Here is a 288,358-nt window from a genome sequence, read left to right as displayed (position 1 = left end):
TTCAAGTGCCGAAACATAGAAATTGTTTCCGCGAATCACTGTAATCGTAGTTGCTGCCAGCAACCGTTGGCATGCGGCCTTATCACTTTGCTCCTAGCGCATAACAATGCTGCGCTCTTTATTGGTTCACATTCAATATCACCGATACTCATCTTTGTCACTTTCTTTGTCAAGCGATATGCGCGAGACGTACAGGTGCAGACAAAAGTAAGCGGAGCACGCTATTTCCATCTAAACTTTTTCACGCGTCACATATTTGAAATTGGCAGTCGTGGTACGTGCAAACTGGTACTGGGTGCCAGTTGGCTATCACTTAGACAAACAATGTTTTCTTGTCTCCAACAGAGAAGGCATGACTGTAATTCGAATGAAAAAGCGTGCTCCGTTTACTTATGCCCGCACCTGTATGTTGAATGCTTACAGCCACTGGCGTCTACTTCCACATTGTTCCAGCTAGCTGTAATTAATTTTGGCGGCTTCATTCCAGATGTTTCTTTACCGACTTCAATTTGAGCGCTGACGAGTGCGATGAGTATATTAAGGCGAAACGAAAGCCTTAATCATGCTGTAGTGGATCATGCTGTAGTGGACAAAATGTGTCCCGCTTTTGCGGCGTTCTGATTGGCCGAGGCGGGACGACGTCGAAAGCGTGCCTTATATGGCCATATGTCAATAAATGATCAATTAGTAATGAATTAATTTTCAATTGATGACTATAGAAGTCACGCTTAATTAACTAATTAATGATTATTTATTTGCCTAAGTAGTTGACAATTACGTACTCTAATATTAATTAATTAATTAACTGACTACTTATTCATTCAATTACTAATTAGTGCCAGTTACGTAGCAGAATGCGGCACTAAGGCTTTCGCCTTTCAGTACTTAAGTCGCTAAAGTCCCTCGTAATTTATTGTTTTGGTAGTTTGACGACCGCCGAGCACTCTTGCTGCTATCGCAGCCTAATCGCTGAATTCTTTTGCGCGTTCAAGGCAGTTCAATAGAGAGTTTATTTTAACACCACCCTGCAGTCTTTTTGTTTGTTGCATACGGCAGTGTCACCACCACGTGACATCCAATTTGAGGATGATAGGTTGATTTTAGAGTTGAGATAACACGTTTAAGACGAAAAAAAAAAAAAGTGGAACACAGAGCATATACATAAAATAGTTATGCTGAGTTATTATGCAAAAACAACAGGGTATGCATTGATGAATGTTTGCGGAATGTACGGGGCTCCTGCAATGAATCCGTCAGAGCTGAAGCCTCTTTCGCTGCTCTAACAGGCGGCTGCAATGACTAATACTTTTTTAGCTGGAGCAAGCGTTGGGTGCACGGATTATTTGCTTCTCAAAAAGTGAGGGGGAGATAATGAAAACGAAAATTGAGATAGCTGCTATACTCTTCTGATGTAATTGTACGAGTGCGCTCTAGAGGACGGTAAAATAAATATTCCACTAGGGAGGTCATGCACATAAAGCGCGAGTTACAAGCCCTAATTAAAAAAATATATAAAAAAAACGCATGCTGTTGCTTAGCACGTCTACTGGCTTCGCGTAGACGTGCTCCCCATTTCTAACACCTCCCTTCCTACCCAGCCTATGAGAACCGCTGTCGCAGACGACACGTTTGTCAAGAAGCAGACGTCATCGCCGAGCAGGACACAGTTGCAGAGCAGACGACATTGTCGGCCTTTGTCTCGTCCGCCGAGTGAGGACGCTTGGATCGTAAAGTGCGTCGCATTACCTTCCCGCCTGCCACGGATAGGCAGCTCGTCCCGCGAGCGGTACACAAAGAGGCGGCGCCTATTGCACCTCCCGGGACACCTGGTGTGGGCCAGCCGAAATAATTAATGTCCGGCCCGCTAACTGGGTTAAGGTGCGACGCAGGGGTTTTTTCTTAGCGCGGCGCGGGAGTCAAGGTGAAGGGACCTCTGGCCCATAAGGCCGCACTTGTGTCGTTCCCAAGCCCCTTCGTGTCCAGCTCGACCGGCCATGGTCACGGCTCGGCTGCCGCTGCAACCCGGTTTCGGCCTGGCGGGGGGACGTCTTATTTTAGAAGCGGCGAAATTTTTCTAGGCGCAGACAATAAAAATTAAAGTTAGGCCTTGTGTTGCGAGCTTGGTGTCGACGTTCGGTCCGACGCCTCTCGCGAGAAGGGGCGTATGGCTACTATCAACAATGCCGAGGTAGTCGTTATGCACCGGTGGGTCCTGGGACGGTCATTTGCATTTCGGCGTATATAGCATATCTCCACCTTGTATAGTCTTGCATAGTTCTACTCAAGGAAGCGGAGAAGCGGATCGCGTAACACAGCACGGGGTTCAAAAAACGCCGCTTGAAGGCGTTTGCCAATGTATATATAGACTATTCACGAGGAAAAAAAAAATAGAGAAACCTGTTCATTCCCACGATACAGCTGTATATGTTGCAGATACTAAGGAACGTTGGTTGGCGTTCATTTGTAAATTTTACCGCTAATATTTGGTGCAAAGTCTCCCGGTATATCGGTATATGCCTTTATATTTATATATTTATTTATTTACTCTCAAGGCCTTTCGGCGTTACAGAGGGGTTTGGTACATGGGATCAACATCAAAGTCTTTTGCGAGACATGAACAAAAAATGCGTGCCTTTCAAACATGAAGGAAATACATAAAAACACATCAAAGAAAAGAAAAAGTGGCCGGGCTATACAGAAAGAGATGTTCCATCGCATCTTTGAATGCCGTGAGATCATCGATGCAGGCAATGGAAGGGGGCAGAGGCCTTTGTCCAGTACAAAAGAAAATCAGCTTAGCAGATGGCCATGACAGTGCAACTGTTGCTGGTGAAGGTCATTTAATCAGTCGGAGAAACCGAAACGCAATTTCTAAGTCGGTAAACGCAAGCATGCGTGGTAGTGGTGGTTAAAACATTTATTAACAATTAAATGGTTACAGACAGGTGTTTGGGTTAGAGACGTATCGGTCTCCTCCCCTCACAATACTATGTGCATGGGTGAACCGTGCGCTAGTGCTGTACGGTACGCGAGGTTTAATATCCCAAACCAACACACTGGATATATGTGAGAGACGCCGCGTAGTGGAGAGCTCCGGAATAATCTAGGCCACAACACACAGTACACGGGTGCCTTTTGTGTATCGCCTCCTCCATAGAAACTCTCCAAGTGCCGCGTCGAGATCGAATCAGCTTCCTCGACATTCACATAAATGTGAAGAATAATAAATAATAATTACGAACTCCGCACACTGGCACCCCTATATTTGTACACTGTTTGCTCAGAGCACTGCCCGCTATGGCAAAATTTTTCATTGATGCATTCCATGAACCTAGCGAGTGATTAGACGCTGAATCCAGATATAAAAAACTCATTCAGCATGTAATCCCCCGTCCTCCCGCTTTTCGAGAGCAGCAGTTGACAGCTACACATACACACGCGTGCCTCGGTGTGTGTGTGTGTGTGTGTGTGTGTGTGTGTGTGTGTGTGTGTGTGTGTGTGTGTGTGTGTGTGTGTGTGTGTGTGTGTGTGTGTGTGTGTGTGTGTGTGTGTGTGCGTGCGTGCGTGCGTGTGCGTGCGTGCGTGCGTGCGTGCGTGCGTGTGTGTGTGTGTGTGTGTGTGTGTGTGTGTGTGTGTGTGTGTGTGTGTGTGTGTGTGTGTGTGTGTGTGTGTGTGTGTGTGTGTGTGTGTGTGTGTGTGTGTGTGTGTGTGTGTGTGTGTGTGTGTGTGTGTGTGTGTGTGTGTGTGTGTGTGTGTGTGTGTGTGTGTGTGTGTGTGTGTGTGTTAGATTACAGATTAGTAATGAGCACATGGCAACAATGCCAAAGAAGCTGATAAAACTTTCTTTGAAATGAAGGTGGCGGGCATGAGACAATTCAGTTAGCTAACGTGCCGCAGGCCGTGGAGACCTTTAGCGGAGTCGGCCCATTCGACGGCCTTCAACTGAATGTTCGGGTCTGCGCTGGACCTTAGCTTATCCGAAGCTTTTTTAGAGAGATCACTGCAAGAGTTCTGAAGGAGACTTACCGACTTTGTACGCCCAGATCACAGATCATATGAACGAAGTTGCCTTTCTCGCCACAAAAGCGGCAGAAGGGATTCATAAATACGTAATTATAAATTTTGACATGTAGCCTGGCGAGAAAGATCCATTGCTGTTCCTCGCTCGCTAAAGTCCGCCAATGTACCCTTGAAATTGAGCAGGAAGTGTAGAGACGGTGATGATGCATGATGACACCACGCCGTGTGGGACGCGCGCAGCGCTTATTTGCATCTGAAATAATGAACTCCCGCGGGCGTTAAACCCGCAATACCCTACGAATGAGAATATGGGATCGAAGCATGAACTGCTGACATTTCGCCACTTGCGGATACCACTTAAACATTCGGACAAAAATTATGAACGGCTGTAATTTGATCACTTGCGGATGACAGTTCGTCGAAGTGTAAAAGAAAAAAAAAATGCGTCATGGAAAAATGAAATTTTGTAATTACGAACTCTTACATTAGATAAGAAATCCTTAACAAAGAAAAATTCCCACACATGTAATGCATGTAGCAAGTCAAGATTATATTTTTATAATAATATTCTGCCTGTTCTGTGTTACTTGCGCACCTGTTGAAATTATTGTCATTTCTCAGGAAGCACTAAATGCGTTATGGGCGTGCGATATATACCTTGTGCCGTCCTGGTGTTTTCTATAAAATGGGACAAATAGGTAACACGCCTAACTAAGAAAACCCTGCAAGCTCTCCCTGTCTAAACAGCTCCTTAGATTCACATCGATTAATACGAAGCTTCTAGCAGATACTTCACTTCTACGCTCCCTTCTAGAATGTGAAATAGTAAGTTGGTTCGTCTTCCGTAACAACAGCATAAAAAATACAGAGTGCTCAAAAGAAAGCGTTGAGCTTTATTTTGAACAAATGTCTCTCCAGAACTGCCTTTCAGAAAACTCTCTTACTAAACACAATCGTGTCCGAATCCTACGGCCTTAAGTTCCATTGCCTTCTTAAAGGCAGCATGAAAATGGATACGAGTAAGTATTTATATCATTAAGTTGTACATAACACTATAGAACAAGACACATCCAACACTTCCTAGAGTAAAGATTTCATATTAACATATTCAGTCAGGTTTTCGAATTTCCCGCAAGCAAAACGTAAGTTGAACAGGCTGGCTTGCGATTTTGTCAAGCGATTTTGTTTGCGATTTTGCGTCACTCGAAATATTTATTGCAGGCTTATCAGGCAACGTTTTGTAGCCATGACCGGGATTGAGCGACGTCGTGTTATCCCCCCCCCCCCCTTTTCGGCGATGTCTACTGATCTAATTCCAGTTTCCTATCATATTCCTTATTATCATCGTTATGCATTTGCTTTGTGTTGTGTCTTGTTTCCCGACTACAAAACTCGTCTACATTTTCGATTGTTATCTTTCAGTCATGCGTTTAGTGTTATAACATATTAGACTTAATGTTTGTCATCCTTTAGCCTTCGTGTAATGTATATACGTATTCTATCCGATATACTGTATCGCCCCGCTCTACAATTCCCCTAACTGTTCAGACCTGCTTAAATCTTGTTGGTTTTAACGTACAAGATGTCCATTTCCTCCAACAGCCAGTAATGGGAAGCTAAGGCTAACTTTATTTTTTAAATAGGTAAATAGACGCCGACTTTAAATACTGTTAGAATGTTATGCACTTCCGCGCACTAGAAACGAACAAGCCACATTTGGTATTTGGACACCGCATGATGGAAAGAAGCCAACAGTCGGCGAGGCCAAGAGAAACATTGGGAATTGTAATGTAATCTTTTTAGGGGAAGATAATTAAACACAAAGTGGAAGAAAAAACAACGTGCCTATGGTGGGAACCGAACCCATGACCTCCGAATATCGCGTCCAGTGCTCTTCCAACTGAGCTACATCGGCCGCTGTCCTCCCTGCTACTTTCTTGGGTATTAATGATGTCTGTATACGAAGAGTGTTCACCAGCGCCGCCCTCAACCATAGCAGTGGACGTGGAACGTCTTGTTACCGCCAGCGTCACGTAGAACGTGATCAGGAGCGAGGGCGAAAGCAGTGCTAGAACCCTCTTACGCTACCTATGGCTTCAAGACTGCCAGAACCGAGACCCCCGTAAGCTAAAAGCAGATAAATGAAGGGGAAATGAGGGTGCTCGTTATAATACATGAAAAAAAAAAAAAAAAAGAAGCCAGCAGTCGGGCGAGGCCAAGACAATCATTGGGGGTTGTACTTTTGATGACACGCCTGGGAACAGTGTTAAAACAAACAAAGAAGCAATTGGTGCGTTGAGTTCCGCCAAAAGAACTTGTGCTGGCAATATCGTACGAGAGATATCTGGAACACGTATAGGCCTTCCACTTGCCGGTTTTCACCGGCGTGCCAAACAGACCGGCCGCAGCCTATAACAGCCTACCGACCTACCAGAGAAGTGGCGGCTCGTACGTGTCTTTATAAAGCAACAAACGCGTTCCTGGCCTCTCCGCGTAGACTCTATCGTGTGCACAAGGGGGAAAAAAAGAGCCCCAGTCGAGGCATTTCACCGGACGCTTCATGCTCTGATTGGGACTCGGATGGTCAGGCCGAAAAAAACACCTTGCCGCTCCACATAGCAGTAGGTACATACCGCGTGGAACTATGGCTCCCTCTCCCCGTTCGCTACGCTCTTTATATAAGTGCGCATTCACACCATGCTAGAGGGAAGACTCGCTGAGATAAAAAAAAAAATAGCAGAGAAGAGGAAGGGGGGGGCTCGCGCAAAAGGGGCGATTAGGAACGTTATGTGCTTCTGGGCGCAGTTTCTTTTCGCGCGAGGCTCACGGTTCCTCAACTGGCTACGTCAATTTTCCTTTCCGCATTTCTTTTTTTTTCTTTTCCTTCGTTATTTACTAGATTTTGTTTTTATGCTCGCGAGTGCAGTGTGCTTAAGTGTTAGTAACACTGAAAGGCAGCGAGTCGCTAGGCTTGTTATGCGCGGACTGTATACGCGCGTCAGTGCGGTAGCGGCCCTGCAAAACGCTTACAAAGCAGGTTCAATTCGACACGCTACACGAACACGGTGATCGCACTATATGGGAAACGTTTCGCTCTGCACGCCTTCGATGTCGTCGCGAACCGCGTTTGGAGTGCGCAGATCTCGCGGCCGGCCGTGGGAAAGTAAGTTAGGGCGCGTTTCGAATGCCTTCCGTGTCATTTGCGGAACTTATGTGTACAGTCTGTTTACGGTGCGCTCGAAAGGTGGTTCCGAACTAGGGTTACGAGAGCGCGACGAGGCAGACGGCAAAAAAAAAAAAAAAAAAAAGGCGAGCAGACGACAAGGGCTGAGAACGTGCGCCGTATCTCGCAAGAGCAGACGACAGCAAAGCACAATAAGTGCAAGGCATCTGGGAAAGCGAGGTGTACAAAGTGCGCTATGGTCATACTTATCGAAGGAGCCTGATATGTTCGTGTTCCATTTCTTCTTCTTCTTCTACCCCGCCGGGATGGCGCAGTGGTTAGGGCGCTCGAGTACTGTTCCCAAAGATGCGGGATCGAACCCCGGCCTCGGCGGCCGCTTTTCGATGGAGGTGAAAAGCACGGCGCCCGTGTGCTGTGCGATGTCGGTGCACGTTAAAGAACGCCAGGTGGTCGAAATTTCCGGAGTCCTCAACTATTCGGCGTCTCTCATAGCCTGAGTCGCTTTGGGACGTTAAACCCCACAAACCAACCAACCAACCACCTTCTTCTTCTTCTTCAGCACACAAAGCAGTATGATTTGACCTATAGCAGCAGAACGTCGGAATGTTGAGCGGACACCTTGACGCGAATTGTCCGTTTTTGACGTCAGCAAACCTTAACGCACAAACATAGAAGCACTTTTAGGGTTAAACCTCTATGACGTTGACAGAGCAGACAAAAATGTTGTAGCAGGAGAACAGACATTTTGGCAAGCTGGTAAGGAATCATACTGAATAGGTTTGGTTTATGGGGTTTAACGTCCCAAATCGACTCAGGCTATGAGAGATGCCGTAGTGAGGGCTTCGGAAATTTCGACCACCTGGGCTTCGTCAACATGCACTGACATCGCACAGTACGCGGACGCCTAGCTTTTGGCTTCCATGGAAAAGCAGCGCGTCGAGGCCGAGATTCGATCCGACATCCTTCGGAACAGTATAGTCTAGCGCCTTAACCACTAATAATGCTGAATATACAGCACGAGAAACAAGGACATGGAAGGTAAGACATGCGCTGTGTGTTTGCGTGACGCGTTAGGCTGAATGCAGTTCGAGCGGTGTGATTCAGCATTCATATATAGCCTTTTTATGCATGTAGGACACACCCATCAGTAGCGAGGCTCCACCTATAGGCGTGCTGACTAAAGTCTACCATGGTGATTCATCGGGGGAAACTGCACGTGTGTGCGTCTCTCACACGACATATCTTCATCAAGCCGCTTCCGTTATGACTTTCCATCCGCTTTTCACGCAGTAAAAGTATCCTGAATGTTTGGAGACTGCGGCAAAGCCATGGACTTAGCCATCCGCTTCTGGATTAAATCCGTTCATAACGGCTGTGCTGGTTGGCTAATGGTGCGAAGTAGCTCTCTAAGCTGGGAATTGGAGCACACCCATGTTCGATACGGACAAGGAAGACAGCGCATAGCACGGCAAATCGCGGCTTTACGGCGTAAGGACCCCGGTCACGAACATATATCAACGCCGAGTGTATAGGTACAACTGAGAAACGTGGGAAAGTATTAGAGAACGCACGTTCAGCTAGGACGACGACTTTTCGGCGATTGGGGGACATCTCGCGAAGCGGTAGTTTTATTTACCATTTATTGCCCATCAAAGTGGCCCAACAAAGATATGTGCGCACAAAGCAGGCCATACAGCGAACGCACAACGTATACATCGCACTTTAGAGTCGAGCAATCGAGGAGCAGATGCAGCAGAAGATGACTAGGGACGGAGAGTGGAATGCGCGCTCCGATTGCAGACGGCAACGCCGAATTTTATGGCCGAAGGCAAAGCCGAAGCCAGTTGGACTTGTTTACGACTAAGAATTTGTCCCTGGAAGCAGAACAAAAGCGGGGTTCGCAAGAAAAGGCCTTCAGGACTGGGGTCATTGTATATAAAGGCCCAGATAAATGTGTCCGCAGAGAAGGGGGGGAAACCGCCGCAACAACTCTTCCCACCGAAGTTTATAATGCGGTTCCGGTGTAGTAAGTGCACGGGACAGTAGGCGAGATTGGGGGCTGTATTTTCCCGCTGGGTCCTCGGAATCCTCGCTTTGCTGCCTATGGCGGTAGCCCTTTGTGCACGATCCGTGTCGACGCCGTTTTTCTGTTTGCTTTGTTTTCCACTCGAAAGCAGACGACGTGTGTCCGAGAGCAGACGACAACCGGTCGACACGCGTATAGTACACGTGTAGAAAGCGTTTACAGCGGCCTTGAAAGACACCACTCTTAACAACCGCCCATTCACACACGCACAAACAGACGCAGTCGGCACAACATCCGTCCGTATACAGGGAACACGGAGGAACGCAGCACAATGCTCTCCTAGATTATGAAAAAGCCGTTAGTCGTAATCGACTCTTCCCGGTAGTGGTGGTGCGAACAACCCCGCGCGTACCGTATACTACATGCGCGTAAATAAGGTTTTCTGGTCTGACGGCTGCCGGAGGTTGCCTGCTTGCTTTCTTTCTTTTTTTCTTGACGTCCTCTTTTTGACGGACAGCTTGCGGCGTCGGGGTGTTCCCGCTGTTTTACAGCTTGTTGTATACGGCTTTTAGGTACGTGAGAGACGTGCGCTTGTATATTAAACGAACGTCGCTCGAATAATGCAAATATTTCCAGGTAGTCGCGATTGAAGCAGCTCTCGAAGGTTGTTTATGTCGTCGATGAAACATTCCTGTGTCCAATTCTGCAATAATGCACGCGTCGCTCAGAAAAAAAAAAAAAATTGACTCTGCCGACCTGTGGAATCTTTCTAAAAAAATAAAAAATCGTTTGGTACAGTGTCTCGCCTCGTGATCTCACTTTATAGTTATAGGACATTTCCACGGTGGATATAATTGCATTAGTTCTCGCATGTTGCCACCTGAAATAGTGAAGGATTTAAGATGTGTTTGTAGTCCTCCCGTCCTTTTATTTTGCCCAAAATAATGTTAGTAGCTTTTTGTTCCTACCCCAGCATTTGTTTTTCTGTCGACATTAGAAAAGAAAGATGAATAAAGTTGATTGATTTATTGATTGATTGATTGATTGATTGATTGATTGATTGATTGATTGATCGATTGATCGATTGATCGATTGATTGATTGATAATCTGTGGGAACCTCAACTTCTGTTATTATGCACCACTTAACACCTGCTGCCAACAGTCTCTTGCAAACCAGTGCTAGTTTTACAGAGGCCTAGGCTCGGCTTTCCTGAGTGTGACAGTAATCAGGATCTGCCCTCAGCTACATATCTTGCGCGCGGCGTGTTTCCAATAGTTACAATCTTCTTCGCTAGCGAAGGAACCGAGGCTCTCTTCACGTCCTCTGCAAGTTAGCTCTCTTCTCCATCTGTTCAGTGTCAATCTATTTCCCCGTCGCTCTCCTTCAGGCTGTAGCAACTCGCTGTCCAAGTATTTTTGTTGATACGCTCCGCTTGGTTTGCGTAGGCCATAGTTAAAACAGAGAAAACGAGGCTATGCATCCCTCTTCCCGCGCTATCGGCACAAACGAAACGACGCCGTTAAGCAGCGCAACGACTACTCCGATTTCGCTAGCGTTCGAAGGTTCAATGTCCTTTTGGCAGCACACGACGGGTCCGGCCCCCTTCGGGCGATCCCGAAACTCGGACCGCGCGAGCTTCGCTTATAACGGCGCTGGCATCGCAGCGGAGTGTAAGGTCGAGGTCAGCGTGCGTGCAGTATCGATATAGTGGTGCAGCGCCGACGCCGGCAACCGATGGGAGAGCGCGCGGCGCCGTGTCCGCCCCAGATTCGGGCGGGCCGATCCACTTCCCTGCAGCTCCGAGGCGCCTGTTCTTTCTTTCTTTCTTTCTTTCTTTCTTTCTTTCTTTCTTTCTTTCTTTCTTTCTTTCTTTCTTTCTTTCTTTCTTTCTTTCTTTCTAGTTCCTTGTTCTACGATCTCTCTCTCCTTCATTCACTATTCCAACTTTTTGTGCATCCTTGGTTCTCGTATCCTGGTGCTTCTTTATAGCTCATTTCCCTCCTTTTCTTTCGGTCTTTCGGTGTTCCTCCGCGTATTTCCATTTTTCGGGCGTTATTTCGTAATTTCTCGTGCGGATTCCTTCCTTTTTCGCTTCGTTTCGCCTGCCTTTACTTTCTTCTCCGTTTTATTCGTTTATCTCAATTTCCTGCTTTCCGATCTCCTTTACTTACTTCACCCCTCTACCCCTCTCTCTCTCTCTCTCTCTCTCTTTCTGCCGGCAGCATTAATTTGATCATATAGTTTCTAGCATGCGTCCTTCATCAGCAATCACTTTGATCTGCGGCAAGCCGGCCTACGTATACGCGCGGTGGGATTACCGCCATGGAAATGTGTAAGCCACAAAAGGTGGCGTAAGCTTTAATTAATTAACTATGCCTTCCTTAACTCTGTTGATCTCTCCTACAACCGGCAGATAACATACAGCGTGGGCTTGGCGGCACTCGTCATAAAACTATATTTTTGCTAACGTTAAAAACGCATGACGACGGATGGCCACGATTGCAAACTGCAGCTTCCGTCGTCATCTGTGTAGGCAAAAACTTGTTCACTTGCTAAAGTGGTGACGGTGGAATGGTTAGGCGCGAGGCATTGAAGCTGCCTGGAAGGAGCAAGGTGATAATTAGTTGAAGCTCAGATCAGCAACGGTTACCTCAGTCACTACACCTGATACGATCCCGGCCTCGGCGGCCGCTTTTCAATGGAGGCGAAAAGCAAGGCGCCCGTGTGCTGTGCGATGTCAGTACACGTTAAAGAACCCCAGGTGGTCTAAATTTCTGGAGTCCTCCACTACGGCGTCTCTCATAGCCTGAGTCGCTTTGGGACGTTAAACCCCGCAAACCAAACCAAACCAACCAACACCTGATACGCACAAGAAGCATTCGTACGCCCGTAAAGTCACGTAGTTTATACCCAAGGAATGCATACCATTCGGGTTGAGTTAGAACTGGTTGTTGTTTGTTTGTTTGCTTATTATTTTTTTTTTCAAAAAGCTCCTCGTCAAAGCATGCATTACATATACAGAAAGCGGCAAAAATAATAAACAACACTAGTAACAAGGTTTGAAAATATATTTCTAATACTTTAGTATTAATAATCAACCGAGTAAACTTTTCTCACAGCTATATTATCAACTATTAATAAATTGACTAGACGATGGCATGTCACTGGCCTGCTCATCCCAAAATCTGCGACGGTCTAGTTCTGCTAATCACGAAGTTCCGTGTGAAAGCTTTGGTCTCAAAGATCGCTTTTGTCGATTTTAAGGTCAAAGACCAAATTGTGGGTCACATGATCGATGGTAAATATCATGTATTAGGGTGTGATGAATGGCGGTCAAATACGGTGGCCATCATACCACGGCAAAGAAGTATCTTCACCTCCTGAACCAATTTAACGTGAAACTTGTGGAACGTGCAAGTAGATCAAGTGGGTTCCAATTAGAATGTTACGAAGCTTGACACGTGTAGGTGCAGGTGGATATCTGGCGCGTGACAATAAAAGTAACGTCTCCAATCAGCCGCAATTAGGCGACACGGTTCGACGGGGACGCAAGAAAGAGGCAGATGACAAGAACTCATTCTTTTGTCCTGTCTAGCTTTTTGCTGTGAAGTTGCCCAATTCCAACCCGCTAACAGGCTCTAACATAAACACCTTTTAGCTTCGTATCAAGCCGCTTCATTAAAGACACCCTTTCTATATAGGCTCACACATTTGGAAAGAGTCAAAAGTAGAGCAACGCATAATGCAGGACAGACATGGCAGTAATTGAATTACAGTAATGAAATTACTGTAATTTAAATACTTTTCCCGGTAATTTGTGATGTAATGAATTACTTTTTCGGCTTGGTAATTTAGTAATGTAGTGAATTACTTTTGGTAGTAATTTCGCAGCAAAGTAATTAATTCCTCTCGAAATTATTTTACTAAAGTGCGCCATCACTTCTTCAATAGACAACAAAGTAGAATGCGCGAAAGCAGGAACGACGTGCTGCAATCCGAAGCCAGCGTAACGGATTGGCAAAAGGAGACAGAATTGAGCAGAACTATTATAGTCAACTAGAATACTCTGGAGAACAAGTTGTTTTGTTTAATAACTTTACTTAGTTTTTGCATTTATGGAAACTAGAAAGTAATTTCAAAGGAATTGAGTTACTCAGTCGAAGTAATTGTATTGTAATTTCATTACTTTTGGCGAGCAGTAATGAGTAATGCAATTTAATTACTTTTCTGCGATTTTCAGCGAAGTAATTAGTAATGTAATTTAATTCCTTTTCAAAAGTAATTTTGCCATGTATGATGCAGGACCAGTGTATTGCGTCCTAGTTCGTTGCACAAACAAGCGCTTTGACGGAGGAGAGCCTCAGGCCGATGCGTCATCCCCGGAAAGCATCCGCGTCAGCCTCATGAAATAAAAGACGCCGGGAGGGGATTGGGGGATGCTTGCTTGATCCAAACAACGCGGTGGGTTTCGTATGCGGCTGACGTGACCACCGGCGGAGTATCTGGTGTGTTTGTGTGTGCGCGCGCGGGCGCCCTCCACTGGCAAAGCAGTGGCGAAGCGACCACACAACTGTAGACGCGTGGGAAAATGGCTCCCGGGGCGCGCCGGCGTCGGCCTGCAGCGGAGACACGTCCAGACTTGCTTGAGTTTGCTGGTGGTGTTCGCGTTCCGTTAACAGCAATTAGGCTTGGTTGGAAGGGGACTGATAATGCTCTCTGTGCAGGAGAGCGCTTCGTCTGCTGTTTCCTTCAGTGCGTGCATGGTGATGTCGTCTGCTCCAGTTATGCCGAAGTCGTTGCGTTTCAGGGGAGGGGCGAGTCGTTTTATCGTCTGCGCTTCCCGAAGCAAGCATTATTCCGGACGCATGTACGGACGAAGAGACGGCGACGATAGCCACTAAAAGCTCGAGAAATGAGATGTAAAAAAAAATGCTAACAATTCGCTTCCGGCTGCTACTGGAACGCATTTCAGCAAATCGGCTGGGCCATTGTGATAGAGCTGGTTGTGAAAGCGCAAGTGGTTTGGTTTGGTTTGTGGAGTTTAACGTCCCAAAGCAACTTCCGGCTATGAGAGACGCCGTAGTGGAGGACTCCGGTAATTTCAACCACCTGGGGTTCTTTAACGTGCACTGACATCGCACAGCACAAGGGCACCTTGCTTTTCGCCTCCATCGAAAAGCGGCCGCCGAGGACGGGATTCGATCCCGCGTCCTCGGGAACAGTAGTCGAGCGCCGTAACCACTGCGCCACCACGGCGAGGCAAATTTTGTTTGCTACAACAGACCCGTACGGTAGTCTAGCCGTATCTCAATCAGGACTAACAGCAAAATATTCCTTTGGTAGTTGCCAGGCTGCCGGCTTTAAAAGCCACCCTGCATGAGTAGTGGCGTAAAAAAAGAAAAGAGAGCTTTTGAAAAGCAGTTGAACGTCCTCGACCTTCTCGACAAAACCTTTTTTACCAGCACATTAAACGCAGCTATCAAAAGAAGGGTCAATAGTTAAGCTTTGGGAGTATCAAGGCGAAAGCAATACATACATCCGACCGACACTCCGTTTAAACCACTCGGGAAAAAGCTCGGTACCTCACGAAAGAGGTGGTGCACTCTCTAACAAAACCACGTTTCGGAATGTTTTCAGGAGGAACCTCTCCCCAGGGAATCTGAATTCTGTCTGCGATGGCAGAAGAGGTGATTGGTGCTAGCTGTAAACCTTGACTTGACTGCGAAAGAAGACCTTTCCCGTTCCAATAAAATGAATGGGGAACTCTCTCCCGGTTCATTGTTAGTTATCGGAGACGCACGCCTTTTCTAGCAGACGAATGACACATCCGCCTTGCTCTCGACGATGACGTCACAGATCGCAGCAACCAATCAGGACATCTTTATGAAAAATTTTCGGACTGAAGCGTCGTTTGTTCTGACGAATCGGTCGAATATTACAACTGAACCCTCGTCTGCTTATGTTCTATTACTTACGGTTTGTTTTCATTTTATTTAATTCTTCGCCTCGTTTTAAAACGCACCCTTCTTTTTCTTTCTGTTCCGTCTGCAAACCCGCTTTCTCGTCTGCTTCCTAGACGAGGCTTATCGCTCCTTTTGTCGTCTGCTTATTTGTTTGCGCTGTCCGCATTCCACCGAGACGCTACTTTCTCGCGGGCCGGCGCTGCCCAACGGGTCCGCCGCGGACTCTGCTATATCACGGAGAGAGAACTACTCTAAAACAGGCCGGCCCAAATCGTTGCTCGCGTACACACAGCAGGCGCAGATTCCGCTGGAGTATAGTTCGCGTGGGCGCGTTTATTTTCCAAGGGGCGACCCGGCTTCAATTATCGCGCACACGGACGGTTGTTATTTCGTCGTGTGCGAGGGCTGGCTGCAGCAGGAAATTCTTTGTTTCCGCGTTCGTATAATATTTGAGTGCACATACGAACTACGCTGACGCACGCGAACGGAGGAAACGAAGCTGTTTTTTTTTTTTTTCCCCCTTCTTTTGTTTTGTAGTTGGTGGTGTTGGACATACCAGGGAGGAAGGTGATACATTCTGGGGAGGCTGATGGGGTTGTTGCAACCATGGCCCGATCAGGTAGTATAGCATTTCTTGCACTTTGCAGTATACAGGAAAAGCAATAGAGATGGCAATAGTACTAGTTACGTCTACGAAAATAAATATTTAAGCCTTTAAAGCCGCTCTTTGTCAGTTTTTACTTTCACCCTAAAAGCATTTTTGAAAGGTACATTGTTCTTGTCTTATTTTATATTTCTTTTATGGTTTATTCTTGTGTTTTTGGGTATGATTTGTTTTGGTATCGTTTTCATTCAAGCAAAAGTGATTGTTATAATTTCTCGTGTTTCTCCTCAACCCATTGATGCTAAATACTGTACAAATTTCGCATTGCACATTTATTTTCGATAGTCTTGATAGGAAGTCCTGTCAACAGTCGTTGACTTTGGGACCTCTTTCTGTATTGTATTTTGTCAAGCAATGGCGTGGAGACGCCTGCAGACTGGAGTATACCCAAACCCGGTACTAAATAAACATATCCGATCGGACTGCGAGGACGATAAATGTAAAAAGTGTGGGGCGAGAGGAACCCTCGACCATATAATTTGGGAGTGCGCTTACTCCCCAGGCAGGGCGCAAAACGTTAGCAGTAGGGAAGCGTGGGAAACCTTATTGCGAAGCTCGGACTCGGAGCTCCAACTCACCGCTGTCCAACTGGCAGCAGAGGCCGCCGGCGAAACCAAACCGGCCAGCATCTAATGCGACCATCCCGTGCGGCTGGGCCGCTAAGTCCCCTCCCCCTTAAAGGGGGGTGAGACAGAGCGGCCCAGGCGGTGTGGTCCTTCTCTGTTGGACAATAAAAGTTTTCAACAACATATTGTTACGAAGAAGAAGATCGACAGTGGCGAGAGAGGAGCCCTCGCGCTAGGCCAACCATAAAGCCATAAGGCCAACCATAAAGGTGACAATTGCAAAGAAGACGGCACAACATGGCGATAGGGCGAAGGATGATTTTATGGTTGGCCTAGCGCGAGGGCTCCTCTGGCGCCACTGCCGATCTTCTTCTTCGTAACAATATTCCCTGCTACAATAAACGAAACTTAAGAAAACAAACATACAGGAGTTCATTAAGGCAACGGAAAAGAAAATGATAGTACGCTATGGTATGTGGGGTTTAACGCATCGAAGTTGTACGTGAACTACGCAGCTGCCGTAGTGTAGGCCTCTGGATTTAGTATTGGCACCACCCACATGCCGTTGGTCCAAAATGCAATCGTTACAACAGCAGTGGCAGTACAGCTAGAGTACTAATCGTATACTAATTACTAAATGTAGCATTAGTACAAAACATTGGCAGTTAAGCTATGCGTCGTAAGCCTGCCTTGAAGGTCCGCCCACATGCAATATGAACGCCAGCTCTCCCCGCGACACCCAAATAGTCTCTTTTTAACCTACAGAAAACTTAAGGTGCGAACAGTTTAATCGATGGCGAGTAAATACAAAATATAATACGCCTTTTCGACTCCGCCTCTGTAGCAATGAGCAGCGCACTTTCGGTATATCCAACTCTTTTGTTTCACCCGATTCTTTCTTTACATCCAAGTTTTCGTTTTATCCGAGTGGCCTAATCGGCAGTATGTTTCCGCTTTCCCGAGTCTCTCGATTAATGGTAACTCATTAGCTAGCCTTTATACAGGTTACGAATTGTCGATTCAGAAATTTTAGATCATGTTGAAAAGTAGCTGACTTAGTTTTCTCCGAGCTGCCTATTACGTGAAGGTTTGTTGTTGTTTAAAACCGCAGCCTTAACTTACACAACAACAAATAGAACAAATCCGCTTTTCTCACGAGATCTCTCCCATATGGGTATCTGGTCGTTCACTGGGTCATAGCCTCCTTTATGACTGGATGAGAGATATGCACCAAAAAACGGTCACGGGGTGGCTGTCTTTTAAAGTAAATAAAGCTGCACAAACGGTACCTTGATACAAACATTGCAGCCAGCTGTTTTTCAAGAACGCCTACAATTTCTTTTAACACACTTTGCTCCTCAAGCCAGCAGTTAGCATGTTACCTAGTTAGCGTCCATTAATTAACTTTCGCGAAAGAAAAAAATACCACAGACTAGCCCGCACGGCTCTTAAAAGATTTCAGTTGGTTTCATTGGGGCATAGGCGGACTGTTTGGCAGAGTTTTACTGCAGAATCGATCTGGTGTATCCTTGTATGCACAATGGAACGAAAAATGGTAGGAGTAACATTAAGAGATAGGAAGCGTGCAGAGTGGATCAGAGAAATAACTCAAGTCACTGACATTCTAGTGGAAATCAAGAAGAAGAAATGGGCATGGGCAGGACATGCAGTGCGAAGAGAGTATAACAGATGGTCGCTTAGGGTAACAAACTGGATTCCAAGAGAAGGAAAGCGTAGCAGGGGGCGGCAGAAGGTTGTGTGCAGATGAGGTTAAGAAGTTCGCAGGGGTCAAGTGGATGCAGCTAGCACAAGACCAGGTTAATAGGAGGAATATGGGAGAGGCCTTCATCCTGCAGTGGGTGTAGTCAGGCTGATGATGATGATGTATGAACAATGCATCTAATAGGAGGATGACTAGGTATTAAAATCAGCGAAACCTTGGGCTGATAATAAGCTCAGCCGATGTGTTTTCTGTTGGACGCCATACTTTACAAAATATCATGAGATGACCGATGGTCAGACGAGCATATGAGAAAAGAAAGCTTTGCCTGAATTAATGTACCCTGGCCGCGGGTGACAGAGGGCAAAAACAAATGCAGAGAGTTTTGTCGTTCACACCACGCAATCTGCTTAGTGACGACGACGAAGAGGCACGGCCACTAAGAGAATGATTATGATCATGAATTCATGATGATGGTGATGATGATGATTTAGCGTGTCAAGAGCAAAGCAAACCTAAAAAAGCGGAAGGACCGGTATGCAACACATCCCCTATGTCGTCGTCGTCATCACCATCAGCCTGACTATACCCACTGCAGGGCGAAGGCCTCTCCCATATTCCTCTAATTAACCCGGTCCTGTGCTGAGCTGCATCCACTTGACCTCTGCGAACTTCTTAACCTCATCCGCCCACCCAACTTTCTGCCACTTCCTGATACGCTTTCATTCCCTTGAAATCCAGTTTGTTACCCTTAACGACCATCGATTATCCTCTCTTTACTACATGTCCTGCCCATGTCCATTTCTTCTTCTTGATTTCCACTGGAATGTCAGTAACTTGAGTTATTTCCCTCTCTATGTCATTGTCCCTATGTTATTTCCCTATGTCATGCGTCCCGCTATTTTCCATGTTCCGCAGTCAATACTTTGTACCAACAGGCCCAGGTAGGACGTTATGTGCATGGCGGTCGTTTCCGTGACAAATCGCAGTTGTGGCAGAGGAAGAGACGACACGCCCACCACACTAACAGCGTGAAACGAAGCAATATGCATTCCTTTTTGGTGAAATACGCGCTTTTGATGCGAAATAAATTGCGCTGTTTGACACACAGCTATATATACGCGCTCATGGATAGCGGAGAAACCATAGATGTGTCCTTACATGCCACGAGGACCTAAATCAATGCGTTGCGCCGGGAGCGGGAAAGCAGCGCAAGTGTATTTCGTTCGACTCCAGTTCGATGCAGCGGGGAACGAGTTGCTGGGTTTCTTCGCGATCAATCTGGACAGTGGAGATGTGAAGTCTATACACGAATATTGATTTCATTGCTTGCCAATAGATTACCTCACGATAGAATTGCAGCCTTAACTTAAAGAAAGTCATGCAGTCTATTTTCTTCAAGGAACTGGAGCAAGCTCCGGCTCTTAATATTGTCCATTAGCCACAAAAGTTAAGAAACGGATCGGTCGAGCGTGGGGTAACGCAAATCATCGCGTGATGCAAAACGCGTCAGTACAACTAAAGGCAATAATTTAAATGTCACAGGAAACATTACAGATCTAGGTAGTAGGGAGCAAGAAGTAGAAATGGTAATAAATATATTTACTGCCGCAATTCTTGTACTCATTAGTCGCTTCGTAATCAATGCAGCGTTACGAAACCGTTGAGGGATTGTTCAATGTGCCGTGTGAACGTTCCAAAATGCTTTAAATGCGCGTTTATTCACAGCGTAGTATTGTCTAGTATTGTCTAGTGTTGTCTAGTATTGTCTATTGTCTAGTATTGTCTAGTATTGCCTAGTATTGCCTAGTATTGTCTAGCATTGTCTAGTGTTGTCTAGTATTGTCTAGTGTTGTCTAGTATTGCCTAGTATTGTCTAGCCTTGTCTAGCATTGTCTAGTATTGTCTGGTGTTGTCTAGTGTTGTCTAGAGTTGTCTAGTGTTGTCTAGTGTTTTCTAGTGTTGTCTAGTGTTGTCTAGTATTGCCTAGTATTGTCTAGCATTGTCTAGTATTGTCTAGTATTGTCTCGTATTGTCTCGTATTGTCTAGTATTGTTTAGTATTGTCGCAGCATTGTATCGTATAGGAACGTTGAGATACAACGGGTGAATCCGCTGAAGGAGTGTCCGTGGCATAGCTCTCACAGGTTTTAAGAAGCGTAGAAGAACGGCGCCTTAGCATCAGTGAACTTCGCTTACAGTGAATTAATTCCATTTTCATTTCTCCGTAACTGAACATTCTGAAAGCTGCGACTTCTCCCACAAAGATGTCTGAAGTCCGGGCCTGGGGTGTGCTGACGAGGCCAGTAGTGAAAATATGTTTCTTGACGCGACAAAAGCACGCGCGATACAGACAAAAAGGCCCATGAACACGCAGCCTTCGAATTCACGCTCGACGGTAGAAGAGGTCTCTCCCTTGTGCATGCGTCTCAGTGCGTTGCACGCAATATACGGGACGGCTTTCCAGATTCGCAGTATAGCGTATGACAAATAGCCGCGAATTTCGAATTTTGTTAAAGGTGCTTCTTTTTTTTTTTTTTTTTCCCCTTCTGTGGAGATATTTACCGAGAGCCCGGGTGGATGCCGGTATACGAGTCGGGGGATAACTTATGGACGTTAGAATAGGGCGCGAAAGTGAAATAGATGATTTTAGGCGGAGTGCTTTTACTCTCGGAGGGAAAGAAATAATGATTGCAGTCACATTTATCTTTTTATTTCTCTTTCCCCTAACGCATGCACCCGGAAACAAAGTAGGGAGAGATCTTTTCTTCCTCGGGAAGGAGGGAAAAATGCAGGCGTCCAAATCTCTACTACCTCCCCCTACCCTACCGTTTCATTTCTTTCCTCTTTCGCCTTTCCGGATTGCAATCCGGCGCAGTCTAACTGCGCCAAAAGATTCCCGCTCCAATTGAGAAAAATCACTTATTTGACCCCGGCTGATATCAGCTAAGAGCACTCGAGGCATCCATTTTGGTCACCGACAATACTTTCAAGTATTTGTTTCTGGCCCTTATTAGATTCGTATTCGTGGTGTATTGTATTCGTGGTGGCCATAGGATAAAATGCGCGCACAAAAAAAAAGCTAAGTATTAAGAATAGCAGGGGGAAAACATGCACATGCCTGTAGCACCGTAGGTTTTTAACGTTGCCGATTGTACAGTTGCTTATTGTAGCTCCCAGTCTCGGCAAAATCAGGCAATGATTGCCCGAAAATTCACAATGGATGTGAGATCGAGCTTTAAACCGACCCCCCTCCCCCCGCCACCCCTTCCCTTTACCGGAAACACGTAGAAATATTCCTTCCAAATGGTATCCGATATAAAAAAAATGGTGATGGCTCAGCTTGATTAAACCTAGTGTGTAAGCGAAAGCTTCATTACTAATGGTTACACGTGATGAAGCTTTTGATTTAGGTACGCGAGAAGAAGCTGTTCAAATCTAGCAGGAAGATTCAGAAGACGCCAAGAAGACAAAAGAAGGGAAGCAACAAGATTCGAAAGACGACACGAAGAAGAAGCAGCAGAAGAAGAGGAAGAGGAAGAAGAGGAAGAGGGAGAAAGCGTGTGGCACGGAGAAGAAGAAGAAGGAAGAAGAAGAAAGAAAAGAAGAGGAAGAAGATGAAGAAAATGAAGAGCAAGAAGAGGAAGCAGAGAAGAAGGCACCCGGCACGGAGAACTTGGCATTTGATGCAGCAGTGAAGCTTTCGCTTCAAAACTTACCCTCAGTCGAGACTTCACCTATAGCATGATGACAGTAAAGTTCGAGACAAAGCAACGACGCATCCCCCCTACCCGCTCACCCATTGCGTTAATCCGGCGGCAGATGGCGCGAAGCGACAAAGAGCGACAGCGTCCGTGACGTAACCCCTTGAGGCGGTCACGTGCCGCCACCTACGGAGCAGACGACAGCCGAGTCGCGGCTTTCAGAAATAGAGGCGAAGACGACTCAGCGCCCTGGGCAGGCGCCTTCGGCGACCGAAGCTGCGGCCTCAAGCCGCCGGCGTGGAGGTTATTTTCGGGGAGATGGGCGACATTTTTCTCGTTTCATTCTCGCCGCTCTTGCTCATCGCCATCCGCGTTCTGTCGTCTGCGAGCCTCGACCCGGTCGTCGCCATGTTTGAACTCGAGGCCGCAAGGGTATGTTTTCCGTTGCTAGCGTCGCGTGGGTCAACCAGGACAACCGCATGCAGCTCAGAATTGTTTGTGAGAACGATGACAACAATATAGAGTCAAAAAAGACAACGTCCACCTGTCGGTTGCCTACTAATCTAATGATGGTGACAAACTGCACATCGACGCAGTCAGTGTGCGTCCCTCAAACTGCTTGAGCGAGACATGTAGAATGAGCGCATTTTATTGTTGAGGATATAAGTGCGCACATTTGTCAGCCTGGGGGTCTACATGTTACACAAAAATTTATGCTGTTTGGTGCAGTTAGTTTGTCGTACGATACACACCGTAAATTATCAACCTGGTATCCACATGGAACAGTGCTGTTGGCACAAATTTTGCTGACCTGCAAGACTACAGAGCTATCATCCTGTCAGCTGTGCGTATTTAGTGACGTCGTTTATTTGCGCTTGCTTGGGTCTGCATCGCGACAAACATTTCGACAGCTAGCAGCCCCTCTTGCTTCATTTCATTTCCTTATGTGATGTTTCTTACTGTTGTTTAAAACTATATATTTCGTTATTGATCCACATTATGCCATATAAGCAGTGCAGCACGTTACGTGGGCGTACCACAACAGAAACTAACCTATGTGAGATAAATTTCATTTCGTTAAATCTCCTGCTTTATCAACGAGTTATCTGGCCGAGTCACTTCGGTGCCACTGACACTCTCACGAAATCAGAAATCGAAACTTGCGTGTCGTTATCATTGCTCTAAATGGCGCTCGCATGCTTATTCCCTTCAAAGGCCGGGACAGCGCTTTGACTCCCTCAGCTTCGAATAGGTGTCGCTGCCTTTGATACAAGTATTACATAAACTTCGCGTGTTCGCAATTTACCCCACTATAGTTACATATCAAACTTGTCCAGTAGGTCAGCGATTCGCCTCATTCTTGTCTGCTTTATTCGGGGCCTTATTGATCAGTTACTTATTATTACGGCTGCAGTCCATGGATGAAACAGACGGCAATTACTTACTGAGACAGCGATTGTCGTCTGCTCCCTTCTTGGTCCGTCGCCATGTCAACGCATCCCATCAGCCGTGTCCACGCACCGTGTTTCTTTTCTGCGGCAGTTCTTTGGACCATCTATCGGAGACGCGAGCATCGGACGCCAAAGGGGGGGTTTGATCGTTCATCGGTGCGGACCTTTACATCCGCCGTGGTCGCTGCCTAGCGTCGTTTAGGCGGTAAACAAGCCAGCGGGGCGCCATGTTTGTTTACATCTTTCGACATACGCGGCTGTTCGAAGAGCGCTAAAAATACCGTCTTCCTTTCGCTATTCTGCTGTCGCCGTCTCGCGGCTTCGCCAACGGTGCACGGGGCAGACCCGAGCTCTTCGCGCTGGCCTTTTTTTAATGCGGTGATGTTTCGAAATCGCGGAAGACAGACACCGTTCGTCACCGCCATTCCCCGTCTTCCCGCGTGCGATGCCCCCAGCCCGCCCGCGGCATCGCTATCGCTAGTGTTTTGCTTTTTGCCATCTGTATTGTTTGGCAGGATGTGCGTGGATGTGCAGATAACAGGTGACACTGACCTTTACCACAAATGTTGACGCTGGTAGCTGCAGACACCATTGTAAGCGGTCAGGGAGAAGTTTTGCGATAAGGGAACTGTGCCGCGAATGGTCCATGACTTGCATTTCATCATCATCATCAGCCAATTATACCCACTGCAGGGCGAAGGCCTCTTCCATATGCTTCCAACTAACCCGGTCCTGTGCTAGATGCATCCGCCTGACAGTAGGTAATAAAAACAGCGCGAGAACAAGGACGAGAATACACAACACAGTCTCTGTGGTCTCGTATTCGTTTTCGTGCTCTTTTCATTGCCTTCTATCATGCACCAAGCAGCCCGCCAAACTGCTCTCTTTTATCCACTTGACCCCTGTGAACTTCTTAACCTCATCCGCCCACCTAACATTCTGCCACCCCCTGTTACGCTTTGCTTCCCTTGAAATCCAGTTTGTTACCCTAAGTGTCCATCGGTTATCCTCTCTTCGCACTGCATGTCCTGCCCATGCCCATTTCTTCTTCCTGATTTTCACTAGAATGTCAGTAACTCGAGTTATTTATCTGGCCCACTCTGCACGATTCCTACCTGTTAACATTACACCTACCATTTTTTGTTACATAGCTCTCTGAGTTGTCCTCAACTGAGGCAGAATCCTTTTCGTTAGCCTCCACGTTTCAGCCCCATAGGTGAGTACAGGTAAAATGCAACTGTTGTATACGGACTTCTTTCTTCTATTTAACGTCTATCAAAAGCAATTTTCGGGTGTTTTGGACGTGGCATGTATATGTATTTGGATTTCCGTATAACACTGGTTTTTGGGGTTTACCGTCCCAAAGCGACTCAGGCTATGTGAGACGCCGTAGTGGAGGACTCCAAAAATCTCGACCACCTGGTGTTCTTTAACGTGCACTGATAGCACATGGCACATAGGCGCCTTGCTTTTCGTCTCCATCGAACCGCTCCAGTAGGGATTCGATCCCGCGTCCTTGTGCGCAGCAGTAGAGCGCCCTATGATCACTACACTACCGCGAAGAGGCCCGTATAATACTGTCTAACCTATGAACTATAGATGGAACCTAGTTCCGGCGTATAAAATGCCTTGTACTTTAACAGACTTCCTGTCTCTACCCTTCTTCGATAATCTGCATATTTTGGTTGTGGAATGCACGGTATGTGCTTTGTGTGGAATACTGCTGGGCTTTTCTTTTTTTGTGTGAGTTTGCCTTTTTTTTTTTTTGTGACGCTTGTGTTGCATCAAAAAAAAAAATATATGGACGCAGGAATATTGCGCGAAAGGACTGCACTGGTCTGTACATTATTTTGGGTGCGTCGCCCGTCGGCGCTTCCGTGTCGTCGCTTCTTTTTTTGCGTCAGAAATGAGAGGCATGCCACCGCGATCATGGTTCTGTAGCCTTTAGGCCTTTCCACGTGACAGGCGGTAAGGTCTGGCCATCACCTTGGTTGGTATGCGGAATAGTGTTGAAGCTATCACACATCATAAAGACGCCGATATAACAAAACAAAACAAAAAAAAAATCTTGCATCAATCACGTTGATCTCCCCTAAATTAAAGAATAAGTAGAATGTTAGAACATATTTCATGGCCACAAGTTTAATTGGCATAGTCTCAGTCACGGCATACTTCGTCGCATGAAGTGTAATAAAGTTTTGCGCTACTTACGTATTTACAGTACGCCCTGCAGCGCAGAAGCACTATAGCGGGGGTAGGGGCTCTGGATTAATCATAGGCCTAGGGAAGAGGCCAGCTCGGAGGATCGGAAATGTCAACACACACACACACACGCACACACACACACACAGAGAGAAAGAGAGAGAGAGGAACATCTTAATCAGGCATATCTGGACAATTGTGTAAGTACAGCCACTTAATCTGCCCCCTTCTGCTGGTGCGGTTTGACAAAATTACGACTGGCCGCCGCAGTGAAAATTTTCCTTTTTCATGCAATGCCAGGACGGTTTCAGCAAAATAGAGATTTGGTGCCTGTTCTATAGCTCTTTCTCGCCTTCACTCCAAAGAAAGACTAAGTTTATGCACACCTTGTTGAGAGCAAGAAGTGTTCACACATCTGCTACTCAGTATTTACATGTCACTGTGGGAAACGAATCACAAGAATAGGCCGCGGTCAATTTAATATTTTATCGGCAGCAGGAAGAAAGCCAAGGTTCTCTCTATCTCGGGAAAGGGGTGCCATGGACAATGTGAGACTTAGTAAGACATTATTGGATAACCACTTTTCTGACCAACATTGCCCGACACGGCTGTAATCGTCGTGCCAAATCAGAACCACTTTCAAATTCACGCACAGAAGAAAATACTACAAAAGAAAGCGATGACCACGCAAAGGAAAATTGCGCATGTATTTTGTTCTGCTATGCGCGTGGATTTGAAAGCGTTTCTGGAACTTTACGCGACAGAGCAAGCTTGTGCCTTATACAGAAGCCCACAAACAGGGCGCAAGCCCTTTTGATGCGTAAACACTATGGTGTGCATAAACCCAAAGTATGCATTTGATGTATAAACCTTAAGCATTTAGGGATTATAAGCCCTAAATACTTGCGGCGTAAATAACGTAACACAAACACTTTAGGCCCGCGTGGTTCCTGCGATTGAAGATATCTAAAAAGCACGATTCACTCAGAGATATTCATCCGACTGCTCTATCCGCGTGCGATTGAAGCAGGCTATAGGCCTAATTAAGACACCCGCAATATGGCGACCACGCGCTCGCTATTGTCTCGCGAACCTCAGTATAACGCGCCCCATTCTGCGCGCACGCGACGTTCGCGCATGAATATGCACCCCTCGCCAAAGTCTCCCCGGCCTGCTGCTCCACGACCGGTGGTTCGTGTCCGGGGCCCGTAGGTGCCCTTCCGGCCAGATGCTTCTCAAGATGGAGGGCAGCGGAACAACGCCGGAAGCGGGTCCTCCTCGAAAGCGAAACTGCGCGGGTCCCCTCCCTAAAGCCGCTCTCCCTTTCAGCCAGCTCGATCTCCTTCCTTCAAGGCCGTCGCGTAAACCGTGTGTTGCGTAACAGATCACGCAACGGGGTCGAGCCGCCTTCCAGACATCGTCTCAGGAAGCGACACCTGGGCGCTGCCTGCCTTCTCCAATTCTTTTTATACTTTTTTTTATTGGATCAAAGCGTAGTACGCTCACGAAAGATGCGCCGAATCTGATATACACAACTTCCCTTTGTTGGCGCGGCCACGCTTATATTGACGCGTGCGGCGTCGTAGTGCCGGCCCCGAAAAGGAGGTCGCCGTGCAGCTCCTCCTGTCCCGGTGATGGAACAGCGGCGTGCATGCGGGGCATCGTTGCAGCTTTCCTTATCAGAGAGATTTAGCACACCGTCATCCGCGATCCGCTACCGTGATCCGCCACCGCGCGTTCCACTGCGCATGCCCAGACTCCCTTGATACCGATAGATGGCGCCACATACTGGATGTCGGCACATAGACCTGCCGCATCGGAACCACGAGCGGTAGAGAGTCACGGTGGCGGATCGCAGATCACGGTATGCTAAATCTCTCTATTGTCTGCTGTTTTCCGTACATCGCGATCTGCGTCGTCTGCGAAATTGTGACGCAGGCGACTTTAATTGAACGCTTAGATAATCGCTCATACGACTTGAGCTGAAAGTTGCGGCATTTAGCAGCGTTTGCGGAGTTTTAAGGTACACTACACTTTTCTCTGGCGTTGTCCTCGTAGTAACAGTAATGTATCTCCCGCGGCAGAAAACAATCACGTCATCAGTATATGGGTACACAGGTATTCACCTCCTGCTCTGTGAGAAATGGCGGATTGATACGTCTCGATCAACAAGAACGAGACGCCTCCAGTCACGTGAGTCAGGTTGGTGGTTTACAGGCAATAGTTTCTGAAAGGTAGTAGTCTGGTTAGCAATTTCACAAGTCTAAGGGCTACGTCAAATATGATGGGGTGTGATGTGATGTAATGTGATGACTAGTCAAAATCATCACATTAATCACGTCACACCACACCTGTAATCGCGCGACCACGGAAGGAAACATTCCATCCTCTACGACCCTTTACGAGAAGGCTCCCCAGCGTTATTGAGATGGAAGGAAGGAGGTACATCGAATACCCTCACACCTTTTCCCCACGTCACGGTGAAAGGATTTCGTGTGCTTGTTGCGCCGAGTGTTCCTAGCAAGACTTTTTCCTATACTCGGCTATGATAAATTGCTGCTGCTGCCGAAAGCCTCTTAATTAGGCTAATAGTAAAGGGCAGCCTCATCTTTTATCTCGGCTGCCTTCGTCATGACTAGAAACCATCCCGGAAACTCCTAATTAGCGATAAACCTTCACACTGCATTCTTAAAGACTGCACCTCACATGAGATCTCACAGCTCGTAAAAAAAAAAAAAAAGAAAAAAAAAAAAAGACAAATAACGGCGCTGAATGGGCGGGCGCCTCAGAAGGAGCCATTCGCGAAGTTGAGTTTCTAAAACTCTCGAGTCGACGGCGCCTCCAAAAAGTGCTCCGCCTTCGCGTCCCCTCACTTGACGTGTCCGACAGTGTCGTCTGCGAATGTTGGCATTCGTCGTCTGCCAGGGAAGGGGTCGTCGTCTGCTCCCCGAAAGCGCTTCGAGCCAGTATACGACAGCCGCCAAGGGCGGCATGGCGTCTGTCACCGAGGCAGCCGGATCCCTGACTTCTTAAAAAAAAAAAAGAAAAAGAAATATGTACGCCACCGAAAGAAAAGAAATTCGGGCAAAGAAAGGCCCGTCTATACCATTCCGTGTTTTAAAACGCCTCCTGACTCTTCCCCACACGTTCGTCAATTCGTCAACGTAGGTGCCGGTACCGATCGAAAAATAAACAGAACACCGGCCATGTTTAAAAAAAAAAAATCCGGGGGAAAATACAAAGAAAAGTACTCAGAGAGTTGCAGTGAGACCCCTGGTGACGAATGACGAACTATGCAGGCACCGAAGCCACGGCTGCAAGGACAACGCAGTCCTTCGGCGAGAGTATAGTCACTTTGTTCAGGGCATGAGGCATCCCAGAAACTTTTGGATACCTTGTTGCGAACGCCGGCAATATACCATGAGTAACGATGTTTTCCGGAGAAAGTGGTGCGGTGAAGAAAAAACACGAGCGCGGTTGGCCCACAACAGAGTTCTGTGTATGTTAACGAGTTCTCGACTTTGAACCCACTGTTCTCGGCGCATCTTTCAGCAGGCTGTCTCGAGCGAAGCGATCTGTAAGGCCCGAGCACCCCTGGGAAAGTCAGTAGGTAACACCGGCGTTAATTTTCACGGTCTCTGCAGTTTGCCTCAACAGGAACGAAAAGCTAGTAGAATTTATGTGAACTCATCTTCAGAGATGAATTTTCCCTTTGCCCTTTATATCATCCACTTATGACCTTCCCCTCAGTGCAGGGGCACAAGTATTTGTTGTACTTTGTTCTCTTAATTAGATTTTGCAACGACAATTAAAGACGCGCATGGTTCGTAAGGTTTATATGCACGTCGACAAATTAAAAAATGAATTAAGGCCTTGGAACACCGCCAAGGCACCTTCGATGAAACCAATATGTATACCACACTCTCGCTCGAAATGGCTTTTCAGAGTCATGCACTCAACTTATGCATAGTGTCGTGACGCTGGGGCTATGGCGACCCGGCCTTCACTTGGTAGCGTGCAGAGACTCCGGGTTGAAGAAGGACTGAATCTTCGAAGTTGGTAAAATATGTACAAGCAGGTTTACTGGCACTTTGAGAAAACGTATTTACAAGAATATTTACATGAAGAAGAAGGGTACATCAGCAAAATGACAAGCGTTAAGAGTTCATAGCGAGAAGCGACTGGATGAGCCGTTTACCCAGGGCCCAGAGCGACATTTCGTGCTCTGCAGCGTCCTTAAAACCCCCCTATGTCCAGCCCCTCTCTGAAGATGTTGACCAACCAAATCCAGGGCACGCCCCTCAGGTATCGGCATCCAATCGAACACATCACTGCACTGATGGTCTGAAGCACTGACTGGTCCGGCATTCATTCGTTGGGCGTGATCACTTGTTGGCGGGAAAAGCTTGGGAACGGCGAGGAGAGGAGGTACATTTCTATTCTTCAGCAAAGAAACCACAGGCTGGTTCTGACAAGGGGTTTTACTTCTCAGAAACCCGAGTGCACGTGGCGCCGCATAGGGCTCCCAACATTGTCCCTTTTCGACAATTGCAAATCTTTCCTGCATTCCCGGGAAATCACTTAATGGCCGTATGAGTCATGCTCCTTTCTTGTCCTGCACGTCAGCGGACATGTCACTCTGTCGTCTCCTTTGGATAGGATGCATTCATCACTGGAGGATAGGGCTTATCGACTGGAAGAGTGAACAAAAGAAAGAAAGCACTTCCTGCATTTCCCGCAGGGGGACGTTTCTTTGTGTTTTTCCAGACGTTCTCTTGACAGGGTCAATTTGGCATTTGCAGGTTGTCCACAAAGCAAAACAGGCTTACAAAACAGGATTCCTGGAAACAGGCTCACTTAGAGCCATTGGACCATCACCACATATTCACAAAACTTATCCATGCCCACAGGCGAACAATAGAGCGCGCAATTGCGGATGCTTGGTCGTAACAGCCTCCTCCCCCGCCAGAAGAGTCTCGGAGGGCAGCAGTCCCAGCTGCTGCATGAAGAGACGACTTAATGGCCTGCACGTGAACGCTTGAAGCTCGCTGTTGCTTGTCGCGTTGTCTTGATTGTTGTAGGCCAAATTGCTCGAGCTGTCTGAAACTCAACCACATGTCGAAGCAAGCACTCGGCTCCCGTCTGAAGAGACCAGGTCAAAAGAAAACTGCCATTGTTGTTCGAGAAAAGCCCACTCTCAAGACGTTCAGGACCCACGTATTCCTAGAAAACCAAACGTGCTGCTTTACATAGTCACACATATACAAGCGCACGAAAAAAAAAAAAAAAAAAAAAAAAAAACCTGATTATCAATTTTGGATACATGGTGAGGAACATCTCGGACCGCTTAGAAAGAGCGGCTAAGCGCGTCCGCATTCCCATTTAACTTCCCCTTTTTGTATCTTATTTCAAAATTGTACTGCTGTAAAATCAAGCTCCACCTAAGAAGGCGACTGTTCTTCGATGTCGCAGTTTGCAGCCAAGCCAGGGGACAATGGTCCGTCTCTACGGTGAATTTGGCCCCTCCAAGATAGCACTGCAGTTTTTGAATGGCCCATACAATGCAAGCGCACTCTTTCTCTGACGCGCAATAAGCCCTCTCTCTAGAACTCAGTTTTCTGCTCAGGTAGAGCACGGGGTGCTCATTACCGTCGTCATCTCTCTGGCAGAGAACAGCACCTAACCCTCGATCACTGGCATCACACTGGACCGTGAATTCTCGGCCATAGTCTGGAGCTCGCAATACCGGACGGCTAATCAGCACAGCCTTCAGGTTTACGAAGGAGGCTTCCTTTTGTTCGTCCCAGACTACATTTGTCGGTTCTGTCTTGCGGAGAGCGTCGGTCAGAGGGCTAGCCAAAGCTGAATAGTTAGGGAGGTAGTGATTGTAGTATCCCGTCAGACCTAAGAATGCCCGAATTTCCGTCTTCGTGCTCGGCCGCGGGTAGTCTGCTACCGCAGAAATCTTAATCTCGCTGGGTTTCCTGAAACCTTGACCTACATTGTGACCCAAGTAGTCCACGGTCGCCCTTGCCAGGCAACATTTCTCGGCCTTTACGGTTAGTCCAGCTTGACGCAAAAGGCTCAGTACAGCTCTTAGATGTACCATATGGTCCGCCCATGAGTCGGAAAAAACCGCAATGTCGTCTAAATAAGGCGCCGCGAATGTTTCACACCCCTTTAAAACCCTATCCATGAGTCGGGAAAAACAAAATGGAGCATTTTTGAGCCCGAAACTCATCATTGTTGGCTGGTAGCTGCCCGTCGGAGTGACGAAAGCCGCGTATCTGCTGGCGCGTTCAGTGAGCGGTACTTGCCAGTATCCTCGAGTAAGGTCCAGCGTAGTCACATATGCCGCTCTACTGACCTGTTCTACTCTCTCCTCAATATTCGGAATAGGATACACTTGATCCCTGGTGAGAGAATTTAGCTTTCGGTAGTCTACCACAGGCCTAGGGTCTTTACCTGGAGCTTCTACTAAGATCATAGGCGAAGCATAATCGCTTTCCGAGGGTTTTATTACTCCCAATTCCAGCATGCGAGTTACTTCCCTATCCAGAATTTCTCTTTGCCTTGGAGAAAATCGGTAGCACCTTGATCGCACTGGCACGTCTGAAGTCAGCTCAATATCGTGCTCAGTCAAGTCAGTTCTGCCTGGCCTGTCCACGAAGCAGGCCTCAAACTCTGTTATTATCTCGCCCAGATCGGACAGCTGGGATTTCTTTAGTTCTCCTCTCTGCTCCGTCTTTTTGAGAAGCTCCTGAGCGTTGCTTCCTTTTCCGCTGAGGCAAATCAAGTTGTCCCCCATCTCCTCGGGAAGGTTTAACGTTAGATTTACCACGGCTTCCCTCTGCACATAAGGCTTCATAAGATTGCAATGATAAATGCGCACTTCTTTACGCCTACCGGGAATTTTCACTGCGTAGTTAGTGTTAGAAAGCTTTGCAACGACTTCAGCCGGTCCTTCCCACTGTACTTCGAGCTTATTCTGCCTTGAACTTCTCAGCAACATCACCTGGTCCCCGATACAAAACGTCCTTTGACGGGCTGTCTTATCATAGTACACCTTGGAACGAGCCTGGGCTGACTTCATGCTGGCCTCAACGAGTTCCTTAGTGTTATGTAAGCGATTCAAGAGGTTCAGAATGAATTCTACTACTGTTGGGTCTTCTCCGCGCCCCTCCCAGGCTTCGCGCACCATTCGCAAAGGTGAGCGCAGTGACCTTCCGTACACCAACTCGGCTGGGCTAAATCCAGTGGATTCGTGCGGCACTGACCGCAAAGCGAAAAGCGCTGCAGGCAGGCAGGTATCCCATTCGCGCTTGTTTTCATAGCACAGTCCCCTCAGGACTCGTTTGAGAACAGAGTGCCATCTTTCTACGCTGTTGCTCTGCGGATGATGGATCGAGCTATGCACTACCTTAATGCCGCATCGCTCGAGAAATGAGGTGGTGAGGACACTCGTGAAAACGCTACCCTGATCACTTTGGACCTCGGAAGGGAATCCAACTCGTGCAAACACTGACAGCAGCGAATCCACTACACTCTCGGACGTCACCTCGCGCAGCGGAACAGCCTCTGGAAACTTTGTGGCTGGGCATAACATAGTGAGGATATAACGGTACCCTGACTCTGTCACAGGAAGTGGCCCAACTACATCTATTACTAACCGGTGAAACGGCTCGGTAATGATTGGTACTAACACCATCGGCGCTTTCCACTTATCTTGCGCCTTTCCAACCCGCTGGCACGTGTCGCATGACCGTACAAAATTTTCCGTGTCCTTAAAACATCCAGGCCAATAGTATTCTTGCAACAGCCTCTGCTTTGTTTTCTTTATTCCAAGGTGACATGACCACGAGCTGCCATGGGAAAGTCGCAGTAAGTCTCCGCGGTACTTTTGGGGAACAACTAATTGGTCCCGCTCTACTCCGCGCTTATCCTTGAATAAGCGATACAGCACTCCCTTTCTCATCTCGAAAGAAATATTGTTTGCTGTCTTAGTGGCGCGGTGGCGCTCCCTTATCTCCTGTATCTTGGGATCATTGGCTTGCTCTATAGCTAAGTCCTCTCGGGTTCCACTTAAAAGTCTCGTGAGATTACTAGACACTGGCGGCAAGAGGTTACTCTCAAGAACGTCCTCATTCCGCGTCTCATCAAGCTCACTTTCAAGTTGACATATCTGAGATGCCTCGCTCTCAAAGTTTTCTGACCTGCTATCTTCCACATCGACCACTGTTTTAACTGCCGTTTCTTCCGCTGTGGAATTTTCTGGTATGAGCAGTGTAGCTAGTTCTCGCGCCCTTGAACGTGTTAAGGCTTGCACAACTCTGTCTCCGAACAGGATGCCCCTCTTTCGCAGTAGCATGTCCGATTTGTTGGAGAACAAATACGGATAGCACTTAGGAAGCTTTCCTGAAACGGCAGCCTCGGTTGTTAATTCGCCGAAAGGGCCCTCGATGACCACGTTCGCGATCGGCAAGCACACACTCTGTTCCTCAACTACCTGTCGGATCCATGCACACTGTCCTGTATAGTCGGAAGGCGATACATACGCCGGATGGACAACATCCATCGTTGCGGCCGAATCGCGCAGTACCTTGCAAGGCTTCCCGTTGACTACTAGGTCATGCAGGTAGGGTTCTAAAAGCTGCATATTTTCATCGCAGTCCCTGACATACGAGAAAGCAATCTTTTCTTTCCGGCAGTTGACGGCAATGTGACCCTGCTCATTACACCTAAAGCATGTGAGCGGCTTCCTAGCCTCAAGCTTATTCTTTGTGTTCTGCACGTTGGTCACTTCCCCACTTTTCTCACTGCCGTCCTTTCTAGGGAATTTGCCTGAAGAAACCTTCATTTCTTCGTTTCCAACTCTAGCAAAGTGCCTTTCCTGACGGTTTTTCACACTGAACTTGGGATTGCGGGGCCTATCCACTGCTGGGTTGCTGAATTGTCGGCGCGAAGCATACTCCTCAATGAGTTCGGCAGCTTCAGTTGCCGACTTAATGTCGCCTCGGTCCTGTAACCAATTTCTTTCTTTTTCTGGGAGGCAGTTATAAAACTGCTCCAAAAGAATTCGCTCGACTACAGCGTCCCTATCACTGTAGGAATCTGTGCTCTTTAGCCACTCGCCCAAATTTACTCTTAAATTGTACAGGAATTCAGGGTAACTCTCGTCCCTGGACTTAGTAGCGTTCCGAAAACGTTGTCTGAACGCCTCGGCGCTAAGCCTATACTTTCTCAGAAGGCAAGCTTTGACCTTCTCGTAGTTGTCCGCGTCCTCCTTGCTTAGCCGCGCGACAACCTCCGCTGCCTCGCAGGGCAGAACCGTCAATAATCTCTGAGACCACGTGTCTCGCTGGAAGGACAGTTTTTCGCAAGTTCGCTCAAAGTTAGCCAGATACAGACCGATATCCCCTGATATCACATATGGCTGCATGTACTTTGACATCTTGAAATCTGCCTCCTTGTTGAGACGAGGTACCGCTAGCTGGGGACAATCGCCCGACCTCTTGCTCAACTCTAGTTCTAATTTCCGGAGCTCAATTTCTAGCTCCAGCTTTTTTGCTTCTCTTTCAATTTCACGCTCTTTCTGCTGTCTGAGCTGTTCCTTTTTTTGACCGATGAGGTTCCATGCTTCACTGAGCTCCTCATCATCGGTTCCCAGATCAGTGATTGCCTTTATAATCAAGGGTTTTCGTGCCAAACCACTTGTATCAATTCCCAATTCCTCACACAATAGCAACAGGTCCGGTTTCTGCAGCTTTTGTAGGTCCATGATCGCTCCGAGTGTCGGCTACTTCCAAAACAACTGTGCAAACTACCAACCTAAAGGCGTTTCCACACTCTCTTTACCAGTTCTAAAATCTAACCCTGTTCTAGAACCTGGTCCACATCAGAAGAAAAGCCAAGCACTCACCCACACATGCGATCGATGTTCCGAGCTGCCCTCTTGTTGGCCGATTGTTGCGCCTGCTTGTTGCTTGAGATGCCACCTCCGATCACAAGATGTGGCTTGCAGATTCTGATCCACCTCGAATCACCAGATGTTGTAGCTTGTAGATCCAGATCCCACCTCCAGTCATCAGATGTTGTGGCTTGTAGATTCAGATCCCAACGCTGGTCACCAGTTGTCGTGCTTGTAGATTCAGATCCCACCGCTGGACACCAGTTGTCGTGACGCTGGGGCTATGTTGACCCGGCCTTCACTTGGTAGCGTGCAGAGACTCGGGGTTGAAGAAGGACTGAATCTTCGAAGTTGGTAAAATATATACAAGCAGGTTTACTGGCACTTTGAGAAAACGTATTTACAAGAATATTTACATGAAAAAGAAGGGTACATCAGCAAAATGACAAGCGTTAAGAGTTCATAGCGAGAAGCGACTGGATGAGCCGTTTACCCAGGGCCCAGAGCGACATTTCGTGCTCTGCAGCGTCCTTAAAACCCCCTATGTCCAGCCCCTCTCTGAAGATGCTGACCAACCAAATCCAGGGCACGCCCCTCAGGTATCGGCATCCAATCGAACACATCACTGCACTGATGGTCTGAAGCACTGACTGGTCCGGCATTCATTCGTTGGGCGTGATCACTTGTTGGCGGGAAAAGCTTGGGAACGGCGAGGAGAGGAGGTACATTTCTATTCTTCAGCAAAGAAACCACAGGCTGGTTCTGACAAGGGGTTTTACTTCTCAGAAACCCGAGTGCACGTGGCGCCGCATAGGGCTCCCAACATTGTCCCTTTTCGACAATTGCAAATCTTTCCTGCATTCCCGGGAAATCACTTAATGGCCGTATGAGTCATGCTCCTTTCTTGTCCTGCACGTCAGCGGACATGTCACTCTGTCGTCTCCTTTGGATAGGATGCATTCATCACTGGAGGATAGGGCTTATCGACTGGAAGAGTGAACAAAAGAAAGAAAGCACTTCCTGCATTTCCCGCAGGGGGACGTTTCTTTGTGTTTTTCCAGACGTTCTCTTGACAGGGTCAATTTGGCATTTGCAGGTTGTCCACAAAGCAAAACAGGCTTACAAAACAGGATTCCTGGAAACAGGCTCACTTAGAGCCATTGGACCATCACCACATATTCACAAAACTTATCCATGCCCACAGGCGAACAATAGAGCGCGCAATTGCGGATGCTTGGTCGTAACAATAGTAAACGCACATTGCTCTATATACGGAAGTAAAACGGCGGTAAGCAGTTCTCTAAACGCACAGTCTAAGAAGGCAGATTATGCTGCCTAGGCATCGGGGTAGGTTTCCAACACACACACACAAAAAAAGACACTAGCTGTTCGATAGCCTGCCCCTGAAAGAGAATGGGCGAAATGAGACTTTACTCTGTTTTGACTCCCTTAAAGGGTGTTCATGTTTCCTATGTAGAGGGTACACTAACAATACCGCATTTATTCTTCCAGGGAATACCGATGTGGGAATCGGGCAGCTTGTGTTTGGCTTCCGGCTAAAAACAAATATTCAGTCGTAAGAATGGGTTTTTCTTGAAATAATCCTCAAAAGAGATGCTCCGCTAATTTCCACGCATGCCTAATCCCAAGTCTATGTTTCCGTTAAATATATCAAAATGCTCACTCTGTCCAATCTGCACAGAGTTGAGAGAAGATGCGGCACGACTAAAATTCATGTTTTAACCCAACGCTATAGCAAGCGATATACGAAGTGCCCTCGCATAAGCAGCAGTGGCACTTTTGACTGTAGGTAATTTTGAGAAGCTATGTTCAATGGGCGCAGAAATCGAGATTGGCCGATTTATTTCTAGGCACTTTTAATTACCCTTCTACGATTGGTGTGAGACTTGTGAGCTTTTCATTCGCAGCTAAACAAGCATTGTTACCATACCGGCTCCGGATAATCAATACCACGAAAGCAAACCAACGAGTCAAAAAAGCAATCGTCATCAGGTGCATTCCCTCACTCTAGGCCTTAATGGCCCTATAAAGGAGTAAAGATGGAGTAACGTGCCCTCTAGCGCACTTCCTATAGAAACAGGGTATTCTATACTTTTTTCTCAAACCTCGGGGTAGATTTTTGCACATTAAATCTATATAATTCCATAATGTTGGCAACAGACATATTTCCATCACAAATAATGTTCATTTGATGCAATTAGCAATCGCACAAGACAGTTTACCTCGACACTGGAAATATTGAGGTTTAGAGGATATTTAAATCTGGGGTAAAATATCTGTAACAGCGGGAGCTATTGCTTCCTTTGCCGACCATAGCTAATTCGCATTTCTGGTGAGTCAAATATACGCCACGGCTTGGGCAGCATACACTCCTCCTTACAGGGAGAGCACTAAAAGACATGATACTCCCTTTTTACTCCCTTATAGGCTTATTTGTATTTAAAGTGCTGCAGCACAGCCGTTGGCCGCCAAGTCACCACCGCTCGACAACATCACCGACTCCAGGGCATGTGGCGTGACCAACAGCGTCATGGCCGAACCCCGCTGGTCGTGAATAATCGACGACCGTCGTCTGCGGTCGCCCGGCCGTCTCTTCCCGAGTTCCCGCCTCTCTCGTGCCGTGCCGTGCGGCAGTCGACACGCCCGCGTCCAATGCGAGTTTCGTGCAGCGTTGGCCAAGTGGCAGAATACAGCTGTGTGCAGCATAAAGGGAAACACGTCAGTTGTGTTTAACGGACGTGTTTATTTTTACTTCTGCATCTAACTTCTCACTAAAATGGAGTAAATAATGACACCAGGCTAAAAAAGCCTTTCCTTGCGTACTGATCAGATCTGTAATTTTACCTGCAAGCACTCATGCAGTTTAATAATAAAACAAAAACTAGGCATAAAAACAGTGGCTAACCTTCAAAAGGCTCACAGACTCAAGTCCTTTGGTCGATATTATAATCATGAGCAGAAATTAACTCTAAGCATTGGTTACCGCTGCTGAGTATAAGCAATGAAGAAAATATCTGCATTTAAGGTATCTGAATTATGCTACGCTGGTGTTTACGGCCCAGGCTAAAATGGACCCTTATCAGTTCGTTGAGACTGTTATCACGTCTGCATGTACCTACAGGTAGAAATCAGTTCGTAGAATGGTTATATAAGTTGCAGACGTCTCTGGAATTGGATCATGTAGAGCGGTCATGCCAGCCTGACTACCCAAAGATACTTGATATATATATATATATATATATATATATATATATATATATATATATATATATATATATATATATATATATATATATATATATATATATATATATATGGTCAGTCAAGGGCGTCGATTGTAACACATGAATTCAGTGCTGTACTCCAGAAGCCCTAACGCTAGTTAACAAGGCGTGCTGAACTTCTCGTTTCAACTGTCCAGCCATTCTTAAGCAACGTGGAGTGCAGAAGGTTCGATGAAAGAGGTTAAAACGGCCAAGAGCACAAAGGGCTGGCTCTCGAACTGCTATCTTCCAAATAACTGCTTATAGAGAGCTAAGCCTACAAACTTCCGTTTCTGTTGCGCTGCACTCAACTGCTGTCAGGGTAGGTGCACATTTCTCGGCCGCTTTCCAAAATCACTTCCCCGTCTTCCCGCTTTTCCCCTTCTTCTTCCCTAATCGATTTCCTCGAATCCCCTGAAGGAACCTTCCTTCCTGTCTTCTGTCTACTGGAGGGAACATTAAGCAGACGGCGCTGGGCAGACGACGATGAGCAGCTGACGCTAGCATACGGGGAGCAAAACAGACGGGGCCGTCTGCTTTGCCCATGCTGTGCAGTAGATATTCATTATAGTTATCACCTGAACGAAACAGAACTAGAGAGTTCTGTTAGAGAACTAGAAAAAGAGAGTTCTGCCGCACGTGCACGGTGCGCAAGTCTCGTGCGACGCTCACCGACGCACGTGACGCTTCGCGACGACACCACGTTCACGCCGACGACGCAGAACTCGACGACAAATCCGTGCCACCCACAACGCCGGGGCAGTTGTTGAACCGTCCCCGCGAGGAATGCAGCTGAAAAAAAAAAAAAAAAACGTCTCGCAAAACGAGGGGAAAACGAAAACCTATAGAGCAAACGGGCGCGGCAGAGATAGCAACGCGTCGAGCGGCGCGATTTTTCTCCTATTTTCTTTCGGGGCGTTAATTTTAGCAGACAGTTGCGTTCCGCTCTCGTAGTTGTGGGCAGTGTTGCTGAAGCTCCCACTGATTAAATAAGGTGTGGTGTGGAGGGCACCAGTGCGTCACTTCGTCACTCCTGAATACAACTCGGTGCTTGCACTGAGGCTGCCAGCAGTCTGTAAAGACAACCGTTACTTCCAGCCGAGGTGGTTCATCGGTTAGGGCACTTGACCACCGAGCACGGAGAGCCGAGCTGAGAGACCCCGGCTCGACCGCGACAGCAGAGGCGGCGATAGAGCCGAAACGCAAGGCGCTCGTATACGTGCAATGTCAAGAGCACGTTAAAGCAACCCCAGACGGTCAGCATTAACCCGAGCTCTACGCTATGACGTCCCTCCTAAACTAAGTCGCCTTGAGGTGTTAAACCCTGTACATTCAAACCAAGACCGCGACAGGTTAGAATTTGCAGTTTTGTTCTTGTTGTTATTAGCCGTGGAATCTTCGTTGGTTAAAGGAAATGGAGGCGCGGTCGAAATCAATCAGTATTCCTGGACTATAACGTAAAGTCGCTCTTTTAAACGCAGCTTCTATTGCTGCAGCCGGTGATGAACACTTTTATTCCCATCATTATTTCATAATCCGAGATCAGGCCTGCCCTCCCGCAGTGGGTTTCAGCCACCGTGGTTTGACCTTCACCACGCGGAAAAAGAAACACGTAACGCGAAAAGACAAGCACGTACTTTGCGCGAAAAACTTACAACATAAAGAAAAGTAATATTTCTGAGTGGTCAACGGAGAGGACATAGAAGAAAGCTTATACAAATGTGATTATTGCAGACTGCTTGGTGCTTGCGGAGGCTATCATGTTCTTGTTTGTGGAGCTTAATATACCCTGAGCACCGATCGGACGTTGCACATGCTGACGTCAGTTCTGAGCTATGTGACGAAGCTGTCATTTCCATACATACTGACACGTCGCACGAACAGCGCGCTTGTTTCAACGTGCACTCAGCTTCCACAGAGCTGCACACAACTATAGTCTTGCAGCGTGGAAGCCCAGGCCGGGCTTTGGGGAGGCTAAGGGGGACTGTACCATGCCTTCCTGCGTTAAGCAACGTATCTAGCTCGTGCCGTTCTTCGCTTGTTGAAGTTTTTTTTTTTTTTTTTTCGCCGGAGTTTCTCTGCTTGCTTGCCTGCCTGCCTGTCTTCTGTGCCTTCACCATTATATTTTGAATTGGGCGCTGCTCTTGAAGATTGCAGAAAGCAGTTCTGCGGAAACTCTCGCTCGAAGCTGGTTTCCCGCTTTCGTGTTCTAGCGCTCGCTTTGGCCAAATTCCGTTTCTGGTATTTTTGTTTGTTTCTTCCACTGCGGAACGCAGCAGTTCTTTCGAGTAACGGATCTTGCCGGACGTGCGAGCTCGCGGCAAAAAGGCACTCAGCAACCGCATTCCGTCATGGCTGGAAAATGCAGACGGGTTGCGATCTACTTCTTCGTGCTTGAGACGGAATAAGAATAAGATAAAAAGATACAAAAAGAGAAAAGAAAAGATAAGCGTTACTTTCAGTTCCGAGTACTACTTCGGTGCTCGTGAAAGCGTGCATCGCGTATAGCCTGTGCGTTGAACTGCCTGAGTACCTTCGAACGTTTGTCGCCTAAGTTTGGTGGCCATGCGGATACGCCCGGTCCCTTGAATGTTCCTTCAGCCGATAGTTTGAACTCTGAGTCGATTGGAACACGCTGATTCACGCAGATTATGAGATAAGGTAGTCAAGAATGTCAGCCTTTGTTGCTCGTTTATATTCAGTGCTTTATAGTTATGGCATTATTACTATAGTTTCCTTATTCGGCACAGCTCAAAGTTGCATTTTCTATTTATACAACTTGATTCCTCTTTTCTCGTCTCTTTTGTTTGTTTATATGCGCGCGCGCGCGCGCGCGTGCGTGTGTGTGTGTGTGTGTGTGTGTGTGTGTGTGTGTGTGTGTGTGTGTGTGTGTGTGTGTGTGTGTGTGTGTGTGTGTGTGTGTGTGTGTGTGCGCGTGTGTGTGTGTGTGTGTGTGTGTGTGTGTGTGTGTGTGTGTGTGCGTGCGTGCGTGCGTGCGTGTGTGTGTGTGCGTGCGTGCGTGCGTGCGTGCGTGCGTGCGTGCGTGTGTGTGTGTGTGTGTGTGTGTGTGTGTGTGTGTGTGTGTGTGTGTGTGTGTGTGTGTGTGTGTGTGTGTGTGTGTGTGTGTGTGTGTGTGTGTGTGTGTGTGTGTGTGTGTGTGTGTGTGTGTGTGTGTGTGTGTGTGTGTGTGTGTGTGTGTGTGTGTGTGTGTGTGTGTGTGTGTGTGTGTGTGTGTGTGTGTGCGTGCTCCTGTGTGTGTTTGTGCGCGCATGTGATGAACTTTGCAGCGGGAGCAGTTGATGGAGTTATATTAACTAAACGCATAGAAAACATTACACGGGAGAAGTGATCGATAGCAGTAGACCAATTTGTGCACAATTAACTTCAATCCTACCAATCATGCCCTTAAATAAGGGCCAGCCAATCATCTACTTCTCTTGGGACGCGATTGGTTTACATGCTCAGAGGAAAATCTCTAAGATGTGCCACGAAGGCAATCCCTCATGCCGAACTATGATAATATATTAATGATACCCCAGAATTGAAGCGTATCATATATGTGATATGAGGTGATCTGAGCGCTAACAGTTGAAGATTGGGAGAGGAGAGAGGATCGGAACGGGAACTCCCCTGTTTAGAGTCCCTTCCTTCCAGGTTTGAACTGTCGACTGAACGAAAGTTCAGTTATATATAGCTGAGCCTGCCGCGATGGTACAGTAGTTAGGCGCTTAGCTACTGAGCCCGAAGACGCCGGCTCAAATCCAAGTGCGGCCGCCGCGTTTTGATGGAGGCGAAACGCGAAAAGGCAACCGTGTCCTTTGCTATTGCACCTCAAGAATAACAAGGTAGTCGGAACTAACCTGGAGCCCTCCACTACCTCGTGCATTATAGCCTGAGCTGCTTCAGGACGTTAAAGCCCGCAAACCAACCATACCAAACATGCCTGTGGTGAAACCATTGCTCCGCGACAGCTGATTCTAAGTTGCTTATTTACAGGGGCTAAAATTCATTACTCATAAAAACACAGTTGTTTCCCTAGTGAGCACACAATCATCCCACAATTCATTATTCCGAAGGCGGGTGTTCCTTGTGTGTCGTGTTTTTTGTGTCTGTGTGTTTTTTAACTGCCAAAAATGATTCAAGCCATTAACCAACTAGCCCAACTTGAAGTTTTAACGTAGTTCTAACGAAGCTTTAACGAAGTTTTAACTGAAGGCGAATTCACCGAGAATGTATTCCTGCAGCACTGCCACCCAACACTTCTTTAATGCATCAGCAAGGTTCTTACGTAGGTACTAAGTGTTTCTAGAATCTAGACACGGTCGTTTCCTACTGCTTTGTAAAACAAGACAGCCGGCACATTGGGTAGCCAACAAAACTAAACTGATATTTTTATTACGAGAGTGCTTCTATATGCATTTCACATATAACCAGATCAAGAAACATGTAGGCGCTACATAGGGTTTTATCTCTTTTTGTAGAGCTCGGTGGATAAGTAAGCAGTCATAGTTGTTTGATGACGACTGATAGCTAGGCTGGGCGGAGGCAAAGATGGAATGGGTATATTTGTTCGTGGCTGCGTTCAGCTTCCCGAGAATAGAGCTTAGCAGGTGATCAGCCTTCTGGAAATATTAAAATATTCTAAAACACTATGTAGAGGGCAGGTGGCGAAGTAGGTAGCCATGACGATGGTGCATGACGATAACTGAGAACTATATACGCTAAGCGCAGCCGAACAAAATATAGGAGTTATCGGTTGACAAGTTTTGCTCTCGTATGAGTTCATGTTTGCACGTTCTGTACGGCACTGCTTCCGTTTTAAAGCTGAAAAACAAACAAACAAAAAAAAAACCAAGCCACGTGTGCCTCACAGTCTAGCAATGACCGCATCCGAGCTCACCCTCTAGTCCACAGAGCGGAGAAGATAAGCCTCTCCCACGAGAACGCGCCGCCCGAAGCAGCGTGGGGTCCAAAAAAATCCGCCCAGCAGGTCACGAGGCAGGTGTTCGTGCTACACTTACCGTGACGGCGAGTCTGCCGCCGCTGCTGAAGCTGCTGAAGCATGCAATGGGATTCGAACCTGCAGTACAACTTGTGGAGCGAGCCTTCGAGGAGACCACACCGCCCCGGACGTCTCCCATGGTGCCAGCAGGGAGAAACTTCGTTAGGATGGCCGGCTCCTCCTAATTAGCATTTCTACTCCTCCCCCTTCATCTTGAATGTTGAGATGATGGCGGTTGTTTCACGTCGTCAGAGTCTCGATCGATTCAACCCACCTACACTAATGACGTTCGTGCATGATCAGTCGGGAAAGCAAACAAACAAAGAAAAAAGATCGCGTTTGCCGAAGCAAGACTGCGAACTTTTGGCGCCGATTGCCGCCACGGCACTCCAGTGAGATTCTTGGTGACACGCATGGCCGAACTCAACAGACCAACACAGGCGAGCCTTTGTAGGGCGAAATCAGCGTCGGAGGGGGCTCATAGTATTGAGTTGCAAACGGAACTGACAAGCACCGTCGCACGCCTAGTGAGAGGAGGTGGAACAGTGTTGTCGCTACTATGGCACTGCTGAGGAAGAGGTTCGCTGGAAAAATATATATATCGACAAATGCAATCTGTAGTGCAAATGTATGGACGGTATGACAAAACACGTGCGCCTTATTGTTGGCATGGGACGAACGACGCGTAGGACACGAGCACCACAAACCCTTTAACGCCCAGTGTCACCAATTAGCGACATAGTTCTTGCATTTCATGCGCTTATTACTACATAGATCTTGTATATAAGCTTCAAGTGAACATACGTTTTGTGTATCCAGAGCTTTCCGGTTAAAAGGTTTGCCGCTACGGTGAAGAAGGCGTGTGTAGAAAAGGGGGAGACGAAAATGTATTATACCTCCACCAGCGTTCAACATATGGTCGTCTTTCAGTTTCTGACATAATATGCAGGAAAAAAACAGAAATACATTTGTGGATTACAAACTGTCTACCGTCTCTGGGTCTTCGAGTTGGTTCGATGAGGAGGGCCTTCGATTTGGTATTTCACACGACTGAGACTAGCTGCACGAAATGGAATAAATGTCCGCCTTTTACCGAATTCGTGAAACACCGATTAAACCAGTTTGGATGTTGACTTTTCAATGTGGCTACATTAGCTAGCATAACATGGAGGTGAGCATTTTCTTCTTTGCTTCCATCCTGATTTTAGACTTACAGGGTTCAGACAATGCCGCCGTTTCATTTCAAAATCCGCGTGAATCCTGGCCAAGAATGTGCAGGATGTTTTCTCACCTTTCCGCATATATGTATACTTAATTGGCGTCTTGGCCAGGTTAAAGCAGATGATGAACGCGCCAGAGACGAGCGATGTGTTCTCAAATAAAGTAGTTCTTTCGAACTAATGCGTGGGAGCAATAGTACCACCTGTATATTGGCACTGTCAGCAAATCATCATCATTATCATCATCATCATCAGCCTGATTATACCCACTGCAGGGCGAAGGCCTCTCCCATATTTCTCCACTTAACCCGGTTCTGTGCTAGCTGCATCCACTTGACCCCTGCGAACTTCTTAATCTCATCCGCCCACCTAACTTTCTGCCGCCCCCTGCTACGCTTTCCTTCCCTTGGAATCCAGTTTGTTACCCTCAGTGACCATCGGTTATCCTCTCTTCGCACTACATGTTCTGCCCATGTCCATTTCTTCTTCTTAATTTCCACTAGAATGTCGGTAACTTGAGTTATTTCTCTGACCCACTCTGCACGCTTTCTATCTCTTAATGTTACCCCTACCATTTTTCGTTCCATAGCCCTCCATAGAAATTTAAGAAGGATCATGGATGATACTGGAAATGCTGCGCAGTGAATTTCAGTCATTTTTTTCTTCGTGTATGTAGCCGCAAGAGTAAAGAATAAATTATTTGTGCTGGCATGCTGACTATTAAAATGTCATTTAAAAAAAATTTCATCACGGGCAAAGTTGAATGCACTGTACTACATGCAGCTCTCACATTTGCATGTTAAGCTTGGGTAGCAACCCGCACAGTTGGGGCCCATAGTCCCTCATTATGTCACCAGAGGGCGCCACGGCGGTCGGATACTTAAAGTACCACCCAATTATGCCCCAGCGGTCCGCCAGGGGTCTCCAACCAACGGGCGTCTTCTCGCCGCCGCCTGGGTCTTTTTCGGTGCTCGAATTCTTCGACGCCGCTGCGGTATCTTCGCACGGACCTGGAACGGGCCCCATGCCTGTTTATTGCCTTCCTTGCTTGGGTTGATGCAGAGAATGGAGCCCCAAAAGACACACACTGACCGTTGGAGCGCGACGACTCACGAAGGGGGGGAGCTGGCCTGCTCCAACGGCTCAGGTAATGCCGCCGGCGGGGTTAAGTTTGTCGGGGTCTCCGACCTCTCCTCGTTTTGGGCAGCAGGGCCAGCAAGCCACGACGAACGGTCTCCGAGGCGCGATCATGCGCAAAGTCACGCCGCCCCGATCCTGTCGTCGTCGTCTGCTACGCGGCCCGTGGCGCGCGCTTCTTTTTCGTCTGCACGGCGATGGCCCGTGGCGTTGAATTGGTTGTATCGTCTGCTCCTGGTACGACGGGCGTCTTCTGTGTTGGCACTGGCTTTGGTTATGTCTCGGCTCGTCTGCTTTCGCGCGCTCCAGTCTGCGCGTCGTCTGCATGCGCGTGTTTGTTGAGAGCCCGTCGCCTGCGCGGATGACCGCACGCGAAGCAAGAAGTCGCACAGTCATGCTCGTTAACAATTCGTGTTCCCACCCTCGGTGGAGTTTGCAGGTGAACGTTTGGTTTGCATACGGGTGGCTGATACGTTGGATCTGTCGATCTCCCGCAGGTAGGTTGTTTCGTGGACGAGGAGAGAGTGGAAATCTGAGGCGGTCCAGGACTTTCAGGACCGTGTGTTAGAGGAGTCAAGCGTGCTGAATCACTGAATCATCGCACTCAACGGCCGGATGCAGGAAACGGTCCGTCATCAGTCATGACGTCAGTTCCGTTCAATGAGCCAGCTCATAATTCGACTTGCATAGATAGGAACACTACAGGTGGTTTGGCACTAGTATAGATATGTCTGCTGGGCTAAATGGCTTCATCATTTTATTGCAAAGGTGATACATTTGTCATTCATCCACGCAATGATAATCCACTATGATTGGGCAGTAGTGACGATGAAAGAAAGTGACAATTGGGAAGATGGTTTTTTTCGTCCTAAAGTGGAAAATGTTGTCATTGTGAGCGTTTTCGTTGCTGATCTTAAGAGTGAGCAGATGAAGCCAGCGAAAGGTACCAGGATTGAGCATACAGTATAGAAAGCGATGGTAGTGATTACGGCAGACGAGCACAGCAAGCGAGCCCCCTTCAAAAACCAACAATAATAAAAAAAGCACAGAAGCTGGCGCACACAGCTCCCTAGGACCCCGCTAGTTTAGGAGGTCTGCACTTCAGTGGATATTCCGGAATAACGATACTGTCCTAACAGTGACTGCAAACGACAGCCTTCGACGTCGTTCAATGCGTGCCAGACACTGCATTGCTAGCAACTTGTAGTTTGCCTGGTACTTACCGTGAACACACCTGAAAATACTCTTTTTTTTTTTTTCCTTGCGCGCAGTCCAGTCTTAAGATGGCAGGTAATGTGCTGGTGACGTATATCTCTTCTCATAAAAGGCTGTTAGTTTTCTGCCTGTGTGGACCATCTAGTATGAGAAATATTGTTAGTTAAGAATAAATATGCAGAAACGAGGACAACGTGGCTGTCAGGATCGACTGGTTGCCCGACTCAAAATACAAGCGAATGCCCCCGCAAACCAAGTTATTACTAGTAATGAGCCCTTTATAAAGTGCTCTTGAATCTGCTAGCCCAAGCAGCCCCGTTTGTGAAAACCGTACTAGTGAGCAGAAGCAGCGAGTTTAGGCGGTTCAAGATACGGTATGCGCTTTTAAAAAGCAGACGTGAAGCTCGTCATCCTCCATTAATAACGCGAAAGTTGTTCATTGGCAAAAAGGCGAACGAGAGCTTTCTCAATTTCTAATTCGGTACCTACGATGCGTGTTGACTACGCACAGCAAGCGAGTATACTTTACATATATGCAGCGATTAGGAGCAATGAACTCATGGAGGTCCTCAGTGCTTGTAGTGTCAGGCATATTTATTTAACGTTTCCGATCTCGTGTTACGTAATATCACGCAGATGCACTAGACGATGTTGTGATCGTAGCACTGCGCCGGTGCTGTGTAGACATGGAGTGACCAAAGCGAAAATCCCTACTCTCTACTTTCTCACGCGACGTATTTGCAATGCCGCAGCTTTCAAGGGAAGTCTGAAAATGATAGCTTGTCTAAAAACTCGCTCAAGTTTTGTCTTAAAGTGCCCTCTGACATACCAGTCCTTGTCATTTATCCGCTCATTCAACGCTGCTATAGTGTTCATTGTGCCGATACACATTCGAGTAAGATTAAAAATTTTGAACAGCCCGGAATGCAGCCATTGTACGACGTTATTTTCATCGCTTGACTAAATATAGAAAATTATCAGGCCAGCAAGTGTGTACACGCAAGTTATCAATTCCAACCAGTCAGGAGGTAATCGCGCGATCCCGGAGTGATGACGTCACTTTGTTTTATGTTGCAGCTTGCGAACTATTTTTCTTATATTACCAATGGCACTCCGATACAGTTACTACCAATTTACTATAGGTGCTACTATCTGCGCGAAACTTTACCTGACACAACCATCACTGTAAAACAGAAGCGAACGCTTTCAATTTTGTGATATCCCACCGTAACCGTTCACTCTTTGAGCATGAACTCGACAACAGGCAGTAGGCTTGCCAAGCTTCGACCAGAGGGACCACTGCGGCAGGAGTCCCCTAACGCTGCTACAATGTATTCTATCTCGACATCTGCCCGCGCTTCGCTCCAGCGCACCGCTGTGGCGACTGGACTGTCGCGGACGGGGTCACACTGGCGTCAGTGACACGCCGCCACACACCACCAGTACAAGGGGAGATAATGCGGCTCAAAGGTGCACGCACTAAAAGATCGCGCCAGATCGCAAGAGGAGAGAGCCTTGGGAGCGCTAGCGCGAGCAGGATGTCGACCGGCCGCTTCCCGCAGATGGCGCTTTTCCGCACCGCCGAGGAAGGGTGCGGGAGGTCCGGGGTTAAGGGAGCCGGGTGTCGCTTGGGTCCGAGTGACCCAGTGCCCGCGCGTGCCAGCACACCCAGCGCGGCCGGATGTCCTCCAGTGGACAGCTATAGAGGTAAAAGAGGGCGAAGAAGGGGTTCTTCCCGAAATAGGGTTCGGACCCCGGAGGGGCGTCCTCGAGCGGCGGGTGCGACCGCGAAATAGCTGACCGGGATCCCGAGTGACCCACAAAGCCTTTCCCGGATGTTCTTTGCTTCCCATGTAGGGGACAGCTTGCCGCCCCTTTGGCGCCCTCTTCGGGCTCGCGGAGGTGGGCGCGCCAGGCGCCGAACGATTTCAGGGCCAGCCGTCTGTTTTGTCGGAATGATCGAGTTGTCAAGCATTTTTGCTTCTTCTGGGTTTTGAGTTTAGTGATGAACAAAGGTGGTGCTGCGGATGCTTGCTTCCAGCGGTATTTAGTGCTTCACCTTGTCGACTCATAAATAAAGTTTGTACCACCACCACCAATCTATATTTCGATTTAAACGTGGCAAGTAAGAAAGTTCACCTAGTTTACAACGGAAGAAATCGACGGTGATTGCTTTACAAGCATGTATGAAATTTCATACGAAGCGCCGCAATCCATGGAAACTGCAACATATCTAAACGCCGCGATGTCTTATACCTATTCAGCCCTCCTTGTTATTTATAACCGTATATACAATATCAAACGAGACTAAATTGATCTGAAATAACGAGATCGTCGCTAGCTATTACGCAATGTCATAACAAAGCTTTGAATTATAAATGCCCAGAAGAAAGAGAGTGTACAAGTTTAGACTTGGAGCCCAAGTGTGGTTTAGTTGAGTTAGTCTATTGTTGCACAATTATTCTAAATCGTACAATTAAAATGCTTCTACGCTGGTCCGGAAGTTTGGCGACAGTTACTGGCAAGGAAAGACTGCTTTGCGCAAATGACACGTCTATCTCTGAATAAGCTAAAAGCCTCGCTTCAGCAGCGATTACCTGACAATTGTCGTTCCTGGTTACCCGTTAAGCCGAATTTTATTGTTTCTTGTGCTGAGTTAATACGGTAAATTAACCATGCGTTTTAATTATCGAATTACTATTATTAACAGGCCTGGTCTATTTTTTTTTTTTTTTTTTTTCACCGCATGCTGATGCGTGCGGGTCATAGCGCGAAGCCTTTTCATGTTCTTCTGAGCCAGATCACCTTGAAGCTTCGGGAGGTACGTAGGAGGCACAAAGGGTGCTTTTTAAGCTTTCCTTCAGCGACGAGCAGACGACAGAACGCAGACGGTACCGCACGCGGTTGTCACGCTAGAGCAGACGACGGTCACGGAACATTCGGGATAACGCGGGGTCAGAGCACCTCCTCACCGCAACTTGCATAAGACGGCGCCACGCACTCCCGTTATAGCAGAGCGCACTCAACCTATTCTAGTACTACGAAGTTATAGTAAAAAAAGAAAAAGATGAAAGGGAGAGAACACCACGAAGCTGACGCTGCACGCGCGAGGAGCAGGCGCGGGCGGGTCCTTTAAAGCAGACGACAACGGCGGGCGCCACGCGAACAGATTGCCGCAAAGAAGCAGACGACGGACACACCCAGGAGAGGCAGACGGCGATTGGCGTTCCCTTTTGCGCGGAGCTCCGGACGACAAACAGACGCACACACAATCGGTTGCAGTGTTGTGTTGTGCCTGGGCTGCGGAACCCTTCGCAGAAGGAAGCGAGACAAGAAGACAGCAAACAAAAGCTGCGCGAACGGACAGCAGCTGCTCGCCACACCACCAGTAAGGGCGCCTCTCTTGAAAGACTTTTCCTCCGGCAACGGAGCAGGAGGTCGCGGTGGTGCCCCATTGCCCTCGCTTTTCGGTGTGCCCAGGAAGGAAAAGAGAGGAGAGGGGCTTTCAGCTGCTGCCAATACCGTCATTGCTTGCTCCGGGCGGAACTGGCGTTTTTAAAGGTCCTCCGCAGCTTCTCCGGAATACTACACTCTGCGGACGCAGCCGTCTCCAAGATGGCGTCCGTCGGTCCGTCCGTCTGTTCCGGTAGAAACGACCTTGAGCCCTCCTTCTCCCGTCCTTTGAAGGTGTGTACACCTCCCCGCCATCCCCCTACCTTCGTTCCCACCCTCTCTCTTTCTTTTTTTTCTTGGCCTCCTCAGCTGATGAAGTCTTTTCGCTTGACCAACCTCCCGGTGACCCCTACGCCGGTTGTTTTCGTTTCTGGAAGGCCGCCGTGATAGGGAAAAGGAGCAGAAAAGAAGGTGAGGTTTATTTAAGTAAGCTGGCACACCGAAATGAATAAATAATAAAAGAGCCGATGAAGGTCAGGGCGCACGGATCACTTCAACTCGCGGAGCTTCAACCCCAATGCAAGAAAACCATCTAGCGCTCTGACGCGTTACTATTCCAATTTCGTTGAATTCGCCCGTTGTAAAGCGGATTCGCTACTAAGCAAACCCTTCCGCACCTGGAAGGTCTGCCCCCATAAATATAGGAAAATAGCAAAAACAACTAAACTAGAGGAAGGTGGGGAGCACAACTCGTAAAGAGTTCTGGTGCCGTCATATAGAATAAGCCTAGTGCAGCGTCTTTCTTGTCCATTTGATTGTACGGTCTTAACCTAAAAACGATGAAGATCAGTCAGGGTCAAGTAAGTGGCTACACATAGGAATATGCCATCTGTGTCAATCTTCACCAGTTGTGGCAGGGGCTGCTTGCAACAGATGTATCTGTTATACATACCGTCATCGCATTCGCTGCTTTGATTGTTAGACGATGGTTCTTGCAACGCCATCGTTTTGGGACAATACCTCGGCCTCAACGACAGCAACGACGATGGTCGCCCGCGTAATTTCGCCTAATGAAGCTAATAAGGCTTTAATGTTAGCTGTCTTGGAAGGGAATGGGCTTTAGATAGGTAGCGAGCCAATAAAGGCGATAAGGAAATACGTGTACTTATGGCAGGTTCAGATCACAAATCCGGACCACGAAACAACTATATAATAATTTGGAGAAGTGCATTTGGCGCGTATTCTAAAGTCATGAACGGCAGTTGAGCGGTATTACTCAAGAGAAAAGCGTATTTTACCAGTACTCATTCGCAGGCTGAAACATGGAGGCTAACGGAAAGGGCTCCATACTTAAGATGAGAACAACGCAGAGAGCTATGGAACAAAAACTGGTAGGTGTGCTCGCGCGCGCGTTATGCACACGTGGTGAGCAAAATGCGGCCGTATATACAGGCCCGAGAAATGGTCGTTCACTATTCGATTTTCACAATTTATCCAGAATACGTTTCCTAACATGAGAAGTTGGGCTATAGCTTGGTACGTACGCAAAAGAAACGAAGACGTAAGAGAAGTGACAACACCCTTGTATCGTGCTGTCTTCTTCTCTCACGTATTCGCCTTTCTCGCGTTCACGTTTACTATTCCCGCAACTCAGCGGACGTGTGAGACCACGCAGTACCGGGGCTACTAGTCCTAGAAATGCAAATGATCAGCACTGACAGCAGACTTCGCCGGCAGGCAGCTACCGACAGTCGAGCTATCGGCGACCGCGATCTCCCATCGCGTCACCTCCATTATGCACACGTCTGTCCCTTCGTTCCGAAACAAGGCTAATTGCTCTTCGTCGACCGCAAACGAGAGGTGTCTCTGCTGCTGGGGTGGCGCCCTGCGGTTTGGCGTTGCCGGCCCTGCCAACGCTCTTGATTAGAGGGACAAGCCATCTGGATCCCGATAAAGACACCTGGCGTTGCGCGCGCTGTTGGGTGTCGCGCGTTTATCCCCGCTTTCGCCTTGCGCAATCTCAACCTCCGAGAGTCAGGGTGGCGCCATCTCTCGACCCCTGCGGTCGCCCCGCACCTGCATTCCCTAGCACGTGGGTATGGTGTTCATTAGGCATACCATGACCTTATCTTGATCGATTCCCACTACTGTTGCTATCGGTAGCGTTCTTTGGCTGTTTCGTTGGGGCAGCGAGAACATGAAGTGTACAGAATCTGTGACGAGCAGCTGGCGATTCAATTCTGATATCTTTACGACGATATATGCTAGAGGAGTTACTGTATGACTAGAGGCCATCTGCAAGCCAAAAAATTAACGACATTCACGCTTGAAGTGGCCAAATATTCTGCAGGAGTCAACAAGCAGTTTCTTCGAGGGTGTTAAGATTAGGAGAAACATAACTCGTCTGGTTAAGGCTAACACTTTCTGCCAAATGAGAAAGGAGAGCAAGCAGACATGACTAAGAAATACTCAGAGGTTTCGTAATTTAGCTGTAATCAAAAAAGATTTCTTGCCATCCTCGATTACGGCACCTTTGTACACCTGGAATTCCAGAATTATCTTTGAATTCGGGAGAAATTTTCTCTACGAGGCCTGGTAGGGGTGCATGGACCAAATCAAGTGATCCTCTCCGCTGTGTGCACACGCCGTAACTGGTATTTAGATCCTGTTTGTTACGCGCTGTGTCAGCTCGTTAACGAAGGGATAGAGGTTATGTAGTCAACAAGCTGCATTTTCTACAAACCACGGCGAAGAAGCTCCCTGCAGCGTGCACGTTTCCATTCTCCCTTTTCTACGCCCTCTCACTGCTGGTGGCAAGTGGAGCCGTGCGTTGTCATATCTGCATCAGTGAACTCTCCCGGGAGAACACCTGACCTTGTTTCCAACCCGCGTCGTTCGGTGGCCACCTGACATCTGTCCAGGACGTGGTCGCCGGCCCTGGCAAACAAGCATCGATAGACAGGAAGTCGAAGGCGGCAGCTTGTCTCCGATGCAGAAGAGTCCTCTCGACGCCGGCTGCTCGCGGACGCAGGTGACATCGGTTGTCGGGGGCCTCCGGTAGATGGCGCCACAGGGGTCGCTAGGTTAAGGCTCCGCTAGGTAGGAAGAGCGCCGGGATTTTAACGAAGTGCGCGGCTGCAGAGGGACAGTTGCGAGCAAAATAAAAGCAAACACTTTATTTGAACCCGAGTATCCAATGGGTTTAATAACCTCAAAAATGCACTTAATGGATCACGTACTTTCGCGCAAATCCTTTCACACTGCTTGCCGTCGTGTGCGTGCGTTAAGTTACGTTCTAACCTTAACTTAAGACTTAAAGGACTAATCGGCACTTAACGCATTTCATGAGCAATACTTGCACTTCAGCCGGACTTAAAAACGCGCTTATCGACCCGAACTTTTCCTGTACGCCAGCTTTACTTCAATTCACATTAGGTGCGTTCCGATTATTTATAGTCTAGCAAGAGGCCTCCATGGACGTAATAGCAGATGTCTACATGTTCGCATATTGAAACATATTTACTCGTTCGCGCCTCACCACACCTCACGACATAAAAGCTGAACTCTTTGGAAAACTAATATACTGTTGAGATTTTTAAACTTTGTGATTAAAAACGTATTTGCAATGTTCGCAGATTTCCTCCAGAAATAATATAGTGTGTTTCACCACCCCAGTGTAAATCGACTGTCGGTCAGTGTATTGCAGCCGACCATACTGCTCGGCCTACTCATGGAAGACGACGTTACCGAAACCATGACTCTTTTATCGTATTGATGCTCGGATGTACCAGTCAAAACGGTCCAGTGAACACAAAAATGACAACAACAAAAATCTGCAAACCTAAAAACCACATAGATGAAAGGCGATATGGCTCCTTACATCAAAAGAAAAAAAAAAAAAGACTGATGCTTGCCATTACATCTGTCTTCTGCTGTCAATTGGCGAGGAAACCAATGACAGTAACAAGTTTGAATAGCATAGGCACTAATGTCAATGGGCACCAAGCCGTCATCATCAGGCGACGTTCTTCTCTTCTTTTTATTTTTTTATGAGATGATAAAGATGAACCGAAATCGCATGGAAAAGTTCGGTACGGAAGAGAGAAACCCACCTGCATGCCGTACGCCAGCCATCCTACCACCCGATGGGGTATCAAAAGAGCGACGAGTTTCAGTATATAAAAGCAAGGCACAAAAACAAATCAACAGCGTCCACTTTTACTAAAGCTCTCAGCCGCACGCTTCCCTCCTGCACATGCACAAGAACATGCAGTGTTATTAATGTCACGTCCATGAAGACTGCTCATTCAGCCGCTATCTTGCGCACGCATTAAGGGAACGAGTCACATTTCAAGGATGGTGCTTATTCGTTCAGCAGATAAAAATGTCCGCGATTCGCCATGTTTAGACAGAATAGTAGCCTGCGTCGATGCTCAGGTTGCGTTGAAGGAATCTGCTTGGATGACGTCGTGAAAAATGAAACGCGACCCAAGATGGCGGCTGTTCAACTAGGCATCTAAGTAGAGACATCTACCTGGGAGTATTGAAACGCTGCGCACCCATTTATGAAAACGAAAATAAAAGTACTGGTCAGTGCACGGCTTAGCAAGAGTGCATTACGAATTAATGTTTCTGGTTTGGTTTGATTTGGTTTAGTTCGCAGGTTTTAACGTCACCAAGCGACTATGAGAGACTTCATAGTGGAGGGCTCCGGAAATTTAGACTACCTGGGGTTCTTTAACGCGCACTCACATCTCAAAGTACAAGGACACCTTGCTTTTCGCCTCCACCGAAAAGCGGCGCTGCCGCGGCAGGAATTCGATCTAGCGTACTTGAGTTCAGCAGTCGGCCGCCGCAACATGGGAGCCACCAAGGCGGTGCAATAAATACTTCCTACATAGGTACGTACCGGCGCGGGCAAACTTGAAGGGAGCACGAAATTTCCTTCTAAAATGTTTCACGCGTTACATAATTGAAACTGGCAGTCGTGGTACGCGAACCGGTAGTAAACACCAGTGCCCTTTTACATGAACAAATATTGTTCATTGAACAATGAAGAACAATTGAACTGAACAATATTGTTCAGAGTAGGTGTGTACCGCGACTGAAACAACTACTGTACCTCTTCTAATCATATATCGACTCATTCCTGTTGCGTATTCTATTTTCTTCTAAGTCTTGGTCGGAGTAGTCTGTCTCCAGAACTAAAGCGAGCGGGTCCGTTAGTCCGTTAACGTGCCTTCTATGGAGCAAAATGATGCCCGCCTCCAGCAAAGTGGCAACTTCGTTACGCACTTCGACGTAGGACAGTCGCGCTCCCGGGCAGGTGTCAAAAAGGAGGTCTAGCACCTCCAAATAATAACAAACAAACAAAAAAATACTAAACCCGAATGCAACGTCCCCAAAGAGAGAGATCAGAGCAGGGGGAGGTGATCCGACCTAACGAACCCATCGCCAGAACAGGGGGCGCCCCTGTGACTTCCGGTCGCGCTCCGCGTCGCATTGCGTGCACCAGCCGCTGGATGGCGCTCGCGGAAGCAGGTGCAACCTCTGCCTGTTGCTACTGCTCGCGTGAGCAGCGCTGGTTCTCCTTTGTGCTTCTTTTTTATATCCCTCCCCCCCCCCCCCCCCCCCCCATTTTTTTTTCTCTTCATATCAATGTGGCTCAGTGTGAAGGCGGGTCAGAATATACTTGGCGCTCGTTGGTCTCATCTAGTCTTCCTCGTAAAGAATAAAAAGTGGAATGAACAGAACGAAGACGGAACGAGCTTGCAGAAGGAACTGCCACCGCCGACGCTTCGCCAAGCAGTGCCTCGCCCCGTAGCCAGCCATGCTTGAACTCACCCTCCACCCACCGAGTCCTACTCGAGCCACGCTCGTAGACGGGCCTCGGCCGTTGTGAATGGGAATCGGTTGTGGCTCCACCCCGAAGAAAGTTTATGAATGAACTAGGATCCCCCACCTTGAGTCTTAGGTTGCTTGTTTGTTTGTGCGCTCTTTTTCGTATCTGGAAGCGTCTTGCGTGCAAAGCTTTCGGCGAGGTCTCCGACGGGCAGTGTTGAGGATACCCTTGAATCCTAGCGGCCCATTTTGATATCAACACTGCTCGGAATTTTTTTTGTTCGCACAGTGTTGTGCCGAGCGGTAGCATGCTGTTGAGAGAAAAGTCGTTAAGAAAGCAAACAAAAAAAGTGTTATTATCGGTCCTTCCAAGATGTGTGAGAATTGACGTCATGCTAGCAAACAGTTAACGGTCTCTTACGATGTTTTAACCAGCATACGTCGTTCTTTTTGGACGGTGACGCTCGCTGATGTTAGAGCCGTCGAGACTCTAAACTATGGTCCGGCCAATAAGCAGCACATGATATCCCAATCGTCATTGGCGCCATCACTGTCCGCTGCACGACGAACACCTCTCACAACTATCTCAGACCGACACCAGCTGCGAGCCCAGTGAATTCCTTAATCTCGAACTCCTCACCGTGACTTTCTGCCGCAGCCGGCCATGTTTCTCTGAGTTTAGTATCCCTTCCGTTTCCGGAGGAGGGGGGGGGGGGGGGACCATCCGGAATCTGCTTTGTGTCCTTCCCTGAGCCCATTCCCCCCTCCTAATTTTGCCTATAACGTATCGTTAATCGATTATGTTCAGTGCACCGAACTGCGCTGTTCACTTCCTATCGCTTCACTTTGCCCATATGATTTCCCTTTGGAGAACTCGTTCCCACGCGGAAATCGTATCCTATCAAATATCGAAAATCTCATCAAATTCAACCTCGTATCGGTCATGCAAGAAAATACGCCGCGCCTGCGCTCCGAAAAAATCCCGGAGACGGCGACACCTCCTTCGGGTCCCTCGGTGTTACGCGCAGGCCGGAAGCAGAGTGCGTCGCTGGCCGGAAGCTGGCCAGGTCGTTTCCGCTCGGCCTGGCACACGCCGGGTGTGCGTTTTCTTGGCCACCCTCCTCCCACACAGTGGAGGGGGCGAAAGCGGCCGCAAGAAGACGCAGCAGCCGCATGGGGCGGCGGCGGAGAGGCTGCCACCGTCTCCTTGCCGCAGCTGTCGTGGTCGGACGCGACGCGCGTGCTCCCTCTCCGCTCCCTCTTTCGGGGCTCGCACCGGTCGTCGAGGGCTCGCACGGTGGCTACTAGTCTGCCTGGGCCCTGATTGGCAGTATCAGCAGCGCGCTGTGCTATACCTTTCAAGAGGAAGAGACGAACAATTCATGAGCAGAGGTAGGCAACCTCATGAGGTTGCCCTCTCTTGTTCAACGTTAACTATTTGGGCTCATGATAATGTAAAGTTATAACTGTAGCTCTAATAATTATTTCTTTATTATCCATCGAAGGCTATAGTTGCGTATCAGACAGACAATGGTTCAGTGTTCTGTTGCTGTCGGTGACAAGATGGCTGGTCTGATTTGTGCCCAACCGCATGAGGTTGGGTTGAAAACTCATTAGGTTGCTGACCTGTGTTCATGAGAGAGTACCCCGAAAAAGATCGAAATTCGAAGACTAGAAAAGCAGTAGAAATAAACGTAATAGCGCACGTTTTAGATATAAACAGTAGAGCGGGTTAATACGTTATTTTTTTTTTTTTTACATAAATGCTGCGGAGAGCCCGTTAACCAACTACACCACTGGAAAAAAAAAGTTGCGTAATTCTTTATTTCCTTTTTAAGATTTAAAATTATTTTGCATAGATCCTGCAGACGCGTCGATCTATTCATAAAATTGTTTATTGTGTCCAGCAGAACATTGAGACTGCGGGAAGAGGGCATGCTGTAAATGTTCTGAGAGGGGGTAGGGACACCAAACTTTTGTTGTGCCTTCTCTATTTGCAATCATGCAAGTGGTGTCAGTAAAGATGGAACGATGGAGCAGATAAGTAATTTATCCTTAATAACAAGTTTTAGAATAGCGGGACACTATCAGTTAAGGGACTAGGGTAATAGCGGGGCGTGAGTGCGCATGATCAGTGTAAGATAATTTATCGCAGTTTTTGTATGCCTCGTGAAGCGGGAACGTTCACTGAGCGCATTTACGACCCCGGCTTGTTACGTGGTTGAAACTAAAGGTTGAGACACATACAGAAAAAAAGTTTATTTGGAAGCCATACAGCGGGCGCAGGCAAACTCTATGTGATGATCTACGAATACCGTTGTCTGACGCATCATTTCGAAGGAGAAAAACATCCAAATGAACGATCATTGACGTCTCTACTTCTTAAGATATGTTTTCAAAGTGGTCCTGCAAAAACCGATACTGCTATAATTAGTCCCTGTTGTCGTGCAATTTGTTGCAGGACAACGGTGTATGTAAATGAGGGTTATCATGTTCGTTCCGGCGAATTGGACAAATAAATTTTTCGCGACGTCACGGCCGCTTAGTCCGCAGCAAACACGACAGTGCAAGACAAGACGGGGGATCAATCGGCTACCTAAGCCCACGCATTCATTCGTTTGTTCTCGCGAAATAAACCTTATTCCAGCAGTTTAATCTGAGTAGTTAACCCTGAAGTGATAATGCACCTTCAAATTGATCGTGATTGTTTTCAGAGAGCGTGCAAGAAATCATAAACGGCCTACTCGTGGCGATGGATCTGCGATCGGACTTGGACGTCTCCGTATCAATTATTGAGTTTACATCTTCGAATATTCTAGACGGATTCAACTACGCACGGCTCGCAGTGACCACCAAGCAGAATTCATCTGCCATAAAAAGTAACCCGAGGTTAAAACCTTTGCCGAACAAAAAACTAACCTCCAGACTAAATTGTATGTTTAAGAATTTCAGAGCCCTAGCTCGTTTGATGCTGTCACGTGACAAAAAAACCGATTTCGCTTTCTGCTGTGGCTGGTCAGCGGAGTAATACAGAACGCCGCTGACTAACTGCTGTTCTTTAGTTTTCTTCCAATCTGCATTCTAATACATTGTATAATTTATTTTCTAAAACTCAACTCAGCGTCGACCCTACCTTAGAAAATAATGCCGGAAAACAAAAATGCGATAGAAATTGTAAATATGAAACAGGTATACATGGGTGGAATGGAACTGGCAGTAAGGAGGCCCATCAAGCAACCAGCAATCAGTTACTGTTCTTAAGAGAAACATAGTATTGCTTCTTTTTTCGTATAGTTTCACTCTCAAATTCACGACCGCCTAGATTTCTTACCCAAGTTAAATGTGAAAATAAATTTGCTTCCTGTGTGTTAAATCATTGCTGTTTCTTTGCAGCGCTTGGCACTTCTACGCCTCCAGATATCGAATACAAACCCCTTGTGTGACTTTCGCTCCCTTGCCGTGTCCGCCCTCAAAGAAACTGAAGCATCATGTTTAAAGAGTCAGACTTTCTAATCCGCGCGGATGAAAGCTTGTTGACCCCAACGAAGAGCTCTGGGTTATACAGGTCGGTCTGAAAACAAGTTTCGCAGCCAATGGGGTGTCGAGTTTATGTCGCGTAGCTGAATCTTTCGCATCTCAATTAACGCCATAAAACTCCGTTATCAATGTCGCGTGCGCCGATCTCCAAACTCTGCGTGCTTGTCACTGCAAGCAATACACGAGTCCTCTCTGAACAACTCATGTTTGTTCATGCATAAGAAATTCGGCACGCGTCAAAACCATTCTTCAACGTCAAGGGGAAAGTCATCTAGCGGAAAGATAACGGCTCTTCGGTCTCACTTTTTCTTTCTTATTCCTTCATCCTGTCTATTTACTTCTGGTGATCTCATTTCGAATACAGCTCCGGGGCGCGGCAAAAAAGAACCGTTATGCGGCGTCCTTCCATCAACCGACCTGCCGACGATATCTGCCAGCTGTCGACACTTGCGACCGCCGGGGAAGGAGACCTGCAGGAAGTGACGTCGCCCACTTCTTCCGGTGGCACGGAAGACATCTTCGTCTGCTTCGCACCTGATTTCCCTTCCTGTCTTCTGCTGCTGCGATCTTCGCCCCTCTTCTGCCATCTTTGGGTGCCTCTCCCCGCTGACTTCTACTTTTCTTTACTTAGGGACATTCCTTTTCCATTTTGTAGATGTTTGAGTCCCTTTGACTTCCGTCCGAGGATTTAAAGGGCGACACATGTTCTGTCGCCACTGAGCTTCTCTTCTTCTTTTTCCATACACTTTTTTCTTTACACCGTCAACTGCTTCTTGGGGGCTGCTCCGCTTGTGCGCAATGTGTCGCAGACGACTCACCGTGGCGTATGCGTGATTCGTGGGGGTAACTTGCGCGACCGTCTTTTACGTCTTTTTCGTTCTTTTCTTTCTTCTTTTTTCATCGACTGCTGGTAGCAACAAAGCTGTTTTTTGAGTCCCTATGGGCGGAGTGCCTCTCCCACCCTCACTGGCTTTTTTAAAGATTTTCTCCTGCGTCGTCGCGCGTTGCCGCTGCTGCCGGAGCGGTGGTGTGTACCGGAAGCCGTGTGGTCCAGGATTCAAGATGCTGCGCCAGGCCACAAGTTGCAAGCAGCTGGCGAACTGACTTTCGCTTTTCGACTCGGCTGCCGGGCGCTTTAAACCGGTGGGGCATCTCTCCTTTCTCGCCGTGTTTCGCTTCCCGGAGCGTCGCGTAGTACTCACGCTACTTTTTGTTTATCCGTTTCCTTCAGCGCGCTCTTCAGTTCTTCAAGCCTTTGGGCCGTCGAAGTCGACGTGACGCCACAAAGTATCACTTTTGCTTTTAGGGCGCGTGGCCGACACGCTTCCGACGGCAGCACTCGTCGTCTGCTGCGCAGCTTGGCTTACTCTACGCGGGTCGTCTGCTACGCAGGGCTCCGCTTTACACCGTGCACATGTCTTCGGCATGCGTAGTACTCACGGCCGTTTTATTTATGCTTTTCGCCCGCAACCTCTTCAGCTCACCAAGCCTTTCGGCAGCCGGTGTGACCGTTACAAAGCGCTACTTTCACTTTTGAGGCGCGTGACTGGAACGCCCCCAAGAACCGCGCGTCGTCTGCTACGCAGGCCCGCTTGCCGTATGTGTCGTCTGCTGCGCATACGGCGAGTTTGGGCAGTGAGGGGGCGCCACATTTGAAACTTAATGCTGGCGTTAAAATTCAGCGTGGGCAGCGTGGCACGCGCCACGAATTGGCGTCATGCTCTGTAGCGGAAGTTAAGTTTGACCCTGTGTTCAACGCCTGTGTGAGTGACAAGGCGGAAGCTCCGCCGGTAGAGCTTAGCCTTAAATAGGCACTAGCGCTAAGTGCGCGTGCGTCATTTGTGGCCTTGGTTCACATGGTTAGGTTGGTTAATGTGGGTGCAACGGAGCTGGCCATGTAGTTCTACTCCTAATGCCTGCACAACGCTGTTGATTCTGGATAATAAAGAACTAGACAGCTGAGACTCCGGTGAATTTTTTGAAATTTCTGTTATTAATATTACTGGGGAAGTGGATTTCACTACGAAGATGATGATAATATGGTAGCATAGCTCCATTTCACCATATGCATACGTTCAGCCTAACTTGAGCCATAATAGCTTCCAAAGAACACGTATAGTTCTAGTGGAGGTGGAAAAGTTAAGAGGAAGCTCAGTAAGCTTCACCTATAAGAGCAGACGCGACAGCGCCTTCTACAGCACCTTTTATTTTCGCTTATTTTCGGCATTGAGACACAGAGTTTGGCAAAGTTTTAAGTTGGTTTGATTTTGGGGAAGAAGAAAGCGCACTATCTCCCTCACTTCTCGGTGAACACCTACACTTGTAATAAGAGGACTGCAATATGGAGGCACATGCAGAGCCGTCCATTCTTGTGTAGGGTGAACCCGGGAGGAGGTGGTCGCTCTCTTTAATCATTTTGTGTTTTTAATTGAACTACATTCCTCGGCACGTCCTGACTCCAACACAAAAAACCGTTTTTCAAAATTCCAATTAAAAGTATTTTAAAAAAAAAAGAGAAAACAGCAAATCGAAACCGAAACTGCTTTCACGGCCAGAAACGACGTTCCAGTCGACGAAACGGTGACGTCACGCTCAGTATTAGAAAAACACTCGTACGTGCGTTGGATGGTGAAAATAAAGTATGGAAATCATGATGCACTGCATAAAATGTCTGACGTAGTTCAATATAAGCCTCACAATTTCATAATCACGCGGGAAGTGGACATTAACCCCTGTATACTGTTTGTGACGTCAGAAACTCAGTGTTGCCCGCAGAAATACTCTCAACTTAAGCCATGAAAACGGCATATTTTAAAGCCGTATTGCGCGTGAATGTATTATCGTACGGCGCCCAAATTTTGTGAAATGCGTCAGGAAGGAGAGACGAACCTGTGGTAAAAGTTTCACTACAATATTCGAATGTCAAAAAACCTCCGGAGTTGCCTTTTAAAGCCCAATTCCTGGTGACACGGCTGCATGCCGAACCGAAGGGGTGCAGGCAAAGAAGGACCGGGGCGTGGGTCTTCGAATGTGTTGTCATGTATAGCCTTCCGCTCGCAGTCGGATATAGGACGCACTGACGCTCGGAAGAGAGCGGCTACGTGTTCGTGTGTTCACTCTAAGAATAAGCGACCCTGTACATATGTTGTCGGTTCGGATCCCTATCCCAAACACGACTATCAGGTGGATGCTAAATGAGAAGAGGAACGGTGCGTCACAATCTTGATAAGAAGTAACGTGTTGTTTTTTTTTTCTCGACATTTTTTTTTAATTTTGGGGTACGGCAGGGTGTTCGGCCGAGCAAGCCCTAAACGCTACCTTGTAATAGGTGTGGCGCAAATGCTTCGTCCAAGTATGGTGACATGGGGTCAATCAAAGCCCTCTAATTGAAGCCCAGTAGTTCACGCTACAGGGCATGTAGCGCGTAGAGAGGATAATCAATGGTCGGAAAGGGTAACGAATTGGATACCCAGAGAAGGAAAGCGTAGCAGAAAATTAGTTGGGCGGACGAGGTTAAGAAGTTCGCATGGGTCAAGTGGATGCAGCTAGCACAGGACCGGGTTAATTGGAGGAGTATGGGAGAGGCCTTCGCCCTGCAGTGAGTATACGCAGGCTGATGATGCCGATGATCATGATGAGTTTGCGCTGCAAGATGGCGCTGATCGTTGGTATCTTTAGTATCAGGATCGCCATCTGTACGCGAATTACGGTACGTCTGAATCGTTGTGCCGCTCAAATTCAGCTCAGCGCGTGTTCTTATTTTGTGACGAATGCAATGTCTTTAGGTGTCGTTGTTGGCTCGCCGCCAGTGACCATGTCGCAAAACGGAGGAGGCAGATCTAATTTTCTCGAGTTGTTTTAGCGCCAGAGCGAGAGTATACACTCACGAATGCCAGCGAATGCCCTCATAAAGACCGCTGCTGGTTTGCCAGAATTCGACGAAGTCATCATATATGCAAATAAACGACACATTTTATAAGCCTAGGTACTCAGGACTGGGTATAGCCCGGGCCGGCCCACCCGAGACAAATTTACCCTGGCCAGGGCCGAGCCCGAGGCAGAGTTTCCGAACGGTTAGAGACCGGCCTGCGGCCCGGCCCGGCCCAGCCCGAGCTCGTGCACAGTTTTAATGTCACTGTCGACTACCCCCTGCCAGAGGTGATTTTTATCTCACAACGCTAACGCCGACAACACCGAAGACGGATTACCTGGAGAATTGCGCCTTTCACTCCATACAAACCAATAAATAACGCATTACTGGCCGGTGAGTATATATTTGATCAATCGTAACGCGTAGAAGCAATGGCTGGAAATAAATGTCCTGTTTTGCTTGCAGTATTCTAAACTTTTTTGCAGGGGGAGCAGAAAAAAAAATATATCATAATAGACCACGGAGTCGGACTTAAATTTTTATTGGATGAAATCGATCATTGCATATGAGGTGCTGAGCATGGCAGTGAAATCTTAACTCAATAAAAATTCCTTTTCCAGGGCATCTGAGAGGTGAAACTTCGCGTAAAGGCCATTTCGAATTATATTTAAGGAATTCCATTGAAACCGAAATTGTCGCGCGTGTTTTTTTTTTTTTTCTTTCTTTCTTTTTTTCACACAGACGGAGTTTTCGCAGGGTCTCGATTATGAAATGTACGATTACGCGCTTGGAACGTTAATGAAAAGTCGCAAGCCGTTTTCTTTTTTTTTTTTTTTTCGTGTACGCCACTCTTCGGGCTGGTGTATTGAGCCTATACCTGTAATAAAGTGTTATACAGTCCCATTCGTGGCCCATTTCTGTTATTTTCCTACCGATAGCATTTTTCCATCGTTTGACCGCGCGGTTGTACGTACCCAAGCTGCTGGCAATTCTAGCGAAAAACCAAGCTTGCGCCTCTTAATGCACTATAATAGGCGGCCACCGCAAAAATGCGAGGATGCTGTAGGGATAAAATATATAATAGACTGCAATTATGCAACAAAATGGAAATCATAATCGACTACAAGTATTCAACAGAAATAGCTGAATGATCTTTTACGCCCATTCCATCTTATCTTCTGGTGCACACGAGATCGGCTTCCTTGTCTCTCCCCTCCCCCCCCCCCCCCCCCCCCCCCCCTTGAGAAAAAAAAATGCATCGAGAGCTCGTGTCCTCGCCTTACACACCGGCAACTCTGAAATGCATTGCTTACTTTCCTACTCGGCCTTTTGTTTGCTTGAGGAAGTCGCAAAACTTCAAGCGTTTTAAGTTTCACGGGACAGATGTTAGGTAAGCACTCTTCTTTTCTCATGTAACAGATGTTGGCACTCATTTTAAGTCGACGCTTTCCAACGTAAGCACGAAAAGGAATAGAAACGTGCAAGGTTGTTATAGAGGCCCCGCGGAAGGAGCGCTATTGTCATGTCGGCATTAATTATAAGGCCCTGTTCAATAGACACGCGTTCTTATGACACCCCATTTAGATAATGCTGTGGGAAAAAAAAAAAAAAAAAGGAAGAGAAATCACCTGCCCCTTTCATGTGCACAAACAAACTTACACTTTCAGGAAGTTCTGGCTCCGTTAATGCAACCCTTTCCGTCCATTAGGCTATAGCTGGAGCAAACACCGGAAGTGTATAAAAAACGCCGATAACGGTACGGAGCTGCATGTCTCCGTGCAAACACCTGGGGATGTCGTCCCAAAGGGTGTAGTCCATTAATATGTCGTCGTGTCAGCGTCGATTTATAATCTTGATTGAAGACCCACTCCCATGTTTCACTCCGCTGAGACTTTTCACGGTTTGTTTAAAGGACGGCGTTAAGGCACTCCCATTAAAAAATATATAAAAGAAGAAGAAAACTGACTCTTCAGCCATTCCCTCTCATTCATCATCATCATCATCATCATTTATTATTCCCTTAAAGATCCCTATCAGGGACATTACATAGGGGAGGGGGGGGGGGGGAGACAACGGTGAGAAAGGCATACATTAGCATAAAAACAAATAAAAAGAATACAAAAATGCATAACATTGACAAATTTGGAATTTACAATCGTTTCTTCGGCTCATGCGCCAGCGCATGCAGAATTAAGAAGAAACAACCAAAGATACGCGTTTTATCGAGAAGCGAAATCCCCCATTTTTGAATGCTTATTTGGATTGGTCTCACGTTATTTTTAGCTGAGCGCTTCGGTCGCGTCGTCTGCCTCATCAGGCGTGTTAAACTTCTAGCAAAAAAAGGTGACACAGCAAGAAAGCAGACGACGCGAGCCACTGCGGATGTTACGTCAACGGGACCGGAAGCAGGGAGAAGAAACCCGCACCAGAGTAACGTAACGTTGCATAACCTGATGGCAAACAAAGCGAGAGAGTGAGTGAGAAAGAAGGAGCAAAAGAAAGACCCTAGAAAGCTATTGAACGGCACGCGTCAGCGGCAGCTGCTCAAGGTCACTAGGTTAGAAGGTTTTCAAGGCACGGAGTCCTCGGACCGCGGCCCGCTCGGAGGATGTCTATTGCAGACGACCCCAGCCTTCCTGCCCGCCTTCTTTTTCGTCTGCACAGAGCAGACCCCGACGACGCCGTCTGCTTTCCTTTCACGGGGTCGCCATCTTGATCGCCTCGGAGGAAGCTTGCTTCAAAATGAAGTTCCGCAGGATGCGTCTTGCTTTATACGTTACTGTGCTGAACTTTTGTAACCATTTCTTTTTTGACGTGTTCGAATTGCGACGTCGTTTTCTCACCTCGTGACTGTGTTTTTCTTCAAGACATGTTTCTTTTCTTTGAGCAAGATGTCTGCTCCTTTATGTCGCTCCGATGCTTGGGGCCGTCTGCTTTTCAAAGTTATTATTCAGTTGTGTTCGAACTTCAGACCAAATGCCCTTACCGTGACTCTTCGCGTGCCAGCTTTGTCAGTCGGCATTTTTTTTTTATTTTTTTTTGCAGTAACTTTCCAATTCTTTCTATTTTATTTTTAAGTACGGAGAAATTTCTCCTCCGCGGTGAACCGCGCGCGACAAGATCAAAGAGGGAAATTCCATCACGCACGAGAGAAAGTTGCCTTGCTACAGGCTACAGAGAACAAAACCGCTGCGTAGGTATATTGACACACTTCCGGCGGGCGAGTGAGCAGAATTCTCGGTAAATAACGATAAGCTCGAGGCCCATTCTCGAGGAGGCCAAAAAGCGCCACAGTCGAGCAGACGACAGATGTCCGCGGTCGGCGCGCTCTCCGCAGCAGCCGTCTTCCAAGGCTGTCGACCACGGACAGAGGCGCGTCTGTGTTTAGGTGCTGGCAGGAATATTTTGCTCGTCCTGAAATCTGCTATCGAGTCCACAGCGTGGCAGGAGATCACAGAATAAGATGAAAAGATCCGAGTTCGCACAAAATGTTATTATGCACTACACAGAGAAAAAGAAAACACGTCAGTGTCAACGAGAGAATAAGCTTATGAAATTAATTAATTAATTTATTTATTTATTTATTTATTTATTTATTTATTTATTTATTTATTTATTTATTTATTTATTTATTTATTTATTTATTTATTTATTTATTTACTTATTTATTTATTTAAGCATATTTTAAAGCATGCTGTGCAAAGTTGGGGACAACGCAGAGGGCTATGGAACGAAAAATGGTAGGGGTAACATTAAGGGATAGGAAACGTACAGAGTGGGCCAGAGAAATAACTCAAGTTACTGACATTCTAATGGAAGAAGAAATGGGCACGGGCAGGACATGTAGTGCGAAGAGAGGATAACCGATGGTCGCTTAGGGTAACAAACTGGATTCCAAGGGAAGGAAGCGTAGCAGGGGGCGGCAGAAAATGAGGTGGGTGGACGAGGTTAAGAAGTTCGCGAGGGTCAAGTGGATGCAGCTAGCACAGAACCGGGTTAATTGGAGAAATATGGGAGAGGCCTTCGCCCTACAGTGGGCATAGTCAGGCTGATGATGATGATGATGATGATGATGACCCAGGTAGGATGGCTTATACAGACAAAGTAAAAATTGGGGCGGGGGGGGGGGGGGGGAGCACTTATTTAAGCTTCTTCGCATTTCAAGGTACGCAGTGACACTGTCAGTGGCACCGCATGTATGCCTTCGTTTGCTGAGTTTCTTCCATATAAAAGCACTAAATCCGCAACATGCTCATTAATTCCTTAATTTTTGCCTCTGCGATCTGGCAAGGACTGATTAGCATAAAGTCGCAAGCTACCCAGCTATGTGGAGAATTAGCTGGCGTAGATGTAAATGTTACGCTTTAACCAAGCTCTATACGACCGTGCCTGCCTGGTCTAGGGGACACATATCGATCTGACTCGCCATCCAAGAGTATTGGAGGATTCGATTTCCATCTATCCATCCTTCGACCTGAAAGGAGAAGCACTAGTAGCACTAGCACTCCGGAAGCGGTCACCTCGTGTGGTCTGCTAACGCGTCACGCCACCCGACAACCAATCAGTTCTCCAGCATGTAAGCGTGCTTGGCATCTGCCAAAGCCACTCCCGCGATTTCTCGCTCACAACGCTAAATGCGAGATCTTCTGGAGGACCGGGTGTTTGAAGCTATGTATTAAAAATACCGGCAGGAAAACGCACTGTCGAAAATTGCGTACACAAAAGCTCAAAGTGGAAGGAAATGAAACTATACGAAGAGACAGCACGAACTGCAAGACAGCTATAGATTCCGAAATTCGGGGCTGCAGAATATCATAATGTGATTGAAAATGCAAAGCATAAATAAAAATAATATTTGTAGGAGTAAAAACGAGGAAATGAACGTGGACAGAACGTGGAGGAAGGCGAGTGTGTAAATGATTGCCGTTTGAGGTAACAAACTATATTCCGAAGAAAGGCCACGGCCGGCCTCGAGGGAGAGCGCGCGTTGAGACTGGCCGTGGAAAGGCAAGCATAGTTCGCATAGCTCTCACCACGAGCCGCATGGCGCTGACCACCTAACATCAGCGCGAGAATTTAAAATGTTCGGTGTTTCTTATTACCTTCTATGCGGCCGAACAGCCCGTATTCTTGATCGTGTGTTTGTCATAGCTCTACCTTATATAGTGTCTTTGTTATGTGAATATGCCCCTACAATAATGCCTCATGGGCACTGTAGGTACTTAAAATAAATAAATAAATAAATAAATAAATAAATAAATAAATAAATAAATAAATAAATAAATAAATAAATAAATAAATAAATAAATGAAAAATATATTCATGTATGTTTTTGCACTGCAAATGACAGTCACGTTGCTTATTACACTGGGTTCAATATTCTCGAAATATAAGTGCTTCTGTTGCTTCTTTATGGTGTGTACGTATATCGTGTTTTTGTTGTAATAGCAGCTATTGTCAAAGATTTATGAGCAGCCGCTTCATTAAGCTATCTTAGAGTAGCTTTCCACGCTGCCTCACCCTTTTCCGAAAGAAAAAAAAATCATTTGATTTGATTTGATTGTTTGCGCCAGCACTGTGCCGGTTGTATGCGTAATTATAGACCTGAACATCCGTCATGAAGAGTACAACAGAAAGGATAAAATCAAATTGTTCGCAAATTCAACCTCGTCTCTTAACCTCATTATTGATCGGCACACAAAACAACTTTTCAGTGTGTCTTGATATGCTAAAAGGTGTTGCGAGATTAATATCATGCTCATTGGGTAATAAAACTTGTTCTAACTTTCACTGAAAGCTTCCGATATCGTCTTTTCCAGGAACGCATCAACGAAAAGTATCCACGAAGTCGATGGTGCGATATCTGGCTTATAAGGTGAGTCAAACCAATCGCCTGCTATTATTCTTCCACAGCGTAGGCGCTGTTGGGGCCTATTTCAAGAAGTGATGCCCTCTAGGAAAAGTGGCTGTTCCAAGCTTTGTTCTCACGCCCCATGCTCTAAAAAAGAAACTCTAATTCTAAAAGACAAAGTTACCAACTCTTCTCGACGAATCGAAATTTCGGTCAACATAAAGTGAAATTATTAATAGGACACAGTGAACTTGTATTGCTCGATGGGTGCAAAAAAACTGGCAATTTCCCGAACGATGCAACGACCGACGACTTGATTTATAAGGGGCATAAGCTATTCAATACAGCGGCGCTAATTAACGTATGCAACTTGTCGAAGTCACAGTGAGTGCACTGGATGGCGAGATTTCAACGCCCAGCCTTTGTAGCCTGATGATTAGTGAGCTAGCGTCAGAAAATCACCTGCCATCCAGCTCGCTAATCAACCATTTTCTGGGGTCCCCCACCATATTAGGGATTCGTGCTGTGCGGTAGCATGTTAACGCTGTCAGCGTTCACATCATTAGTCAAGCACCCTTATACGGGCCGGGAGGCAGCTGCAGTGATCAGTCGACCAAGGACTCCGGGCAAAATTTGAACGGAAGGAAGAAGCACTTCTGACGATGCTCCGCCGAGCGTGAAAACGATGCCCGCAGTGTCAGTCGCCGCACGCGGCGGAAGTTACTTCCTCCCCTTCCTTGCCGACCCAGCCGGAAACTCCGCAAGGAAGGGGAAAGAAAGGACCAATTGGGGAAATAAAACGGATACGGCCGCGTTGCAGACTACAAAGCAGACGGCGGCGGCGCGAGCAGACGACAAAGCAGAGACGGAACGAGCAGACGACAAGGAGCTAGGCATAAGGGTGGGGAACGAGGGACACGGTTTGCAGTCTATTTGCGAGGTACAATTGGGCTTCCCGTCGAGTCTCGTCTACTCCGAGATCCGGTGGATGCGGGGTCGCCTTCTCCGCGCCCTCCCGATTTGAGGAGAGACCACTGACCGAGTCCTAGAGACCGACTAATGTGGTTCCGGTTCGCAGACATAAAGACGCACAGCTGGGTCGCAACGTGATGTGGTTGTGCCGATGAAAGACTCCACTAAATCCGTATTCGAAGGCAGATGCAATTTTAGTTCAGCGCGTAACGCAACAAAACAATGTCGGTCTCGATCTTCTTGTGCTTGTTACTGAGAAGCACACTGGAAATGTTATTTTTGTTAATAGTTCGGTGTAAGAATCGAGGCTGTCAAGCACCAGTGTTTGACGTCCCGTTAATTGCGTCGTGTTCCGATAACTGCTGCAACGCAGGTGATTGCATGAGTTACGCCTGTCACAGGAGTTGGATAACATAAAAAAAAATATAAAACGTTATGGTGTTCACAAGACAGCAGAAACGCTCTGATATGAGTTTTTTTTTTTTTTTTTTTTGTGACAAGACCGTGTACAGTGCGGAACACTAAGTAAGATGGAGTCCAAAGTCAAACTCCTCCCTCAACACTAATGTATCGCGGAACAGTCCAATTCAGTGTCAGGCTACACACACAACAGGAAAAAGATCATTTTACGGAACACTTGCAGACTGTTTCAACTTATACGTCATCCTATTAATGCTATTGAATAGAGGAAGTATTGCTTACTTTTTACACAGCCACCTCTCAAACTTGATTTCTCCCCCGTACATTATTTATTTATATTGTATAGAAGCTTTGCCCTAGCAATCTTCATTGCGTACTTGCTTATCAGCGCGCCTGTGATCTCAACAAGGCGCCGCCTCGAAGTATCACGACCCCTGCCTCTTCATCACACGAACGCGTAGCATTGTTGCTGTCTTCTTTTTACTAAACACAGTGCTGTGATCCCATCACTCGTCGTTAACCCTTCGGTGATTCGCTACGTTTATAGCCCCACGGAAGTGTCGCCAGCCATAACGAATTGTCTAAGCCTCGCCATTTCTCCCGCATACGCGGAGCCATCGACAGAAACAATGCATCATGGCGCTGACGCCATAAGGAAACTGGACGCTTCCGGCCTCTCCCTAACCTGTCCCTAGAGCTCAGCAGTAATAGCAAGCATCTTCGCCGCCAAAAGAACCGTCTGCTTCAGAAGGTCGTCTGCTACGTGCCATTCCTCGGTGTGCCCTTTGGTGCTGCCCGAAGGATTACGCGTTATTTACTTATTAAGTGAGTGCAAACAGAACACTGGACAGACAGTGAGTTCACGAGCAAAGAATATGTCCCTCTCTCCCTCTCTCTATGTCCTACGCGTGCAAGCGTGTGGTGCACTGAGTTAATCGCAAGCCTCATTGCCCATCGGTGCTGTCAGCGTTCAAGACCGAAACAAAAGCAAAGACTGACCGTCTGCAAAGCAAAAATAAAGGCCCCGCTGCTCTCCCGCGCTTCCCACAGGCCAACTTCACAATGGCGTGTGGACTGCGATTAACAGACGACCAGCGGCGCGCATCTAGCAACTCTCTAGCTGCGCTCATCGCCCCGGCAGCAGGGTCACAAAAATTTTCTTCTTGTAGTTGCCGTCTGCGCTAGGCGGCAGCCATTTTGTGTTCCTATTGTTTGACACGTATACTTTGGCAGACGACGCTGCAGCGGCCGCGCGTCGTCTGCTTGCACCTTTCGGGAGCAGACGAACCACGAAGAAGGGGGCAAAAGGCGGGAACGCCGCCGCCGCCGCCGCTGTTGTCGTGTTGCTCCGTCGTGGCGCACGGGGCGTAGCAGACTTCGGACCCGGCGCCGCCGCCGGCCCGGCAATAATGGCCGGTAATTTGTCCACTGACTCGTGGGAAACCCTTGCCGGAGTGCATCACCCCCCTCCCAAACCCTCCAGTGGACTCTGGAGAGAGGAAAGGGTCGCCCCTTAAATACGTTTTGTTTCGCCCCATTGTAAGAACGCGTGCGCGAGCATTAGCCGCAGAATGAGGTTAGACTAGTCGGCCCGACCGGTGGATGTGTCCGTCCCCGTGTCGCTGGCTTGGAGCGTGGTGGCATTCGTTTTCCTCGTCGTGATAAACTTATAAACGCTGACTGTTAAGCTTTGCTTCTTGGGCTGGTGGGCCACAGGTTTGAACGACAGATAAATGTTTAGCTTATCTCTCGCCTCGAGGGATGCGTTTTTGTAATCGCTTCACGGGTCTGGATCGCGTGAAACGTTTAACTGCGTAACAGCGGGAAGCAACTGTTGATGCATCCGAGTCGTCCGAAGTTGCGTGACGCCTGTAGTTAACCAAGGGCGCAATCCAAATACGCAGTTTCAAAGACGCTGGCGACAGCGTGTGAGGTCCTTCCCCTGAAAAGGCGGGCTCGTTAAGATCTTGTGTGATACCTCGCGGTCTTCACGCTAGGAGTCAAGGGTTCGAGTCCGTGCTCCGAGTGATGTCGCTTGGGTAGTCAAGGTCGGTCAAGTACCTGCGCGCTCATGCATGCGGCGTGCTTAACCCAGAGTTAGACCTCAAGCATTTGGTATAGACTTGGATGCGTACGATAACGTTACTACGCCTCAATTACCTGTCCAGGTATAAATGATTCTTATTAAAGTTGCTTTTTTTAAGCATCTTGCATTGTTAAGCGATTCGACATTTTATGCCCTTTTTTCTTTGTTTTCAGTCCATTGCATCGCTGAGTAGTGTCCGTTTGTACCAGACCGCTCTGTCTCTGCCATGAACGACACGCGTTCACACTCACGACATCTACTTAGCACTTAAATATCAAAGCCTGAGGCAGGTTATCATTAATAGAGACTGATGTAGTGATTACTTTAATCGCCGACCTCATCTGCACACGGACAGCTATGTCACCATTTTAAGTAACTGAAAAAAAAAAAAAAAAACAAATTTCTTTGCAGCCCAAAAACCATTCTTTCCACATCACAGAAACGAAACAATTTAGATAGTATGAAGCAGGCAGGAATACGAGTATAGGTGTGTTCAATCTGCCTTGTACAGTTTCCTGTTAGTAACGGATTTCTCTGGGTTTTCTTTGCGAAGTTCGAAATTAATTCAATTAAAATATTTCCATTGCCAAGGTCACGTGCCCATATGGTATCCTACCATGTGAGCGCTGAGTGACATATACCTGCCGTAGTTCTAGAGACCTCGTAGAGGAGGAGAATTAACTTTAATATTCTTAATCATGCCGCCGACGGTGAGATAACGCGGTTAATTTAGCTCTACCGGCCTTACGAGCCAGTCACGTATGCAACGATGGAATTGACGTCATCCTTTTTGCACCGAGTCTCCCGCTTTCGATTATAGACGACCTGGATAGAGGAGCATATGGAGAGCACTATTTCCAAGAAACAATAAAAGGTGAGCGCGCAAAGCGCTCCCTGGTGCGCACAAATACAGCTTTCCTGTCAGTCAACCGCCAACGCGCCGTTTATGGGGCAGCTGTCGGCGGCTGCCGATGGTCACCCGCGCTCCCCGCGGCTTCCTTCACGCACAAGGTCAGCACCGCCGGCTGCGGCCGCCATTGGGCGATATCCCTCATACCTACACCCGTCCACACCCGGAAGCCATAGATGGAAGGCAGCAGATGGCTCTGTAAACACAAGCGCACGCGATGCCGATGTTGACCCTGCTGCCCTACATGCGGCACGCGCTCCTTGTCCAACGTCCTTGCGGCAGCAGGCATAGCAGAAGACGAGCGGCGCGTGCAGACGAACACAATTCTCTGAGCAGGCGACACTTCGGTCACAGAATGTCCCATGCCGGAAGGACGGAAGTAAACCGGAACGACGTCCTTCTGGTCGCCAAGCCTGCAGTTCCGGCCCCTGCTTTCGTGTAGAGGCCGGAAGTAAGTGACGCAGGAGTTGTGCAGGGGGGCACGGGGTCACTTGAATGGTCGCGCGCTGGTGGAACACCCTTCTGATAGGAGGGGGGTGACAGTGGCCCAGAGAAGGATCGGAGTAGGGCGGAACGGTGGGGTCGGCTAGGCTGTGGGATGGGGGGCTCGCGCGAAAGAATGCATGCGGCGTTAGGACATGGCACGTGCGGCCTTGACCGCCATATTGCTGCCCAAAAGGGACGCTCGCGTGTCAGCCCGCCCACTCCATTGTGGAGCCCCGATCGACCCCGTCCCAACGTGGAAACCAGGAGGTGGGGAGAGGCAGAAGAGGTCAGCTGGCGGGCAGGCGGCTTTCTGGCCGCGGGGGAGTGCTGACCGGTGGTCTGGAACGACCTTTCGGTCTTCTGCGGTGAGATGGAGGGCAAGAGATGTTTATAGGCCCGCTGTCGGAGCGTGGTTCTAGTCTTTGACTGCGTCCTTGCCCGTGTCTTCTTCCTCTTCTGGGCGATCTGTTGGTCTCTGGGTCATCATGATGATTGGTTGCATGCTGTTGTTGACTCCCCTTACAAACCTCGTGGTCTACGTGGGCTCGCCGGCTGCGGCGGCCCCGAGGTTCGGACTCTTGAACGTATGGCTTCACACGTGGCCTCATGGATGGTTAGAATGGAAAGCCATGATTGCGCATCATGGGGTCTTGTGTACCGACAGCACACGCTTTTAACGACCGCTTTTTGGTGGCCCTGCTCTACTTTTGCTCCAAGGACGCACAAGTGAGGCTGGGGAAACCTTGACAGTCGGCGGGCAGCTGATTACATCATCTGCCCTTCCTGTATGTCCCTCCCGAGCCGTGCTATTCCTGGACTAGGACGATCTCGTGTGTTCAGTGCCTGAACGGCACGGATGGGTTGTTGTTGTCCGTGCGAGTGAATACCCCTTTTCTCACTACTGTGCGCGCAGTGCTGTGCATGGCGTGACATAAGAGGTGCGATAGGGCCGGCCTTTATGCGGCACCCGCTCTTTAAGCTGAAAGGAATTTTTTTTATTCTTGGCGTAAGCATTATTTCCGTAGACCTGGCGCGCTGCTATGGAGCGGCGACGTCCCCCCGAAAGATTGTGCTTTTCACAGCGTCTCAGCTGTCTTGAGACAGCTGTAAAGCGAGAACGCATCAGTAACGCATGTTGCTGAACGAGAGCGAAAGCAAGGGTGCCACCCTGTATAGGGTACCGCTTTGACACGGTACGGAGCGCGGCCTACACGGAGCCATACGTGACGACATTTAATGATTGCTTGTCTTGCAGCACACAGCGATGCAGGTGAAAACGTTTCGCTCTTTCTACGGTTGAATAGTTGTTTCACGCTCAAACTGGTTAATTGATTGCATGGTTAATTGAAATATTCACTTTTTAAATCGGCCATGTATCACTGACAGACTCTTCGACTGATTGATTAATTGGTCGGTTGATTGATTGATTCATTGATTAGTTGACTGAGACGGACGGTCGGTCGGTTGGGATGGGCGGATGGGTGGGTGGATGGATGAATGGATATACTGAAATTCCAATGATTCGATAAGATTACTACACAAAACAGTCACAACTGTCATATATATATATATATATATATATATATATATATATATATATATATATCTGCGACCCGCTAGTGAGGATGGATAGGATAGGATAGGGGATAAGATAGGATAAATTTTATTGCCCTACTTTAGAGATATTGCCAACAGAGTTCCTCCATCTTCTTTGCGTCGATGGCGTGGCTCCGTCTCACAGGGTTGGCGCCCCTATTCCAGGACACCACTGAGGTTTGCTGCTCGCTGGGCATGGATGACCAGTCCTCTTTGGAGGATTGGGTTGCCTCTGGAGAGCATACTCTCCCACTGTTCCGCACTCGGATTTTATAGTTTGTGGAAAGCTTTGTTTCTATCGCATTCCCAAGTGATGTGATATAGGGAGAGTATAGCACCGCACCATAGACAAACGTCCCTGTATTGGTTCGGGAACATTTTACTTAAAATGTGTAAATTAGGGAAGGTTCCAGTTTCCGCCAGTAGACTGCTTCCTGTTGATTTAAGACGTTGTGGGGAGGAAGGTACTTTATTCTCGTCCCTTTATAGTAATTTAGGATATCATATTACGTCGGGATTACCCTCATGAAGATATCCGGGTCCGCGTTGGGAAGCGCTCGGTTCGTGTGCTCGCGAGCTACTTCGTCGGCCCTTTGGTTACCCTCAATCTCGGTATGTCCCGGTATCCAGAAAATGGTGTGTGTAATTGGTTCTCTATAGGTAGGCCCACTCGAAAAAAATTAGAGCACTGCAGAATCTACATTGGAGTAATGCGAAAGCACGGATGCTGCTGTTGATTGCTTCTGGTTGCTTCTAGTATCATAATTCACTTCTTGTTTGCCCAATTAAATGGGCCTTATACGCCTTATACGCATCATCCGACATACCGTAAGGCTGCGCCCCGACTACTGCGAGGAGCCGAGCCACAGCCCCATTTATCCTCCTAGCGTGACGTCACAAACAGCGAGCGCCCTCGCTCGGCTGCGACACAGCGCCGTGTATGGACTCACCGCCACCATCCGATGGCGCGAGCTGGGGCCCCGTCTCTCGGTCTGGCGTGACGTCACACGGTCACGTGAAAGGCGCCACGACAGGCCAAAGGCTCGAAGTGCTAGCAGTATTGATTTCGCAATAAAATAATTTGTAGCGCTTTGTGGCCTATTCTGCCGTTGGTGAAGTTACGGCATGCCTCTCTAGAATCTGTGAGAATTGTCAAGGGTTTGTTAGCCCGGTAGCCCTGCGCGGCAGCTAGAGCAACAGCCATTTCTTCTCCTTCGGTTACCGTGCAGTCCCGTGCCGACGCGCTAGTGATTTCCTTGAGGTCCGAGTCTACCACTGTTGCTACGGCTTTGTATTTATCTGTCCACATTGTTTCGTATGGGTAAAGCGCAGTGTCTGTGTACACCGTGCTCGCTTTTGTTGCTTAGTATTTTTCTACATATTTTGCTCGGGCTTCCCACCTGGTTGCGTGTGGGTTTGGATCCATGTTTTTGGGGAGCGAGTTCACTTTAAAAGTGTTGTGGAAATTGTCAGGTATGCTCGCTGTTCTCTGTTCTAGCTGTTTAACTTCAAGATACTCCAGTCTTTTGAGGAGCGATGGAACTTTAGTTCAGTCGTGACGTCACAGCTATTTTAAAATCAGCAGCCTGTGAGAAAAATGTTTAACGAACGCATGTTCTGGGGAGAGTATGCGCGCACGCACACGTGGACACACACACACACACACACACACACACACACACACACACACACACACACACACACACACACACACACACACACACACACACACACACACACACACACACACACACACACACACACACACACACACACACACACACACACACACACACACACACACACACACACACACACACACACACACACACACACACACACTGTACCTTTGAACAGTTTCTTTGAGGATGTGCTTTCACGTTTCCAGGTTTTTTTCACCGAGTGTTGGCAAATGACATTCTCTTCTTGACAATCGTCGTTAGCACTTGTGTCGAGAATGTATCTATCAGATGGAATTCCTTTTATATTACACCTGAGAGAGCGAGTGGAACGCGGCAGCCAGCCGCGATGGCTCAGCGATGATTGAGACGAGGCCCTCGGGTTCGATCCTGATTCCTGACAGCGGCGGCCCCGTTTCTCGAGGCTAAACAAGAGGCATCCGTGTAATGTGCGCTGTGAGTGCACGTTAAAGAAACGCCAGGAGTCGAAATTTTCCGGATCCCCCCCTCTACGGCGTATCTCATTGCTGGAGCCAATTTGGGACCTGACCAAATCCCGGCTAGCCAATCGAAATTCCGACAAGGCGGCTTCATTTCGTAGAGCCTCATGTCAGTGACGGAGGTTGAATTTCAGACTTTAGGCCTCCAAACAAATAACGAAAAAAAGGAGACTCACCATAACAAACAATGGAACACTTAGTGAGTAGTGACAGTGGAAAATCGCAGCGCATATCCTGTGATATCCTGTGACATGGGAACTAAGTGTTTCCATGTCAGCTCAAGTTGTTCCTTTAATGCACCTCCCTATACATGTCATAGATACCTTGAATAGATCACGGTATTGAGCCTGGATCGTGGAAAGCCCAAATGCCTTCCGTATTTTCCCATGATTCGCTGCTTTTAAGCACCGCATCCATGCATCGTGGCATGCGTCGCGAGCACACCGGTCCAACGGTCTCCCAGGCAGCACAAATAATTGGCCTAGTATTAGGAGTGTGTTGACAGTGTCCGACCTATACATAGGATAGGACCAGTACATTGCCAACACATTGCAGTTGAAGTTGAAAGTTCATTTTTGCATCAAAAAAAACAAGGTACAATAATATACAGCGAGAGGTCCCATGGTACAAGACCGCAAGTGGGACCTCCCATGGTAATAGATTTCGATAGGCAACATAAAGAATAATATTATTGTAAGAAAATTTATGAAGCAACACTGAAAATAAATAACAAAATACATAGTAAAGAGTGCATTGCCAACAGATTTTGATAAAAAAACAGAATACAGAAAAAGTACAAAAACACTTATGAATTCCGCGAAACAAAAGGTAAATAAAGAAATCACAAATTAAGAAGAAATTTTTTTTTAATTTCAGCTTGAACAAAGAAAGTGTATTATAGTTTGCTTAATGTCGAAATTCAAAGAATTCCAGAATGATATGGACGAAAATTGAAGGCCTTGTTTTCCTTAGTTAGTACTGACCTTAGGTAGTAGAAAATTATTATGTAGAGCGAATCGTGTAACGCTGTTGCTTTTGATCATGCCGGGAGGAAAAATGCTAAATGGGAACTGATGGTGAAGAATCTTAAAGAATAGAATACCGATATTATAAAGACATTACGCCGATAGTTCCTGTCTCACGAGAGCACTCCAAACGGAGTCAAATAGGCACGAGCCTGACTAGTAGTGTCTCCTGTAGTCTTGCCAAAAGCCTCTCTGGCATAGGGCGTTGTAGTGTTGAAACAAGCAACTAAAACGCCACAAGAGTGGCGCCGACTCTGTCAGGGTCTCCGGAAACGAGGCTGCGAACCGAGTGTCGTGCAGTCTCTTTATCTCCTCAATTTCTTACGTGGCGCAATGGCGGAGGCCGCTTCCAACTAGAAAATGCCAATTAAGAGACAATGGAACACACTGACCTGGCTGCCGGCCACGGTGACTGTCGGGCGCCTGCCGACGCGACACTGCAGCCCCGCCAGGCTCTTCGTACGACGGGTGTCTAGTGCGAATGCATCATTGTAGAGTAGAACCCGTTATAACGAAATCAAGGGGTCGGGCACAATGATGTGGCATGTGCGGGTCAACGTCCCGAAGAGGCTAATGAGCTGTGAGGGACGCATTAGTGTAGGACTCCTTATCAAATTACGCCACCTGGGGTTAATTTCTATGCGCTGACATCATACAGAGCGCCGGATATATTGAATTAATTTCACCTTCATCGAAATGCGGCTACCGTGACCAAAGGCGGGCAGAAATTGAAATGTTAGCGACGACTGTGAATGAAAATATTATTACGGGAAATATTCACAGTACGGCAGTTGTCCACACCACTGAGGATGATCAAAGCACAGCACTCGCACAGCAAAGCACTCGTCTGCGTCTTCTTCTTCTGGGAGTCTGTCGCACTTCTTTTTCGTCAGCGAATACCGCTCAGTAACACTACCCCCCCCCCCCCCCCCCCCTCGGGAAAAGCACAGTCCCGGTGCGTTCTACGTTTGTGAAACAGAACGTGCATAATAGGGCTTCAGGCGGGACACATGCACTATTTCAGAGGATGGCGCGCTGGACGAGGATTTCGGAGGCACAGATTCAACTTCGTATGTGACGTCTGTCACGGCGCGCAAAGCTCGGTAAGGGCCTGTGTAGCGGGGCAAAGGTTTTTCACACAAGCCCACGCGACGACACGGGAGCCACAGCAAGACGAGTGACCCAGGAGTGTAGTGGACATCACGGTGGCGACTGTCGTACCGGAACTTTTGAGAGTCTTGGGATGCAGAGAGCCTGGCATGAGCTATCCGGCGGGCATCATGAGCGCGGGCTACGGAATCACTGGCGTAAGTACTGGTGGCGTCTGCCGCGGGTAGTGAGGTGTCGAAGGGCAGTAACGGGTATCCAGCGGTAAAATGGACTGATGAATTGTAGGCGAATGTCACTAAGGGTAGATGAACGTCCCAATCCCGGTGGTCGTCAGACACATACATGGACAGCATGTCTGTGAGGGTACGGTTTAGGCGTTCCGTGAGGCCATTGGTCTGGGGGTGATAGGCTGTGGTGAATTTGGGACAGACGCAGCACGAACGGAGACTTTCGTCAACCACTCGCGACAGAAAGCAGCGGCCACGGTCAGTTAGTAGTTCACGAGGGGCACCATGATGTAGAATCACGTTTTCTAGGAGGAAGTCAGCGACGTCTGTGGCGCAGCTTGTCGGGATGGCTCTGGTAATAGCATACCGCGTAGCATAATTGATGGCGACGGCGATCCATTTGTTCCCTGAGGCGGAAACTGGAAAGGGCCCAAGAAGGTCAACGCCTACACGGGAAGACGGGTCAGTGGGTATGGGGATCGGCTGCAAATGGCCTGAAGGCAAAATTGTGGGCTTCTTTCGACGCTGACACAATTCACATGCGGCTGGACGGAGCGGTAGAGCCCCGGCAAGCGTCGGCGCAGGCTGTCGTATGTGCGAGAGACACCAAGGTGGCCAGCCGTTGGAGCATCATGAAACTGGTCAAGGATGGCGGAACGCAGATGTTGAGGAACGACGAGCAAAAGGTCTGCGCCGTCTGGTCGCATATTGCGTCGGTATAGGGTGTTCTCGTGGAGTACATATAAGGCAAGAGATGGATCAGGTCGGTCGCAGGTCAGACGGAGGATAATAGAATGGAGCAAAGGATCTAAGTGTTGTTCCTCGGCAATATTAGAAAAGGCCGATACAGACAAGACACATGCGTCGTCTTCAGAGTCGGTAGGACTAGGGGAGTCGACGGGATGACGGGACAAGCAGTCTGCATCTTGGTGAAGCCGGCCGGACTTGTACACGACGGAAAATGTATACTCTTGTAATCGAAGCGCCCAGCGCCCCAAACGGCCTGTAGGATCTTTGAAGGAGGAAAGCCAACACAAGGCATGATGGTCTGTTATAACAGTAAAATGCCGGCCAAGCAAATAAGGGCGGAATTTTGTAATAGCCCAAACGAGTGCCAGGCACTCTCGCTCTGTGATAGAGTAATTTTGTTCGGACGTAGATAAGAGGCGGCTGGCATACGCAATCACCCTTGTGTGGCCGTGTTGTCGCTGGGCAAGTATAGCTCCAATGCCATGGCCACTTGCGTCGGTGCGGAGTTCAGTATTGGCAATATTGTGAGCCAGTAGTTGGAAGTAGTCAGCTGAAACTTAAGCGGGCCCTGCTAGCAGGGGTTCCTGGGATGCAAAACATTTATTTACTAAACGTCTGGTAATATTGCCTACTAACCCATGCCCATACAACATCGTATTAGAAGAAGACCGAAGTAATTAAGCCTGATGGCGGTGTCGAATGCTCGAACTTGAATTGGTTTTTTTTTTCTTATTTTTTTTTGCGCTTTTCCGCAGATGTTTCTTCTTTCTTTTTTCTCACACTGATGTTTAGCTAAGGCCAACCAACCAATGAAGTTTCACTTACAGAATATACTTTAAGATTTCCACACAAAATGGGAGGGTTATAAGTGCAGTATAGAATGCACTGGAACAAGGAAAGATGTTTCAGATCATTTCGCGGTTTCATACAGAAACAAGAGTCGGTTAATGAAGCTAACACGGCTCTTATTTCGAACGTAATGTCCCCATATCCTATACATACGACAGAAACCCGTATGCGACAGAACAGCTATGAGGTCTGCAGAATCATATAACATAGGTGACAGTAAACGTGCGAACAAAACCGCTTCAATCTTATCTGGGGGCGCGACACAAATGTGCACAGGGTTTTGCGCCGAAAAGAACTCATCCGCTTTTGACTTTTTTTTTTCCCCTATCTGGTACGCCATGACGCCAAAAGGAATAAAGGAAGGTTTGGTTTCGTTTATGGGATTTAACATCCCAAAGTGACTCAGGCTACGAGAGACGCCGTAGTGGAGGACTCCGGAAATTTCCAACATCTGCGGTTCTTTAACTTGCACTGATATAGCTCAGCACACGGGCGCCTAGCTTCTTCCCCCTCAATAGAAAAACGGTTTCCGCGTCGTGATTCGAACCCGCATCCTTGCGCACAGTATAGTAAAGCGCCCTAACCGCTGCACCGCCGCGGGCAGGAAGAATTAAAGAGAACGGGCAAGGAAGGAAGGGACGAACGGGAAGGAAGGCAAGGCAACAGTGATTGGGGGAAAAGAGGATAGGGGAAAACAAGGAAGTTGAAACGCAAGAAGAAAAGAAGAGAAACGAATAGAATTGAAGGAAGTGTAGAGGCGCCGCTAGCGCCGCTCGCTGCGCTGACTCGTCAAGTCTAAAAAGATATCGCTCCCTCTTATGCCACACAGTCGGCAGTATGGGCACAGTGCAATAGTTGTCGGCGTTCTTTAGTTTCTCATTCTTCCTTTTTTTATTTCCGCAATTGGGTCACCCGTTCAAGGCGTTATTCGTGGTTTGTTGCGCGGCTGTCCGCAAGAGAGAGACAGAGAGAAAGAAATAAAGAGAGAGAGACGACAAATCGGAATTTTTGCATCAAATTAGGGATTCCGCAGGAACCACAATGGCTGTGGAGAATGAAAGAAAAAAACCAAACATAACACAAGAAAATGTTCTCTTCCGCTTCCTACTTGGGAGCTATAGAAAACGGAGAACACGTCCTTTTCGGGCAGTGTTGTCACCGACGACGATGACAAAGAAGCCGCCGCCCTTCCAACAAGCGGAATACCGAACGTGAATGATACAGAGACAGGCAAGGACTTCGCCAACGTGCCCTTGACTGAGAGCGCGCGCGCGAAGTCCTTGAACGCAGGCGGCGGTTTGTTCTAGGTTCGACAGTGCACACGCGCAAGGCAGGCGGGCGGAAATTGTCGTGGGAGAGGCTCCCTTTCTTTCTTCGCGCCGGTCCCGTTATCCTGCTTCGCCCGAGGCTACGACGGTAGTGGTTGCGGTGGTTTGAATAACCGCCTCATTAGCGGTTTTCTTCGACGAGCGACCCTATTTTTGACCGCCGCCTTGTTTTGCGAAGAACAACGTTGCAGGAAGTGCCCTCCCTTGCATACCGATACCGTTCGCAACAAAAACACTCTCGTTAAAGATATTGTGTCGCTCTATGCGCCACGAGATTATGCTATGGCTGAGCTATTTGCGACTTAGTCTTCCGTACGCAAAGACAGCCGCCCTGGAGCTCCGTAAATGGTGGGTAGCATAGTGGGCACAGCGGGGCGTGGACGAGCTGACGCCACGTCGCACAGGTGCAACTATATGCGCTGTCCTCGGTTTCAAAGACGAGCTTTCAGTAACACCAGGTGAGATTTATTGTTGGCAAAATTCGTCCATGCCGTTGTTCAGTGTGCTCTCGAAGCAGTCAACGATGTTTCTGAGGCGTGTTTTGTACATCACGTGCGCTATAGTCTTCCAACTGGCGTCAGTTTAAGTCTTATGCTGGGTTGAGCGCACATATCAACGTCACGTTTCTTCGGTCACAGTTCATGACGCAGAAGATTATTGAAGGCAATTTTTAGCACTCAGGTTCATCCCTTTTGAAGCATTATTTTATTAGGACAGGTCCACGAGTGGCTTGCGCTCAAACTTCCTTCGCGCAACTATATTTACCTCCTTTTGCTGTTAAGTTGCTTAACATAGCTCGCCCAGCCAATAGACACAACACAGAGAATAGAAGCAAACAAGACGACGCTGGACTAACAACTTAAGTTTTATTGAAGGAAGACAACTAGACTCGCACCGAGATGCACGCGTACAATAGCCAAACCAGTGAAAGGGTAGAAACAATTCAAAGTCGTGGTCTTACTATCGAGTTATTTAAAAGAGTGAATTCCTCACGAGAAGGTTAACCGACGGCTTAGCCCCCCACCCACGCTCTTTTTCTCTCTTTTAGATAACACGATAGTAAAAGTGACTTTGAATTGTTTCTGCCCTTTTACTGGTTTGGCTATTGTGCGCGCGAGTCTTAGTTGTCTTCTTTCCTTCAATAATTAAAACTTCAGTTGTTAGTCCAACCTCATCTTGTTTGCTTCTCTCTGTTGTGTCTTTTGGCTAAAATGAACGCTTACCAACTGGCCCAGTCGTCAACCTTGTAGAGTTTTAACTTTTAACATTGCAATGTGCAAGCAATGTTATATGGAACAAATGTTTCAGCTTGTCGCAATCATTATTTCTGAAACTTATATATTGTAGGCAAATACAAAGAGAGCGCAGTTATAGAAGGAAACAATGATGTTCTGCTCTATTAAAGAAAAAAGACTGCTAACTGAAGCCTTTATTTTCGTGTCCTATTTAGACAGTATTCTCATAAATATTCAGGAAGGTTGATCAAGTCGATAGCATAATGGAAACTCATTCTGTCATAAGATGACCTAATAGAGCAATTTTTTACCCTACACCAGCTACACCGGTGTAGAAAATCTCCAATACCTCCAATGGTGTTTTGCTACACTATAGTGTAGCTGGTGTAGATTAAAAAATTGGCCTTAGTATTACGCACGGCAAAAAAAAAAAAAAAAAAAAAAAAAAAAAGCGGTTTTTTCGCCACACCTAGGCATTATTTTTCGCGATAAGTTACCCTCATGGTGCAGTTATTGTTGATGTCCATCGAGAGTGTGACAATCGGTGCTCCAAATTCCTTTCAACATAACGCCTGCCATTTGCAGTTTTCCGGGTTTACTGCTAGCCGCAGATATATTCAGCATTTTAAAAGAATACTGCAATCTGAACATTCCACTTGAACTGTGTTGCTCATATATTTTCCATTTCCTTCTGTGGTATAAATGTGAAGATTGTTAGCAGCCACGAGAAATCAGCGGGGTTTCCCTATAGCGTCACTCAAACATTGAATAGCAGCCGGTCTTCTGGGGAAACGGGCACACTAGGAATCCAAGTCGACTTCCGGGGCTGCGCTCTTGCACAACAACAGCTGTGTATTCTCTACTCAGCATGTGATCTTCCGTCGGCCCCAATCAGGCGCGCTCCCAAGTTTGCCGATTTGGCGCTAACCTCAAGCCAGACGGCGTCCCTTGCTTATGGAGCAACTGCTATGCACCCCGTGGTGGACTCCATACAGCGGGGACCACGCGTCCACCCCTACTACTTGCACAACGTGCGCCAAGATGGCTGCCATCTGCGCATGCGCATTACGGGAGCAGTAACGAGCGGCCATTACAACAGCACCCCCACCGCGTAGTAAGAGGTCGTTTCAGTGGGACACCTGTCGCGCTTCTCAGCAAATGAAGTGGGGACGCCAGTGAAAAAAAGTCAGCTAAGTTAAACAATACTCAACGAGATCTCCCCCGCCTAAAAGAGTGCACCAAACCAAAGCCGATACGGCAAACCCCGATAAGAAGAGGTGCGCCGTCTGCTCGCGGAAACGCAGAAGCAGACGACGCTCAGCACAGCGACGTACGGCAGCCTCACGAGCGCCAAAGGTCGTCTGCTCCTCGAGAGCGCGAGCAGATGTGCCGGAGCAGACGGCGCGCTGCGGTGGCCAGTTGGAGGAGCAGACGACGCCGCCGCCTGCTGGCGTTTTTCACGCTAAACGGAGAGAGATCCTTCTCCCTCAAGTCGCTATTTCCCGCCGGCGCTTTCAATGTCCGAGACATGGAATGGCGCCATTAAAGGCACTAACGCAAGTGTAATATCTAATGAATTAAGCCGGTTTGTGACCACCCTCTCCCTCCGGTCGGAACGATCGACGGAGCCGTCTGCTCCTTTCTTTTCCTTTGTGCCTGTTTATTATCGAGCGGCCTCATCAGAAAAGCGGTAGCGGCACGCTCCCCGTGTCGTCGTCTGCTGCCGCAATTGCGTAACACCGGCGGCGGCATGTCAAGCGACGTGGGGTGTCGGAGTTCGGTGAAAGGTGTTTTCTTTCGTTTCCATGAATCGGATGTCACGACGCCTTTCTTTTTGTTGCTGTTGTTTCCTTATTGTCGACGGGTCCTAATGCGGTTTCCTTTGGTGCTGCGCGCACCTCCTCGCAGACGTATTCTCGGCACTTTCGGGAAATGTGCAGCGACGGTAGAGGAGTGAGATGATCTCGCTGTTCGGGTTACTTCTGTCGTTTAGCGGCTGTTTGCTTAGTCAAAACTATGGAATAAACGATAAATGATGAAAAATCTAAATTCCCTGACGATACCTCCATCGTAAATAAAAATAGAAACATTTCTTATGCTGCAACAGAACACAGATGTTACTCAAGAGAATGAATTGTGCTGTATTATCAATAAATCAAACCAAATCTCTTCAGTTATGGCGTCAAAACAAACTACCATACTGAAACATGTGTTCGTAGTTTCCCGCGCGCCTTTGGAGCTGCGCATAGAACTTAAAGTCGCATTACGCAATCCTCAGATCACAAATTTGTCACAAATGTCACAGGTCAGTTCACCCCGCTCCTATTGGTCGATTCGTACTGGCAGACAAGCCGAGCGTTAGGAGCAGTGCTAATTGGCAGCTTGCACATAGTTTTTGTGACGTGACTGCTACGTATAATACGGCCCCAGTTATCCTTTTGTCAGAATGAAAACTTACTCCTGATCAAAGCTGCAATTAGGGCAATTTGGCACGTATTCATATTTCTCAACCGCGCATCGCCAATGGGATGAAACAGGGACACATAAGAGCGATGTTGAGCATTTCGAATATGCACCAACTTGTCCAAATTTTAGCTTTACCCAATGTGAGCTTTGCTCTAAGATCAGCGCTTGGGTGCGTCTCCGTTTCGTCCCGTCTTTGATGCGTCGTTGAGCAATATGAAACTTAATCCTGTTCCTCGAGTGGACCGGATCTATTTCCTACGCGGCTCCGTTCGTCCGCCATTGCACTAAACGTACCAGCCAAGAACGAAAGTCAGTGTCACATAAGACAATCGAACCCGTTTTTAACAGATGCGGTTTTTTTTTTTTTTTTGCCGACTGCGTGTTCTCCAAAGGAGCCAACAGCCGGGACCTGGTGAAGCGAGTCGCGCGTCATTCACCGACATCCTGCGCCCATCCACTCATCCATAGCTCCTCCAGCACCGTGCGGTAATAAGGCCTTAAACAAGCCTCCTGCTGCTTTCTTTCAGTCCTTCTCTCTCCACTTCTTTACCAGTGTTTCTTTTGCGGAGAGGGCAACAGCGAGGGGTGAGGCGACACCTGGTGTCGAGTGGCGCAGGCACCGCGACGGAGACGAATGCACCGGTGGTCCGAACACCTGCGTCGTCTGCTGCCGCGCGCGGCACGCTTCCGCCGACGGCGTTCGCGTGGTGTAGCAGACGACAAACTTAGAAGAGAAACAAAACGAAGACAAAAAAAGGGGTGCGTTTTCGCCTGCGGCGTTCGCGTACGCAAGCTGTGGCACTAACGTCACGATTACGATAAGGTTCTGTGTTTTCTGCGAATATAAAAGGTGCTGGACAAACAGAAGGCAAAACAAAGCGAACAAAACCGGCCATCGAAAGGGAGGACCGTCGTCTGCTTGTGCTGCCACGCGCCACGAAGCAGACGCTGAGTCTGCATCAAGTACCACTAAGCTGCTGATAAGGCTCTCGTGGGCTTTTCTTTACGATATTCGTTTTTATTTATGTTCCTGCTACAACACTGCCATAGTATACGTGCTAGAGATGGCATATGTGCGTGGCCGAGTTGTTTGCCGAGACTCTTCAGAAGGGATGTTTTCGCAACCGCCACAGAGGGCTCTCGAAGCGGTCATCTGGGCCGTCTGCGTTTTTATAACGGGACGTGACAACTTCGAGTGGCCCCTGACAGATGGCGTCCAGTCGATGAACCACTTTTGTTATCCTTTTACCCCTTTTCAGGCTTATCGCGCGTTACAGGCCACATAATCCTTCTGTCCTCGAGCTCCATAAGTGCATCAATAAGGCGCCATTTTGCTCCGTGGCCTGTCAGCTGTTATCAGACCATAGCTACGTTAACGTTTTCGCAGCTTTGTTTCCTGCCAGCTAGGTCATATAGTCTTTGAATGGTGCATCGATAAGCTTCGTTTTGAATAGCTATAATTTCGGATATGCTCCGTGACTGTGGCCGATGATAGTTCTAAGCAACTTCACATAGCAAGACATGATTCACACCTCACCAGAGTCATCGAGATGCTTGATGGTATGAACATTGACGTGTTAATTGTTTTGTTCCCAGAAGATGCGCAAATCAAAACATTTCTTTAGGAATAAAGTACGAGAGCAATGCGTAAATTTATCCCGACTTAACAGTTCCAAGTTCAGCGGTTTTCGGAAATCGGTAAGTTAAATCATTCAGTCTGACTGCGCGCAAACCTGTTTAGATTGGGGCAGTGTATGAACTGAAATGTTTATTTTATGCTAATATTATCGTTTCTCTGTGACTCGTTCAGAACTGCGAATAGCTTTTTGCAAAAACCTAGCAAAACAAATATGAACACGTGAAAAAATATCTCGGCTTGTTGATTTAAAATTAGAGCATTAGTGACTAAGAGCTAAAACCAACTACAATTGCATGGGAAAGACACAAAAACGAAGTATTCAGAAAAAGATGAAACGGGAAAGGAGGTTTCGTTGTTTCGTTACTCATATGTCCTTGCGCTTCAAATATAAGTCGAAACCCTGAATTCCCTACGCGGAATCACCCTAAACAGTGAGGCCCGTCGGGGTGGCGCAGTGGTTACGGCGCTCGACTACTGTTCCCAAGGACGCGGGATCGAATCCTGGCCTCGGCGGCCGCTTTTCAATGGAGGCGAAAAGCAAGGCGCCCCTGTGCTGTGCGATGCCAGTGCACGTTAAAGAACCCCAGGTGGTCGAGATTTCCAGAGTCCTCCACTACGGCGTCTCTCATAGCCTGAGTCGCTTTGGGACGTTAAACCCCACAAACCAAACCTAAACAGTGAGACACTTCGAGTCTCACTAAAGGCAAACTGGGTTGCCCGACTGTGGGTCCGTTCTTGTTATATAACCTCGCGACTGTCAGACTACAACCATCCCGCGCTTATCTTCTATTCTCGATATCCCTGGCTGCCCACACACCACCTGCCTTCCCTCACAGCCGCAAAAGATACAGGAGCCAGGAGAGGGCCACGCGACGATCGTGCGACCACAAGGCGCTGCGGCGATGGTGATTTTATCGGCGGCAATTTAGGATCAGTCGCGCAGGACGCTGTGTGCTCCGCTTACTTTCTAGACATCATCATCTCCCAGCACTCTCCCAGAAACCCTTTCCATCAACAACCTTCTCCTCTTCCCTCTATACCACGTCGATATGTTTGCACAGCAGAGGCGATTACGCAGACGCGTGGCGACTTTCATTCTTGCGATACGTTGGAAAAAACACCCGACGGCGCGGCGTGAACCAGGCGGCTGCTCCGGAGACGGCAGATGCAAGTGGCTTCGGAGTATCGGCCCCCGATCGGCCTCCGCCGCGTCGATATGTACGCGTGCCGGCGGGAGGCAGGTGACTCCTGCCACCGGTTCGTCTGCCACCATGGCCTGCGGGGCAGCCGAAAAACCTGCGCGAGGTCGAGGGTATAAGTGGCGCGTGCGGCAGCAGACGAAAGAGAAGAATGTTATGCAGACGATATGCCGCTGTCTGCATTTCTTCAATGTGGTACGAGGGTCCGCAACCAAGGTGCACGGACAGATGTGTAGAAGTGCTCAATATGGCCACAGGCAAGGTGTATAGAGGCACGCTAGTGGATCACTGCGTCCAGACAGCGCTAGTTGAACGCCAGCTAGCGTCTGCTCTGTCGTTCCTATGCCACGTTCAACTGCAGTCCCTAGAAAATGTGCGTGACAGGTCGGTCTGTCCCCCTACAATTTCCCGTGAATCGGAAATTGATCTCTGTTGAGACAAGTGATATTTTGACGGTGTTCGATAAGCTCGGGTCCAGTATTTACAACACTGTAGCCAGAAATCGCTGCAAAGTGCATTAAACAGTGTATTTGGCACGAAGCACTTCGAAATAATTGCTGATCTAATCACATCTCCGATAATTTAGTCTGAGGTCGTGTTAGGAAAATTTTTGCTCGAATATGAACAGTGTAAGCCGATTTCGCCGGATAACACGGCGTCAGCTGGATGACTGCAATTAATACGAAGACGTTCATCACACGGCGCCTCTCTTGGCCTCGAATTTGCAGCTTTGGGACTTCACGAACACGAAAACACCCATGAGGGAGTAAAAAGGCGGTAGCATGTACTCTCCCTTGTTAGACCACGGCATTCTCGCTCCGCTCTGAGATATACTTTTTTCAATAGAAGTACAGAATATCTATGTTCGGCACCGCGAGCTGATTTTCACTCGAAAACATGCCAATCCCTGGCATATTACTAGTATTTTAGGTCGTATTTTATAATTGTGAGCCTTAAAACGCCTGACACAACCACTTCAAATCGCCTGCCATTGCTATGTATCCAATATATATGATTTAGGGGGAAAGGAGGTTAATATGCCTCCGTTGCCAATAGTGTAGCATTGTGTGGATTTAGTGGTCAAAATCTACCCCAGGGTTTGGAGACAATACCGTACCCCTAAAAGGGATCGCGTTAAAGGACACGCTACTACGTTTATACCGATTTATAAGATAACTTATGTCTGTTGAATACTTCACTGTGATGTTGGCAGGCAGATTGCAGTGCTCTGGCTTTTGGGATGTCTATACTATCCGGCATGCTGAAAGGGGCACATAGCAACGTTCGGCTTTCAGAGGAATGCAGATGTAAATTTCAGTTCATAGCAACGTTCGGCTTTCAGAGGAATGCAGATGTAAATTTCAGTTCCGCGTGGGAAACAGCACAAAATTAATAGCGGCTTCGCTAGGCAGCTAGTTTTCCCTTCAGATGCCATGGCCGTGACCTGCGTCCAAGTGCTTTTGAACACGAATTTCACGCATGTTTTTGTTTCGAAAGAATTATGTCTTCATTTCGGACATTCTCCGAGGTAAACACGCTCGAAGTATATTACAACCGAAGCTTTTTCATGTTGTTGCGCCTTAGAGGAATCACATTCAGCAATCAAGTAGGTCAAACTATATTTGATAACCGACACCACATATTTTCCCCAAGCACAACGTTACGGAAGGTTGGAAGTACATAAAAAGATAAATATGTCTCCAACGGGAATCGAGCCTCAATCCCTTGGATCCTCAGCCGAGCGCTTTAACCACTTTCACTCCCACCTTCCATTACGGCGCGGTTCAGGTGTCCACAGAACAAGTGTGACAAATACTTTCCTGTGAACCAATTACTATATAACGATGGTTCACGGCTGCAAAGCAATGCAAACTGCGCAATGAAATGTATACGTATAAACACACTTTTAGTTTCTAGAACAGTGTTAATATAAACGCAGCAGTCGTAACAGTGCGGACAAAAGTAAAGGGAGCACGCTATTACCTTTTAAATTTTTGACGCGTATTATGATTGGAACTGGCAGTATATGTGTAAACTAGTACATGCCTGTGCACTTTCACTTGTACAGATAATGCTTTTTTATCTTCGATACAGAAGTCATGATTGTAATTTGAACGGAAAAGCACACTCCGTTTACTTATGTCCTCACCGGTACATCGCTCAGGCTGTTCGCTCGTAAATATGGATGCGGTAAAATCAAACATACTATATTCGGTACTTTCCACGAGTCAGCTCAAAAGCCAGACGTTAAAAGACTTTTTGCAGCCGCCATATCAGAACCGGAAGAGACGTCGCAGCGGAAACGGCCTTCGACACGTGTACCTCGGAGCGGGCCTCGGGCGCCAAAAGTTACGTCACATCGCACACCTAACGCCTACCACGTGTTCTCCAAAGCCTCCTTTTCCGCGACAACTGCGGCGAAAAGCCCCGCAGCCGTTTCCTGCACGCGGCGGCCAGGACCGGAAGCAACGCCAGCGATCCACGGCCACTTCCGATGCCCAAACCGCAGCGGCTAGAGCTGCGGTCTTTGAAGGCGCCGCAGTGCTCTCTAACGGGAGAAGTAACCAATCGCGTGACAGCGCGCCACTGCGTGTGCTCTACCGACACACTTTTGGAGTTAGAATTGCGCACCTCTCCCCTTCCCCCTCGAGTAAGTAATTACAGCAGCCAGCGCACCACGCGTTCCCTAGCTTGCCTTCTGTACTTGCCATTCTACATTTACTTCACTGACTCGATTCCTCTTGATGCATACGGGCGAGTCCCGTTACATACTGTAGCTGCCGTCTGCTCACTCTCTCGCACCTCGCCCTTCCTCACGTCTCCTCTCTCCCTCTTTACCAACTTCCTAGAATGTGCAACCCCTCTAAAGCCTTTCTGCCTCTCCCCACCCCCTGATTTCCATTTTATTACCGTTATTATATCCGCACCGGTATTGTCCAGATTATTGCGGCGATGGGGGGGTCGGTCGGAACAAAGGGAGAACAGTCCATGCGTGGAGTCGGGCGCGCGCTTCGGCGACGCTGCTGGCTGCGATTGATTTCGTTGACTTCGGTTTTGGCGGCGGAAAAGCCACGCGCTTGCTGCACGTGCGTGTTTCATTATTGCGGCTTCACTGTTATCGTCGCCCCTTCCGTGGCGTACGCTTGTGGCGGTGCCGAATGGTCACGCGTCGGGCGCGCGCCCACTGTCGTCTGCGCCGTGCATGCGTTGTCTGCGACGGCGCTGGCTGTGGCCCTGGGTTGTCGGTCAGTGGAGCGTGTCGCCGCCAAATCTGGCGGGAAGCGCGTACCATTGTATAAGTTGGGGTTTTGTCTCTTTTTTTTTTTTTTTTACCATGGTGTATATAAGGCTGCTCTCACGTGGTTTTTGCTTTGTCGACATGGAGGCGTGGGAAGTGGCCACGTGCGACTGATGGAGCGGCGCCGGTGGATGTATGGATAAATCTCTTTATTAAGTTCCAAAAGGATATTTTAGAGCCGAAAGGTGCTGGATGGGCAAAGGACAAAATGCTCCTGATGCGATTCTAAGTCACTCTATACATATAGTGCTTAATTTCTAGCGTTGGATCTCGCGATAAAAAACAGTCCCTTGTTTACATTAGGGGCCCCATATTCTTGAGTGAATGAGCAGAGTGCGCGCGCGCCAGTGTGTGTGTGTGTGTGTGTGTGTGTGTGTGTGTGTGTGTGTGTGTGTGTGTGTGTGTGTGTGTGTGTGTGTGTGTGTGTGTGTGTGTGTGTGTGTGTGTGTGTGTGTGTGTGTGTGTGTGTGTGTGTGTGTGTGTGTGTGTGTGTGTGTGTGTGTGTGTGTGTGTGTGTGTGTGTGTGTGTGTGTGTGTGTGTGTGTGTGTGTGTGTGTGTGTGTGTGTGTGTGTGTGTGTGTGTGTGTGTGTGTGTGTGTGTGTGTGTGTGTGTGTGTGTGTGTGTGTGTGTGTGTGTGTGTGTGTGTGTGTGTGTGTGTGTGTGTGTGTGTGTGTGTGTGTGTGTGTGTGTGTGTGTGTGTGTGTGTGTGTGTGTGTGTGTGTGTGTGTGTGTGTGTGTGTGTGTGTGTGTGTGTGTGTGTGTGTGTGTGTGTGTGTGTGTGTGTGTGTGTGTGTGTGTGTGTGTGTGTGTGTGTGTGTGTGTGTGTGTGTGTGTGTGTGTGTGTGTGTGTGTGTGTGTGTGTGTGTGTGTGTGTGTGTGTGTGTGTGTGTGTGTGTGTGTGTGTGTGTGTGTGTGTGTGTGTGTGTGTGTGTGTGTGTGTGTGTGTGTGTGTGTGTGTGTGTGTGTGTGTGTGTGTGTGTGTGTGTGTGTGTGTGTGTGTGTGTGTGTGTGTGTGTGTGTGTGTGTGTGTGTGTGTGTGTGTGTGTGTGTGTGTGTGTGTGTGTGTGTGTGTGTGTGTGTGTGTGTGTGTGTGTGTGATATAGTCTTGACATAGTTGCCGACCGCTAAACTGAGCAGAGATTAATTCAAATACAGCTAAACAATACATACAAGGCTCAGACACAATAAATGTTACTTCATATAATACCTGCATGAAGTAAAACACCGAAAAACCATAACCACCACTGACGCCCTGAACAACAAAGCCATGCGGACGGAGATTGATTCTGGTGTGCAGATATAGGCACCAGACAGGCGGCACCGCGTCACACGCCACACGGTGACGAGCGTGCACAATTCAGCCGCAAGCTCGGTCGATTTTGAGCAGCTGGTCACTCCTCTGCAGCGTCACCAGACGAAACGCAGCGACTTCTGTTTCGTCCGCAACGCCTGCTCGCTTTCTACTTTTGCCTGTTTTTCTCCTATCGTCTGCAACGCTGTCTGCGCGCAGCAGACGGCATAAAAGGCGCGTCCAAAGCGTGACAGTATATACTGCGCCGTTCGCAAAGCAAGCAAAGTATAAAGAAGAGTGGCAGCGGCAGATGCTATAACCTACGCACACCGGAGCGGTGGCTTTTTCGACAAACAACGCTGCGATGGCTCTGCTGCCTCCTTGCGTGACCGGCGCGTGGACGTGAAAGCTCGAGCGCGGTTAGGCTTAGCACTGGCGTCATGGCTTCCGATCAGCGGTCCGTTGCGGGCTCGCGCATTGTTGTCGGCTTCTCCGCTCACGTCACGCCGTCAGCCACGGCTGTGTGTTTGTCTCCGCATCAAAGGGAAAGGCTTGCAGTGCGCGCCGGCTCCCCTCTTGCTTTTTTTGTTTGTTCTTTTCCTTCTTGCTCGCCAACTCCTCTGGTGTATGATGATGTACTCAGTAATAATTCCCAAAAGTGGACCCAGTCAAGTTTTGCTGGACCGTGAAAACTCTGATTGCGCAATGTCGTGTGTTGCTAGACCCGGCACAGCTTTTATTATTTCTTTTTTCGTATCTAAATGGCCGACACTCATTTCGTTCCCATCGTTGGCAGCTCCTCTACGAACTGACATCAGACCTGTGTGCCGTATTTGGTTCTTATATTTATGGATGCTGAATTACAATAAAAGCAGGCCTTCAGAACGTCCTATATAAACACACATTGATTCGGACAGTCCATCACGTCGGTCACTGGTCAAGCATTGTCCTCGGCCCTGCTGAAGTATTATTTCTCGCCCAAAATCACTGAGCATGATTCATCCAGTCTGCACGTCATTATTTTGTCCCGCCAACTTTTTTGTGTCAAAATAACGGTTGTCGCAAGTTTCCTTATGATTATCAAGTGTATTAAGGCGAAAGCCTTTAATGGCTCATGCTGTCGTGGACAAAATGTGTCCCACTTTTGCGACGGCTCTGATTGGCCGAGGCGGGATGGCGTCATAGAGGTCTCGACCAATCACAGAGCACCACCACAGTATGCGTGTATAAATAATAATTATTACTACTCAATCACTAATTTGGTGATTCCCTAAATAACTAATATCTAATGAATTAATGAAGTAATTGATTAAATAATTCCCATACTTCTTGAATAAATAATTAATTACTAATTAAATAAAAAATCCTGATTAGTGCCAGTTGCGTAGCAGAATGCGGCACTCAGGCTTTCGCCTTTCACTACTTTCAGCGCGAAAGTCCCTCGTAATTTTTTAAGTGCGAAGCACCCTCATCTATACGGTAGAGGTGAACTCCCCGAATACCGATAGCGCGCCTCAGTGCGTATCTAAAGAAAATCGTCGAAAGCGTCGCCTTTATGGGTAAGGACTGAGGAGAAATATAAATTGGCCCATATCGATAGAGTACCACGTTCTGTCTACAAGGAGCCTACTGTCACCGAGAGAGCGGCTTTTGTAGCCTATAGCAATGACAAAAAAGAAATCGACGTGGACACCTAATTACATCATGTGTTGGCAATACGAAAGCATTAAAAGCTGTTGATGTCTTTGCATCGAATGATCATGTCAAGCTTTTATGCTATAATGTTTGCGGACCCCGGCTTCCCCGAATCCCAGAAGTATAGCGAGTCAACGACACGTACGCAATGAAAATCCATCGAAATGTATTACACTCACTTCGTGTCTGTTGTCTCAGGCAATCAGGTTTTGTGACGTCACTTCTTATCTGGTGACGTAACTACATTCCAGCATATAAACTTTCCCGGTCTGCTCACGTAAACTCCCGCCATCCAATAACCGAATTTAATGATACAGAAAGTATTTCAAGTTTTTCTTCAACAAGGCTTCTAAGTTTAAAAACAAAATAAAAATAAAACTTCAAGTGCTGTCACTACCAGCCCTACTTCGCAAGTGAAATGCACGCAGAAATTAATGACGGCAGATGGAAACATAGTTAAAGATAGTTAAAGCCAATTTTTCTTTTTAATACATGGTTCTTTAGCTAGCATACAAATAGCAACATGCCAAGAAAGTACATGAAAAAAATGTTCACTGAAAATTTGAGCCTCCCATTAACAGGCACAAATATACAGTAGAGGAGAGAAAAGAAATTGCAGCCATAACCTGCCCAACAACCTTCCTAGATAAAGTTACATCCCACCCGTCATCATGAAATAAATGTTTTGCTTTCTCATGTTAACCCCACCCCTTATGTAAAACCCCCAACAAGGGGGTCTTTAAGGAAAATAAAATGAAATGAAATGAAGAGAGTTAGCGTAGCTTCTTTTTGCTGAACTGTGTCCAGTTCACTTTCCTCCACAGCGCAAGGCTGCAAAGAGCGCGACGCTCCCTCATGTAGAAAATTAGGCTCTGGTTAGTGGGTCGAACTTCAACTGGTTTACAAAACATTTCTTACAAGAACTGAATGTCGGTCATCGAAAATACATGCAGTGATATATATTGTCAGAAAATACTTAGTTTTTCGGGAGTTGTGACCTTTCTCGCAGCATACCTTGAAATATATTTTTACGGGGAAGATTTCGTCTATGCTGTTGTTGCTGTTTTTCTAGACCTTTACGAGATGTGGATGTATTTTTCTTCGTTTCATGCGGTATATACACTTCATTTAGATGCAGTTGATGTTATAGACAAGAAAATAAACTGAACTGAGTTCTTGCACCGAGCGATCGTACATTACTAGCCCTAAAAGTAAGGTGCCCCGCGACCGGCTGCTCGCCTGGATATTATCGCTCGCCCAATCAATGCATGCACGCGAGGAGCCCTATCGGGGATAAAGTTTTGAATTGAAAATTGAATTGAATTGAAAAGCGGATTTTGTTCGCCGAGAGACGCTTGTCGCGACGCTGAAGCAGCATCAGTGCCACGTGAAAGCTTTTTTATTTTGCAAACTATCTTTTAACGCCGGTGAACAAGAGAGCTGCATTACCTAAACGATATATCCCAGTACAAACATTTCCGTCAGGCGTTTATCAAGGTCTGAAACACTTGTACTGACATTTTATGCCTGAAGCCATAATCCAAAAAGTTCCCTAATCATTTCTATAGGTGACAAGTTTGGAGAAACGACAAATGCTGCGCACACTATATAGGTCATACGATTCCCAACAGCTCTCACTTGGTTCCGCGTGGTTAAGAGTCTTTTGAGAGCTTCGTTAAATTTAGCTGGGACACTGTTTACGCTGGTTGTGTCCCTCTGTCGTTTTTACCGCGCTAATCTCTTAGTTAAACTTGCAGAAAAAACGCAAGGGAATGAAAGGATAACGAGAAAGCGAAGAGGAAAAAGTTAAAAACATGTGCTTTTTTGGGGACAAAGGGGACCTCTGTCTTGTCGATCTGTAACACTAAAACTATTTTTCATTCCAGAAACGCGCTGACAGGATACAGGTGGCTAGATCAAAAGGGGACTCTGGTGCGTTATGCTCGTCATATCTGGTCCACTGTGCCGAGGCAGGTACACAGCAGTCTGGATCAGGGAAAATAACGGTCGAAGTCGAAATCAAGAATAAATTTGCATAGGAAGGGCATGTAACGCGGGTCGTGTCAAAGAAGTATACAGGCACCAAATGTTTGTTCTGTGTTCTGTCCTTTGAACGATGCGCACGAGGCTTTCATAAGCGATAAATACTTTATAAGCTGATCTTCTCTCTCACGAAGTTTCCATTTCACTTCCAAACCACGAACGGCGGCTGTGAAGTCACAATCACGTTGAGGTTACGCAAGGAGCACAAAACTATACAGTACGATCACTGCTTCATCCCTTTTAATTTCTCATAGCCCTTGCGCAAGCCTCTCCAAGAGCTGGAATCGCAAATAAATAAATAAATAAATAAATAAATAAATAAATAAATAAATAAATAAATAAATAAATAAATAAATAAATAAATAAGCAGTGATTATATGGCGGTTCTTTTCTTTTTTTTTTTTTTTTCGTGGCTATTGTGACCGCCTATCGTTCAACGGTTGAGACCAAAACGGCAGCAAAAATCTTCAATTAAAAATCATTTAGCTGTCATTTCCTTTTTTCCTTTTTTCTTTTCTTTTTGCATGCTCTAAATAAAGAAAACATGTTTTCAAAACTTTGGTGTCTCTACAGCTTTAAACGACAACGTAGTGGATTCCAAGAGAGGAAAGTGCACCAGGGGAACCAGGGGATCAGGTGGGCGAATGAGGGCACGACTGAGTGTGCGGAAATACAGCGGGCCATATACCCTCGCACATGATGCGGTTGATCGCACACACACGATAGAGGCCTTTCTCCACCAGCGGACGATGACAGGTGACAACGATGATGACGTCATACACACATTTGAGTCCGTGACACAAACCTGCGACCGCTTTTCGCGTATATACCAGGCGATTAATGCACCCTAAGAATATATGTATACACGCAGGTCGGCAGTCCGGCGCATAGTGTCGCACACATGCAGCGGGGTCGGAAGACGGAAGTTTGAGCGCGATGTTCGTCGGTTTATGCGCACACAATGCGGTGACTGTGCATGCATGTCTCCCTTTCGTCCGCTACAACGGAAGCTCTTCAGGTATACGTACACGTCCCACGTTTGCCTGCACCTCGCATGCACACTGCAAAGCATCGATTTCGCTTGTCCATACGCCACTCGAGGAAAAGTGCCCTGGAAAACCACAAGTTCTCAAATTTGTCCCTGGGGGACGCTGCGGCGGCTCTTTTCCCTTTAGTTCGCGCATGAGAGGAACTTGGCCATTCCATTTCAGGGGGATGTATGTGACGGAACGGATTAGCGAACGATGGTTCACGGAAACTGCATGGCGGCTTAAGCAGTGGTTTGAGCTTTGTTGTACGCTCGAGCGAGCGAGCGAGCGCGTGCGTGAGTGAGTGAGTGGAGTGAGTGAGTGAGTGAGTGAGTGAGTGAGTGAGTGAGTGAGTGAGTGAGTGAGTGAGTGAGTGAGTGAGTGAGTGAGTGAGTGAGTGAGTGAGTGAGTGAGTGAGTGAGTGAGTGAGTGAGTGAGTGAGTGAGTGAGTGAGTAGAGTGAGTGAGTGAGTTAGCGAGCGAGGTGGGGATGGGAGAATGAATTGGAAACGAATAAGGGGCGGCTGACTGAATTGATTGAGAGACAGCGCACACATCATTAGGGAGCGAGCAAATGAGGCAGTTAGTGATGACTCTGATGAGGGTGTGAGCGATCAAAGCATGTGCGCAAGCAGCAACTATAAGAATATACTTTGTGAGAGTCACGGTCTTGTTCATTTTCACGCCGCGACAGATATGTTATTACGAAATATACATCAGGATTGTGTTTGATCAGCCGCAAGTCCATGTCAGCAGCACATTAGCAGCTCCATGCACGTTTACTGTCATAATAAAATTCATTGCAGAAGGCCAAAGCCGGATGAGGATCCATAGCTAACAAAATGTTGTTGGAATACTGTAAAAGCTTAAACTCTACCTCAGTGTACAGACACGTTTATAGGGAAGGCCGGAAAAATTACTTTCAAAATAAATCAGCACAGGACTATAACATAATGGCGCCAGGGAGGCCGTAGCAGATTCATGGAGGGTCAGGATTAAAAGCAGGTGGGAGCTTTCCAGCGCAATGTCCGCGATGAAACCATCAAACAATATAAGAACGGATCAAGCAAACACCTCAAGGAGAACTTTAAGAAGGCCTCCTTAGAACACGCGTCTTTTTTGTCCGCCTTAGCGGAAATAACTACACTCAAGAAAGCATGCAAGCCCCAACGAAAGACGTCTTGCTATACGGCTGCAGCCTTACAAAGATGGCGGCGAGCTCAGCTCCACAGTCCCGTCTGCTAGGCTTAAAACGAAAGATGTACGTGACGCTTGTGGTTGCAGACACTGCAGGCCAGGGACGCCAGCACCGTCGGCTGCAGCGCTTGGGGCCACAAACAAAATGGCGTCGCGCTCGAAGCTGTCGTCTGCGAGGCCTAAGACGTGGGTTGCAGCCGGCCTTATGGAACGCGCGCATGCCCAAGCATGCACCATTCAAGGAGGAGGCTCCAAGGTGGTGCACGCCGTCCCCGACGCCATTGTTCCGTTCCCCTGCGGCCTTATTCTTCTATGGTGGGGTTCTTGGCAGGGTCCGAACCCCGCAACCACCGTGCGCCACCGTGTCGTATAGAACCAAAGGCGGCAGCCGGCCCACTGTTCTTGCAAAGTCTCCCCCGTCCACAATGAGAATGTTGTCTTCAAAAGGACCGTATATACGGGGTTCTAGATCGGAGGATTTTTTTACGCGCCGGCTGCAACGTGCGGTCGTAAATGCTCGGCGTGCCTTGGATGGCTCGGAAAGGATTCCGGAACAACCCGCACCGTTCCGACATTCAGCCTGCTTGAAGGTAGCGTATGAGTGATGAGTTGAGCGCCTCTAAGACGTGTTATAATAGATGTGGCGTGGAAGCACGGGGGCTGGTTGGGAGCATAGCATTTCTTATCGCGTTCTTTTTACACTTGGTTTTATGGTTGTATCGGAGGGATGGCAATCGTTAGCTTGCTCTACGACAAGCTTGTTTTAGCCTCTGTTCACCTGAAGTATTTTCTCATTTTATATATTTTCGCAATCCGCCGTTACCTGACAAGGAACGCGAACTTTCAAAAGGTCGGGAGCCGAGCCACTTTCACTGCGCCGTATAGTTATAGGCATACGGACGCTTTGCAGGATTGTGGCTCCCGAAGCCTCGTTTCTTCGTAACACATGTTGCTCGCTTTCAGCCGTGACAAACCTGTTCTCGAATTGAACTGGATTTCGGTTTAACTTTCAGCGATGCTTCACTGGTTTCTTATAACCAGCAAAGCGAGGGGTGAACGCAGACATATGGATGTTTTCTTTTTTGTTTTGTTTTTATTCCTGTTTACGTCGACTTCAAATTACGGCGATGTATATATATATATATATATATATATATATATATATATATATATATATATATATATATATATATATATTAGAAAAGGTACGCCAATAAAAAGGAAGGGGCTTAGCGTTAGCACGCCCAAAATGGTATGCGAAATGAGACAAAGGGTAAAGGAGCGCAAGCTGGCCACCTTCCTCCGCGAACGCTTAAAGAAGGAAGCATACAGCTCAGCCCCCCTTCTCTCCCTGCCGTCCTCCTCTCTCTTCCTTTGATGAAGGGGGGCAGCTGGGCCCTTCTTCCGCGCGAGTAGCAGACGACTGCGTTTGTTCGCGTGCAGGAAGAGGCTGGAGGCAGCCCTCCTGGCAGAAAGGGCAAACGACGCCGGGCGCCTTATGCGCTAGCAGACTGTCTCAACACCGCTTCCTTCTTTCTGATGATGATGATCCTGAGTATTCGACATTCGGTAGTAGAGACGGAAGAAAAAGACCCATCGAGCTTCCACGCTCTTTCCTGGCCTTCTATATGTTGTTCCCATCTCTGTTTTTTTTTTTTTTTCCAGTGGGATGCCCCTGTCTTTGCCTATCGCTCCATCTTTAGTGCTCCGCCGGCGTAGATTCGCCCTGAGTGGTGCTGCCACTGTGTGGAACCATGCGGTCGACATGAAGGTGACTCGACAATGTTTCATAGTGGAGATCTGAAAGTAAGATCTGACTTCCCTCACACGATGTCTATTACTGTCAGGAAAATTCCTTCTTTCCCATTCATGCGTTTCTTTTGTTTAGTGCCAATACTATGGCGGGGTGACCGAAGTCGTACCCAACCTTCTCAGTGACACTATTTCAAAAGCACAAGAACTACGCTTTGGATAGGCTATAAAATCGAACAGCTTCTCCGGCGAGTGGAAATTAGTGCGGTTGTCATATCCTTAAATTTCGCCTCACGTCGCCGATGTGTGTGTGTGTGTGTGTGGGGGGGGGGGGGGTGGAGGGGAGAAGGGGTTGCAGTCTTCTCGGATTAATTAAATTCAGCTGAGCGAGAAGGCCAAGTCAAATGATCGCAAGCGATCTTTGCGAACATAAGCCTTCTAGGCGCCACAGTGAAATCTCACACTGTAGAGGCCGATTCAGCGCATTTCTACCAGTGTCCGTTCTGACTTGATCACAATCTTCTGTCGTGTTACAATTTCCCCCACACCTCAGGGCAGTCACAGATGATGCAGCGATCGAAGCCACTGAATTTCAGTGCCCATCTCTCTAGCAAGCCAGTTCATTCGCGGAAAATCATAAGACACATTTTTAATGGGCGAACAATATTAGAACGCACTGTTTAGAATACCAATTTTTGTTCACCAAACTATTATCGCGGCACACACATTGCTTTTGTTTTAACCTCGACGAAGAAGCGAAATTAACCTCCTTACCACAATGCTAATTTAGTCCGCACTTTCGTTTCCCATTAACCAAGACTGTATAATTCCACGCTGCGTACGACAGATCTCACCCCCGTTTCTTCATTCCTTCCTCTATATATATATCGTCCTTATCACCCGCTGGTTCTGCCCATCTCCACGTAGAACGAGAAAGAATGGCCTCGATCCGCCGCTTCGTCGACCTCGTCCCTGGGAAGCCCGTAAAGACGCATCAGTCTAGCAAGGGGCCGGGCGCAGGTGGTGGGACGCAGCCCGGATTCGCAACACCGAACCCCCGTATACATCGTACACGACGACGCGACGGAGAAGGCCGTTCCTCCTCGCATCGAGAAACCTCACTGCTACGCTTTCTAGAAGGAGCGCGCAGTTTCCAACACGCAGTGCAGGAAAGCGTCGTCTCTGCCTTCTCCCGTATCAGTGGTTCTGTCTTCTTCCACGACTAACACCGGTCCACACGCCGGGTCCGAACAGCAGTGGCCGTGGAGTATCGCCAGGATTTTCTTTTTTTCTTTTTTTTTTTTTTTTCTTTCTCGACGCCAGCATGTGCGCGCTGTGTGTCGTAAGGGGGAGGCCCCGCGGAGGAACAGCTGCGCCTCAAGGAACAGACCTTTTTCTGCTACTACCCCCCCCCCCCCCCCTCTTCCCTCCTGGTGGTGGCGAGGGAGCGCGTGCCCGCGCGATCTTGGAGGCCAGGTGGCACGCGCCGGTCGCGTGCGGAAACGGGCTCAGCACGCGCGGTTTGGGAGCCGAGAAGGGGGGCGAAGAGCGGGAGGGGAAGGAAGGTTAGCCACTGCCACCGCTGTGTTGTGCGTGCTGTCGCTACCTTGGCAGCCTTCTTCTTCTACCCCCAAGTCTTCACCTTTTATCCCCTCCTCCTCCTCCTCCTCTTGCTCGATCTGAGTCTCGTGCCACCGCCTGTTGTTACCGCTGCTCCAAACCATCGCTCCTTTGCTGCTCCAAACACCCGCTGCCGCCTTCGCTTCTTTTCCTTCTCCTTATGTCGCATCTCCAAAGGTATACGCTCGTCTTTCCCTTCCCCGAATCGTTCCATTGCTCGGATCTGAGCTGCATATGCGTATACGCAACGTATAACCAAGAAGCGAAGATATATTTCTTTGTAGTTCCCTCGTATCCTCCTCCAAGACATGTGTGATGCCTCTTCTTTTTCTTTCCTTCGATTCATCGCGCCTTCTTTCTCATTCGCCTTTTTTCAAGCCACAGCCTTCTTGCGCTTTGGCGGGCGGACGGCTGGTCGCGTGCCCAACGCGTGCCGTTTTCCCCTGCTATGAGCGCACGCTTTGAATGCTGGCACGTGCAACGTGCTCCTTCTGACGGCGCCACCGCCTACGCGTCGTTTTCTTTGTTTTTTTTTTTTTTTAACATAATTTTATGTCTGTATACGCCTAGTATTAGACATCGCTTGTCGAACCTTGCGCCTCGTAATGCCGCTCCCTGCACGTCGACCGCATCTGTCTATCCCCGTCCACTTTGAAGTGTCCTTGAGGGAGTTCTTCTGGGGGGGGGGCTCTCATTGTGCAATGTCCTGTGCAATGTGCAATGATTAATCTAAGACTTCCTCTCGAGATCCCCTGGTAGGGGTTCTTCTCCGGATTGCCGTCTGCTTCCTTGCACGTGCATTCACTGTTCCCTCCTTCCGGGCACGTGCGGAAGTGATTCAGGACGAAAACCTGCACGTCTGCGTTCAAGGTGTCTTTCTAGATGTGGGCCGCTTCATATGCTTCCAGCAGCTTGTGCGAGCTTACAGCGCAGGAGCAGTAGGATCCACTCAGCACATGGATACCATGCATGCAGCAGTGCATCCTGCAGCGACACCTGAAAAAGATATAGGAAGCAAATGTGCCCAGGCAGTATAAAGCATGGACCACTATTGGAGCTACAGTGGCAGTATACCTGACCCCACATAGGTCACTCCGAACCCAACGTGATCCGATATTGGGCCAATGTTCCGCGCTGGCTGGGTAACTTAGGTGTATTATAGTAACAAATTTCTCCACATGACATCAAAGGCATTTGGCAAAACTGCCCCATAAAAAAGGAAATGAGTTGTAAATCTTGCCAACAATTATCTTATAGGTGTTGCTAAATGGAAATATATCGCACATAGAATCACAGGACATTTTGATAGCACTGAGCCGGTGCCCATTGTTAGCGGTATAAGGAGTCATGCGCAGATGCATATGTTCTTAGCAGCGCCTGTCATAAGCTCCGCACAGAACGAAAAGCTATCTCCTATGCACATTGTGTGTATACCTTCTATAGTGACGTCGTTAATCGCCTCTACTAAGCACTGAACAGTGACTGCAACTGCTTGCAAGTGCTGCTTTGCTTTAACATTAGTGCCATTGCGATATGCTACTGTTGCGACTCGTGGTGGCGCAGTGGTTACGGCGCTAGACTACTGTTCCCAAGGATGCGGGATCGAATCCCGGCCTCGGCGGCCGCTTTTCGATGGAGGCGAAAAGCAAGGCGCCCGTGTGCTGTGCGATGTCAGTGCACGTTAAAGAGCCCCTCCACTACGGCGTCTCTCAAAGCCTGAGTCGATTTGGGACGTTAAACCCCACAAACCAAACCAAACCAAACTACTCTGCCTCCTCCTCCTTACAATATTACTCACTGCTGTGGTTATCATAATTAGTGAGGCTATATTAGGACCGCTATAACGGAAGAGGAAGGTCCCTTCCATTGTTATCCAGAGAACTCTTTCCTGCGTCACCTTCGACCATCATATCCTCTGAAATCTCATAATATATCATTCCTAATTTGACACTCCGGCGCTCACGTCCTCTATTCCACAAATACCGCCAATACTACTCCTACAATATCACTGCTATGGGTGCTACAACACCCGAACATAAGCGCATCAAAAAGAAGATGGAGAGCCGAGCGATGCCTTGAATTACTCCGTGAGCTATTGTCGCCGTTCGGGCGAGCGAACCATCCTCAAAATAAAATAGCACATCTGGAGTGGCACCTCGTGGATATATAAAGTGAGAAAAAAGCCCGATGCAGCGTCGGTCTCGGGCAGCCGTGCCAGACGCGCATCCGACAAAGAGAACACTCCGCCACCCTCGCAGGCGCTGAGAAGGCTTGGCAAGCTGACGCTCGGCGCGCTTCGGGCACGCGCCCTGACGTACAGCTCACCCAAAAGCAGTCATCTGGTCTCTGTTGCCTCCTTGAGAAGGCGATCTCTTCGCTCGAAGAATAGGGGAAACGGGTGCGCCGCCGGCTGTTGGGCGGGCGCACGTGCTCTCACGCTCACCCACGCGGGTCACGCGCCGGGGTCACGACCCCGGCGCAGACCTCGCAGACGGAGAAGGCTCGCGCCTTCCCTTCTGTATTGCTGCTAAGCTCTCTTTGAATTTCTCAACACCTTTTGAAGAAGAGTTACGAGTGCACCCATAATCCACACGACTCGACTCGGTGACGTATACCTATACCTTCAAACAGCAGTATAGAATGAAATGCCGCTTTTGTTTAGTGAGCTGCACGACGACTGGTCGAGCGATGAACGGAGCAGATTCTTCTCCCAGAGCTTGGTAGATCATTATGTCAACTCACAGTCAAGCTTTTGTTACAAAGCGACAGCATTTCAACAGCGCAAGAAGGTCACAAAGCCGGTCACTGAACTCAGCAGCCGCGTTGGTGCTGCTAACAAACAGGATGCTCGTGAAGTCAGTGCCCGATAACAGTGCAGTGAGGGGGCTCATATGGTGCAGTACAGAGAGTGGACTTGTCACGTAACGCATGCTGCCTCAGCATGCCGAAGGGCGCGGGTTAAAGAGGTGACACGCAGATTATCATCGAAGACAGGATGTTGGGAGCAAGTCATAAGGAGATTCCTCGAACTAACTTGTCCTTGACTGCGCAGCCCATATGGAGGCGGAAGCGCTTCTTAAGAATCAATAAGGGGTCACTTCGACGTCACTTCCTGCGCGGAACTGTGACGAGTGCGGCTTGTTTCCTGCTAACTACACATATCTTGACTCTGCTTAAACTTGATTCCAAAAAGGAAGCTTCTCCTGTTTCAAACATGCTGGCATAGGCGCGCCATTTGCTAAATGTTGTGCCCTTTTCCGACGAAGCGGAAATAGTTAACCGACGAAAGGTTGATTCTTAGCAGATGACTCCACTGAGTTCGTTTTGTTGAAAGAGTTGAGGCGTGTGAGTCTGAGATGTCGGTACATAGGAGCTGTCAATGAGGAATGTGTTTAGCTCGAAGACTTGATGACTGATGAAATAAATAATAACGACCAACGCAAATTTTATGTTGAGGCTTGCCGGTAAACCTCAGCTTGAGTTTCGCGCGCCTTTAAGTATCAATATGACTATTTGATATCTCTTGACTGATACGGATTCCGGCCGTTAATGCTTTTTCAAATGACGTCAACTTTGTTATCTATATTCTGGCGTTTCTATACTTCCCTGAGATTTAAATTTGATTTGGAGTTTTCGCCATAGCTGGCGTTGATGGGCAAGCTTTCCGGACGAATAACCACGCGTCTTGAGCGCGTGTGTCGTTGACCCCGCAACATTCTATGCCTCGTACCAACCACCGACACATCACACAATCTTCAGCTGTCGCTCTGGACACAGCCGACTCACGGTCCCGGAAAGCGTGAGCACCCGGAACCGGAACGAACGACCGCCTCACGGACCTCTTCCCTCATGCCTACGAACAAACAACGTCCTGTACACAAAAGCCACGGGCACGTGCCATGGCATCCCTTCCTCGTGTGCACCTTGAGCCCGGTGTTTAGGCCTAGGGGAGGCCATTGACTCAGCCGCGCGCCTCTGCTCTCATTCAATAACCGGGCCTCCTCAGCGCCTCCTGCTGCCAAGCATCGTCTATTGCGAACGGCCGCCGAAGGAACCCACGCGTATACCGAAGCCCCCGCTACAACCTCGCTTCCCTCCCAGTCTTCGCCGCACTATTTTCAAGATCCTCTTTGATTTCCTATTTCACTTCCGTCTTCTTTTTACTTCATCTGAGCCGTTTCCACCGAGACCGGAACTGCGGAAATTTCGACAAAAGGACGTGTCTTACCGTCTCCGCCTTCGGTATCCTCTCCCATCACGAGTTCCCTCGCCCTCGATCTTCGGACGGCAAAACAACTCTCGGTTTCTTTTGACCCGAGAGTTCCTCGACCCGTGGCCTGCTGCGGTAAGGAGGAAACTAGATTGGGAGCGGGGCCGGGGCGCGGGGAGGCCGGCGGCATTGGGAGCAGCACCCAGATCCCGAATGCGGCCCCTTCTCTCCCGGCTCTCTTCCTCACCTGGAGTCCCGGCATGTTTGTCACTGCCGCCCCTGCTCCTCTCCTCTCTTCTTTCCCTCCCCAAACCGGGCGCTTCCAGTACACTCCAAGGGCTTTGCTCCCCTCTCCCTCTCTTATAGTATACTACCCGCGTAGTGTACGCGCCTCCGCTTTGCGGACGTTTCGCAAAAATCGTTCCTTCCTCCAGCTGTTCCTCAACCGCACACCTTGCCGAAGGGCTTCTGCTGTCGCGGAAGACCATGGGCTGCCGCGGGATGCTTACCTTTATGCTTGTTTCCTTTTGCTTCCTGTATTTTAAACATTTCAAGGGGGAACCAGAAGGAAGACCGGTTTTTCAAAGGCAGTGCGCCAGAGGGGAAAGGAAGGGGGTTTAGACCTGAAAACGGGGAAATGCGAGCAGCTCCCGTTTGCTGCGTTGAATGGGTGTGCTCGCACTTACTGCGGCTCTATGGCCAGCCAGGCACGCGTCTGCGATTCCGTTCCCTGTCGGCGACGGTTCAACGCCCGGGTTCGCTGGCCTCTCTGTTGCGGGGTGGTTCCGCTTCGAAACGTGGCACGTGCCGTCTTCCTGACAGAGCTGAGAGGTCGTGGAGGTGGTGGCCAGAGGTTAGGAGACGGCTGTAGTGGCGGTGTCGTTGAACCGCGGTCGGGTCTCAGTCCTGGACCCCGGCGGCCCGGAAGCCTTCCGCTACGATTGAGGAAGAGGAAGAAGATTTGGGAGAATAGCCATTCCTTTTCCTCTTCCCGAAGTCTTCCCCATTCGAGCCTTCCGTTTCCTATTTGCTTCCCTTTCCGCTTTCGAGACACTTCGTTTGCATGTGGTACCAGCCGGCGGTGTAGATGCATCAAGCTGGCCCGTGGTCTTTGCCCTCGGAGTCACTCCGAGTCCGGTGTTGTTGACCCCCTGGCTTGGGTCAGTGGCCGCTGACGTCTGCGGTTCCTTGGTGAGCAGTATGCTACTTCCTGGCCGCAACCCCGGAAGCCTTCCGGTCTCGGATAGAGAGGAAGCTTACTTTCTCCACTGCTCCTGTTCTCCGCCTGTGAAGCTTCAGTCAGCTGTTCTCGAACTTTCACTTATGGGTGATGGTGCGTAGAACAGATTGTTTGCTCACTATGGAAGCGTTTTTACACGCGCGTTACAAACAGGTACGTGGGCAACCGAGCTCAGAGAGCGACGATTGCTGCAGCGGTTCTCGTGACGACACCTGGTGAATGTCAAACAGGCTTTCGGACTAAATAAAAGAAAATGAAAAATTTCACGCGATCACTGCAGAATCTGCCCCGGAGAAATGCATAAGCTTGAGCGCTGCTGTGCTGTCAGCGAGGTGTGTCAGCGGGATTCCGCGAGTGACAGACACTGCGCCTTTTCTTTCCTGTAAACCAATTATGGAACGCCGGTGAACTTGGATGCGTTCAAAAGAACGACAAGAGGCGTTCCACTGGGACACGTAGAATCCACTGAAACACGTGACCGGAAGCTGAGAACCGAAACCGGAAGTTATTTCGACCATCTGAGGAACGTGCACTGACATCGCACACCACATGGACGCCTTTCTGTCACTTGCACCCCTTTCCTTGACGCTCTATGCTGGGGTACCATTTTTTTTCTGATATACCAACATAGTTCCTCTTTTACAGCTCCGATAAGGTCACTCCCACACGAAACCCTTAGCCATAAGTTCATGCGCGTACAAATTAGACGTCTATGTAAAATATGGGCATCGAAGTCTGATCGTGACATTTAGTGACTACAAAATGCGTGAATAAAAGGATCTGTGGTGCCGTGCTACTCAAAGTACTTCCCTTAATCCGTTGAGTATAGTCGTAGATCTGATTCGATTAAAGCGTAAGATGTTAAAAGTTTAAGATTTCTCTTATTTCGCAAACGGCGTGCAGGACGTGCCTTTCAGCGCATTGCCTATATAAAGGAAGGTAGCAAAAGTGATAATCACATACGTGACCTCGAGAACAATGACGTCAGTAACGCGTATAGAACAGCAAATAATGCAGTTATTGGAAGAAAATGTGTACAGCAGGAAATCAGTACGCCTGAAGTAGTTAATTACACCAGACGAAGGCATACAGCAGAACAATGAAATGAAGCCGTTGTACCAGTAAAGAACGCCCATCAGGCGTGAGTTTCTAACACAACAAGCACCGGCCGTACTATACACAGAAAATCCATTGCGGATACGTTTATAAAACAAATAGGTGCTCTCAGAGATTCGTGAGAAAATGCTTCTTTATTCGGGCAGTTATGCACTGTGGGCAGCAAGTGGTGTATACTATCGGGGGTAATGGATTCCGGATTAGCTCAATGCTGGTCGTTTAGGGTCTTCATTTTATTTGTTCAAGGGTAACCATGAAAAAAAAAAAAAAAAAAGGAACAGCCCGCTCTTTCTGGTTTCAACTATCATTCAACCAGAACACAAACACACACACACATATATATATATATATATATATATATATATATATATATATATATGTGTGTGGTAAGAGAGGGCTTAATTAACTCAGTATCATAGAACGGACGTGCAGTAGAGCACTCGAAACAGAAGATACTGCGGAGAAACCCATGCATTCATAACCATTGTTATGACCATAACCACTACCCCTGATCGCCGTCACCATATAATATCTTTGTATCAAATGAGCCCTGTTGCATGGTTAGATAAGAAAATAATCGATGGCACAAAACTGGATTAATTGGAGGACTGGGTTAATATAAGGAATATGGGAGAGGCTTTTACACAGCAGTGGGTGTAAGTCAGGCTGGGGATGATGATGATGATGATGAGATAGTAAGGTCCTTACCCCTGACAAGTACTGATAACTCAAGTGAAATAAGGCTCCGTGATGTATACAAAGCAAGCATGACCGAATTAGCAGAAAAGAAGACGCAGCAGAATTTCAGTCTCTTTGATTTTATGTTGCGGTGCTGGGGCACATTTAAGTGATATTTTCTACTCCAAGTAAAACGGAAGAAGGTAGAAGAAAGGAAAATGTCGCGCGATGCGTTGACCTTTGCTCGAATTTATCTACCGCTTAAAGGATAGAACGAGAGGAAGAAGATGGCTGCACAGTATGAAAGAGCACCGAACAAGGACTGAGAAAGCCACACACATAAAAAAAAACAAAAACAAAAATGAAGCATCGCGATTTCTGACTGGCTTCTCCTTCATTTTAAGAGGTAGCGGAGACTGTCGCGTATACAAGCGCAACGTGTATTTCGCAATGCCTAAATAGCACGTGCAATCAGCGAAGATTGCTCCTTTTTGCAAGGTTTGGTGGCAGCTTCTGGTACTATACGGCTCTCCTTGAGTAGAGGCACTACGTACGCCGGAGGTTGTTAAATTGAGCATCTCTTGACAACGTCCCGACAGCTTTTGATTGCGTCTTCATCTGCAAACAATCGCGTCCCAGATTCATGACTGGCTGACGACAGGAGGTATTCAATTAATCATTGTATGCGAAGACCCCGGGATATTCAGCAGTTGACCGTTCAAGATATGAGCGGAAAACACCAGTCCTTGAAAGCCAGGGTACAATGCAGTGTTCGTCTGCATTGTTATCGAACACAGGCTACAGAACTGATAACGAAATGTCAGTAGCAATTAAATTATTCGGCGTCTGCAAAGTGCTGCGGCGTTTTTCCTCCCCATTGTCCGTAAGTATGGCGCCTGCGTAACCTACAATACAACGTATATACCCGGCACAGAGCACTACCGGAAGGCCGTCAAAAGCTAGTATTACAGAAACGAGTACTATCTGCATTGTTATCGAACACAAAGCTAAGCCTTGTCGCTCCAATAGACCCCCGCAGCTATCGAAGAGTGCGAATTATCCGGCTCGGTGGGCAGCTGTGTCGTCTGCTGCGGGCTCGCAGGCTGCCGCCACGCGACCTAGAAGTCGTCTGCTGCGCGCCGGGCGCCGTTTCGCCTTTTCGTTTTACTTGCTACGTTCCGTTTTATTCTTTTTCATTCCCCGTTTCGCGTTTTCTGCTTTGCTGCTTTCTTGATCATTTCTCCTTTTCTCTTCGCGCGCTCGGGAACGGGCAGGTGACGGCGAAATAAACAGTGCCTCTTTAAGCGGGAGAGAAGTTATCTCTCGAGGGTGTACCTTGTTTTCGTTAACGCCGCGGCCACGTTGTACAAGGCGTCGTTTCGGAGAGATCGCGGGAGCAGAAGACGTCGAAACCGCGCGGGCGAGAAGGAAATACGCGATCGACGCGCGCAAGACGACGACACCGTCTGCTCTCCCCAGGTGGATTTGGACAAGGTCTTTGCGCCTGGCCTCGCCTCGCGCAGCTTTTAATTGCGAATTCTTTTTTTTTTATTTTTCATTTCTCTCTTTCTCTTACCCAACTTCCTTTGGTCTACTTGCTTTCAATTGTGAGGTCGAGTCGTAAGTGATTTTGCAAAATGTCTCCAAAGTATTGCACCCGGCCGGCCCTGGGCCGCGCCAGGTGTAACGGAACACGAGGATCCCGGAGCAGCAGATGACCACCATGAATGCGCTCTCTGCGCCAGCAGACGACGCGCTGTGGGCGCAGCATGAGTTCCATTTCTCGAGTTTCTTTTTTGTCTGCACGAACGAGGGTGTCCAAGACAGACCACGGGGCGAAAGGTGGTGGCGGCTTCGATTTCAGCTGGCCAATTCATTAGGCGCCCGGTGTTTTGCCAGCCTTCAAATACCCCAAAAGAGAGTTTTAAAACTTAGATCGATAGGTTTCGAAAGCTCAGAGAGGCCTCGCTCGCGCGTATAACTTTTTTTTTTTTTTTTTTTCCTGCTTGACTTTCAAATGACAGTCGTTCGTGGCCAAATCGCTGCGCAGCTGGCCAGATGAATTTCGTTTTATTCTGCATGATTCCAAAGAGCAGACGCGCAAGCTAAGCTGAGGAACGTTGTTCGGTCATTGTATTTGTATTTATTGATACTGCAATCCCAGTGTTGGGATTTTAGCAGGGTGGGAATACAAACTAAGCAGTTTAACAAAACAGGCAAAAATAAACAATAATTACAGTGCAAGTTGAAGCTCTTCTGCGCAATTAGGAATAAAACCAAACATATACAACACAGCAGTGAAATAACAAAAGCAATAAAAAGAAACTAGGTGATATGTTGCGAGAACAACGTCAGTGATGGCTGCAGCACTTCATTGTTAGTGAGGTTATTCCAATCGGAAATAGTTCGTGGAAGGAATGAGTATTTAAAGCATGTTATTTCGAACGCGAAAAGGAGTTAAACTTGGCTGGTGTCGTTGTCGGGTTGCGTATCCGGACGAAAAAACAAGCAAATCGGTGAGTTCTGATCTGCAGTGTCTTTTAATTAATTGGTACAGAAATTTTCTTGAACAGCAGCGTTATACGCTTCATGCAAACCAAATAGTTGAGGGACTGCGATGCTACAAATGACACGCAAAAACTTTTTGGCTGAATAAAAGTCTTATACTACTGCTACTAATTAAATGCGAAGAAGACTCGAAAGTCACAGAAAAGCAGTCGATATCTTTCAGCATTTAGAAAAAAAAAAAATACACTTGAGAAGGTAGCCCTCACGCCTTAAAGTCATGATTAAAATTTAGAAAAAAAACAACAAAACACTGAATTCCATCGAATCATAAAACGTGCACACGTACATCTATATTGTTAAAAGACACACATGATTCTTAATGCTCCTTGACTAAACGGAAGAGAGAACCTTCAAAGAATCTGTTGAATATATAACACGGTGTGCTGAGCAATCAGGCACGAACCGCTGTATAAATGGCACGACGCGACCAAGCATACATATCGGTGAGGTCAAGTTGCTCCTCCCGATATTAATCATGCACATTCAACTTGCTCTTTGTGGAGACAGGCAGTCGCGAAGAATTTGCGCGCTTTTTTTACCGCAAGGCAAATGTTTGACCGTGTTATAATTCGAGGCTTCTTAACTCGCCGAGCCATCTTTCTTCCTTCCCCCGAAATGTGTCTGACCCTAATGCAACTCGGAAGCACGTTTGAAGAACGCGGGATTAGAAGAACGGCAAATGTTTTCCGTTCTCATACTCGGCAGACCTCAAAAATGTTTGTGGCGTTAGCGGGCGCTCCCAGGACCCGGAGTTTACACTCGGGCCACATAAAAAACAACCGAAGAAAATACCAGAGCGGTTGAGGTTGAAAGTCAAGTCACCGAGGAAGATTTTTCATACCAGGCGTGTATGCGGGTTTTCTTCAAAGACGAGGTTTCCTTATACCCTCTGCCACGCGTGCGACGAAAAAATATCGTTCCATTTTTTTTTCTTCCCAAGACGGCCTTCCCAAGCCCGCCAAAAACCGGCACAAATTGGATAAAAAAAAGTGTTTAAAAAGAGAAATAAAAATTGAGCCCCTCTCGCTCAGCAAGAAGACGACCATCAGCAAACACTGGCAGTGTTTGAGGAGACGCGAAAGCTGAAGGACGTTCCATTCTTTTGTTACGCATATGTGGTCCGCGTCGTCTGCTGCTTCTCTTTTTATATTCGTCTGCTTCGCCTGCGTCGTCTGCTACGCGCTTCCACGAGATCGAGCCGTTCTGCGGAGTCGTTTAAAGAGAAGAACGCGCTCGCCCAGTTTTAAAAGTAACAACGGCAAAAAGAAGAAGGACGTTCAGAAGGGAGGGCCCGTCGTAAACTAAAAGAAACGTTGTTGAGGAGAAGGCCGCAGCCAGATGGCGTCTTCGTGAGCGGAAGCGCGAAGACGGGGTTTTCCACTGCTTCCGCTTTGTCCCGAGCCGCGCTTCCGGTCTGGTCGCAGACGAAGAGAGTTCCTTATCCCTCCCATCCCCTCTCTTCCACCGAGAGCGGGAAAAAGGAAGGTGTTTGCTCTTTGTCGTGGTCGTCTGCGCTTCCTAGCGGCAATCGTTGGGACTATAGAGTTCGTGCTTACAGGGTAAGTCCAGCAAAGCGCCGGGTTTGTCTTTCGGATTGACTGGACGGATCGAAGCCACTAATCTGCAAGCGAGCTCTTGTCGCGATGTTTGTTGTGGCTGCGGTTTGCCACGCTTGTTGTGTAACTTATCCTTTTCTCGGCCTTCTGCTGGCTACAACAGGAATTACATGAGATTATACTCAGTTGAGAGAGCGCACCTGAGCGAAACATTGACTGCGCAGAGACGAAGACAGGTATAGTTATGCATCCGCTACGTCGACTCACGATTGGCTTTACTGGAACGAACGACAGAGGAAGTAGACTCACACATAACAAGAAACAACACAACAATGTACAGTGCCAAGAACGAAGCTCATTTTCCAGTACCGATGCAGAAACCACGCTCATCAACCTACTGCCAGCTTCACTGTATTTTGCTGTTTCGAAAAGGCTGTTGCGAGGTTCGAAGCGCCTGGTGTTGAGGACAATGTCTGGAATTCACTCTTGGTGAAGAACTGGTACCGACATGCACAAAGAAAAGCGGAAATTTCATCTTCGCTAAGGAAGGATTCCAAAATGAAACTCTGCATGGTTGAATTGAGTTCCTTATTACGGAGCTGTTTGATCGATTGCACTGATCGCACTTCAGCCGTCAATCCTATAACACGTTCAACCAAGAAAAAAAAAAAAAGAAAAGCGAACTTATGGACACTGAGAATACTAGGGAGTCTGACATTCGTCGGGTATAGCCGTCGCGGCGTCATCTAGATGGCTAAAGATTCCTGCGGAGAAAGGCGACACGGGATCGAATCCCAGGCTCCCTAGAATCACTCACTCACTCACTCACTCACTCACTCACTCACTCACTCACTCACTCACTCACTCACTCACTCACTCACTCACTCACTCACTCACTCACTCACTCGCTCATTCACTAAATAAATGAATAAATAAATAAACTTCATTAAATGAAGATGGTGTTAGCCTACCCATCCAAAATGCCCTGCTAAATACTATCACAGCGACCAATACGTTTGGCAATACCGGCAACCGCGAACTTCCAACCAGAAATGCGCCGCGAATTACATGCGTGCGGGCATATCACGTGCAAATTTCTCTGGCGAGATGCACGTTGCAAGTAATCCCCTTGCTATATACGCAGCGGAGTTGGAAATAGTCCAAAGGTCTCTCAATGGTTTGGATACGCCCTGAACGATTAATGCAAAATTACATCCCACACAAGCAGAAGTGTCTGCTCTCGGATACTTTTCTATCACGACGAGGTTCTTCGGCGTGTACTGAACTGGCTGAATAAACTTCATTAAATGCGACCACTGTGGACGGGAAACGAACTCACGTCACAGTCACCAAGCAACCGGAAATGGCTTGAACTTACACATACGATAACACTAAGCAGTGTTGTCCTCCCGTTCCCCCTCACTAAAGCTATCTCTATTAACGTGAAATTCGGGCTGTGAATAAGTTTTGTTTGGCGTCCTTCTTGCTGGTTAGCTGGTGTCAAGTGTCATAAAGATATGTATCGACGGAAGACTTTTTCACGGGTTATCTGCTTCGTGATATCTGAAATTAGGCGCATGCTTATTCATTATTATAACCGCGCACACCTGTTTCAAAATTAAATCGAGCCTGACACCCAGCGAGGAGTGCCACTAACGAGCTACACATCTAGGCTACAAGTAACCCGACCTCGGCGGCTGCGTTTCGATGGAGGCGAAACGAAGAGGCGTCGTGTGCTGTGCGATGTCAGCGCACGTTAAAGATCCCCAGGTGGTCGAAATTACTCCGTAGCCCTCCACTACGGCTCCTCTTTCTCTCTTTCCACTTTCACTCCCATCTTCCTCCCTTCCCTTACGGCGCGGTTGCGGTGTCCACAGAAAAACAAGTGAGACAGTTACCGCGTCTTTCCCTTCCTATAAATAAACCTATTCAGGGCACGAAAGAGGCTATATACACAGGCGCACATTCCACGACAGCGCGGACTCGCGAACCCACTATACAGTTACTAATCGTCTCACCGGACACGACACTTAACTGTCCCAGCTCCGTTCACACTCAGTACCAAATATATAGGGAGTGTCGTAATATATATAAGCCGATAACAGTCTGAGCCGGTACAACACAGCTCTCTGTCGTGTGTGGACAATCGTATCCATGCGACATTACCGAAGTGTACCGGCCGGACGTGCTCAGAGTTGAGGTTGCGACACCATGTAATACAGACAGACACTGCAATACTAAAACATTCGCGTACAAATTATACGTATTTTAATAACGAACACTTGTGGCAAGCGCGACGAGCATATTTCGAAAATACCACCTCCAATGTCTCGAGCACTTAGCAACCTGCATTCACCTAAGCCATAAAACAGAAACAACGTCGCAGTTTCGATTTCAAGATTTCAGCGCGGTACGACGCATAGCGGCGTTATTGCCAAGCTGAGCAATAAGGTTACGTATGTCGCTGTCGCGGCTCTGATCGTCTGCTTCGTCGGTAACTGTCGTCTGCTTCGCGAAAGAAAGCAAAACAATTAAGGAGGATACCAAGGCAGGGTGCGGCAAAGTAGCGAGGCCATATCAATCAGAATGCAAAAATTACAATGAATGAAGTAGGGTAGGCAATTAAGAAAAACAGAAAGGAGAACGTAATGTATTCACGCTTGACAGTCTCTTTAGATGTCAACGCTCGTTGCGAACATGAAAGCACGATTTAACGGCGCATTTATTTATATTTATACAACACATGTCAGTTTAGCCCTGTACTTTCTCAAAGGAAAGCGTCAGTTATCGTAGTGCGCACTAATTGTTTGAAGCGTGCGATGCAATGATGCCGGCAAACGGTATCGGTGCACGATGCATGAAGCGTCTTTCTGCGAACCAAGCCCAAAGCGAACAGTTACCGCTACCAATAGTCTTACGAAGTTCACAGGTATTTCAGTCAACAGCCACGGCCCCTTGCTGAAGCGGACGCGCTTTGCACCAAGTGGCCGCGATGCAGATGTGAATGCGTTCTGCTATTTAAAACAGCGCTTCAGAACACCGTGCGGCTTCGCAACTGGCTTTCAAACGATATGTCCTCTCGGCGTAGATATAAAATCTGTCTTAAAGCCTACCTGCATCCTTTGTGGATCGCTGTATCCGTTCAGTGACGACGAGGATTGAAAAGCGCAGCTGTGGTCCGCAGTTATCGACGCCGGTTGCTGTTTTACGCTTGAAACAATCGGTCAGGATGGCTGATCCTTCCGACGCCAGTGCTGGCTTCGCCGGCATGCACTCCTTGAGCCAGCGGAGCGCGATGACCGATTGGCTCCTTGAAGCTTACGTCACCTGACGTCACGACCTAGGGCCTCCTGCCAGGAGCCGTGGCAACGGGCCTGGGGAGTTGGTGCGCGTGCATTGTATGTGTGCGTTGTTTTGAAGCGTTTTCCCGCTAATTGTGCTTGTTTGTTTGGTTCATCATCTAGCGGTGCGTACTGTGTGTTTGTCCAGATCACGGATGTGCATAGTGTGGTGACCTGTGCTTCGAAGAAGGCATGGCGCGTCCGGCGCCGGCATCAAGCGCCGTGTGCGACGAATTGAGATGGTCAGCGGGACTTTGACGTGAGTAATGGCTGTTTGATTTGAGCGCTCTTCACTTGGACCGTTGAAGTTAGCGTGATGCGCATCGTGTTCCGGAATCATACCGTCCACTTAGGAGCCGCAGAGTCATCGACATGCTTTCGCCAGAGCCCGTTGCAAATTGTTTTGTGTCGTTAACGGGAACGGCTGCACCTGTTGCCTTGATCGTTAGGCTTAGTATTCAAGCTTGTTTTGCTAGCAAGAAAACAAAAATGTAAAATTGGTGTGATTCTACGCCATATGGTGTCAAGGATTCCGGAATGTTTACGGAATACGATGCGCTACTACTGTTGCATCTAGCAGCATGTTTGACCGCTCTGCTGACGCTCTCACGCTGAGCGGGCAAATGTCACGCCTCCAAAGATAACAGTGTTTCGATGCCGGCCGGCGCGCGCGATGGTTGGCTTCGCACGCGCGAGTTTATTCCGTGTAGACGTTGTCGAAGTGTTTTCGGGAATCACCGCGCTCTGTGAACTTGTATGACATGCATTGTGTCGTGCTCTCGGAGAACCGGGAACCGTGCTTGCTCACTGAACGTCGAAGCTGTCCGCGCGGTACCTGTAGATCGTTGGCGTTGCTCCGTGCGTCTCGATTCGGATACGAAACTGGCGCGCGTCGTAATCCGCTTGCCGTATAAATGGGAAACTGGGGCTTTCCGTTCTCCGCATGAAATCGTTCGTGCCGGTGGGCTGCTGGCGCTTCGCAGTCAACGGGCCCGACCTGCTTATATTACCGTAACCACGTTTATATCTGCATATATATATCTTTTTGTTCTCACGCTTTATGTTTCCCTGCAATGTTACCGCAGCTCAAATAAGGTCTGATTCATGACTGTATGTGCAGAACGAGTCCGTGGTTCGCGCTCGCTGCTTCATAGCCTGTGGCGTGTTCCAGTACCTGTCTCCAAGATCTATGCACCTCCGATCGCAGGCAGACCGCATTGTATCGCCGCTTCCATAAAATAAAAAGGAAAGGAGAAAGAAAATGAAGTAAAGCAGTAAAAAAAAAAGCGGCACAATGGATGGGGACCTGTGGGGATCAACCATGCCGCGACCCGTCTCCCTCCTGTGTCGCGAATCGCGATATGGGGTCCCCTGCCTTGTGTTCTTTCCCTTCCCGGGTGTGGCCCCAGTGGGTCAGACGGGCGGGCCCTGAGGGCCATCTGCGACCCCGACTCCCGAGTCCGAGCACAGGGTCGGGTCAGGTCAGCGCATTGTTTGAGATTCGAGTTTCCACACTTAGAGAAGGGCAGTGTCAGGCGTGCGGATGAACTTGAGCATTTATTTGATCGGGAATCACTTGATGCGCGCACTAAGCCCTCGCAGCGAGTCATGCGCGCAACCGCTGCGGGCTGAAAATTAGTGCGCCTGCATGAATTGTGTCAGTGTATCTTCGCATGCTTCGTCCCAAGACTCGCGCGCGCTCCTGGGCACTCTCGCGTAGAGGAGTGAGTCTCCCATGATAGGGCTGGGACAGCTAGGTCACCGCCGCTTGCGGTGGCGGCTAGCCTGCCACCGAATTTTTATCTGTTGTAGGCCGTCATTGCACCCGCCACCGCTTCGGTGGTGGACGACGGCTGTTGTGGCGCGCGTCTTTCTCTCCCTCTTCCTTTTCTTTCTTCTCTATTTTCTCTTCTGTCTTACTGTGCCGGAGTACCCGGGTTCGAACCCGACCTCGGCGGCTGCGTTTCGATGGAGGCGGAACGAAAAGGCGTCGTGTGCTGTGTGATGTCAGCGCACGTTAAAGATCCCCAGGTGGTCGAAATTACTCCGTAGCCCTCCACTACGGCTCCTCTTTCTCTCTTTCCACTTTCACTCCATCTTCATCCCTTCCCTTACGGCGCGGTTGCGGTGTCCACAGAAAAACAAGTGCGACAGTTACCGCGCCTTTCCCTTCCTATAAATAAATAAATAAAAATCTCTTCTGTCTGCACGAGGCAGCGGAGGTGGCTCAGCTGCAGAACCTAGCAGGCCCGTGCATTTTCTTTTCCTTTTTCCTACAGCCACAACAACAACAACTCTCGCGTGATATATAAACTGGCTTGAGGCTTATATATACGATAGTTAAAGAGCCTGTTGAGGCGGTTTCCTGGCATGCATGGCTTTTGGCCTCGAAGTTGTCGTGCAAGCAGTTTTTTTTTTTTTTATCTTTGTAGGTCTAGAGCGGAACTGCTTGTTACAACTTGCGGCAATAAAGAGTGACTTCTGGTTGTTTTTAGTGCGTAGCACTACTGGGCCGCAATCACGGTTTTCACGGACGTCTGTCCGAAGCCTCTCTATCTCTGCGTGAAATTGAAGTGGAGAAAGAGGAGGTGGCGACGTGCGTCACGCGGCTCAGCAGTGAAGGGGGCGGAGCGGCCGCACAGCTGAAGCCGTTTTCTCTTTCTCCCTCTCTCAGTGAACTTGAAGCCTACAGAAGGGGCCGACAAAGTTGAAAGCGCTCGAGCGACAGGTGACTGCTCTGTCCGGAGTAACACGCGTTTGTACTGCCCGGTCATCATCACCTCAAAATCAGTTATAATTTGCAACCTTCCGATATAGCCGCATTTATTTACCTTTGAGAAAATATATTGCACTTCAGTATTCGCCTCTTAAAAGCGCTTACTGAATCTGTGTTTGTGATGACGGTGGGATGACGAAAAAAAAAAAAAACGTTACTGAGGGGTGTGTGACCATTTTTTTGTTTTGTTTTAATCTTTTGATAGCCCGTCTTTAGCTTCCAGAAAAGATATTACACTATATGTATTCGTGATTTCAAACATGCTGTTTTGGCACCGTTTTGTGGTCGCGTGTAGGGCAGAAATGAAATAGTTCTCGTAGGCTTTATTTAGAATGTTCTCAAAACAGCATTTTTAGAGGCTCATGAACTTAAGGAACTGCAAAGTCAATGTAAAAAAAAATCCCTCAGTCAGTGACTACGTCTGTATGCAGCACAAAACTAGAAGCCTAGTTTTTCTTTTTTTTTCTTTTTGCTTAAAGCTAGTAGTATTTATAGTTTTGTTCGCTTGACATAAACTTGTCTACACTTGCATGTTAGGACACTGCACACGGTAGAATAAAGTAAAAAGTAGAAAACAAGAATAAACAATACTGCATAATTTTTAACCTACTTCTCTGTTTTATACGCAGGCTGTAACTATTTTGAAGATTTCTAGCCAATTTCACATCTATAATTTCAACGTTCGAAAGCCATTTTCAAACTCGTACCCCACCTCAAGTATTCCTAATTCATTCACGTGACCTTCAAGGGAGCATCGTGTGAGATGTTAGGGGGCAAATGTGAAAGTGAAAAAATAAAAATAAAATTAGATGGTGTCGGAAAATCAGTTTGTGCAATCAGTTGGCATCTCGAGTTTTGTCTGCCTGTGAGTGAGTACAGGGATTAATGATCACTTTGCTTCTGTATTTGCAGTGAAATGAACAGAGTCAATTACGGTAGTGCTCTTGAAAGAGATGAAAACCGTGTTCTACCATCAGGTTCTTTGTGACGGCGCTCGTATGGTTGTGGTTGGTGCTCTCGAGCTTTTTGGCCGAAGCCACCCCCAGGTCGTGAGCTCGTGAGGAGGTGGGATTTGTTGAACCAGGAAGTATGTGTGTGGGTGGAAGTGTGGGGACTGCGTGCGTGCTGTGAGAATGTGAAGTATTGAATCTCCTGTAATTTGCCGAACTGCGGCACACCGTTTCGGCACGCAATATTAAAAAAGAAAAAAAAAAGGTAAATTAAGTGGAGACACAGCCGTTTCTTCGAAGTCTCGGAAAGTTGGCCAGCCTAAACAGATCGTGACTGAGCAACTCTTAATGGAAAACAGATAATTTAGCTGGCATTGAAGGGGATTGGGGAGAGTAGGACGGAAAAAGGACCTTTGCAGCAAGTGGTATTATGCTTTGACAATTAAAATATACCTGGCCGCACGAAGTGGTGTTTTCTTCTGCTGTCTGCGAAATTATCTCTCTAATGGAATCTTCGATAAATTAGCGCTGAAGTTGTCCAGAAACCAGATGCAATTCGCATTAGCCAGCGATTGTCAATTCCTGTATGCACGTCGGTGTGAAACAACAGCGCACACCGTTAGTAACCGCTGTTCCTGGTGTCTGCTGTTCGATTATGGACCAACCGGCACATATTTTCACTTACCTGCACTGTTTTGTGTATCGGACTTGCTGTAACAAAGGACTAGACAGCCAATCTTCCTCTGCGATCATCACTAGCATTAAGAAGAACAAAATAAGGATGCTATGATCTGATCGGCTTCAGTATTCACCTACGTTAGCATGTTTTGCGGCGTATGGTAATGCGGCATTCATTTTCATCACCACGTAGTTTGCTCTGTTTACTTAACCAATCCGCCTATCGCTGCGACACGTGACGTTTGGCTGTTGAGGTCACGCTATAGATCGAAGCAGCGGTGTCCACCTTTCGAAGTGGAAATAACCTGGCTCTCTCTGCAACCGCGAAGTACCGCTGGGCCCACATCACTAATCTGGAGCGCAGGGACTCATTAATCAGTCCCTTCCGCGCGATCCCGTGGAATTTTGATATACCCCCCTCCCCCCCTTCCCCCCTTTCGCTGCCTCATTCCCCCAGCATACGGATCTTTAAAGTTACAACCCCCAAAGCGACCCCGGAAAATATGGGGACACTTCTTTTTTTTTTTTTTTTTTTTTTTTTTTTTCGACGGGGGTCTGTTATCCACGTGCTGTTTCCTGTCCCGTTTTGCACCGCGGTAGGAAGCGCCCCGTGTCGAGGCCTTGGACCTTCTCGTCGTAGTAGTGGTAGTAGTATAGTGGCGGGGGGTGTCGGAATGAGGAACCATCCCCTCTCTTTCTGGGGCCGTCACATGGCGAGCCCGGTGTGCGCATGTGTTTCGGGGCTGGGCGAGGAGGTTTGCGCGTAGAGGAAGAAGAGAGGGGCAGCGTAGTGGTGGCTGCACTTGGCTGTGCCTCTCCCTCCGCCTGGGGAACAGCTGACGCCGTCGAGGGGACGGTATACAGGAAGGAATAACACTGCCGCCTCCGAAGTGGTGGGGGCCGGCACAACACCGGTGCGTATAGTAGAGGGGATCGAAACGCGCGCGCGCGGCTCGCAAGGTTAAGGTGTTGTTTAGCCCCCCCTCCCCTTGAATGGAGGAAGTAGCGAGGGAAGTTTTTGGCCCCGGAGATGGGTGGAAGTTGTATGGTTCGCTGTGCAGCTGCTGCTGCCGCTCCTTGCGAGCGGCGGCTGGAGCACGGTGTCTGCTTCTTGGCGAGCAGACGATGACGGCGCCTGCTGAGCAGACGACGCTCGGAGAACAGATCGAGGTGCGTGCGCTGCACGCGGTCTATTTTTCCTAGCTTCCTTTCTTCAAGGTGCGTTGTGAGGGGGTTGCGGTAGTGGCGAGAGAGAGAGGAAGGTCACGCTCGTAGTAGAGTAATAGTAGTAGTAGTAGTAAGGGTGCAGCGGCTGTAGTGAGGAAGAGGCTGGATGCGTCGTCTGCTACGGCAGCGTGGGGATCGGAGTCTCGTCGTCTGCCATGTCGTCTGCTCCATTTGCCGCTTCTTCTGCGCTGGCGGATGCCGTCTGTCGGCGATGCTCTTAGCTTCATCTAGGATTGGGGGTGGCAGTGGACGAAGGCTGATTCCTCGATGTACTTACCTAGGAGTAAAGGGGCCAGAGTTATGCTCCGTTTTCGTTTCTTTTCTTTTTTTGTTTTTGGTCGATGCTGGCCGCTCAAGACTGGCGTCGCTATCGTCGCCGTGTTCCTTCGTCGAAGCAGTAGGTACAGTTGGGCTAGTAAAAGGGAAGAAGGTGGTTCCTCCTCCCGGTGCTGACGCCATATGCCTCTCTCTTCAAGCTTTATGCTCAGAGGCGCGGCGCGCGTCTGCTGTCAAGGGAGCACTGCCTATAGGAGCACGTCCATTGTGAGGCGCTCCGTAATGGTGACGGCCATTGTCGTGCGGGCCGTTTTCTTACGCCGGCTCCCCCAGAATGAAATGTATAATATTGCCGGCGGGGAAGGATCTTCCCTCGGGGCGCAAGATGGTGCCGCCGCCCCCGAGGGGGAATCGGTGGTCGAGGCTAACGTGAGGAGGACGGGATGCTGGGCGAAGGTGGGCGAGGTCGAAGCTTCGGGAAAGGTGGCGGGAAGATGTCCGCGGCGGGGCCTTATGTTGTAGTCTGTTGTGCTCGTTTTGTTATGTGTTTGGTCTCGCTGGCATCGTCATTTTTGCCGTTAACAGAGAAAGCTCGCAGAAAAAAAGAAAAAGACGGTGGGGGTCTCTCACAACCTCACGTAACGCAACCCAGTTGATGTAAATTAAGGAGAAGCCAGTGTCTAGTTTCAAGCCTTTGCATTTGGAATATGGACTCGGAGACAGTAGCTCAGTGTTGTTGACTGTTCTGTCATTTTGAGCACGGGACTCGTCACTGTAGCAAGAGAGTTTCACTTGGCGGAGTGTAGCTTTTATGTTAGTCCGGCATTTTTTTTTTTTTTTTTTGACTCGCGAAGCGCTTGTCGCGTATAACTTTAAATTGTCTGATGCGCATGAGGTAGGTGAAATATTTTTATGTCTGAGGGCATGTCTCAAGGACATGCCCTTGGCGGCTGTCTTGACAAGACCCGAAGTTGTATCGACTGTTTCGTCAGCATCGAAGAAAGTTTTGGACTTATTGAATTTAGAATCATGCAAATCTGACTGCACCTCGGCCGGCGCCTCCTCCTTATCCCTAAGCGCAACCCTCTGCGTCATCCGCGCATTCCCGGACCCGCTTTATGCCAGGTCTATTTACCAAAGGGCTCAGCTGATAAACATTATAGGGCCTTCATTTCTCATTTCAGGCGCGAGCTTGGGCGCACTGCCTCCCGCACATTTAATTTAACGACTCGTGTCCATCACTCGCCCGCCGCGCGCAAACAGATGTTATATGGCGGCTGCGTATCGGACCGAGTAACGGCCGAGTTTGAGATTTGCATCCCGTTTCAAGGCCACGCGAGCCACGCACTTCGGGCGTCAATTTCGAGTCGGTATTGCGCCCCGCGCGTATACTCTGCTTCACTTGGCGCTGTCCAAGCGGCGCCACCTTCGGTTCCCGCAGCTGAACCAAGGCGCAGATGCCGGCGCCCATCTGCGTGGGTCCGCAGCTGACGCGTCCTTGCACGGCGACGAGTGTAGACCATCAGCACGGTGTGTTCCTCCTTATCGCGGCTGGTTATACGGCCGCGGAGACACTGCTGGCATACTTTGCGCGCACGCGTGTTCTCTAGTCCAGGCCGTTTGTGAAAGAACGCGCAGCGCTTAAGGGCGCTCGACTGCTGTGCCCGAGGATGCGGGTTCGAATTCCGGGCCTCGCCGGCCGCTTTCCGATGGAGGCGAAAGGCAAGGCGCTCGTGTGCTGTGCGATGTCAGCGCACGTTAAGGAACCCCGGGTGGTCGAAATTTCCGCAGGGCTTCCAGCTATGGCGTCTCTCCTAGCCTGAGTCGCTCTGGGACCTTAAAGCCCATAAACTAAACATAAGGGACGATAGAACTAAAAAAAAAAAAATGTCGGAAGTCTGCAACAATGGGGGATAACTTGCTGGCTCCTGTGTATTCTTCTCTGACTGATGAGTGATCAGAATAGTGAACAGCAACTGTTTGGGGGAGCAGTTGGTACATTCGCTTATATATCTGCGATATCTGCGTGTTCTGTTGTAGCCAGTGGTTACGTTGGGACATGATTCCTCTCCGCGTACCTTCAGGAGCAGCGCAATGACACATGAACGGAGAATGCGATGCCACCAAGCTGCGGGTTTGTGTGTGTTGTCACCTTCTGTCTGTCTGTCTGTCTGTCTGTCTGTCTGTCTGTCTGTCTGTCTGTCTGTCTGTCTGTCTGTCTGTCTGTGTGTGTGTGTGTGTGTGTGTGTGTGTGTGTGTGTGTGTGTGTGTGTGTGTGTGTGTGTGTGTGTGTGTGTGTGTGTGTGTGTGTGTGTGTGTGTGTGTGTGTGTGTGTGTGTGTGTGTGTGTGTGTGTGTGTGTGTGTGTGTGTGTGTGTGTGTGTGTGTGTGTGTGTACCCGTGCTCTTATATTGGAATTTAATTGGTGGCGACTGTAGCCAGCTGCGTTCCTCGTTCGAAATCCAGCTGGTGTTGTTTCTTCGCGGTTAGGAGGAATTCAGAGCGGCGCGCAGTGTCCGCACACTGGACGGGGTTTGGTGCGTCTCTCTTCGAAAGACGAAAAATGGAATGAAAAAAAAAAAAGAAAAAAAAAGGACACAGAACGAAAAGAAGCGACAGCGATATAGTGACTTCAGTGTAGCATTTGCAGCGGGCTTTCGCGCCATGCCGATAACGGGCGCCACGACGTCCAACTTTGTCGTCGACATGCGGCGCACGCTGCCCATATAATGTTTCCGTCGGGTCTGTGTGTGTGTGTGTGTGTGTTCTTTGTGGGCAGCTGTTCGAAATAACCCCCCCCCCCCTCTCCTTCTCGTATACCATAGGAGAGCAGATCTGCAGAGGTGGACTGGTGTGTAAGGGTGCTGCGGCACACGACCGGCGCGTGGCGAGGCTCAGGTTATCGATGGCGGCGCCGCTAGAAGAGCAGGTGCGCCTCAAGGTGTCCGCCGTCGTGCCATCAGTGTCGCAATCGCCGCGCCCGATCTGTGGTTCGCGGCGGTAATGCGGTGAACCGCTTTACGTCTCCGCCTCATTTTATTCGGTGCAATTTCTTGTCGGGTTATTATAGTGCAGCACAACCTTTTTGTCGGATGTACTACTATATGCGCGCAGGCCACCACCGCGTTTGGCGCCGGACCACTCACAGTGCAGATCTCGTTGCGTCCTCTAGGAATGAGTATTGTCTCGCGAGGAGGGGGGAATCTGGTGCAAGTCAGACATAATAATGCGGCAAAGCATTGTGCGTACGGGTTTTCACTGAACGGTGTACACACAGGTGGTCCTCTTCTGAGTGACATGCTTAAAGAGCGGCCGTGTATTTGCTGATGCACGTAGCGCGCACGTGTAGAGGGTACGCGCGTTTTTTTTTTTCTTTTTTTTTTTCTGCAATGCCAGTTAGCATTAACGAATGCTCAGCCGAGAGGATAATTCGTTCGCCTCGACCGTTTCGCACACAAGGGAGCGTGCGAGTGTGATTCGTGGCTTCCAAGAAGGACTGGCCAGTGACGCTCACGCGCTTCACCGGTCTTTACGTTATCAGTTACGCGAGTCACTCGCGACTCTAAGACTTGGACTCGAGTCGAAGTCCCTGTGTGGCCAGACACGCATGTACGGCGTGTGCGCCCGAGAGTATTGCGTGTGCCTTATACCCGTTTGTGTATTATACTTGATCACCGTGCTGGACAGCACTTCATTTAGGGCGAAGGGTGCCATAGTTGTATTTCGAGTTGTATTTGAGCATTTTGACTTTTTGTACCTATGTTTAGACCATGAACGGTTGTTATCTTTATGTGTTACCTCCCCCCCCCCCCCCCTTATGTAATACCCCACCCGGGGCCTTTAAGGGTATAATAAATGATGATGATGATAGTAAAAGCGTCAACGTGTAATACTCGTACTGTGGCGCTGTGAGCGGAAAGAGCTTATGTGAACGTATACCGCTGCGCTAGAAACTCCAGGCAAAATCGTCCTCACCCGTTCCACGTCCGGCAGAACGGAAAGAAGCAGCGCACGAGGTGTATAATACTCAATAAAGGCTTTTCTGTGAATATGTAGGTGGAAGGACGTGTCCATAATTGACACGTACTGGTACTCGTCGTCTGTGTTGGCCGCATGTATACGCGAAGAATTCGCTTCGCTATTTTGTGAATTATACGGGCGGCAAAATCAATGATAATGTGAAATGCAGAAGACAGCTATACTTGACTACACGGCGTGCATTATGCAGATTGATGTACCGTCTTTGCCAAAAGTAACCAGGCTACATGTTTTGCTTCTCGCTTGTATTTTGAAGCCAACGTTGAATTCCAGAGGATGACAAATTGTTAATAAGTGAGGACAAGAGCTCAACTGTACTTTTCATAAGTGGTACGAATTCCCTGCAACTTGTTCGAGAAGCGAAACCCGCAGCCTGGTTACTTTTGGCAAAGACGGTACGTGAGGGAAGAAAAAAAACGCCGTGCTTTATACGTAGGCAGCCATTCGTATATATAGAATCCTCTGTCACAAATTCCGCATGCATGTTTTCCGATTTCCTTCCGTTATAGTTGGGGAAACCCCATCGCCCATCACATTTGTGGAATCAGCGTGTGCAACAAAGAAGTACGTGGGTGGGCTGTGCTATAGCCGTGCAGATTCGAGGGGGGGGGGGGGGGGGGGGGGCACTATGGCCGGTTCAGAGTCGACTCTTCATTTCCCCTTCGTTTTATCGCATGCACTGCGGGGCCGTGTGGGGCTTTTTCTGAACCCTTTGACGACATGTGAGGGGCACGCGGCCGCGTCCATTTCTCGTGCGCTATTATTCATTGGCGCAGGGAGCTATGCTCTTTGTATTGTTATTATGGTCAGACCGCCTTTATTCTACGGCTTACTCAACGCATGTATGTGTATAGGCGACCGGAGGCCGCGTGTGAGGTGGAAAAAGTCCAGTTTTACGGGAAAAACCAGATTCCCGTATACTATACGGACCGTAACGCTCGCTCACTGGACAGGAATTTCGCGTCGAAAGAAGGGAAATAAAAGAAAAAAAGGAAAAACGCGATTAAAAGTATACAAATATATATAAACGGTTGCAGGTTCCTAGAGGACTCGCCCATTTCTTTGTCCGCGCCCTCGCTCTGCTGGCCAGGCACGTTCCGTATACTGTATATACTGCCTCCATTTTCTTTGCCTTTCTTTTTATCTTCTCACGATTTTTCGGATTCCTGGCGTGCTTAGAAAAGCTTCTGACGATTGCGGGCCGGTGAGAGACAAAGGGTTGAGAAACTGGTTCTCTGTGTGCGCGTTATGCGCGTGACATGCCGCCTCGCTTCGTTGTCTCGTCCTCTGTCTCGCTTCATACTTTATAACGCGTACAGATGTCGCCACCGTCTTTCCCCCGTCGGCATCTGTCCACTGCTTTCCATCCCATTTCATGTATATATACATATATATATATATATATACGAGCAAGCATGTGTACCAACCTGTAAAGCGGGTGCGCTATGTAGTTTTTCTTTTTGATTTTTTAGCGTAACGACCGATTGCGCTATAGGCTACTCGAATCCCGGCCGTTTTCTTTGAGATTCGATGGAAGCCGAATGTTAAAGGTCCCCAGGTGGTCGAAATTACTCCGCAGCCCGCCTCTACGACTCCTCTTTCTCCCTTTCCACTTTCGCACCTTTCTCCCTTCCCCTACGGTGTGGTTCAGGTGTCCACAGAAAAGTGTGACAGATACTGCGCCTTTCCTTTCCTGTGAACCAAATATTATTATTATTATTATTATTATTACTATTATTATTATTATTATTATTATTATTATTATTATTATTATTATTATTATTATTATTATTATTATTATTATTATTATTTGGGGTCAGCCTTGGCAAACGAGCTGTTGTTGCATCGCAGGAAGCAGCTTGCCCGACCTACCCCGCATATTAATCAGCTTTAGGGTCGGGGCGGTTAACGGGACGGGACGGTAACCACATCTAACTATATTATTCGCCCTTTCAGCATGGTATGAGTGTGCGCACTAATGCCCCGCTATACCCTTTTCACCTAATTGATCGGGTCACCCTATATTTAATCTCCCTATTTGTATGCCCAGGCAACGGGAATTCAGTAGAACAAGGGGCCGCCGTCGCTCTATATAGGGCTCGCACGATACTTGACTGGTCCACCAGCGGCGCGAAAGTGGTGTGTTAAACGTTCTGGCAGATGTCCTGTGGCGGGGTTAACACAAAAAAAAAAAAAAAAAAAAAATGCTATAGTGAAAGCAGCGCGCGCGTAGTTTAGCAGCACTCTATTCCTGGCCCTACGTGCTTCTCCTGAGCGAACATTTAAGCTTAGCAAACAGGATACAAAAAAGATCGGCATGTTACGGCAGAAAGTATATTATAGGAGCCATTTTCTCCCGGCCACCCGCCGTTTTTCGCAAATCGCGTTTTACGTAACCTATATGGGAAGCGGTGTCTGTAATGGAGACACGCAAGTTTGCACAACCCGTTGCTCCCCTCAACCCTTGTTCTTTCTTTTTTCTCTCTCTCTCTCTCTCTTTGCTTAACCGTGCGGGTAGCCGAGTTGGCATCTGTTCTTCGCCGTCCGTCCCGCTTTGTGTTGTATCCCATGATTGGCGCGATTACTTGGACGGCTTCCTCCTCGCCGCTTCCCTTTTATCTTCCGGCTGTCTTCACCCCGACAGTAGAAGGGCGCCTGCATTGCTCTCGCGGGATCACGTGACCTCCGGCGGCGCGTGGTCCGTACGCGGACAGGCTACCGCGGTTCATCCCTTTGATCTCGTAATTGGAGGTGGAGTAGTAGTAGTTCTATACGTCTCTTTCTGTCTGCGTGCCTGTTCCCTTGAGCTAACAGTCTCGAGCGAGAATGGCTGCCGGGGAGCGGGAGAGCTGTACGAAACGGCGCGTCATTACGTAAGTGTCTGCCTAATTGGGGGCGTCTGTTCTCTGCGTCACTGTATATACCCTTTGGGCTCTTGAAAATGTGTTTCCCTTCTCTCTTTCTCTCTCTGCTGCGGGTGTACCTCGTCAATTTTCGGTTTGGCCTCCATTTCCGTTGTGCCGCAGATGATCTGTACTATATGGGCCGCTCGTGCACCGCGCTACAGAAAAAATAAATAAATAAAAAAAAGTACTATTTTACTTCCGGTTTCCCACTTCCTTCTTTTTTTAATTCTTCCATGTCCAACTTCTAGTTTCGGGGCGTTCGCGTGTGCTGCTGGGGGCCATTCGATTATTCGCCGATGACCTTGTGACGGGTATCCTCGGGAACAAATTTATTTAAGCGTTGTCTCGCTACCCATTTTGCCTGGTGTATAGATACCAGCTGATGGGTGTCCCTAAGTACCTGCGGGAAAAGCAAGCGGCTTATTTGTGTTGCCGCGCCCAAATATATTTGCGTCTCCATACGCACATCCCCGTGAACGTTTGCTGTCTTTCGCACTTGTAGCCGATGAAAGAACGGAAAGAACACACTCTCTAGAGAGCTCTGAATCCCCATTCGTTTCACAGCTGGTCACTGTCTCCCCTACGCACCCCTTAATTATTCGCAAGGACGTACATTACAGCTTACAAGCATTCACCCCCATGAGTGATAGAACCGAACTGGGATTTTGGTATCCGATTAATTACTTGGCGCACCAGAACCGGAGCTCAGTGAAATTTGATCGGAATCGCTGCACCGTGTGGCCGAGAGAACCAGCCGTAGTGCGATTGGTCGGCTGCCTCGCAGAACACCGGAGCTGAGTGGAGAAGCCAGCTTTTCGGTGACTCGGGAACGACACACCATTCTTTTCGAGCAGTCTGCCACAGAATTTGGAGGAATAAACAGCTTTATTTACTGCTTCCCACTGAAGTTTCCCGTCACGCGCTTGCGGATACATATTCGACTGTGACGCATGTTCGCGCTTGGAGTTTGTTAAACTTTCGCGAGCAGGCGACGTGGGAGAACGGTCGCCACGAAGTTGCGCATTTCGAAGTTCCTTCGATGCGGTGGAGAAACCTCTGCTGCCAGTGTCGCGATGGTAACGACTTGTAACGCGTTAATAGGCATCGAGGTGCGGGGTGTACAAATTTGAAAGTGCGTGACACCCGGTTTTACGGTTCTTTCCAAGCGAGCGGACTCCCTTGAAACATCGTGCTTTCTGGTGTAGGCATCGCGGCCGATGAAAGACGCGCTTGTTGGCGGAAGTGTTTGTCCGTTGTCTCTGCGTATCATAAAAGCAGCCGAGAATGCTACCAAGCGAATCTCTAAATGCGTTTTTTTTTTTTTTTTTTTCTCTGTGCATCTTTGTTGCGCTCGCTTCCGCGAAGATGCTGCAGAATGTTAGCATGCTCCAAGCACGGTCCCCCTTGATAACGTTCATTACTAACCAGCGACCGAATGGTAGAGTTCCGAGCCCTCGAATTACCCCGTTATTTAGTTCGCTGTTTACCCACCGGGGTGGTCGCGTGCGCGGCTCTCTCTCTCTCTCTCTCTCTAAAGCTGTCCTTAGCGGTGCTTTGCCCAGGCGCGATTGCAGGTCCCTAGTCGTTCGAAGCTGCGACGGCGCGGGCTGGATAGAGAGGAGCTCCTCGTGGTAAACTTGTTTATCAACTCGCACCTCTTTATAATGCCGTCAGCGTGTGTACGGCTCGGGGCTGGCAATTACGCGCTTCTTCTGTTGGGGAGGACTCTTCTTCAGCTCGCGCGCGCGCGGCCTGTCGTCCGCTTCTTGGATGCTCGCCTGCCTCTGTGTGTGTGTGTCTCTCTCATTTTCCTGCTGACCCCGCACGCGCGTCGTCTGCTAGTTTCCTCTTTGTCGCCGTCTGCTCTTGTCCCTCTCTTTTTGCCGGCGCCTGCTGGACACCGCTTCCATTGTCTCCACGGCGCGTTGATGACGGTCGAGGTGGCGGCGCAGTGCGGGCCGCTTGCGTCAGAGCATGGTCCCACCGTCTTCTTTTCTTTCTTTCTTTATTTTTTTAAATATCTCTGACGGATTTTGTTCTGTCGTTTTCTATTTCCTCTTTCTTTTTCGTGTTTTTTTTTTTTCTTGTTGAGACGGATTTGCATTGAATGCCTTCTCTCGTGGCGCAGCAACTGTGTGGTTTTCCGCTCGCGTTTTCAGGAAACGTGGTAAACAAGGCGCGGTCACTCTGTAGCTTCTTCCTCGTGCTTGTTCTTTTTGTTTTTCTCTCTCTGTCTCGTTTCTATTTAACGACGCTGAATAACGCCGCGTTTAATTCAAGCCGCGCGAATTCTGGTATTCTCGCCGTTGCACTGCTTCGGATTTGTCCTCGCTGGAACCGTTGGGAAAGTACACTCGAGCAGAGCTACGGGCCTTGTTTCATTTGATTCCGACCGCGTGTGCAGTGCGCGGGTTTCCCCGCGTTTTCCTTTTTCTCGTAGGGGCACCTGGCCCTGGTATCTTTTTTGCCCACAGGACAGGCCTCGCACGCAGTAGAAACGCTTGGTATCGCGACCTTTCGGCTTCTTTATCACTCGTGTTTTTCTTTTTGTATCACTCATGTTTTTTTTTTTTTTTTTTTATCGACGTTCCGATACTACTGTTTCGCTGACAAATAAAAAAAAAATCGGCCATTGATGGTACATTTCGCCACCTCGACTTTACGTTAGAGCGGATTACGAAAATTTCTTAATCCCGTTTCTTGGCTTCGGCTTTAGGTAAGTTCCTTTGCTTAGAATCTCCGCAGTCGCACCAGAATGCCATCCACGCTACGTAGTATCGCCGGAGACCATCAGATCTTCCTCCTGATCTCGAATCGTTTGTTGCATTCGTCGCTGAAAAACAATAAGGCAGGCTGAGAAGCCGATGAGAGTGACTTCTAAAGTCTAAATTCATATAGGGCTGAATTCAGTCCATCCGCATACGTCGGCAGACTGCCCCCTATCACAGCATGTTTTCCACGGAGAAAATGTTTTCCACGGAAGAACCTGTAACCTTGTGGTGAGTCCTTGATGTCTCGTTTCACTTGTCTTAGGGATCACTCTCTGAAACCATTGCTGCTTAAGTCATAGATTGTAATGTCTAAAGCTTTTCCGTTGTCTCCAATTCTACTCTCTGTCATTTTTCTAAAAGAGCTGATAACTTTACGAGGGTTGGCTAGGAGAGGTAAATGTTACTGCTTCCACAAACAACGCTCTGATAATCGAGTCCAGTTCGTGAGATTTTTGTTTTGCCACGTGGTAGTCGTTGCATGGCACGTCTCACGCTGACCGCAACCGGCGGCATATTAGTGCTGTGCAACTGTCAGTTGTTACGTCGCGTGCGGTATCGGGCCAACTAAACAGTTTGGCAAACGCGCAACAATGCGCGGGCCCCCAAAAGTAGTTTTGATCGCACGGCGATACATCTTTTGCCGAAACAACGTTCCTGCCAGCACACGCCGACCCTGTCGGTGCGGCGCCAGAACGCCGACTGGAGGCTGCCGAAAAACGAATGGGGGGGGGGGGGGGGACCGCGCACGTTGGGCATTTCCCTCCGCCTCTTCTATTCTTTTTCTCTCTCTCACGATTCGAGTGAGAAGGAGTAGGGGGGGAGAGGACGTGTGCATTGCTTTCCTCTCTGCTCCCGCGCATTGGTCAGTGCGCGCCATCTGCCGCCGCGGGCAAGGGTGAAACTCCAGCGGTACGCTCTCTTCATCCGCGCCTGGAGGAGAGAGCGCAGCGCATAGAGTCCCGCTCTCCTCCGCGACTTCTCTCGCGGGGAAGGGTAGGGGGGCGCCGGCAAGAACAAGACAGGGCTTCGTCTTCGGGCGGTGGCCGAGGGAGAGGGCGTCGCATAAGAGCGGCCGGTCGGCGTTTTTGCTCCCCACACGCGCACCGGATTCGGCGGAGGGCGCTACGTCCGTCGCCGCAGCGCCTCGCACGCGATCTCCACTTCTCACAGCCCGAAGCGGCTTCTTACGAGAGCGCGCGCGGCGTATATATATATACACATATATTGTTCCAAAAAGGCAGCGCGCACCTAGGCCACCAGCATCGTCTGCGACGTCCTGTGTGCTTGCTTGTGTTGTGTCGTCTGCTACCGAACGTGCTTGTGGGACCAACGTCCATCGAAGGATGCGTCGCGAGTCTTCGTGCCGGCGGTCACGGGGCACCAGGAACGCCGGTCACCGGTAGCCTCCTCCCTGTGGATTATCGCTGCTTCGTCTTGCTGTGCTCCGTCGTCTCTCCGCACTCGGATTTGGTGGTGTTGCAGCGGCGTGGATGTGATCTGTGATCGTGGATTACAATTACGCGCTCCTTCATACTTGGTTTTCTTTATTTATTCGCGCGCGTAAGAAATCGCGATGCGGCTACTACTATCGCGAGCGACTTTTCGCTGCCGCCAGCACCCAGCGACCGTCGTCCTCGCCGCGAGCGTGGCTCCTCGCGCCTTCTCCGAGAGCCGGCACTGACAAGCGTAGAAAAGGAAAACTAGGCAACACGGCACCGTACATGTTGCCGTTTTGTTGACGAAAGTGGCTACCGAACACTAGAGTAAAAAAAAAAATATCGGCAGTGCCGTTTCTGTACTTTTTTTGTTTGTTCTCGTTTAGAGAGAGGATCATCGAATTTGTCTCAAGACGTTTCTTCCGGCCTGGCTCGTCCGGTTGGAGGACGCCACCCTCGAGAAAGCCGTCGCGATGTCGTTTGCGAGCAGACCGCAGGAGCGGCGGAAAAGCCCTCGATCGCCGGCCGAGATGACGGGCGCTACCGAAGCCGTGGACGATAGCGCAGTGCGATGCTGTTCGGCCACGGACCTTCCCGGCGCGACGCCCATGACGGTGTTCCTGGCGTCGCGGACGTTTACGAGTAGCGGGAGCCACTGGTGGCAGAGTCGCGGGTCTCGCGTAGTCGACGAGGCGACGACGCCTGCATTGCCTAGCGGTTGGAGGCAACGGAGGCTGCCACCGACGCCGCACCCGCGGAACCATCCCTGTTCGTCCCGACACCGAGTCCCCGACACGGCGCCCTCGAAGACGACGCGGTCGTCTACGACCACCCCGCCTCCGACCTCCTATTCCTCTTCTTGGTGGACGACGAGACGACCAGCGCCTTCCTCCTGTAGCCCGAGGACGCACCTCCTACTCCTGGTCTTACTGTGTCTCCTGCAACATCCCCTTCTGGTGAGTGTCCGTTGCACCTTCCGTTCTGTTCCCTTGTCAAAAGTGATCTGTACAGATCAACGCAGTGCAGGAAGGGAAGCACTGATGCATGTGCACGATTACTTAGCAGCTATCGATCACTACGGGGCATTGTTTTCTTTCTGTAGTGTCTCTGTACGCACGTCATTCGTGACCTCTTTTAAAAGTTCCCTGCGAAGAGCAGTAATGAGTTCAGATGCAGACTTCCGACCAGTGTGTTAGTTATACTTCATGTTGCCAATACCTGTAAGCATCTCCGCAGTTGCGCGCGATTCCTGGCCGCTTGAGGGCGCCGCGAAGGGCGTTTGCCTAACGTTTGCCCAATTCTAAGGGCATGGCCACCAGTTCTTAGATAGCCGTCAGTGGGCCACTTGGGGCCACTTGTGGGCTTTTTAGCTCCGCAACTGGCTCAATTCAATGCGTAACTTGTTTTTGCACAATAAGTTAATTCTACGTATGCGCTTTGCCTCTATATATTCAGCAAATTTGTTATTTTAAATGCGAGAACTCAACGCTTAAAGATCTTAGATAAACTTATCTTCTCTATCCTATGCTAGCTTCAACTACAATTATAGCATGACCGGCGATGGGCTTTACGTTTTGAGATCGCAGAGCTTTACTCAGTGTTTTAAACAATCTTTGGGCCTCCTTTACCCCACGTAAAGGTTGATCCGCCCCGTGTCTATACCGTTGTGTCTAGGTGCAGCTGCCGTGCATTTCGCGAAGTAGCAAATGTGGAAGGCTTTTTAAACTAAAAAAAAAAAAAAAAAATCAAAAGTAATAAGAGTTCGATTGCTATTCTATCACTCTCCTGTCGGTTCGGTTCACCGTATTGGCTGGTTTGCTTTATCTGTGGCGTCTGTTTTACACTAGACATAAAACATCGTGCGGAGAAGCATCTCCGAGGCATCGAAGGTCACTGTGTTGTATTTAGCGCGGCGGAAAAAGGGAAGAAGACGATTCTTCGATATTGTGCAAAGTGTCGCAAGCCCTTTCGGAGCTTGCTTTTCCGTATTCTTCTCGTTAGACGGTCGCGCCGGTGACGGCCCCCACGGTGTGGTTTGAAGCCCCCTATACTTTTTGTTCAAGACACCGCGCTCCTCCCGTAGCTTGGGAGAGCAGTCGTGCGTCGACTCCGGTCTTTGAACCGAGCCGCGCGCGTGGATAGCGCGCCTCTTTCCCTTCGCCCCCGCTTTGCCTCCTCGTCTCCTTTTGCGCAAGATCGAATTGGCATCAGCGAAAGCTTTTCTGAAGCGGTCGGCAGCGACCTGGCTTTCGCGCCCCGAAGTTGCACCGACACCCCCGGCTCAGTTGTTAAGCCGTGCTGTGCCGCCGCCGGCCGAGTTTGCGATGTATAGTGTTTCTGCTTAGCCGGACCGTCTGCAAACGGCGAGGCGGTCTGCGGGAACAGCGGTCTCATATCGGGATCGCATGTCACGAGAAGTTCCCTTTCAGGCGAGGCCAGAGAAAGGCAGGCACAACGTATCAGGTGTAATACCTCCACGTGGCTTCTTTCGTGCTCGGCGTTGAAAGCAATGTGACACTACACAAAAGTTTAGAGGGCTGTCCGGAGTCTACGATTGCGGCGTCTTTACAAGATTGCGAACGATGGATCGCTTCTATTCTGACCGACTCTCTCTCTCTCTCTCTTTGTGGTGGCTTTCATCTCTCGCGCCTCTCTGCCCATGGCCTCTGTCTCAACCATCGGGTGGCTTGGCTTTGATGTTTGGCGAAGTTGTCCAGCTCAGGTTTATCTCGGCCATTCCTTCGCTCGGGACGGAAACCGTCTGACACAGGAAATTGGATGCCTCCGAGTGGTCGTCTGCGAAGCTACGTATTCTTGTCGGCGCGCTTTTGAGCTGTGGCAGATTTCGTGGTCACGCTTGTCTTGTTCCCCAGTTTATGCTAGGGTATCATCCTCTGTCGGCGTGTGGACATGTTTGGCAGCTGAACACCGTTTTGGCTAGATATCAGCGTACCGTGAACCTGGCGGGGCCGGTGCATGGAAATGAGATCACTTTCGTTCCGTCCCTCTTCCGAGAAACTGTCCGATAAACGGAAGTCGTTCGCGTCCTTTTTGGTGCTGCGTTTCCCGCAAGTCGCGTTGCCTGGAATTGCACTCGCCACGACTAACTGCCCTGTTGTGTATACGGGCGTTTCGACGAGTCCCGAAGCTGGGGTAAACACTGCAGCTTCGGATTTGACTTGTCTTCCGCCGTGATCGCGACCGCGCTGTCTCATAGATAGACTGACTTTTTATGCATGATGTCCTGTAGGATTGCCGCAGTAGTTGTCCGCAAGCCCCAATAGCGCGCGAAAGGAGCGAACACCTTACTTCGGTGTAGACATGAACGGTGTGTAATGTGATGTCCAGGCTGAGATTCCGCTAAAGCACTGAGCGTGTTGCTGTCTCTGAGGTGTTAGGCCGCTTCTTTCGTGCGCATGCGCGGCAGAGCACGCGTCGTTTCACCCGTCGTGCGCAGAGTCTGCGGGTGAAGCACGCTCGCGAGAACCAGGCGGTCTTGTTCCTCCGGGGCGGTTCTTTGGAGTTCGACTCGCGCGGCTCCACCCTTTTGTCCTCGTCTTCGGGTGCGCTGCTCCTGTTCGGTGTGGTGCCCTGTGCTCGGGGCACCCCGGGGAGAGAGAGCGGCTCTATTTTTGAAGCCCCAGGGCTTGAGCCTCCTTCTGCTGCTGCCTCTCTGGCGGCGGCTGGTCGTCGCGGCGCGGAGTCCCTCTCGGAGCGTCGGTCTCCACCAGCAGAGAAAGGATAAGAATACGAAGGGGTTTGGAAATAAACCTCTCACCTCCCTCGCGCTCTACCGAGAAGACGGCAAGGAGGCGCCGCGACACCGCCCCGAAAAAGAGGCCCCACCCCGGTTGAAAACTTTCGCTCCCGGTCCGATATCGTGAGATTGAGTGGAAGGCGGGAATATACTATAGTTAAAGCAGCGAACATCTTCGACTCGCATTCGCCTTCTCTTTGGACTATTCTGTAGCCGATCGTAACCGGATTAGAGGAAGATTCACTTCAATAAACTCTACACCTTAATCTTGCCCAGGCCCAGATTGAAAGCTTAAATGTATATCAGTTAAGTGAAAAAAAAAATTTTAGTCGAGCAGTTCCGGGCGTCGGCTTTTTTTCGACACATCCAGACAACGCCACCAGACGGACCCGCGTCGGTCCCGGCTCTCCTCGGCTAGTCCACCAACGCTTCCGATTTCGCTCGCAAAACCCCGACATGCAGTGCGTGCATGCGTTCTTACCGCGGGGCTCGCGGCGTAGGCGTCATTGGCGGTCTTGGTCTCAACATTTGATTCGTTCTTGTGGTGCGCGTGCTTAACGCGCGCTTATCCGCACCGGTCGTCGTAGTACGATCGGGTGACGTCGTACCGTGGTCGTGCCACATAACCTGGGCTGCGGGCGTTGCGTTCGGTTCGGGGTCGACCGTAGGCGTTTACGTTTCCTTCGCTCGCTTGTTTTGTTACTTTGCGGAGGTGGGAGTACCGACCTCGGTCGTCTCGAAGATTACGTTAGAAGCCTCGGCGCGCGCGCCCGCGACACTGTCCTCCGGGAACCGAAAGTGCGCAGTTTGCGCTCTTGCGTAACTCTTTTTTCTTTCTTCTTTGATTTCCCCTTGTTTTTTTTTTTTGTTTTTTTATACGTATTCATTTATGGCTATGCGAACCCCCGTCGGTAGCGATAGCGTCTCGAGAGGCGCGGGTGGACGTGTGCCCGCCGTGGCGCGTCGGTGGGCGTCACTTCGACAACACTGGCGCATGCACCGATTGGAGAACATCTGTTCGCCCGCGCGCTTGCCCGGCACTTCTGCCTTTCTTTCTTTTTTTTTTTCTTGCTTGTGACTTAAGCCGGCATTCCTATTTTATAGAATTCTCAGCTGTTTCTTCTTTTTCTTTTTTTTTTTTTTCCGGTCTACACTGCAGCAGTCGTAGTCAGTCCTTGAGTTTGAGATGGAGGTGTTTGTTTGTGCAGTCTGGGTTCGCAACCGGCAGTTGTTTTTATTTTTGGCTTGCAGGCGATGAAAATATCGGTGTTTGCGCGTCATCCCCTTTGGGGGATTTCTTCATTCTCTTCTCCACCGTTTCCGGCAGTCGTTAAGCGATAATGCATGGCCGTATCGAAATGGCGGGGCGGCCGCGTCGTCACTCCCTCTGTTTTTGAGCAGTGAATTCTTTCCCGAGCTTTCTTTCCTCGGAAGCGGGTGGTTGTAGCCGAAAACGCGCCGATTGCTTCTGTTTCGAGGCGGCCAGTTCCTGGAAAACAACTTTGTCGAACAGTGTCCGTCTCGTGCGTATCTGCAGTTACCAACCGGAGGCGGGTTTAACTTTTTTGTTGTTGTTGTTTTTTCACGTGAATGCCTTCGAACCTTCCGAAATTCCTGCGGTGCTGAACGTCGCGTTCCAACCGCTCGTCTCGTGTAATCTACCCTCTTCGAGGATGTGTCACGAACTCTGCGGGCGGATTTTCTAAGGTCGATTCTAAGTTCACTTTGGATCGTGCTTTAGCGGCAGCATTCGCATGCTGGCTGTTCGTTGTGCGTGGTCGGGGCCTTGTATATAAACTTCTTTTCGGGATGTGTGGCGGCCAGTTCCTTTACGACGCGAACCTTCACTTAGTTACTGGCTGGAACCGTCTCGACGCCGGAGCCTTTCAACGTGCACACGTGATCGGCGCCGCAAGTTCATCGCTCTCTCTGCGCACCACTAATGGAATTCCTTGTCACCTCTGGAGTTGCGAAATCACGCACTGCTTGCTCGCGACACCCGTTACGCACCGTCGTCGTCTGCTACGGAGCGGTTATAAGTCAGTCGTCTGCTCGAGGCGCGGCGCATTTGAAATTTCGAGCTCGTCTGCTCCGGCCAAGGTGGCAGGTGTCGCGCCGGCATCTGCTCGCTTGCGCGACCTCGCTCGGCGGGGGCAGCACATATGCGCCAGGTGTTCCGGCGGGTGCGCGCGGCCGCCCGTACGTCCCTTACCTTTTTCTCTTTTTTTTTTGTCTTCCATCTCTTAATATCTTCGTTCTCCAGCTTGCTTCTGGCCCTATTAGCTTTGCCTTCGACCAGACGCCGATAAGAAAGCCTGGCAAAGAAATAATATCCAGTCCAATCTAGGCAGTGCGGGCTGTTTCGCCCATAGTAAGACTCTTTTTCACGATCTTTCTTTATTGTTTCTTTTTTCCTTCTTCTGTTCTTTATCGGGGAATTTTTGCATAAGTGCGTATTCACCTGCGGGTGGCAGCGTACGTTCGACGACTTCCTTGTTCTGACATCGCGACAGTTGCTGTTGAAACTCAGAGGGATTTTATCGACGCGAAGTGCGGTTCTCGCGAAGTTTGTTGCAATGCGCGAAGACTAGCAAGCTCCTCCTACCTGCGCTTACACGCGCGTGCTTTGCTTGAAGCTCACTTTACGGGAGTAAGTTTACCCTTACTGTAGATGGCTTCAGAATTAATTTGCTGGCTCCATATCAATCGCCCTGTGCTTTTTTTCTTCTTTTTTCGGGGTTTCGCAGACGAAAAATATAATATTTGGTTTCACAGGAAAGGACAGGCGCTGTATCTGTCTGCTATATAACGTGTATAGTTCTCGAAAACCGTTGTCTCAGGCATTGTTGCAGGTGACACTGTGGGAAGATCTAAAAAAAAAATCAAAATAAAAAACAGAAGGTACGTTTCAAGAGGTCCGCTTTTCTCGTGCCAGGCGGAGCAGACGAATTCAATTTGGCGCGGAGCAGACGGACTCCCGCGCGAGCAGGCGGATTATTATTTCTTTTCTTTTTTTTCACTTCAGCGCCGCGCCGACGCGCGTCTGCTCTTCTTGGAACCCGAGCGCAATGAAAGAGCAAGATGCAGAAGAAGAAAAGTAAGAAACTTAAGGATGTGTAAAGATTCGCCCGGCGCGTTAAAAATAAGCTCATGCTCGGCTTCCCTTTCTTATTTCTTCTCCAGCGTGAGGGCCCATTGTTTAAACCTCTCGTTCTGCGCCCGCGGTTCTGCGCTCTTTGTTGGATCGGTGGGTTATACATAATTACCTCTTATGCTATCGCGCCGGTTCGTCACAGACGTGAGAGCAACGAACCCCTGGACCCGTCGATGCTTTCCTAATCTCATTCTCCCTACACCTATAAAGTGCGCGGCGTTTATTTGTTTCTGTTGCGGCAGATACGATACGTCGATGCTGCCGGTCTCGAAACTGAGCGCGTCGGCGTGGAAGCCTGCGGTTTGAACGCGACGTCCGTCATCGCGCTATACGTTGCAACAAGCATGTTGCAAGCGACTGGATATCCTCTTCGGCTGCTGTTTTATTTCTTTCCTGGAAACTCTGCCGGCCGCTCGTCGATGCGCGCTTCTGTTTATGCGGCCTCTCCTTTCGCCGGCCGAGTGCGATCGTCTTCCCCTCCATCCTGCCGCCCCGCGCTCATCCCTTGATGCCTCCCTCCACCCCACCCTTTCTCTTCGTGGATCCCGTACGCAGGAGTGTTTCTTCTTCGCTCCAGACGTCGTCCCGGGCTCCGCGCCGTAACGGTGCGATGTCTCGGGGCGTGCGGGAGGAGATCGGTGGTGTTCGTGGAAGGGCAGCCGGTCGGTCGGTCGATCGACACGTTAGGTCATTCGCTTCTTTCGCTAAACGCCTCTCCTCCTCCTCCTCCTCCTCTCCACACCTCGTCCACTACTTTTCCCTGCTGAGGTGTATCGTTAAGTCTGATCGATTTGCGTCCGTCTCGCAATTTGAAAGCGTCTTGTTTTTTTTTAAAACATTCGCAGCGACAGAAGGGAGGTATACGTTTGGTTCTGTTTTGCTACCAACGGCTAGGTGCATGTTACGTAAAGACAAGCAGTATTGTAGCGACGTTTTACGGAGTACGTTCGAGTGCAGCTGCTTAGTTAAACACGTTACTTATTTCCCTTGGTCGCGATTCAAATGCGTTTCTCTTCTATGTCGAAGCCGAGGATAACGAAAAAAAAAAAAAAACTGCAGCATTTTGAAGTTGGCTTTTCTCTTTGTTTACGAGCGCGAAGAGTTTGTTTTGTCTCTGTTCACGCTTCTCGGAATCTGATAAAGAAAGTACGCAGTGATAAAGTACGCACCTCGGACCGTTTTGTTTACACGCTTTGAATTGCCGGTCTCAGAAAAGCACCGTTGTTCGGGGCGTTTTGAGACAGTTGAGGAGCACTAGTAGGTCGTTGAACCCCCCTGAGCTGCACGCACGTGGTGGCGTTTTTCTACTGGTGGAGAAACTTGCTTCGTCTGCCGAAGGAATCCGCGCGCTACGTGACGGGCCGTGGTTAGGCCGCCGAACCTCACCACCACCACATGACCGGGCCACCGAGCAAGAAACACAGGGCCAGAGCAATGGTGGCGCGCGAAGAACGGCGTTCGTTGAAGGGCGTCCAAGCAGCAGCAGCTGGGCTTTCGAATACATTCATTACACACGCGCGCGCAGTCCTTTATTTGCTTTAGCCGGAGAGTAGAGGAGGCGACTCGAGTTTATGCGGCTGCGAGTCGGTTTTGGTTGGTGATGTTGCGCCCTCTGGTGGCGACGAGTGATAGCACTGTCTCGACACCCGGCTCCGGCGGCGTATGTAAACACAGCAGATGTACGCGGACATACAACACTTTTTGCGCCTCCCTGTAGACTGCGCGGCCGACGCGTTTGTTTATACGCCGGGCCGAAAGCAAAAGCCAGAAAAGAACGTCTCTGCCGTCCGTTTCCCGGTGCCCTTTTCTCTGCCTTGCGTTAATTTATTTTTTTTTTCTTAGGGTGCAGTGTTGCTGGCGCTGCTGTGGGTTTTCCTATCGTTTCGCGCTTTTTCACGTTTTCTTTTTGTTTGAGCACATTCGCATGCGTTGAAAAGAAGAAACGAAGCTTCGGGCATCGGAGAAACGCGCTGATGACGGCTTTCATTGCTTTTGTCTTTTCTTTATTCCTAATTTTTGGCGTGATCTGTCTGAAAAATTACCGGTGGTATAGCTAGCCAGCGTCGTCTGCGAATCGTCTGCTTCTTCATCCTGGCGTGTGTCGTCTGCTTCCGCGATGCGTATTTGCGTGCGCGCGCGTCGTCTGCCCCCGCTTATTTTGCGCGCTGTGTGGTCCTCCACGCGCAATATACCCGCAGCGCGCGGGCCCGGCGAAAGTTGCCGAGCGATGGCGGCAGGCACCCGGTGCCGATCAGCGAAGCCAGGCATTGTTGTTAGCGCCACTCTTCGGGGTCGCGCGCTGATGGATGTAGGGCATGAGCGGCCGGAACGCGCCGAGTGACCGTGTCACGGAGGCGATCGCCGGCGCTTGTTGGAACCGCCCGGCGTGAGAGCTTCCGAGCGGCTCTTGTGTTCCCTCCCTGCCTTTTGTTCTTTTCGCCTCGAGACGGAGGCAGTAACTTATCACGTCGGGGCTGGCCCGAGTGACAATTGAAAACGCCGCGCCGACGTCTGCAATGAGCGGCGGAGCATGCGCGCTTATTGCCGTGGTTGTCTCCGAGCAGACGACGCGCAGATCTAGAACCAACTCGGTTACAGACGGTTGCTGTCGCTAGTGCAGACGGTGGCCGCAATTGGCGCGGCGATGGCTAGCGACGCAGATTTGTTTTCCCTGTTTCCCTGTTATTCTAGCACCCGGTACGTGCAACAACGCCCTCACGCAACACCTTCTACGGCTTCCGTATTCCTTTCCGCGTCGTTTAGGCAGTACGCCGCATTATGCCCGTTTTGTAAACGACGCTAAACAGATTTTTTTTTTCTTGATTGCGCGCCCGTGTTTCTAGTCCGGTTATTAATTTTCAATCGACCCCTAAACCAGTCCTCCCCTTCCCTTCCTGGTTTTAGGGACCTGCCCCCCCCCCCCCCCCCCTACCCCTGTCTTTTGATGAGAGTGGTGAGAGCTGGAATTCTGGGTGGAGAAGGGGGGGGGGGGGGGGGGGGGGGGGGGGGGCAGGCGGTCAGGAATTTGCTTCGCGCCGTCCGGTCGCGAGGTTCGTCGCACGAGCGAGCGAAGTTCCGGCCTCTAGAGCAGTCTGTGGCGCGGGGTGCCTTCTTCTCGGCGTTCACTTTTCTTGCGTTCATCCTCCGAGGCGCCCCGAAGAAATCTGCTAATTTGACACTTCATTTATCCACCTCCCGGCTGCCTTGCAGCGCCGTAATCGATGGCTGTTTCTTTAATTTTTTTTTTTTTCTTTTTTCGGGACCCGGTAAAACGTGTTCGTTGTGCGATTCTTTGTTCTTTTGTTTGTTTATGGGTGTATAGTACGTTGTCCTTTCTCGCGCCGTTCAAGTGAAAGCCCACTGGAGCGCCGATTTGGCCATCTTCGATGCGATGCTTTTGCTTGACCGCTCGATCGTCGTTCCCGCGGCGAACGGTGCTTATTTCCTTGTGTATAATTAATTACTCTGCTTTTATTTGCTCCCTGCAGGAGCTCGTGTTAAGTCATGACTTTTGGTTTCCACGCGCTCCTCAGGACGATCGCTATCGCGAGGACTTACATTCATTTTGTAACTTGTGTGCGACGTGAAGTAGGGACAGAGTTCGCCGCAGCGAGTCGCTGGCTTTAAGTGCGTCAGCTCCCTTCTCATAACGAGTAAGGAGAGTCCACTACGTGTGGCTCTGCTGCTATATTGAAACTGAATTAGCTGTTAGGCATGGGGCACGTTTCCTTTATTTCGAGAACGTTCTGACGCTACGCGGGTTTGTCGTCCGCTTCGACGCGTTGTCGTTGTGAATCGTATAGTCTGCGACTACACGGCTGTCAGCTGCACTGTTTGTGAAACTGTTTTCATCATTACGCTACGTTTCTTTCGCCGTAGGCTCCGTTGCGTGTCTGTCTCGGGCATATTCAGACTTGTGTCTTGGCACTCCTTTTTCAGACTTGTGTCTTGGCAATCCTTTTACCGCGATCTTAGACAACAATCCGGTGTGAAGTGGTGAACGGTGTTACTCACCCAGCGAGACCGTTGTTTTGTGTTTCTGCTCGCTTTGAGTTGTACTCTACTCCTGGTTCTGAGCGTTAGGAGTGAGTACTGTAGCGGTATAGGCCAACGACGAGTTGTTTTGCGACTAATGCTCACGCACTAACCTCCTCTCCCTCTTTTTCCCCTTCCCTGGTCGCAGGTGCTTGGCTCTGGCGTGTTCGAGTTGCGGCTGGGCTCGTTCTCGAACCCGTCCAACCGCGACTCGCAAGGCGCGTGCTGTTCGACGGGGCTGCCCCCTTCGTCGGAGGGGGTGCCCTGTCCGGGCAGCCCGTGCCGCGTCTCCTTCCGCGTCTGCCTCAAGCACTACCAGAAGACGGTGGACACCGACTCGCCCTGCACCTACGGAGAGCTCAGCACGCCCGTGCTGCTCCAGTCCGGCTCGGACGGGGCCCTCTTCAACGCCTCGAGGCCGCCCATACGCTTTCCCTTCGAATTCTCTTGGCCCGTGAGTTTTCCTCCTCCTCATACTCTCGTGGGTTTTGATGTAACAGTGCGGCGCGGTGACGCGCTGTTTCACGTTGGACTACGTGTCATTTAGTTGTATGCATATACACATCGTTTATAGTTATGGCCTGTTGTAATCGGCACCTGTGTTTTCAAGTGAGTGTGAGTGAATAAACTTTATTCAATTAAGACAAAAACAAAGCTAACGTAAGTGGGCCCTTAGTCCAGAGCCACAAAAAAAAAGAAAAAGAAAGGTGCGCTTGTGAAGTGTCAGATACGCGGTGACCTCTCACAAATTGGTCGTGGGTAACCGCACGTTGGATTGGAAGCGCTATAGAAGTAATGCAGGGTCCCGTTACGCAGCATTAATTAGCAAGGGACGCTTACAACTTCCTACCTGCTTGACATTGAGCGATCACCGACGTTCGACTGTGCGAGTTGCTTATCGGCAGGATCATTACGGAGAACGGTGCAGCGAGAGATTGCGAATTAACGGGAAAAATCAATCGAGAAAGCAGCTCTGCGAATGGCCAGCCCGAAAGTCGTTTCAACAAACGAGCGTGGGAGGGGGACGTCGTGTTCGTTTACTTAGTGTGCCGTAACTTAAATATGCAAGCGTAAGTGATGGAGTGAAAAAAAAAAAAGCGTGCTGGTTAATCGAACAGACCCGGGTAATTTAGGCTAATTGCATATCGCCCTCCCTTCCTTTTCCAGGGTACCTTCTCTTTGATCATCGAAGCCTGGCACGAAGCAGCTACGCCTGCCGGTGAGTTTTTACCTAACGCTGTCATTAACGCTGTCATTATTTGTTTGTTACGTCGCAGAGATATACACTAAGTGCATAATCGATATCACTCTCGATATCGCTTTCCCGATTAGCGCTGATTACATGCTCACCTCCGTGTCGAGCAAGCCTGGTTATCGACTCGTTACTGGCCTCGCCGACCGTGTCGTAATTACCAGGCGCACTCTGCTGACCGCCACCTTCTTCCAGCTTGGAGACCCTCGCAGGGCTGTAATGACACGGAAAAGGGGGGGAAAGAGGTTAGGGGTCGCTTTTGGATAACGCGGGTAGCTCCAGCTTTGCCGATGTGGACACAGCGCGCTGTGTAGCGTTATGCGTGCGACTTCATTTCGAGGTCGTTTCTCGTCGCCTCGCCAACTTGTAACGGCCATCGTATATACGCTTCGCTGCTTGACGGTTACCCCGTACGCAAATATGGGAGGTGTGGCGACTGCTTAACCGCATAATTGCACTCACCCCCCCCCCCCCCCTTTCCTTCCCGCACCTTTTCCACCACACGCACCTACTGCCCGCACCCTTTCCCTCACCCTCATTAGGGCTAACGCGTCTTTCGGAGCCCTAGGGGCCGCTGTGCTGAGTTCTCACAGCGTAACTGAGGGGGCAGTTAAAAAACCTCTAATAGCATTCGGGGTATAGAAGATCGGGGTGCAAGTGGTTTGAGGACGTTTTTGCTTTATCGTTATTTTCATCGACCTTATAAACGAGTTAGTGCTCTGCCTTTCGACTGCTTTTTTCGCTCCCGACCACGGACCGCTTACTGTCGTATTGCCGCCAAAAAGGAAATATGTATAATATATCTTGCTGAGGCATCAGAGGCACATACGTGCATCTCATCCATGACCATTGTGTCTCGATTGGTTTGTCTTGCGGCTGTCTGGTTTTTGTTCCAATTTGTGGCCGCCAGATAAAGAAGTCAGCTGCAAGGAGCCTCCCCCCCCCCCTTTTTTTTCCCCCCCAATTTCTTTGTTTACCAGCAGTTTTGATCGTGTGTACGAATACGGCAGCGTCTTCATCATTCCACGTGTTTGATCCAGCTTGAGCACTTTCATCGCCATATCGTGACAATTGTGAGCTCGGCTACAAATTCGCAAAGTTGTTCACGCTCTTCGAAAGTGATGGCGAACAGCGCTTGTCTCTCATTTATTCCCGATTTGGTGTGTGTGGTCACTTCTTGGTTCGCACGTCACCTGTCCTCCGCCAGCTGACGAGGGAGGCGGTGCAAGAAGTGGCCAAATGAAGCGACGAGCGCGAGCTTTATTTCAAGATACAGGGGGAGGGGAAGTGGGGGGGTTGAGGTGCTCCGGTGGCCGCCTCGGCGCGGTCTCTCTTCTTCAGTCGCGTAAGCTTGTTTCTTCGGGGGCAGGGCAGCAGGACCAGTGGCGCTGGTGGGCATCGCAGCCGCCGAAGAAAGCGGGCGAGGGTGGGGAGGGAGAGTGTAGAGGAGAGAGAAGTCGTGTGCGCGCCGCGGAGAGGTGGAGGGGAGCGGGACGCTGTGAAAGACCCGAGTAAAAGAGCAAGAAGAAGAAGGTCGCGGAGGGGGGGAGGCCTCCTGGCGCTGGGGGAAAATGGACCGTGAGAATCTTCGGCGGAGGAGCGCGAGTTTCTTCGGAGGCGAGCGGGGCAGGTTGGCATAGGTGGGCAGCCACGGCTGTTGCTGCCGGTGGCGTTTGTTGTTGTCGTGCCGTGTAGGCAGGTAGCGGCGAGAGAGAGGAAGCGCTGCTGCTGCTCTCTCTCGGGAGAGCTTCTTCTCCTCAGCGCGGAGACTAGTTGAGGCCCCGCTGATTTGGTTTTGCTGCTTGCCTCCGCGTCTGCCGGTTTTGTCGGTTGCTGAGCTGTGAAGAAGATACCCTCCTTCTCGGCGTCGCCTGTTTGTATCTGCCCCGTTTGCCGAGCTCCTGTTGTCGCTGGGTGCGCCCCCCCCCCCCCCCCCCCCTCTTCTTTCGTCTGCTTCCGTCCCTCTCGTTCATTGTGCGTCACTCTACGCGCGCTTGTGTCCGTCTCACCTGTTCAAGAGGGGCAAGTCGGCGCTGAAAAGTACTGGGATCGGGGGCTTTCTTATTCTCGCGGGGATTTCGCCGCGTTTCTTTTTTTCTCCTTTCATTTCTTCTACGGCGTTGTTCGCCGCAAGGACGCGCACACCCCGTTCTATCACGTGATTCCTCCTACTTCGCCGGTGCCTCGGCGGACGACGTTAAAGAGGAGAGGAGCAGACGGCGCGGTCGTCTCGGTCCGTCTGCTTTCGTTGCCAGCCCGACCACGCTGCAAAAGTGATTTTGGCGAGCGCTGTCGTATTTTAGCGGAAATGAAACAGTAGGAGAGAGAGACAGAGACGCCTTCAGTAATATGCGACACTACCCGGAAAGTTTTCGGGTCATGTACTGGAAGATCCGGAACCTTAGTGGCCATCCGAAGCTGTGGATATGGACATCGCTTTCTTTCTCTTTCTGCTGCAGGGAAGCTGCTACAATGAACCTAGCGTAAGGACTTGATACCTTAAATGAAACCGTGCAACTTTTTTTTTTTTTTCATTTTTCCTTGAGGCTGCAGCGCATCGTCACACCGAGATCGCTCTGCAGCTGAGAAGCGATGATCCTGCGGAGCTCCGCCGCCGGCGCTTAATTGGCTGGTTACGCCGACCGCCGCCGATCGGGAGCGCGCGCGCTTCCCTTTGGTGCTCGCTCGCGAGGTTTTCGAGTCACGTCATCTCGCCCTCCCCTCTTTCACTGTGCAACAGGGTTCGACTGGCCTTTTGGCAGCAGCGCACTAACCCGCGTGCTGCCGAGGCATTTAACTTTGCCTACCCCTCGCTTCTGCCGCGTTCCTCCTCCTCCCCGCGTCGGTTGTTTCTTGGTCGGCTCGCCACCTCTTCGAGGCTTGGTCCTCTCTCCTCCGTCCAAGCAGCTGCGAGCGGCCACTGGGATCGGCGTTTTCTTGTTAATCTTCGTAACGGGGCACAAGCCGGTTTGCTCGCAGCGCCAGCGAGCAGCGGCGAAAAGAAGAGCAAAAGGGCGTGCGGGACAAATACGCGAGCCGCGTGGGAAAATGATGCCTGGGCTTCTCTCTTGGCTGCTGGGTGCCTTCCGCGCGCCGCCGCCGCCGGCCTGATTGGCCGATGCGGAACAGGCCTGTCGTCTGCTGTCTGGGCCTCGTCTGCTGGCCGCCGTCATTGTCGTCGTGGGTGCCGTCTGCGACCGGCTTTCTTCCGGCGTCACCCGAATTTCGATGACTTGCGACGGTTCGTTTCGCTTTCGGGATTCCTTATCGTTGGGGCAACGCACACACAACTCGAATCTATTCGGGAGATTCAAAAAACACGTCAGCAGCCAGAGCGTCGAGGAGCGCTGTGTCAGTACTTTCCTCACACGACTGCTTCAGTGTCGTCTGCGATGGAGTTTTGTCGACAGAGCGCTGCAGCGTCGTCTGCTTTGCAATGCCTCGCGCAAATCGGCATGATGGAGGAGAGTGGATATTGGAATTGTGCAGATATAGGCAATACGTCATCGACCCCGCTGTTCATGTCGGTCTACATTAAAGAGCGTATCAATTCCTGATCGATAGTCAAACGTCTGCCAGCTTTCCCCGCGCGCTAAGCCGGCCACGCTGGATACTGGGAGCCAATCGAGGTCGCAGGTCCGTTCGGACTTTTCCGGCGCAGTCTCCTTTCTGGGGTGTGTACCGCCGGCCGCAGACGGAACGCCCAGCGGACACCGTGAGAAATAGAAATGCAAGACTCGAAACGACTTGCTCCGAATCCCGCGCGCTTCCGGGTCGATATAGAAGAACCGTGACCGAGTTACGTGGGAAGGCATTCGCCGCTATATGCCCGGGGATGCCCTCGCCGCCTCGGCATCGCGAGGAAAAAAAAAAAAAAAAGGAACACGAAGGTGGTCTTATTATGGATCACTCGTCGATTGCCGGTTTCCTCCGCGCAAGCTTATTACGCGCCTATTGTCTTAACGCCAACGCTATGCAGTGCGCTCTCGTCTTACTCACCGGAATTCAAACCCGGTTGTCAGGAAACTGCGCCCCTCTCGCCCATGCATCTTTGCATAACCCTTTTTCTGTTTGCGCCGCGTAGCCCTCTCCCTCGCCCGGCGTATTTTAAATCGCATTCCCGGACGACGCGATCTTCCCGGAGACGTCCGGCGCTTATTATGTCACTAGCTCGCGCACCTAATTAGTTTTCTCCGCGATCGGCGCGTCCGATGCGCGCGTTTGAATTATGAAGCGGTGCTAGTTAACTCGCTTATACAGCAGCGGACTGCGCTCGTCGCGTTTCGGTGATCGCCCGTCGTCTGCTTCATTTCCATCCGATAACCATCGGCAGGCTTTGCTTTTTCTTTTCTTTTTAACTGCGCCTGGGGCCGCGCGTCGTCTGCCGTTGCTGCGCAGAGCGAAGCTGCCGTCTGCGCGCGCCTCGTCGTCTGCTCGCGAGTAGCCAGAGGAGAAGCCGCCGACCGAGCCGGACCGGAGCGGGCTGGCGCTGGCTGAGCAAGCGGGGCGGCTTAGCGAGTTGTGGGAAAATCAGGCTCTTTCGAGGCCGATATAATTTCTTCGCGCTGCGCTTGGCTGCCTTGAGGGTCGCGGTCTCACGGACGCCGCCGCCGCCGCCGCTTCTCCTAAACTTCTTTTTTTGGGTTCCTCCACCTTAACTTGGTCGCTGTCGCCGTCGTTTCGCGTCGCCTCCCTTTCCACTACACTCCCCTTCCCCTCTTGTTTCGCTTCGCGGCTCGTACGCTTTTTTTTTCTTTCTGTTGTCTGCTCCAGAGGACTTGTCGGTCCTCTGCGCTCTCCGCGTTCTGTGTTTTTTTCTGCATTTCCTTATTTCCGTTCGTCTTCATTACGCGTACGCGAAAGCCCCCCTTTTCGCTTTTATTTGAGCCACCGCCTATAGCTAGCTAGCGGTGGCTGCTGGGCGTTGTTTTCCGTCTTTGTTTTTCACCCTTTCTGTGTTTTATTTTTTTTTTTCTTAATATTTTCTCTCTCCCCAGCCGACACTTCTCTGCGTGCGTGTTTGTGCGTATGCTCCGGGCGCTGATTTCGCGTCCGCCTTTCTTTCTCTCGCCATCTTGTAGCAGAGGAATGCCTTTGTTTTTCCGCACAGTGCGAGAATAGCTTCCTGCCACCGCCTCGGTGATGGTGGAGGTGGTTTAAAAACCGGAGGCCGTATACCCGACTGCGCGAGCGTGCGTTTTTTTCCTGAGAGAACGCTCCTGCTGTGCCCCCCCCCCCCCCCCCCCCCCCCCCCCCCCCCCCCCCCCCCGCGCAGATATTTCCTCCGCCTCCTCCTCTTGAAGTTATGTGCAGGCAGCTTTTGGGGCCCGAGTCGCGCTTCGTTTCCTTGCCTTCTAATGTCGACGGATTTCGCCCTCTTTCGTCTGCCTTGTGCCTGCATTTTTTTTTTTTTTTGTCGTCTTCGTTCTGTCGGTTTCGCACGCACCGTGCGCGCGCATGTCGTCTGCTGCTGCCCACCATTCGTTGCTCTCACTGTTCTCTCTCTCTCTTTGCATCGTCTGCATTTTCGTCCACCGTCTGTTTGTCTCTTCCTCCCGCATTGTTTCTCCTTTACTTTTGTTTCTGGTTGCTTTTCGGACACTCCCGACGTTATGGTTGACGACGCACATTACGGTCGGCTCTGCTCGCATTGTTTTTCGCTACGTTCCTTCACCAGTTGGTTGCACCGCTCATTTCCCTCCTTCTTCCTTTACCGCGAGAGGTGGGAAAATGGTGGCGATCGTCTCCGGAGACTCGCGCACTTTGCGGCCGAGTCGGAAAGACAAGCATTTAGAGTTTACTCAGCTGGAGCGCAAAGAGAGAGGAGTGCCGAGAATTCGAACCTTCTGGAAATTAAAACGGAAGGCGCGCGCAGGGGTGATAGTTGCTGCTCGTTTTGAAGTCGCGCACAGAATCGGAATCGGTGGACCCCCTCCCTCTTTTCAAAAGAAAAAAGCAAGAAAATGGAGATTCCAGAAAAGAAGGAGAAAGGAAGGCGCTTGGGGGAACGGCTCGCATAACTTCAGCCTCGCCAGGACCCCCGGCCTCCCTTACATATTTCGTTTTATACATATCGCTCTCGCAGATGTTACTTCCGTCCGCGCGCGACCATTAGAGTGAGTGTAACGCGCGCGCACAAGCGAGTCATTTTCTGCGTGCCCACTGTTTTTTGTGACCTTGCCCACGCGTGCTCTGTGGCTCCCTTCCTTCCGTCGTTCCATGCGGCGGACCTTCTCGTTTCCTTTCGCCGTCGAGACTCTCGTGGCGTCTTTTCTTGTCTTATCTGGAGTTTTCCCACTGGCCCGAGCAGACGATCTTTTTCCCAGCAACCGCTGCGCCGCGCTGTTCCGTCGTTGTCTTTTCCTTTGTAAACGATACGCGGGCCGCCCTCTATGCAGCTTACTTCCGTGTGAACCGCTCCCGCGCTTCTTCCTGTTCTGCTCTTCAATTCGTAATGTTTAATGCGCCAAGTTTGTAGTTTAAGCTACATCTGGTTCCGCTCGTGTTATCGTCCGCGAACCGCATTGTGTGCTTCGGCGCCACAAAGAGGCGCTGTCGTCTGCGAACGGAAACGAGTGGTCGTCCGCGCGGCTTTAAACCTACCATTCCCCGTTAGCCTTCGTTTTGTGCGATAGCCTCCTCGTGTTCGACGAGCGCAGAAAAACTTAACGACCAGGGAACACACGGGTTTGCAAAAACAGCGCTTGGTATGTGTTTCGCTTTCGGGCGTGTTCTCATCGCGTTGGTCGAGCTCGGAGAAGCTTGTTGTAGCGGGCAGGAACTAACTAGCCCAGATTAGAGCTGTTCCTCGCGCTAATCGCGCCCGCTTAATTAGAGTCGCACGAACCTGCGTTCCCGGTCTCGGGCGGCCGGCCGGTGTCCTAAGGACAGCAGCGCGGGCTCTGCCGCGTGTTAAAAGGTAGCCTCGCGGGCCTCCGGCGAAAAGAAAAATTAAATAGAGGCAGGGGATAGCCGTTCGCGCACGCGACGCTATCAAGTTCCTTCACCTCTCTCATCCTCTTTCCTTTCGAGAACGAGAGAAAGGGGGCCGCGGAAGAAGAAGAAGAGGGAAGCCGCCGGGAAGACAAAAGAACTGACTTCCCCCTCCGCTTCATCGCGCTACTCGGCGTTCCCATTCAAGGGGCTGTACTGAACGGTGGTTCAGGCGCCCCGTAAAAGGAGAAAGAACGCGGTTAATTGGGAGGCAGCGACTGGCTGCCGCTGTTGCAGCAGGATGACGGTCGGTTCGTCAAGAGGGAACCCCTCCCCCCTTCCCTTTGATACCCGACGCTTCGCCCCCCCCCCCCCCCCCCCCCCTGGGATTGTCTAGCCGTGGCTTGCGTCGCGGCTGGCTCGCCGGGGCTCGCTTGCCCGCTCTTTCGAGCGAATCGAGTCTGTCACGAGAGTCGGGGTAGTGTGCGTGAGAGGGCAGCGGCTTGGGTTTAGTGTCGGTCGGTGGTTGTTGTGTGTGTTTGTGTCGACCGTCGCCTTGCCTAGGCCTCTCCCCCACCCTCTCGCGCGGTGCTGTTTTTAATTGGCCCTGACACGAGGTGAATGAGTGCGTGAGATGGACGGGGGCGTTTGTGTGTCTATATATCTTGGCTCGCGTTTCTTGGAAGACCGTACACAAGTCGCGTATCCGCCTCTGTGTATCTTTCACCAGCGCGCCTCTGAGCTTGCTTGCGGTGCTCGGGTTTCTCGTCCGAGCAGACCCGCCGCCCTGTTGTCGCCTTAGTTTGAAAAGCGGGGGAAAAGAAGTTGAAGTGTCACGGGACCGCCGCGACGTAAAAAAGGGCCGCCCCGTAACAGGGACATCCTGTCTGCACGCCGCCGCCGCCACCTCATTGGCATTCCGAAGACCCGTTCGTTGCAGGCGCGTGTGAAAGCTGGACCGCTGAGTTGGCCTCTGTGCATATTTACCGCGCGGTTATATAGACGTCCGGGGCACGTCGCCGCGTAACGGTTCTGCGACGACACTCTCCAACGTATCGCGGGAGACACGCTGTGTTTAGAGAATACGATAGAGGGGCGCCGACACATAAACTACGCCTGCGAAACTTGGCGATCAGTGCCTAATACCTGTCGCACAATGCGCGCCACAAAACCGCTGCATCTTACTGGCGCAGAATGGTTAATAATGCTAACGCAGTGGCCACTTGATTTGATTATTATTTAGAGACTTATGCGCCACTAGCTACACGAGCTAGATACGATAGCAATGCAGATGCGGAGTTGTGGTCGTGATCACGCTCATGAATGGTGGTGGGTGTGCGATATGACGAGAATGTCATGTATACATTGTTACGGGGTAGTTCAGCTTGGAGCAGAGGGCGCACACGGAAGACAAGGCTTTCAAACAGACGTTTTCTGCAGGCACCAGCCGACTCTGTTGAACGTCGTCTTCTCTAAAACTCACGAGAGTCTCCTTCTTCTTTCCTTATGTGTATGCACCGCCTAATGTGACAATATGTCCGCCTTTCCGATGAGAATATTAAACAGTTGCAAGTTTCCACTTGTGTCCTGTGTCGTGTTCCGTCTGTCCATTCGTGTAGTTATTAGTGCATGGTCTGCAATAATAGTTAAGTTGCTAGGCAGCAGGTTGCCAAGAAATGTGCAGTCGTGAGCAAAAGTGGAGAGACCGTGCGCTTTGAGAAAACTACCCGCCAGCTTTTTCTGACAGTGAAACAGTTATTCCTGAGAAGTGTATTAGGTACCATGCATAATATACTTGCCTTCTTGCCCTAGCAATTTCCTCTGGCACATCTCTTTATACATAAAAAAAGCAATCGTAGGAGTTAGCGTGGTCTCTCCACTTTTGCTCACGACTGTACTCAAATGAAAGCAGACGCCGCGTTGCTTGCAGTGCTTATCGCGCCCGCCTGTCTCTGTTGGTATGAACTAACTATAAGCACTGTGTTCTGTCTTCCAGGCGGTCCTTCGTCGTCGGGTGTGCACAGGACCCTGGTGGCCCAGCTGTCGACGCAGAAATGGCTCGACGTGAGCGACTCGTGGACGCCCGGCACTCTGCAGCGCGAGCGCGCCGCCCTGTCCTTCTCGTACCGGGTGCGCTGCCAGGAGTACTACTACGGCTCGGACTGCGCCAAACTGTGCCGGCCGCGCGACGACAAGTTCGGCCACTACACGTGCTCCGCCGCCGGGGACGTGGTCTGCCTGCCCGGCTGGAAGGGCGACTACTGCACCAAAGGTGAGCCCCCTGTTCTGTTGTCTTCTACGCTGGTCGACGCTGGTCGGCCTCTGGATAGCGCCTGGATTCGGGAGCAGTGAGGACGTTCGATTTTGTTGTTCAAGGCTTGGTTATCAAAGCAGCGCCGATAACTATAATGCTCGCTCAAAAGACGTCAGCCACTTGACTTGGAGTACGTTTTGCCGCGTTGTTTTAGAACCAGGCGGTTTGGCTCCGTTTAAACTAGAGAGACCGACTCGGGCGTCTCGGAATAGCGTGAAGGCTGGGTCTCGATGAATGAATGAATGGATGCGTGCTTTTGTGCGAGTCGCGAGTGTTTGTGTCGCCGTCGGAGTCCGAGCGCGCCCCGACGCCGGATTTCCTCGGAAGACGGGCCACCGACGCTGTGGCGTCTTCGGTGGTGCAGCAGGAGGGTCGCGTGACGTCACGTCCGCTATTTCGCAACCCCTTTTCCTCCGGTGCATCTTCGCCTCCCCCTCCCGAGTCATCCATCCAGCGGGCCGTGACATCCCACCTTTTCTCTTGACTTCCCAGCCGCCTGAGCGGGGCTGGCTTGACACGCCTCGGGAACCCCTCTGCGCGGTTCTATTTTCTTCCGCCGCTCTTCCTTTTTTCTGACGCCGCAGCAGTCGGTCGATTCCGTCGACGCCGAGTCACCGGAATACCTCTCCCGAAGGCGCTGCCGTGTTTGTGTTTGCGTGCCAGCTTCGGTTGGCTGTTTACGTGAATTACGTGGCGGCTCTTGCGGATTCCAAAGTGTCAAAAAAAAAAAAAAAAGTGTCCGCGAGGGTCGTTGTCTACCTCACGCGAATGCACCCCAGCACGCGGAGTGAAACTTGCAAAGCGTCAGCTAAAGACATAGAGTTTCTTACTCTTACGTAAGTTAGTGTAAGAAAGTCTATGGCTAAAGAAAACGCTCAGAAACAACCGGACGCGAGTAACAGTAGAGCTAAAGTAAAGCGTTACCGAAATTCAACTACTGGAGTTTAACTATTCGCTAAGCGAAGTTTAGCTGGCAAAATCTAAAGCGTATCTAGATTTAGCGTTCGTCCTGCCACGCCAATTCCGTGAACTGAAGCTCGACAGCTGCTACTTAGGTATAAAAAAAAAAAAAAAAAAAAGACTTAGTTTTTGCGTGGCGCTAGATTTTGTGTTCTTGCGACAGGCCTAAAACCTGAAATATTGCAATATTTTTTTTTTTTTAATGTAAAACGACACAAGTGTTTGTGAGCGCCTTGTTCAGCGAAAACTGCTTTCCTACTTCAACTGTTCCTTAGATGCCGCGTTCATTACACAGCTCTCCGAGCGCGGTTCGCGCCCTCGCCATTCGGCCGCGGTTTGTTCCCGACTGCGATCGGCGCGCATTTCGCCACTCTGCTCTCTCGTTAAGGGCGCTTCGCCGCCGCGTCGTCTCTCTCTGTATATCCCCCGCTCCTTCTTTCTGCTGGACGACCTTTTCTACTGCGGCGGCGTCGACGACTACTCAGCGGTCGCCGCCGAGCGCGCGTATCGGGGGAGGCCGTGGGAAACGAAAGCGCGCACCGCTGAGAGGCTCGTTTCCGACGCCGCTCGCCGACGTCGCGTTTGGCAGCCGCTGCAGAATCGACGCGCCGACGACGATGCGGGGTCGCCCGGAAAACCTTGACTCGGTCGCCCACGTCTGTGCGCGCTCCGTTCTCCCCTCCACTGAGCGCATACAACACGCCCAAACACGAACGACGCTCGGGATCTAGGACCGACATCCTTTTCGGAGATGCCATCGGCTGCGCATACGTCTAGGTGGAGCGTGTGAAGATGTCGCGGCGAGGACGCAGCAGGTGTTTCCGATTTGGTCGATGATGTGCGCGGCGTTACAATCCCGTCGTAGGCTCGCACTCTCTTGAATTGATTGTATCCGGGATAGGTGCGCTTGCAAATTGTGTAGGAGCTGCGACACAACACGCGCCAAGGAGTGTCAGGTCGCTAGACGCTGCGCTTACTACTACCCTTTGCCATCTGGCTGGGACCACTTGTTTAGTGTTCTCCTTTAAATAGCCTATGTGGCGAAGAGGGCATCGGTAATATAAGCCGCTTTCGTTCTGTGCTTCTCTGTCCTTACGCGAGCTTCTTGAGAGAGCATGCCTCGGCCAAACAATTCACGCGGTTCAAGGCAGAATGGAACAGTTTCTTGCTTTCACCTGACGTTCACGCGAGGCCTGGTGGACCTGCGGCGGTAGCGTGGAGTTGTTTACTGACGGAAAGCAATGGAGGGCTTTTTTCTTTTCGATCATCCGTCGATATTTGCTTGCACCCGTCACTTTGATGCGCTCATCACTGGCTGGGAAGAAAGCTCTGTCCTTCATTCCTCGGAAAAGTGAGAAAAAAGAATAAAAATAAAAACGCGATAGGGCAGGAAGGGCCGATGTGTTTTCCTCGCTAGAAGCATACAGAAACAAACAAATCAGAGCGATGGATACACGTAGAAACGCAGGCAGCAGTATATACATGTGTGTGCGCTGCAGAGAGAGGTAGAGAGACAGACGAGGGGAACGCGTTCTCTCCCTCGCCTCTTGCATATTACCGCGCTGTGACGATACATATATGCGCTCGGCGTGTGGCAGCCCCGGACGGAATCGTCAACCCCCGGCACGAAAAAAAAAAAAAAAAGAAAAAGAAAATACATAAAGTACGCGAGGACACGGCGAAACGGGAGAAATAAAAATAAAGCCCGGAGATTGTAAAGATGGGGGAGGAGTGCGAAGTGTGTGAAAAGGCGTGGATGACGAGAACGTGAAGAGCTGAATATGAACAAAAAAAAAAAAAAAAAAAAAAAAAAAAACAAACGTGAGCAGCCAAACTTTCTTCTCAGCACTGCTTCATCTTCCTCGCTCTCTCGTCTTTTATTTTACGCTCTTGGGTGCATTCTTTCCTCTTTTTTTTTTTTCTTTCTGTGGAAGAGGTTTTTCGACCGTCGTGGGAGGATCCGCGGAGACGACGTTGACGCGGTGACGGCTGTCTGGGAAGACGTAGTGTCGCGATCCGACGGCCTCCAACCCCTCAGCCGCCATATATGCAGCACCCTTCCTTTCGCTTCGTGTACCTCGGCTCTGGAAGAAGAGTGCCGTCGTTTGCCGAATAACTTGGCGCGCGGATTCGGCTGAAACCTTGTAACGCGCGGGCCACGCGATGTGCGCGCGTCAAAAACCTGCAGCTCGTCTCGGCCGGCACGCATACGCGTCAAGTGTCGCGCGCCTCTGAGCTTTCGGAGCGTCACTCTCTCCTCGCCCTTCTCTTCCTAGGCTCAAGATGTAGACTTGGATCTACCTGCTGTCTCTGCCGCTATTAATAAGGAAATACTTTTTTTTTTCTGTGTATGTGTACGCACCCGGGCCATTCCGCTCCTAAAATTTGACACTCGCGTTCTCGTAAAGTGAACCTAAGGAGGAAAAAAAAAAAAAAAAAAAAAACGTACACTCGTGCTGCTGCTCTTTCGTTTCTTTAGCTTAGATGACTTGGTCCCGCGAAAACTGCCGGCAACTTTGGCAAACCATTCGTCGTTGTATATATATTGGTTTATTATTCAGTTTACGTAGAAGCATATGGCGCCTCTGTATAGTGGACGTTTGTTTTGAACGCGCTTGTTTTTATTCCGACTGAGCATTCTCCCAAGTTGCGGTCGGTCTGCTCAAAGAGACCTCCCTCTCTCTCCCTCCCCCCCCCCCCCTCTCCCTCCCTCTCTCTGTCTCTCACTTCTTGCCACCTGCTCTCATCGTCATTGCCGAGGTATAAGCAGCTCTCCATTGAGTGAACTGCGCGTCGTCCGAGAGCTTTGCGGGAAAACAAGGGCGAAAAAAAAAAAAATATCCCTGCGCATCGTCCGAGCAGTCAGCAGTCCATTGAGCTCCGTACAAGTCCCACCCCAGCTTCCTGTGCGAAAACGCATCTTCCCCTCTCTCGTTCGTCCTAGCTTTCTCGTCGATTCGCCACCTCTGCTGTGGTGTCACGCCCATTCTTCGCCCATTGTTTCGCGGCGCGCGTGTGTACGCGCTGTTCTTACGAGTATAGCGTTGCCTTCTAGTTCTCCCCCCTGGTCTCGACTCGGCTTGGCCATTCAGCTTTGGAAATTCGCGCGGCCGTCCGCTGCTGCTACTATACACTTCGCGCGTTGTTTTCTGTTTACCTCTCGAAGTGCTCCGGGCTCTTCCATCTTCGAAGGCGGCGCACTCGGCAGGAAAGTGTAACCTAGACATCGCAGAGAACGAAGAAAATAAAGTGCGAAGGAAGAAAGGCACGCGGGCGATATAAGCGCGGTGAAAGAGTGCGTTTCGGGTCGACATAGCTCGCATTTTTTTTTTTCGATATATAACGCGTTCGTTGAAAAAAAAAAAAAAATAAGGGCGATGGAAAAAATGAGGAGAGAAACGGAAAAATGGACCCATTGTGCGCGCCCCGTATCTGCCCGACGACTCGTGTATGTCGGCGCGCTGGCGAAAGAAGGCGTGCGACGTTAACGCCGCCGACTCCGTCGGCGTTCCCTTTTGCAGAGCTCGCCTTCTCCACTGCCATTTCTTTCATCTTTCTTTTCTTTCGGTATGTCGAAGCATGCGCTGCCGCTACCGTGTGTTTTTCCTGCTGCTCCTGTTCGGAGTAGGAATATAGTAGTTTAGCAGCAGTGCCCCGTTTTGCTTTGTTTCCCTCCTTCTTCGTGGCTCGCCGGGGGAAGGAGGCGTGGCCCCGGCCGCCGCGTTGCTTCGCCGTGAGTAGGCGCGTTCCCATGTGCCCTGGCTGTGAATGCGTTAGCGATGATGGCCAACGACGGTGGAGTCCTTTTGGCCGTACTTACACGACGGGAGGGCGAGGAGCCGGACTGCCGCTGGGCTTTCTTTTTTTTTTTTTTTTTTTCTTGCTCTTTTTGGTCCAACCTCCTCTCGGTAGTCGCGCGAGGTGTGACCGAACAGGTAGCGAGTGAGCAAAGCAGGTCGTTTTGGGAGCTCCGCGCGCTGGACAGAGAGAGGCGGGGAGGGAATTTCCCGTGCGAATTTTGCCGCCGATTTTTCTCGCTCTCGCTAAATTCGGTATTATTATCGTTGACTGGTTTTTCTTTTTTCTTTGTGGCATTTTTTTCGCTGTCTACCGTCCACCTTTTTATCTCTGGAGCTGACGTCAGTGCACTTTCTTTTACTGCTGTCTTTGTCGACGTTCGTTGTTTTTTCGTTAAAGCTAATGTGCGGTATAAGCGAAGAGAGAATGTCGCTGGCGTCCACTCACGCGGGCCGGTGTCCCTGTGACTCTCAAGTTTAGATTGTCACTGCCTGCTAACCTTCAATTGTGTTGCGGGCTTCAAATAGTAATCTAAAACCGGGCAGTTCGCGTGCGAATGCAAAAAGCAAGGAGGTGTTTACTTGTGGAGGAGGAAGAGTAGGTCGCAACCTCCCTATCCCAGTGGATATCGTCGTAATTTCAGAGATGGTTAATCAACGCATATGTTTCACTCGGAAAAACGCGCTGAGACTGTGCCTTTGAAACATTCTACCGTCCGTGTCAACTTCTTGCCCATAATTTCGTCATGCTTGCGCAAAGGTCTGTCGAGGCGTTCAGAGGAATAGAAACATAAAGGAAAGGGAGGGGGGGGGGGGGAGGGGGGTCTGTAGGAGCATTCTCAAGAAGCCAGAAGCATGGGAATCTGACCAAGAGCAGCAAGAAGGAGAATAATTCTCTTCTTTCTCCGAGACGTTCCCTTTCATCTCCTCCGCGCATGCAGTCCTCCTGTCGAGAGCAGTGCGCCCCCGCTCGCGGTATTTAACCATTTCCGTTCACACGGTCTCGTGTGTGCCGTCGACTCCTCCGCCGCCGTCCGGATCATCGAGCGGAGCTTACTCTTCCTTCTGGCATGCAGCGGGGCTCTTGCTCCGGCGTTGCACGGACATGCACGGGCGGCAGCGAGCGTTACCGACTCCGCTTTGGCGTAGAAGTGTACCGTATCCTGCCTGCTGTACACCGAGCTCCCAATATGATTTGTACTCTGGGATTGGGACCTCGAGTTTACAGTCTCCCGATTTTAGCCGTTCCGGAAAATTTTACATCAAGTAGGAAAAAAAGAAAGAAAGCACTCTGTTCTCGTACCCTTATGGCGTCCGCGTGGTTATCTTTGGCGGACTTTCTACGGGTACAAGGGAACCGTAGTAACGCAAGGAACGTGTCAAGTTTTCTGATTTCCCTCGTCGTGTGTTTCGACAAACGCTGGTCTCGATAATTTTAATTTGAGATTATACGTTTGGCCGAAACACACACACACAAAAAAAAGTAACCTAACGAACGGGGGGCCCGGTCATTATGGGGAGGTGAAGACTGGAATTTTGCGGCTGGCTAAGAACGTGAAAAACACTTGGCGCTGATTCTGGTCCTTACTTCATTTATGCGCTACCAGCGTGCTCCATAGGCTGCACTCTTTTAATGCCCGAGCTGAACCCGCGTAACTCGCTGGCTTCTTCTCGGACTCCTTTAAGAGCGCTCTCCTTCAGTTACGATCGCGAATTGTGCCCTGCAGGCTACTTCGGCATTCTTTAAGAGGTGTGGAGCGGTACATCGGTCTTTGAGCGGTGCCGGGCAGTTCAGTAGCTCACCAGGTAGCCGACCCGGCAGGCAGGGACGGTATGTGTACGCCGACCAAAATGGGTGGGTAGGGGAGGGGGTAGGGGGAGAGGAGGCTGCTGTGGAGCGGGAATTTCTGGCCTTACTCTCCCTCTTGTAAAGCTCTTAGCGGTGTAATCACCCACCTTCCGGGGCTTGCAAACAACCCTCGCGGCAAGGAATCTTTTTTTTGTTTGTTCCCGCTTCCTCCAGTCATACCGCGAAATTTCTTTTCTTATTTTTTTTTCCTGTGATTTCCTCTATATTTCGGCCTATATGTGTTCCTTTGCGGCTTTTCTTTGTTACGAGACAGGCACGTAGAAAATAAAGAACAAGCGAGCGGTGCTCATTTCGGGAGCTTAACCTTGTGCGCTGACCTACCGCCGATCCTGTTTGGCTCGGAGATATTATTTTGTTTTGTACCTTCCGAAGACGTTTCCCCTCAGTTTCTCTCTATCCTTTCCTTCGCGTTCTTTTCACGGATAAGGAAACAAAGTAGAAAAAGAAAAATGGGGAGGAGGCCGAGTTTAGAGAACAGGCGAGCACTTTGTCCGCCACCGAAAAGAAAGTGGCCCCAGGGGTCGGGGGAGGTGGAAACGAACAAGACGCTCGTCGCGCACCTCCTCTTCGGCGATCTCGTGCTGGCAGGACCGGTGGGTTGCTGCTGTGGGCCGACGGTGTGCAGTACACTGAGCGAACGACGCCGCGAGCGTTCGCGCGAACAGAAGCATGCGCGCTGGAAGAACGAATGGGCATACTACTTTGCGCTATTACGAGGTGGCGGCGTATGGGTAATACCCCCCTGCTCCTTCTCCTGCTGCGCGTGAGCGAGAAGGAAAACAAAAAGTCAACTGAGGAGGAGAAAAAAAATGGCCGAAGAGAAGTGGGCGTAAGCTCGCACGAACAGAAGCATTCCTCAGGACTCCCCTGTCGTCTTCCTTTGTTGCCGCTCATCATTAGCCGATGGTCGTTTGCCGGTGCGCGATCGGCGGCGCCCGGAGTGCTGCTGATGTCTTGCCCCGAGTGAAAGGGGGGGGAAGCGCTCTCCTCTGCACGCGTCTTGTAGCTGTAGTGCGTCTCCGTGTGTGCTATCTGCTTGCGAGCTTTGTCCCTTTCACTTTGGGCTTCCCTGGGCTGTTTTTCCTCCGTTGCGTCCCGCGGGTAATGCTTCGGATTGTGGACGCGTGAGTGACTGATGGAGGAAGCCGTGTTCGTACCGTATGGAAGCAGCCCGGCTCGGCTTCTTCGGGACGTTGTGTTGACGTTAAGGCGGCTATGTAGTCTCTCAGCTGCGCTTGCGGTCGTGTCCGGGCTTGTCCTCCTCTCGTAATCGAACTTCGTGCGCTTGTTGTCTCTAGCTCAGTCCTGGCCTTCTCGTGCGTCTGCAAATTGACTCCGTGACGTCATGTGCGCTTGTGCTAAAACGTCTTCTCTGCGCCGCTTCATCTGTAACGATAACGACTGGCTTCATTATGTAACGCGATAACGATCGAGCTGGACGCACCCGTGCCTCTCGGAGAAGCCTGAAACATGCGTGGTCGTTGCACTCGCGTCAGCCGGTTTCATCGTAACCGCTGCACTGGCGGCGATTTGTTGACCGGATGAAGTGATTCGTGCGCAGCAGTCCACTTGTGGCCCAAATTCTTCCCACTGGGTTCAAACCTGAGAGTTTTCCCATGGTGGCTCCAAATAAAAGCTTTTACTTGCGGTTGTATATTTCTTGCATTCCTTTTGTTACCGCTGGTCCTCACGGTTTCCCCCCTTCTTTCTTTTTTCTCCCGTGCCAACAGCGATCTGTCTGAAAGGCTGCAAGGAGCCGCAGGGCGACTGCGACAAGCCCAACGAATGCAATTGCCGCATAGGCTGGGAGGGTCCACTGTGCGACCGGTGCGTCCGATACCCGGGCTGCCTGCACGGCACCTGCTCCCAGCCCTGGCAGTGCAACTGCGACGAGGGCTGGGGAGGGCTCTTCTGCAACCAGGACCTCAACTACTGCACCAACAACCGGCCCTGCCGCCACGGCGGCACCTGCACCAACACGGGCCAGGGATCCTACACGTGCGCCTGCCTGCCCGGGTACGCCGGCACCGACTGCGCGCAGGTGCAGGACCCGTGCCTGGCGTCGCCCTGCCAGAACGGGGGCGTCTGTCGGGCGAACACGTCGTTGTCCGCCGCTGCATCGGCCGACTACACGTGCAGCTGCCCGCCGGGGCTGGCGGGCCGCCACTGCGAGGTGCCGCACAGTGCTTGTGACTCGAACCCTTGCCTGAATGGCGGAAGCTGCCGCGACTCGCCGGACGGATACCGATGCCTGTGCTCGGACGCCTTTGTCGGAGACCGTTGCGAGGTGCAGAGGGACCCCTGCGATCCGTCACCTTGCGCTAACGGTGAGTGTGTGCTCTCTGAATACAGGCATGTCTACCGTGGACGCGATGTCGGACGACCGCCGCGGTCACTGTGTGCGTTAAGGGAACGCAAGCGACATAATGCACCGATTTGTACTGCTGGCTAAGAATTATTGCCTTCCCGTTAATTAGCATTTATAGGCTGAGGAATATTGTGATGTTTTAAGGGCATGGTGCAAAAAACACGCGACAAAAATAGGTGGTGGTGGTGAAAAACTCTATGCAATATTGGGAGCCTTAAGTGATTACATCCTAATGACGGGTCGGCTCTTGGCTGCGTGTTGTGGCCGGAAGCTGGTGCTTCCCAGCGACACCCAGAAATAGGTGCTTTGCAGAATGAGCACTATCTAGTACTGTAGCTATCGTTCGTTTAAGCGCTCCTGCACGAACTCGCCGTGCGCTGGAGCAGTGTCCATAACGAGAGTAACTAACTAGAATCGTTTGCCTCTTTTTTCTCGCACCGACCAGGCGGCACATGCGTGACGTTATCTGACGGCGACTCCGGAGGCGGTGGGGGCGACCAGCACCGTTTCCGCTGCGAGTGCCGACCGGGATTCGAGGGCCCCTTGTGCCAGACCAACATCGACGACTGCGCGTCGGACCCTTGCCTTAACGGTGCCACCTGTCTGGACGGCGCCGACAGCTTCCGCTGCATGTGCCGACCGGGCTTCGTGGGCAGGCTGTGCGACCAGGACGTGGACGACTGCCTCACCTACCCGTGCGCCAACGGCGGCCGGTGCGTCGATCTCGTCAACGACTTCCGCTGCAACTGCCCGGCCGGCTTCTCGGGCAAGGACTGCTCCGTCAACCTGGACGAGTGCGCCTCGTCGCCGTGCCTCAACGGGGGCGTCTGCGTCGACCTGGCCGGTCGCTTCGAGTGCCGCTGCCCGAACGACTTCGGCGGCGAGCGCTGCGAACACCGTCCGCCGGCTCTCGCTCCCCGCGTGGCCGTGGTACAGCCCGGCAGGTCTTCGGCAAGGCGGGACGAGAACGTCGGTCGCGACCTGACCAGAGACCGCGACGACAAGAACCCCGACGAGCAGCTTTCCGGGATGCAGCTGGCCCTCATTGTGACGGCGTCCGTGACCGTGCCTCTGGTCGCCCTTGTGGCGGCGCTGGTCATAGTCTGTCAGCGCCGGCGCTGGAAGGAGCGCCGCGACGCCGAGGCTGCGCGCCGTCAGAACGAAAGGAACGCCGTCCAGCACCACGGCATGAACAACAAGGGTGCCGGAGGCAAGGCGCCTCCTCCGGTCGTGGTGGTCAACGCACTTGTTGAGAAGCCGCTCCAGAAGAAAGCGAACGGGGACACGTCGTCTTCGGCAGCCACGGGATCCGTGGCCAAGGTGCTGAACGTGGATTCTGCCGGCGCCGCGGCGAGGGCTCAGAGCAAACTCTCGCTCGACGGTGGTGATGCGGAGGGCACGTACGCGAGTACGAGGACGCTCAGCAGGCATTACCAGGAGCCTGGTGGCATCGATGGTGGCGCGTCCACGGCGCAGCATCAGCATGTCTTGGAGCGGGCATCGTTACAAGGATCATCTCCCAAAAGGTGAGCGCTGGCTTTCTCGATACTGGGGGGCAAAGAATTAGAAGCTGGCGGCATCTTCGTTGGTTATAGAGTAGCCTGCGACCATGTCGTCTACAGGTCTTATACTGCATGCATGTATGGATGCATGGACGCCTTTAACGGGCCTAGCTTTGGTGATTTGGATTTATTTCTGGAGACGCGGTTGGACTGTGACAAGATGGTAATTTCAACTTTGCATTGACCTCGTCGTTTTTTGTTTTTTTCTCTTTGCAGCTGTGATTCCAGAGTGGCAGGCAATGTGGTAGCCGAAGAGGACGACATTGCGTCCGCCAAGCAGCAGCTGCATCAGCAGCCGTCGCAGCAGCCCCAACCAGTCACGGGCAGCAATGCAGTGTACGTGATAGAGGACCACTATAGGGACGAAAGCATGCTCGCGACGGAAGTGTGACCGACACTGACTTCTACCTAAATTAAGTGTCGCGAGGGGGTAGTGTGCCGCTGCCATTACGTCATCGCGGCCCGCTGCTGTACCGACGATCGAAGGCGATGTTCCGCCCCTGCCGCCACCCCAACAACCTGCCGGGCGTGAGCTGCAGCCTGGGGCGTGGACTCGCTGTCGGGGATATGACGTCACCGCGATCGTCGCCACTCGACTTGTGCTGTCACGAGTCGTCGCCGTCACGTGACCGACGTTGCGAGACGTCACGTGACTGCCGCGTGCCGTCGTCGGGATCGTTGCCAGTCATCTCGTGACACAAAACGACTCGCCGCCATCACGTGTGTGACCGTGACATCATAAGTCGCCACGTGACTGCTACGGACCGTCGCCGCCGCCGCGTCGTCGTCTGCTCGACAATGCCACACGTGCCATCTTCGTCAACACTGCCCTTGACGTGCTAGTGACGTTTCGGTTGACGCCTGTACGTGCACCCCCTTCTCTGAGCTGGTGTATAAGGAAGCGGCAGGCGAGGGAAGAGAGAGGTCGCTACGTGTGGGATTCGTGTAATGCAGATTAGTGACGGTCGGTGCCATGCAAGCCAGCAATGCAGCAAGCTAGCCACCACCACGACCTCACAACCAAAATAGTCATCCCAGAAAGAGTCTTTTCTTCTGTCGTCTCCCTCGTTAATATAAATGCTTCCAGAGTGTGTGTGTGCTTGTGAGAGGTGCCGCTCAGGACTGAACTCTGAGAGAGGACATTTGGCGTGCCCCTGTGAGCGAAACACTAGTGACGGATGTGCCTCCTGCAGAACGTTTTCCTCTTATGTTTTGCCTGTGAAAGCTGCCACCTTGTCACCTGCCGCAAACAAGGGCCACCTGGCATCGTCACCCACTCATGGATCCAAAGAGCTTGTTCTATATTCCCTGTGGTCTCTGTTCTTTTGATGTGCGCGCTTCAAAGCCAGAGGCTCCCGTTTTATTGTGAAGTCGGCCGGGGGCGTCTTGGCAGAGGCCCCGTGTACCTTGCCATGTGCGCCCCCTACGGAGTCCTAAGAAAACCATCTGGGTATTTCCACCATTTTCTTGTTTTCATCCATTATTGCCTTTTTTTTTCTTCTCATGTTTATTGCTTGTTGATTAATTTTATTACCCATTCTTCTTTCACTTCTCCGTGACCCAGCCAAGTCCTTGGAGTCTTTTAAATGCCTGTTACGACAAGGAGCGTTTTCCTTCTACTCAGCATTATTGTATTCGCTGTGCAGTGCCTCAACAGAGACAGGCGTGATAGCAGCTCACTCATTCGCATCTGCATCCTAGTTTGAATTGTTTATTCCTTCTCTCAGAGCGCGCAATCATTGGCATCCGTGTTTCTGCACCAAAATCTCCCTAACTTGAGTTATCAGGCATTCTTTTATGTACAGAGGTAGAAGTTGGGGACATTACTGCCTCGATGCATTCTTTCGTAATAGGGTGTTCCTCCTGTCGGGCTGTTTTTGAGTGTATGCATACATGGTGCCTGTGCCTTGGTCTCAGTCGTCTGGTCATTTTCCCGCCCTTGTTGTTTGGTGCTGTTGCCGGTTAATTTTTTTTAGTTCCATGTTCTTGTGAGCTTACTGCTTAGAACTGTCTCATCCTTCCATGTACATCTGTTATCTTCCTCTCCGTCCGTAATTTATTTTTATTTGCGCTAAGGTAATGGTGTCACATAGTGTCGAACACATGGGGCTGACATGCTGCCTTGTCTGAAGACTGAAGATAATCTGATTCAAATGAACGGTATGAAATATGATGTTGCGAAGCACTTCTTGTTTTCGCTTTTTAACTGCCTCTCATGTATCTAGCATATAGACCATGTCAGTTCCAATTTCAGGGCCATTGCAGTTGGATGATTGGACGACTGTAATTTGAAAAGAGCTTTTCTTTCCTTGATATGGAATGGGCAATTTATTGTGCAGTCGCAGTTCCAAGGCTTGATCGGTCCAAATCGCTCTTTACCTCTGCAAAGCATGCCTTGTCCAGCTGTATTGTCAACTTTTATCCGCTCTGCCGATTTGTTATCGCAATCATATTGCTTTTCACTTGTGTCAGCGACAGTGCAGTACAGAATATTCCAAATCTAGGTGCCCATCCTGGCTTGTCCTGGTGGCCTTTTCGCTCTTGCACCTTGGCAACTTCCTTTTCTTCACCAAATTTGGCAAGCATCAAATGCTGTGCCCATAAAGATGAAGCTGCTGAATTCCTAATATAAGGACCATGCTATCCTTTGTGCGGCATGTCGAATAAACATTTTTAATTGTGTCGTGAACTTGACCGCTGTGCTGGAGACTTTGCGGAGACTCACATCTGCGACTTCATTGTGGACATACTTTCAGATAACTTCATCGCTATACTGAGGTAAGACTTAGCGTAGTATGAGCAGGAATTTTACTGACCCTGCACAATGGCAGCTATGCAACCAGCATTGTTACCTCCACTAGGAAAACAAAAATAACAAGTGATGTTAAAGTAGCAGCTCAGTAGAGGTGTTTTTCCTTGTCCCCCTTTTTTTCTTTTCCTTCATCATTCTCTGTTCCAACTTTTATTTATTTTAAGAGAAGACATTTAAGTGCCGCTTGCGGAGCCTCCGAGTTGTGAGAGCCCGCGGAGTTAAGGCGGCCAACTGTACCGCAAAGAGTATTATAGCTGTTTAATTATTCACAATCATCTCGTTTCGTTACGCAAGGTTTACGCTCATTTCTGCAGTAATGCTGCCCCTTACGCAGGAGACCGACAGTCGTTTCCTTTGGGATGCGGTTTGTCATACGTTCTGGTGTCGTTGAGGTCTTTAAATGGCCTAGAAACTTGTTGCGCCGACTGTAGTTTGAATGTCTAACCCAATTTTAGGATTCCATATTTTGAGTGCACCCATTCGTGAACCACTAGATAGTGCTATGACTCGTAGTACTGATCTTCAAATTGTTTCACGCCGTGCTGGATGGTTTTTTTTTTCTTTTTTGCACCTGTTCTGACTTGACACCTACTAGAACGTATTGACATGCTCGCCTGTCGCAGCTGCACAGCAGTTAGCTGTGGTTTTGTCAAAAGGTGTAATCTTTTCCTCAGAAGCCCTTAACCGCTCAACCTGTTCGAAAGGGTCTGGCTTTTCTGATATGTCGTGTTGGTGCTCCTTTTCAGTATGGGAGTAACCCTTGCGTAAACAAACTGAGCATGGTTTACGAGTCATGTGTAACGGTTTTTAGAAAGAGAAAACGGCCTTGACATCACTTACCAGAGAGGCCATAGTCGATTGTGCGCTTGTTTCCATCAGTTCTCGGTTTGGCGTGAGGTCATTTGTTTATTAAAGAGAGACGATGCATGTCTGTCTGTTCAGTTGCATTCATGTTTCATTTTTCTTTTCGTTCGTATGCCCTCTGAAGGATCGTTATTTCCTGTGCCTATTCGCTGTTGTTTTTGTTTTTTTTTTCTTATGCTCTCACGATTGTCTCTGTACAGCGTGCCCAACATAATTTATGAATATGTAATATTTCATTTAAGAATATGCGAAAAAGAGTCCTGTACATATGTATATTTATGAAGTACCTTAGGAGTTACAAGATGCAAATCAATGAACCCATTTTCCCCAATGCCCGACTTGTACATAGTCTTCGGCAGAAAACGAAGCGATGAAAAAGAAAAGCGTGAAAAAACAACGCATTTCAATAAATGCAGAGTCGTTATTTTTGCACTGGAAAAACAATGCTGTCATGCGTCTATTATTCCCCTTCACGTGCCTGGCCCTCTGAATGGCCGCACGAAATTCGCGTTTTTTATTTCAGTCCAGAAAAGGAAATCCCGCGCAATTCTGCAGTCAACTGCATACGTGCTCTTCAGCATGTTTGCCTGACAAGGACATGTCGATAATTTCTTGCGATGCTGTTACCCCATACGGACGCTTTTGTTTATGAAATTTCAACTGCCTATAACAGCATCTGCCAGATAACTAAAATTTGTATTGGACGAGCCCGACGATTCAAACTGGACAAAATGATCATGAAGACTGTTTCTACCAATTAAGGTAAGGAGGGTGGGGAATCAGAAGACCAGTATCCTCGGAAGCCATCGAGAGCTCAATGTACGGTATACAAAAACGCAACGCTCACTTTTCCGTAGCGCTCACTAAACCTCAATGTACGTTTTCAGAAACACTTTTCCTGAGTGTCATTAAAAGCGCAGTAACTGTTGCCCAGTCATTCCAGCGTATTCTAAAACAAAGGACTGCATAATTTATTGAATGTGAAACCTTGAACTTGACCTTGAGCTGGAACTGCTAAGTAACAGAAAAATGTTCCAAAAACCATGCAGTACCACTAACTTTCGCAACAATCGCTGCCTCTGAACCTGGTTCGTCGCAGCAGTATTCAGGAAGCACGCTTTCGTCCTCGTGATGGATGACAACAGAATGACGGGAGTGGGATTTGTAACCGAACTTACGCGCAGCTTTTCTACGGTGGAGCCCTAATCAGAAGCATTAGTAAAACGAAACGAAATCACCGGAAGGGACACGCCTTTGTGTGTTTAGTGTTCTGTTCACATATAGGCCTGCTCTTCCACGAATCAGTATAGTGCCTCATGTGTCAGAGCGCACTTTTGGCATCGTCAATTTTTGGGGCAGCGGAAGTGCTGGCTCTGGGCCGGATTTGAGCTCCGGGGGGAGGATGACGCTTTCGAAATGTTTCTAAAACGCTCGGAATGCTGCCCGCGTTTCCGCTCACCCGATGACGCGTCTGGAAGAGTTGTATATTTAAACAAAAGTAGTAATCAAGACAGGAAACGAATCGACAGCCTCGTCTGAGAGACCGTAAACGGGTTGGAAAGAATAGTATAATGCCCCATCTGTTGAGCTCGTCGTGTAAGTTCGGGTACAAATTGTTCAATCTTGACTTCACAGTTGGCCGGTCCGAACTGCCGGATTTAGGTTCTCTTAGTGTATACACATAAATACCTCACAGCCTTATTCGTGATACACGTGCAATATGCTACAGCATAAGTGCATTTCGGCATTTATTCAGTAATCATGAACATTTACTCGAACGTTCTCAAAGTACCTGGCAGCCTTTTTGAGCCATGGAGTAAAATATTTGCGACACTCTCGGAGCCCAAATGTATGTACAGGTGAAGTGGGTGTATGTTGTCGTGGTGAAAACTTTTAATGCGTAGTATAGGAGGGGAGAGCCTCACGGGGTTCTACACACTAGGCGGCATCCTTAGACGGAGACGACCAAGGTCTTTGGAGCTTGTATAGGTGGGAGCAGCCGAGTAGAGTTGCTTACCAGTCTTCCTCTTTTGCCACGCATAATGACCTTGGAAGCTTCAGAGGCGCCGAAAGTGCCCGACTGTACTGTCGCATGTAAGACAATGTGTCGTGAAGAGTTATGACACACTGCCTACATTATTCGCTCTTCACTTTCTTTCATATGAGAACCCACGCAACATTTCAGGCTGCATTAGCCTGCTGTAATCTCATCTTTTCTTGCTCTTCCTCTTTCCCGATACAGTCGGATACAGCTGCAGAACGCCGCAGATAATAAAGGTTGTGAGTGCATGACGGAAACGATACATGTACCTGACGTAGTATGCCTACAGGCTTGTCGATTCAAAGACAATATTTTGCTCACTTCTAACGAAAACTTACTTTACAAAACGAAAGAGGAAAATAAGCGGGAGAGTGACTGCGATGAGGACGACAACAACAACGAAAATCTCCGTAACTGCTGTTTATGTGAAACAAAAGGCGAAAAAGAAGAAACGGAGTAAAATTCACAGACGGAAATGCAGCGCCGTGGCTCTGAGCGCTCTGGCAACCTGCCTCATTTGACATGCTTAGCGGTGCAGCAACTTCTACACTCTAACGCTCCCCCTTCTTTCTTTCTTGGCGCAGAAATTCGGATGAAAAACATTAAACTACAGCATTTCTCGCTTGCAACGCACTGCCAACCGCGGCAGCGTTAAACCGCTGAAGCTTTTAAAAGCTCACCTCTTCCGCTTACTGCCTCTTCTCGCCCTCTTACATCCCGTGGGGTTTGTTATTCGCTCAAATGTTTGCGTGAGCGAGCGCATTTTGAGGCTCTGAAAGTGATCGCGTTCTGGGTCGCCTATTTTGGAAAACCTAGACACGGCATCTCCGTCAGTGGCTCGGACTTAACGATTATGCGTTTCAAACTGAATTCAACTGTCCAGCTGCCACAATGATTCAGCATTTACTCGGGAGATTTACGAAATTCCTAAACCTTTAGCGATCTCCAGTCAGTCATGATAGTGTCTTTTTTTACATATATATATATATATTCGTACGTTCTTCTATTTGACCTCTCAATGTAATGAATGAATAAATAAGCAACTTCGTAGAGAAAATTAGGGGTCCATTGATATTCTGCATGGGTAAGGACGCTATAATGGCTAAAAAAAAAAAATAAAACGTCCTGCTGCGGAAGAAAACATCAGCAATGGCAGCAGCTTGCCTCATCGGATGCGGATCATGTTTGTAATGTCATGTTTGCTCGTAAAGATTTAAGTTTTTCACCATTCTATATATTTATATGTAACAAATGCATTACAGGTATTTCAAGGATGCTACCATATACTTCAAATTATCTTCTATAGGCCCAACCCTGCAAGGACCAAATGCTATACAGACCGCAATTCGTAAAGATTTGTTCTTGCAGTAACCTGCGAACGTGAACAAGAAGAGAGAAGAATGAAAAAAGAGAAACGCAAATATAGAAAGAAACAAATCTGGACGAGCCAGAGAGCAAATCAACGTCCGTGTCCGTATACGGACGCAACTCGAGCGTACGGGGCGGAGATTTTTCTTCGGAAGCTGACCATGCCGCTGTGCTTCGTGTCGTCTGCTATCATCGACCGTCGCGGTTGGCGTAGGCCATCTCGAAAAAAAGAACCTAGCGCGGATGCCGAGGGAACCGTGAAGAGCGTTGAAGAAACAAAATAAAAGAAATAAAAAGAAAACTACACGATACGCTTCTAAAATAAGCGAGGGTGCGCTTTTCACTGAGTGTGAGATCACGACTTGGGTGTTTTCTTCTGCCATTTCTGCTTATCGGAAGCGAAATTTGCGCGCGTGCGCAGTGAGAAGGAAAAGAACAGAAAAAGCGCGATCGCTAGAAAGCAGACGATATATCGCCGAAGCAGACGACGGGGCTTTGGCGTCGTCTGCGAGGCGTGTTTGTTGTTACAGCACGTATACGGCGTATAGGTAATGCAAAAACCATCAATATTACCACCACGCACCGAAAGAAGGCTTGAATCACCGAAAGAAAAGGTGAGGAAAGAAAAAAAGAAGCCAAAGCATAAACGCGCTTCACGCATGCGCGAGAATTGTATCCTTTGCACTCGATTCACCCGGGCGTGCGTCGTGAGCCTGGATTCAAAACAAAAATGGACGGTGGACGCAAATATATTAACAGATGACGGTTTGTGTTGCGTGTTCGGAGCCGGAAAGGACGAACTGAGTCGAGTTCCGTGAGCGATTTTTACCGTTTCATTTTTCGATTCGGACGAAGATAGTCCCTTTCCGAATGCCATTATCGAATCATCGCCTGTAGAGCAACAAACAGAACAGACATGAGGCCCAGTGAGTTTTTCCTTTCCTGACAGTCTTTCGAACAGCGCGTCACGGTTCAGTTTTGAAGGAACACCGTCGAAATCTCGCGTTTTTTCGCGTCGTGCGTAAAAATTCGTCTGTTTTAAGCCCCCTAGTGTGTGGCTGCATTTGATGAGAACGACCGTCCGGTGGGCCTGCAGCGCGCATTTGCGTTGCGCATTTAGTCATTCATTCTTGGTTCGACGGCAACTCTGTTCTCGCGTTTCGTGTGCTTAGCATTTTTATTTTTTCACTGCCCCAGCTCTCCGAAGTCAGCGGACATCTTCTAATGGACTTCGCCATCTGTTCAACGACTTCACGGCCACGGCTGCAGTCGCTGAATGACGTATCGACTTTTCTTTGTGCGGCAAGTTGTGGTTCATCGGAGAGGTTTGGGGATTTTCAAACATCTGCTGAAGGCAATACGGTGAGCGTGTACCTTAGGTAGACAGCGATCAATGCAATTACAGATCAAGGTCGCGCGAATGTAAGACAGCTAGTGTCTGCGGTCATATCTGCGATACAAGGGGGAAAAAAAAAACGCCTATGCGAGGCCGCGAAACATTGGGCGCAGCTGCTTCGAAATGATGAATTAGCACCGATTGCCGCGTAGAAGCTTCTGCGTTTTCTTTCTTTCTCTTTTTTTTTTTTTTTTTTTTTTTTTTTTACTATTTGTGCCGCGTTTCTTGCTTTCACTTCCTCCAAGCTGATCTGTAATGCATAGATAACCCAATCTGCTTATACATGGTAGCCAGAAAGCAGAGCCTGTGTATATTGTGTAATATGTGTGTATTGCTAGCGGAATATTGCCTACACGAATGTACCGTCTTTGCCAAAAGTAACCAGGCTGCGCGTTCTGCTTCTCAGTCGGGTAGCGGAAAATTCCTACCACTTCTGAAGCTGTAAACCTGTGCGAGGTAGAGGCAAGCTCCTGTTCTCACTTCTCAGCAAGTTATGATCCTCTGGGAATGCATGTTGGCTTTAGAAGACAAGCGAGAAGCAAAACATGCAACCTGGTTACTTTTGGCAAAGACGGTACCTGTAGATATAGATCCAGGTACAAGGTTTTCGTCATGGCGCCAGCATGGACAGCGTCGAATGACGCGTCGGGAGATTAGAAAATCTCTAGCCGCAATCCGAAACCGTTAACGTCTGAACTAGCCGGCTGTGGTCGCCAAAGAAGGGGTAACAGGAAGCGACAACTGAGAAGGACGCTGATGAGATGACGGCCAACTACTGAATGATAATAAAAGGCTAGTTATCATAAAAAGTTGCTCAGAAATAAATTCTCATTTGGCACAATGACGTATTTAGTCATCGAGCGAAGCCAAGAAGTTTGTCACTGTTTAAGTGGAGACTGTATACCCTGCCATGACGACGTATCCGTGGTCAAAGCAAATCAATTTTCTTCCCAAGTAAATGCTAGGGCCTGTAACTTTGATTTAAGGTTGAGTTGTTGATAAGTAGGCTGACCGCTTCTGTTATAAACATAATCATTGCTTGTTACATCATTAACCCGTGCTAGGTTTTAGACGCCAAGTTCGCTTCATTATGCATGGTGAGCTTTACTGGCTGGTTTAAGTCATGTGTACAAATCTGAACGCGTTAAGCTTTCGTGCATATGGCTTTCCTGGTAGCACGGAACTTTATAAGGACGTTTTTACTTTGTTGTGCACATTGAAGGTGTCATTTGTTATCTAATAATGCTAAGTGGACTTCAAATTTAAGATACAAGGTTATTTCGTGTGTTTTACACGTTTGCACAAAGAGAACTAAATACTCTCGTTAGAAATAAAACATGTATATTAGGTGTTGTACTATAGAGAAATATTACATTTTTTTTTTTTTATGTTCAAGACGTTTATCTATGCATTATATAAAGATCGAAAAAACATTCAACGCAAGCACAAATATGACACGCGCATACAGAATATGTGAGCCTCTTTATAATGTGAGAGAACTGAGGACTATATTAATATATTGTTATGAACATATTGTTACAAGCGAGGTTTCAGTTGACGCAAGACGAGCGTCGAAGACCCAACAGTGTCCACTTGCGAGTCCCAGCACGAGCCGCTTCTTCGTCGACCTCATCTTCTCTTGTCTACATTTCTGGGAGCCACAATATATTGATGGGAACGGTATAATAGATTGCGATGCTTAGCAAAATCTTGCTTCTAAAACTTGTATTTCAATCTGGCCGACTGGAGACTGTAATAAAAATAAACCTACATGCTTTTTTTGTTCTCTCAATAAATGTCTGAAAACTGAAAGTGTCGTGAGGGGAGATGATGTGCTGTCATATTGATTGAACCTTAGGAAATCAGAAAAAAAAAAAAGAGTAGCGCTCTCAAACAACTTCCCGTTGAAAATTGTTTTAGTTCAGAATCTCTGGATATGTTAATTGTGAGCATCCCGACAGGTATACGTATATATATATTCCTCCTCGCTTGAATAACGTGCTCTACTAAACTAACAGTGCTGCGTCATTAATCTTCATTTTCTCTCATTAACAGCAGGCAATGCTCGCTTTCTCTCAAATTGTCCCAGAATTGAACACAGAGAGGTGCTCTGTGTTTCGTTTCACCTTTTGCACGCAAAGAATTTTATTCTCGATTTCTACGAAATCCTACGAAACCTACTTAGATGTGGTTTCCAGCGCAACGTTAAACCGTTTTTTTTTTCTTCTTTAATATCTATCCATTGAATGTTTCGTCTGGCTTGACAACTACGTTGCTGAACCAGTCGGTACTACAGATCCTCATTTCCGCAGATCAGCATGTAATCGGATCACGCCAGATCAACGTCAAGTGAATACAGATCGACGTCGGATCAGGGTCTCATAGACACAGATCTTTCGCCCACTATTCAGCCTATGACAAGCGTTGAAACCAGTGCTAAGCTGTGAAAAAAGACCCACAGTAGAACCTTGTTGATGCTTTAGTATGATACGTTACCGCTTGTTGCACCTCCCAGGCTGCTGATCGTCGCGTTTGTCCACTCAAACTCAGACAAGTGCTAGGGCGAACACGTACAAATATTTTCATCTTGACATTTTATTTTATTCTTCCAAGGCTTTTATTGGCTCCGAGCAAAGCGTTATCAACGAGGCGTATACTTGTTCCGCCTTTTCCACGGTGCGCCTTATGGCAATCTTCACGCCGTTATAACAGAACTTCAGAGGTCGTGCACCGTAATAATACCTTGCCCCTCTTTGCACAACAAACGTGCTTTGCATACTCAACGTATCTGCACAGGCCAGTGAGCTACATGAAACTTTGCCACGCGCTGGTAATTTCCATGCTCTCAGCGCTCCGATTTTAGACCCCCCCCCCCCCCCCTCTCCCTTCTTTCCCCAGTGCCACGAACACGCCGTGTTTGCTGCTTGCTCGTACTGTCGTGACGCTGGGGCTATGGCGACCCGGCCTTCACTTGGTAGCGTGCAGAGACTCCGGGTTGAAGAAGGACTGAATCTTCGAAGTTGGTAAAATATGTACAAGCAGGTTTACTGGCACTTTGAGAAAACGTATTTACAAGAATATTTACATGAAGAAGAAGTGTACATCAGCAAAATGACAAGCGTTAAGAGTTCATAGCGAGAAGCGACTGGATGAGCCGTTTACCCAGGGCCCAGAGCGACATTTCGTGCTCTGCAGCGTCCTTAAAAACCCCCTATGTCCAGCCCCTCTCTGAAGATGCTGACCAACCAAATCCAGGGCACGCCCCTCAGGTATCGGCATCCAATCGAACACATCACTGCACTGATGGTCTGAAGCACTGACTGGTCCGGCATTCATTCGTTGGGCGTGATCACTTGTTGGCGGGAAAAGATTGGGAACGGCGAGGAGAGGAGGTACATTTCTATTCTTCAGCAAAGAAACCACAGGCTGGTTCTGGGGGTTTTACTTCTCAGAAACCCGAGTGCACGTGGCGCCGCATAGGGCTCCCAACATGGTCCCTTTTCGACAATTGCAAATCTTTCCTGCATTCCCGGGAAATCACTTAATGGCCGTATGAGTCATGCTCTTCTCTTGTCCTGCACGTCAGCGGACATGTCACTCTGTCGTCTCCTTTGGATAGGAGGCATTCATCACTGGAGGATAGCACTTCTCGACTGGAAGGGTGAACAAAAGAAAGCACTTCCTGCTATTTCCCGCAGGGGGACGTTTCTTTGTGTTTTTCCAGACGTTCTCTTGACAGGGCCAATTTGGCATTTGCAGGTTGTCCACAAAGCAAAACATGCTTACAAAACAGGATTCCTGGAAACAGGCTCACTTAGAGCCAATGGACCATCACCACATATTCACAAAACTTTTCCATGCCCACAGGCGAACAATAGAGCGCGCAAATGCGGATGCTTGGTCGTAACAGCCTCCTCCCCCGCCAGAAGAGACTCGGAGGGCAGCAGCCGCAGCTGCTGCATGAAGAGACGACTTAATGGCCTGCACGTGAACGCTTGAAGCTCGCTGTTGCATGTCGCGTTGTCTTGATTGTTGTAGGCCAAATTGCTTGAGCTATCTGAAACTCAACCACATGTCGAAGCAAGCACTCGGCTCCCGTCTGAAGAGACCAGGTCAAAAGAAAACTGCCATTGTTGTTCGAGAAAAGCCCACTCTCAAGACGTTCAGGACCCACGTATGCCTCGAAAACCAAACGTGCTGCTTTACATAGTCATCTATATTCAAGCGCACGAAAAAAAAAAAAAACCTGATTATCAATTTGGATACATGGTGAGGAACATCTCGGACCGCTTAGAAAGAGCGGCTAAGCGCGTCCGCATTCCCATTTAACTTCCCCTTTTTGTATCTTATTTCAAAATTGTACTGCTGTAAAATCAAGCTCCACCTAAGAAGGCGACTGTTCTTCGATGTCGCAGTTTGCAGCCAAGCCAGGGGACAATGGTCCGTCTCTACGGTGAATTTGGCCCCTCCAAGATAGCACTGCAATTTTTGAATGGCCCATACAATGCAAGCGCATTCCTTCTCTGACGCGCAATAAGCCCTCTCTCTAGAACTCAGTTTTCTGCTCAAGTAGAGCACGGGGTGCTCATTACCGTCGTCATCTCTCTGGCAGAGAACAGCACCTAACCCTCGATCACTGGCATCACACTGGACCGTGAATTCTCGGCCATAGTCTGGAGCTCGCAATACCGGACGGCTAATCAGCACAGCCTTCAGGTTTACGAAGGAGGCTTCCTTTTGTTCGTCCCAGACTACATTTGTCGGTTCTGTCTTGCGGAGAGCGTCGGTCAGAGGGCTAGCCAAAGCTGAATAGTTAGGGATGTAGTGATTGTAGTACCCAGTCAGACCCAGGAATGCTCGAATTTCCGTCTTCGTGCTCGGCCGCGGGTAGTCTGCTACCGCAGAAATCTTAATCTCGCTGGGTTTCCTGAAACCTTGACCTACATTGTGACCCAAGTAGTCCACGGTCGCCCTTGCCAGGCAACATTTCTCGGCCTTTACGGTTAGTCCAGCTTGACGCAAAAGGCTCAGTACAGCTCTTAGATGTACCATATGGTCCGCCCATGAGTCGGAAAAAACCGCAATGTCGTCTAAATAAGGCACCGCGAATGTTTCACACCCCTTTAAAACCCTATCCATGAGTCGGGAAAAACAAAATGGAGCATTTTTGAGCCCGAAACTCATCATTGTTGGCTGGTAGCTGCCCGTCGGAGTGACGAAAGCCGCGTATCTGCTGGCGCGTTCAGTGAGCGGTACTTGCCAGTATCCTCGAGTAAGGTCCAGCGTAGTCACATATGCCGCTCTACTGACCTGTTCTACTCTCTCCTCAATATTCGGAATAGGATACACTTGATCCCTGGTGAGAGAATTTAGCTTTCGGTAGTCTACCACAGGCCTAGGGTCTTTACCTGGAGCTTCTACTAAGATCATAGGCGAAGCATAATCGCTTTCCGAGGGTTTTATTACTCCCAATTCCAGCATGCGAGTTACTTCCCTATCCAGAATTTCTCTTTGCTTTGGAGAAAATCGGTAGCACCTTGATCGCACTGGCACGTCTGAAGTCAGCTCAATATCGTGCTCAGTCAAATCAGTTCTGCCTGGCCTGTCCACGAAGCAGGCCTCAAACTCTGTTATTATCTCGCCCAGATCGGACAGCTGGGATTTCTTTAGTTCTCCTCTCTGCTCCGTCTTTTTGAGAAGCTCCTGAGCGTTGCTTCCTTTTCCACTGAGGCAAATCAAGTTGTCCCCCATCTCCTCGGGAAGGTTTAACGTTAGATTTACCACGGCTTCCCTCTGCACATAAGGCTTCATAAGATTGCAATGATAAATGCGCACTTCTTTACGCCTACCGGGAATTTTCACTGCGTAGTTAGTGTTAGAAAGCTTTGCAACGACTTCAGCCGGTCCTTCCCACTGTACTTCGAGCTTATTCTGCCTTGAACTTCTCAGCAACATCACCTGGTCCCCGATACAAAACGTCCTTTGACGGGCTGACTTATCATAGTACACCTTGGAACGAGCCTGGGCTGACTTCATGCTGGCCTCAACGAGTTCCTTAGTGTTATGTAAGCGATTCAAGAGGTTCAGAATGAATTCTACTACTGTTGGGTCTTCTCCGCGCCCCTCCCAGGCTTCGCGCACCATTCGCAAAGGTGAGCGCAGTGACCTTCCGTACACCAACTCGGCTGGGCTAAATCCAGTGGATTCGTGCGGCACTGACCGCAAAGCGAAAAGCGCTGCAGGCAGGCAGGTATCCCATTCGCGCTTGTTTTCATAGCACAGTCCCCTCAGGACTCGTTTGAGAACAGAGTGCCATCTTTCTACGCTGTTGCTCTGCGGATGATGGATCGAGCTATGCACTACCTTAATGCCGCATCGCTCGAGAAATGAGGTGGTGAGGACACTCGTGAAAACGCTACCCTGATCACTTTGTACCTCGGAAGGGAATCCAACTCGTGCAAACACTGACAGCAGCGAATCCACTACACTCTCGGACGTCACCTCGCGCAGCGGAACAGCCTCTGGAAACTTTGTGGCTGGGCATAACATAGTGAGGATATAACGGTACCCTGACTCGGTCACAGGAAGTGGCCCAACTATATCTATTACTAACCGGTGAAACGGCTCGGTAATGATTGGTACTAACACCATCGGAGCTTTCCACTTATCTTGCGCCTTTCCAACCCGCTGGCACGTGTCGCATGACCGTACAAAATTTTCCGTGTCCTTAAAACATCCAGGCCAATAGTATTCTTGCAACAGCCTCTGCTTTGTTTTCTTTATTCCAAGGTGACATGACCACGAGCTGCCATGGGAAAGTCGCAGTAAGTCTCCGCGGTACTTTTGGGGAACGACTAATTGGTCCCGCTCTACTCCGCGCTTATCCTTGAATAAGCGATACAGCACTCCCTTTCTCATCTCGAAAGAAATATTGTTTGCTGTCTTAGTGGCGCGGTGGCGCTCCCTTATCTCCTGTATATTGGGATCATTGGCTTGCTCTATAGCTAAGTCCTCTCGGGTTCCACTTAAAAGTCTCGTGAGATTACTAGACACTGGCGGCAAGAGGTTACTCTCAAGAACGTCCTCATTCCGCGTCTCATCAAGCTCACTTTCAAGTTGACTTATCTGAGATGCCTCGCTCTCAAAGTTTTCTGACCTGCTATCTTCCGCATTTACCATTGTTTTAACTGCCGTTTCCTCCGCTGTGGATTTTTCTGGAATGAGCAGTGTAGCTAGTTCTCGCGCCTTTGAACGTGTTAAGGCTTGCACAACTCTGTCTCCGAAAAGGATGCCCCTCTTTCGCAGCAGCATGTCCGATTTGTTGGAGAACAAATACGGATAGCACTTAGGAAGCTTTCCTGAAACGGCAGCCTCGGTTGTTAATTCGCCGAAAGGGCCCTCGATGACCACGTTCGCGATCGGCAAGCACACACTCTGTTCCTCAACTACCTGTCGGATCCATGCACACTGTCCTGTATAGTCGGAAGGCGATACATACGCCGGATGGACAACATCCATCGTTGCGGCCGAATCGCGCAGTACCTTGCAAGGCTTCCCGTTGACTACTAGGTCATGCAGGTAGGGTTCTAAAAGCTGCATATTTTCATCGCAGTCCCTGACATACGAGAAAGCAATCTTTTCTTTCCGGCAGTTGACGGCAATGTGACCCTGCTCATTACACCTAAAGCATGTGAGCGGCTTCCTAGCCTCAAGCTTATTCTTTGTGTTCTGCACGTTGGTCACTTCCCCACTTTTCTCACTGCCGTCCTTTCTAGGGAATTTGCCTGAAGAAACCTTCATTTCTTCGTTTCCAACTCTAGCAAAGTGCCTTTCCTGACGGTTTTTCATACTGAACTTGGGATTGCGGGGCCTATCCACTGCTGGGTTGCTGAATTGTCGGCGCGAAGCATACTCCTCAATAAGTTCGGCAGCTTCAGTTGCCGACTTAATTTCGCCTCGGTCCTGTAACCAATTTCTTTCTTTTTCTGGGAGGCAGTTATAAAACTGCTCCAAAAGAATTTGCTCGACTACAGCGTCCCTATCACTGTAGGAATCTGTGCTCTTTAGCCACTCGCCCAAATTAACTCTTAAATTGTACAGGAATTCAGGGTAACTCTCGTCCCTGGACTTAGTAGCTTTCCGAAAACGTTGTCTGAACGCCTCGGCGCTAAGCCTATACTTTCTCAGAAGGCAAGCTTTGACCTTCTCGTAGTTGTCCGCGTCCTCCTTGCTTAGCCGCGCGACAACCTCCGCTGCCTCGCAGGGCAGAACCGTCAATAATCTCTGAGACCAAGTGTCTCGCTGGAAGGACAGTTTTTCGCAGGTTCGCTCAAAGTTAGCCAGATACAGACCGATATCCCCTGATATCACATATGGCTGCATGTACTTTGACATCTTGAAATCTGCCTCCTTGTTGAGAAGAGGTACCGCTAGCTGGGGACAATTGCCCGACCTCTTGCTCAACTCTAGTTCTAATTTCCGGAGCTCAATTTCTTGGTCCAGCTTTTTTGCTTCTCTTTCACGCTTCTTTTCCTCTTTTTCCCACTCACGTTCGCGCTCCCTTTCCTCTTTTTCCCTCTCAAGTTCACGCTCACGCCTCTTTTCCTCTTTTTCCCGCTCTTTCTGCTCTTTTTCCCGCTCCTTCTGCTGTCTGAGCTGTTCCTTTTTTTGACCGATGAGGTTCCATGCTTCACTGAGCTCCTCATCATCGGCTCCCAAATCTGTGATTGCCTTTATAATCAAAGGTTTTCGTGCCAAACCACTTGTATCAATTCCCAATTCCTCACACAATTGCAACAGTTCCGGTTTCTGCAGCTTTTGTAGGTCCATGATCGCTCCGAGTGTCGGCTACTTCCAAAACAACAGTGCAAACTACCAAACCTAAAGGCGTTTCCACACTCTCTTTACCAGTTCTAAAATCTAACCCTGTTCTAGAACCTGGTCCACATCAGAAGAAAAGCCAAGCACTCACCCACACATGCGATCGATGTTCCGAGCTGCCCTCTTGTTGGCCGATTGTTGCTCCTGCTTGTTGCTTGAGATGCCACCTCCGATCACAAGGTGTTGTGGCTTGTAGCTTCAGATCCACCTCCAATCACCAGATGTTGTGGCTTGTAGATTCAGATCCCACCGCTGGTCACCAGTTGTCGTGACGCTGGGGCTATGGCGACCCGGCCTTCACTTGGTAGCGTGCAGAGACTCCGGGTTGAAGAAGGACTGAATCTTCGAAGTTGGTAAAATATGTACAAGCAGGTTTACTGGCACTTTGAGAAAACGTATTTACAAGAATATTTACATGAAGAAGAAGTGTACATCAGCAAAATGACAAGCGTTAAGAGTTCATAGCGAGAAGCGACTGGATGAGCCGTTTACCCAGGGCCCAGAGCGACATTTCGTGCTCTGCAGCGTCCTTAAAAACCCCCTATGTCCAGCCCCTCTCTGAAGATGCTGACCAACCAAATCCAGGGCACGCCCCTCAGGTATCGGCATCCAATCGAACACATCACTGCACTGATGGTCTGAAGCACTGACTGGTCCGGCATTCATTCGTTGGGCGTGATCACTTGTTGGCGGGAAAAGATTGGGAACGGCGAGGAGAGGAGGTACATTTCTATTCTTCAGCAAAGAAACCACAGGCTGGTTCTGGGGGTTTTACTTCTCAGAAACCCGAGTGCACGTGGCGCCGCATAGGGCTCCCAACATGGTCCCTTTTCGACAATTGCAAATCTTTCCTGCATTCCCGGGAAATCACTTAATGGCCGTATGAGTCATGCTCTTCTCTTGTCCTGCACGTCAGCGGACATGTCACTCTGTCGTCTCCTTTGGATAGGAGGCATTCATCACTGGAGGATAGCACTTCTCGACTGGAAGGGTGAACAAAAGAAAGCACTTCCTGCTATTTCCCGCAGGGGGACGTTTCTTTGTGTTTTTCCAGACGTTCTCTTGACAGGGCCAATTTGGCATTTGCAGGTTGTCCACAAAGCAAAACATGCTTACAAAACAGGATTCCTGGAAACAGGCTCACTTAGAGCCAATGGACCATCACCACATATTCACAAAACTTTTCCATGCCCACAGGCGAACAATAGAGCGCGCAAATGCGGATGCTTGGTCGTAACAGTACACTCGTGATAATTTTTGTTTATTTATTTGCGAGCGAAAAATCTTGCAAACGCAAAAATTAGGCGTTGTCTGCCACGCGCCGTCTGTCACGATCTTTTTTGTTTTCTTTTTGCCTCGATCGTCTGCTTCGCTTGGCTTGGCCAGCGTCGCGATTGGCCAAGACGAGACAAGGTACGCCCTTGACGGCCCTCTGGCGAGCTTCTTTAACTTATTTCCCTTCTCTTTTCTTCAAATTTTCGCACGCGCCAACTGACGCATCCGCCATCTGGCGATCGGCGCTTGTAACGCTTGCCCGCCTTCTGCATTGCGCGCGCACGTAGGGACCACCACTCTGGCCGGAATGGGCACTTAGGCAGACGCGCGAATGAACGAAGCAAGCCGTCCTCGATGGAAAAGAAGGCGGGTGAAAGGTGTTGAGTACTTCCCGCGAACGACCACACGAAAGCAGCAGTCCTGTCCAGTATCCGCTCTGTTACCTTTTCTTGAAAGCCCAAGACGCTCACGCCGACGCTGCGCCAGCTTCTGTGCAGTGAGAGTTTTGGGCTGAACGCAAGCCTCATCCGCTATGGCCTGGTCTATATGCTGGACGCATTATACATCTGGGCTTTATGTGCTGTCAAAGTTCGCGGGGTCATCCAACAGGCTTTCTGTCCTCTGCCTACTGCAATGTATACATATGTCTCATCAACTTTCAAATTGCGTCTATAACAGCTGGGACAGTGCCTAGAAAGGAATATCTTGTCACTCGGTCCAGAACTGGATGATCCGACTAAATTTCTTCCCAATTCTTTCCGAGTATCGATGACTTCGCAGTCTGGTTGAAATAAAGTTTTGTCCTGTATTAGGATTTTCGTTTCTTCAGTAGAACGTACTGTTTTTTTGTTTGTTTCCCCGCCCCCCGATTTCTTTCAGCTGCCTAAACGGCATGCCACACACAGGCGTAAAATGCATGTTTGAGTTACAGTACTCGTGTTTTTGCGAGCTGGGAGTGTTAGTTCATTCTGAGAAGTAGACTGTGTAAATACCCACCGCTGTCCAACATCTCCAGAGCTCAAGCGACAAAGAAAAAGTATGCGCAAGACTTTAAGGTGGCGTATGGTCTTTGAGTGTTTTCCGTATAACCCCGCAAGAAGATGCTTCAGCTGGCATTACAGTGCACGCAACTGTGAGCATGGATCGAGGCCCTCCATCTCGGAGTTCGTGCTTGAGAGCTCAACGCCGTTCAACTTTGATCTTGCTGCCCCATTGCTCACGAAGTTTGGCCGTGTCATTACGAATCAGTCGGGCGGCGAGTTTGATGACGTGTCAGTGTTGCACGCGCCACTTTCGTGAGCTTTTCACGCCACGCTTTCAGACTTCTGGGCAGGTACTTCATCGCCTGCCGGCTGTTGCCATTAGAGCCGCCAGGATGGAGCTGGAGCGCGAGTCGTGGCGACCTTGACCCGCCTCGGCGGGAGTCGATATTGCGCAGTCATGTGAGCAATGAAAAAATTTCACTGCCCCGAAGAGATACAAGTTTGGAATGCTGTGCGGTATAAATCGATGGATAAATCGAACGCCACATTGGCTATGAGGGGCGCCGTAATATATAGAGCTGTGTCTCGAGATTGCCTACAACTCCTTAAGCCAATAGTCAAATAAATAGCTAATTAGTTCTTACTGATTAATTAAACCTGGTGAACTTAAAAGGTACTGCAGGTTAGGGCAAGTGACTCGGAACAGCTCTGAATTGGTTGCACTTGGGCTCATCATATGTTGTAAAACCTTGGTTACACTTAGCCTGGACATGCGGTATATATATATATATATATATATATATATATATATATATATATATATATATATATATATATATATATATATATATATATATATATATCTTATCGGATCACGCATCTCAGCATCTCATCGGATCTTTCTCTCCCTCTTTCTCACACACACACACACACACACACACACACACACACACACACACACACACACACACACACACACACACACACACACACACACACACACACACACACACACACACACACACACACACACACACACACACACACACACACACACACAGACACACACACACGTGCGGCGGTTTAGATACAACGTGCAAGCTCATGCGGGCCTGATTGGGAACTTATAGTGTTCGATCATGCACTTATGTGCTTTATTTTTTCAAGCACAGACCTCGTTGGCTGCTCGTAAAGGTCCATTTTGTTTACCAATGAGGACAATTTCACTACGCTTAAAATGCATGTGGACTATAGACGTGAAAGCATCATCGTATCGTTGTGCGATTACTCAAGTGACATCGCAGTCTGAAATGCAGCCGTCTGGATTTTATGGGGAAGAAGTCAGAAAGGCCTACTCAAAATCGCATGAACGAAAGAAAAAAAAAGAAACAACTGCCCCCTTGAACGTATACTGCTGCAGCAATCTCACCAGAGAGAAACAAGTGAGCAGGTCGGGCTCATCGTGGTCCCCGTAACGAGTCTCATCAGTGTCCCGGCTTGTCACACGGCTTGATCCAATCCGAGCCAATCCAGCGTCCTCTGCCGGCCTTTCGAGTCGGGGGCGAAACAAGCGTGGTTCCGTCCCGTATACGAAGAGGACTGACGGATTGTTTGTTGCCCTCGCGTGAAAAGGGTCCTCTTTCCCGCGCCCAGACAACAATCCCCACTCATGCCGCTATCACGCCGCCACAATCCTTAGCGGCAACCCTTGGGCTGAGGTTAAACCATCTAAATGGCGCAAGGGCTTAAGGCGGGGACGTCTTGCAGCCCTTGACACCCGCGATTTAGGTTCCCGGATGAAGAAGGATCGCCGGCCCTGTTAGCAGCTGGGACGTTTCGGCTCTCCCACGATTGCTCTCCGTCTGAACTGTTCCGTACAGCGGTGCTGCGACTGTGGCTGTACCGGCCCCTTTAGGTCTTTATTCGCAAACACAGTCGTGTTGGTGAGACTGATTTTCTTAGCCTTTCCTAATAAGGAGATGATAACTGAATATAAGAATGAGTAGAGGACAGTAACTGTATCGCACGTGTGGACATACGAAATGAGACATTGGGGAAGGGATGAAGGAGGAAGAGAGAGGTGTCACTTTGGGGTGTTCCTAATTATTTTCCCAAACCCTGAGATCCATTAACATGCCCTGTTGTCACATAAGACAAGGACGTCTTGTGAATTTCGTCTTTTATCTAAACGCTGCTGCCGCCATTAGCTGCTGCGTCTATACTTGCTTCCCGTCTTGTTTCACATTCTTGCTTGGCTGGGTGTTACATTTCCTTGTTTCATATATCCTTCCATCAAGGCCACACATTTCATGTTTCAGCGGCTCACACATTTAACAAACTGATTCAAATTGAACCACTCGTGGCAAATTACTCGATCCTAACTTTCAACGAGAATCAGGAGTGAACATTTTCTTACACGTGGTTGGTTAAAAGATCCATTGGTTGCTTGCGTGACTTCTGCACCATTTTCATCCCCCATCATTACGAATATTCCCCAGACTGAGGTCATCCTCCATGCATCCGCTAGCGCTGCACCGAACTTCTCAGGCAAGCCAGTGAAGTGAAAATTAACGGCAGTTTTGTTTTGCTTTTTTTGTTTGCTTGTTTGCACTGGAAGGTTATGGCCCGTAGTTGCGAAGCGCAAATCGCTGCCCTCTGAAAGGTCACAAAGGGTCGGAACGCACCGTTCCAGACGCGTACCTTTGACTATGAGCGATGGGCCTACGGCGCTTCTAGATTTATTCCCCTGATGAAAATGAACGCTCATCCCCTGTAGTTTAAGTTGCTGGTCTATTTTTAATAAACGTATTCTTACGTACCCCCCCTTCTTTTGATTGCGCCTGTTTACTAAGTAAATGTACAGTGCCAGGCACGCCGGCAAAGCATGTTTTCTTTTTCTGCTTTTTTTTTTAGTCTGATGTAGTTTGTTTACTAAAGGGCAGTTTGGGGGGGGGGGGGGGGGATATTTTCTAAAAAGGCTGCTGCCAAGAGAAGGGGGTGGGAAGGGGAGTAGGTCACCTTTGAGTGTATGCCTGGTGTGAGCCCATTACCCATCGATTTTTATCAATGATATCTTTCCTTGGTAATAGGCTTATAAGTAAAAATGCCTGTTCGCTAGTTCATCACTATATACGCATAACAATTACAGTAGCTGCGAAGTGCAGTTCTTGTTTTAACGCGCCAGCACACGCTTTTTCTTTTTTCTTCACTGACATTTACGGCACCGAAAGTTGGCTGTTTTAAATTACCAAACTCTAATCCTGCACAGTCGCGTGTTGTTCGGCGAGTGGCTTCAGACGCTAATTAAGCTTGCTCATTGTTGTCAGCGACGGATGGAAGTTCTTCCTCTTTTCTAACAACGCCCTCCCACCCCACCCCTACAAAAAAGAAAAACACTTCAGTGGTTCTCTTTTCAAAATACATGCTTCCGGAGTGAATATTTCTTTCCGGAACGTTCTCTCTTTGTTAACCACCTTCATCCTTCAACTCTATCTCAGGAGCGAACGACAGACATGTGTGTATTTGCGGATGGTCACAGCCACGTAAACATCCTCTGATCGCGCATGCGCACTGACATGCCTTCCCCATTTTTATATAGTTCAGCTTGAGAACGCGAACCACGGTGCTTGAATAATTACGACGTTAAATTGCTGCTGCTACTCCGTTCCTGATGGCAGCCCCGCAGGGAGGACCAGAAGCGGGGTGTCTAATCTAGCCTGACTCAATTTCACCTTTTCTAATTGGGTTGCCAAGCTACAAACAACTGGAAGCGTCCCTGTTTGTCGTGCCGTGAGAAGCGGTGCTCTTCTGCCTTCGAGCGAATGAGAATTACGCGCCTGCGAACGGGCAGACAACTACATCGCCACCTCTTATATACCTCTCTTGCTGTCTTCTGCTATGGCCTGCCGCTGCCACTGCGTCGTCTGCACCGTACGAGCTGCCGTCGTCTGCTGCAGACAAGCAGGGTGCCTTATCGCCGTGGGAAGCGGATTTGGCTTCGTCTGCGCATACGGCTCTGCACGACGCGTTCGTTGTCGTCTGCATTCTCGCAGACGGCGTTGGCAGGCCGCTACATTATTGCGGCCAAGACGGGTCATCCGCAAATTATACGCGGCTGCTGCGTTGCGTACCCTTTGGGGTGACCAGCTGTGTGCGAGGCTTTATAATTGTACTCCTTCATGGAAGACAGAGGGGACTCGCGCAAACACTGCATGAGAACAGTTTGCTCACTCTACGCTGTGCGCTCAAGTTAGCCGTTGCTTCACGTAACGATAAGGATAGGACGAAGAGCGGGATGGGGGGGGGGGGGGGTTGAAAGGACCTAGCTGGAAATCGTCGCCCTGCGCTTTGTACACGGTTGACTCGTTTTCTCCCAAAGCTACTTTGCTTCGTTCGCTTTCTCCGGCGCCTAAGTAACAATTTCGCGGGGAAACTAATTGGCCTCTTCCTCGAGTGGCTAGCCTGAAATTCATTTTTCGGACAACCACCTGCCTGCCGCCCAGCGGAATGAGGAAGACGGACGAGTTGACGCCGGAGCAGCGCCACGTTGTATGAGGTAAAGAAATTGTATCTACGCGCGTGTGTATACCTTGAGGACATTGCCATTGTGTGCGTACGCGTCCCTATACACTGCAGAAAGTTTTTGGAATGCTATACACGGAAGACAGGCATACCCGCGGTGTTGATTCTATGGTACCCGGCCATTAGTGAGTGAATATGGTACTGACCGTCGTAGCGTGAGATTGTGGGACGGAAATAACGCGTTTCCTAAAACTGACCTGCGGGAGAGGAAAGCTTTAACGCTCATTCATTTCATGGCATTTAGAACGCGCGGTGAATTAGAAAGTCGAATGCACACGCAGCTCTCAGAAGTCGATTCCTGGTTTGTTTACCTGACGACTCCATTGACTCTATTATGGCGTCTTCTCACTCAGGTTCTGTCCGTTCTCCAGTTTGGCTTTAAACGTGACGTGCTTTCCAATCCCGCCGGGGTGGCGCAGTAGTGAGAGAGAGAGAGAGAGAGAGAGAGAGAGAGAGAGAGAGAGAGAGAGAGAGAGAGAGAGAGCGATGAAGACCCTTTAATTAAAAACAGAGAATTTTGCCGGCGTTTATATTTCGCTGGCATGCTACTTTGTGTAGCAAGGGAAATTCGGGAGGAAAATATTGAAAAAGAATGGTGAGGAAAATAATAGAACTGAAGGGGGAGATAGAACACGGCCAGTAAATACGTGTTAAGGTGCTTCGGGGAGTAATGGTATAAAATCAAATAATGAAATGAATGCTCCGACAAATGTGCTAGAGTTCACAGTTTGAAAAATGCCTTAGGGAAGCTTGCAAGCTGAATTTAGAGTTTTTCAAGGAGTCCAATGTCTTTCGTATACGTCAATAAAGAGTTCATTGCGAGTCTCTGTTGCCTATAGGGCTGGCTAAGGGACCCAAAACACTCTCCATTGTTAAAGGCACTTGGGGAGAGCTTCTCCATGTTATGTTCATAGTACGCACGCTCGTCAGCGTACGCAGGGCAGTCAAGTAGGATATGTTCCACAGTTTCAATCGAGCCACAGTTGTCGCAATACAGACTGTTCATTTCACCGAAATGGTATAGCGCAAGCCATTTGTATATGCAAAGTTCAGGTGAAGCCAGTGGTAAAGAGTTTAGTTAGGGCGCTCGACTACTGTGCCCAAGGATTGGGGTTTGAATCCCGGTCTCGGCAGCCGCTTTTCGGTGGCAGTGAAAAGCAAGGCGCCCGTGTGCTGTGCGATGTCAGCGCACGTTAAAGAACCCCAGGTGGTCTAAATTTCCGGAGTCCTCCACTACGGCGTCTCTCATAACCTGAGTCGTTTTGGGACGTTATGAACCCAAAACCAAACCAAACCAGACCTGTCTTTTACTTCTCCGACTATGCCAGCTGCCTCCGAGATCGCCGATCACTTTGAGAGTTCCGGTGAGAGGTTTTATAGCAATATGCTGTCAGAAGGATGGAGATGATGTGATGATGAGACTCGTAACTCTGAGATATACCTCCATCGCAAGTACTCTATTAACCGTTATGCACTACGTCATGCAAGGACTCCCAAGTACACGTAGCTCAGTGAGAGCGTATAGCTGTACGACGGCGGAACAATCCCTGCCGCTAACTTTGCTGTCGATGATGTCGAACAGCCATCACGCTGGCATTCATCAGCTATACAATGAACTTTCATCCAACATATATTCGCTTCGATTCGGGACTAAGGGTGTGATGATCTGACGGCTATTGGACACTAAAAAGGGCCGTTTGCTGTTCAGAGTTCACGATTTTTGCAGTCCAAATTCTAATGTTAGCTACTGTTACCTCTACAGTGAGCTCCTACACTGCGACTTCTTTCCTATAATACCCGTATTATTGCCGCTACCCTTTGCTACAATTATTATCGCTACCCTTGCAGCATATATTTATAATGCAAAGTATATACAGTTGTTTTCATTCTCGAAAAGTACCAAATATTGTGACTTTACACTATCGCAACTATTGCTGCTGCGCATGTTATTACTAGTAGCACTAACGTGGCGGCGGTGCTTATTGATTAATATAGCGTAGACACTGTATTATCCGTCTCTCTCCTGCAACGAATATTGTCCGGCTTAGCATGGAGTCATACAAAGAGCGAATACCTTACTCTCACCCGTACTATATATGTCGACGGTCATTGTATGTGCTCGATTCAAACCTAGACCTCGTTATGGCGCAGACGACGCATCGGTGGACGGACAGAAGAAGCCCATGCACCGTGTAGGCAACGGCGGCGACGCAAAAGCTCAGGAGCGAGACGACGCGACTCTATTGTCGCCCGACTCGCCGTCACTCCCTCTGGCCAGGCGCCCACGTCGCGTGGCCCCACAGCGCGTGACGTGGAACGGGCGAAGTCAAGCAGAGATCCTGTGTGGCTTGCCGCAAGGAGAGACCACGCTTTGAGCGGGCAAGGTCCCTAGGGGCCTTGGTCTTGACCGGTCCCAAAAGAAGGGGGGAGGGGGGGGGGGCGAAGATATGTAGAAAGTTTGAGGGAAAGAGGAGGAGGGCTGACTGACCACAGCAACGAAGACCTCCTCTGACAAGAGCATGGGCCGTCCTTCGTCGCCTTGAGTCGCTTTCCTCTGTTCTTGACCATCGCCTCCGCTCTAGCTGGCTGTGGCCGGAGACTCGACCGACTGCGTCCGTCGTGTCCGGCTTTTGTCTGTCCTCTTCCTGGCAACAATGGGATGTAGATGCTCGCTCTGGGTTGCTCGAGAGTTACCTTGGTGCGCGCACGCGTAACACGTGCCTCTGGGCATCTGTGCGCTATCCCTCACCCCACCTCTCTGAACCATCTTCAAGAGAGGTGCACCCCAGTACTGCAGCTTCGTTGTTGGTGCCTGACGCGTGTCTGGGAAGCACGCGAGGGCTTTCATGAAGCACCCATCGTTGCTTCTTTAAAATTTTCCTGTCGTCTGCGAGTCTTCCTCGATCTGCATGGTTGACCTCGCTGGATTGCCCTGTTTATTCCCCTTCTCAGCACTTTTCTCTTTTGCCTTTCGCTGTTTCGCCATACTTTTTACTATATATTGTTATTTTACCGTCCTAGGACGGCACCCAACGCTTGGAAGAGTACGGTGATTCTCTTCCCGCCTTTTGTGTTTGCTCTGTTCCAAATATGACGGTTCGGTCCAGCCACATACATGCTCACTTCTGGCCTTCTGGGCGCGCTCGCAGGTCCCCACGATGTTGATGTTTGCTTCTTGTTTCTTCTTCTTCTTCCTTTTTTTTTTTTTTTTTTTTTTTTTTTGTCGTCACAGTAATACAGAACTCCCCTGTGAAAGTTGCCTTTCCGCTAGGCGGCTCCCCTTGTTACGCCGAAGTTTTCTACTTTTGTTAACTCAAATTTCCGAGATCAGAAAAACACAAAACAAAACAGCTAGCATGTAGGATTTATGTGTGCGCACCGGTTGTCCGTTTACATTCCAAGCAGAGCTCCCGGTCCACTCACTGTCGGCACGGCGGAGGAGGAGGGCGCTAGCTGAGGCCAGATTCCGCGCGATTCCTGAGTCGAGACGACGCTGGCCGGACGATCGCTGAGGTCGTCGTGGCGGCAGTTCTTAGAAGGCGCTCGAGAGATCGCGTGTTGAATGAAAGGGGGCCGGCGTCCTGCCTGCATGCGTCGATGCCCTGCATATCCGCGCAGGTGCGTTCGCCCATCTCTCTCGTGCGTGTGTCTCCGTGTGCTCACTCATGTTTGCCGCAGTTCGCCTTGCACACACACACACACGGCTGCGCTCGAGCCGTATTGTTACCGTAATGGGATTTGTCTCCCGATGAATGGGCGACGCGATGAATGAATCTCTGCCGTTGCCGGAGTCACTCAGGAGTGAAAAGGGTCCGTCTCGTTGAGCGCGTCCGACAGACCCGCCTTAATGATTCGATTCGTCCGTGAACGAAAGTAGCAGACTCGGAGTTGTTGACTCTTATAAATTAGAGACTACTGTGAGGGAAGTTTCACAACTGGAAAGTGTTAGCGTAAAGTTTCACACCTATGGCGGTTGATGTCGCGCCAGTTGAGACGGTGGACTTAAAAAGAAGCGGAGGGCGTTCGCAAGGTTGTTCGGCCTTGCTTGAAGTGTACGAATTCGGGCTACCCCTGAGTAGACTCAGCTATTTATCCCTTGATGTGAGTCCGAATGAGTATAAGTTGTCTTTTCTCAACGCTTGTCACTTTATTCACTGCCTTCACTGCCTTGTCTTCGCCACGCGCACTCTAAAGTGTCTGGTTTTCGCCGGCGCACAGGTGAACGGCCAACTCGTATTCTCCGATCAGGCGATGGCTATGTGGGGCAGTTGATCTGTGCTCTACAATGAACAGATTCATCGCCTTGAACAAATAAGTCTGTCGCAAGACGAGTAAACACAGGTCGACGTCGCCACATACGCAATATCACGATGCATAGCAAGAAAAAGACATTGACCGTTATACAAATAATTTTTATTGCGAAAGCAATACTATTCTAGGTTTAGAGCCTTCAGCGAAGCGCAGGCGGTAGCCACGTCTTACTCATGTGACGCTGTGACGTCACACCATACGTGACACTATAGGCGATGTGGGCTGGCAGGAGCTGCCAACTTGGGTCTCTCGTTTCACATGGGACGGTTATGTCAGAATCAGCCTGCTAGGACCCTAGCATTCATGTTACCCCTATAGACCAATACTGATCTGTGACGTAAGCAAGATGCGGTGGCGCTTCTGTCGCCAGGCTGGGCCGACTGGGGGTGAAAAGTAGGCTCAGCGCCCATAGGAATATATGGAACCGAAATATTTCAAAGCAGTTTTCTAATTTCACGGTGACATCTATGATGTTTTTATTCGGTACAGAGCAACCATGAACATCCTAGAACAGATCGTGAAAGTATGAAATCTCATTACCGATGCGAAGTAATTTTAAAACACTCCGAAACATATGGGTGTGCGAGTTTGGAGGGCGGCACATATAAATATATGCGAACACAACTTACCGCAACATTTGCCTCGTTGCGCAGAGCACCGGTAATGCTGGCCGGTCGTTAAACATCGGCCAGCACTTTGAAGAAATAGTGGTACCACGGGAAAAAAGAAAGTAAACGAAAAAATAGCCAACTAGCATATATGCCCGTTGATGTTCTTGGGCGCCCACCTGAATGAAAATAATTGTATGCCTGGACGGTCTCTGCAGTGAAGCGACTCGGAGAAAAAATCAAATACACTACAATGTTTACCATGCCCAATAGTGTCAGCCCGCGTCAGTCTGGAGGACTTCCCAACGTGTTTCAGGCGTAGCAAATGGGTCCGGGTGCACAACGACGTCAATGTGCAGCTTTTCATTGTAGCTCTGTTTATCTGATTCCGACAAGCTTTTCACGTATAGTCCGACATTGCTGAATCGCACACTACATTCCCTTGCAAGTACTGCATGTCTGACGATTTACGGCACTGTTCACAGCACGATAAACTGACCGCGCACAGTTGCAGACGACCATGCACAACCGGCGGAATCTCTAGCAGACGCTCCGGAGCTGGAGGTGGGCCGCGGTGGGTATCGCCAGCCGCGCCGTCGTCTGCTGCAGTGCTGCATATTGTCGTATGGCGTTTGACAACTGCTTTTTAAATGTAATTCTGTCTAGGACATATCACTGGAGCGAGAGCATTATCAAGCTTATTTACCCTATGCGGCAGCATATCAGACTGTAAGCAAAACTGCGCAATTCGCTACACCCAGCTTGCCTTTCGGCGGTGTCTGGATTCATAACACAGGTTATTCGGGGAGTTTTAAAAGTAGACTGCCTCTTTAATGACGCAGCATACTTTATCACACACTTCTTCAAAGCGCTGGTCAACGTTTATTGACCGGCCACCACTTCTGACGCTCTGCGAAACAAGACAAAATGTTGCGGTAAGTTGTGTTTACATGTATTTCTACGGGTCACCCTCCTAACTCGCATCCAAACATGTTTCGCGGTATTTTAAAAATACTTCGCCTCGGTAATGAGATTTTATATTTTCACGATATGTTCTAGGATGTTTTTAGTTGCTTTGTACCAGAGAATGACATCACAGGTGCCCTGTGAAATGAGAGAACTGCTTTGGAATATTTCGGTTCCTATGGGCGCTACCCTACATTTCACCCCCAGCCGGCTGCGGCGCCGCGAGCACCCTCTTTGTAAACATGGTGTTGGTCTATATGACACTAAGGCACGTTCATACGGCTTGGTTAAAGCGGGGTTTTATATGTGGGCTGAGGAAGAGGAAAAAGAGAAGAAGAAGAACGCTCGGTCACCCGCAGCAAATATGCCCTCTGAAAGCTCTCAACCGCTTGAAAGCACTGCTGTTGCTTCGCCTAACAGGGCTGCTTCTCCAGATGACGATGAAAACATTAATGACGCAGAGATGGTAGAATCAGATGTAAGAATTTTAAAACGGTGTGGGTCTCCCATGTCCAATCATTCTTCTCCGCGGTCCCAACCAAAATCAAAGAAACATCAGCATACATTAAAGCCAAAGGATAATATTTTGGGGCAGGCAGTTGCGGCTGCCAAGATTCCACAATCATAGGGGCACTAAGAGTTATCCAGTGGAACTGTCGTTCAATTCTAACAGCTTCAACAGATTTAGTTTACATTTCTTCTCAATATAATCCACATATAATTATTTTGCAAGAAACTTGGCTAACAGCTGAAAAGCATTTCTATTTACAAAATTATAATTCATTCAGACAAGATCGCCAATCAAAAGGAGGAGGTTTAATTATATTTGTCTGTACAAAATTCTGTCACAGGGCTAGGATTTCTTTCCAGTTATCTTCTATAGATTGTGAGTTATTGGCCCTAGACTTTGAAATTCCAGGGCACTGTCCGTTTTCATTAGTGAATGCTTATTTCCCTAGCGGTGTACAAGATACAAAACCTCTAGATCTGCTATTAGTTAATTGTCGAAACTCAGTTCTTCTGGCTGGTGATTTTAATTCGCATCATGTGTCATGGGGCTACAAGACAGATAGTTGTGGCAAGTGTCTTTGGGATTGGGTAACAAATAATAACTTTTCCTGTAGAAATTCGGGTTCGGCCACTTTTATAAGAAAACACAGTCAATCTGTGTTAGATTTAACTTTTACCTCTCCCAGTCTCTTAGTTAATAATTGGTCAACACTTGATTGTGGCACCTCTAGTGACCACATACCGATTGCGTTTGAGGTTAATCACCCTGTAACTCCAGCGACTTCTCAGTTGAGGTCATTCATCAACTATAATAACTTTCAGTCAACGTTACGCTCTAATCTTGAATCATTGACTAACACGGATGAAGAACAAAAATCAAAACGCTTATGCTCGGTGATTGAGGATTGCCGTAAGAAGTCTGAGATCTTGGTACGGAGCTCAAAGGTGAATACTTCAGCTGTTTGGTGGAATGCTGATTGTTCCCGAGATTACAGACGTAGAAAGGCGGCATGGAAAAAGCTTCTCCACAACCAGTGCCCGAAAAACTGGCAGGATTACAAGTTCATTGCAGCTACATTTAAACGTACAGTTGCAAAAGCGAAGGACGAGTATGATGCAAAGCATTTTGATTTCCTCTCTAAATCAGGCAATCGAACTGCACTTTTTGGTTTTTTACGCTCGCGGAAAAAGATTCCGCAAGCGCAAAATCTACATTCCTTTATTTTGACTCCCCATGAAGCAATAGACACAATTGAAAAAATTGCCAAAGGACTGGAGAAACGTTTCTCGTCTGCACTACCTTCGGGCTCGATATCTGTAATGCCAATGGAACCTGTTAATTATGATCCTCAAATTTCCGTTTCTGAGCTTACTCCAATAGTTATGAGATTACCAGCCGCTGCTCCCGGTCCTGATAAAGTAACTTCAAAAATGTTAAAAATTCTTTTTGACGAGTCACCTCAGACGTTATTAGAGCTAGTAAATTATTCCATTAAACATGCTTGGATACAACCAGAATGGAAACTTGCCAAAATAATTCCTTTACTTAAGAATAAAGGCGGTGCCTTGTCTATTGATAATATAAGACCAATTGCATTAACATCAAACATTGTAAAATTAATTGAAAGAGTCATACTTATACGTGTTTCGGAATTCATGAATAAAGAAAATATCCTCAGTCCTTGCCAAATTGGTTTCCGTCAAAAGTGTTCCATCTGGAATGCGCATGCTGATCTCGAGAGTCGAGTTCTTCTAGCGCGGCGCCAAAAAATGCATGCTGCCTTGATAACGCTAGATATAGCCAAGGCCTATGATAGCGTTGAGCATAGCATTCTATTGCAAAAATTAAAATCTCTTCAGTTTCCACATTATTTAGTAGCCTGGATATCCGAATTCCTCCAAAACCGAGAGTTTTACTGTGCATTAAATGGCGTCCATTCTGGCAGATATAAGCAAGCCAGGGGAGTGCCGCAAGGAGCAGTCCTTTCACCAGTCCTTTTCAATATACTACTCAGCTCAATACCTGTTAATCATGACGTTCGCACTTACGTATATGCTGATGATATTGCGTTTTTTGCAACTGCATCGGATATTCAATCCCTTTATCTCCACTTGCAAACGTACCTAAACTCTATTGAGAATTGGTTGTGTGGCTTGCGTCTCACATTAAATGTCAACAAAAGCGCAGTCCTCGTATTTAATATAAAAGATTCTGTAAGTCTGTCTGTAATGTATCAGCAACAAATAATACCACAGGTTAAATCATTAAAGTATTTAGGGGTCACTTATGATGATAATCTTTCATGGCAGCCCCACATTAACCATATTGCTACGAAAGGGGCTCGGGCCGTGGGCATGTTGCGCCGAATTAGTCGTCCCAGGTCTGGAATGCGGAGAGATGTCCTTTTAATGATTTATGTTATGTATGTGCGTCCAATTTTAGAGTTCGGTTCAGTCTTGTTTTCTGGATCAGCAGCTTATAAAATTCGACCGCTTGTTCTTTTGGAGCGAGAAGCGCTTCGTTTGTGTATGGGACTTCCAAAATTTGTTGCCAACAATGTGCTCTACCTTGAAGCCCGGATTCGACCCTTGATATATAGATTACAAATTCTAACCGTTCAGACGTACTTAAGGATATATGAATCAGAGTTTCACCGATCTATGTCTATTTTTTGCTGTCAACCGACCTCCTTTTTCGGTGTCCATTGGTCTAAATTTCACACCCCGCAGGTTGTTATGGTCAAAAATTTGCTGGACCCCTTAAATGTTTCCCTTCCTAGTATTCTACCTATACAAACCATCGGTTCATCTATTAAAATTGTCTTTGACGACATATTCCCGAATAATGCTAAAAACTTATCATCCGTTATTATAAACGGATTATTAGAAGATCATTTAAGAAGTCTTTCTGCTAGTTTAGTTGTAGCTACTGACGCATCTCAAAGTAATGAAAAGGCGGGAGTGGGTATATATTGTCCACATTTAGACTGGTCTTTTTCTGTCCGGCTTCCGGACTTCACCCCAATTTTTGAGGCGGAGTTTCTGGCGGTGGTACTCGCTCTACGTAAATTAGACTCCTCTTTTTCTAAAGTGGCAGTAATTTCCGACTCTCTATCCTTGTGTTCATCTCTCTCTTCGTCGGTGGATTCTGCAATAGTAAAAACCTTTGTCTCCCTGATCCCAAAACATTTGAAAATTGTACATATGGTATGGGTACCAGGCCACAGCAATGTGGATTTAAATGAATATGCTGACAATTTAGCAAAAGAGTCCCTTAATGGCCCCGTATTATCTATCCTTCCGGCGACCGCGTACATCACCGCAGCGAGGTTTCGAAGAAACGTTCTATTAAATATGAAAAACGGACATCTTTTAACATCTGAGGACTACCTGCATCTAAATTATTCTTGGAATAGAAAATTATGTCATTCACGGCAACTTGAGATTTCACTAACAAGGCTGCGATGCCGCATCCCACCTTTAAATTTCTATCTTCACAGGTCTGGTTTGGCAATGTCTCCCGTCTGCGCATTTTGCGGTGAACAAGAAACATTAGATCACTTTTTATTGTTTTGCCGCCGCTTTACTACGCTGAGAAAACAGTTGATGGAAAGGCCATTGCAACAGCTTGGCCTTAGTTTAAGCAGCCCGACATTGTTATCATTTGGCGCCACCATCCTTGGGCACAGTCACAGGTCTATTTTTACCGCCATGCAAAATTTTTTACTGCACTCAAATCGTTTTCCTTGCTAAATATTTAAACATTACTTGTCCTACAAATATAGTGTCAATCTCCCGTGAGTGTTACCACTTTTCATATTATATTTCACTTATTTCCTATTTTGTTTCGTTTCCTCTACCCCTCAAATTATTATTAATATATATATATATATATATTTCTTTTTATGCAAGTATATTAAAAAAAAAAATTCTTTGCTACCCAATTCTTGGCCGGTCCCCCTCTGTGGGTATGCGCCATAAGTTATTTAGACAACAACAACAACAACAACAACAACAACAACCCGCAGCTAATGCTTTCGCTCGATATTTGGTTCAGCAGCGTTGAACACTTGTAATACGTATTACTTGTTGTACGTAATACACTTGTAATACGAACACTTGTTGTACATATTATCATACGTACAGATGCCCTCCAGGTGACAAAGCTACTTAGACGCGTTAGTAGTAGCCCGGAAATCTGCCAGAACATACACAGTCTAGCGGCTCGCATACCAAATCCAATTCGTATTGAATGGACCCCGCGTGACCTTTTAAGTGCTCAAAGCCAAGTGTATTCTGCGACCCGCCTTTCAAACTCAACCTCGACTTCGCCAAACCTCATAAAATTGGACAATGCCACCCTGCTTTTAACAAGAAAGGAGCACCTGCGGCGCCGTACACGTGCTCTTATACCTCCGTGTACGGTAAGCCTCCCCCGCGGTCTAACCCGTGCAGAGGAGGTGGAGCTTCGGAGGATTAGAGTTGGGGTGGCCCTAACACCAGCAGTGATCCGAAAGTGGCCACAATTTCGGTATTTATATCCACACCCTGGGTGCCCCATCTGCAAGTCTAGAAATATAGAAGCTGACATCCATCACCTACTGTGTCCAGCGTTGAAGCCAACGCGGATCCGGCACCTTGTGGCAGCTGGCCTCTCCCCCCGTAATCCGCAGTCATATGCTGTTTGGACACTGGGACCGCATCATCGTTCACTCCTCGATTTCATTGCATCAGCCAGCTTTTTTTCATTTATTTGACCACACCCTTCATCCATCATAACATTCCTTTTATGCCCTGAGGCAATAAACTTCGAAAAAAAAAAACTTGTAATTTTTTCCTATCTGCATGTATATTCCCAGTTTTGATGTGTATTAACCAAATATATATTATGTGGCATATCTATAAGTTTGCAGGAATAATATGAAACTTGTTTTGTAAACGATTGTGAAAGTAAATTGACAATTGTGAAAGTAAATTGTTTTGTGAACTTTTTTACCAGGCAAGTTGAAATTACTGTCAGGATTTATGTACCATTTCTGCAGTGTCTATACCGTTGTCCCTATAGGAGATGTAAGCCTGTCAAGTTGCACATAAAGCAGCTTTTTTCACCCCCTCTGCATTTAGTTTCAGAACGTGAAATAACCGAGATGATATGAAATTACGATGGGTATAAACATGTAGGTAATCAAATATTCGCTCAACCTTAAACCATCACAGTGGCGAAGCAAGATCCCGCAGCTCAGCCGCTGTCACGGACAACTTTCCGAACCTGTGTGACACGTTGGTATCTATAGCGCCCAAGAGATCCAGTCGTCTCTTTCATCGCCTCAGCATTGTGTTTACAAAAATTAAGAGCAGCTTCCAAGAACTTTTTGCTGTCTATAATTAACGCAATGTGAGTTTTCGAACTATTACAAGATTCCAGTGTGAACATCCTCGATTTTCTCAAATTTAGTCAAGTGTATTTCGATCATTTCAGCGAACAAAATAATGTAAAATATTCATTTGAGTCCTACATGCCTTGCATATAACACAATTTTCTTTTGTTCTCGCATACCTCCAGCCTCATCGTCATATTGAATTTATCAGATTGTTCTCGCATACCTCCAGCCTTATCACCATTGTCGTGACGCTGGGGCTACGTCGACCCGGCCTTCACTTGGTAGCGTGCAGAGACTCGGGGTTGATGAAGGATAGAATATTCGAAGTTGGTAAAATATATACAAGCAGGTTTAATGGCACTATGAGAAACTTATTCACAAGATTATTTACACGAAAAAGAAGGGTACATCAGCAAAATGGCAAGCGTTAAGAGTTCATAGCGAGAAGCGTCTTGGATGAGCCGTTTACCCAGGGCTCAGAGCGCTTTTTTCGGGCTCTGCACTGCCCTTAAAACCCCCTATGTCCAGCCCCCCCTCTGAAGATGCTGACCAACCAAATCCAGGGCACGCCCCTCAGATATCGGCATCCAATCGAACACATCACTGCACTGATGGTCTGAAGCACTGACTGGTCCGGCATTAATTCGTTGGGCGTGATCACTTGTTGGCGGGAAAAGCTTGGGAACGGCGAGGAGAGGAGGTACATTTCTATTCTTCAGCAAAGAAACCACAGGCTGGTTCTGACAAGTGGGTTTACTTCTCAGAAACCCAAGTGCACGTGGGCGCCGCATACGCTCCCAGCATTGTCCGTTTTCGACAATTGCAAATCTTTCCTGCATTCCTGGGAAATCACTTAATGGCTGTATGCGTCATGCTCCTTTCTTGTCCTGCACGTCAGCGGACATGTCACTCTGTCGTCTCCTTTGGAAAGTAGGCATTCCTCACTGGACGATAGGGCTTCTCGACTGGAAGGGTGAACAAAAGAAAGAAAGCACTTCCTGCATTTCCCGCAGGGGGACGTTTCTTTGTGTTTTTCCAGACGTTCTCTTGACAGGGTCAATTTGGCATTTGCAGGGTGTCCACAAAGCAAAACAGGCTTACAAAACAGGATTCCTGGAAACAGGCTCACTTAGAGCCATTGGACCATCACCACATATCCACAACACTTATCCATGCCCACAGGCGAACAATAGAGCGCGCAAATGCGGATGCACGGTCGTAACAGCCTCCTCCCCCGCCAGAAGAGTCTCGGAGGGCAGCAGTCGCAGCTGCTGCATGAAGAGACGACTTAATGGCCTGCACGTGAACGCTTGAAGCTCGCTGTTGCTTGTCGCGTTGTCTTGATTGTTGTAGGCCAAATTGCTCGAGCTGTCTGAAACTCAACCACATGTCTAAACAAGCACTCGGCTCCCGTCTGAAGAGACCAGGTTAAAAGAAAACTGTCATTGTTGTTCGAGAAAAGCCCACTCTCAAGACGCTCAGGACCCACGTATGCCTCGAAAACCAAACGTGCTGCTTTACATAGTCACATATATTCAAGCGCACGAAAAGAAAAAGAAAAAAAAAAAAACCTGAGTATCAATTTGGATACATGGCGAGGAACACCTCGGACCGCTTAGAAACAGCGGCTAAGCGCGTCCGCATTCCCATTTAATTTCCCCTTTTTGTATCTTATTTCAAAATTGTACTGCTGTAAAATCAAGCTCCACCTAAGAAGGCGACTGTTCTTCGATGTCGCAGAATTTGCAGCCAAGCCAGGGGACAATGGTCCGTCTCTACGGTGAATTTGGCCCCTCCAAGATAGCACTGCAATTTTTGAATGGCCAATACAATGCAAGCGCACTCTTTCTCTGACGCGCAATAAGCCCTCTCTCTAGAACTCAGTTTTCTGCTCAGGTAGAGCACAGGGTGCTCATTACCGTCGTCATCTCTCTGGCAGAGAACAGCACCTAGCCCTCGATCACTGGCATCACACTGGACCGTGAATTCTCGGTCATAGTCTGGAGCTCGCAATACCGGACGGCTAATCAGCACAGCCTTCAGGTTTACGAAGGAGGCTTCCTTTTGTTCGTCCCAGACTACATTTGTCGGTTCTGTCTTGCGGAGAGCGTCGGTCAGAGGGCTGGCCAAAGCTGAATAGTTAGGGATGTAGTGATTGTAGTACCCAGTCAGACCTAGGAATGCTCGAATTTCCGTCTTCGTGCTCGGCCGCGGATAGTCTGCTACCGCAGAAATCTTAATCTCGCTGGGTTTCCTGAAACCCTGACCTACATTGTGACCCAAGTAGTCCACGGTCGCCCTTGCCAGGCAACATTTCTCGGCCTTTACGGTTAGTCCAGCTTGACGCAAAAGGCTCAGTACAGCTCTTAGATGTACCATATGGTCCGCCCATGAGTCGGAAAAAACCGCAATGTCGTCTAAATAAGGCACCGCGAATGTTTCACACCCCTTTAAAACCCTATCCATGAGTCGGGAAAAACAAAATGGAGCATTTTTGAGCCCGAAACTCATTATTGTTGGCTGGTAGCTGCCCGTCGGAGTGACGAAAGCCGCGTATCTGCTGGCGCGTCCAGTGAGCGGTACTTGCCAGTATCCTCGAGTAAGGTCCAGCGTAGTCACATATGCCGCTCTACTGACCTGTTCTACTCTCTCCTCAATATTCGGAATAGGATACACTTGATCCCTGGTGAGAGAATTTAGCTTTCGGTAGTCTACCACAGGCCTAGGGTCTTTACCTGGAGCTTCTACTAAGATCATAGGCGAAGCATAATCGCTTTCCGAGGGTTTTATTACTCCTAATTCCAGCATGCGAGTTACTTCCCTATCCAGAATTTCTCTTTGCCTTGGAGAGAATCGGTAGCACCTTGATCGCACTGGCACGTCTGAAGTCAGCTCAATATCGTGCTCAGTCAAATCAGTCCTGCCTGGCCTGTCCACGAAACAGGCCTCAAACTCTGTTATTATTTCGCCCAGATCGGACAGCTGGGATTTCTTTAGTTCTCCTCTCTGCTCCGTCTTTCTGAGAAGCTCCTGAGCGTTGCTTCCTTTTCCGCTGAGGCAAATCAAGTTGTCCCCCATCTCCTCGGGAAGTTTTAACGTTAGATTTACCACGGCTTGCTCCATAGCTAAGTCCTCTCGGGTTCCACTTAAAAGTCTTGTGAGATTACTAGACACTGGCGGCAAGAGGTTACTCTCAAGAACGTCCTCATTCCGCGTCTCATCAAGCTCACTTTCAAGTTGACTTATCTGAGATGCCTCGCTCTCAAAGTTTTCTGACCCGCTCTTTTCCGCATCGACCACTGTTTTAACTGCCGTTTCCTCCGCTGTGGATTTTTCTGGAATGAGCAGTGTAGCTAATTCTCGCGCCTTTGAACGTGTTAAGGCTTGCACAACTCTGTCTCCGAAAAGGATGCCCCTCTTTCGCAGCAGCATGTCCGATTTGTTGGAGAACAAATACGGATAGCACTTAGGAAGCTTTCCTGAAACGGCAGCCTCGGTTGTTAATTCGCCGAAAGGGCCCTCGATGACCACGTTCGCGATCGGCAAGCACACACTCTGTTCCTCAACTACCTGTCGGATCCATGCACACTGTCCTGTATAGTCGGAAGGCGATACATACGCCGGATGGACAACATCCATCGTTGCGGCCGAATCGCGCAGTACCTTGCAAGGCTTCCCGTTGACTACTAGGTCATGCAGGTAGGGTTCTAAAAGCTGCATATTTTCATCGCAGTCCCTGACATACGAGAAAGCAATCTTTTCTTTCCGGCAGTTGACGGCAATGTGACCCTGCTCATTACACCTAAAGCATGTGAGCGGCTTCCTAGCCTCAAGCTTATTCTTTGTGTTCTGCACGTTGGTCACTTCCCCACTTTTCTCACTGCCGTCCTTTCTAGGGAATTTGCCTGAAGAAACCTTCATTTCTTCGTTTCCAACTCTAGCAAAGTGCCTTTCCTGACGGTTTTTCACACTGAACTTGGGATTGCGGGGCCTATCCACTGCTGGGTTGCTGAATTGTCGACGCGAAGCATACTCCTCAATAAGTTCGGCAGCTTCAGTTGCCGACTTAATTTCGCCTCGGTCCTGTAACCAATTTCTTTCTTTTTCTGGGAGGCAGTTATACAACTGCTCCAAAAGAATTCGCTCGACTACAGCGTCCCTATCACTGTAAGAATCAGTGCTCTTTAGCCACTCGCCCAAATTAACTCTTAAATTGTACAGGAATTCAGGGTAACTCTCGTCCCTGGACTTAGTAGCGTTCCGAAAACGTTGTCTGAACGCCTCGGCGCTAAGCCTATACTTTCTCAGAAGGCAAGCTTTGACCTTCTCGTAGTTGTCCGCGTCCTCCTTGCTTAGCCGCGCGACAACCTCCGCTGCCTCGCAGGGCAGAACCGTCAATAATCTCTGAGACCAAGTGTCTCGCTGGAAGGACAGTTTTTCGCAGGTTCGCTCAAAGTTAGCCAGATACAGACCGATATCCCCTGATATCACATATGGCTGCATGTACTTTGACATCTTGAAATCTGCCTCCTTGTTGAGAAGAGGCACCGCTAGCTGGGGACAATTGCCCGACCTCTTGCTCAACTCTAGTTCTAATTTCCGGAGCTCAATTTCTAGCTCCAGCCTTTTTGCTTCTCTTTCAATTTCACGCTTCTTTTCCTCTTTTTCCCTCTCAAGTTCACGCTTCTTTTCCTCTCTTTCCCTCTCAAGTTCACGCTTCTTTTCCTCTTTTTCCCTCTCAAGTTCACGCTCACGCCTCTTTTCCTCGTTTTCCCGCTCTTTCTGCTGTCTGAGCTGCTCCTCCTTTTTTTGTCCGATGAGGTTCCATGCTTCACTGAGCTCCTCATCATCTGTTCCCAAATCAGTGATTGCCTTTATAATCAAGGGTTTTCGTGCCAAACCACTTGTATTAATTCCCAATTCCTCACACAATAGCAACAGTTCCGGTTTCTGCAGCTTTTGTAGGTCCATGATCGCTCCGAGTGTCGGCTACTTCCAAAACAACAGTGCAAACTACCAAACCTAAAGGCGTTTCAACACTTTTTACCAGTTCTAAAATCTAACCCTGTTCTAGAACCTGGTCCACATCAGAAGAAAAGCCAAGCACTCACCCACACATGCGATCGATGTTCCGAGCTGCTCTCTTGTTGGCCGATTGTTGCGCCTGCTTGTTGCTTGAGATGCCACCTCCGATCACCAGATGTAGTGGCTTGTAGATTCAGATCCCACCTCGAATCACCAGATGTTGTAGCTTGTAGATCCAGATCCCAACGCTGGTCACCAGTTGTCGTGACGCTGGGGCTACGTCGACCCGGCCTTCACTTGGTAGCGTGCAGAGACTCGGGGTTGATGAAGGATAGAATATTCGAAGTTGGTAAAATATATACAAGCAGGTTTAATGGCACTATGAGAAACTTATTTACAAGATTATTTACACGAAAAAGAAGGGTACATCAGCAAAATGGCAAGCGTTAAGAGTTCATAGCGAGAAGCGTCTTGGATGAGCCGTTTACCCAGGGCTCAGAGCGCTTTTTTCGGGCTCTGCACTGCCCTTAAAACCCCCTATGTCCAGCCCCCCTCTGAAGATGCTGACCAACCAAATCCAGGGCACGCCCCTCAGATATCGGCATCCAATCGAACACATCACTGCACTGATGGTCTGAAGCACTGACTGGTCCGGCATTAATTCGTTGGGCGTGATCACTTGTTGGCGGGAAAAGCTTGGGAACGGCGAGGAGAGGAGGTACATTTCTATTCTTCAGCAAAGAAACCACAGGCTGGTTCTGACAAGTGGGTTTACTTCTCAGAAACCCAAGTGCACGTGGGCGCCGCATACGCTCCCAGCATTGTCCGTTTTCGACAATTGCAAATCTTTCCTGCATTCCTGGGAAATCACTTAATGGCTGTATGCGTCATGCTCCTTTCTTGTCCTGCACGTCAGCGGACATGTCACTCTGTCGTCTCCTTTGGAAAGTAGGCATTCCTCACTGGACGATAGGGCTTCTCGACTGGAAGGGTGAACGAAAGAAAGAAAGCACTTCCTGCATTTCCCGCAGGGGGACGTTTCTTTGTGTTTTTCCAGACGTTCTCTTGACAGGGTTAAATTAAATAAATTGGTTCACAGGAAGGGAAAGGCGCAGTAACTGTCACACTTGCTCTGTGGACACCCGAACCGCGCCGTAGGGGAAGGGAGGAGGGTGGGAATGAAAGTGTCAATTTGGCATTCCCTTACAAAAATGAGTTTTGAAACTCTATTGTTGGACTATTGACCACCTTTTGAATTTATTGAATTTCGATAGACATTCAACCCCAGCTGAGTGCAATCTTTACAGGGCCAACAGAATTTTCATTGTGTTCTACCCAATAGACTTTTTGTGCTATTTTTTCTATGTGCTTTTTGTTGTCAGTTTTCAACGTTCACGAACAATTAGCGTGTACTGTTCATGCTGACCCATGTTTTTAAGTAGTTTTAGGCACCAATGATAAGAAAATGATGTGACAATTTCGTTATGAATTTTTGGTCTCACTTGTAATCAACTATTGGCCCCATTCTGCAAAGGGAAATATAAGAGCAGCATGCAGTTGCGTGCTCGTTCATGTTATATAAAAGTACATATTAACGGTGCACACTTAGCTCAAGCTTCGCAACACAGTGAAAATATGCCCTAAAAACTTCATGATGGCAAAGCCTCCACTAATAATACGAATACATCGTTGAATGTCAATCAGAATCCGTAATGGATCAGCTTCTGTATGTCGCAGAAGGTAACTTTAGTGGTAGGACATATTTTATATTTATCATAAAACAAGTTCAGTGAGTCATCATACTAACAAACAGGATCCTAGATTGAACCTACCATGTTGGGCAGGACAGAGCTTTTTTAAACCAGTTGCAAAGTTCACTATATATATGCTTCAGGGTCTGACATTCTGCCCAAGCCTAGGTATTTTTGCCCGTAGCTTTTGCCGCAAAACGAGGTGCAGTCTGTATTGGAATCCTCCACCGCTGTATGTCTTTGGAGAATTTTACTGTTATTTTTTTTCTTTTCCTTCCTTTCTTAAAGTGGACACCATGCTAAAATGAAGTCACTTTAAACATTGAGGGGTTCTAATAATCACGGATTGATCCCACGCATACTATAGAGTTAACACGCATAGCAAAAACATTCGCGTATGAAATAAAAAGAAAAAAAAACAGGATTGCACGCGTCTTCTATCGGCGACTCTTCTTTTCAAAGAAGCATTCGGCCACTGCTTTGCTCCCCCTGTGCCCGCGAACGGCGCCAGCATGTCCGGAGGGGTCGAGGTTTACTTCCTGTCGGCTGGGGGGAAAAAAAAGGCGGGGGCGAGGGGTTGCTCCCGCTGGGTTTGTGCTCTCTGCCTTCTCCGTGGTTTGTCTTCACGGAGATGACCTTGGCTGCAGCATAGCTGGAGTCGCGCAGCGGGGGCGGCGGCTCCCCCTTTTCACCGAAGCTGTTCTTCTGCGCCCCGTTTTCTTTGCACGCAGACGCGGGTACGCTGAGTGCGGCGATGTGCCAGTTCAGTTGGCGTTTTCCCGCCACCGTGGTCGCATCTTGCACTGTGAGCGAAGCACCGTATGTAGGTTTTTCGCTGGTGATTATCACGAAGATCGTTTTGTTCAAATTGGAGCGCGAACGTACGCATTTAAGTCTTCGGAGGAATCCGCTCTTGGGCGGCAGCTTCTGCGCAAGGAGGACATGTTTAAGAAGTTCAACACTCGCAGGCGTTTTGGATTCTAGGCGAAAAGCCGGCGCGGGCGGATGGAGCGTCTGCACTTTGGTGAGTGTTTTACTTTTTCCTATTCGTGTTTGTGCCAGTCTTGTACAGTGTGTGCTACAAGGTGAAGCACGCATGTAAATATTTCTAGCAGGCAAACCAGCCTCGTCGGAAAAAAAAAGGATGGGGAGAGAGAGAGAGAACGAGGCTTGTCTCTACGCGGACGCTGGGGCCGACGGAACGCCAGTTGGGGTGGCGACATTTTCTTTCTTTTTTTTTAACCGGTGACCGTTTTTGACGGATTGTTCGGCACAGTGCTGTACTCTTTCGATACGCTACTCGCGCTGAGACGGACACATTATCGAGATCATAATATGCCTCTGTCACACATTGTGGAATATTGAATCTGTGCAGCTCCGCCATTTTTGCAGTGTTTGTTTTTGTTTCCCCTCATTTTAGTACCTATAGTTGGTAATTTTGCTTCAAGTTTTCTGGGTAGTAATGCTTGTGACCTGCGCTTTGCTATTTATATTCACAATGGGATCTTTGACGGCAGCATATAATGTTTATCAGGGAGAAATGAACGATGTAGTGCTGCCGAGCTGTGGAGGCGGCGGCCGATGCCGTCTAAGCAGTGAAAGACAGTGACAACTCATTTTAGACAAGAAATTTCTTGAGCTATGACGTGGAGCAGCGCACAAATTCCTTTGCTCTATTTTTAGGTTAGTATATACCGCAGCTTAATTATGATTTATATTTTTTATTTCAGCATCGCATGCGAGGAGTTCCCGGACGTATCAGCGTTTTACGCAAAGAACAGCCTGGCGTCATACCTTGCACATGAATTGAAATAAAGCAAATAAACAACCCAGCTCATGTTATGGGTTCACCAAGATGCATATTTTTTCTTTCTCATTAACGCGCATTTTTTATTCTGTGTTCCCTTTCCGCTTCGGATTAACAGAAAATGCTGCGTGATCAACGGTTAGCCAGGAGCAGGCACGAGGTGGTTTACATTATTGCAAAAGTAGCACAGCACATATCCTTACTGCGGTCAGTCAACACATTCTATGTTCTGCTCGACCAATCAACAATTTAGTCAGTTTATAGTGTAGGTTAATGAGTGAGTAAGTATAATGGGGCGTAAAAGATCAAGATCTGTTTTGTTCTTTTATGCCTCACTATGCTTATCATTAACCAGCACTGATCAGACAGGATTGTTGATTGGTCGGGCAGAACATAGAATGTGGTGACTTATAGCAGCTAGGAGATGTACTGTACTACTTTTGCATTAATGAAAGTCACCCCGTGTCTGCTCCTGGCAAACCGATGGTCGTGTACTATTTTCTGTTGTTCAGGAGTGGAAAGGTAGCAGAAAATCAAAAAGCGTCACTTGCAGAGTTTCTGAAGCATTTGAGCCTGAAATCAACAGAATTTCAGTTGCGCGAATTCCAAAAGCGCTCTTAAGAAACACATGGGCCACTATTTCATAAGTGCTCAACAAGAGGTCAACACTGCATCATCCAAGATGTTGCCGATTATCGACAGACTTTCAACAGCGTGTATTGACACAACGCTTTCGAATTTCTATAGAAACCCTACATGCATTTTTGTAAGGGTTTGCAGGGTGTCCACAAAGCAAAACAGGCTTACAAAACAGGATTCCTGGAAACAGGCTCACTTAGAGCCATTGGACCATCACCACATATCCACAACACTTATCCATGCCCATAGGCGAACAATAGAGCGCGCAAATGCGGATGCACGGTCGTAACACCATATTGAATTTATCAGAACTGCATCGTATTCTTTCACATCTTACTAGATTGTATCATTGCTTTGTATCGCTTTGTATTTATTACACTACCATCTTACGCTGTACGTCCTCCCCCTGTCCTCCGCCACCTGCCCCCTTATGTGATGCCTTTAAAAGGTCATTAAGGGTAAATTAATGATGGTGACAATCAGTGCTTAAAGTCTGACTCCATCAGATTGATTGATTGATTGATTTACAGGAAGGGAAAGGCGCGGTAACTGTCTCACTGTTTTCTGTGGACACCTCAACCGCGCCGTAATGGAAGGGAGGAAGGTGGGAGTGAAAGTAGAAAGAGAGAAAGGGGAGCCGTAGTAGAGGGCTTCGGAGTAATTTCGACCACCTGGGGATCTTTAACGTGCGCTGCCGCTGACATCGCACAGCACACGAACGCCTCTTCGTTTCGCCTCCATCGAAACGCATCTGAAGGCGGTCTCAATAGTGATTAAAGCGTAGGTGGAAAGGGAAATAGAGAGGGAGAAAAAAAGCGACTGGCCGCCTGCTTCGCACATAATTTTTTACAAAGGGGAGAAATCGGTTTTCTCTGTGTTGGGTTTCCGAAAATATGTTAATGGTTTTGTTAAAACTCACAGTGAAATTGCAGAAACAATGAAGAAATGATGTCAAAACAACTGACAAAAATAAAAAATGGCAGCCTGCTTTATACTCATGTATTCCATGTACGTTGAAGCGCAGGGTGTCTCAGACCCCAACTTTAGCCCTGACAGCGAAACAAGGCTCTCCATTCAGATAGTTGAAATCTCGAGGTCTCCACTTCGGCATGCCTCATATATCATGCACATTCCATGCACCCACGTACCTATAACCCATGGATAATTTCGGCACGTTAAACACCGGCACACACCAGTGCCAAAAACCTGTTATAGCAGCTTCTCCTTGCGCCCACAAGGACCCACGCGTTCATCGAGGCAATATGCCATCTACGATTGTCAACACGTGGGTGCTCTTTGCCGTAATAAGTGAGCACAAACATTTGGACGATGCTCCTTTAACATCGCCTCTTCATTCCGCGATCTTTTGACACTGAGATAATAATAATAATAATAATTGGTTCACAGGAAGGGAAAGGCGCAGTAACTGTCACACTTGCTCTGTGGACACCCGAACCGCGGTAAGGGAATGGAGGAAGCTGGGAGTGAAAGTGGATAGAGAGAAAGAGGAGCCGTAGTGGAGGGCTACGGAGTAATTTCGACAACCTGGGGATCTTTAACGTGCGCCGCGGTCGGGTTCGAACCCGGGGCTCCGGTACAGTAGTCGGGCGTCTTACCACTGCATCACCCCGGCGGGGCAGAGATCGGCACAGTTTAGCGAAGTGTTACGCGTCCGATCGCCGGCGACTGCGTTTCGAAGAGGCGAAACGAAGAGGCGTCCGTATGCTGTGCGATGTCAGCGCATGTTAAAGATCCCCAGGTGGTCGAAATCACTCCGTTGCCCTACACTACGGTTCTTCTTTCTCTCTTTCCACTTTTACTCCCACCTTCCTCCCTTCCCTTCCGGCGCTGTTCAGATGTCTACGGAATAATAATTGGTTCATAGGAAGGGAAAGGCGAAGTATCTGTCACACTTACTGTGTGGACACCTGAACCACGCCGTAATGGAAGGGAGGAAGGTGGGAGTGAAAGTAGAAAGAGAGAAAGGGGAGCCGTAGTAGACGGCTGCGGAGTAATTTCGACCACCTGGGGATCTCTAACGTGCGAGGTACTCCCCTGGTTGGTTGGTTCATAGGAAGGAAAGGCGCAGTATCTGTCACACTTGCGGTGCGAACACCTGAACCGCGCCGTAATGGAAGAGAGAAAGGTGGGAGTGAAAGTGGAAAGAGAAAGGGGAGCCGTAGTGGAGGGCTGCTGAGTAATTTCAACCACCTGGGGATCTCTAACGTGCGAGGTACTCCTCTGGTTGGTTGGTTCAAAGGAAAGGCGCAGTATCTGTCACACTTGCGGTGCGAACACCTGAACCGCGCCGTAATGGAAGAGAAAAGGTGGGAGTGAAAGTGGAAAGAGAAAGGGGAGCCGTAGTGGAGGGCTGCAGAGTAATTTCGACCACCTGGGGATCTCTAACGTGCGAGGTACTTCTCTGGTTGGTTGGTTCAAAGGAAAGGCACAGTATCTGTCACACTTGCGGTGCGAACACCTGAACCGCGCCGTGATGGAAGAGAAAAGGTGGGAGTGAAAGTGGAAAGAGAAAGGGGAGCCGTAGTGGAGGGCTGCGGAGTAATTTCGGCCACCTGGGGATCTCTAACGTGCGAGGTACTCCCCTGGTTGGTTGGTTCAAAGGAAAGGCGCAGTATCTTTCACACTTGCGGTGCGAACACCTGAACCGCGCCGTAATGGAAGAGAGAAAGGTGGGAGTGAAAGTGGAAAGAGAAAAGGGAGCCGTAGTGGAGGGCTGCGGAGTAATTTCAACCACCTGGGGATCTCTAACGTGCGAGGTACTCCCCTGGTTGGTTGGTTCAAAGGAAAGGCGCAGTATCTTTCACACTTGCGGTGCGAACACCTGAACCGCGCCGTAATGGAAGAGATAAAGGTGGGAGTGAAAGTGGAAAGAGAAAGGGGAGCCGTAGTGGAGGGCTGCTGAGTAATTTCAACCACCTGGGGATCTCTAACGTGCGAGGTACTCCTCTGGTTGGTTGGTTCAAAGGAAAGGCGCAGTATCTGTCACACTTGCGGTGCGAACACCTGAACCGCGCCGTAATGGAAGAGAAAAGGTGAGAATGAAAGTGGAAAGAGAAAGGGGAGCCGTAGTGGAGGGCTGCGGAGTAATTTCGGCCACCTGGGGATCTCTAACGTGCGAGGTACTCCCCTGGTTGGTTGGTTCAAAGGAAAGGCGCAGTATCTTTCACACTTGCGGTGCGAACACCTGAACCGCGCCGTAATGGAAGAGAGAAAGGTGGGAGTGAAAGTGGAAAGAGAAAAGGGAGCCGTAGTGGAGGGCTGCGGAGTAATTTCAACCCACTGGGGATCTCTAACGTGCGAGGTACTCCCCTGGTTGGTTGGTTCAAAAGAAAGGCGCAGTATCTTTCACACTTGCGGTGCGAACACCTGAACCGCGCCGTAATGGAAGAGAGAAAGGTGGGAGTGAAAATGGAAAGAGAAAGGGGAGCCGTAGTGGAGGGCTGCGGAGTAATTTCAACCACCTGGGGATCTCTAACGTGCGAGGTACTCCCCTGGTTGGTTGGTTCAAAGGAAAGGCGCAGTATCTTTCACACTTCCGGTGCGAACACCTGAACGGCGCCGTAATGGAAGAGAAAAGGTGGGAGTGAAAGTGGAAAGAGAAAGGGGAGCTGTAGTGGAGGGCTGCGGAGTAATTTCGGCCACCTGGGGATCTCTAACGTGCGAGGTACTCCACTGGTTGGTTGGTTCAAAGGAAAGGCGCAGTATCTTTCACACTTGCGGTGCGAACACCTGAACCGCGCCGTAATGGAAGAGAGAAAGGTGGGAGTGAAAGTGGAAAGAGAAAGGGGAGCCGTAGTGGAGGGCTGCGGAGTAATTTCGGCCACCTGGGGATCTCTAACGTGCGAGGTACTCCCCTGGTTGGTTGGTTCAAAGGAAAGGCGCAGTATCGTTCACGCTTGCGGTGCGAACACCTGATCCGCGCCGTAATGGAAGAGAGAAAGGTGGGAGTGAAAGTGGAAAGAGTAAGGGGAGCCGTAGTGGAGGGCTGCGGAGTAATTTCGGCCACCTGGGGATCTCTAACGTGCGAGGTACTCCACTGGTTGGTTGGTTCAAAGGAAAGGCGCAGTATCTTTCACACTTGCGGTGCGGACACCTGAACCGCGCCGTAATGGAAGAAAGGAAGGTGGGAGTTAAAGTCGAAAGAGAGAAAGAGGAGCCGTAGTGGAGGGCTACGGAGTAATTTCGACCACCTGGGGATCTTTAACGTGCGCTGACATCCCACAGCACACGGACGCCACTTCGTTTCACCTCCATCGAAACGCAGCCGCCATGGTCGGGTTCAAACCCGGGAACAAGTATAACAAATACTGCGCCTTCCCCTTCCTGTGAATCAATTATTATTATTATTATTATTATTATTATTATTATTATTATTATTATTATTATTATTATTATTTTATTATTATTACACGGCTTTTGTTTGGCTTTTGTCTCTCTTGTCGGTGAAGTTGCAATGAGTGACATACTATTGGCGGTGTAATGTCTTCGGTTCGAATCTCTTTAGCAAACTAGCCTTCAACATGACTGACAGATTGATGCTAAATGGGAAGCGAAATGTTATGGCGTCACCCTGAACGCTGCACAGAGAATGGTTGCGTTACAGCTTTGATACAAAATCATGTTAAGTTGCGTTTTCTGAAGCGTTTCTTTAAACTATAGGATACGGCAATGTCTTTTTTTGCTCCGGCTCTAAAGCGCTGCAAAACACTACCACGGTTTGTACAAAGTTAACACGGGGAAAAAAAAATCGTGGTTGGTTCATGGGGTTTAAAGTCCCAAAGCGACTCAGGCTACGAGAGAAGCCGTAGTGGAGGACTCCGGAAATTTCTACCACCTTGGATTCTTTAACGTGCACCATGGCACAGCACACGGGCTCCTTGCTTTTCACCTCCACTGAAAAGCAGCAGAGATAGTATAGTATAGTATAGTATAGTATAGTATAGTATAGTATAGTATAGTATAGTATAGTATAGTATAGCACAGTATAGTGTACCATAGCATAGTATAGTATAGTTTGGTTTGGTTTGTTGGGTTTAACTTCCCAAAGCTACTCAGGCTATGAGAGACGCCGTAGTGGAGGGCTCCTAAAATTTCTACCACCTGGGGTTCTTTACGTTCACTGATATCGCACAGCACACGGGCGCCTTGCTTTTCGCCTCCATCGAAAAGCGGCCATCGAGGCCGGGTCTTATGTGAGTGCACCTCTGACGCCTAGGTAGGTGCTTGTCACTGGTGTGCTATGCTATGCTTACACTGAGGCTCACTTATAATAACAGTTTCAGATGCATTAGATCCAATGACCAATATCAATACACTAATACACTCTTTTGTAAGCCGTCCGTATACAGGACCAACACACATGCGGAGCGGAGGGTCTACCTTTGCGTACTGGCACCTGTGCACAATAGAGCACGGAAAAACATCAGCGGACAAGGACGAGTCAAAAGGTAACAGTATGATGGATTTCATACATAAAAAAATGTTGCGAGAGTACTGGAGAATCTGCAGTGGAGAAATGTGAAAGCCTAAGCGCTGCTTCTGCTGCTTCACACGGTATATCACGCTCTTTGTCGAACAGATCCAGCGTTCCGTTGAACGCATCAAAGTTGAATAAATAATTGGTTCAGAGGAATGAAAAGCCGCAGTGTCCGTCACAATTGTTTCGGTGGACACCTTAACAGCGACGGAACGCACCAAAATTCACCGGCGTTGCTATGCGATGTCAGTGTTGTTGTTGTTGTTGTGGCTGTAGGAAGAAGGAAAAGAAAATGCACGAGCCTGCTACTGGCTCTTTACCTAAGCCACCTGATTGATTGATTTATAGAAAGGGAAAAGCGCGGTAACTATCTCACTTGATTTCTGAGGACAACTTAACCGCTCCGTAAGGGAAGGGAGGAGGTGGGAGTGAGGGTGGAAAGAGGAAGAGGAGCCGTAGTGGAGGGCTACGGAGTAATTTCGACCACCTGGGGATCTTTAACGTGCGCTGACATCGCACAGCACACGACGCCTCTTCGTTTCGCCTCCTTCGAAACGCAGCCGCCGAGGTCGGCTTCGAACCCGGGTACTCCGGCACAGTAGTCGGGCGTCTTACCACTGCACCACTCCGGCGGGGCGCTCTGTAGCTAAGCCACGACTCCTCTGATGGGGCTGGGGCAGGTAGGTCACCGCCGCTTGCGGCTGGGGCTAGCCTGCCACCAAATTTTTATCTGTTGTAGGCCGTCATTGCACCCGCCACCGCTTCGGTGGTGGACGACGGCTATTGTTGCGGCGCGCGTCTTTCTTTCCCTCTTCCTTTTCTTTCTCTCTATTTTCTCTTCTGTCTGCACGAGGCAGCGGAGGTGGCTCAGCTACAGAGCCAGTAGCAGGCCCGTGCATTTTCTTTCCCTTCTTCCTACAGCCACAACAACAACAACAGCTAAGCCACCTCCGCTTCCTCGTGCGCACAGATTTGATTTATTTATAGGAAGAGAAAGGCGCGGTAACTGTATAACTTGTTTTCTGTGGACACCGCAACCGCGCCGTAAGGGAAGGGAGGAGGTGGGAGTGAAGGTGGAAAGAGAAAGAGGAGCCGTAGTGGAGGGCTACGGTATAATTTCGACCACCTGGGGATCTTTAACGTGCGCTGACATCGCACAGCACACGGACACCTCTTCGTTTCACCTCCATCGAAACGTAGCCGCCGAGGTCGGGTTCGAACCCGGGTGCTCCGGCACAGTAGTCGGGCGTCTTAGCACTGCACCACCCCGGCCGGGCACACAGAAGAGAGAAAGTAGAAAAGGAAGAAAAAGAAGAGGGAGAGAAAGACGCACGCCGCAACAGCCGTAGTCCACTATCTAAGCGGTGACGGGTGCAATGACGGCCAACAACAGATAAAAATTTGGTGGCAGGCTAGCCCCTACCACAAGCGGCGGGGACCCACCTGTCCCAACCCCGTAGGGCCAGGAGCAGCCACCCCCACCAGTATACTGTAAGTTTCGAGGGTACTGTAGAATCTACAGGGGAAAAATGTGAAAGCCTAATGAGCGCTGCTGCTGTTGCTGCACACGGTACATCGCGCGCCCTTTGTCGAACACAACCAGCGTTCCGTTGAACGCATCAAAGTTGAATAAATAATTGGTTTAGAGTAATGGAAAGCCGCAGTGTTCGTCACACATGTTTCGGTGGACACCTAAACAGCGACCGAACGCCTCAAAAATTCACCGGCGTTGCTGTGCGATGTCAGTGCCTGTTAAAAATCACCAGGTGGTCGAAATTACTCCGAGGCCCTTCACTACGGCTACTCTTTCTCTCTATCCACTTTCACTCCCCCCTTCCTTCCTTCCCTTACGGCGCGCTTCAGGGGTTCACGGAACACGTTTGATAGGTGCAGCGCCTCTTTCATGTGAACGAATTATTATTGCTACAATTGGTTTACAGAAAAAGAAAGACGTAGTATCTCTCACTCGCGGAATCTCGCTGACGCAAGATTTTACAGTCATTACATACTTCGGATCACTACCACGCATTTATTTGGCTAAGTCTGAAACACATTCACTTCCGGTTGTCACATTCCTTGGACGTCTTACATTAGTCGTATGACTATTTCGACGCCTGGTTGATTTTACGCCAACTTTTTTGGTTCTAATTAATTAACTAACCATCCTATTGACATTGTTCCATCCTAACTCTTCTGAGAACAACACAGTGGAGCAACTTACATATCCTAGAAAGGTTTTCGCTTAAATACTCCAAGATCCTTTTTATGCAAGGTACAACCAATTAAACAGTAATGGTTACTCAGCAACCTTGTCGAGAGCGCTAAATTTAAAGTCTACCTGTTTTGCAGGCCTTGCTCAATTGTTACGAAATTGTTTCAGAGGCTTGGTTTAGATTGATTTGCATTGTTTAACGCCCCAAAGCGACACAGGCTATGACTAGGCTATAAGTGAGCCAGCAGTGTGGGGCTCCGGAAATTTCCACCACCTAAGGTTCTTTAACGTGCACTGACATCGCACAGCACGCTCTCTCCTTGGTTTCCGCCTCCATCGAGAAGCGGCCGACGCTTCTGGGATTCTATCCCGCACCCTTGGGTGCGTTTCAGATGCGCGTCGTCCTGGGCACGCTTTTTCCGGCATGCTATGAGCGAAGACACTATATCGTGAGCACACGACCGCAAACTTTCTAATTCCCTGGCCACTCTCACGAGCCGTGTCACATGAATCCACGGATAACTTACAGGTCAACAGTGCATAGCCCAGCGGACAGACAAAATTACCATATTATAACAGAACTGAATGATACAGGGTTACACCACCATAGTGTAAGCGTAACAATCTTTTTGGAGCCGAAGCAGCAAATGAAATTCGTCGATTTGAAATGACAATATTAAATGATGCCTTGCTAGAATTATAAAATTAGGTATTGAACAGAACAGCTCCTGCTTATTTTTACGTCATCTATATTAACTTTCCGTGAATATGCAGTGTCAGAAATCTACATCCCACAATTGCTGCGCGTGAGCCCTTCACATTGGCCGCGCAAAAATTCAAAACATACACGATTTCACCCATATTTCTGTTAAATACCGGCTGCTTCCTAAGCTAAGGAGGCCCAAGTTCATGGATTTATTTATTCATTATCATCATGAGCCTGACTATACCCACTGCAGGGCGAAGGCTTCTCCCATAATTCTCCAATTAACCCGGTTCTGTGCTAGCTGCATCCACTTGACTCCTGAGAGCTTCTTAACCTCATTTATCATTCCTAACTGTATTTATTTATTGGTCGCACCTAACGAGACCAGGCTAATCGCACTGTCTTGTGTCCCACGCCTACGTTCCCCTTGCATTCATCTTCCATTTAACTTTCACAACTGCATACACGATGGGCGAATTCAGGAGATAGACTTATAAAGAAGGACAGACTCTAGCAGCAGCTAAACTGGAGCGCAGCCAAAGATAACGGCCTTGAGAAGGCATACCACAGTTCCCATATATCTCGCATTCGCACTTGAAGCTGCACAGAGATGCCAACCTCGGAGCACTTCTGAAAGTGAAGTGCTCATAACAACGAAGCGAAGACAAAGTCCGTCTGGGGAGAGGGCCGAGAATACCGGAGAGTCGCGAGACGGAGGTAAGAAACGGCGGCGGAGATCGGAATCTGCGAAGCCGCGCCACATCAACGTGCCACATCTTCAAACGACGACCACGGCGATGCACGCGGCATCAAGTCACCCACCAGCGGATGCCGATGTAGCGGCCTGCCTGCCCCAGCGCGGCGCTCAAAAACCAGTTGTCCCCTCTCAAATTCCGAATATTAAACGATGTCATGTAGCCTGTCAGAGGGAAGAAGAAGGCACAGGTCCTCTTCCCGGCGGGATACGACAGTGCGGCGGCACCGGCGAGACCACACGACCACGGTGACTCCTCCCGAAGCAGACGGTATCCGCATGCCAGTAGCAGACGACGTACACGAATGCACGCCGGCACGGCACGGCGCATTCTTTGCCGCCGCCGCGGTCCTCGACGTCGTCTGCTGCATGACTCTTCTGCCGCCCGGTCTCTTCTTTTCTCTCGTCTGCCTCGGGCCGCCACGGCTATCGAAGGGTGCTGAAGCTGTTGCTTTTCTTCGGCTTGCGCTCCCCCCCCCCCCCCCCCCCCCCCGTTCCTCGAGGCTTCGGCGACGGCTTCGGATTTATTTGTCGACTTTGGGTTGCTTTCGTTGTTTGCACTTTCTTTCTGCGCACGCGCGTTATTGGCCGGTCCTTTTCCTTGTCTCAAAGAACCTCCGGTCCGCGTCCTTCCTCTCGATGGTGACTTGTTGTTTATCGAGCGACGCATCTCCTTTTTATAGATACCACTTTTCTTGTTTCTTGTTTCCGGCGTCTTTGAAAGAGGCTCCTTGTGTTCTGGCGTCGGTTTTGGGAGCTCCTGGGCTTGTCTGAACGAGCCCGACTGCTAGACCAAGTGGGAGGGCAGGTAGACAAGCACCACTCGACGAAAGGCCATTCCTGTGTTACTCTTAAACAAATAACTCGTCATTTTTGGGGCAGATGACCATGTATATGTGGCGACGTGGTTATTTCGGTCTTAGTGCTAGCCATATACCTGAAATCAGATTTTAGTGTGTGCAGCCTGTATTGTCTCAGACTGGCGAAATATGTTCCATGAATGAGTTGGTGTGAAATCCACGATCTTTAGGATAGGATAAGGATAAATTGACGCTAGCAAATGCGGCATATTCTTAGATGGGGCAAAGTACCCTATGGTGTGAAAGCATGTCGAATGCCTTGTCATCTTGTTTAGATTTTACTGCAAAAGGCTCCCGGAAATAGCATTCTTGTGCAGTATAGTTATAGGGCCCGAAATTATTTATGCCTACCAATGCCTCTCGGGGACGTGTCTTCTTTGATAGGGCTAATTAAACACGTGAATTGTTAAATCTCTCTAGGATCATCTTACGGGTGCCCTCTACTAACAGTGGATACTGCACGATGTCCAAGGCTTTCAATGCCTGCCGCAGCCAAATTATATATCTATATCCCACTGTTTATTTACAGCGTGAACTAATCACTCTGTTCAGCGCGGGAAATATTTAACCGATCATGACTCCACTCAGATTTCGAACGGGAGGACGGAAGGATTGTTATCACCACGCCTTTCCGACTTATTAGCCCTGTTGAGACAGCGCTGCTAAATGACAACAAAATTTCGCTACAGTAACCTGGGAGCTCAAAACTAGTGAATTACTTGTTTTATTGATCGACCTATTGGTAAACTAATGGGGTTGATTTATTCTCGGAATGACGAAGTGGTTGGTTCGTTTCAATGAGAAAGGGTTCACTTATCACATTCCAAACTATTGTACAACGCAAGTAAGTTACAGACTCGAACGATAAAATGATGTAACGCAGGACATTAAGGTGTAATCGGGATAGGTGACCACCTTTGCAACATAACTTCAGTAGGAGCTACAGAAACTATCAGCGTGCGTGCACACTATTCTAGTACACTATAGTGCACACCTGCGTTCACACTTGCCTTCGCTTCCGATCCGCTGTCAGGTGACCTGACCACTCGGTGGTGGTGGCCCGGCTAGGCCACGCTTTTAGACGTCGTCGCATAGTGGGAGCCGCTCGGTGTCATCTTTCAACCTTTTTTTTTTTTCGCCCACGTCGGTCGCATCGGCGACTCTTTGAGAAAGGAAGAGGGGTTGACAGAGATGGCGTCCGCTCTCCCTCTCTGGCCATATTCATATTCATCATCGCTTTTTCCTTCCCTCACCTCGCTTGCCCCTCTCGGCGCAATTCAGCATACGTGCTTCCTTTCTGGCCGCTCTCTTTGACAGGCGCTGTGTTGCGGTCGTGACAGCGGGGTGTCCTCCTGCCGCCGTTGACTTGTCGGCTCGTCGACTGCTGAGGCTTCGAGTCACCCCCCTCCCCCGATCGTTTGACTTGCGCGGACAGAGCACGGTGGGCTTGTCGTTGCCATTCGAGACAGGTTAAATGACGAGGCAGCTCTGTGCACCGCAGAGGAGACACTGCGTCCGTACGTTGTACAGTCAGCTTAGTGCACCGCCACGTATATGCGCCCTCCTCCATTTGCACTACCCTGCGTATGTATAAACTCGGATGCCTTTTTCAGTGTAACGTGATCCGGTTTTATAAGACGGGTAGATGGGAAATCATTCTTGTTCTTTGCTCCCTCCACTTCAACTTTGTTCGGTAGGGTCGACGTGTATAGGGCGCCGAGAATTCCGCAGGGCGTTTTTTACGACTCTTATCAGACTGTCTGCGTTGGTGGTAATGTTGCTGAGCTGGGACGCTTTGAAGTAATTATTCTGTGCTTGCAGTGGTTCAATTTCTGTTTTCTTGGTTCCCCCCTCTAGGCAGTGTTGTTCGAACTTTCTTTTAATTGCAAGCGGCGAAAAGAAGACGCAAAGCTGCAAATTTCTCAAATAATTCGTGCTTGTTTGGATAATTTCAGTTGTCTTTTCAACACTGCACTAATAGATATATGCCTTGAATTTGAACGTGTAATGTTTTGAATAAATTTAATCCGTAATCGTCTCTGCACAGAGCAGCTGCGAGGTAATTTTAGTATTACACTAATATCGCACCGTAGTAATATTACGCAGTGCGGTGTTAAGTCTCAAATAGTGCCTCAAACATTAAAAAAAGAAAAGTCAGCTTCTTCGACGAAGTCCCGTCTCATAAACTTGTGACTGTTAATGTGAATTCAGTAATCGTCTACCAAGCTACTTGCCCAATGAACAGGCTAGCTTAAAATGATAATTAAATGTTACTGTTCGAAAGCGGAGTCCGACTCTCATGTATGTAGCACTTGCATCCTATCGGTGAATTTAGGTTATTTTCTCTGCGTGAAACACTGAATACGGGGAGATTTTTCGGCTCTACCGAAACTCGCTTACAATAACTGGGAGGTTGTTGCCACACTGGCCACATTGGCCGCGTCTCTGGCAACCATCTTGGGAACCTATGCGCATCCTGGGTCCTCCTGTACGCTTTCCATTTTACTGAGCACGAACACGGGGGTAAAAGGCATAAATTTTCTTAGCATTTCTCCCCAGTTACAATGGCGAATACACGGAGGCACTAGAGAACAAACCCAGAACGCCACGCATAGTGCAGGAGATGCTTTGCCGTGCTCCAGGCTAAGGCACCCACATTTTTGCTGCACACTTCAAGCACCCACTCGCACGCTGTCTGCCCCTGTAGAAAAAAAAAAAAAAAAAAAAAAAACCTTTTGCAGCCGGCGCGTCGTCTCCTTCGTTTTCTTTTTTTTTTCCGTTGCCATTTGAGAAAAATTGCCCCAAACGCTCAGAATCCGCAACGCCAGAACGTTTCTTCTGAAACACTGCTAACCGCAGCTCCTTGAAGATTCCTTGAACGCATTAAAAACGGTGCTGCAAAAGAAAAAAAAAAACAAATAAATAAACAAACTTCGCCACTCTGACGCTTTGTCTGCAGCAGCCATAGCTACCAGTTCGATGCTTTCAAGAGCACATCTTTGGTTCTCGTCTCTTTGAGTACTGGCCTCCGCACTCGGCTTCCGTATATTTTAAAAACATTTTGCACCGTGAAATGGGGGTGCCTTTTTTTTTTTTCTCACAAGCATCGTGTCCCTAAAAAAAAAAAAAAAAAAAAAGAACAACAATACGCTGAAGAGAGGACAGGGTAATAAAACGATTTTTTTTCCCTCGCGTACAAAGGGGTGCCATGTCTTTTTCGTCTCAAGCTTCCTAGTTCGTCCCTTTTCGCAAGCCGTTTAGAAGCGCAGCGCAGCTATCAGGGTAGCACGATAGCTCGCAGCTCCCCGAGATAACAATGCAAAGGCAGTTTTTAAACTAGGCGGCGCTTAGAAAACAAGCTATAAGAGACGATGACAAAAACTCAGTGAAAGAGACGAAGAAAGGTAGGCTTCCAGCCCTAAAAAAAAGAGAAAACAAAATGTTCAGAAGTAAGTGGTCGTTGTGGCGGCTACCCTTTGCACCCGAGAACGCCCGTGATAGATAGGCTGCGGGCGGGAGAGCGGGGAGTCCGGGAGGCCGTAACGAGCAGGGGCATTAGAGGGAGCCGAGAGCGGGCTACCGGGAAGTCGGAAGCGACGGCACAGTCAGCGCAGGGAAGCCACGCGAAATTCCAGAGGCCACCGGCCGCTGCGGAAGCGACGGTGGCCGTTTCTGCGGGGAAATAATCCAAGTTATGATGAGAGTCTCATCAACTGTTTTATGCTGTTTTGGTGCACCACATTACATTAACATTCAATTCTATAACAATGTAGTGAGGAAGGTTTTAACCTCTATTGTTTTAAATTTCTTGTATATATTATACTTTTTGATCATTTTAGTTATTGTGCTTTGGCCTTCCCGTCTGTAATGTATCTTATATCCTGAAGGTGAAACAAACAAACAAACAAACAAACAAACAAACAAACAAACAAACAAACAAACAAACAGACAAACAAATAAATAACCTGACCACCAGTCGAAGTCAATCGTCAACGCTGATTACGTGCTACGAACGTTTTATTTGTTTTTTTTTTAAACAAGCGGACGTGTACGCGAGGATGAAGCCAGTTGCGCATGTATGTCTGTATTTATATAATAAACATTGGCGGCCATGAGAGTAATGATAATAATAATAAAAAACTTTCCCAGTTTTGGACGCACACCACAAAAATGTTATTTCTCGCAACGAATACATCATTTTTGGGCACTGTGTGTGTAAAGCGTGGATTAACAGATAGCTCCTGGAGAGGGTGGTTGAGGGAGTGATAAAGTTTTCATTGGAGCCAAGTGTTTTTAAAAATTCTGTCAAGCCGAGCATGTTGTTCCTCTATGTAAAATTTCTAGCTGAGGAGACTGCCGCCTCCATCGCCCCTGCCTGGTGTCCAGAAATGTCTACCTCTATGGTATCACAGGGGTTAACCGGCTGTTCTGATGAGCGAATCTGGAAAAATAAGCGGCTTTCTAGCTAGCCTTCGTGGCAGCCTGCCGTGCATATAGACATATGGCTGTTATCAGGGGAGGAAAACAAATAGAGTTCGTCAATTAATCGCTTGAAAACGGATATAACGTCACTTTTGTCAAACTGTTTTCTCCGGCCCTATAAGGAACCTTAGAATTGTAAGGGTGAGGCGGTGGGTGTTGCGACATTATTCGCAGCACTCAGTGTTGTCTGAAATAATGTGGACAAAAGAAAAAGGGGGAGCTGTCAAAAGCCACTGAGTTGGTTAACTTCACGATCACACTGCAGCGCTCAGTAACGATTATGCAATAGCTCATTCTCAGCACTTTCGTTAGGTTTTAAAACATGCCGGCGCTCTTAGACATCAGTGTTCGCTTACGGCTCCTCCACATCCGAAACACCTTGTTGGGTTGCAATCCACAAGAGGTTTCGAACATTCGAAAACGTTTTACGATTGGTTTTTACATTTGATAATCTAAAAATTCATATTCGTACTTCATGGATCTGCCTTGATTCTCCATGGTACTTGCTGTATGACAGGTTGTTCTGTGGTGGTGGTAGTGGTTATTTATTGTATATACAAAAGGAAAGAAAAGATGTTTGCCTGCCCCGGTATCTGCTATCTGATACCTGAAGCACCTGAACTGGGGCGGCGGAAATAAAGGGATAGCGAGGAAAAGGTAGAGGAAATGTCCATCGCTGTGGTTGAGGGTAGTCTTGACAGCGTTTATTACCCCCCCCCCCCCCCCCTCATTCCCCGGTGCTGCCGAACATTCTCAAGGTTAGGCTGCACTAAATGCGAATCCATTTCATCCATAGTAGGAAAGCAGGCAGCTACTGCCGTATCTCAGTGGGTAAAACATTCCACGCATTATGTCCAATTAGTCGGTTCCGATCCTCTTTTCTTCTACTGCCTAGAATTAAATCAAATTTCGTGCTGGAATAAACTTAGTTGTAAAAGAAACACTACGGTCGCTTCCAACGGCATCTGACTTATTCCGCTTATGCATATTAATGAATCAATTGTGAGCTACACTTTTCCGTGCTTTTCTTTCACACTTGGGCGTTCTCCACAACACGCTTCGATGAGGCGCCGGTAGTGAGACGAGCGCCACCTCGACAAGAACGATTTCCCCGAAAATAACCGGAGTCTCACAACAATGCTTCCCGCGTCAGAGCAGCGCCGTTACGGCGGGCGCGCATCGCAGCAGGTCGCCGGCGGCGTTAATCGCCGTCGTGTTCGCATTTGCGGAATCCGCGGTGAGAACCGCCCACAAGTGAACTCGACGCGGGCGCTGCGGGCGCCGACTTCTCCGTGCGCGCTTGCCACCACCGGTAACGACCTTGCCCTATTCATTAAATCCACCTGTGTTGGGGCAAAGCCGTCAATTCAGCTCCTCCGGGGCGACACCCCCATCCTCTCGTTGTTGCCCACCTCAGCCCCGGTTATCAAGTGCCGACCCTTACGCCCCCTAGCGAGAGCTTCCAACAGCGCAGCCGCTCGAAACCCCCGCACGGGGTCGCCGGCGATTACCGTCATTAGGGGGCTTCCTGACGTTTGCAAAAGGCAGCCCATTTCCCTCTCTCTATTTCCCCTTCTATCTCCACGGCACCCCTGCAACTATACCCTTCTTCTTACCACTTTCTTTACTTTTAAAGGAGAAAGCTTTTACTACTACACTCCCCTCCGGTAGCTTCTTTTTATTTGAAGGCTACCAGATAGATTCCATAACCGTCGTTGTAGGCCGAAGTGGCTAACTATAGCGTTTATATGCTGCCCGAAGAGAAATGCCCAAAACGGGCATGTTTCTTGAATGCAACCTGTGCCGACAATAGTAGCAGCGTCAACCAGAGAATCCCGTTGGTGAAGTACTCATTAAATTCCACTGCTTCTTCTCTGCATTCAGGCGAAATAAGGTGCAGCCTGTTCGTTTATCAATTTCGTTGCTGACAGAAAGGTACAGTTTCGCTTTATGGCCGCATGGCAGGAGTCAGTTGACTGTTGCCAATCATTATACTCTTTGAACGTATTTAGCAGGTGTATGTACACCTCATCTGTTCAGAGGCGAGCCATATGACATACTGCATGGTGTATGCGGGTTCCGCCATCTTGTAGCCACGATTATTTGTTGGTGGAGCTTGGGTTAGGTTCTTAAATGGAAGGTGGGATGGGGTGGGGTATTAGTTCAATTTAGGTGGAAGAGAAAGACAAGGGTGGGCTCTCCCGTTGCAAACCCACCTTCGTGCACAGCTAGGAATCGTCGGCCTGAGCAGTCGTGACTCGTGATACGGGGTAATAGCGGCGGCGCTCATATATGCGATGATAGGGCAGTTGGTAATTTGTTAGGTCGAGCTGCGAAATGTGAGGAATAGTCTACAGCCCAGCGATGTTTTCGAATTGTTTGTCAGGACTAAGGATAGCTCGTCGGTACATTCACCCGAAGAGCTTTGCAAGAATACTTCGCGACGAGAAGCAGTGTTCGGAGGAGCGCTGAAAAGTCAAGATGCAGGTGTTTGGGTGCAATCGCTGCAACGGTGAATGCCACTGAACTGACCGTTTTTGTGTGGGTATTTAGTGGATTGATGGAACTAAAGGGATTTACGAGGAAGAGCAGCAAGCTCCCGCGGAGTGGGTCGAGCTTATCGACGGTATGCGTCCGTGTGCTGATGCTCCAGCAGTGTCCCTAACCAAAGCACTTGCAACTGATGGAAAGGGTCCAGCACCTCGAGAGTTCGAGGGAAGGGAAACGAGAAAGCGTGCAGTATCCCCACCGGCTGGAAATGACTGAAAAGCAAAGGAATATTTACAGGACACATGCGGCGTATCCGAAAACTCTTTTTAGCATTACATGTGGCTTTTTGTTACCTACTTACAGCGCATTATATTTTACTTCAACTGCAAAAAAAAAAAAAAAAATTGTAAAAAAAGTTAGTGTATTCATACGTTTCACGCATTCTTTATTTGTGGGGCCGACGAACAAGAACAGAAAAATAAGTGAAATCGCTCACCTGGATGAGGCATCCCTTTAACTAAAAGAAAAAAAAAATTATTAATCATAAGCATCAGTATGGCATATCTGGCATCAAGCGCTTGTGACTGTTACGGCAACTGGTTAATTAGGTGATTGGTTTTGTAATCATCATTTCCTTACAAACTTGACTGCATTTGAGTTTTCAGCCTTGATAATTTTCTTATTCAAAGTCTTCTGTCTTGCTTGTTCTGAAATTTTAATTCACTTAATTTATGCACTAAACAGCTAGCGTTTTGGCTAGTTTGCTATCGATCGTGTGAACCTCGCATGTGCACCACCCGCAACCTGAGTTGTAATTAGTGTGATGACTTTACTGACAAGTCTGCCTGCTGCAGATTCAACTTGCTCACCTCTTCGCTTGATTTGTTAATCTGGGTGGTTTCGTCGTGTCTCAGCTGGATGGTCACGTTAGGTGCCAAGTACGTTAAAGACAAGGGTTTTTTTTCTCTTTTTTTAATGTCCTACTGCTTGTACTTCGTGACGCGTCGCATGCACCCTCACTCAGCTTGAAAACTTTGATACTACCTAAGCATCAAGTACAACAACGAGGGTGATATACGTATATCATTAAGATTCTGCTTGCCAAAACAGAGTAGCTTGATTACCTGCACGGGGGACCTGCCCTTGCAATTGTGATTTTAATGTATTGGCATGCCACAAGTGAGCCATGCGTGTATTTACCCTGCTCCGAGTTTCAGGACATACTGCTTCAAAATCTCGAAACAGAAGCATATTTTTTGGCTTTCAATTTATTTAAACCGTGCTCCAGAACCAACTTCAGTGTTCTCTGGTGCTGTATAGTTATCCATAAGTCGAGAAGTGTCCGAAGGTCTTTTTGCTTGCCATTCGCAAGCCTGCTCACCGTGTGTATCGACGGTGATCAATCATGTCAATCACTGAATCAAAATGAAAACGTCAATCACTGAGGTTCACAGGACATATACATGAGAGCGCTATTTTTCTATGGCATGCAACGTGATTATGCTATCACGCACGCGCAAAATAATAGGTCATTTATGCTCCTCCCTGAATTTTTTATTGTGCGAATTAAGGCAATTTGTATTTATGTGACCAGCACCGCGCGTGTACTCACCATAGCTGCTCCTAAAGATAAATTTTATTGCGATAGCAATACTGCGCAAGGTTTCGAGCCGTCACGTGGTCCCGGCGGAGGCCACGCTTGACCTTGAACAGCCGAGGAGGAGGAGGAGGAGGAGGAGAAAAAGAAGAAGGAAAAGAAGAAGAAGAAGAAGAAGAAGAAGAAGAAGAAGAAGAAGAAGAAGAAGAAGAAGAAGAAGAAGAAGAAGAAGAAGAAGAAGAAGAAGAAGAAGAAGAAGAAGAAGAAGAAGAAGAAGAAGGAAAAGAAGAAGAAGAAAACGAAGAAGAAAAAGAAGAAGAGAAAGGAAAAGAAGAAGGAAAAGAAGAAGGAAAAGAAAAAGAAGAAGAAGAAGAAGAAGAAGAAGAAGAAGAAGAAGAAGAAGGAAAAGAAGAAGAAGAAAATGAAGAAGAAAAAGAAGAAGAGAAAGGAAAAGAAGAAGAAGAAAAAGAAGGAAAAGAAGAAGAAGAAAAAGAAGGAAAAGAAGAAGAAGAAAACGAAGAAGAAGAAGAGGAAGAAAAAGAAGAAGGAAGAGAAGAAGAAGGAAGAAGAAAAAGAAGGAAAAGACGAAGAAGAAGAAGGAGGAAAAGGAGAAGAAGAAGCTAGAAGAAGACTGGGAAATTACGCTCTCGCGTCATACTCTTAAATGATGAGCTTAAGTGTCGCCAATAATGTAGCACCTATATACTGATAGGGTGTGATAGGGGAATAATATGTAGCAGGCAAAAGAAGCTTTCGCCGTTGCTATCGCAATTCCACGAGGGTTAACCAGAGTTAAACCACAACTAATGTTTTTGCTGAATATTCACTGCTGTCGTTAGAGCCTTTATCATCCTTGTTAGAACGTTTTAGTCAAAAATGCATAAATCTTCCGGCACCTGTCATTTCAGAATTTTTCTGTTTGCTATACGTTTTCTGTTCTCGGTTTTTCTGAGGTCAGGTTTTTTTTTCTTTTACAACAGAAAAGTTCTGCAAATCGACAGAAATTATCTGTTAAACTTATGCTATGCTTTCTGTTTCTCTACTTTGTCATTTCACAGGGTTTACCGTTGCAGATAAGAGAAAATGTCTGCGATCTATATTTCTCTCTTGCCATTTTGCTGCTACTTCGCATGCTTTTCTACCTGTATATAAAAACTAAGAAATTACGTGAAACTACACTTTCGGTCATTTCTAAGGCGAAAACCTTGCTAGCACCGTTACACGAAAACCTATCTGTCACCGTTGGCTACACTCGATGGCACCAGTAAAGTTGGCCTTGCAACGCCTGTGTTTTGGCCACCGAAACAGCGAGTGGAGCAACAGCATGCGTATAACAAATTCGCTCTAGTAGGGAGCCACTCCTATTTTCTCTTTCGGTCCACTATATATGTTCTGTCACCAATAACGGACCTCGGTGTGGCGCCACTAGCTTTTTTCTTTTCGTATCAAATTGTTGTGCAACAACTCTTCGGACAACGCTTTAGTTGGTGTCATACCATTTCGCTTCCAATTTGGCATCCATCTACTAATCAAGTAAGAATCAATTCGTGATCGGAAATTGAAGAGACCACTTATGAATCTCCAATTGTTTGCTTCCCAACCAATTGAGGCTTCGGCCGGAAAACAGTTACTGTTTCTATTTTCGGTAACTTGTTTCTGTAAATGGCGTATAACTACGATTTTAAACGCAATCGTAGCTTCTTTTTGTTTACACAGCGCTGATTCCGCTCGTTGACAATTGAAAAGTCACCAAAACTTATTCCGCACTCGTTGAAACATTCGCGTTGTAACTACATTTGCGCTGTCACGTGTGACTTCACGCCGTTTATAGTAGTCATCGAATGAAGGATTGCAAAGACACCGCCAGATTAAATGTTTTCCTTTTTATAAGTAAATCGCTTCATTACACCCTCCTAATTTTTGTTTTCAGAAAATATTTTGCCACAGTCTAGAGGACGAACTGCCCAATGCCTCTTAGCTTAAAGAAAATAAGAAAAATAGAAAGAAAATCTTATGGAATGCTGTACGAAATTCACCCAATAATAGAGTGTAAAATGTTTTATAGTTCAGGCTGGCGGTCTTCTTATAAACCCAGCTGAACTCTTCACCTTGCCAGCTTGGATACTAGAGTACAAGATATAGCTGTAATTTACAGGTGTACTATATTTACGAGCTTTAAGAATAACAGCCCGCGGCTGACATGCAGATTAACTCAGACTACATGTGGCAGCATTACTTTGATATGTGCCTCTGGTCACAGAGGGCATAGAGATTAGTCGCTTTATTATAAGAGACTGTACACAGAAAATTTATTTCCGCATCTTCCGCCACACTCTTAAAAAAAAGGTAGTAGTGGTTACTAACTTTTAGGGTAGTAACTGCTTGTCACATATGTTACTAACTAGTTAGTGAGTGCAGGTTAGTATCTGCTAGGTAGTAGCATATACTACCTCTAGAAGGTAGTAATCAGAACTACCTCCAGCAAATTTTACTACTTCTAGATGTAGTACCAGCAACTACATTTAGTAAACTTTACTACCTATAGAAGGTAGTAAGAGCAACTACCTTTACTAGTATTCACTACCACTGCAGGTAGTGCGAGTAGCTACCTTTAGCAAAAGTTACTACCTATAGAAGGTAGTAAGAACAACTACCTTTACTAGTATTCACTACCACTGAAGGTAGTAAGGGTATCTACCTTCAGCAAAATCTACTACCTATATGAGGTAGTAAGAGGAACTACCTTTAGCAAAATACACTACCTCAGAGGTAGTAATACCAGCTACCTATATCAACATATACTAACTCTGTAAATAGTAACAGCCACTACTTTTAGCAATATGCACCACCTACAGAAGGCTGTAACAGTAATAAGCTGTAATGAAAATATTACACATTTAACAAACTCCTCTGCTTTGTTGCTATCACCACTAACCTGAACACTGGGTTACATAAGATGGAAGCACTCAAGCAGTGGTCATACATGGTTTCCGAAAAACAAACAAATTGAACACAAGTGTGGCTAAGAAGATGAGACTTTATTTCTCATTATTCAGTTCAAGCATTCAACTTTCTAAACAAAAAAACAATTGCCCGCATCACGAGTTGTGAAAAGGAGATTGACTAAAGATGAGACACTCAAAAAGAAAGCAGGTACTTTTGTACTGTTTTGGTTATAACTTATCACACATTCATATGAGACAGTGTATTTACATCAGAGTTGAGTGTGTTGAACTTGAAACCTTTATAGGAGGTTAAGGTATTGAAGGCTTGTAGAGCCTGGTGTGTCTTTGAGCACCTTTAGGAATAATGATGACAACTGATACAAGGAATAGCATACAAGAACTATCAGGATATGTCTATGGAAGTTGCTTTACAACAATAATTTAACCAGACATGTGCAATAAAAATCACAACTAAAAGAGGGTTTTTTGGCAGAGAAGAATGGAAGTACCAGCTCATACACTGCCTAGCCTTTTACCTTGGCTGCTTCTAGCAATACCTCAGGTATGAGGAAATTTTGTGCTCATTATTTGTCCATTAATATCCCGCATATGTATTGAATACTTGTCGGAGCCATAGTTAAAACTGGTCAACTGTCCACTCTATGGCAACTAAATGAAACAGATGTTAGATCTTCCTGAAGCACTATAAAAAGATATTAGCAATAGCTATCATAAGAGACTGTCAGAGTGACAAAAAAATGTGTCAAAATTGCTTCAAAGAGAATGTGTTGCTTATATCAAACTGATCTACTAATACACAATAAATTGAAACAGCACATCAGCAATTCCTACTCAGACTCAAAACTGGTTTGGTTTGGTCTGTAGGGCTTAATGTTCCAAAGCGACTCAGGCTATGAGACATCATAGTGGAGGACTGCAGAAATTTCGACCACCTGGGGTTCTTTAATGTGCTCTAAACATCGCACAGCCCACGGGCGCCTTGCTTTTCGCCTCCGAAGAAAAGCGGCGATCCCGCATTCTTGCGCATAGTCGAGCGTCGTAATCACTGCACCACCCCAGAGACTCAAAACTGCCTCCCAAAAATGCCCATTTGAAACATTCCTCACATCCTAAAATTATGCAACAGACAGCCAGCTTGTCACAATGCATATTACTAATTATTAAAAGGATGCCTGTTAGGTGTAAATTGCTGGATAGACCTGCTAAAAAGACCAAGCTCATTAAGAATAACTTAAGGCTTTTAGAGTAGTGTTACATAACCTGCAGTATTTTATTTGTTACGCTGACCGTATTGATTACAATCATTAGGAAAGACCAATTTCCTCTTCGAATTTTGTTTCAAAGAAAGAAGTGCCAATAATTGCTTTGAAATAGCAGACTGAAATATTTGCACCAAGCTACTGTTTATATAAACTAGTTTTCCCACTGGCCTTAAATGATAAGTCGCACAATAAAGAGTGTGCCACATGCAGCTGTACCCCTTCAGCAGCCCAAGACGCATCCTGGAGAACAAAATCGCTTTTCGCTGGAGTGCTTTGTTGCTGAAACCTCGCTCCGTTAATACACTCTTTGTTGCTGAAACCAGCAATTAAAAAATTAGCTAGTGAGTTTTACAAATTATTAAACTTCAAAAAACTAAGAAATACTGCAGACTAAGCTATACAACTCATGAGCTCTCATCTGATTTCAGTGAACTAGGCCACTGATTGTAAATCAAAGAGCATAGCGTGGGAACAAAAACGGGGACGACGACAAGAAAGGACAAGCAGTAACTTTCAGATGAGCGTTTATTGCAGAAATGATCACATATATACACTTCGGGATCAGCAATGAATGAGAAAACACACAATTACTGTCAGACAGCCACGTGCTACGCCAAGAATTCAAGCTCCTTGCTTGGCAGTGCAGTGCAGTGTTGACACATTTATCCCCTGTCCGAGCTATCTCCAGTGCTTACATTATCTCCCTTGTCAGCTCGTTACGATGTCGATACACGATGATTGTCTTTTAAAACAGGGGATGGCAAGATAGTTCCGCATCACATCTTCTGCAGTGCGCAGCGAGATGGCTGTCTGTAGCAATGCTGTCAACTTTTTTAGAGTGCTTCAGAAGACATACGTTTAACATCAGCCAGTCTTGCCGATGTAGTGCCTTCCAGATGAAAGTGGAATTTTATAAACAACCCCCCTCCTGCAGGGCACGTAAAGGTCTCTGTGTTTAATAGACACTCAGGCTTCAGCGTTCGCATAAGACAGGTTTTTCTGCACAAACTCAAAAGCTTTTTTGGTGCAGTAAACAGGATATTTACGCCAGAACATTGCCCCACCTACCTTCAGTTATGAGAAACCTTATGCAGGTAGGGAACGACAACTACTCTTTCTTTATTCCTTCTTTCCTCCTCTTTTTTCTTCTCATCCGCTCGCTGTTCGTCACTCATGCGCGGCGCAAATTTCTTTCTGCGATGCAGGCCTTCAGCAACGGAAACCATGACGTGTTTAGGGTAGCTCGCCGCCTGCAAACGCGCCACCTGCATACTGACACTTTCTTCCATGGCATGATCACATGACTTGCAGAGAGCTTTCTTTTTTGTCTAACGCTCTCTGCAAGTCATGTGATCAAGCCATGGGTGAAAGTGTCAGTATGCAGGTGGCGAGCTACCCTAAACATGTTATGGTTTCCGTTGCTGAAAGCCTGCTTCGCAGAAAGAAATTTGCGGCACGCATGAGTGACGAACAGTAAGCGGATGAGAAGAAAAGGAGTAAAGAAGGAATAAAGAAAAAGTGGTTGTCATTCCCTACCTGCATAAGGTTTCTCATAACTTAAGGAATGAGGGCAATGTTCTGGCGTAAATGTCCTGTTTACTGCACAAATAAAGCTTTTGAGTTTGTGCAGAAAAACCTGTCCTATGCAAACGCTGAAGGCTGGGTATCCGATTAAACACAGAGACCCTTACGTGTCCTATAGGAGGGGGGTTGTTTAAATTCCACTTTCATGTGGAAAGCACTACGTTGGTAAGACTGGCTGATGTTAAACGTATGTCTTCTGGAGCACTATAGAAAAGTTGACAGCATTGCTACAGACGGCCATCTCGCTGCGCACTGCAGAAGATGTGATGCGGAACTATCTTGCCATCCCCTGTTTTAAAAGACAATCATCGTGTACCGACATCGTAATGAGCGGACAAGGGAGATAATGGAAGCACTGGAGATAGCTCGGACAGGGGATAAATGTGTCAACACTGCACTGCACTGCCAAGCAAGGAGCTTGAATTCTTGGTGTAGCACGTGGCTGTCTGACAGTAATTGTGTGTTTTCCCATTCATTGCTGATCCCGAAGTGTATATATGTGATCATTTCTGCAATCAACGCTCATCTGAAAGTTACTGCTTGTCCTGTCTTGTCGTCCCCGTTTTTGTTCCCGCGCTATGCTCTTTGATTTACAATGAGTGGCCTAGGCCACTGAAATCAGATGAGAGCTCATGAGTTGTATAAATAAAATAAAGGGATAAATAAAAGGCCTTTTATATGAATTGTATGCCTTCTTCCAGATTGTTTTCATGTATGTAATGGTCAGTGTAGAGGAAAAAAGTGCAGGCATAAAGACGACTATACATTTGTCATTTGCTAATCCTACACAGGTGACCACAAGCATCAATCAACTGTTATTGTTGATTTTTTACTCGATTGCAGTGTCAACAAATAGCTAAGATCATATCTATGCCCAGATATTGCTGAGTTGGGTGTCCTCCTAAAATTTAGGATGTGAAGCTTACTTCCAGAAATCTAACAGACCATCAAAATCTGGCTAGCATTAGTGTAGACCTGAAAGGCTGTTGTGGAGACCGGCTGAACAAAGTTAAATGTCACAAGGAAAAGCACAACACTGCTAGAAGAAGAAAAAAAAAATTAAATGTTGTGGAAACCAAAATGTTAAATGCGCAGTCGGATCTATAATGATACAAACCACAACTCAGTGATAAAACCATTTGTTACATTTCACCTAATGAATCTTAGGAGATACCTTGCACATACTTCAGCACGTCACTGAAGCATTCACGTATGGAGCCAAGTAACTATCACATCTTCCCTACAAAACTCATGGGATAATTTCAAATACAAGAGGCATGGTCTGCAGTATTTTCCAGGTACCTGTACATTTCAAACTCACGCAGTTAATAGTTGGTGAGATAAACATGCTGTGACATTTACAACCAACAGAAAACCATAATTTTGAGATACATCACACATGAATTGAGGTTTTGTTTTTGCTAACCACCACAATGTAAATAGATTTGCTTCAGAATGATTTTTTTTTTCACTGCCTACTCCATTATTAAAAGAAATAATGCAGACAGACCAAGGCAGCTGTCCATTCATACTAGCATCTTTAGCAGTGTTTAGGGTATGACCTTAATCGTGCATCCCTGAACGTGTGATGGCTTGCAGAAGAGCACTGCAGTGTGCTTGCTGGTAGATGATTTAGTGTGTCCCTCATTTGTGCTGTGGTATGTAGGCGAGCAGCAGGTAGGTTCCAGACATTGGCCAGTCTGAAGTGCTCAAACTGCATATATAAAGAGGGGAAAAAATCAACAAGTGAGACCCAGCACACAATTCCTTTCCCAGTAATGAAAACAGACAGTTATAAATTCAGTACCTACGATCAATCAAGAGGATCCTGGGCAAGCAACTTTAACAAGACTGCTCACAACATGATGAAAAAAATGCTTGCAGTACTTCTAATAGGCAGAACTGAACAGGAAATTAAGAAATAGTATGGAAATGCCTGCTCTACGAAGAAACAAATAAATTTAACTAATGGGAGCAAAACGATCCCCAACATATATTTCATGAAAAATGCCTGTTACAAAAGAAAAGTAAATCAAGTATGCCCACAGGGGAAAGACAAAGCAACAATCTGGGTATGCGAAAGTCATCATTGATGCACTGTGAAAAAAAAATATATATACTGAAAACTGTACTTTACAACTGGATATCTAAGGGTGGTGCCACGAGCGGCTATCCACACCCATGGATAGTGGCACCGCCACAGCCTGCGTTTGTCACAGATCAGCCTTGGCTTACAATAGCATAATCATGTATGCTTTCTCTTTATGTTAAAGGTACCAGGGTTAGCGTATGGGCAATATTCTGAGCAGCGGGGAGTCTTGTATGTTGATTTTGTGCCTTCACTCTACCGCCTTCTCACAATGCTCGGAAAAAAGAAAAAAAAAAGGTTTCAGCTTTGATAACATTACTGGAAACAATACAATGCAACATGTTTTCTCATATTCTTTCTCATCTCTTAGAAACTTGATCGTTTAAGAAAAATTAGGAATGGGGTTTTTTCCTTCAATTCCTGAATAAGACTACTATGTTGAAATGCACCGAATTTAGGACAGTGTTTAATGTGCTGCATTCTGTATATGCAAAAAAAAAACTAAAGATATTCGCAAACATTTCGCTATCAAGTGGTTATCCATTCCGCACAGGTGCGCCTTACAGTCACAGTGAAAAAAAATTAAAATGGCCTTCTTTCACACTTGTGGCACATCTGATTTTTTTTTTAAGTGGTGACTTTCTCACAGTATCAGAAATATGCCTGACATTCTACACTCTTTCTCCCTTTTGCTCCAAGCACATAAAATATATTGATTGATCAGTGCCTGCATACCTCAATCCAAATTGATTTTAAAGTTGCAAAAAAAAGTGCATACACCGAAAAGCTGCTTATGCCAAGATGTCAGTCACACTTCTCCTTCTGAAATACTAGCAATAGCACAAAACTAATTTCACTGCTGGTGTATTTAGTTATGTGTGTACAATATTAAGGCAACCAAAAAACTGCGCAAATAAAGGCCTCTAAGATCAAACTAGCTGCAAGCGCAGCGAACATGAGACATTAAGGAAGAGAAATTACTTTTTCATTTCTGGTTTGAAATTGTTTACTACTGCAGCATTTTAAAGCTTCCATCAAAAGCCACGACACAAAGTATCAACGAATGCAACTGCCCATTACTGCTAACTGCCCGCCTGTGCTGTGAACAACACTAAGATACGCATAATTAAAAAAAAATACAAAGTATTATTTAGTAATGAAAGCAATCACTCTTGTAATGCACATTTGACTACGTGTGGTCACTCAAATAATTCTTTCGAATCGCCATTCTACTGCTAAACACCTAACGGCTGAGTAGTACACGAGTTTGTACCTTGGCGTCAGCCGACCATGTTTTACAGAGAGGAATATTTTTTTGTACTTTCACCCAAGCACCAAAACTAAATGCAGCGACCAATGTGAAACATGCGCAACACCGCAATAACCTGCTTTTTGCGCGCTGTTTCTACTCCTCGCATTAATGCACCCACCTGTTAGAAAAAAAGGCGAGTTTAAAACCAGACTAAGAAAATACTTATCTAAAGGTTGAGAACCACAATATACTAAGAGATGAATAAATGGCAAAATAAAAGCTTATTCGTTCACTCACTTACCTCGAAAAGGATCACACAGGTCACAGCTCATTCGGGGTACCGATCACATCTGTTATAAAAACAAAGGGGGGGAATATGGAAAAGGAAACACTCAACGCACATTACAAGTTACAAAAAAAAATCGAATAAAGATTATATTCAACACAATAACAAAGATAACTTGATTAAAATCTCATACTTTCTCACGCACTTTCGCTCATTTTCTTCGTTGAGCGTCAGCTCTAGTTGACGCCGCACTGCGCACTACTTCGCCCTTTCTTCCAGCGCCCGCTCCCATTGACGACGCACTGCTGCTCTGAGTACCGTGATCGCGCACTCTCACACCAAAACATGGACGCTTTATTCGCTGCGCACTAGGCCCATTCAAAAAGGAAACAAAAAAAAAAACACCACAACCGAAATAAGGCAAACACAGACGGCCCGGCGCCGCCACGTCGAAGGCACGCTGCAGGTGGGGGGTTGTCGGTTTACATGTTCCCAGGCGCACTCACGGGACGGGACGCTCACGTGTGGTTCAAGGTTCACACCGCCGCAGCCAAGGCGGGAATTCCCGGCGCAATAATTCACCGCGCTAACACATCCAATACACACCCGCCAAGATTATATCACGAGATATACGCCATAACATAACTTTTTCGCGGTAGGGACGAACTTGCACATGAAAAACGACAGCTTCCGAAGAGTTGTATTACGAAGAGGTTTTGAGACCACACGCAACAGTATTAAGAGCGCGTACCTCATTCAATAGCAACATTAAACAAACAATAATTTCAAGTAGCGTACTCACATTTTCAAGCAATCACGCCAGTCCATTTCCTTCTTCCGTGTTGAAGCCGGCGTTGCCACGGTACGGTACGGTGCAAGCGGTGTATGACAGTGAATCTATTTACCACTACTTCAAGTACTTCAGAACCCCTATCGAAGTGCACATGTCACACATCAATTCTGCGGCCCATTCAAAGAACCACAGCACAAAAAAAAAAGCAGCACAACGCAAGGAAACAGCGTCCACAATCGCACCGCACGACAACAAAGGCAGCATGATGACATCGCACCTCTCCGCCACTGATGACTCCGGATTGGTTCGGATTGACCTATCAATGGCTTTTGTGGCTTTTTTAACTGGCGCCTCCTAGACGAATTTTCGGTTCCGGAAGCCAGTGTAGGCGATCTTTCTTTCTTTCCTTCTTTCTTTCTTTTTTTCTTTCTTTCTTTCCGTTTTTTTATGAAAAGGCAGCGCACAGTTTGAGTCCAGGGCCCATTTACGTAACCCCCCTTCCCTCTATAATGCCTTGGCGATTGAAGGTATGGCAAATAAATAAACATAAAAACAAAATTGAGTAGCAGTGTAATCAGGAGTATTGAATACTTCAATATTCCTATCGTATATAGTATCAGATATCTTCTGATCATGGTAGAAAACAGTTAAGTTACATTTACTACCCCTGCTTCCAGAGAGGTAGTAAATGAGGTCGTAAAAAGGTATTGCAGTCAAAAAACGTGGTAACAGCAGGAGTTACTACCATGTTACTACCTAAGAAGGTAGTACAAATGTAGTAACGGTTAAAAAAGGTAGTAACGGCAGCCATTACTACCTTTTTACTACCTTTTTTTCTAAGAGTGCAGATATACACGCTTTCATGAGCGATTTGCTTCCGAGCGAGCCATATTACAACTCCAATTTACTACTGACTAACCACGCGGATATAAACGTAACCCGCGGCCTCTGGGGTCTAAATCATCAGCTGCACGCACCCAAACGCGGTTCACGGCGTTATATATATATAGCGCTAGCCGGCATCTTTTGTCTTAAATATGACGGTGACTGCACTGTCGCTTATAATGGTCCGCAATTCGGCTGCGACATAAGTGCCCCGCGTGAGGTCTTTCGAGCCATCGCGTGCGGAGCGATCCAAAAATGTAGCGCAGATGACACCCTCTGTACTGCGTTGTCTGCTGCGGCGCTAAGCCTCGTGATGACACCCCGCGGGCCACAGGTGCCTGCGTCGTCTGCTGCTCTCCAGATCTGCGCAGACGAAAAGTCAAACGCTCGACTCGGTTCAGACGCAACGCTTGTCGCTGTCCGCACACTGTCGCAACATGATTTTACGTCTATTTTTCTTCCTCAACTTTTATTGTTTCGTTGTTTCGTCAGCGTCTTACTGCAGACGTATAATCCGGCGGCAAGCTACATTAGTCTACAAACGCGCGCGCCTACGCACGCTAAGCCTCTTCTGGCTACGCAGCGATGGCGGAAGTCGTTAACAGCAGCAGTGCGCGCTCAACATGGCCGGCCATTTTGCGAGAAAGCGACCTCTGAAGGTGGCGCGTATCCGGTCGCCTCCGTGATCATCCGCGCGTCGTACCCCCCTCGCACACCTCGGTAGACGTTCTTCATTTCTTAATTCGTGGCCGTCTTCTCTTCGCTTCATAGTTCCTTTACATTTTTTTCTTTTCAAACTTCGCAAACGTTGTCCTAGGAGGGCACCTCCACAGTCCGGGCGCGTCGGTCCGCTTCTGTTATCAGAGCGTGTTTTTTTTGTCTTGCTTTCTCGCCGGCAGGGGTCAGCACGTGGGGTCAAAGCGCGTCGCGCGAGCAGCGACGCCATTCCTGCCGGTCGCCTTAATACTGCTTATATACGACAAGGCGTGGAGCGCTCGGGAAGGCAGATGGCGACACCTTTTCGGAACGCAGCCATTGTGTTCGCCGTCTCTGGCGATTGCGCGGGGTGGATAAGCAGTCTGGAGCGCCTCTGCTTGCAATTAATGGCGCGATAAGAGGAGCTGTGTGCGTGTGTCGCGGAATCTTTTAAGGGCCATCGTTCTTTTGAAGTCTCCACCTAGCGTATACCCTCAGGGACTTTGTTTCTTCTTTTCCTTTGGTGATTACAAGGCGTGCTTATGAGGGCCTCGGCACTTCCTAGATGCGACACTTTGGTGCACATGCAGGTGAGTCGGTTGAGTCTAGAAATGAGAGACGGAAGCCAGACTCAGCCAAGACGAGCTGAATCGAGAGATAATTTTCGGTCTGTCGTGAGATGGAGTAGTTTCGGTACAAACGTAACGTGCCGTCAAAGTGCCCCGACCCACTGGTTAAAGCGGGCATTTGGACTATAGTAAGTCGGTTGCGTGAACGACGAGGTGCATTGTCTGGCGTTGGCCAAAAAGAAATGGAATCTGGAATGAGGGACGAGTCAGAACTCGGGAGCAGACGGGGCAAGCGGCGCTCTACAACCAATCTTACCCAACTGCAATCAAAAGCCCGTGACAAAGGCTTTTAACACTGATTGCTGTTTCCGGTAATAGCGTGCGTAGTCAAAGCGATGAAATAGAGCGACGCCCTGCGGTTACTGCGTCGTTCGTATGAATGCACCTTAAGTGTAGGGGCTGGAGATATAGCGTTGTCCAGCTGCAAGGTCAAGCGATGGTCGCTTGGGCTGCAATGTCGCTCAGGCGCAAGCGAGCAGAGCGGCAGTCGCCGATTTACTACTTTTGAGGAGCGCTCTGCCATTGGCCGAAGCGCATGTGAGGACCAGCCAATCATCGAAAAGTGCGAGGAAAAGGACGTGGCCAATCGCTACAAGCACAGCTGCCAAGGGGTTCCTTCCTTGCGATGTGAGCGCTGTCGTTCTCTTGTTTATGAATGAGTTGTGCTGAATACATTATCGTGCATACCCTCGTACATGATGACGTGGAAGGGGTATAACGTGTCTTGAGAAGGCAAATTCTTCTATATATAATTCCATCCAACATAACATCATTACATGTTATGTTGGATGGAATTATTGATAGAAGAAATTTACATCAAATATTAAGAGAATACTCGTACCTACTTTAGCGTACCTGATAAATTCGGTTTACACCACTTCCGTAACTGTGTTTCGGGAATTCCTAATCGACAGCTCGTAAATATCCCTCATCATAGTTTCCTTTCTTACTTCATGACTCGGGAGCGAATGGCTAAAAGCTGTATTGAACAGCTCTAAAGTACCCGTGTGCAAACATTAAGAATGCGTGGCTTGTGCGATGTCAGTGCACGTTAAAGAACCCCAGGTGGTAGAAATTTCCGGAGTCCTCCACTACGGCGTCTCTCATAGCCTGAGTCGCTTTGGGACGTTAAACGCCACAAACCACAAGAATGCGTGGCTCATACAGATGTTTACATCGGACTGAAGCAGGTGGAATCACACCGTGTGAAGAAAACAATGCTTTCCTGTCATCTGAACACAAAGCAAATTTTTGTGTTCCTGTGATAAAAAAAGGATGAGAAATTAGCACGCTCCATTACAAATTAGCTCAAAGAATTGTCAGAAATTCTGCGACTCAATTACGTCTTTCGACGAAACACGAAAAACATCTCACGGAAGCATCACTGGAAATACGGAAAAACACAAGTCATCAGCATACTGGAAGTAAAGAGTCCGAGCATCAATATTATTGTGTTTTGATGTCGAATTACTGAAACTTCCCTAATTTCTGTGTGCTATCTCACTATTTAGCAACATTTATACAAATTAAGACCCTCGAGAACGCCAGAACTATTAGTTACCAAGAGTTCCGCTGCGGTGCAGCATCGCTGCATTGATAGTTTAGTCACCACGCATTTACTATACAATCCCGGAGCTCACTGAGTCTGAAATTCCCAAATTCTGCGCGAGTAACAATAGCCCTTGGCTTGGCTTGGCGAACCTGGACAGTAGCTCTGCTCCTTCCCCATGCAATGCCAGCGAACTTATAGAAAGCGTGGGAACCAGCATGATGATGATAATCATTATATTTCCCGTACCTACTCGCAATAAGTGCCGTCATATAATTCAAAACAACATATATAGCAGTTCAGGGCGAAGGCGTCAATTCTTCCTGCCACGTCATTGCTGCCCACTGCCCAGGGACTATGGTTGGTGATCCCACCTACGGTGTTCAATTATGAACTCTGCTTTCTCGGTTACTGCCATTTAGTGATAACGATAATGTTGAATTGTAGTGGGGTAAGGGTGCCATTGTCTGAACAGTGTCATGGCACATGACATAACGTTTTTTTTTTTCATTTTTTTTTCTTTTTTACAAAGGGCGGCATCAAGGACCCGTTTGCCAAGCATTTCATCCGAGAGTAGCTGAGTGAGAAGGTGAGGTCAGGTGATGCTGTACTCATTTTACTATTTCGAGCAAAAGTAAGAAACAGTTCCTCCAATTTTCCAACCCTGCAGCGCTGAAAGAGGGCGCCACCTGACGATGATTTGCTTGAGTCGCGGCATGCATAGTGCTTCGGTCTCGGCACCAAGAGTGCGTTGCCTGGCGGCACCCCATGCAATGCGGCAGCGTTTGGAACTTGGAGCGGCGGCTTCTTACTATGGTTCACGATGATGCATCCCCAGTGGTTGCAAAGAGGCACTGGGGATCGACGAAGCACCCCTCTCCTCTCCCCCATTCCCACACACAACTTCGCTTCAGCGAGGAGGGGCCGTTGCGGTCTACTCTTTTGTTAACTGACGCAAACCGCCATCAAGGTGTTCTGCTCATGAGCATGACGGCATCATGAGCATGATGAGCATGACGACGCTGCATTCGCATTTCCATTACGGCTAAGTGTAAACGTGCCTGTTTGCTGCGCGATCTCACCACGCGTTAAAATATTCTAGCTGGCTGATATTCTGCATCTCTCCACTATACTCCGTTTCATACATCAAGTATAACACTGCCAAAGCTAGAGCTCTTGTTGGCACTCCCCGCATCCGCGATGAAAAATAGTGCCTTCTCTTGACAAGAAGAAATAATATTTGCTTTGTCTGCAAGCTTAATACATCTTACATTTGCCATCAACTCCATAAAAAGCACCTTTCTTAGGGAGAAAAGATCGGATTCGGTAAATTTGTATGTTTTGTTTGTCGTTTTCGTCCGTGTCGTGTTTTCGCTGCTCCGCAACCCTGCCAGCGGTGCCCTCCGCGCTGCGCTACGCAGCGATCTCTACTGTCTCTTCGGAGCGGATTTTTTTCTATAAGAACCGCACTGTGAGGATGTTCAGGCACACTAAGCAAGTTATTGCAAACGCCTATGCTCGGAATAGAGCCCGTTTCCGCAGAAACCACTCGGCCACGAAACAAGCGCGTAGTGATACGCCTCTTTTATTTTCTTGCGGACTACTTGCGTAGCTTTGCCGTTGTCAGATGGGGAGGGGGATTGACACCCGGAGGTGCCGTGCCCCAGAGTCACACATAACTCATCAGCCCATCATCATCCATTCAACACCTCCGGCAAAGTCCCCCCCAGGGCCAAGTGGGGTCTGGGAGAGTTTTTTAGTTCGAGGTGAGGGTCCTACCCGGACAAGGGGGCCGCCGCGTGATGCCCTCACAGGAGTGAGTGTCATCAAACGCAAAGACGGCCTGCAGCGCCATCGTGGCATCGAGCCGACGAGGCGAACCTTCATAACAGCACAAGTGTCACTAAGGACAACCAATCCCTGTGAGAAAATCATAATGACACAGAGTGTTCCACCCTTAACCGAAAAAATCGTTGCACCTGATGTATGAAACGGAGTTTAGGTCGTTTCTAATGTAGTCCAGGTGCAATTTCGGGACTTCGCAGTCCACATACGACTCGCCACGTAAAGGTTGGCTTATGGATATATATAATTGCGCGTTACACTTCCCTAGTTAAGCCTCACAACTTGCAGATTCTGCGCTGGTCCAGTCCTGGTGAAGCACCGCGTAATGCGCCACAACATTCCGATGGGCACAATGACGCCTAAACAACGTGAAACCACTCATCCACTACGTATCCTTTTTTTTTTCTTCTGACGTCATTGTCACGTATGTGGAAATGGGGTGTTTCTTTCGGTAAGGCCTGCAAGCTACGCGGCCGATTTGTTTTTCGGTGGCCGCCCTTTTATAACTGCGCTCGCGGTAAAGGAATAACGGAGAGCCAAGAGGCGCGCGCAGCTCTTCATCTAATGCGGGGCTGAGCTTGTCCAAGCACTCGCAGCGCTGTGTTTGTTATTCAATCGTAACGAGGGACCCCCTCGCGGCTGCAATTACGGACGTTGGTACAGTGCTATACGGTGTAATGAACGCACACGGGCCAAGCGTGCTTATTGGTAGAAAACTTTCTTGGAATGCTTTCTTCCCGAGAGTTCCGAAGGGTTCGAGCAACTCATGCGTCAAGGGGAATGAGCGGGAATCTTTTTTCGGCCTTTCGGTGAACTCGGTCAGGCCCAAAAATGCTCCGGGCAGGAGTCGGTGGTCCTGGGTGGAGAAGTATGGAAGTGTGTTGCTTGTTCATTGCAAGAGCTCGCAGTGTAATTGAGGTTCTATAAAAAAATTTTTAATGAAGTAGGTACTGATATTTATTTATTTATTCTTTCGTTACAATTTGAACTACTTTAATTACGCTCATTGTTTTTTTTTTTAAGTCGATATTAGTTACGGTCTTTCATGAAGGTTTGGTTAAAACAAGAAAACGAAGCACTTGAGGCTAATTATATCCAAATCGTCAGCCTTGTTTCTGCCATGTCATTACATCATCCTACCGCGTACTGATCGGTGATAACGGGCTCATTAGTAAGCACCAACAATGCGTCATTACACTGAACGAAAAATGTGGTTTGGAGATTGGAAAAATGGAGATGAGATAAGCGCGCTTATCTCTAAAAATGACAGACCGATATGAAAGGTATAGGCGACGTAAACTGTACATTTGGACCCGTGCTCTTCTATTCGCATTTACTCTGACGCAGATAGTACTCGAAATAGGCACGGATCGCTATGAACAACCTGACGTTATTATATTAAGAACGAAGTAAGAACACTCTGTAGTCTAGAATACAAGTATCGCATAGGGACAGTGAAAGCGAATGAGTTTTGCATAAATAACCAATGCAGTGAAGATGCATGCACGCGTTTCGTTGGCGGGACTAGCCTATATTTTTAAAACGAACCTGTAGGACGGCTGACTGCATGCGTCCGGAATGTCAGGTTCGTCTTGGTCGAGGTATGGGGATCCACTGACCCCGCCAAGCTTTCGCCAACTCATGCTTTTTTTTTTTTTTTGTCCGTAAACGATGCAGTGTCGAAGAAAGATTGGTAAACGACGTTTTGGAAAGCGGGGACGAGGCGCTAACAACGGCCACACCTGCATGCACCGTTGCGGATGCCGAAGGGTCGGTAGAAAAAAGAAGAAAGAAAGAATGCCTGCTCGCCATAAGCGATCTATCGCTAATCCTGTTTGCCCGTAAACTCAGGAAAATCTCCAAACTCAAGCACCGGGTCACCTCAAGACCGTCGAAAGAGCGGGGGCATCTAGCCCCTGAACAAATCTGCTATTAATAGCCTTATTCTGTGTATGGTTTTTATACTCTGCACCCCGAAAAGAGCCCTATAAGGGGCCAATCATACCTGAGATTGAGGAGGAGCGACAATATTTGCTGGTGGCGCCGTGCAGAGAGGAAAACACGAAACAACAGTGAGATAACGAGACAAGCAAACAAAGCGCTTTTCTGTAGACTGTTGGGCCGACGTTTTCGCTCGTTCTGCCAATGGCTTCCTTATATACGGGCTCCGTTATTTCAGATTAACGTATTTGACCAATGAGGTACAGTATTGGTCAAAATTATCCACGCCGCTCGATTCGTACTGGGTTAATAGTGCACATCTGCAACCCCCCCTCCCCCCCCCAAAAAAAAAAAAAAAACTAAGAAAAAAAGTAAAATAGGAAAGTAAACCCCTGTCTTTATTCACGTTTCAAAAATGAAATAAGCGTTTGAGAGGTGCCACATATGTGACTCAATAATTGGGTGAAAAAATCTGAAGGAAATTTAGTGAATTAGTAGAGCATTCAGTTGGGCGTGTTGGTATTGGTTCAAACTTCGTGAGCATGCAGAAATATGAAAAAAAAAAAAAATGCGAATACCAATTTCATACACCACAATTAACCTACTATTTAATTTCTCCACTCGTTAGAAGGTTTAGTGATCAGGTTGTTCGTCAAAGCATTGTGTAGAGCACACCATCGGTTTCCAAGTATATACATGGAACTGTTGTGTCGTCACCTGAAAAATGCGCAAAACTGCCAAGTGGGCTCGCTCCCGGACGTTTTGGCATTTGCAAACCTCCGCACCTCTTTTTTGACGGTACGCAACGTCAGCATTTCTGAGGGCGTATATAGATGACGAAAAGGTTTGGGACGCACGACCAAGTTCTCCGCGTGGTTGAGTACTCTCCCCCTTCTTTCTTGCCACCCATGGTCTCGGGTCTGGCCATAGGTTCGGAGCCGAGGCAGGGGGCGGGAGCCACATTAGAAAGCCTATTTTTGGGATACGACTCCAAGACGAAACCTCCTCTCTTGCAGCGGCGATGAAGTGGATTGAGGCAGTCGGGTAGGGTGGGCGGGGGTGGTAGCTCCGAACGCTATATATCTTCCACAGAGGACAGCACAGTATCGGGTTTCCCTGGCTCTGTGGGTAAACACTGGGTGCCGATTCAGGTCCTTCGGAAGCCGGGAACGCTGCGGGCCGCACGCGTGCATTCCTTCCTTCCTCTGGGGCAGGGCTCTTGTCCCTGGTGCGTCGCGGACCTCGAGCTCTGTCAGCAGTGACTCGCATGCTTGCCACTGTGTACGACGATGATGATGATGATGATGACTGTGTCATTTGTCCTGCCGTCGTCGCTGCCTGAGGCATGCACATACAGTGAGGAAGAGAGCAAGCTGACGCTGCCATTTTGTTTTGTCTCCTTGGCAGAACAGAAGGGAGGGGGACTGGGAGCATTGTGCCTTGAACACGTGCCCCTGTGCGTCCCTTTAATTCTCCGTTGTGTGCTTGTAGGGGGAGGAGGAGACTCCACGTGAGTGGCAAAACATCCGACCCACGTGATTCCTCCCTCGGTGTTTATGAGAAGGCTTTTACGATGGCTCTTTCGCGCCACTTGGAGTCTTCTGTGGCCGCGTAGACACAGGCTTGACGTAATAAATTGTTAGATCATTGTTGACGCGAGAGGAGCGGGGGATCTGATGACAGGCGGCTTGTCACTGCCAGAGCCGCTGGTTCCAGGAAGTCGTATGGGCGAACTCCGCGTGTGTTTAGATGTGCGCCAGTGGCAGTGTACGACGATTTGCGAATGAAGGTCCACTTACGACGTCTGTAGCAAAATATTGGAAATAATATACAATGATTGCGCTGTCTTTGCGTCAGAGTAGTTGTTGCTATTCAGCTACCGTCACCGGTAGTGCTCTAAGAAAAAATTCCCCTATTCGTCTGTGACAAATTATAATTTTACAAAGGTATAGGCATCCACTGACATGTACAGGGAGGGTCAAAAGTTCCCAGGCCGCAGGTTTTGTTACTGGTCAGCATATTCTGACACGTGAGATCCCATTAAAGCTATAAATGATCGCAGAGGTTAGAATAATGCTTCTTCTACCCTCCACATGTATTTTGAGATTTGGGGCCGTCGTAGCTGACTGACTATACTGCTCAGAAGCAGGCCCCATGGCCTGGGAACTTTTGGCCACCCCTGTAAATCGGGGGAAAAAAAAGTTTAGTTTTTTAAGATAGCAGTTTCCGTGGCCGGCAACACTCTTTTCCATCTTTTTGATTATTTAATGATAAACCACCACTACCACTACCACCAAAAAAAGTACCGGGCAGTTTAGTTTAGAGCAAATCACGAATCATAATGCGCCCTGGTTTTGCACGGTTTATTTTTAATTTCTGAGGTTCGGCTCTATTTGAACTGGCCTAGATTGGTTAGCATAACACACGGTTTACGCTGCTTCATTTAGCAGGAGGACACAGGTGGAAAGCCTCGCTTTAACTACGCTAACTCGGGGTTCCAAGGGCCCCGGTAGGTTACATTCTATTGTTTTAAAAGTGCTGCCCAATGTTTAAATTTTTGCCAAATTGATCATGAGATATGGCGCCGTGACGTCGCGCAAACTGTCGACACAGACACAAGAGTCGCTGCTCGAAACGCCTGGATGCTTGAGAGGAATGCACAAATAGCAGCGTACAGTCGCATCGAGAACCCTTGTGCTAATGCACTTATTTCCCAGCTCGTAACCATTCGATGAAGATGGCAGTATAGAAGTGGGCTAAGTGGGGGAAAATGTGTTTGTGCTAACGGAGGGAGGAAGATTTTTTTTTTGTTTTTTTTTTGTCCATATCACCCCTTTCCCAAGCATTTCATTCGAGAAGAGCCGAGTACCAGGAAGAGGAAGGCTTATACCCAATGGGAACCGCGATGGGTACCCGAAGTCTCCAGGGATGGAACACTTTCCGAATGTGAGGCGGATGCTCTACCACCAGGTTATCGCTTATTTTTTTTTTTTATTTATTTAACCTTTACTGCCTGTGTTTCCCAAACACTGCAGGCCAGCCGAATTTTTATAGGCGAGCCGGTTAACGTGCAATACATCTAGTTACAAAACGTTCAAACTGCCTCCCCAAATGCCATTTCTAAAGATCAAACAACACAAAAATCGACGGAGACATGGGGGGGTGCACAATGCAATCACCTTTTTATGCTTATGGGCCTGTTCTGTTCATCGACTTTCGCTCTATTGATCTTCCTACATGTTGTTTTTCAACTAGGTCAGATGTCGGTTTTATTTCGTGCGGCCACATCTTCGCTATAAGCGAAATGAACAGGTTTGGACAGTTTTGCTTGGTACACTTAATAAACACACTTACTACCTTAAAGTAATACCTGATGCCTAGTAATGGTATAAAAGGGTCACGTCAATGCCAACATATGGCATGCTCAGTTACACATACTTCGCAGCAATAACTGCACAAACCAGCTTTCCAGGACAGCTTTTAAACGTGAGGCAGCTGTGCGATAATATAAGCTGCTGTTATAAACACGCTGATGGGAAGGCTGCTTCCGAATTGTAGAAAAAAATTGGTTTAAAATTTTCCTGCGCTCGAACCCACAATTCAAAACAGGTATAGAAAACTAATGGGCTAAATCACAAAAGGTAGTCGTGAGGCAACTGGGGACTATTGTAACGTACTTTTATAAAATATGCCAATAGAAATGCCGTAAGGCTCTAATGAATAGCAAAATTTTTATTCTGGTGTTCGTCCTATGATCGAAATGCGTAATTAAGATCGACATGGTAAACCTTTGAGGTGATTTTCAAAATAAAAAAAGCAAGAAACTAAACGCTTGTTGAGGGAGGATCCCTAATATGTTTATTGTTACGGTGCAATTATGCAGTTCGTGACAAAATTACATTAGAAATAATTTCCCCAAAATTTGTACAAAAGTGTTGTGTATGGAAAGGAGTTCATGTAACGATGATATCTGCTGTGCTTAACTCAAGCTGGAAAGCTCGAATCGAAGGTGATGCGGTGGTCACAAATCAGCCCATGATCCCTCAGCAGCTGTAATCAAAATTGCAATGTCGGCAGCCAATCATAACTTAGTCATAAAACTTGCACTTTGAGGAACGCAGGTGACGGGTGCGCATATACACACATGCATGGAGGTAATAACTTCGGAACATTCACGCCAGGTAGGTTGGTACTTCTTGTTTATCGTGCGAGGAATATATCGCAACATGCTCCACAGCTCGTGTAGCCTATTGTTTACACAATTTTTGGCGAGCAATGTGTAACGAAATCAGCAATGTGGCAATAAAGAACTTATTTTAACCCTGAGCAAGCTCTGACATGAAGCTGAATACTTCAAAGTGAAGTTTGCAGGTGTTCCAGAGTACTACGTACTTTTGTACTACTGCGTCTGCGACAACGTTGGCACTGTGCAGCGACCTCCAACTGCGGAGCCGTGGACACACTCCTGTCAGCTCTGCGGAGTCCAAAATAGCGCTACACTGTCCACTTCATCACACAAAACTCCTTGGGTGTCCAGTTCAACATGCTAGAGCACTCCATGAGTGGCCAAAGAGGTGCTTTGTAGCACAAAAGCCGCACAGTTCAAGAAGAGATCATGCTCCGTTTGGACCACCGCGGTTTGATGCCATGTCAGTTAAAATTTAGGACCTCGTTCATCTGCCGAAATTCGCGTGCCATCTTCCTTCATCCTTGACGTCTCGTCGGTCCATGTCAGAAGGACCGACGGCCGCGCGGCGCGCTTTCGACTTTTTCCCCACTGTTTTCGACACGTTCCCACGCTCGCTAACCAAGCTGCTACCAGCTAGCGAGACTCGCAAACGAGTGTAGAGAGACAGATCACCTGCACTCTTAGAAGCTGCCCTATGGCACTTCTTAGGGAGGCCAAAGACGAAGGACCTCGACCTCCCTCTGGGTGCCATGTATCTCCACTCGTCGGACACATACCTTTTTTCCCCCAGGAGAAGGGGCTTCTATTCAACGCCTGCCGACTAAAAACATCGTTAAGGAAGGGAGAAAGACACGCCGCTGTTTTCCAGCAGAGGGCGTCGAAACGCGCAGAATGTTCCAGGCACCGTCGGCAACTTTCTGCGCTGACAACGAACTGACAGACGATGCCGACGCCGTTTCCAGGGACCGTACTGTTTCCTTCGTCTGCAGGTTCAAATGGCCTGACTTGGCTTCGTGTACACACGCTAGCGCCGACGACCGGCTTGACCCTGGTCCGTGGCGTACCGGTGTCTACCGCGTGGCCGACTCACGACGCCCGCTTTTCTTCCGGTTCCAGGAAAGGTCTCCCCTCAAACCGGCCGTCGTCCCCAGGGGAGACTTTTTTTTTTTTTTTTCGCCACCCCCTCACCTCTCAGTCGCTTCTATTATTGTCCCAATCTCTTCTGTGCGCGCTTTCCCCAGTGTCCAGAGGACGGTCGGGCTCTTAAGGCAGCCGGCGCCTCCAGCATCGAGGAGCTTTAGTGCCCGCTCACGTCCCAAGATGTGCCCGAAGCCGAAAGTTTTACGACCCCGTAATTGGCTTCCCACTTCGAAGCCCCCGCGGGACCGTTTGCGTGGGGTGCTACTTTCCCGACCCTCGCTGCCTGGCTTCTTAGCGGCATTGACTTTGGCTGCGTCACCACCCCAGAAGGCAGCTCGGACGCGGGAGCTTCATTAGGTGCTTTCGGTACCCCCGCCTCCATTTTGGGCGCGCGCGTACGCAGCGTATCTGAGTGAGGTCGTACATCGCCGTCTGCTTCACTGCCCGCGGCTGCGGTGCTCCCTCATCACCCTCTTCTTCGGTCGTCTGCTTTGTATTGCCGTCTGCTTTGTACAGACAGTCGTCTGCTCTCGCACCGCCATTTCTTTGTTTGGGGACAGTGGATTCCCGGATTCGCCTTATGGGTCTCTGAGCTCATTCTCTCCCGCCGGGCTCACTAATAGAGACCCGTGGCACAGAGGTTCCTTTTGAGCGCCTGGAACGCAGATGGAGAGGCCTGGGATTGCAGCCATCTTCTTGTTCTGCCCCATCGGTTCTCCCAGGAAGAGACGGGCCAAACGGTCTGTCCATCAATCGCGCTGTAAGTGCCTCATTATTAGGTTATAATGAAGCTGGCCCTTAAGGTGTACGGACATGTGTTGCTATAGTAGCGCCGCCTCAAGCACTGGGCAGGAACGGTGTGTGCAACCACTGATTGGAAAAAGAAGAAAGAAAAAAGGAATCACTCACTGCTTTGCCGCGGGAGTCGCCGAGAATACACAGGTAGCCTCAAGACCCGAATGCAAACTGGAGACTATCGTTAGAGCATCCTGTACTATTCTCTTTCAAGTGTTCGCGTGTGGTCCGTCACCGAATAGGCTGAAAAACTCGTGATGAAGCTGGTCCTGACCGCACTAGATCCCGTGCCCTTGAAGAACGGCAAGGGGTTTAACACAATTGCTCTTTGTAAGCGAGTTATGTGAGTGTGGGCTTCGTGGCGAGCCAGTAACGATGGCAGCTGAAGATGTTGTAGGCATAAATAGTAACGACCCGGCAAGGGAGGGGGGGGGGGGGGGGTCATAATTATCACAAGAAGGAAAACGCTTTAAATGCAACTCGGCTTGTCACTGTCACTGCGCATGAGCTGCTCATAACCTCGAAAGACCGCAGTGTAAGAAACTCACCTGTAATAAACATGTCTGCGGTCCACTGCCATATATTCTTCCATTTAACCATTTTAGTGGCAACAATGTGTCTTCTGAGAGGATTTAAGTGTCATCTTCGCAGTTTGCCTGTTTTATGCAACGTCAAATGCAACAAAGAAGTTATCTGCATACCTTAGAAGAGGCAAGTGTACTTGCAAACGAGCAAAGAACAAACTCCAAGCTTCTCTAAGGAGGACCGCCCGGTGTAATGATAGGTTGTAGAAGAGGTAGGCTTAACAGTAATGAAGTAATTGAGGCAGTTAACGCCCTTCACATGGCAGCCGGCTAACTAGTCGCTAATCGTCCAATCACCTCTACTTCCCTTTGTGCTCTCGGACCAAAGCCGCGCTTAGATGCTCGAGCGGCGGCTGTTGTCGAAACTGAGTGTGTTTTATTTTTTTACTTGGTATCTTCTTGTTGTTTGAGTCCCGGCAGGCCGACAGCTTCGAGTAACCCGAGGCGCGATAAGGAAGAAAGGGTTTGAGGTGGACGGCACTTAATCATCCCGTCTTTACCGAAAGCCGTGGAATGTGCATTCATTTGTCGCCCAAGTCGGGGGCTTCCTTGTATGCAAAACATGAATCGTCAGCGAAAAAAAATAGTCACTATAGAGAGGAGGGTATGAAGAACCATCACTGGCGCCTTCCTGTGCGGTACGCGCATTCTTCGACAAGAACAAGGTGTGGCTGTCGCACAATGTGTGCGTGTGTAAGTGACGGAGAGAGCGCGTAATACCGGCTTGTGTATACGATGCCTCTTTCTCGTTAATTGGAGGCGGTAATCTCGACTAATTAAAGGCTCGGGCGGTGCTCTATGGTATATCACCTCTTCATCCTCCTCCCTCAACCTCTTGAACCTGCTCACTCTCCACCTCGTCGGCAGCGCTCAGGTTCGCTATGTTTCGAGCATGCGTTAATGACATTAGGGTATGCGACGTCGCTCTGACAGCGTGTTATTAGACGGGAACGTTTTCGCTAGCAACACGTGCGACACGCGGCACGAGTCAGATGTTTGTTAGTGTTACTGTTGTTGCCAGACTGGGCAGGTGTAATTATGCCGCGCTCGATGAGCGTTGCGCATTTTGCGCTGGCCCTGCAGAGTTCATTTGCCTCTAGTCGTGCTCTTTATATGTATGTGCTTGCGTATGCGACGATGAAGGTGTTATGCACGTATATTGTCGTTGAAGTCAGGCCAGGTCCAAAATTCGCATTTAGTGGCGCTCTTGGCAGCTTTTGTTTGACTTGCAGTTTGGTCGGTTTTCGTCCGAGTCGCGTTGGGTCCTCGGATCGACACGACCCAAGACATTTTTTATGAGCTTCGCTCTGCAGTCAGTGATTTGATAGCCGGTGAGCAATGCTTGACGCTTTGTTCAAACGACGACCGAAATGAAGGACAAGTAGAAAATCGTGCAAGAACACTAAACTGCGTCGAATTTGTGCCGATAAATAACTCGATATTGAGATATTGCACGTTTACCCGACGTAGTACCTCGCTACAATAATTCATAAACATATCTGATCGCATCCCCCGAGGAAAACAAAATTCGCAGCTGACCTAATTACACTATGTGTTGGTAATGCGATAGAATTATAAGCTGCCAATGCGTTTACATCGAGTTTTGGTAACAGTTCATGCTTGTGTGTACGGACCACTAAGCGTCTATCTGCTCGCAAGCAGACATCGCTTCGGCTCATCTAGATAGTGGATAGACGCTTTCCCGAAGGTCACATCCCCCAACATGCCCTGACATAGAGATTCCTCAGAGATTCCTCCTCCGGTAAATGAACAAGCTAGTTCCAGGAAGTTTGCAGGCCTCCGGGCAGTGGGCCATGTGCATCCGCAACGTGACACCCGGAGGTTGTTTAGTCTTCGTTCCGAGTTTTTTTTTTTTTTTTTTTTTTTTTTTTTTTAAGTGATTCCTGGCGTCACCCCACTCCGGCCGTCCGTTCCCAAACTATTGGAGCAAACGCTGCTCGCAGAGAGCTGTCCAGCCATAATGTAAAAACAGTGCTGGCAGATAGGGACACTGGGAGGAGGCGCGCCGCGCTCCCCGGCGTATTGTTCGCCGGCAGTTTACGGCCTTTTCGGAGAAATCTGCTTTTGGGCCGTTGGAAAGTGTAGCGCATGGAAGGCTGCTAGGAACACGTGCGACCCGTCACACTTGAATTGGACCCTTAATCGTTTTTTTCTCACACCTCACCGATGGCAAGCTGAACGTAGGCGATGTGTGTATCTCACGGCTGCTTTGTGGGAGATTGACTCTGTCTGCCATCTCTTCAAGAAAGTTCAAATGACTTCGTGGAATGCATGCTCTGCTCACGTGTAAACAAACTCGAAAGCACCAGCAGCATGCCATTGGTCTGCTGAAATTTGAAGAAAGCTCGCCGATTGGCTCCAGCAAACGCATTCCCGACTGGTCACTGAGTTGGTCTCCAGAATTCTGGGCAAAGTGGTTGAATGAAGTGTTTTGGCGCCAAAATGAGGTTGCACAGAGGAGAGAAAGCTCTGACCGGGTCAAGCCTTGAACTGGAAGCGCTCCGAAAAACGAGGAACCACTACGAGTAGCGCGAGGGAAGTGGGTCAGGCAGGAGAGACTCTCGCTGAGGGCGAACTCTGTTTCTGATCGTTCTTGACGATAGTGACCACCCTGGCCGTAGTGTGAAAGTTGTATATAGTGCAAATAAATTAATCTGTACATTTGTGCCAAGAAGTACGCCCAACTTTGTTATCCTTCTTCAACGAGGACCTGGCAATGGGAAACTGCAATAACAACACAAAGGACTCTAGCGTGCGATAAACAGAGTTTTAACTTACTGTCATCGAGTACCAGCCACTCTGGACGTGTTTCAGCCGGACGCTGAATTTAGTTTCCCCGAAAAATTGCTTTAGGGAACAAATTAGCAGCTTTTTAACAGTGATCCTAATTTACCATAACAATTTTTATCATTCTGCGTTCCTTTGGCGTAAATTCGTCATTATCTATTACACTAATTTCATGTTTTCATCTTTGTGCTACTTCGTGGACACTTGTTGATAACGCAATATTTTATGTGCTGCAGTTCCAACGGCTTATAAATGTTTCCCTCAGTTCAATATACTTTGTGTGTCATGTGTTCCGTTCACACTCAGCAGGCACAATTATTGTTCGCTTCTTTTTGGCAAGTATTATCATTAACTCATTATAGTTTTTCGGCCTTTCGTGTAAAAAGAGACCCCATGGGATCTGAACTAATTGGGAACGTTACACTGCTACGCTTCTGGTATGCCGTGCAGTTGCATCACGTTAAACCTTAATACTATGCCATATACCATACCATACCATACCATACCATACCATACCATACCATACCATACCATACCATACCATACCATACCATACCATACCATACCATACCATACCATACCATATCATACCATACCATACCATGCCAATGGTTTAGCCTATGATGCTTGTGATGATCCCGACTATATCAATATCTGCTCCATGCGCGCTGTGCAAGCTTGATGGTGCTACCTGCATACATCAAGCTGGCTATGATAGGGGGACCGTATAGCACACGTCCTCTGCGACCGAAACCGTTCCAGGCACAGATACTCTCCCTCCGTCCTCAGCGCTTTCACGGGCCCCCTGACGCGAACGCGGCTGGAGCGCGAGTCAATCTCCGGTTGCCACCGGGCGCATGCCACGCGTTCCTGGCCTCGCACGAACGAAACGCGTGCCACGATAATTACACAGGCCCGGGAAATGCACCACCCCTGCCATATACGCCACGAAGGACTTTTAAAATACGCGCACTCGCCGTACAGCGTGTGCGCTTGCATGCGAAGAATGAGGGTGGCACGTGGGGAGGGGGAAGCTTTATAGACTATATCTGGTGTAATACAGGGGAGCGTCATCATCGTCGCGTCATATAACGCCGCGTTGGAACTCGCCCCGGCGGGCGACCCCTGCTCCGCGCGTCCAACTTGCATGTCGCTGGTAGAGATATGATGAGGGCGGACGCTGTAGGGGGTGGAAGGGGGGTGGCAGCGTGGAATCTGATCGACAAAGAAGATCACGACGGTAGCACGCAGCGGCAGCACTCCAAAGGCTCCTCACTAAGTGCGCGGGCTGCCCTCCACGGTGGAATTCGTGAAGAGAGGACTCGTGGGAGAAGTGTTAGAGAGGGTTGGGTTGCTGAAGGAGGGTCCGCAGGTCACCCCTGGAACGCGATGGGGTCGATGTTGTAGGGATCGATGGCCATGCGACGTGATGGTGGTTGTAGCGTCCCTTTTTTTCTATACTGTCGTCTTGTTTTACGCTGTTTTGTTTTCGTTTTTTCAGTGTATCATATAGCTTAAGCGGTACCCGAAGTAAGTGCATGAGCAGGTGCCGGTAGGTATGCGGTTATAACGGCTACCCGCACAGTGGATACGGTGTCAATTAAGCCAGATCGAGCTCGCGCGAAGATTTATTTCGATCACGACTTCTAGCTAAAACGCACCCCTTGCCGATGTTGAAGCCGCACTACGTGCCCCACAATCGCCCCCTCGTAGTCCAAGTTCCATTCCTCTTGCAGTAATTGCCTTCTCGGCTCAAATGCCCGCTATCTGAAAGGCATTAAGATAGAACAGAATGCGTGATAAAAGATACAGTAGACGAGGCATAGCTGCCGACTTTATTCAAGAAACGCATGGACGCCTAATATGCTGAGAATGCAATACACACCGACCCCGCCGGGGTGGCGCATACGGCGCTCGACTACTGTTCCCAAGGGTGCAGAATCGAATCCCGACCTCGGCGGCCGCTTTTCGATGGAGGCGAAAAGCAAGGCACCCGTGTTCTGTGCGATGTAAGTGCACGTTAAAGAACCCCAGGTGGTCGAAATTTCCGGAGTCCTCCACTACGGCGTCTCTCCTAGCCTGAGTCGCTTTGGGACGTTGAACCTCACAAACAAACAAACAAACAAACAAACAAACAAACAAACAAACAAACAAACAAACAAACAAACAAACAAACAAACAAACAAACAAACAAACAAACAAATTATCTAACAACACACACCGCAGAATAGAAGTAGCTAAAACGGTAAAGAGAAAACTACAGGTTTAGACAGAAATCAGATGTGCGCACAGAAACACGAGTGCGGCAATGTTATTACACTGTTAATAAAATAGTTAAAGCAGCAGAGCAGTTTTACATCGATAGCCAAAATAATCAGGACGATAACCACGGAGACGGATGGGATGCAGATGATTTACATTACGTCACTAAAAATGGAGGCAATTTAACATTATACGCAGTTCATGAAGGAAAGACAGGTGGTGAGGATCAGGTAACAGCAGATGGGTTGGATTAAGGTGAGCTGATTGCGCGAGAAAAAAAAAAAATTACAACCAGTACTAAGATGTGCCATGACCACGGGTGTTCAGTGCATTGGAACCTTTAAAGAACACCGATATTGTCTTTATTCATAAGAAAGGGGATGCGAAGTACTTCAAAAATTACAGATAATCGAGTTTGATATCTCTGCCCTGTAGAAGATTTTTACAAATGTAATCAATAATAAAACCAGAACAACCTTAGACTTCACTCGATCAAGTTGGCTTTTCGTAACGGTTGCTTGACAAAAAGCCGCACCATCAACCAAGTGAGACATAACCGCGCAGAATATAACCGGCTTATGTATACATATCCTTTATCGATTATGTAAGGGATCATTTCAATCGGTTCAAAACTCAGTAAGTCATGTAGGCCTTGGGAAACCGGCAGACATAATAGGTAGAATAGAACAGAACAGTGGGAAAAAGGGCTAGGAATTTATATAATATATGTGGCCCTTCTACTTCGGTCAAGATGACGGTCTGCAGCACATGCGAATAAGAAAAGCAACATGCATACGCTAAGCACAGTCCGTATTATAAGCACAGTCAGACATATGATACAGCTGAGAAGGAAAAAGACAACACTGCGATTGGTAACTTAGAGCGATGGTCTGTGGCGTCACGCACTAAGCACCACTGACTAATCGCAACACTAGAGGAAATCATATTTTAATGTTTCACTATGCCAAAACGGACGGAGACATCAACATTCGTAAGCTTATAATTCCACCCAGTGATTAGCTTCTTGCTTATAGTCAAGAAAAAAGCTTTAACAATGGACTATTCTTTTGTCACGGATGAATTCCGTGTGGCATACCCACTGTCCACTTAAGTTAAATCCCTCTACACTGTCTGTCGTCGACTTCCGCGTGCGTATCTCACCGCGACCGCTCACGGAGGGTCGGCCCAGACAGACACGCGCTGCAAGCCGGCGAGCCGGCCGCGCCGCGTACCTTCACGTGCGTGCTGCGGCTGCCCGGGTGGCGTCTGGAGGACATCCTGCGTCTACGCCAGGGACGTCCCGCTGCTGGGACCGACCGCGGGACCCAGGTCGCGTGAGCGTTTCGATCGGCCAGGCCTTGTTCCCCGTGACGGCAGGGGGGCGTCCTCTCGTTCGTCGAGATCGTTCTGCGGAGACCCCATTCCGGAAGTCTCGTTAGCGCACTCTGTGGGTCATCCTTGAAACGGTAGGAAGATGCATGCGTGCACTGGTCGGGGCGGTGTGTATGCGATGTCCCTTATCAGGCCGCCGCTCGACGGTTGGCCGTATTTAGACGCCTCCCCGCTGACTCAGCTTCCTTGGAACGATTGGGGATTAGTGACTTCGCAGGTGGGGCGACGAAACAAAGTAGCGTCGAAGTAAAAGAAGCTGCGCGGTAAATATCCTGGCTGCAGGTGTAGAGTGTGGTCAAGATGTGGGAGTTTGGTTGGCACCCTCTCATCGTTTGCGGCTACCGGGCAGCGGTGTGAAGATGCTGTTGGTAATACTGAATTTCATGCGACGGCTGTTTTTAGATGTTTCCCACTGGGATGGTTTCCTCTGTTGACTACGGCGCTATGGGATTGCTCGAAAGAGGCCCGGAACGAAAGAGCATTGAGGGAGAAGAAAATGTTCGCAAGAATGGGACGGTCAGATATCCGGCCAGGATATCCAGTCATCAATATCCCACTGAGCACAGCATATCGTCTGTTAAAAGAAAGCTTAATAATTATTTCTCAAATATTCGCAGTCCAAGAAGCATCCGACCTCCTCGCGTTTTGCACACGTGAACATTGCTCCTCTGTAGGTCATTCACTTTAATACTTAAAGGGCAGCTGAAGAGGTTTCAGGTTTAGGGAAGCATAAAGGGGACAAATGTATGAAACGCAGATAGCGAGTGCGAAGTCTTCTTCTATGATATAATAATAGCATTTGAATTGCAGATGTAATCACCGAATAAAGCTGAGTAGGCATTCAGACTTCACCGCAGTGCACGACACCGGGCTGTGGCACCAACAATGATGCCATGCATAGCGGTGGTATAAGTTTCAAGAGAGCGATTTAAGGGAGAAAACCAACGTTACCGAATGTATAGCTCACGAATAGTTAATTAGCAGCATCGGACGATGCATGACTGCATGTGGACGAGGCTAGGGAAAATCTAAATATTCGACAGCAATGGTGTCAATACGTTCTCTACAGGGTGCCGCGTGCGTGCGTTGTAGACCTAGTGAGATGGACACAGTAAACACGCGTGGATTGTAACTCTGTACTTAGACCTTTATGCCTCTGCACTTGCAGCTATTGCGAAAGCGCGCCCGATGTGCCGGGTGCTCAGAGACCTAAGACAACGAGCCTCAAGCAAACTACTGTATATTATGCCATAGTGCATATATTTCTTTTTATTTTTACGTATACCCTATCCTTTCTCCCTGTCGCTCACCTCTTTGATTTCTTCTACCGCTTCCCCACTATCCCTTTATTTCCGCCCCGCCGGGGTGGCGCAGTGGTTACGGCGCTCGACCGTACTGTTTCCAAGGACGCGGGATCGAATCCAGGCCTCGGCGGCCGCTTTTCGATGGAGGCGAAAAGCAAGGCGCCCGTGTGCTGTGCGATGCCAGTGCACGCTAAAGAACCCCAGGTGGTCGAAATTTCCGGAGTCCTCCCCTACGGCGTCTCTCGGTTTGGTTTGTGGTGTTCAACGTACCAAGGCGACTCAGGCTATGAGAGACGCCGTAGTAAAGGAGTCCGGAAATTTCGACCACCTGACGTTCTTTAACGTGCACTGACATCGCACAGCACACGGGCATTTTGCTTTTCACCTCCATGGAAAAGCGGCCACCGTGGCCGGGATTCGATCCCGCATCCTTGGGAACAGTAGTCGAGCGCCGTAACCACTGCGCCACCCCGGCGGGGTCACTACGGCGTCTCTCATAGCCTAAGTCGCTTTGGGACATTAAACCCCACAAACCAACCAAACAAAACCTTTATTTCCGCTATCCCATGTCAGGTGCTTCGAGATATCAGATAGCAGATATCGGGACTGGCAAACATCTTTTCCTTCCTTTTAGATAACTAATAATCAAATAACCACACACTACCACTCCATACGAGTTTCTTTCCACTACTCCGGTGCATTAAGACTCCACATTTATTCTGTGATTACGTCGCCGTTTTAAATGCCGGCGCAAAACCTGTTCACATGCATTACCTACGAACTTAGTGCATTCGAATATTTGTATCTCCTCGAAATGTCAGAAAACCTCCCCGGTTTTACTTTTAAGTAATCAACTAAGATTGTATATAGTATTCAGGTGACATTAATCGCGATATACATCATTGCCATGAACAGCCTGATGGTACCTACTGCATGGTAAGTGCTTCCCCAATATTCCTCCAATTAACCCGGCATTGTCCTATTCAAGGTGATACCACGCGAGGCGTGTACAACTCGTTCTGTCGAAATGGCGTCGCCGTCCTCTGACCCTATAAAATTGAGAAAAACAGTGTCAGAGAAACACGCACATGATTCCTTATCGAGTTGTGACGCAACCATTCTTTGCGCAGTGTTCAGTGTGACGTCATACCAGTTCGCTTCACATACAGCATCAATCTTCTAGTCATGTTGGAGGCTAGTTTGCGACAGGGACTCCAACCGACGACACATGCACGCCGTTCAGATAACGCGCATTCTTTTTCCCCCAAAATCAAACCAACTAAAGACGTTTAGCACGTCGCTAAGTTCTGTAGAAGTAAATAAATGCTAAAAATTCGAAAAAGGAAAAGGCGAAGGCGCTGTCGCTTAATTAAGGCAAAGCTTGCATGCGTTATCCTCATTTTTACATCTGTGTAAATATGCTACATGGGGTGATTTCCTGCTTGCTTATTATTTTATGTTATATAGGCGTTCCAAGCAGCGGTCGTTCTTATTCCACAATGGTAACGGTGTTTTTGTTTATATTTTACGTTGCGTATATCCCTTTTCTAGATTTTAGGCTTGGCTTGGCTTGTGTGTCTCCTGTGTAATTCTACATAGACTCATATGTACATACAACGGCACTGTAATGGTTTTCAGGGCTCCGTCAGGCTGAAAAAGGAGCTATATGCACTATAGCCTGCACACTAGAAGAATAACACATTATGGACACAAGCACACGTCATGACTGGGAGAGCCTCTACACGGCTTGTAAAACCAAGAGGGAGCCAGACAAATTGCTGTGTGGGGGCCAGTTCATCAATAACTCACAGCTTTGCTGCTCATTGGGGGGAATCCCCGCAATATTTCCAAGTAACGCGGTTGCTCAGTTTCCGTTCGAATGACCACTTCCGCACCTGACAGTTGCGATGGGGTCTGCAACCGTGCTGCCCCGCTGTAATTGGGAAATAGTACAGATAAAAGATCTAAAATTAAGGTTCCGTGCCGTGTCGATGCAGGCACAAGAAGCTCGAAGCAGTGAGAATATTGACGTATCTAAATGTGCTCCCTTATTTGTGAAACTTGTGTCATTTTATGCGCGCACATTAAAAAAAAAAGCCATTTTCTTGGCTAAATAAAAAATTCTAGGTTAGTTCATATTTTCACGACGGCTGCGACTTTGTTTACCCCGAAGAAATCCGCCTAGACTATGAGGTATCACATCATGCATAGGGCTTCTCACATACCGTCGTACTAGCAGCTGTTGGCGAACGTCAAAATAGGCGCGAAAAGTTTTCTGATTTGATGGTCGCATTTTATAGTTTAGTGGCACGTTTACAACACCTTATCTGTTTCGAACCTACTTCAGTGTTTCCTAGCCCAGCCCAAGCCTCACACCCCATCAGCCATTGCAGTAAAATTGCGGTATATCTCACAGAGGCGTACTGATATTGCATCAAGGCTTGCTCTGTGCTCCAAGTCATTCCTCTGAACATGCCCGAGCAAGGCTCGACGTGCAATGTTCACCAACTTTTTATCGTCAGCCCCCTTATACAAGTCGTCTGCGCAAAGCATCTGCCAAGGCTTCCCCTGCACCACAACAGCTCCAGTGTTTGCGTGCGCTCATAGCATTACAACGCAGCGCATAGACCCCCGGTTCCCACGGTTCGCTCGACGAGGGCTCCATGAATCAACGCGTATACACCAATCCTCACGTATCACTTCCTCATGGAAAAGGACACACACGCGACCGGCAGCATCGACCCCCCAAACAATGAATGGTTCGACAAACGACCTCCCCTCCCGCTAGGCTGGAGACCGCCGACGTCTGTGGCTGTTTGGAGCGCCGTCTTTCAACGGGGGGCGCAAACACCGAGCTGCTTGCTGAACCACGCGCACCGGAGCTTCAGCAGCTCTCCGCATCTCCAGCGCGAGCCATTCGCGTGCCTGTGCCACGCGAGTTTACCAAACAGAAGCATCCTCCTTCCCCCTGGTGGCCGTCGATGTCCCTACGCCGCGCCTGGACGACGCGGGTCTTGAGCCTGGAGGTCGTTTGGACGTCAGGCTGTTCGTCTCAGCCGTCGAGACTGACCCCGCAGACACGAGGAAGCTGGGAGGGGGTGACATGGCGTTGTCCGTCGGCACGCAAATGAAGCCGCCAACAAGGGACCGCCGCCAAAGACACCAGATGGCAGTCCTCAGGACCGGCCACGTGCTCCACTCAAGCCTGGAGTTCACCCTCCCCACCCCCAGGGCGGGGGAGAGGGAAGCGCGCGTGTCTGTCTGGTGGGCGAAGAAGATTGTGTAAGCATCCTGGGTCTGGTAAGGAGGACCTAGCCCGCTTAGTGCCCAGATGGTGTGTTGGCCGTACTGGGAAGAGAAGAGACGGTGCCTTCTCCCGGTCGCGTGGCGTTTTTGCGGCGAGCAGGCCAACGGTCCGCTGCTCATGGCTTCTCTTTCCCAATGCCTTGTAATGCTCCGCTTCCTCACTCTTCTCGTAGCTGAAATGCGTTGTTTGTGTCTCACAACTCCCTCTCCTGCCTTGTTTTGTTGCTAATTTGTTTCCACGTTCTCTTTGTATTCGGGGTTCATTGTTTCATTTTCTTGCTTTGTTCTCCCCGTGCCCAAATGGCCGGCTTTTCGTGCGCGCGTTTTCGGGCGAACCAGGTTGGTTGCTGAAGCTTTGTTTTCTTTCATTTAGCTCGTGATCTTTCTTAACTTTGCTTGTGGTTGAGCTGCGCTAGAACAAGCTCAGAGTTCGTATGCAGGGCTTGTTTTTCTTGGAGAACGCCTACGGTCGCCGTTTTGTAGGTTCAAAGCCCCATAGCTCACGATTCGTTGAACCCTGTCCCAGGCCGTGAACTGGGGCTGTAGCTCAGTATTTGGTTTGACAACCGACGCTTTGAGGTAGAACAGCGAATGCAGGCTTTCTGAGTGATCCTTACTGCGTATGTATATATTGGGTGAGGCATCTGTAGAACACCAGTAACATAGCACGAAACATTTTGCAACAGGCTTCACATTCGTTTTTATTTTGTTATTGCAGTACGATACTCTATTGTTCGTGCTGTCCAGAGGCGCTCTTCAACAGCTAGATTCCATCCTGCCGCTGCTTTGTAGGGGTTAACATTTCTGTTTGTTTTAAAAAGACATTAAAAAGAAAGAACACGTCGTTACTAAGACGGACGCAGTGCTTATGCTTTGGGAGCAGACGACACTATATAGCAAGCTTTACCTTAAGTCGAGTGACCTAAAGCGAACGAAAATTTATAATGGAATTACCTTGCAGCAATTTATCTGCTGTAATATATAGCGAGGTGTTGAAAAATAAAAATAAAGGAAACGTCAATCGACAATCACTTTCAAAGCCCACGCTATAGTAAAAGAATGTGCATATATATTTAAAAGTGTCGTAATAAAAGTGACCTAATATTTTAACGTGTCGTAATAAAAGTGACCTAATATTTTAACGCGATGTTAGCGAAAAATCATTGGCACGGCTCTGGGAGCAGATAATTGACAGGTGATAGGGCAAGGAATTGACTGGTCGGCGGGTCGCATGACGCCATGAGACCCGATGACATGTATGACCGAGGCGGCCGAAGCTGTCAACTTCTGCAACACTTTTGAGATGGAGTTGAACTGGTCGGTATTTTCATTTCTCGGCAGGTGAACGCTGGTGTTTCGGGTTACGCATGCACCGCCAAAAACGTTCGCCTTCAGACACGTCCTATATACTGTATTCACCTTTGTGCACGAAATCTGAATTTGTTTGCGGCTTTAATATGATTCTTCCAAGAAAACCTATAGAGTATCTAAACCGACATGTAGAGCTTGCAGTTGTAGCAATCTGAGTGAGGTGTTTAAGCCTCTGAGTCATCTCTGTTAGCGTCAAAGTAGGGTTTATATTTTTTCAATGGCGCAATTGTCATACAAGAACGGAATTAACGCGTTTTTGGCTGCCAGCATGGGCGCAATGGTCTCACTGCCATTTCATACACCTAACCGTCCTTGCGATAGTGCAGTCAATAGTAAAAAATGGGGTGTCGCGCTTCTCAGGTTCGCTGATTTGTGGGAATCACAGCTGCGTCATCTGTTCCGCTTCATGTGCATATATCACAAGCGTACGCAAGCCTGTCGAGACAAAATGATTGAACAACGCCGTCACGACGTTAAACGGAGACGCAGGCTTGGGGTCAAGAGCATAGAGTTTTGCGGTGACGCGCATGAGAGGCGTTATCCGAAAGCCTATGCCATCCGCACAGCAGCACCATCTCTTCAGCCAAGTTTGGTTCACGCGTTCGCGGCTACCCCAACAGAGGAGGAGCACCTTCCGTGACCGACGACGGGGCCAGCGGGGGCCGCTTTGACACGCTTCTGTGATTTCTCGCCACTACTCGACGCCGCGGTGGGCTTACCGAAGATGGCGGGGAAGGAGGCAGCCACGCTGCGGTCTCCAGCGATGACCTTCCCTTCTGATAAACATCGCGGGATTCAGGAAAGAGGACGAAGGATGAGACCACATCGCGTAGGAACAGCTTCAAGCAGACGGCGAAAAATGAAACCGAAATAAGCAAAGCTAACCTGCCGCTGGATTCATTCACCGAGACGGTGTCATGTGGCGCTAATTAATATCGATATCGGCGAGGCGATACCCCACTCCAAACGCTCGCACGCATCCCTTCCCCGTCAACTCGGCGTGACGTCTTGCGTTTTAACTCCCCCTATAGAGTGGCGGCAGCGGAGAATGCGTGGAGTGGCAGTTGAACGGAGTGCACTTGATGTTTCTGGATATTAATGCCCAGGAACAAATTATTGAGAACAGATTATCAGCCTACAATATTTCTCTCAATATGTTTGCCTTTGTTAAGGTGGTAAATGAACGGTGACACCGGGCACGCAGACGAAGAGGAAAGTCGGGGCAGGTTGATCCCGGATGAATGAAACACGGTGCCTCGTTGTACGCGCCCCTATTCCCGGGGAGAAGCTCGCGCCATCCGGTGACTGGCCAAGGAAGCGTGGATCGCCGGTTGAGAGTCGGGAATATGAACCTGAAAATGAACACGAGTTTGGTTATTGCTTCGTATCTGACCCTTGTGCACTACGTTTCCAGCAATTAAGTAAAAAATGTGGACAAATAAACAAAAACGCTACAGCTCACGTTGGAGCACCCTTAATTTTTACTGAGGGGTGCCTGTCCTCATTGTCCGAAGTGTAACCCTTGAATGCCCAACGCGTGCGTGTATAATAAATAAATAAATAAATAAATAAATAAATAAATAAATAAATAAATAAATAAATAAATAAATAAATAAATAAATAAATAAATAAATAAATAAATAAATAAATTTTTGCAGATACACGTGACTGCTTTGGAGGGAGAATGCGAAAGCTTTAAATTGTTTCGCACTACGTTATGTGGTGAAGAGCTGATTCATGCTGCGTTGCACCATGATTACGAGTGAAGGGTCATTCATAACTATACCTAATGTTTGTTAAACTCGACATTTTGCATTACTTTGTAGAATGCTTTGTAATGCTGGCCGACCATTAATTCAGCCGCGAGACGTATGTGGCCCATGGCGACAGCGACAAAGCATTGAATGCTACGCTTTAACCAAGCAGTGTTAATTTGTCTGCATGGCCTATTGGGGGTAAAGCGTCTGAGGCTGGATCAATGGTAACTTCGATTCGCATTGGGAATGTGCTGTCCTAATGGCAGGTAATGCAAATTCGGCCCTGACGTGAGACGTCACACGAACCGCGACCAATCAATCTTCGATCATGTTGCCTTTAGACTTATGGACATCATCATCATCAGCTGGACCGTATGCCCACTGCAGGATGACATGCAAGCTATGAACATGTAGCCGCCCACTGCAAGATAATGGACATATAATGGGTCACACAATGCTTTCGTGGTATTAAATAAAACTATTCCATGGGTGCGAATAGTGATCGCGCCTAGTTGATTCCAGAAGTGTCTAACACGGTGGTCAGACAAAAGAGCCACAGTAACTTATGATTGACTCGGCGGATTCGTGGCTGAATGGAACAGTACACTCCGCATCACGGTCTGGTATGGAGGTCTTTCAAATTGACTTGACCAAGCTGGCCTCGCCTGGCGATGTAGCGCAGGGCATAGTGGCCGTGCCCCCAAGGTGGTAGCTTTTTGCTGTGTGTTTCCATATACAGTGGCGTTTCAGTTAGCACGCTGGTAAGATGGGGTATGTGGACGGCACCGACACCTTATGCATGGACGATGAAGTAAAAAAGGAGAACTAGGCTAGTCCACAGGTGGCCCAGCCATAAAAGAATACCCACGGTACCCAACACATTTTGAGATGCGCCCCATGTGCACGAATATTTTCGCCGTAATAAACTAATTATTGCCTCATGGATGCCCATTACAGATGTCAGCATGTTTCTGCTTCAACCGGCAAACATTTTCTTTATTTCTTCGGCCTGTGAAGGCCGTGTCCAGCTCAAAAGCAAAGTGCTCTTATGAATTCGTATGCTCAGCCGCCGTAAGATAGTCTTAAATAAGTGTCGGTTGCTCTGGTTAAGTGCATGCTGTATCGGCTTTACAGCCTTATAGGCGGTATTCCTTTCAGTCCTGTACTGAAGGGATCAACGCGTTGTTGACGAAGACGGGCGTGGAGGCAGGTTTCCTTTAAGTACGAAAATGCCTCAAGCGGTGGCATCTAGGTTTATGAGAGCGCCATACCATGCCACATCAGCATCGTTATCAGCAGCTGACTACGTCGATTGGAGGAAAAAGCTCTCGCCCATATCCCTCCCTGACATGTAGAAGATGCGGCCACCATAACTTCGCAATTACCTTGCAGTCATCTCCTCTGTCCAACGGACTATATGTGCCGCGCCTATTGCGCTTGAATTCCTCTTTAATACTGTCCGCTACACTTAATGATCATCGGCCATCCTGCGTTCACGCTACATGCCCTGAATTAGCCCCTCTCCCCCTTGATTTCAACTAGAATGTCACTAACGCCGGTTTGTTCTCAGGCTACCTCTGCTCCCTTTCTGTGTCTCAATACTACATCAGCCACCAGTATGGTTGGCACTCCTTTTTATTGACCTCCTTAAGGCCTAATGGTTTCACTTTTCCGTTGTACAAGAATACTATCCTAAATTGATAGTCTTAACTCAGTGGCTTGCTTCTATGCCAGCCAACATTCAACCTTTTCTTACGGTGTTCAGTGGTGCGCTCACATTGCCGTCATTACGCCTGAACGATATATAAGGTCATAGTGATAATTATTTTGTATGCGTCGACATATATGCAGATGCTGCTGCGTTAAATCTACCAAACACGCTTAAATGTTCCTTCAGATTTAGTATGCCCCGTATAAAAGCCGAAATACTGAGCGTACTTCATCTCGTAGCTGTGTGTTTTAAGGCACTCTGACCATGGTTTCAAACAGTAAAGCATTTCCTCATGAAATGTGGCTCAATCTATCTCCGCTTAAGACTCTCCCATATAAAGATTATTTTTATGGATGTCTATAAGGACAAGAAATCTGAAATAGGTATTTAAGAAGTAATCCGTTCTTGAAGGCTTTTAACCGAACACAGACCTTGGGTTCTTTTCCGATAAGCGCGACATGTTTACCCAGCAACTCGCCTTCCCCGTCTCGATCATCCAAACCCACCAATCGTAACCTCAATCTACCGCAATTAGGTTCAGTTGAATGAAACACGCCTGCCAACCATAGTAGCAAGCAAGGCTACAGGCTGATCCATGGTTACGGAGAAAAAGCGAGTAAGCCAATCAAGACGACTCTGCAATGCTTGTAATTTGCTCGTAGAAAAAAAAAAAAAAAAAAAAAAAAAAAACTTCTTTTCTTTTCATCCTGAGCACCGATTCTCAAAGCAAAGTTTGCTATAGCTTTGTATACGTAAACTCGACATAATGCGGGTTGGGTTGACTATTCGAGGGAGGACTAGCTTTGAGGACGAAACAAGTGACTGCTCCTCTGTTGTCTCTGTGCTTTTGCACTTTTCTATAAAATGAGATCCGACTCGATTCTTCTGGAGTTCATGTAAGACAAGGATGTAAAATTACCGAAAGGCCCCCACGTCATATGTCCGAGAGGGAGCCAAACACACCGCTGTCAAGGTTTCGGTTCTCATGCTAAATAAGAACGACTGCCTCTCCATTCGGCGTGGGACTACGCGTTCCCATGGACTGTGCTGTCCGCGGTGTCGTTTTCATCGAACCGAGCTTTCCTTCCCCTTATTCCCCCATCCTTGAGCGCAAAGTGAAAAAACAAGTGCTTCCGCTATATTCTTTCTCTTTTCGGCCCCGCCGCCGTAGCAGGCCGGCGTAGAAGCAGCAAGAAGTGGGAAACGCACCGCAGAAGAAACTCCCGCTGCTTGGATCGTTACACTCTTCGGCAAATACATGCGTACACTCTGCGGCGGCCATGGCACGCATCGGCTCTCCTCCGGCCATGCGTGTCGTCCGAGGGACAATGAGTTTTAATTGAATTCTAATTGGAAGACACAGAGAGGGGGGTCCATGCACGCCATGTGTCGGCTTATGGCGGCCGCCTTTTGTCTCTTCATGGCTTATCGGCTCTCGTTTGGCCGAGACAAACCAGTTGTGTTACTCCTCCCTCTGGCGTCAGCAGAGTGTCGAGTAGGGGGGGTTTAGCGTGTCGTGTCGCCTCTTTCGTTTCACTGAGAGGATCGGTGGGAACGGAATGACGATTCACTTAGTCGCCGTGTGCGATGCGCGTGTCGATGGAAACGGGCCCTTGAGAGGAGAGGAGGAGGCAGAGAAGTGGGACTCGGAGATGGAAAAAGGAAATGCGATAGAGTCCTACTGCGTTGCCTCCAAAGAGAAAAAAAGGAAGATGTAGCTTAAGACTTGGCGTACTATACAATATAGTATAGATTTGGTTTGGTTTATGGGGCTTAGTGTACCAAAACAATTCAGGTTATTAGAGACGCCGTATTGGAGGCTTCTGGAAATTTCGACCGCCTGGGGTTCTTTAACGTGCACTGGCATCGCACAACACACAGGCTCTTTGCGTTTCACCTCCACTGAAAAGCAGCCGAAATAGTATAGTATAGTATAGTATAGTATAGTATAGTATAGTATAGTATAGTATAGTATAGTATAGTATAGTATAGTATAGTATAGTATAGTATAGTATAGTATAATTTGGTTTGGTTTGTTGGGTTTAACGTCCCAAAGCAACTCAGGCTGTAAGAGACGCCGTAGTGGAAGACTCCGGAAATTCCGACCACCTGGGGTTCTTTAACTTGCACTGACATCGCACAGCACACGGGCGCCTTTGCTTTTCGCCTCAGTATATTATAGTATAGTATAGTATAGTATAGTATAGTATAGTATAGTATAGTATAGTATAGTATAGTATAGTATAGTATAGTATAGTATAGTATAGTATAGTATAGTATAGTATAGTATAGTATAGTACGGTGTAATACAGCCCAGTGCAGTAGAGTATAGTAAAGCATAGCACATCATAGAAAGTATAATTTAGTATACTGTATAGCATGCTATACAGTTCTGTGTATATATAGTATGGTACGGCTAACTACAATATATTGCAGTATAGCATAGTGGATTACGTTAGAGTTTTTAAAAAGCGAACTCATGGCCGCGTAGCTACCATTACCCGCTTACAGTGCGACAGCAAGTGCCCGCGTGCGCTTGCTTTTGGATTTACTTGCACACGGTTGAAAGTTCGTGGAGACGACATCTAAAGTAATTCGAGCTAGAGTGCCATTTCTCCTTTCCGGATGTTACGGAACTGCAGTGATGGGGTAGTGGTGTGGTGCGGCCAGCAACGTTGCCACGTGTGCGCCGCTGGGAATTAGAGTGCCGTTTCGTGTCACAAAGTACTTTTTATTATTTTTTAATTAACCCGAAGACATCAGCTGACGTTGTGAAGTCATTATTTCGACCAGTCATCGAACTTGGCGATGTCAAATGGCCGTGTGAAGCCATCATTGTCCTGACCAATTGACGAATTCGGTGTTGCCTGAATATGTCCCGAGTCCCGACTGTGCCGACTGATTAGAGAACTTTGTGATATAGCGCGATTTTTAACGTCATTGCTGTCTCAACTAGTCAGAGAATTTTGAGACTAACCGCGGCGGGTTTCAACCAGTTAGAAAAATTTAGAAGCGATCACGCTTAGTAACACAAATCAGGCAATTTTATGAAATTACGTGACCTTGTGACGCCGTTCTCTCTCGGTCAATGAGCGAATATTGTGAGTGAGCGCCCCTGACTTCGACCGATCATTGTATTCTATGACTGTAAGGAAGCGATATGTTTTTTTTCAGTAATGAGGCTTCAAATGCAGTCACATTCTATAACGGACACACAATTATCCCGCTACTGAAAGTAAACCTTTCTTGAAGGACCCCTGAAATGGTATTTGCGGTAACGTTTTAATGCAACAAGTCCATAGTGCAAGTATTTGTGAGTATTTGAGTCAAATTATAGAGCTTTGAGTCTAGCCAACAATTTAGAAAAAATTTTTAACAAGTACTCCGGGCGGCCGCTCGCAACTGATTTGGGCCACGCATGTGTGCGCGCAAACCTCCCCGTTGACGTCATTGCGGCTGGCTGGGCGCGCCCGCTCATTGAATGCTCCCAAAATATCGCGGGCGGGACAAGACGTAGAGAGGTGTCGTCGAAAGTCAACTGGTTTCTTTCTTTTTTTTTTTTTTTTGAACGCCGGCGTGGGATGAGAGGACCAGATGAGGGGCAGAGGAGGAGCATCATTATAGATAGGTATATAAGTGGTGGTAAGGAATCTACCTCAAGAATTTTTGCGTTGCGGACGTGATTTATGAGACATCTATTGCTTGTGTTCGTTTCCTAGTTTTAGTATATAGCCTTTAAAGGGCCTTTCAAGGCTTTTCCGGTTACAGAAATAAAAAGCTAATCATCAGAGGGCCAAAAATGTCAATGCATCTGGCTTTTTTTTTTTTCTGGCCGCGTCATATATTAAGAATTGGTCCTGCTAATCGTTTAGCGGAGTAATACACACGCCATGCACCACTGATAATAGTTAGCAACTGCTGTTTTCTTAAATTGTATCGTACTACAGAGTACAGACTAACCACAGCGGGGTCCTAGCGCTGGGCGATAACACGTAAAATACAGACCAGGCGCCAATTACCAACTGGTGTATTTTTTCGAAAAACAGAAAGTGGCTTATAACTACGAGAGAGGCACATAAATACAGCAAACACAGGAAGGCTTGAAAAAGAGAGTGAATAAGCGTGAGTATAGCCTTCTGCGTCTCAGCAGAAGAACATACCGGCTTTCAGTGCTGTTCATTGCCAGCAATTTAATCGGGTTCCTCATTTTCTACTACTCGTGCCTAAATTTGCTGTGTTTATGTGCCTCTCTCTGGGAGAGGCCTTCACCCTGCAGTGGGTATAGTCAGGCTGGTGATGATGATGATGATGATGATGATGATGATGTGCCTCTCTCGTGGTTATAAGCGTATTTTCTTTTTCGAAACTATACATAAGTTGGTAGTTGGCGCCTGTCCATTCTTTTGCGTGTTCTCGTCCACATTTTTATTTTCTGCCGTTGTATTCCTCTAAAGATGTCTCTTCGCCGACTAGTTCCAGCCAAATTCTTGAGGCATAGCTATTATGTTGCCCCTCATTGCTTCGAAAAAAAAAATGATTTTAACTATTTATGTCTACTTGAACGCTACACTTTATTTACCTTGTAGCGTCATTCTAAAGTTATCTGTTTTAAAACGTCTAGTTTGTTCCCCATTCCAAAGAAAGGCAGTGCCAAAGATTGTTCCAACTACCGCACGATCGCGCTTATTACGCATGCTAGCAAGGTGATGTTGAAAATCGTCCAAGGTAGGCTGCAGCAGTATGTGGATCGGGAGCTTCCGGACGTGCAAGCTGGGTTTCGCAAGGGCAGAGGAACTAGAGACCAAATTGCTAACCTTCGCTGGATCATGGAAAAAGCAAGAGAGTTCCAGAAACCCATCTACTTCTGCTTTATTGATTATGCGAAAGCGTTTGACTGCGTAGATCACAGCAGATTGTGGCAAGCTCTCCAAGAGATGGGAGTTCCAATTCACCTCATCTGTCTCCTCAGGAACCTGTATGAAGGGCAAGAGGCCAAAGTCAGAACTGGGCATGGTCTTACTGATTGGTTTCCGATTGAGAAAGGAGTGAGGCAAGGCTGCATACTGTCGCCCTGCCTATTTAACCTATATGCAGGGTGCATCATGAGGAAGGCCGGTCTGGACGAGTCTTCAGCTGGAGTGAAAATTGCTGGAAAACGTATCAAAAACCTTAGATATGCGGATGATACCACTTTAATGGCAGAAAGTGAAGTGGAACTCAAGAGACTTCTGATGCGCATACAAGAAGAGAGTGAGAAGTTTGGGCTTAAACTGAACATTAGAAAGACAAAGATCATGGCGTCTTGCCCTATCAAGTCCTGGAGCATCAATGGACAAGAAGTGGAAGCTGTGACAGATTTTCTGTTCTTGGGCTCCAAGATTACCTCGGAAGGAGACTGCAGCCATGAAATTAGGAGACGCCTGCTTCTGGGAAAAAGAGCAATGGTTAGCCTTGACCGCCTAGTAAAGAGCAGAGACATTAGTCTGCCAACCAAGATCCGCATAACTCGTGCTATGGTCTTTCCACTTGCGATGTATGGATGCGAGAGCTGGACTGTGAAAAAGGCTGACCGCCGGAGAATTTACGCGTTTGAATTGTGGTGCTGGCGAAGACTCCTGAGAGTTCCTTGTACTGCCAGAAGATCAAATCAGTCGATATTGTCGACCTATAAACCCTGACTGCTCATTGGAGGGTCAAATTCTAAAGTTAAAGCTCAGCTACTTTGGTCATCTGATGAGAAGAGAGGAGTCGCTGGAGAAAGATTTGATGTTGGGAAAGATTGAGGGTCGCCGGAGAAGGGGTAGGCAGCGAACGCGATGGTTAGATGGCATCCTCGAGGCACTGCAGATGAAGTTATGTTATGTTAGGAAGATATTGAGAGACCGGAAAGCTGGCGTGACATGGTTCATAGGGTCACGAAGAGTCGGACACGACTGAACGACTGAACTGAACCGAGTTTGTTGTAACATAAGATTGAAAGCTGAAATATTTCAATGTACAGGTCACTCATGTTCTGTTAATTATGACTGACCTATACACGGAGAGCAACAATGTTCTAAAAATTCTGATCGTTTCATTTCATTTCATTTATTTGTCCCTTAAAGGCCCGGAGGCACTACATAAGGGGGGGGGGGGGGTCGTACATATAGGTTTGAGAGTAATGGCTGAATAGAACGAGACTTCAAGGTTACAAAAGGAACACAGTTATATGCAATCTAAGAACACCGGGACAAGACGTGGAGATGTGTCGTAGAAGGTCAATTGGTTTCTTGTTTTTTTTTTTTCTTGAACGCCGACGACGGGGAATGAGAGGACCAGATGAGGGGGAGAGAGGAGGAGCATCATTATAGAAAGGTATATGAGGCACCCTTTTTGCTTAAATTTTCCGAAAACGTGTGTAAGAAGCATCTCCGAAACAAAACAACTTAGTGCTCAACAATTAATAGCCTTTATCTCACTCTTGAAGGTCACTTCTGTTTCCAGAAAAACCTAGATAATTTTTGGGTCAAAATTATAAGAGAAATGTCTTTCGAGGTTGGCAACATTGTCTGGCTGAAAGGGGAGGTTATATGTGTGACGCGGTGATGACTGCAATGACAAATTTAAATTGGTTACCAGGCGCGCTCTCCAAATTGGAGAAGGAGCAAAGGGCCTATACTCCGTTTCATACATCAAGTGTAACACTGCCAAAGCTAGAGCCCTTGTTTGCGCTGCCCGCATCCGCTATGAAAAATAGTGCCTGCTTTTGACGAGAGGAAATAATAGTTGCTTTGCTGGCAAGTTTATTACATCTTAAATTTGCCATCAACTCCATAAAAAGCACCTTTTTTAGGGAGAAAAGATCGGATTCGGTAAAATTGTTTGTTTTGTTTGTCGTTTTCGTCCGTGTCGCGTTTTCGCTGCCACGCAACTCTGCTAGCGGTGCCCTCCGCGCTGCACAACGCAGCGATCTCGACTGCCTCTTCGGATCGGATTTTTTCTATAAGATGCGCATTGCGAAGATATCCAGGAACGCGAAGCAAGTTATTGCAAACTTGTATGCTCGGAATACATACAGCCTGTTTCCGCAAAAACCACTCGGCCACAAAACGAGCGCGTAGTGATATGCCTCTTTGTTTTTCTTCCGAACTGCTTGCGTAGCTTTCGCTGCGTTGCACCTGATGTATGAAACGGAGCATAGAGAGAGTATACCGTCGAGGGCTAACCAGAAAACGGGATCTTAATCCATATCGCCAATCGAACCAGCTCCTCAGTTTGGTGAAAGGAGAATACGTGCTCCAGGTCGCCGATCAGAATTTGACACATGTGAGCTTCGAAGGAACGTATAACGTGGTTTTCACTTCCGATTCCACCTTCTTTCTGATTAGTCTAATGAGCTCACATCTAATGTTTGTGTATTCGAGAGAAGGTCGGAGGCACCTGTCGATGACAATAAATCCATGGTTGTCACGCACTGCGCTAAATTGCTTTCCAGGGGTTAACGTATGGCAACAAATATACATCTGGGCCTCAGGAGAGCCGGGCGTATATTATCACGTGGTGGTGACAAGGGTCGATGACACAAATGAAGAGTCAGTGATTGCACTGAAGAAACTCTTCATTCATTGGGCCCGCAAAAGAACTAAGCAACTCTGCGGCGGCGATAGCAACAAACGTGCGCGTCGATCGTAGGATAAAAGAATGCTCGTCACACTCGCGGCAATATTCGTTACTAAATGCTCATGTGCGGCTCCAGCGCTCGCGTACTTAACATAACAAAAAGACAGAGAGAGAGAGGGAATTAATGTTGTTCAGCAATCGCAGCAATCGCAGCAATCGCTTTTCAGCTAGGGCTTGGTCTGACCCTAAAGAAAAATACCATTTATGTGGGGTTTGATGTCGCATAAGTGTGTATGGTTATATCATGCGCCAAAGCTAAAGAAAAAAATAGGAGTTACTATATTGTTTTCTAACAGTGTTAGCCTGACTTCCTAGCCCATCTGTTCGTCCTTCCGTTGATAACAATGCGTCGAAAACTTTCCCATGCACACCGGCGACTGAAACGAAATAAATGGATGGCTGTGTAGGTCTGTGTCGTTTCTCCTCTTGGTCCGCGTCGCGTCAACGCGCTGCCTTTTAATTGCTTCCTCGGATCTGTGTCAACTAGCCAAACTATACACAGTGTTGTTTCACAAAGCACGTTTTGTTTTGCATTCGAAATGCGCGCTTCCGCTCTTCCTTTGGTGAGAAAATCTGGGAATGGGCCGAGTGAATCTGGAAGATCGGACCGGAAGTAATTTGTATTTAACGAACCAGGAACCGCACGCGCTCGAGTCTTTCGCGGATATACGATTTCCAAGTCCGCTTCGAACGACAACAAGGGATGCATTTCAGCGATCACTGCTGTACACGGCCGCCTCTTCGTGCATATATGGACTTCCGGTCTCGACTCGTTGTGTACGTCCGCTCCTTGCCGCGCGGTTCGCTCCGATCGACATCTTTATCGGAGGAAGTCCGGCTGGATTTCGGGCTGTGCCGAAAGATAGAGGGGTAGTATACCCGGAGACGGCTGCCTTGTTAGGAAGGCGCAGGACGGTGGTAGTGTGTCACTAAGTGCTGCCTACTTAGACATGATATATTGCCGATGCCGCTCTCTCACGTACGTTAGATTGCGTTAAACGCTGAAACCTTAATGAGGCACTGCGGACAACTAGAAGTGATCCTGTAAAGATGCGGTGCCACGTTCTAATAAGGAAGAGACCGCTCAGAACGAATGCATAGCTCATATGGTTTAGAAAAGCGCGAAACACAAAATACAGGTGTCGCCGCCAGTGGTCGATTTCGCAAATGAAACGGGCGCGTCGACACTAGTTGGTTTCACGGATTTCGGAAGCTATGTCACCGCGCCGTTCACTTTTAAACGGTTAAAACTTGTCGTTTTCGGTGAAAACGCCACTAGTTCCAGTTAATTCTGTTGTCCTCACTTTTTCGTCGTATTATGTACTTGCGAAACCAACTTGGCCAGCTTTCTGTTAGTCTGAATTTAAGTCGACTATACTGAGTGGGAGGAATTTTGTTCGCTTCGTTTGGTTCCGAAAAAAAAAATAAATAAAAAAACGCATCTGCATACCAATCAAGAGCCAAATGATCAATTTTCGCTCGGAACAATCATTGGGTAGAGCTGTCCTCAGTTTCCTCAGTAGCCGTTTTCGTGTTTGGAAAATGTGTCAATCACCCAGATGTCATTTAAAGGACAGTGAGCCAGGGCAGCTATATCATATTTGCGGTCTTATTACAGTTTGCAGTGCCTTTTCTATTAGAGGTTTAAGTCCTAGGAACTTGAAGGGTGAAAAACCCGTCGATAATTTTGAAGTTTTAATTTCGATAAGGGTCTTTTCAAAGTTTCACAAGTCAGGTTTTCATCGTGCCCTGCCAAAAGTCAATTTGCTGTACGAGCGCTTGTTTTGGGAGGGACACAGAATGAATTATATTTTTACTCAGTATGTTATAAAGAACATCGTGGATTCCACGGAAATCTTTTCACGAAACGAGACTTTTTCTTCTTATTTATTACAACTAATTACTTCGTTTTCGTCACCGCCGCTGTATGCAGCTCTATACGGTACTCCGTTTTACTCGGCGTACATAATATGTCTGCATCACAGCGCCCATTTTAAATGCACGACAATCCGGCTGTCACGTGTTGAGTGCTGTGGGGAAACTTTTTATTTCCGCCTTTATACGTCATACTTGTCCTATCTATGTACGAAAAATGTCCCGAAGTCAGTGGGGAAAACATAATTTACGATCCGTATATATATTCGAGGCGTACCCTTTGTTTTGTGTCCCATTAATATATATCGCATACACGCGTCCATGCCCCTGCTTTGTGGAAAAGGCAGTTTATGTTGGCCCCATAATTCCCTAGCTTTTCGACCTGGTGAGAGCTCTGTTTTCTATAAAAGTGTTATGGGGTTGTTAGGGGCCGAGCCCGAAGACGTCTATTCCCGGGTCACCAACGTGCCCTGAGAAGGGCGCGGGATGAGGCGCCCAGAAAGGAAACTGTACACATTGCTAGCGGGAGACAAACTGGCCCTCCTCGCTGTACGCGGGGAGAGCGTTTATTCACTCTTTCCCTTCCCGCTTCTTCCCCCACGCAGACCGGTTCGGCTGCCGTAGAGGAGACGCTCTGGCGGGGACACATGGGAGGGATCGTCACACTCCTCCCTCTCTTATGAAGCCTGCAGCTCAGCACAAGCGCACAACAATGTCTTGTTTGTCTTCTAAAGTCCGTAGTAATCCACAGGCTTCCGAACCCGCGAAGACCGTCGAAGCTGGCGTTCCGAGGGGATGCCGCTTGACCGTTGAAAGCGCGCCGATGCTTTTGTCGGCGGCTCGGTACTCGAGCAGGGATACGGGGAAGACGGGGGCGGCGGATCGTTGACCGCTGTCGCGGCTGATGCCGGAAAATAATCCTCGTCGTCGTAGGTAATGGCAGGCGTCGTTTGCGGTCGCACATGGTCCGCGTGTCTATTCCACAGCGTTCCGTCTTCAAGCTCTACCTGAATAGACGAAGAACTTGTGGGACAATTGACGGTACCGGAAAACCAAGATGGGCCTGGTCGGAAGTTCCGAACAAAGACGCGCTCTCCTGCTGGAGGCAAAGTGCTTCTCCGTGCGTTTCTGTCGGAGCGCACCTTTTGCCCTAACTGCTTGAATTCCATGCGTGCTCTCATGTCGGGATGCACTCGTTGAATGGGAGTTTGCAGCTGCCTGCCCATAAGAAGCTCTGCAGGAGGGGATCCTGTAAACGCGTGTGGCGTGGTTCTGTATGAAAGTAGGATCCTGTCAATGTTTGTCTGGAAGTCTCCAGGAGCCGCTTTTTTCAATTTCCCCTTAATTGTTTGTACAACACGTTCCGCTGCACCGTTGGACGCTGGATGGTATGGTGGGATCAGGATACGTCGAATGCCGTTCTTGCTTAAGAAGTCAGCGTATTTCTCGCTGGTGAATGCGGTGCCGTTGTCAGAGACAATGATGTCTGGAAGTCCATGAGTTGCAAATATGTTTCTCAGGCATCGGATCGTGGCGTCCGCTGAAGGCGTACGAACAGGAACCACCTCTACCCATTTAGAGTAGGCGTCGACTAAGACGAAGAAGTAGTGGCCTTGAAATGGACCACCGAAGTCCACATGCAGTCTCGACCATGGTTTCTTCGGAAATGGCCAAGGATTCGACTGTGCTTTCCGTCCCATTCTCTGATGTTCTTGACAGGTTTTGCAGAGTTGCACCTTCTTTGTGATGCTGCTGTCGAGTCCATCCCACCAGACATGGCTTCTTGCAACTGCTTTCATTTTCTCCACGCCTGGGTGGGTTTCATGAAGTAGGTCGAGAACTTCTGCTTGTAGTTGCTTGGGAACGACGACGCGTGTTCCTCGTAGAATGCAGTTTTCGTGCACGCTAAACTCTGTGCGGTTCTTCTGAAATATCGCCCACTCACTTCCTTTTGGCAGCTCATCCCCAGTAAGTAGCGCACGACGTAAATTTGATAACACAGGATCACGATCTGTGGCTTTGGCAATGGCGGATGGCGAAAGAAGTCGTGGATACGCATTTTCAAGCATGAAAATCTCAGCAGGCTTGGGCACTGCGCCGGGCTCCGTAGGAAGCGGTAAACGGCTCAGCGCGTCGGCGTTGCTGATGCAGGTGCCAGGGCGGTACACAAGCTTGTACTTGTACGCTGACAGAGTAATTGCCCAGCGTATCATTCTGGGTGATGATCTATCAGGAATAGGCTTGTCTTGCCCAAGGAGTCCCAGAAGAGGTTTGTGATCAGTTATCACTTCGAAATCTTGACCCCATAGGTACTGATGGAATTTTGTGACACCGAAAATCATGGCAAGGGCTTCTTTGTCCAGTTGACTATAATTCTTCTCTGCTGGAAGAAGGCTTCTCGATGCAAATGCAATGGGATGTTCCCCAGTTTCATCTCGATGTGCGAGGACTGCTCCAATTCCGTACGGTGAGGCGTCGCAACTGAGAACAATTTGTCTTGAGGAATCAAAGTGTTGTAGTACCTGCGCAGAGGTCAGTAGTTCTTTACTTTTTCTGAATGCTTGTTCCTCTACGCTTGTCCACTTCCATGCAGTTTCTTTTTTAAGCAGGAGGTTCAAAGGGTGAAGCACTGTCGAGAGGTTAGGCAGAAAACGCCTGTAAAAATTAATTAGTCCGAGGTAGCTTTGAAGTTGCTTGATGTCCTTCGGACTCGGAGCATTAACGACAGCTTCTACTTTCTTTGGTGTCGGCCTTAGACCATTTGCATTTATGACATGGCCAAGATACTCAACTTCTTGAGCTAAGAATGAACACTTTGCAAGCTTGAGTTTGAGACCTGCTTCTTGTAGGCGCTGTAGCACACTGGCAACGTTCTTTAAGTGATCTGCCTTGTCTAGACCCGTTACTAAGATATCGTCAAAGTACACAGTGACGTGCCGCATGCCCTGTAACAAATTTTCCATTTCTCTCTGGAAAATGGCTGGCGCTGAAGCTACTCCGAAAGGCAGTCTAGTGTATTGAAAAAGGCCTTGAGGTGTGTTGATTGTCACAAGCCTCTGTGAGTCGATATCAAGCTCTACCTGCTGGTAAGCATCTTTCAAATCTAGCCTTGTGAACTGTTGGCCTCCTGAAAGCTTCGCCCACAGGTCCTCGACTCTCGGCACAGGGTACTTTTCCAGCACTGTTGCAGAATTGATTGTTACTTTGAAATCGCCACATATGCGCACGCGGCCGTCTTGCTTGAGCACAGGAACAATAGGGGCTGCCCAATCTGACGTCCTGACGGGAGTAATGACTCCCTCTCGTTGCATTCTTTGCAACTCTTCTGCGACTTTATCTTGAAGCGCGAAAGGAATTGTTCGCGGCTTGAAAAACTTGGGGACTGCATCTGCCTTGACAACAATTTTCGCTTTCACGCCTTTCATTGTTCCAAGTCCCTCTGAAAATACCTCTTTGTATCCAGCGAGGAGCTTATCAATATTTGTAAGGGATTCCACAGCTCTGACGTCATTTAAGTCAAGTTGTAGCGCGCTGATCCAGTTTCTCCCGAGAAGAGTCGGACAGTGATCAGGAGCTATAAACAATGGCAATGTAGCCTCTCTCCGTCCGAATTGGACTGGCACGATGACCTTGCCCCTAACGGGTGTAAGTCTTCCGCAGTAACTTTTCAGTATCACGTCTGAAGGCTCTACTGGGAGATCGGGAAATCGCTCTTGAAATGCAGTTTCACCCATTACGGAAACGCTGGCCCCCGTGTCCAGCTCCATTCGGAGAGACCTGCTTGCAACTTGCAAAACTGCAATGAAGGGTGGAATTGTTTGCTCGCCGTTCATTTGCCACGTCTCGTAGACCTGCGGCTTGGGAGCAGAAACATTCTCACTGCTTCCAAGACTATGCACGGGCTGCTTTTGTTGCCTTTGTTTGCCGTACTTATTCGACACGTTCTTCGGCGTCGTGTCTTTATTCTTCGTAGAGCGGCATACTCTTGCTAAGTGCCCTATCTTGCTGCAAGCGTTGCACCTGGATTTGGCATGCTGGCATGCTGTCGCGTAATGTGGTTCTCCACAGCGATAGCAGCTTATTGTCTGCTTCATCTGAGCTCGCATTGCAGTGTGAACTGTTTGAGCTTCGGCCCTCTCCTGCGCTTGCATCAGCATGCTTGAGTCAGTTTTGGCAGTCTCCATTGCAACAAGGATTTGTACTGCTGACTCGAACGTCAGGTTTGGCTCTTCAAGCAGGCGCCGCTGCATTGGCGCATCGTTAATGCCGCAAACGAGTTTGTCCCGCAGCATGTCGGAAAGGAAGGTGCCGTACTCACAGTTCGCCGACAGCTTTTTTAGTGATGCCGTGTAGTCGTTGACGGACTCATCTGGCTGGCGTTGGCGACTGTTGAACTTGAAGCGGCACACCACCACTGAAGGCTTTGGAATGAAGTGGCTGGTGAGTACGCTGAATATCTCGTCGATGGAGACTTGGTCGGGCGTCTTGGGCGTCACTAGGCTCCGCAGCAAGGAGTATGTGTTGGGTCCGCAGCACGTCAGGAACACAGACCTTTGCTTTTCCCCGGGAACGCTGTTGGCGTCGAAAAACAGCTTCACACGCTCCAGGTACTCGGTCCAGGCTGCTCCTTCCCCATGAAACGGCTCCAAAACTCCGTAGGTAGGCATGGTTGCAGAAATTGTAATGCAATGCCTTAAGAACTTTTACCTCGTCGCCAGAATTGTTATGGGGTTGTTAGGGGCCGAGCCCGAAGACGTCTATTCCCGGGTCACCAACGTGCCCTGAGAAGGGCGCGGGATGAGGCGCCCAGAAAGGAAACTGTACACATTGCTAGCGGGAGACAAACTGGCCCTCCTCGCTGTACGCGGGGAGAGCGTTTATTCACTCTTTCCCTTCCCGCTTCTTCCCCCACGCAGACCGGTTCGGCTGCCGTAGAGGAGACGCTCTGGCGGGGACACATGGGAGGGATCGTCACAAAAAGCTTCCTGCCTGTGAATGGAAAGTGGTAATCCGCCTATCTAGACCGACTAAGCCGCGAAAACCATGAAAACAATTGTTTTCACGGCCTGTCGCGCACTATGTATATATATATAAAAGACTACTCCAAACGGAACCGAATACCTTTGTGTCCAAAGACGAGCCAAAATACGCCCTTAAGCTGGTGTCAAGTATGCATGATGCACTCAGGATCACTCATGAAAAGGTGATCAGTTGTAAAATAATAGTTGTCGTGAGACACGATTAATTAACTGGCTGGCTAGCTAGTTGGTTAGATTGCAGATGTATGTAAAGAAGCCTGCCCTTTGTACACGAGTAAAGTCATACATGTGTGGGGAAAGCGAACCATGTTCTGGCTAAAAAAGCTTTGACGGAAGATAATCCTATCTGAAAACACGTCTTTTGCCTCTGGCCGGAAGCATCGGCAGCGACACTCCGCGTCATCGACAGAAATCAGTGCAACAACATCAACGCCGCGATGTGCTTTACGAGTGGCTCCCTCATCCCACGTCATCGCATCCCTACCGGAGTAAAAAAGCAAGCGAACAAAGGCTGTCGTCGCACTCTTTCGTCCGTCGAGGAACGCCTTTTGTCGTCGTACGCCCGTACACACTAGCGGGCCGGCCGTCGAGACATCGCCTTTTGAGCGTGTGCAGGGATCTGCGACTATCGGCTAACGACCGCCACGTGACGTAACAGGGACGTGACCCACGCCAGGCACGCTGCAGACACTGCAACAACACCGTGCGCGTGTGTTTGTTGCGTTCGTGGACGTCCGAACGTCGTCCCCGACAACGGTTTAAGCGACGGAGGGGCGGGAGCAACGGCTGCTGTGTAGCACGTATGGCGCAGAGACGGGAACGACGACTCGCACGAGCGGTGAATGAGACAAAGGCGAAGAAGTCGAAGATTGTGCTTCAGGAGAGGCGAGGCATCAGTGAGGAAGGGAGGGCGTGGAAGGATTGGGAAGTTGAGTAGATTGCGTGGAAGTTCACAGCCCTTGACTGCACCCTTCAACACTGTACACCTCGAGTACACACACACGCATGCACGGACGAGCGCTAGCGTACACTGTACGTGCACAGAAGTAGCCGTGGTCCATTGTCCCACTAGATGTGGCTGGCGCGCTTCGGAAGAAGGAATGAGGCATTATTTCCGCATTTTTTTCTTTCTTTTCCCCTGCGCTACCGCGTTTGCTAGCTTGTTTGTTTTCTATCGCATTCAGAGAGCGCGCGCGTGCCCCTCTGTATCCTTCCCAGAAGGACCGTTCCAGAGTCCTCGAGCTCTTTGCCGCGGCCTTTCTTCAGGGTTGTTGTTCGTGATAGCCCCTGGAAGAGTTGTTTTAAAGCGAGCCACATTTCCTTTTCTCGTTTTAACCGCAGCCTATCGTGTTGTTAGAGCCGTCCGCGTCTCGTTAAGCGTCGCCCTCGGGAAGTGTTCTTTTTTTTTTTTTTTTTTCTAGTTCTTAGCAGAAAATAACGGCGTGGACAACGCTAGTCGGCGTTGGTGCGCTTTTCCTGGTATAGCGTTGTTAGCCAAATAATGCACGGAAGGCCAGATAATGTTTAGTGGCGATTACATGGCAACACTTAACCGGGCTCTGCGGTCAGTGGCGATAATGTGCTAGTGTAGAGACTTACGACACGCATGCGCATACTACCTTGCGTGACACTTCATTAGGGCTTGCTCTGGAAGGAGGCAGCAGT

General features: G+C 48.3%; 1 protein-coding gene and 2 long non-coding RNA genes across 3 annotated transcripts; 1 reads left to right on the top strand and 2 right to left on the bottom strand.

Moving 5' to 3' along the window:
• Positions 1-47,280: 47,280 nt before the first annotated feature.
• On the bottom strand, positions 47,281-118,786 carry LOC146173708 (uncharacterized). Its single transcript, XR_014702106.1, has 3 exons — positions 118,642-118,786; positions 53,534-53,794; positions 47,281-47,407 (listed from the first exon to the last, which is right to left on the bottom strand). It is a non-coding gene; the product is annotated as an uncharacterized LOC146173708 (long non-coding RNA).
• A 92-nt stretch (positions 118,787-118,878) lies between these two features.
• LOC146173707 (uncharacterized) lies at positions 118,879-172,036 on the top strand. The gene is made up of 8 exons (XM_084584145.1): positions 118,879-119,128; positions 136,313-136,882; positions 147,021-147,326; positions 148,040-148,091; positions 157,054-157,329; positions 165,729-166,325; positions 166,812-167,892; positions 168,145-172,036. Exons 2-8 carry the CDS (start codon positions 136,400-136,402, stop codon positions 168,317-168,319), a joined length of 2,970 nt encoding a protein of 989 aa, XP_084440271.1. The 5' UTR covers positions 118,879-119,128; positions 136,313-136,399; the 3' UTR covers positions 168,320-172,036.
• Positions 172,037-238,109: 66,073 nt separating this feature from the next.
• On the bottom strand, positions 238,110-242,448 carry LOC146173706 (uncharacterized). The gene is made up of 3 exons (XR_014701886.1): positions 241,966-242,448; positions 241,179-241,227; positions 238,110-239,250 (listed from the first exon to the last, which is right to left on the bottom strand). It is a non-coding gene; the product is annotated as an uncharacterized LOC146173706 (long non-coding RNA).
• Positions 242,449-288,358: the final 45,910 nt, after the last annotated feature.

The sequence above is a fragment of the Amblyomma maculatum genome, chromosome 11 (genome assembly GCF_055883805.1).
Source record: "Amblyomma maculatum isolate TAMU_Amacu chromosome 11, ASM5588380v1, whole genome shotgun sequence".
Lineage (NCBI taxonomy): Eukaryota > Metazoa > Arthropoda > Arachnida > Ixodida > Ixodidae > Amblyomma > Amblyomma maculatum.
This window is presented reverse-complemented; position numbering and strand designations above follow the sequence as displayed.

Bases quoted from the DNA above. Each gene is read 5' to 3' on its own strand.
- LOC146173707 (XM_084584145.1), top strand. From the start codon at position 136,400: ATGTCGTTTGCGAGCAGACCGCAGGAGCGGCGGAAAAGCCCTCGATCG. The intron at 166,326-166,811 runs GTGAGTGTGTGC...CGCACCGACCAG, and splicing joins TCCGTCACCTTGCGCTAACG to GCGGCACATGCGTGACGTTA. The intron at 167,893-168,144 runs GTGAGCGCTGGC...TTCTCTTTGCAG, and splicing joins CAAGGATCATCTCCCAAAAG to CTGTGATTCCAGAGTGGCAG.